The sequence below is a fragment of the Ranitomeya variabilis genome, chromosome 3, assembly GCF_051348905.1.
Source record: "Ranitomeya variabilis isolate aRanVar5 chromosome 3, aRanVar5.hap1, whole genome shotgun sequence".
NCBI lineage: Eukaryota > Metazoa > Chordata > Amphibia > Anura > Dendrobatidae > Ranitomeya > Ranitomeya variabilis.
Window position 1 is genome coordinate 762,178,899 of NC_135234.1, and position 288,358 is coordinate 762,467,256.

At 44.3% G+C, this 288,358-nt stretch overlaps 1 protein-coding gene across 1 annotated transcript; it reads left to right on the forward strand.

Annotated features, from left to right (window-relative positions):
* Positions 1-59,985: 59,985 nt before the first annotated feature.
* Positions 59,986-198,081, forward strand: WNT11 (Wnt family member 11). The gene is made up of 6 exons (XM_077298733.1): positions 59,986-60,349; positions 97,926-98,114; positions 119,432-119,667; positions 151,058-151,335; positions 151,478-151,770; positions 197,770-198,081. The coding sequence occupies exons 2-6, from the start codon at positions 98,038-98,040 to the stop codon at positions 197,942-197,944; spliced, it is 1,059 nt and encodes a 352-aa protein (XP_077154848.1). The 5' UTR covers positions 59,986-60,349; positions 97,926-98,037; the 3' UTR covers positions 197,945-198,081.
* Positions 198,082-288,358: the final 90,277 nt, after the last annotated feature.

Here is a 288,358-nt window from a genome sequence, read left to right on the forward strand (position 1 = left end):
AATATTACACAGCAGTACTTAGCAGTGTAGCTGTAAGTCCAGCACTTACTAGACAGTAGCCTGTGCTTCTCTCTAATCCTGCTCTTCCTTTCTTCCTTTTTTTCTATAGACGTCTAGGCAGCTGTAATCTGATCCCTCAGTAAGCCGGCAGTTCATCTTGCTTAGACCAAGCAGTTTTTTTCAGAGTGAAATGAGTTCAGCAGGAAAAGAGAGAAGTGGCTCATAAGTGGAGAAATAAACAGATTTATTGCATGGAGTTTCTTATATTAGCCTGTACTATTGATTTACAGAAACTTTTTGTGAAATGAAAACAACCATTTTCTGTGTTCCATGATGTCCGCAGCACACTACGATGAGTGTGCGCCATGATAATCATTACCCTGCAAGACAAGAAGATGATTGACACTTCTAAGTGCTGTAACAGGCAAGGTAAGACGAAAGAGGTTAATTTAAGGCCGGCAGGCAAGAGTGATGGGCATAGGGCCACGCACCACATTGAGATACATAAATCCATGCCGCATACTGAAAAGAGGGTCCACCAATGGTAAATGGGATTTCCAGGATCACAAAATTGATGGCCTAACCCACATGTTTTTGCTTAGAGAAATGTTTTGTGTAACTTTTAAACTCTATCTAACAGCGCCCCAAAATGTAAGGATTGCGATTAGACCACCTGTGACTCTCCTATGTGACCCCAACTGATTTGCGAGACAGTCCCAGCAAGTTCGGAATTTGTTGGCAACTATGTTATTTTCCAGATAGACCATCATTATTGAATCGATTGGGTTTTTACTCTCACGTTCCCCATCAAACAGCTGTTTGGAAAGTAGTGGGGTTGTGTGTCAGGCCTGCTTTTCAGTCTTTGCTCAACCCTGGCTTCCTCGATTCCTTGCATGAAATGGGAGCAAAGTAATGTATTACAGCCCATTTCACAAAGACTTATCAGTGACAAAAGATCTGCATGCTTTATCCATTACATGACACTGACCCTGCAAAGTTTTGGTAAGGAAATGGCTCTGCTCGTTCTGCCAAAGGCTACATACTAAAGCTGACAAGTGAGCTGCAGAAAACAGGAAGTGTCAGTCTATTGTGTGTGCTTTGGTGACCAGTATGAAAGTTTTAATAGTTCGAGACATTATATATGGTGTATGTGAACATCATATATAATGTCTCGAACTATTTCAGCTTTCATACTGGTCACCAAAGAACACACACTTCCTGTTTTCTGCAACTCACTTGTCAGCTTTAGTATGTAGCCTTTGGCAGAACGAGCAGAGCCATTTCATTACCAAAACTTTGCAGGGTCAAAAAAATAAATAAATAAATGAAATAAAAAAGGAAAACAGCAATAATTAAAAAATTATAAATATTCTCTGATACTTTCTCTTTAAGACCTGTACAGTAAATTAAAGTGAAGTACTTTTGCTTTTACGTGAGGTCTAAAGATTGATAATAATTTATGATTTATTACTCTCAGATTCTTGGTCCCTAAAGAATTTATTTAAAAAAAAAATGGAAAATGTGACCTAATTTATCTTTCCTTTTGGACTTTTGATGTATAAACATGTAGAGGTTCAGCGCCCACAGTGACATTGAATTCCCTTTCAATCTTCAAAGACTTTTCCGTAAGTACGAAGTGATAATACTTGGAGGGAAAGTCGTGTCTTTGTGTCAGCGCCAGTTGTACAAGTCTCATCTTGAAGGGAGAATTTGGCACTGAAGACTCGTTTGGTCCCCCTCAATGGGCCATCTGAGGTCCACTGGCTGCACACCGGCCTCATTTTCACCCGCACGTCTCCACATAATTACCAAGAAAGATGCATTCTCCCAGTCCTGCTTTGTATTTGCTCAGCTGCATACACAACTCATTTATTAACACCATCTATAGCATAAAAAATAATGAAATAACAAATATGAGAGTGTGAAGTGCCAGGATTGTGATAGATGTCTGCTTTTTATGTCAAACACAATGGCCGAGGAAGGGTTGGGCAACGAAAAGGTACATCTTGTGCGGAGGCTAGTGATGAGCGAACGCGCTCGGATAAGGTGTTATCTAAGCATGCTCGGGTGCTAACCGAGTGACTTCGGCGTGCTCGAATAATATGTCCGAGTCCCTGCGGCTGTTCGACAGTCACAACACATGCAAAAAAAAAAAAATCAAAAATTACATTAAAATTATTTACCGTATTTTCCGGCGTATAAGACGACTGGGCGTATAAGACGACCCCCCAACTTTACCAGTTAAAATATAAAATCTTCTTAAAAGTCGGGGGTCTTCTTATACACCCTATGTCGTCTTATAGGGCCGGTGAATATGTGCCTTTTGGGGGGGGGGGGGGAGTGATCCTGATGACGAGGGGGCGTCTCACAGGAAAGTGAGTATCCCCCATTACCTTATCGTAGCGGTGCAGCGTGGGGGTCTCAGTGCTGGGAGTGGCGGCGGCGGCTGCTGTGCTCTGGTGCGGCGGCTGCTGTGCTCTGGTGCGGCGGCTCCTCTTCTGTGTGGGGCCTCTGTGCTGTGCGGTGGCGGCGGCATATCTTTATCCAGTTGGGGCTCCTCCGGCATCTCCTTAGCCCTGGAGGCCCCGCCGCAACTCCATGAGTGCAATGCAGCGGCCATTTTCCCGGAGGCAGCTCAATAGGTGCGATGCGGTGGCCTCCGGGAAAATGGCCGCTGCTCAGATTCAGATCTCGTCCCGAAATCTCGGGACACGAGATCTGAATCTGAGCAGCGGCCATTTTCCCGGAGGCCACCACATTGCACCGATGGAGTTGCGGCGGGGCCTCCAGGGCTAAGGAGATGCCGGAGGAGCCCCAACTGGATAAAGATACGCCGCTGCCGCTGCCACCCCACAGCACAGAGGCCCCACACAGAAGAGGAGCCGCCGCACCAGAACACAGCAGCCGCCGCCGCTCCCAGCACTGACACCCCCACGCTGCACCGCTAGGATAAGGTAATGGGGATTACTCACTTTCCTGTGAGACGCCCCCTCGTCATCAGGATCACTCCCCCTCCCCACCCACCATATACACCGGCGTACAAGTCGATTCCCGGCGTATAAGACGACCCCCGACTTTTAAGAAGATTTTCGGGGGTTAAAAAGTCGTCTTATACGCCGGAAAATACGGTATATATAACACTGGGGAACACAATTTTTTAAGAGTTAGTTCAGACAACTGTTCTTAATTAATTTTTGGATGCTGAATCCAGAAATGATCTCAGTTTTTCTCTATCATGTCAAGTTTTTGAACTATAGGATTTTTGTCTTCTCAAAACTATGTAAACTACTGTACCTAAAAAGTGTTTTGTTTTTTTTAAATAGTACAAATATGAACAAAAAATGAAATATATAAGAAATAGGCATGACAAAGTTGTGACTACTCTTACAAGTTGCCACGTAGCTCTATATGAGTCGAATTGTAATCAGATAACAAGTCTTTTTACAGATATCAGTGCAATTGTGCTTCTCTGGCAGGTAAGTTGCGTAGGAAAAACTTGACGTGCTAGAAAAAAACTGACTACATTTTTGGAATCAGCATGCCAATTTTAGTATAAATCAGCTCAAAAACCTAACTCAACAGAAAATTTTTTTCAAATTGTTCCCCTGTGTAATCAATATATCATGTAAGTAATACATTCGAGTCCAAGCGGCTGAATGTCTCGAGGCCGTTCAACAGCAACCGCTGCCTAGCAAACAGGCAAAAATGAGATTATAATTCTTTATATTGCCAATATGTATCATATAAACAATGTATAAAAAAATCCAAAATTTTTCCCGAAGTTTTTTTTTTCCAAAAAACTTTTAAAAAAAGTAAATTAAACCTGAAATGAACCAAAAAAAGTTCTAAATGTATCAATTTTCCTCATCTTGTCATAAGAGGCCATGAGATAATTTAGGCACTTTGACTTTACTGCACCATTGTGTCATCAGTGCCAGAAGCATGACTTTCACCGTGACTTACAAAATCAAAGTAGTGAAGTATTTCTGCCCGTAATAAATTTTAGCCAACAACATAACAAGCCGATCTCTCGTTTAATGCCATTTTTGCATGGGAAAAATAAAAACTGTATTACCGAATTTAGACGGGGAGAAGCTCGTGTACAGCAATGACTTTACCATAAGGGCATGGTAGTTAAAGGGTTATTCCCAAAATTACAAGCAGTCCCCAATTTGTTGGGGGGTCAACCCACCTGGACATCCAGCGTCCCCAAAATTGGTGCTCTAGGACCCTATGAACGAGGCTCCGCAGCTGATCACGCCTGTCAGTTCCATTGACAAAGTTCAGCGTTCTACTATTTCCCGCACAGTCGGAGCACGAACACTTCTGCTTCGGAGCCCCATTATTCTGATTGCAGAGCCCCGATCCCAGGATTGCCGATGTCCCAGTAATCAGACCTCTTTTATCCTTTTAATTGGGGATAACTTTTTTCTTTTAATTACCCTTTAATTCATTCAGAGCTACAATCAAACCTAAAACTTGATTGTCAGGGCATTGCTATGTAGTAATACATTTTTTTTCATTAAAAATGTTATTTAAAATGTTCATTTACCCCAAAAATTATTTTTCGAAATAAAAACATATATGTTATGTAATAGAAACTATATAAAATATCTATTTTTGCAATTATCTAATTTATATGAATTTAATTAACTTATATTAATATTTTTCTAATATTTATATACATATGTATATATATAAATTATATTAATGTAATCTCTAATAATATTTATTTTATATTTAGATTAATTATATTAATTTAATTAATATTAAAAAATTAGCAAATATCTGTTTTAGGAAAAATATTCATGCTGCTTGGTCCGGCATCCAGCGCAGTCTTCACTTCTCCCGGATTCCTGGGGGTCACTGGGGTGTACCAGCCCCCCTCCTCAATTACCCGTGACATTGGTAGATGCCAGAGGTGCTAAGGATTCCCAGACTACTGGTCCGGCTGCCACAGAGGACCGGACTGGATGCCGGACCAGGGTACTGCAAATTATTATTTTTTGCTCAAGTCTAAAAATAATCCTTAAATAATTTATATCCTTGGGATTAAACTACGGAAAAAAATGTCTTGAAACCACCCCAAATAAATTCATAAATAGTTAACATCAAAGTATTCATGCCTCAATATAATTTATAAAAAAGTACAATTTGTGCCACAAAACACAAGACCTCATTTTGTCACATGTCATAAATATCATAAATAGTTTTTTTTTTACCTGATGTAAGCGCCGCTGTTCTCCTGAATCCGGCGATGTTTTTCTTTTTTTCCAGCGACTCTCTGTTCCTGAGATATGTCTCCCTCTTCCTTGTAAAAAAAATCTGGTCAGTTTAGCCAAGTGGGCGTAACCCTCAACTCTCCTCTGTGGGCGTCTTCTTAAAGACCACATCCAGTTGGTTTAAAAAAACTAGATTTCTGTACAGGGAAGAGGAGGCCTTATCTAAGGAATGGAGAGGAGCAGGAACAAAAGAAACACATCGTCGGATTCAGGAGAACAGCGGGATTTACACCAGGTGGATAAAAAATACATATTTATGGCAAGTGACGGGTCCTCTTTTTAATCAGACACTGAAAAAAAGTTATACATTTTGGAAGGCAAATATATAAAAAAAAGAAACATTTTGTGTGGCCCTAAAGAAGTTAATTTTAAATAATAGTTTTATAAAGTTAAAAGAAATGTAAAGAAAGATCATAAATAGTGTTATCAATATGATGATAAGAACTGTTTGTATCCCGCAGAGTGTCTGTATACCGGAGCATAGACTGTGGACAGAATGATGAAGTATCGGCCATTTCTTAAGTGCATCCCTGATCTACCACTCATGGATGAGGGGATTAAGTTGTATTAAAGTCTGCGTGTGAAGGAATGTTATAATCTCTACCAGTGATTATAACACAGCAGTGATGTCCAGTCCTTTTCTCTCTCACATATCTTAAAGAGCCCGACCCCTAAAATATGCTTACCCGCATCTAAATCCCCAACCGTGGGACTGTGTAAGCTCTGCCGCTATTTTCTCAAGAGCGTCCTAAAATTGCCCTAAAAAGACAATATAAATGCAAATTAGTGTAATGTTCACTGAATGCAAGTCTGTGTAGCATGTTGAGGCATTCTCTAGTGCAGCACAGCAGGGACCTATCATGATCACATGTGTGCACACAGCTATATATATATATATATATACTGTATATGTATGTAGAGGTGGTTACCCATGTATGTAACTTAATTATGTGATGTAACTCCTAAGAAATGAAAATGATCTGAGCCAATGATGCTGGTGTCCTCTGCTACACAAATCAGTACGACAACTTGCTTGGAAGTTTTTAGAACCCCACTAAAAGAGACTTGTGTACGCAGCTACCTGCTCTATAATAATTGACAAAGTCAGACATATCTTTTTTTTTTATGCCTAGAACATTGAGAGAAGGAAGTGGGAGTGTGAGCAGCTTTACAGGGAACACCCACTGGGCTCTGAACCTGCAGCTCCACAAGCAAGTCTGCGAAATAGATGAAGCCATACAGAATGCGTCACCTTGACTCACTTAGTAGAGATGAGTGCATCTACCCATTGGCGGATTTTGATCAAACTCAATTTGAAAAAAAAAAATGTGCGTTATTATGTTCTGAGGTTACGCAAGACACCAGAACACAATAACATTAGAATAAAAAAATAATAATCCTTTTTTTTTAATTTGGTGCATTCAAAAAATGTATCAATCTAAAAAAAAATATTGCAAAAGCCTCAATGACCTGATGATCTGACTACAAAGAGACCTTTTGAAATCTATAATGTAATTTGTACCTTACACTGAGCAGGAATCTTACAATTGTATACTTTTATTGTATTATATGTGCATCGTATTACAATACTATGTGACAAAAGAAAACTTTGCACGAACTCATAATTTCAAAATCAAATCTCGGTGAATTTTTGTTATCACCACTCAGATCATAATCGGAGATATCTAGTGCCTATTTCAGGAAAAACACAATTAACGGCCATCTTAAAATAACTTCATTTTGATGATCGGCAAAGGTTGTGGGAACGCCCACTGAACTCAGAACCTGCAGCTCCACAAGCAAGTCTCCAAGACAACCTCTCCAAAGAAAGTTATATTTTCATGCCCAAATTTGGAACCAATGAAATTGTACCCTTTTCAACTGATTAGTAGCTTTGATGGGTTATTGCACCTTCCTCTGAATCAACACTTTATAAACATTAGTTAGAGTACACCTATTTTTTTTTCATCTTAAACTATACCATCGAAAGTAGGCAGAAGGAGAATGAGCAGCTTCACAGGGAAAGCTCACTGAGCTCTAAACCTGTAGCTCCACAAGCCAGTCTATAAAATAAATTAAGCAATGCTAAATTATTTCATGGATAAGCTCATCTGGAACCTCTTGGACAACATCGTTTAACAAAAGTTTGGAAAGAAATATTTTAAACCTTACAACAGATGATTACCTCCTAGAGGGTTATTGTAGCTTGCTCTGGATCAATGCCTTGTAACATTAGGATAAAATAGACGAGGAGGGAGAAGAAACAGCCTCAAAGGCAACACCCACAGAGCTCTGAATCCGCAGCTCCACTAGTAAGTCTATAAACTAAATGAAGCAGTACAGAATTCATCACTATCATACCACAGCCTGAACCAATTAAGTAACTTCTCCAAGAAGATAAAAACTTTAGTTTTATGATCATATTTGGAGCTGGGAAAACTATTTTACCCCTTTAGAAATTGATGACTACCTACTAAGGGTTGTTTTCCCTTTCTTTGGATTTTTTATAATGATTAATAAACTAGACATATCTTTTTTAATCTAAACTAGATGATTTAATGAAGGAAGTGGGAGAGTTAGCAACTTTATAGGGAACACCTACTAAGCTCTAAACTTGCATCTCAACAAGCAAGTCTACGAAATACATGAAGCAGAACTTGAACCCCCTGGGCTATCCTAATATACTCATCCTGAATCTTGTGAGCCATTATCAAGTGTTTATTGGATTTAATCATTTCCCAAGGTATGAATGATTTACTTTGTGCTAGCTAAGCACCCATTGTTCCCTACCTTGTCTACTTATGGTCATCTGCATACTTTGGACACATCGTGCGAAGAGAGAAATGAGTGGAGAAGGACATCAAGGTTGGAAGAATAGAAAGAGCGAGGCATAGAGGAAGACCAGCAACCTGATGGTTTGATACAATAAAGATAATAGCGGAGAAGACCCTAGTGGACCTATCTAGGCTTGCACAAGAACGATCTTCCTACATAGTGTTCATCCGTCAGGTCATCGTGATTCATGATCAAGCCGAAGGCCGTTAAAATAAACAAATCATACATAGTGTGTTCAATTTTGAATCTCAAAACTTGTCACCCCACTGTGCCTCTTCAAAGTAAACATACTTTTCCAAAGACATACCATGTGGAAGATGAGCATGATGCAAAAAGAAAGGTAGTACGGTATGTAGTTTGTTGTTGTCAGTGGCCAAGAACCTACATCGGAAGAGTTCCATTTTGGCTTAGCTTTGGTGCCTCCCCTTTGCATAGTCCTGATACTACTACTTATAAGCGAGGTGAGACAACACTTACTTAGAATTTCCCATATCATGACTGATCAAGGCACCAACATTTGGCAGTATCATTTTCACTTCACGGAAAAATTCAAATTTTGGGAAAATTGTTGCCATAGGATTATAAACCCAAAACAATATAGGTATCAAATATATGGCGAGTGTTCCACAATGTTATTCTATGCTATTATGCTTTTGGCATTTTTTTTTTTTTTTAATGTGGCGGCTGGACACCCCTCCCCCAGCCCCAATCCACTGTATGCAGCAGTCAGCATTAATCTGTAAATCACAGCTTCTCTGAAAGAGATTAGTGCTGTCTGCTGTAAGAAGTGGCGAGTGATGCCTCCACTCCTGAGCCCGCCTTTATCTTTATTTTTAGTCTGAGACAAGTGCCAGTAACATCACTCTGTGGCAGGGGATCTGAGCACTGCTAGACGTACAATAATTTGTACTAATGACAGCATTTTATCATGTCTGACCCAGTCTCCAACCATAAATGGAGTCATAGTTTGCCGGAATTTTTCCATTTAAAATGCAATTCCAGTTGCAGTTGATGGTAACCTCACGGATGCAGTAATCATTCCTAAATTGTGTGGTAAGAACATCACCTGTTACTGATCTCTTCATGGACCAGGACCATGATGCCCTTCATTAGTCCTTTGGTCATTCTCAGTACCTGACCATGGCAATTGGCATTGCCCAATAATGGCACCTCAAGTAGTATATTTAAAGGAAAATTGCTCATCAACATTCATCTGAACACTAATTAGTGTTTTTTTACATCCTGGGATATGAGATGTACATGCGTGACCATTCACTTTTATGGGTCTTTGGAAATGATAGTGCTCATGTGTGACCAGTCAATGGAGCGGTGGTCACGAAGAAGCCCTACAGTTCCAATTCACTCATGGTACAAGAGCTCCATCTTGGAATCGCTGAAGGTTCCAGTGGGTGATCCCTCATCGATCATACATGTACCAACAATCTTTGTGTAGAATTTAAATCCTCTAAGTATTGGAAGAAAAACGTTATTGGATTGACCAAATTGTTTAGTAATAGAAAGAAGATAGTATGTTCATGTTGACTGATGGTTGGTTTCCTCTATTCCAATGTATTTAGGATAACAGTAGGGATTGTCCACTTCCTTTTTGACCATTGGGTTATCTACTTCTTTACTGACCATGATATGGTGGTGTAAGGGTCATTAATAGTGATGAGCGAGTATGCTCTTTACTCAAGATTCCCGAGCATGCTCCATCCAGGTGTGTAGTATAAAAAAGTAGTTTTATTGTGCCATATAACAGCAACGTTTCGGCCCTAAAAGGCCTTTATCAAGCATACCATAAAGAGCTCATGACCGGCTTTATATAGTGTGTATGCCACGCAGGGCACCAATCACCATACAGCCGCCCACCACTCAATAAAATTTAGCAAATATTACAAAAAACAGAAATCAGAACACATTAAAATACCGTTCCCCAGCCGCCTATATCTCCCTTACAAATCACCAACGGATTTCCCTTATCCTCTCAATAGTAACATAGTTTAATGTTGATATCCCGAGCAGTCCGCCTCTGGCATCTGTGTCGTCACGGCCCCTCCACCAATCATTACATAGCCATGTGGAAAACACAAACAAAGCAGAGCCAATCGGATCCAATCTTCAAGTGGCGCCGGAAAAGTCATGCCACCAATCTCTATCATCTTCGTATAAAGATTCTGATGTCCCACCTATCACATAATCCCTGACATACCTCAGGGCTCAGGGTGTCATAGACCGGCGCCGCCGCTCCAGGTGCAACTCATCTCCTGGCTACAGTGTAGCGGTGGACGGGACAAAGGAGCGCACTGCCAACCGGAAGTATCCGCATCACGTGACCGTGGGGCGGACCCACCACCCGCAGCGCACACCCCCCGTCCATCTCCAACACTGCATCCGGTCAGGAGCGTCACCTAGGTGATCAGGACGCGAACCAGCAGATGACACCACTAAAAAAACACAGATCAAAACATAATAATATTAGAACAAATCCCTGCATATTGTCCATGATCCAAAACTACATTGATTACATTGTGCCATATCATTATACATGCGCAGCAGTCAAGCACAAGGAGGGAAGCACAGGCACCAGGAAGGAAGTTGATATAACACCTCAGGAATATCACATGTTGCCTCCCATATAGCCCAATCCTTATGACAGCCGACTGTGGCCATGTTAACCTAAGTACTAACAAGAAAAAGAAAAAGGGGGCAGAAAAAAGCAAAAAGGGAGGGGGAAACAAGAAAGGGGGGAAGAAAAGGGGAATACAATGTAAATACATTACACATCGGAAGAGAACTTTAAAAACAACATATACCGATTAAGATGCCACCCGCCCACACTATATCAACAGATTAAAGGCCACAGGTCAGTAAATTGAAATCAATATTTAAACCTTTAGGTTGCAGAGACCCTAACGTGTAAATCCATCGCAGTTCTTTCTTTTTCAGAATTTGTACCCTGTTACCACCCCTCCTCAGAGCCGGGACGCTATCAATCACCCTGAATCTCAATTGGTTTACCGAGTGTCTGTTCTCAATAAAGTGTTTAGGGACTGGTAATTCTGTAAGTCCTGTTCTCACCGTGCTCTTGTGTTTGCTAATGCGGGCTCTCACCTCCATGGTTGTTTCACCAACATAGGTGAGCCCGCATGGGCATATAATCATGTACACAACATAGCTCGAAGAGCAGGTGTACCTTTCTTTGAGGAAGATTTTCTTTCCCGTGTGGGGATGGTAAAAGAATTCCCCTTTTAACATATTATTACAACAGGCACAGCCCAAACACGGGAAATTCCCATGTTTGGCCGTGCTCAGGGTAGTCTGAACCATGGACTTAGAGGCCCCAATATCAGATTTGACTAGTCGATCCTGAAAATTACGTCCCCTCCTGTATGACATCATAGGATACATCACAAAGTTTGGGACAGACGGAAGACCCCGCTGCAGTAGGGTCCAATGTCTCCTAAGTATGTTACCAACCCGTCCGCTCACCAAATTATACGTTGACACAAAAGGGATCCTATCACATGTCTGTTTCACTCGAGTTTTCTTCCGGATACTCTCACGGGAACATTCTATAGCCCTATCTTTATACCTGGTCACCTCGCTCACTGGATATCCCCTTGCAATGAACTTTTTACACATATCATCGAGCCGTGAATCTATCCGCCCCTCATCAGAGACTATCCTCCTCACCCTTAGTAACTGGCTCCAAGGAAGAGAACTAACCATTCTCCTTGGATGATTACTGTCAAAGGATAACAGGCCGTTCCTGTCGGTTTCCTTCACAAAAATATCTGTGCTTAATTTGTTACCGTCCTTGTAGACTAAGGTGTCCAGGAACTGTACCTGTAACGTGGAAGATGTCAAAGTGAATTTTAGCTCGGGGTAGATTTGGTTTAGCAACACATGAAAGTTATCCAACTCATTAAGGTCCCCCTCCCATACCAAAAAGATGTCGTCTATATAACGCCACCAGGCTCTGACATGGCGCCAGAGGTTGGAATTGTACACGTACTTGTCCTCAAGTACCGCCATGTAGATGTTAGCATACGTTGGGGCCACATTGGACCCCATGGCGGTACCCCTCAATTGCAAGAAAAACTCATCCCCAAACAGAAAAAAATTCCGCCTGAGGATGAATTCAAGCAATGTGAGGACAAGCCGCGCACACTCCGGGGCCACGTCAGAGCCCGATAGCACATGAAAGACAGCCTCCAATCCTTTATCGTGCTCAATGGATGTATATAGCGACACAACGTCAAATGAGGCCAAAATGGTTGTCTCAGAAACAGTCAAGTCCTCGATTTTATTCAAAAAGTCACTCGTGTCCCTGATATAGGACCGGGCCGAGATTGCAAATAGTCTTAACACCCTGTCCAAAAAAATAGCCGTATTGCTGAAGAGGGAGCCCCTGCCCGACACGATAGGTCGTCCCGGGGGGTCATAGAGGTCCTTATGTATTTTTGGTAATATATACAGGACAGGAATTACCGGAGTTTCAACAATCAAGAATTCAGACAGCTTGTGATCAATGAGTCCCGTGGCCAGGGAGTCACTGATCACAAGCTGTAACTCCTTCTGGAACCTTGTTGTCGGATTACATGATAGTCTCTCATACACAGCCCCATCGTCTAATTGCCGAAGAATCTCAGCCCTATATTTTGAGCTGTCCATTACCACAACCGCCCCACCCTTGTCGGCTGGTTTTATTGTAATTAGAGTGTTCTCAGACAAGGTCGTAAGGGTTTTCTTTTCCATAAGTGTCATATTATGAGCTGGGGTAGGTTTACAATTCTTCTTCAATTTCTCCATATCCCTTTGTACCAGTTCAATGTACGACTCTATAAAGTGGTTTCTATTGGGTGGCTGAAAATTGCTCTTATTATACAGTCCCATCTCTTTTAAAGTAAAACACCTCCCAGCATTGTCTGTACTATCTCTAGGTGTGTCTGTTTTATCAGAAAAGTAGGACGATAATCTTAGTCTCCTGAAAAATCTCTGTAAATCACACTCAATTTCAAACCAGTCCGGACCACTTGATGGGCAAAACGATAGACCTTTTGACAAAACCTTAATTTCAATATCTGATAGGGCAATAGAGGAAATGTTAACCACCAATTCCTTACTGTCTCTTAGTTGTCCTTCATGTTCCTGGTCCTCATTGTCGTATTCCGTCCTGTGCGTTGTTCCCGGGAGATCCCTCCATTTCTTATGTTTACGGCCCCCTCGCCGGCCACGTTTCCGGGTGTGGTTTTGTCCACCCGTTCCTTGTCCAAAAAACTCTGTTGATGGGTCCCCTTAGACCCCCCCGCTACGGAGTCATCGGTGGATTCAGAGTCTGCAGTGGTAAAGCCAAAGTTCGATTGCTTTCTCTCCTGGGGTCTTCTCCGTCTTTTTGATGTATTAAACCTCTTATTCCTATTATTAGGGTGCTGATTCAGGCCCATCTGCCAAGAGAAAATTCGACCCACCTTGTAGTCCTCTGCATCCCGGAACCACTTAGTCCTTTTGGTGATCTCGATGTCACTCCTAAATTTTACCAGATTTTCCTCCATCTTTGTTTTCACGGGGCCCCAATCCTGGGCAGTCAACTGAGTCCTCACCTGATCCTCCAGATCCGTGATGTTCTTCCTTACAACATTCATTTCCTCCTTTAAAAACTCAATATTCAATAACATAATGTCAAATGCATATTTGTTTGAGATAGATTCAAACCTCATACAAAATTGTATATTATCTGGCAGGAGTGTGGGTCTAAGATGGGGTCGTAACCCACGTGGGATCCTCCGGGCCCTGTAGTACTCCGTCAGGGTTAACACATGCAGCTCAAATGAGATCAATCTTCTCCTCTCATTTTCCAATTTTCTCTTGAGCATATCAATAGTTGGTTTACTCAAGAATGTACTGTCCATACCTGTATCAGCCAAAATCCGGGCAGCATCGTCGTCCGTTGGTGATTTGTAAGGGAGATATAGGCGGCTGGGGAACGGTATTTTAATGTGTTCTGATTTCTGTTTTTTGTAATATTTGCTAAATTTTATTGAGTGGTGGGCGGCTGTATGGTGATTGGTGCCCTGCGTGGCATACACACTATATAAAGCCGGTCATGAGCTCTTTATGGTATGCTTGATAAAGGCCTTTTAGGGCCGAAACGTTGCTGTTATATGGCACAATAAAACTACTTTTTTATACTACACACCTGGATGGAGCGCTGTTCTTCCTTTGCCTGCGTTTTGAAGATATAAGACTTGCCCTGGTCGTGACACAATAAAGGATTCTAATAGAAGACCATCCTAACTAGAGGTAACTTTGGAACCAATCTCTTACCACTTTGTTTTATTACTTATGGGTTGATTTACAAATAACCTATGAGTGGTGATATGTTCTAGTCGACCCAAAGAACCACAGTCCAATTCCCAAATTATTAATATGAAGCAGTAACGTTCAGATGAGATGCAGGAGAAGAGGACATCTGAATGGGATGGAGATAACCACAGCATTCATTGATGAGACCCAAACAGAAGCCATGACATTAGGAAACCCTATTGATACGGTTATCAAGAGCCAGAATTGAGTTTCCCAGACACATGACACATGACATTACAATATCAATTACAAGTAGAGAGCAAAGTATGTAGAAGTCTGATAGTCTTATCAGAATGTCACAATGACCATTCCTGGAAGATATATTTAGGAAATGTCCATTCCCTCGTCAACTTTTGTAGGACTGGTTGATCTAATCTACTAGTGAACTAACTTTTTCCTATAAGAAAAAGTGTTTGAGACCAAAGGTATGAAAAAGAGGTAAATCTTATTGTGGTGTCACTCACTGGAATGTTCCTTGGTAACCACAAGAAGTCCCTCATGATTAGAGATGAGCGAACCTTTCAAGGTTCGATTCACTGAACATTTAGACAATCGCTGAACGGTTCGACAGACGTACCCGAACCCCATTAATGTCAATGGAAGGCCAAACTAAACGTATACACAACACCTTAATGGGTGACAAAAAAGCTTCCCAAAAAGCTAAAATTAGGAGCAGACACTATGAAAAGTGACATCAATTGACCCACAGCAGAAATTTGGTAATGGCACAGCAGCATTCAGTCATGGGCAATGCATGAGGTATCAAGGTCCGGTCCAGCATTTACAGCTTGGAATTGAAGTTTCAGTTAAGACAAGGTTGTTAAGGGAGCGGTGTAAGCCTTCTTTGCTGGGAGCCCAGATACCTCATGTAACAACTCAATTTTGTTTAGTTTCCCAGCCAGACTCAGATGGCACAAACATAGTTTCATAGACTACTATTATTAGAAAAATGTAGGGATAGTAACACAGATAGTTGATTGATCAATTGATCCACAGTTGATCCTGTTACTATGGCACAGCAGCAGTCAGCCATTGGCCATGCATGAGGTATCAGGGTCTGGGCCAGCATTTAAAGCTTTTAATTTAAGTTTAAATTAGGATGAGATGGATGAGTGACCGGTGTAGGACTGCTGTGCTGGGAGCCCTGATACCTCATGCAACACCTCCAATATTTTATTTTTTTGCCAGCCACACTCAGATGGCACAAACATCAGTTTCATACAGTACTATTGGTTGAACATGGTAAGGAAAGTAACACGGGTAGATGACTGAAAGTGAGTGCAGGCCTGACTGTCTGGAAGCCCTACTTACACAGGCAACCCACCAGATGGAGACCCAACTTGTATTCTCCACATTTAAAAGAATAATTGTCACACACCACTAAAGTGGCATCAATTTCCACAGAGTAGAAACAGTATAATTGGCCTCTGACATACCTTCCACCACAAGCAACCCACCAGATGGAGACACAACTTGGAGTCTCCACAATTCAAAAAATTGTAATATCAGCAGCAGTAGCAACAGCAGGGACAGGAGACACCACAAAGATGGCACAGACTGCAATAATGCGACATCAATGCATGACACTAAAAACTACACCATCGCTTAGTCTGCCCAGTCTGCGACTGGTGTGGAAAGTCATTGGAGATCCATGACTTGTTCATTTTGATGAATGTTAGGTGGTCTACACTATCAGGGGATAGCCAGATGCGCTTATTTGTCAGGACACCACCAGCAGAGCTGAAGACACGCTCTGAGAGAACGCTGGCTGCAGGACATGACAAAACCTCCAAGGCGTGACAGGCGAGCTCAGGCCACTCTTCCATTTTTCAAGACCAAAATGCAAAAGATCCAACCTCCCCGATGGTATTGATATTGAGCTCCAGAAACTCCTGCGCCATCCTCTCAAGTCATTCACAACGTGTCAAACTTGTGCTCTGTTCTGCTGGTGAACAGGCAGGTCTAAAAAATGTGTGAAACGACTCACAAAAATTGCTTATGCCAGTTACGCTGCTGCTGCTGTTTTTGCGATGACGCCTTGACCTTCCTGGGGTTGGACGTCTAGAACTGGGATGCAAACTGTGTGCCTCACTGGTGTCTTGGGTTGAGTTGAGCAAATTTGTTTGGGTCCCTGCTTATTCGGCAAGCTATAGCGCTTACCGAATAAGCTGCAGAGGAAACCCGGCTTCCTGTATCGCTCCAGATGATCAGCTGTTCGGCTCAACAGTTGCATGTGTCGCAGCTATGTGACAGTCATGACACATGCATGGAAAGTCTGTTTGTTGGACTCCAGCATGCTCAAATCCCTTTCCAGCAAGGGGAATCATCTGGCTAGATTTACTCTTGTACCGTGAATCAAACAGAGTGGCAACCTAGTAGTCAGCACTACTTCTAACCCTAAGAATATGGGAATCATGTTGAAGATAGTGCAGCAAGAAGGCGCTCATTTGCTAGCAGTTCGTCTGGTACCATAAGCCATTATTATCCCTTCTGCATTCTCTTCTGTTTAAAGCTCTTCTTCTGGGACCATCACCTCCTCATGCAGACTATTCAAAGTGTGCTCCAGCATGTATATTACTGGAATAGTGATGCTGATGATGTCAGCGCTAACCATCTTAGTAGCCATTTCAAAACTGTGCAGGAGGGTGCAGAGGTCCTTCATCTATGCCCATTCCACAAGCATGATTTGCACCACGTCCGGACTGCATGGACCCAGGCTATGCAAAAGGACATATTGCATAAGGGCTCGTAGTTACTACCACAGTCTCTGCAACATGGGCAGAGGGGAACCCCATCATTTCAGAACATCGCAAATTAAATGGTTAAGTGGTAGGCCAAAAGAAATCTGTAGCAATGCAAGTCGATAACCTGCGGGATTCGATCATTGGAAATAAGCACACAGCGACTGAGCTTTCTGTAGCAGTGCATCCAGGCCGGGATAGTGGCCAAGAAATTGCTGTACCACCAAGTTGAGGACGTGAACCATGCAAGGACCATGTGTGAGGGCCGCCACCAGGTTTGCATCATTATCGCACACGACCTTCCTTGGCTCCAGATTTAGTGGAGACAGCCATTGCTCTAACTCGGCCTGATAGGTGCCCACAAGAATGTGACTGCGATCCCTAAGGCATATTAATTTGAACACTTCTTCATTGCGGTGACCCATGGCTGTGCAGTATGGAGATGGGGGTATTCTACGCATGTCGGATTAAGGGAGAGGTTGAGGGCTCAGGTGGAGGCCCTATAGGAGGTGGAGTAGCCAGAAGCAGTGTGCAATAATTATAGGGGATAACTCAGGAGACTCTTTGCGTGGAACAAGACAACTACAGGACACAGTTTTATAAGTGGTAAAGTCTATATTATCACATGGTGATTCAAACAGGTGCAGAGAGAAACTCAAGTCCACAACACTTGGTGTAAATATTAAATGCAGCTTAACAGTCTATAGGGAACTTCAGAGGAAAATACAATCATGCAGAAAGTTTATGAAGCACATCTATTCTTGAGGATACTTGACACGAATAAGTCCTTGCTTAGTCCATACACAGATAGCTATGCTTATAAGGCAGTTCAAATAATATCTTAGCTAAACCAGGGAGGCCTGGGTAATAGTCTTAGGTTTAAGCAGAGCAGCAAACAGCTTACATGTCCAGCAAATGCAGATAGAAGAGAACACAAGCAGCAGATGAAGGAGGATTACTGGAAACTGGTGTATGCAGCAGGAACTCAGAGCAGAGTAGCAGGATCACCACACAGGTTCACAGGAGCAGGTATATAGCCAAGGTGTCACTAGGGTCAGGAGATGGATGCAAGGCAGAATACTCTAGCACAGACTGAAGGATGGGGTGGAGTTTTATAGCAGGAAGACGCAGTGCACATGAGACCAAAGACGCCATCTTGGAAAAGGGCAGTAATGCACAAAAGGTAATAAAAATGTTCAGAGTCCTGACATTACTCCCTCCTTAGAATCTGCCTCAGTATGATCCTGGACTTGGTTTCTCAGGGAATCTCTGATGAAAACGAGAAATCTTCTGTTGGGCATTGATGTTTTCCACAGGTTCCCAAGAGTCTTCCTCAGGGGGATATCCCTGCCATCTTATCAGATATTGGAGCCGATTCCTGCGAATCCTAGAATCAATAATTTCCTCCACCACAAATTGTTCTTGCCCATCAATCACCACAGGCTGCGGAGGTGGCACAACAAGTCCCTGGAAGGTGTTAGGAGATACAGGCTTTAGTAAAGATACATGAAAAACTGGGTGTACCTTCATAGTCCTTGGCAGCTTCAGCCGACAGGCCACAGAGCTCACAATACCGTTGATCTTGAAAGGGCCAATGAATTTCTGTCCAAGTTTTTGTGAAGGAACGTTTAACTTTAGATTCTTAGTTGCTAACCACACGGAATCTCCTACCTTGAACATGGGTGCAGGTTTACGGAATCTATCAGCCGATCTCTTATAACGTTCTTGAGCTGTGGTCAGGGATTCCTTCAGAACCTCCAGATTTTGCCTCATCGCAGTCAGCCTTTCCTCCACTGCCGGAACCGGAGAATTAATTGGAGACCTAGGTAAGATACACGGATGATAACCCAGATTGGCAAAGTAAGGTGTAAAGTTAGTGGAGGCGCTCTGAGAATTGTTATATGAAAATTCGGCTAACGGCAGCAACTCCAACCAATCATCCTGGAGATGGCTGACATAGCATCTTAGATATTGTTCCAGCGTCTGGTTGGTACGCTCAGTCTGACCATTTGTCTGGGGATGGTAAGCGGAAGAGAGACAGACATTAATATTGAGTGCAGAGCAAAACCCCTTCCAGAATCTTGAAGTGAACTGTACTCCACGGTCAGAGATGATCTCATCTGGGACCCCATGCAACCGAAATACATTCTGTATAACCAAGTTCACTGTATCTTTAGCTGAGGGGAGGCCGGTGCATGGAACAAAATGAGCGGCTTTAGTCAGGCGATCAACTACCACCATGATTGTATTCATGCCCCCCGATGTAGGCAGCTCCACAATAAAGTCCATTGATATAGACTCCCAAGGGCGGGACGGAACAGGTAATGGTTGCAGAAGACCCGTAGGTGCCACATGAGGAGTCTTGTAACGAGCACATACCTCGCAGGAGAGAACATAGTCCTTGGTATCCTTCAGGCAAGTTGGCCACCAGAAAAATCAGCTCAGGAACTCTTTGGTCTTCTGTACCCCCCTGTGACCAGCCAACTTGGAGTCATGTACCAACTTGAGGATCTGCAGACGGACGACCTCAGGGACGTAGATACGTCGATCTCTGAACCACATGCCACCCTTAAAGACAAGATTAATATCCACAGGTGGGTTGGCCAGAAATACATCACCGTCATAAGCCTCCCTGCACTCCTTCCACAAGTCCTGATCGTGGATAACTCCGATGAAATTGGTATCAGAAAGAATGGTCTTGGACGGGGCTCCAGGTATGGAATCCGCAGCATGGATTCGGGATAAAGCATCAGCCTTCCCATTACGAGAACCTGGACGGTACGAGATAACAAAGTTAAATTGATTTAAAAATAAGTTCCAATGAGCCTGACGAGGAGGAAGACATCTAGCAGATCTAAGGAACTCTAAATTGCGATGGTCAGTTAGCACTATGATCTGTTGTGCAGCTCCTTGCAGATGATGCCTCCATTCCTTGAAAGCGGCAATAATAGCCAAAAATTCCTTGTCTCCCACGTCGTAATTCTTCTCTGCTGAGGTTAGTCTACGGGAAAAGAAAGCACAACGATGTAGCAGACCCTTCTCTCCCGTTCTTTGGGAGAGAATAGCCCCCAAAGCATTATCAGAAGCGTCCACCTCCACAATGAAAGAAAGTGTTGGATCTGGGTGTATCAACAGTGGTGATGAGGTGAAACAGATCTTAAGCCAATCAAAAGCTTCTTGAGCCTGTGATGACCACTTAAAGGGCTTTTCATTCTTTGTCAAGGAAGTAATGGGACGGACAATATCAGAAAAATTTTGAATAAAGCGTCTGTAGAAATTTGCAAAACCAGTAAAACTTTGGACCTCCTAACGTTCTTGGTTACTGGCCAGTCAAGGATAGCCTGAATCTTACCAGATTCCATGTTCAGCCCCTGGGGAGAGATGATATAACCTAAGAACTGTATCTCAGAAGAATGGAACTCGCATTTCTCCGGCTTAATATACAGATGGTTCTCTTTCAGACGTCGTAAAACAGTTTTGACATGTTCTTTGTCATGAATCCCAATGGCTAGGGATAGCACAGGACAAGCAAGGTACAACTATATAAAGGACGAGCTCTAGGGTGATGGAACCTGGGCTGACCGCTGCCCTACGCCTGACAAACGCAACTAGAGATAGCCAGGGAGCGTGCCTACGTTGGTTCTAGATGCCACACACCAGCCTAAGAGCTAACTAGTACTGCAGAGAAAATAAAGACCTCACTTGCCTCCAGAGGAACAAACCCCAAAAGGTATAGTTGCCCCCCACATGTATTGACGGTGAAATGAGAGGAAGGCACACACATAGAGATGATATATATAGGTTTAGCAAATTGAGGCCCGCTGTAAACTAGAAAGCAGAACGATACAAAAGGGGTCTGAGCGGTCAGCAAAAAACCCTAATCAAAAAACCATCCTGAGATTACAAGAACCCATGTGCCAACTCATGGCACATGGGGAGAACCTCAGTCCACTAGAGCTACCAGCTAGCATAGAGACATAATAAGCAAGCTGGACAAAAAACCAAACAACTGAAAATCAGCACTTAGCTTATCCTGAAAGATCTGGGAGCAGGTAGGCAGGAACAAAACAGAGCACATCTGAGTACATTGATAGCCGGCAAGGAAATGACAGAAAGGCCAGGTAAAATAGGAAACACCCAGCCTCTGATGGACAGGTGGAAACCAAAGGCCGCAACCCACCAAAGTCACCCAGTACCAGCAGTAACCACCAGAGGGAGCCCACAAACAGAATCCACAACAGTACCCCCCCCTTGAGGAGGGGTCACCGAACCCTCACGAGAACCCCCAGGGCGATCAGGGTGAGCTCTATGGAAGGCGCGGACCAAATCAGTCGCATGAACATCGGAGGCGACCACCCAAGAATTATCCTCCTGACCATAACCCTTCCACTTAACCAAATACTGGAGTTTGCGTCTGGAAACACGAGAATCCAAGATCTTCTCAACAACATACTCCAATTCTCCCTCCACCAGCACCGGAGCAGGAGGCTCAACCGAAGGAACAACGGGCACCTCATACCTCCGCAACAACGACCGATGGAACACATTATGAATAGCAAACGATGCTGGAAGATCCAAACGAAAAGATACAGGGTTAAGAATCTCCGAGATCCTATAAGGACCGATGAACCGAGGCTTGAACTTAGGAGAAGAGACCTTCATATGGACAAAACGAGAAGACAACCACACCAAATCCCCAACAAGAAGTCGGGGACCCACGCGGCGACGGCGATTAGCAAACTGCTGAGTCTTCTCCTGAGACAACTTCAAATTGTCCATCACCTGATTCCAAATTTGATGTAGCCTGTCCACCACCACGTCCACTCCAGGACAATCCGAAGACTCCACCTGACCAGAGGAAAAACGAGGATGAAACCCCGAATTACAAAAAAAAGGAGAGACCAACGTGGCAGAACTAGCCCGATTATTAAGAGCAAATTCGGCCAGTGGCAAAAAAGCAACCCAGTCATCTTGGTCAGCAGAAACAAAACACCTCAAATAAGTTTCCAAGGTCTGATTAGTTCGCTCCGTCTGGCCATTCGTCTGAGGATGGAATGCAGACGAGAAAGACAAATCAATGCCCATCTTGGCACAAAATGTCCGCCAAAATCTAGACACAAACTGGGATCCCCTGTCAGAAACGATATTCTCCGGAATCCCATGCAAACGAACCACGTTCTGAAAAAATAAAGGGACCAACTCAGAGGAGGAAAGCAACTTAGGCAAGGGCACCAAATGAACCATCTTAGAAAAGCGGTCACACACAACCCAGATAACGGACATTTTCTGTGAAACCGGGAGATCAGAAATAAAATCCATGGAAATGTGCGTCCAAGGCCTCTTCGGGATGGGCAAGGATAACAACAACCCACTGGCCCGAGAACAGCAAGGCTTAGCTCGAGCACACACTTCACAAGACTGCACAAAGGTACGCACATCCCTAGACAAGGAAGGCCACCAAAAAGACCTGGCCACCAAGTCTCTAGTACCAAATATTCCAGGATGACCAGCCAACACAGAAGAATGGACCTCGGAGATGACTCTACTGGTCCAATCATCCGGAACAAACAGTCTTTCTGGTGGACAACGATCCGGTTTATCCACCTGAAACTCCTGCAATGCACGTCGCAAGTCTGGGGATACGGCGGACAATATTACCCCATCCCTAAGGATACCAGTAGGCCCAGAGTCTCCAGGAGAGTCAGGCACAAAACTCCTGGAAAGAGCATCTGCCTTCACATTCTTTGAACCTGGCAGGTATGAAACCACGAAATTGAAACGAGAAAAAAACAACGACCAACTAGCCTGTCTAGGATTCAAACGCCTGGCAGACTCAAGGTAAATGAGATTCTTGTGATCAGTCAAGACCACCACACGATGTTTAGCACCCTCAAGCCAATGACGCCACTCCTCAAATGCCCACTTCATGGCCAAAAGCTACCGATTACCCACATCATAATTGCGCTCGGCGGGCGAGAATTTTCTAGAGAAGAATGCACATGGCTTCATCACCGAGCCATCAGAACTTCTCTGTGACAAAACCGCCCCCGCTCCAATCTCGGAAGCATCAACCTCAACCTGAAAAGGAAGTGAAACATCTGGTTGACACAACACAGGAGCAGAAGAAAACCGGCGCTTAAGTTCCTGAAAGGCCCCCACAGCCGCAGGAGACCAATTAGCAACATCAGCACCCTTTTTAGTCAAATCAGTCAAAGGTTTAACAATACTGGAAAAATTTGCAATGAACCGACGATAAAAATTAGCAAACCCCAAGAACTTCTGTAGGCTCTTAACAGATGTAGGTTGTGTCCAGTCACAAATTGCCTGAACCTTGACGGGATCCATCTCAATAGTAGAAGGAGAAAAAATGTACCCCAAAAAAGAAATCTTCTGGACTCCGAAGAGACACTTTGAGCCCTTCACAAACAGAGAATTGGCCCGCAGAACCTGAAACACCTTCCTGACCTGTAGAACATGAGACTCCCAGTCATCAGAAAACACCAAAATATCATCCAAATACACAATCATAAACTTATCCAGATATTCACGGAAAATATTGTGCATAAAGGACTGAAAGACTGACGGAGCACTGGAGAGTCCAAAAGGCATTACCAAATACTCAAAATGGCCCTCAGGCGTATTAAATGCGGTTTTCCACTCATCACCTTGTTTTATCCGCACCAGATTATACGCACCGCGAAGATCTATCTTAGTGAACCACCTAGCCCCCTTAATGCGAGCAAACAAGTCAGTCAATAATGGCAATGGATACTGATATTTGACTGTAATCTTATTCAGAAGGCGATAATCTATACAAGGCCTCAGGGACCCATCTTTTTTTGCCACGAAAAAAAAACCTGCTCCCAGAGGGGACGAAGATGGACGAATATGTCCCTTTTCCAAGGACTCCTTAATATAATTCCGCATAGCAGTATGCTCTGGCAGTGACAGATTAAATAAACGACCCTTAGGGAACTTACTGCCAGGAATCAATTCTATAGCACAGTCACAATCTCTATGAGGAGGGAGCGAATTGAGCTTAGGCTCCTCAAAAACATCCCTATAGTCAGACAAAAACTCAGGGATCTCAGAAGGAGTAGATGAAGCGATTGAAATCGGAGGTGCATGATCATGAACCCCCTGACATCCCCAGCTTAACACAGACATTGTTTTCCAGTCCAGGACAGGATTATGAGTTTGCAACCATGGCAGCCCCAGCACCAGTACATCATGTAAATTATACAGTACAAGGAAGCGAATCACCTCCTGATGAACGGGAGTCATGCGCATGGTCACTTGTGTCCAATACTGCGGTTTATTCATAGCCAATGGTGTAAAGTCAATTCCCTTCAGAGGAATAGGAACTTCCAGAGGCTCCAGACTAAAACCGCAGCGTTTAGCAAATGACCAATCCATAAGACTCAGGGCAGCACCCGAATCCACATAGGCATCAACGGAAATGGAAGACAGTGAAAAAATCAGAGTCACAGACAAAATGAACTTAGGCTGCAGAGTACCAATGGCAAAAGATTTATCAAGCTTTTTTGTGCATTTAGAGCATGCTGATATAACATGAGCTGAATCACCACAATAAAAACACAATCCATTTTTCCACCTATAATTTTGCCGTTCACTTCTGGACTGAATTCTATCACATTGCATAGTCTCAGGTGCCTGTTCAGAAGACACCGCCAACTGGTGCACGGGTTTTCGCTCCCGTAAACGCCGATCAATCTGAATGGCCATAGCCATAGACTCATTCAGACCTGTAGGCGTAGGGAACCCCACCATAATATCCTTAATGGCCTCAGAAAGACCATTTCTGAAGTTTGCAGCCAGGGCGCACTCATTCCACTGAGTAAGCACCGACCATTTCCGAAATTTTTGACAATATATTTCCGCTTCATCATGCCCCTGAGAGAGGGCTAACAAAGCCTTTTCAGCCTGAATCTCCAGGTTGGGTTCCTCATAGAGCAATCCCAATGCCAGAAAAAACGCATCCACACTGAGCAATGCAGGATCCCCTGGTGCCAATGCAAATGCCCAATTCTGAGGGTCGCCCCGCAGGAAAGATATTACAATCCTGACCTGTTGAGCAGGGTCTCCAGAGGAGCGAGATTTTAAAGAAAGAAACAATTTACAATTGTTCCTGAAATTCAGGAAGGTAGATCTATCTCCAGAGAAGAACTCTGGAATAGGAATTCTAGGTTCAGACATGGGAGTGTGAACAACAAAATCCTGTATGTTTTGAACTTTTGCCGCGAGATTACTCAGGCTGGAAGCCAAACTCTGGACATCCATGTTAAACAGCTAAGATCAGAGCCATTCAAGGGTTAAGAGGAGGTAAGAAGCAGCTAGACAGCAATTAAGGGCTAGGCAGCAAAACTCTGAAGGGAAAAAAAAAAAAAAAAAAAATTTCCCTTAAACACTTCTTTATCTCCTGCTTCAGCCCAAACAATTAACACTTTGTGGGCCGGCTATACTGTCATGAATCCCAATGGCTAGGGATAGCACAGGACAAGCAAGGTACAAAAATATAAAGGACGAGCTCTAGGGTGATGGAACCTGGGCTGACCGCTGCCCTACGCCTGACAAACGCAACTAGAGATAGCCAGGGAGCGTGCCTACGTTGGTTCTAGACGCCACGCACCAGCCTAAGAGCTAACTAGTACTGCAGAGAAAATAAAGACCTCACTTGCCTCCAGAGGAACGAACCCCAAAAGGTATAGTTGCCCCCCACATGTATTGACGGTGAAATGAGAGGAAGGCACACACATAGAGATGATATATATAGGTTTAGCAAATTGAGGCCCGCTGTAAACTAGAAAGCAGAACGATACAAAAGGGGTCTGAGCGGTCAGCAAAAAACCCTAATCAAAAAACCATCCTGAGATTACAAGAACCCATGTGCCAACTCATGGCACATGGGGAGAACCTCAGTCCACTAGAGCTACCAGCTAGCATAGAGACATAATAAGCAAGCTGGACAAAAAACCAAACAACTGAAAATCAGCACTTAGCTTATCCTGAAAGATCTGGGAGCAGGTAGGCAGGAACAAAACAGAGCACATCTGAGTACATTGATAGCCGGCAAGGAAATGACAGAAAGGCCAGGTAAAATAGGAAACACCCAGCCTCTGATGGACAGGTGGAAACCAAAGGCCGCAACCCACCAAAGTCACCCAGTACCAGCAGTAACCACCAGAGGGAGCCCACAAACAGAATCCACAACAGTTCTTCATGTTCCTGTAGAGAGTCGGAAAAGATTAGTATATCGTCCAAATAGATCACCACAAACTGGTCCAACAAATCTCTGAAAATGTCATTAGCAAGGTGTTGAAACTTTGAAGGGGCATTACAAAGCCTGAAGGGCATCACAAGATATTCAAAGTGTCCATACTGGCATCTGAATGCTGTCTTCCACTCATCCCCTGGACGAATACGCACCAAATTATAAGCCCCACGAAGATCCAGTTTAGAGAACACCTTGGCATGGCAGACTCTTTCCAGTAATTCGGGAATCAGAGGCAAAGGGTAACGGTTTCGTATGGTTACCTTATTGAGTTCCCGATAGTCAACACAGGGTCTCATGGTCCCATCCTTCTTTTTTACAAAAAATATAGGTGCCCCTGCTGGTGAGGAAGAAGGACATATGAAGCCTTTGGCCACATTTTCATCAATATACTCCTTTAAGGCTTGAAGCTCAGGTGCCGCCAAAGGGTATACGTTACCAAAAGGAATAGCTGCCCCAGGAAGCAGCTCTATGGGACAGTCATAATGCCTATGTGGAGGAAGCTGATCTGCATTCTTCTTGTCACAGATGTCAGAGAACTCTTTATATGCTGAAGGTAAAGTAAATACCTGTACATGTGGTTCCGTAGCCGTGACTCAGGGACAGTTTCTGTTAACGCTGAGTTGCTCCTTGTTGGAAAGATAATCTCCTTGGTCTCCCAGTTGATAATTGGGTTCTGAGAACGCAACCAAGAAAAGCCTAAAATCACAGGAAAATGAGGAGAAGAAATTAGCAAGAAAGAAAGTTGCTCCTGATGATTAGGCTCCAACAAAATTTCAAGGGGTACGGTCTCCTGAGCCACAGGCCCAGAGATTAAAGGTGACCCATCCACTGTTTCCATGGTAATTGGAGAGGCTCTTTGCTGAATTTCAATACCATGTTCCTTGGCAAATGCGATATCCATGAAATTGCCACCTGCACCAGAGTCAATCATACTGCACTGAAAATCCACTGTCCTGAACACAGGATCTTAATAGGGAGAGAACAGTGTGAGTTCTTTTCCTTAAGCTCCTTGGGGGGGTGAAGTCATAGAAAGTGAATGGAATACAGCGTTTAAAGGCAGGCTACATTCAGAGATGTCAGATTCATCATCACAGTTGTCATACTCCCCTACTGCTGCTAGCACCTTGTTATGCCGTCTGGGACACTTAGGACAATTGATCAGAAAGTGGTCAGACTGGCCGCAGTAGAAACATAGACTTTCACGAAAGCGATGCTCCCGGCTCTCATTAATCTCGCACCTCTGAACGGAATCAATTTGCATGGGCACCTCCTCCACCTCCCGAGATGTTTTACCTGCAGGCTCTTTAGAAGGAAGGGAAAAGTTAGAAATACGGTTATATGCAGCAAACTTCTCCTGCCTATGCTCAGTAAGGCGAATGTCTATGCGCACACAATGCTGTATAAAAGTTTCTAGCTCTTGCGGTGACTCAGAGCGAGCTAATTCATCTTTTACAATACTAGACAGACCCCTTTTAAAGATAGGCAATTGTGCATAACTGTCCCAATTGGTATCTACCGCTAATCCCCTGAATTCAGTAGCATACTCAATAACAGAACGTTTAGCCTGGCGTAAAGACAATAAAGCAGATTCAGCAGTTGCATGGCGATTAGGATCATCAAACATTAATGCCATAGCAGCCAAGAAATCATCCAAGTTATTTAACCGTGGGTCACGAGACTCAATCATCGGATTCGCCCAGGCGAGTGCTCGTGAGGTCAGCAGCATTATTACACACAATACTTTGGATCTATCTTTAGGAAAACGGTCAGCATGCACATCAAAATATAGCATACATTGATTCACAAAGCCACGAAATTTGTTGGATCACCATTAAATCTGAATGGGAGCAACGTAGGTGGGCTAGCTGGTGGCGGTTGCCCAGAGGGTAAAGTCGCTTGTGCAGCCATTTGCGTGCTTATGTCCTGAAAAGCCCGCCCATACTGTGACTCTATGCCAGCAAGTTTGTTTTCCTGGGCTGCCATGCGGGTGCTTAAGTCCTGCAAAGTTTGTCCAAACACTTGTTGATTGTGTTCTGTTGTGAAATTGGATTTTGGGCTCCCCCGGTGGCCACTGGTGGAATTGAACTGGTGTGCATCATCCCCTCTGTTCACCTGTTTCCATCAGGATGTGGGAGTCGCTATTTAACCTTGCTCCTCTGTCACTTCCATGCCGGTCAACATTGTAATCAGAAGCCTTTCTGTGCATGTTCCTGCTACTAGACAACTCCCAGCTAAGTTGGACTTTAGTCCTCGTTTGTTTTTGCATTTTGTTCCAGTTCACAGCTGTAGTTTCGTTTCTGTGTCTGGAAAGCTCTTGTGATCTGAAATTGCCACTCTGATGTTATGAGTTAATACTAGAGTCTTAAAGTAATTTCAGGATGGTATTTTGATAGGGTTTTCAGCTGACCATGAAAGTGCCCTTTCTGTCTTCCTGCTATCTAGTAAGCGGACCTCAATTTTGCTAAACCTATTTTCATACTACGTTTGTCATTTCATCTAAAATCACCGCCAATATATGTGGGGGCCTCTGTCTGCCTATCGGGGAAATTTCTCTAGAGGTGAGCCAGGACTATATTTTCCTCTGCCAGGATTAGTTAGTCCTCCGGCCGGCGCTGGGCGTCTAGGGATAAAAAACGTAGGCAACGCTACCCGGCTACTGTTAGTTGTGCGGCAGGTTTAGTTCATGGTCAGTTTAGTTTCCATCCTTCCAAGAGCTAGTATTCATGTTTGCTGGGCTATGTTCTCTTGCCATTGAGAACCATAACAGTTTGACCGGCCAAAAAGGGTTAAATTAATTGACAGAGAAAGGAGAGAAAAGAGAAGTCTGCTGAAGATTTTTTTTTTTTTTTCCCTTCCCTTCAGTTCTGAGTGTGCTTGTAATTGAATCTCTTGCAAGTCTGCCTATATTGCAGCCTTTCTCTCTCTCTCTCTCCTTCTAATCCTGGAATGGCTCTGTGTTCACCTGTTTAAAATGGATATTCAGAGTTTAGCTGCAGGTTTGAATAATCTCACCACGAAAGTTCAAAATTTACAAGATTTTGTTGTTCATGTTCCTATATCTGAACCTAGAATTCCTTTGCCTGAATTTTTCTCGGGGAATAGATCTTGCTTTCAAAATTTCAAAAATAATTGCAAGTTGTTTTTGTCCCTGAAGTCTCGCTCTGCTGGAGATCCTGCTCAGCAGGTCAGGATTGTGATTTCCTTGCTCCGGGGCGACCCTCAGGATTGGGCTTTTGCATTGGCTCCAGGGGATCCTGCGTTGCTCAATGTGGATGCGTTTTTTCTGGCCTTGGGGTTGCTTTATGAGGAACCTCAGTTAGAGCTTCAGGCGGAAAAGGCCTTGATGTCCCTATCTCAGGGGCCAGACGAAGCTGAAATATACTGCCAGAAATTCCGTAAATGGGCTGTGCTTACTCAGTGGAATGAGTGCGCCCTGGCGGCGAATTTCAGAGAGGGTCTCTCTGATGCCATTAAGGATGTTATGGTGGGGTTCCCTGTGCCTGCGGGTCTGAATGAGTCCATGACAATGGCTATCCAGATCGATAGGCGTCTGCGGGAGCGCAAACCTGTGCACCATTTGGCGGTGTCTACTGAGAAGACGCCAGAGAATATGCAATGTGATAGAATTCTGTCCAGAAGTGAACGGCAGAATTTAAGACGAAAAAATGGGTTGTGCTTCTATTGCGGTGATTCAACTCATGTTATATCAGCATGCTCTAAGCGTACTAAGAAGCTTGATAAGTCTGTTTCAATTGGCACTTTACAGTCTAAGTTTATTCTATCTGTGACCCTGATTTGTTCTTTATCATCTATTACCGCGGATGCCTATGTCGACTCTGGCGCCGCTTTGAGTCTTATGGATTGGTCCTTTGCCAAACGCTGTGGGTATGATTTGGAGCCTCTTGAAACTCCTATACCCCTGAAGGGGATTGACTCCACCCCATTGGCTAGTAATAAACCACAATACTGGACACAAGTAACTATGCGGATTAATCCGGATCATCAGGAGATTATTCGCTTTCTTGTGCTGTATAACCTACATGATGTGTTGGTGCTTGGATTGCCATGGCTGCAATCTCATAACCCAGTCCTTGACTGGAAAGCTATGTCTGTGTTAAGCTGGGGATGTAAGGGGACGCATGGGGACGTACCTGTGGTTTCCATTTCATCATCTATTCCCTCTGAGATTCCTGAATTCTTGACTGAATATCGTGACGTTTTTGAAGAACCTAAGCTTGGTTCATTACCTCCGCACCGGGAGTGCGATTGTGCCATAGATTTGATTCCGGGTAGTAAGTACCCTAAGGGTCGTTTATTTAATCTGTCTGTGCCTGAACATGCTGCTATGCGAGAATATATAAAGGAGTCCTTGGAAAAGGGACATATTCGTCCTTCGTCATCTCCCTTAGGAGCCGGTTTTTTCTTTGTGGCTAAGAAAGATGGCTCTTTAAGACCGTGTATTGATTATCGGCTTTTGAATAAAATCACGGTTAAATATCAATATCCGTTGCCACTGCTGACTGATTTGTTTGCTCGCATAAGGGGGGCCAAGTGGTTCTCTAAGATAGATCTCCGTGGGGCGTATAATTTGGTGCGAATTAAGCAGGGGGATGAGTGGAAGACCGCATTTAATACGCCCGAGGGCCACTTTGAGTATTTGGTGATGCCTTTTGGTCTTTCAAATGCCCCTTCAGTCTTTCAGTCCTTTATGCATGACATTTTCCGTGATTATTTGGATAAATTTATGATTGTGTATCTGGATGATATTTTGATTTTTTCGGATGACTGGGACTCTCATGTCCAGCAGGTCAGGAGGGTTTTTCAGGTTTTGCGGTCTAATTCCTTGTGTGTGAAGGGTTCTAAGTGCGTTTTTGGGGTACAAAAGATTTCCTTTTTGGGATATATTTTTTCCCCCTCTTCCATCGAGATGGATCCTGTCAAGGTTCAGGCTATTTGTGATTGGACGCAACCCTCTTCTCTTAAGAGTCTTCAGAAATTTTTGGGCTTTGCTAACTTTTATCGTCGATTTATTGCTGGTTTTTCTGATGTTGTTAAACCATTGACTGATTTGACTAAGAAGGGTGCTGATGTTGCTGATTGGTCCCCTGCTGCTGTGGAGGCCTTTCGGGAGCTTAAGCGCCGCTTTTCTTCCGCCCCTGTGTTGCGTCAGCCTGATGTTGCTCTTCCTTTTCAGGTTGAGGTCGACGCTTCTGAAATCGGAGCTGGGGCAGTTTTGTCGCAGAGAAGTTCCGATTGTTCCGTGATGAGACCTTGTGCCTTTTTCTCGCGTAAATTTTCGCCCGCCGAGCGGAATTATGATGTTGGGAATCGGGAGCTTTTGGCCATGAAGTGGGCTTTTGAGGAGTGGCGTCATTGGCTTGAGGGGGCTAGACATCAGGTGGTGGTATTGACTGACCACAAAAATCTAATTTATCTTGAGTCCGCCAGACGCCTGAATCCTAGACAGGCGCGCTGGTCGTTGTTTTTCTCTCGGTTTAATTTTGTGGTGTCCTACCTGCCGGGTTCTAAGAATGTTAAGGCGGATGCCCTTTCTAGGAGTTTTGAGCCTGACTCCCCTGGTAACTCTGAACCTACAGGTATCCTTAAGGATGGAGTGATATTGTCTGCCGTTTCTCCAGACCTGCGGCGGGCCTTGCAGGAGTTTCAGGCGGATAGACCTGATCGTTGCCCACCTGGTAGACTGTTTGTTCCTGATGATTGGACCAGTAAAGTCATTTCTGAGGTTCATTCTTCTGCGTTGACAGGTCATCCTGGAATCTTTGGTACCAGGGATTTGGTGGCAAGGTCCTTCTGGTGGCCTTCCCTGTCTCGAGATGTGCGAGGCTTTGTGCAGTCTTGTGACGTTTGTGCTCGGGCCAAGCCTTGTTGTTCTCGGGCTAGTGGATTGTTGTTGCCCTTGCCTATCCCGAAGAGGCCCTGGACGCACATCTCTATGGATTTTATTTCGGATCTTCCTGTTTCTCAGAAGATGTCTGTCATCTGGGTGGTGTGTGACCGTTTCTCTAAGATGGTCCATTTGGTTCCCCTGCCTAAGTTGCCTTCTTCTTCCGAGTTGGTTCCTCTGTTTTTTCAAAATGTGGTCCGTTTGCATGGTATTCCGGAGAATATCGTTTCTGACAGAGGAACCCAATTCGTGTCTAGATTTTGGCGAGCATTCTGTGCTAGGATGGGCATAGATTTGTCTTTCTCGTCTGCTTTCCATCCTCAGACTAATGGCCAGACCGAGCGGACGAATCAGACCTTGGAGACATATTTGAGGTGTTTTGTGTCTGCAGATCAGGATGATTGGGTTGCTTTTTTGCCTTTAGCGGAGTTTGCCCTCAATAATCGGGCCAGCTCTGCCACCTTGGTGTCTCCTTTTTTCTGTAATTCGGGGTTTCATCCTCGATTTTCTTCTGGTCAGGTGGAATCTTCGGATTGTCCTGGAGTGGATGCTGTGGTGGAGAGGTTGCATCAGATTTGGGGGCAGGTAGTGGACAATTTGAAGTTGTCCCAGGAGAGGACTCAGCTTTTTGCCAACCGCCGGCGTCGGGTTGGTCCTCGGCTTTGTGTTGGGGACTTGGTGTGGTTGTCTTCTCGTTTTGTCCCTATGAGGGTTTCTTCTCCTAAGTTTAAGCCTCGGTTCATCGGCCCGTACAAGATATTGGAGATTCTTAACCCTGTGTCCTTCCGTTTGGACCTCCCTGCATCTTTTTCTATTCATAATGTTTTTCATCGGTCATTGTTGCGCAGGTATGAGGTACTGGTTGTGCCTTCCGTTGAGCCTCCTGCTCCGGTGTTGGTTGAGGGCGAGTTGGAGTACGTTGTGGAAAAAATCTTGGACTCCCGTGTTTCCAGACGGAAACTCCAGTATCTGGTCAAATGGAAGGGATACGGTCAGGAGGATAATTCTTGGGTGACTGCCTCTGATGTTCATGCCTCCGATCTGGTCCGTGCCTTTCATAGGGCTCATCCTGATCGCCCTGGTGGTTCTGGTGAGGGTTCGGTGCCCCCTCCTTGAGGGGGGGGTACTGTTGTGAAATTGGATTTTGGGCTCCCCTGGTGGCCACTGGTGGAATTGAACTGGTGTGCATCATCCCCTCTGTTCACCTGTTTCCATCAGGATGTGGGAGTCGCTATTTAACCTTGCTCCTCTGTCACTTCCATGCCGGTCAACATTGTAATCAGGAGCCTTTCTGTGCATGTTCCTGCTACTAGACAACTCCCAGCTAAGTTGGACTTTAGTCCTCGTTTGTTTTTGCATTTTGTTCCAGTTCACAGCTGTAGTTTCGTTTCTGTGTCTGGAAAGCTCTTGTGATCTGAAATTGCCACTCTGATGTTATGAGTTAATACTAGAGTCTTAAAGTAATTTCAGGATGGTATTTTGATAGGGTTTTCAGCTGACCATGAAAGTGCCCTTTCTGTCTTCCTGCTATCTAGTAAGCGGACCTCAATTTTGCTAAACCTATTTTCATACTACGTTTGTCATTTCATCTAAAATCACCGCCAATATATGTGGGGGCCTCTGTCTGCCTATCGGGGAAATTTCTCTAGAGGTGAGCCAGGACTATATTTTCCTCTGCCAGGATTAGTTAGTCCTCCGGCCGGCGCTGGGCGTCTAGGGATAAAAAACGTAGGCAACGCTACCCGGCTACTGTTAGTTGTGCGGCAGGTTTAGTTCATGGTCAGTTTAGTTTCCATCCTTCCAAGAGCTAGTATTCATGTTTGCTGGGCTATGTTCTCTTGCCATTGAGAACCATAACAGTGTTCAAAGCTTCCAAACTTCTTTTGCAGACCTTCCACATCTTTCTGCAGTGATCTAATTATGGAAAACACCTGCTCTAGTCTGCTTTCTGCAGTCATTGTTCCAGCAGTCTCCTTTTTTTTTAGGCTAGAGTATCCTGTAATAATTATAGGTGATACCTCAGGAGACTCTTTGCGTGGAACAAGACAACTACAGGACACAGTTTTATAAGTGGTAAAGTCTATATTATCACATGGTGATTCAAACAGGTGCAGAGAGAAACTCAAGTCCACAACACTTGGTGTAAATATTAAATGCAGCTTAACAGTCTATAGGGGACTTCAGAGGAAAATGCAATCACGCAGAAAGTTTATGAAGCACATCTATTCTTGAGGATACTTGACACGAATAAGTCCTTGCTTAGTCCATACACAGATAGCTATGCTTATAAGGCAGTTCAAATAATATCTTAGCTCAACCAGGGAGGCCTGGGTAATAGTCTCAGGTTTAAGCAGAGCAGCAAACAGCTTACATGTCCAGCAAATGCAGATGGAAGAGAACACAAGCAGCAGATGAAGGAGGATTAATGGAAACTGGTGTATGCAGCAGGAACTCAGAGCAGAGTAGCAGGATTACCACACAGGTTCACAGGAGCAGGTATATAGCCAAGGTGTCACCAGGGTCAGGAGCTGGATGCAAGGCAGAATACTCTAGCACAGACTGAAGGCTGGGGTGGAGTTTTATAGCAGGAGTCCGGACACAGTGGAGGAAGTGTAAGGTTAGGTGCATACGGTCAGTAAACGCTGCAGTTGCAGTCCAACCCGCAGTGTACAGATGTTACAGCATAGTGGATGGGATTTCAAGAAATCCTATGTCCTCTATGCGTGCACTCGTGTGCGCCCGTGGCTCACCTGCGAAGACGGACATGCGGCACATCTTTCCATACCACAGCATGTCTATTTCTTTTGCGGAGACGTGAGTCTCCGCAAGATACATTACACCCATGCAATGTATTTGACTCGATGAATCCGCACGGTTCAGTGAACACATGTGGATTCACTTGCGTTCCATAGCCAGCAGCGCTTTGGACACACTGGACATGTGCTGCCTCCAAAGGGCTGCCAATTACTGAACGTCTGCACGTACCCTTAGATATAGAGATTTGTCCCGCAAACTTTGGGGGTTCAAAGACTTGTGGAGCAGCCCCTTGACCACCTACCCCACAGCCGCCAAAGTCACCCAGTGCTCAGTCAGTGAGATGTAACGCCCCTGCCCATGTTTGCTTGTTCAGGTATCAGTGGTGAAATGCACCCTGGCAGACATATATTTTTTTCAGGTGACAGGTGATGTTGTCAGTGACATGCTGGTGTTGTGCATTCACAGCTTTCTTAGAGAAGTAATGGCCATTGGGCATCTGGTACTGGGGGGCTGCACTAGCCATCGATTTTTGGAAACAGTCTGTATACACCAGGCAGAAAAGCAGCATTTCTATGGCCAACAGATTGGGGATGGTGGAGTTCAAGCTCTTAGGCACGTGTAGCAGGAAACATTCTTTTACGTGACCACAACTGCGGTGGATGGCTGGCTGCGGTGCTGAGAGAGGGTGGAGTACGGAGAAAAGGACAAACTGCTGGACTGTGAGTGAGGTGTAGGTGGAGATGTTATGGTGGATTGAGAAAGATGTATTATGCTTGGTGACACAAAAGCAGCAGTCATGTCCACTTCCGTAACAGCTGACCGGCTTTCACTCACACCGACTGTGGTGGGTAAACAAGTGGAGTTTCTGCGGCCAGAGACCTGTGTGTCAACACTTAGAAAAGTGATGGAGGAAGAAGCAGCAGATGGTGTTGATGGGATGGCCGGTGGCTGTCGAGGCCCGTTAGTCCGCATTTTAGTGCTGTGAGATTCCCACACTAAGGCATGTTGATCACGCATGTGCCGCTTCATGCATGTACACTGTGTTCCAAATTATTATGCACAAAGAGTTTAGGAGTGATAAGGTTAGAATTTTTTTGTTTGTCATTTAAACTCATTGATGGTGATGTGTGTCAGGGCTCTTTATATCACTGAAAGCAATTGCAGATACCTGTGCACATTAGTTTGGCAGGTGTGTCCAAATAAAGGCAAGACTACTTAAGAAGGCTGTTCCACATTATTAAGCTGTCACGGGAGAACTAGGTGAGCGAGAGCTAATAACCCTCAGACTAGGGAAATCCTGACTGACCCTCTACCTGGAGTTTACACTGATGGTGTGCATGTCCAGGCCTCAAACCTCACCCTGTCTCCTGTTTCAACCCTAGGCTGAAACCTCCGCCCACCACCCAGTGAAGAGGTAATTCACCAATACCCACAGTTAGCACAGACAAGGATAAAGGAAAATATACACCACGCCGCAGTCACTCAGGAATACACTATAAATGTGCAGGGCAAAATAAATACAAATATAGGAAGGAGTAAATAAGACTAAGAAAAATACACCACCAGCAACGAATCTCCAACAACCAGCTCTCCACTCCAGACCGAGATAACAACGCACAAGACAGAAGCTATAATCGGCGACGCCCAATGATCAGGAGAACTATTTAAAGGCAATGGGCATGGCCCAGCTTCCAATCCGAGGATCAGGTAAATTAACCCCGGAACAGCTAGATAAAATCTAGCTGACGCCAATGAGCAAATAGTGGTCAAAAGCGGAATTACCGCTGTCTGTCGAACGACCTGGTCTGAACAGCGTCCGACATGACAGTACCCTGCCTTCTACGAGGGACCCCAGGGCCCTCACGGCTTATAGGACCCGGCTTGTCTGTCTGGCGACGAAAAAACCTGACCAGCTGATCCGCATGAATATCTGAGGCTGGTACCCAGGACCTCTCCTCAGGCCCATAACCACGCCAGTGTACCAAGTACTGTAAAGTGCGACGCACTACACGAGAGTCAACCACCTTGGAGACTTCAAACTCCAAATTACCATCCACCAAGACTGGAGGTGGCATAGGCGCCGCGTCCACAGAACCCACCACCTTCTTTAGAAGAGACCTGTGGAACACGTTGTGTATCTTATACACCATAGGGAGCTCCAATCGGTACGCTACTGGGTTAATGACGGCGGTGACACTAAATGGACCAATAAACCGTAGACCCAATTTAAGGGACGGTATTTTGAGTCTTATGTTTTTTGTGGATAACCACACCCAGTCATCCACACTCAGGTCCGGACCTGGCACACGCCTACTGTCAGCCACAGGTTTGTACCTTGCACCCACGCTCAACAGACGCTGTTTAACTCTCCTCCAGACTGATGACAATTGTGCTCCTAACTGGTCCTCCTCCGGAACGCCGGAAGAGCCCCTCTGACTCAAGGTACAAAATTGAGGATGTAGCTCATAAACACAAAAAAAGGAGACTCCCCAGACGACTCCTGGCGGTGATTATTGATGGCAAACTCAGCCAAAGGAAGAAAGATAGACCACTCCTCCTGGTTATCAGAGACAAAGTAGCGTAGGTACTGTTCCAAATTTTGGTTCATACGCTCAGTCTGACCATTTGACTGAGGATGGAACGCCGAAGAATGAGACAACTTGATCCCCAGCCGTGAGCAAAATGCTTTCCAAAATTTTGCCACAAACTGAGACCCCTATCAGACACGATGTCAGACGGAACCCCATGAAGTCTGACCACCTCCTGCACAAATACCTGAGCCAGAGTCTTAGCGTTAGGCAACGAAGGCAAAGACACAAAGTGCGACATTTTAGAAAACCGACAATCACCAAGATGACCGTGTTCCCAGCTGATGAGGGCAAATCAGTGATGAAATCCATGGAGATTTCCGTCCATGGCTTACTAGGTACTTCAAGAGGAAGTAGTGTGCCAACAGGACGGGAGCGGGGTGTCTTAGCCTTAGCACACGTGGTACAAGCTGACACGTATGAGACCACGTCCTGTCGGATCTTGGGCCACCAAAACCGACATGACACCAACTCCAAGGTACCTCTAACCCCTGGGTGGCCAGCCAGGACAGCATCATGATGCTCCGCCAAAACCTTTAAGAGGAGATGAAGCGGTACAAAAGATTTGTTGATGGGAAGCTCAGATGGTACCTCCTCCTGAGCCTCGGCAATCTCAGCCTCAACCTCGGTAGTGAGAGCCGAAACCACAACACCCTTTTGGAGGATGGGTACTGGATCTTCCCGAAGGTTCACCCCCCGGAAAACACCTGGACAGAGCATCCGCCTTAGTGTTTTTAGATCCCGGTCTGTAAGTGACAACAAAATTGAACCGCGTGAAAAACAATGCCCAGCGAGCCTGCCTGGGAGACAGACGCTTGGCTGACTCCAAATACAGCAGATTCTTATGGTCGGTAATAACAGTAACCTGATGAACCGACCCCTTCCAAGAAGTGTCGCCATTCCTCAAAGGCCAACTTGATTGCCAACAACTCCCTGTTGCCGATATCGTAGTTACGTTCGGCGGACGACAGTTTCTTGGAGAAATAGGCGCACGGACGCAAACCACTCAAAGATGAGCCTTGTGACAGCACCGCCCCCACACCAAACTCAGACGCATCGACTTCCACAACAAAGGGTTTTGATTTGTCTGGCTGCACAAGAATGGGGGCCGAAACAAAACTGTTCTTAAGAAATTCAAATGCGCGCACAGCAGCCTCAGGCCAAACGGAGAAATTGGTACCCTTTTTAGTCATGTCAGTTAGCGGTTTAGCAATGATGGAAAAATCCTTGATAAATTTCCTATAGTAGTTAGAAAACCCAAGGAACCGCTGAAGTGCTTTCAGGTTATCAGGACGTTCCCAATGCAGCACCGCTTGCACCTTAGCGGCGTCCATTTTAAACCCAGAAGCAGACACAATATAACCCAAGAAAGGCAACTCTTGAACAGAAAATACACATTTCTCAAGTTTAGCATACAGCTTATTCTCTCTGAGAAGCTGTAACACCTGCCTGACATGATTTAAATGAGCATCACGGTCGCCAGAATATATGAGGATGTCATCTAGGTACACAATAACGAATTTCCCCAAAACATGGGAGAACACATCATTGATAAAATGTTGGAACACTGCAGGTGCGTTAGTCAACCCAAAAGGCATCACCAAATTTTCAAAATGACCCTCAGGGGTATTAAAAGCCGTCTTCCACTCATCACCTTGACGGACTCTTATGAGGTTGTACGCCCCCCTGAGATCAAGCTTGGTAAACCACTTAGCACCCGCCACCTGGTTGAACAAATCTGGTATCAGTGGCATCGGGTATGGATCACGAACCGTAATCTGGTTCAACTCCCTGAAATCCAAACACGGGCGTAATCCGCCATCTTTCTTCTTCACGAAGAAGAACCCTGCTGCCACCGGCGAGGATGACGGCCTGATGTGCCCTTTACTCAAGCTTTCAGCAATATAATCTTTTAACGCTTGTCTCTCTGGACCGGAGATGTTAAACATCCTTGCCTTAGGCAACTTGGCCCCTGGTTTAAACCTGATAGAACAGTCATAGGGACGATGTGGCGGCAACTCTGAACAACCCTTTTCAGAGAACACATCCACAGAATCCAGAAGTGACTCCGGAACGCTTGAAGTCACCGCAGCCACACATGTGGCCAGGCAATTCTCCTGGCAGAACTCGCTCCACTGAATTATGTCCTGAGTTTTCCAGTCAATTACCGGGTTGTGCATGGACAACCAAGGAAAACCCAAAACCACCTGAGCAGGAAGATTCCTGAGCACCTTACATGTAACCCGCTCGGAATGTAGAACCCCAATGTGGAGTTTCACCTCAGCCACAAATTCAGTAATCTCCCCCTGAGAGAGAGGAGCAGCATTGATGGTCACCACGCGGATAGGATGAGACAGTTTTTCAATCCTAAAACCTGCTGTGCGCGCAAACTCCTCATCAATGAGATTTGTGGCTGAACCACTATCCACAAAAATAGTAATTGGCAGCTCACTGCCAGCGATAAAAACCTTAGCAGGGAGCATGCATTGAGAAACCACCATGGAGGATATACATAAGCTCAGATTGGTCTCCTCCACACCCTCTGAGCTTAGAAGTTTTCTGCCGTTGCGTTTTTCTTAGACAGCAGGGGACAGATGTTAATAAAATGACCAGTTTTACCACAGTAAAAACAGGCTCCCTGCTTCCTGAGCTCAGGGGCCCGACGCTTCACATGTGACACCCCTGCGATTTGCATAGGCTCCGTGGGCTCACCTGCAGCAACCTCACGTGAACCTACACCCTCTCCCATAGGCGGTGTCTCATGCTGACGCAAACGGCCATCAATGCGGACAAGCAGACTCATAGCGGAATCTAGAGAAACAGGAGTCTCGTACATCAGAAGAGCTTTTTTAACCCTTCCAGAAACCCCATGAATAAACTGACTCCGCAATGCTGGATCATTCCATTGTGTATCGATCGCCCAGCGACGAAATTCAGAACAGTAATCCTCTGCAACTCGCTCCCCCTGGCGAATAGTGCATATCTTAGATTCTGCTAGAGCCATTCTGTCAGGTTCATCGTAGATTTTCCCAAGAGAGGAAAAAAAACTCTCCACAGAGTCAAATGCAGCAGAATCAGATGGCAAAGAAAACGCCCATGCTTGGGGATCCCCGCTTAACAATGACAACACCAGGCCCACACGCTGAGCCTCATTACCCGAGGAGATCGGGCGCATACGGAAATATAGTTTGCAAGCTTCACGAAAAGAAACAAATTTACTGCGTTCCCCAGCAAATTTTTCAGGCAAAGGGAATTTAGGCTCAGCAACTCTTCCTGTCGTTCCAGCTTGCACATTAGATACTGCTAGTCCCTGTTGCTGAACTGCCCCCCTCAACTCAGTGACCTGTAGGGACAGCGCCTCCAATTGGCGGGTTATGGAAGTCATGGGATCCATGACAAAAGAAAAAAAAAGAAACCCCTTTTTTTTGTTGTTGGGCCGATTATAATGTCACGGGGGATCTAGGTGAGCGAGAGCTAATAACCCGGGCCCCTGCAATTTCCCTCAGACTAGGGAAATCCTGACTGACCCTCTACCTGGAGTTTACACTGATGGTGTGCATGTCCAGGCCTCGAACCTCACACTGTCTCCTGTTTCAACCCTAGGCTGAAACCTCCGCCCACCACCCAGTGAAGAGGTAATACACCAATACCCACAGTTAGCACAGACAAGGATAAAGCAAAATATACACCACGCCGCAGTCACTCAGGAATACACTATAAATGTGCAGGGCAAAATAAATACAAATATAGGAAGGAGTAAATAAGACTAAGAAAAATACACCACCAGCAACGAATCTCCAACAACCAGCTCTCCACTCCAGACCGAGATAACAACGCACAAGACAGAAGCTATAATCGGCGACGCCCAATGATCAGGAGAACTATTTAAAGGCAATGGGCATGGCCCAGCTTCCAATCCGAGGATCAGGTAAATTAACCCCGGAACAGCTAGATAAAATCTAGCCGACGCCAATGAGCAAATAGTGGTCAAAAGTGGTCAAAAGCGCCAACAAGGAGGAGGTGGAGTAATGTTTTGGGCTGGAATCATGGGGAGAGAGATTGTCGGCCCCTTTATGATCCCTGAAGGGGTAAAGATGAACTCCATAATCTATGTGGAGTTTCTAAAACAACACATCCTGCCATGGTTCAAGAGGAAGAACTGTGCTTTCCGCAGCAAGATCATTTTCATGCATGATAATGCACCGTCTCATGCTGCAAAAAACACATCTGCATCTCTGGCTGCTATGGGCATAAAAGAGGACAAACTTATGGTGTGGCCACCATCTTCCCCTGACCTCAACCCCATTGAGAACCTCTGGAGCATCATCAAAAGGAGCATCTATGATGGCGGGAGGCAGTTCACATCTAAGCAACAACTCTGGGAGGGTATTCTGTCCATATGCAAAACAATTGAAGCAGAAACCATCCAAAAACTGACAAATTCAATGGACGAGAGAGTTCAGAATGCTTCTTTCGAACAAGGGGTCCTATGTGCAAATGTAACATCACCTAGAATAAAGTTTTCACTTGAAAACTGTTTGATTTCATTTTGTAATAAGCTGATAATGCTTATAACTTCATAATTGACCATTTTTTTGTTCAAAATAAGAAAAAAGGTTGAAAACTCTGCTGTGCATAATAATTTGGAACATGCATTTTGAGTGTTTATTTTTTTTTAAAAAGATACTGTTTTCATAGGCAGTTTGTTCCAAAACACTGCAATTATACTAGAATAGTAGATGACTGGAAAATAACAATGACTGCAATTCAGATAGGTAATTTAGAGAAAATATGAGGAAATATTATTTGCATAATAATTTGGAACACAGTGTAGTTGTCAAATTATTGAAATTTTTGCCTCTACTGAGTTGTTGTTTTTTTTAAATTTGACAGATAACGTGTGTTGGGTAATCCTTTGCGGTCTCAAAAAAAACCCAGGTTAGCAACCCTTGCCAACCTAACAAACTGCACACTTGCAACCGATGCTGGCCACAGCCAGAATTGGGACAGAGGATGCAATGCTTGTTGTGGTTGCATCACTTCGTGTCTGTGTGGGAAGCCACAACTTAAGCTCTATATCTTTCTCCTCCTCTACTTCCTAAGCTGAGCTACTCAGCTACATGCCTCTTGGTTCACACAAAGTGGAATCTACAACCTCACCATCATCCTCCTTGGTCTCACGCTCCTCACCCTGAGAGTCACCCTCCTCCTCTTCCTGCTCTGACACCACAGTACAGTACGCGTGCCCCTCTGGTATCTGAGTGTCATCAGGATCACCTCCACCCTTGGTGGTTAACATCTGGTAAGGAGGGTCTGGATTCTGCTCAGACCCTACTTTGTCCGGATTCAGATATAATATGAAAAAGGTTTGGCCATCACTGCAGATGCTTTCCTCCTCTAGATTCTCTGATTCTTTGGAGCAGATGTCTGATGCCCATGGAACAGAATGTGAGAACAGCTCTGGAGAATGGCCCATCTGTGGTTCCCCACAGTCAGTTGGGCGTTTAGAAATTTTTGACGTAGGGAGAAACAAGGGTGATTGGTGGGCGACCTCTGAGAATTGTACTGTGTGTGATGTAAAGGTGGAGCAAGAGGAGGAGAGGCTACTTGATGCAGCGCTTGCCATCCACTAGAGCACATACTCTTTCTGGCCCTCATCTACAAGGCATACAGCTATGTGTGCCAAAGAAAGGGAGTTGAGTAGCCTATCCAGTAACAGATGTTGTCAGTGGTCTTTGGATAGGACGAGACGATGTTTGTTCAGTAGAGCTTTCATTAACATTAGCACCTAACCCACATACGTGTCGAACAACAAGCCTATTCCCCCTTTCACCACGACCTCGCTTTTTCCCACTCATGTTGTAAGTAGCCTTCCCCTCTTGTAACCTGCTGTTTCACAACTTTAGGCCCAGACCTGTCAGTCACCTGTCACTAAATGAACAATCACTATTTATTTTCTTAGATAGAGTGCCTGAACATCACTGTTATACCTAAGGACTTTTAAGTGGAAATCTGGCCTTCTGATTTGTCTCTGAAACACAGTTTTATCACAAACCGTATAGAGTAGCAAATGGGGCTGGCACAGTTTTTGCACAATCTAGTTTGATGCTGGAAGATCAATTTCACACAAGACAGGGTCCTATCTAGCTAACTGACAAGTTCACTTTCAGCACCACCTCTAGCGCAGGAGCGACATCTCCCCACTGTGACTCTGAAAGAATGGCACCAGCACAACAAGATGTCCGCTTTTTATATGGCCGGGCACATGTGACTTCGGAAGCCAATCACAGATGACCTTGTGTCATGACGTTGTGGATGGTTTCTGCGCCCTGATTGGCTGCGGGAATCAACACACATAAAGTTAAGTCTAGCGGCCAGTCTGCTGATCTGGTCATTGGACTGAAGTCCTGTAGATCGATCTGCCGATCTCTTTCCCATACCTTTTCCTATGGCATCAGATACACTGCTCAAAAAAATAAAGGGAACACTAAAATCCCAAATCCTAAATATCACTGAATGAAATATTCCAGTTGTAAATCTTTATTCATTACATAGTGGAATGTGTTGAGAACAATAAAACCTAAAAATGATCAACGTAATACAACTAATATCCCACGGAGGTCTGGAGTTGGAATGATGCTCAAAATCAAAGTGGAAAATTAAGTTACAGGCTGATCCAACTTCAGTGGAAATGCCTCAAGACAAAGAAATGATGCTCAGTAGTGTGTGTGGCCTCCACGTGCCTGTATGATCTCCCTACAATGCCTGGGCATGCTCCTGATGAGGCAGCAGATGGTCTCCTGAGGGATCTCCTCCCAGACCTGGACTAAATCATCCACCAACTTCTGGACAGTCTGTGCTGCAACATGACGGTGGATGGTGTGAGACATGATGTCCCAGATGTGTTCAATCAGATTTAGGACTGGGAAACGGGTGAGCCAGTCCACAGCTTCAATGCCTTCATCTTGCAGGAACTGCTGACACACTCCAGCCACATGGGGTCTGGCATTGTCCTGCATTAGGAGGAACCCAGGGCCAGCGGCACCAGCATATGGTCTCACAAGGGGTCTGAGGATCTTATCTCGGTACCTAATGGCAGTCAGGCTACCTCTGGCGAGCACATGGAGGGCTGTGCGGCCCTCCAAAGAAATGCCACCCCACACCATTACTGACCCACTGCCAATCCGGTCATGCTGAAGGATGTTGCAGGCAACAGATCGCTCTCCACGGCGTCTCCAGACTCTGTCACCTCTGTCACATGTGCTCAGTGTGAAATTGCATTCATCTGTGAAGAGCACAGGGCGCCAGTGACGAATTTGCCAATACTGGTGTTCTGTGGCAAATGCCAAGCGTCCTGCACGGTGTTGGGCTGTCAGCACAAGCCCCATCTGTGGACGTCAGGCACTCAGACCATCCTCATGGAGTTTTATTTTTAACCATTTGTGCAGACACATGCACATTTGTGGCCTGCTGAAGGTCATTTTGCAGGGCTCTGGCAGTGCTCCTGCTGTTCCTCCTTGCACAAAGGCTGAGGTAGCGGTCCTGCTGCTGGGTTGTTGCCCTCCTATGGCCCCCTTCACATCTCCTGGTGTACTGGCCTGTCCCCTGGAAGCGCCTCCAGCCTCTGGACACTACGCTGACAGACACAGCAAACCTTGCCACAGCTCGCATTGATGTGCCATCCTGGATGAGCTGCACTACCTGAGCCACTTATATGGGTTGTAGAGTCCATCTCATGCTACCACGAGTGTGAAAGCACAACCAACACTCAAAAGTGACCAAAACATCAGCCAGAAAGCATTGGTACTGAGATGTGGTCTGTGGTCCCCACCTGCAGAACCACTCCTTTATTGAGGGGGTCTTGATAATTGCCAATAATTTCCATCTGTTGTCTACTCCATTTGCACAACAGCATGTGAAATTGATTGTCAATCAGTGTTGCTTCCTAAGTGGACAGTTTGATCTCACAGAAGTTTGATTTACTTGGAGTTAGATTCTGTTGTTTGTGTTCCTTTTATTTTTTTGAGCAGTGTAACAAAATGTATCCTCAAGTCTAGCCGAAATCCCTTTTCTTTCTGTCAGGTACATTTGTATCAGAAGAAAAACTAAGTCCTGGTCTCAGTTTTATACTTAAAGATTAGGCTTGACCATGTAGTACATCCCAATGTGTATCCTTTAGTGATCCATCTAATAAAATAATAGTGACTGGGACCACTATTGGGCATCAGATTGCTCTTGGTAATAAACTGGGGCAAACGTAAGGATATCCCAAAAATGAAGGATTAATACCAAGGAACAGTGATGAATCTTATGAAGGTCTTCAAGAACCAAGATGAATGAAAAATCTCATAAAGGAAATCATCAACTGGCAGCATTCAATGTCCCTAAAAGTACAAAGATGACGCTCTGAGGAACATAAAGAAGGAAATATCCAATATTCGATGAGTGGTCAATTACCATTATCTAACAAGAACCTTACCCCACTGACTCAACTGGTGAGGTGGATCCTCTAAGTCTCAGATTCGAGAGGGCACACAGATTCCAGGTGTTGATACAGAAAATACGAAGGAACGTGGGCAGTGAGGACTTGGCACACTGAGGAATCTCAAGAGCAACAGGAGGTATGAACTGGACTCCAGGAGTGAAGGAAACAAATAAAGCACCTTATGTATGGAAAGTGGAGCTCATCAAACCTAGAAATTTTGAGTCTCAGTTCCAAGACACAAGTGTGTGTCTAAATGGTCTTATATAGGTCTAGGGAGATGAAGTCATTGATCCACTCAAGGCAATATGCAAGACATTATGTGGAGCAAAACAGAGGGCAGCTGACCTAGGGGAAGGGAGCAGAGCTTGGGATACCCGGGACAGGTGTGTAACAATATTGGTCCTAGAGAGACAGCATGCTTCCTCCTAGAGGAGAACTAATTTGCATACATTGTTTTTTCCCCAGGGATCTTTTCCTGTCCTATAAGACTCCCTACACCAGATGGTGGTCTCCACAAGGACATAGCATACCCCTTAAATTACCCTCCACTATAGACACCTCTAACTTAGGTTGAGCCAATTTCTTGTTTCCATGGATGTTTGCTCTTGCTTGGGGCTACCCAACAGAAAAGCGGTAACAACTAGTCTACTTTCTAGTATCAACTTTCTAGGTGGATTATAAAAAAGCATTTGACCCTCTTGTCCCAAAAAGGGGTCCGGTGGCTCCAACTAGGTAAATGTACCATAATCATGACATGAATCGATACTCCAAAGGTGATAGGGGTGCAGAGAAGTGACCAGACTCTTACCTCCTAAGTGACTGAAAGCCATCAGTGCTGATAATTCGGTGGCAGGTGCTTTCACAAATGTCAGGCAACAGAATTCTTTTTCCGGCAATGTGTGCAATATTTAATCATTTGTGTCTGGTTCATCCGGATACATCTAATACATAGGAGCCCATTAGAGATTTCACATCCCGTCCCAGAAGCTTCTCCCGATTCTCTAAGCATTAGATCTAGAGCCAAGCACTCTCGGCCTAGAACATTTGGAAGCCATCATCCACCTTCCGAATGAATAAAGTCAATATTTAATTGAATTATCAGGAAAAAAAAAAGCTTTGGATTTGGTCGTCCTGAATCATAAAGACCGCAACGTGTGAATTTACGACTTGTGTCATGGAGATTCGATAAGATCCAGCTATTTCCAATATTACAATTTTGGTGCACGGTAACGTCCCAATTAAGATGGAAAAACCTCCTGGAAGAAGGCAGATGTTTATAATGTGCAACCGGATAATTGGTAAATGTGTATGGAGGAGATGTCTCCCGGATAAGACGGTAGAATTTACGACACGTAGACTTAATGGGAAACACGGGTCTTGGGGTAACAAATATTAAACTGTCCAAGGCGATAGTCCATATAATTGCAGCTATATATCACATCCATTGACACAACCTGAATTCCTCCACATTTCTGGACTAACTGGACGCGTTTCAGGTTTTCTTCCGTAGGAAGTGAATCATCTACAGTGACCTAAAGTGCTGGACATATCAGTAGCCATTGATCTGTCCAGTCCAGGGGGCAATGTGAGGAAGAGAACAGAACCAATGGGTAATCGCAGCATGAGAGTCATCTAGCGGGAGGAAAAGGAGCACAGAAGAGGAATGTGCTGATCTGGTGGAGGGCCGTGACCGGTCCGCTCTTTGGTTGAAGTTTGGATTACGGGAGCAGAGGCTTGGAAGGTTTGCTGGACAAGTTTTGGAAAACTTCAGGGTCCTTCCAGCAGAACAGAGTATTTCAGAAGAGTGCTAAGTTTTTCTGGCCTTCTGGGAACCAGTAATGATCTATAAACTACTGGGAGAACAGGACTGAATGTTACAGAATGAAGACCCTTGAGAGGCCATAGGCTGAGTTTTATGTCGAAAGTAGCCGGGCCACCCAGCAGCACAGAGTATTTCAGAAAATAAATTATGGAAATTGACTTTTCTGTAATGAGCATTTGTTGTGGCAAGTTTTTTAAAAAAGTTTACTTTTTCTTTTTCTAGCTATAGGACAGAGAAAACATATATTTTTCATTTCACCACCCACATTCAATCCCATCACTCCCTATCATCACAGGCTCTGCTTGTTTGTCAGTATCCACTACAGATCTAGCATTTTGTTCATGAATCAGGAGGCTCAGGATGAACAGTTATTTTTTTCCCATACAAAGAAGAAGCTGGAATTGTTGGAAGTTAGAAAATATGGATATAACTGGTGAGAGAGTGCATCTTTTAGCAATACTGCATGCATCCATGGTCGTGATCTCCAACACTTATGACTGTCCTCCAAATCCTAAAAATGTCCATCCTACAAATAATCCAATTGTATAACTCCAGAAATCTACTACAATCCCCAATGGATGGAGCTCAGCGCTGAGACCGATGACACAGACCCTAATGACATGTGACCACATATGAAATACTTGTGTTACATTGTAACAAGTCATAAAGACTAAAAGGCTCCAAGAGGCCGACAACTTCTCAAGAAAGTGACCCCAGTGATGGTTTATAACTCGGAGACTAGAAAGTCCCTGCTGTGACAGATGGTCTCCAGGATAAAGCATGGCTTTGTGGAGCCCTGTGGCCTCGTAGGTAGTCCGGGCCCATATACAAGGGTCAGTAGGAGATCTGACAACATTTAAAGAGATATTACTCACATAAATTATCAGTCAACAATAATTACTATCATCAGAATGAAGCTTTGTCTTATTTTCCGCCAGTCATAAGACTTTGGAGAAGATGGCTGAACTCATAAGGAAGCAGATGACAAGGTTTAAGATGAATGGAAGCAATCACCAAAACAGGGTCAAGGAAAAGCCCAAAGGACCCAACCAGAAGACTCTGGAGATATTCATCATGAATAATAGCAACACTTTAAAATACTCATCATAGATCAACAGCACATGTGACAATATGAGAATGTGTCCATCTGTTAGGCTCACTGGCTGAGGTGGATCCTCAAAGCCCAAGGTCTAGTTGGCACACTTGCCAAAGGTATGGGTGCAGTGGTCAGATGAAGCACAGATAGTAGAGATACTAGAAGCCGCAGGCAGATCGGAGACATCCAGGAGGTCACGGGCAGGTAGTAGAGGTACTTGAAGCTGGAGGCAGATCGGAGACGTCCAGGAGGCCGCAGGCAGGTAGAGGAGTTATTAAAAGCTGGAGGCAGATCGGAGACGTCCAGGAGGCTGCAGGCAGGTAGTAGAGGTACTAGAAGCTGGAGGCAGATCGGAGATGTCCAGGAGGCTGCAGGCAGGTAGTAGAGGTACTAGAAGCTGGAGGCAGATCACAGACATCCAGGAGGCTGCAGACAGGTAGTAGAGGTACTAGAAGCTGGAGGCAGATTGGAGAAGTCCAGGAGGCTGCAGGCAGGTACTGGAGGTACTAAAAGCTGGAGGCAGATCGGAGATGTCCAGGAGGCCACAGGTAGGTTGTAGAGGTACTAGAAGCTGGAGGCAGATCGGCGACGTCCAGGAGGCCGCAGGCAGGTAGTGGAGGTACTAAAAGCTGGAGGCAGATCGGAGATGTCCAGGAGGCTGCAGGCAGGTAGTAGAGGTACTAGAAGCTGGAGGCAGATCGGAGACGTCCAGGAGGCCGCAGGCAGGTAGTGGAGGTACTAAAAGCTGGAGGCAGATCGGAGACGTCCAGGAGGCTGCAGGCAGGTAGTAGAGGTACTAGAAGCTGGAGGCACATCGGAGACAACCAGGAGGCCGTAGGCAGGTAGTAGAGGTATTAGAAGCCGCAGGCAAACCGGAAACATCCAGCAGACTACAGACAGGTTGTAGAGGTACTGGAAGACAGACGAAAAGTCCTAATATATACCTGTTTCTTGGTAGACTTTATATAGGCCTGGGTGGATGATAACATGGGAGCATGCTGGGCTACTTGCAAAGCCTAATGTAGAGCACAAGAAAGTTTAGCGGATCGCGGTGAAGGAAGCAGAAGTAGAGCCCGTATCTGGAAGAGGTGTGTAACACCATATAGTATATTACAATGAATGGAAACCAAGGAGGAGGGGGATGCAGCTGCAGTTTCTCTTTCTCTTTTTGCCTCTGTGAGTGGGAAAGACGATCAGTAGCAGGAAGGAGACATCTGATTGGCTCTGGCTGCTTGGCATAAAAGACTTTGCTCACTGAACACATGGAAAGAGATTGTGCAGAGCCTGGATGGTTGATTACAATGACTTCCATATTAGTTATATAGTTTTTGGGTTGGGTTTTGGGTTCTAGGGTTGGAGAAGAAATGAGAAGTGGAAGACCAGCAGCAAGAAATCAGGGTCAATGAGAAGCTTAAAGGGTCCAACCAGAAGTTAGAACTCTCCAGAGACATGCTATTGAAAGGGTCAGACCCCCAAAATATGTGGGTTCTCTTTGCTGGCCTTCATCTCCAGCAGGACAAGCAAAGCTGCAAAGAAGACTGACACCAAGAGGACTAAAACAATCTCAGAGCAGCGCTTACAAGCTGTACAGCAAAGAGTTTGTAAGCACTGGGCTTTGGAGACCAATCACCAAGGACAGACTGCAGAGACAGGGGCGTATCAATTGTGGACCCAGAGGGTGTGACTGCAACAGGGGCCATGTGGGAGAGGGGTTGCCGACGCCAGCACCTATTTCATCTGGATGTGTGTCATCGGATGCACATTCAGCTGAAATGTCTTGCAGTACAATGACTTGACGGCTCTATGGACTGTAATACATGCCACTGCCCAACGAGAGGACGGCAGGTGATGTTGGCGTGCCATGGCAGTGATGTCAAGCACTCTACTGTGGTGGGCATGCCAAAGTCAGCTGCTGGCTTTCGCATCGTCTGTAGAAGAGCAGCTGCACATCGTGAGAGCAGGGGGAAGTTAAGAAAAATTGTTTACTTCTTTTTAACGTGTTGTAGAAGAACAGGGGACATTTTTACTGTAAGGGGCCAAGAATGAGCCATTATATCAGGAAGGGACACAAAATGGAGGACATTACATCTGGAAGGGGCTCAGGATGGGGACATTATACCGAGAAAGGGCCAAGGATGGAGGGCATTAATATCGGAAGAGGCCCAGGATAATGGGAATTATAGCAGGAAGGGGCCCAGGATGAGCCATTATACCAATAAGGGACCCAGAATAGAGGACATTACACCAGGAAGGGGCTCAGGATGGGGACATTATAGCAAGAAAGGGCCCAGGATAGAGGGCATTAATATGGGAAGAGGCCCAGTATGGTGGGTATTATAGCAGGAAGGGGCCAAGGATGAGCCATTATATCAATAAGGGACCCAGAATAGAGGACATTACACCAGGAAGGTGCTCAGGATGGGGACATTATACCAAGAAAGGGCCCAGGATGGAGGGCATTAATATGGGAAGAGGCCCAGGATGGTGGGTATTATAGCAGGAATGGGCCCAGGATGGAGGGCATTAATATGGGAAGGGGCCCAGGATGGAGGGCATTAATATGGGAAGGGGCCCAGGATGGAGGGCATTAATATGGGAAGAGGCCCAGGATGGTGGGTATTATAGCAGGAAGGGGCCCAGGATGAGCCATTATATCAATAAGGGACCCAGAATAGAGGACATTACACCAGGAAGGTGCTCAGGATGGGGACATTATACCAAGAAAGGGCCCAGGATGGAGGGCATTAATATGGGAAGAGGCCCAGTATGGTGGGTATTATAGCAGGAAGGGGCCAAGGATGAGCCATTATATCAATAAGGGACCCAGAATAGAGGACATTACATCAGGAAGGTGCTCAGGATAGGGACATTATACCAAGAAAGGGCCCAGGATGGAGGGCATTAATATGGGAAGAGGCCCAGGATGGTGGGTATTATAGCAGGAATGGGCCCAGGATGGAGGGCATTAATATGGGAAGGGGCCCAGGATGGAGGGCATTAATATGGGAAGGGGCCCAGGATGGAGGGCATTAATATGGGAAGGGGCCCAGGATGGAGGGCATTAATATGGGAAGAGGCCCAGGATGGTGGGTATTATAGCAGGAAGGGGCCAAGGATGAGCCATTATATCAATAAGGGACCCAGAATAGAGGACATTACACCAGGAAGGTGCTCAGGATGGGGACATTATACCAAGAAAGGGCCCAGGATGGAGGGCATTAATATGGGAAGAGGCCCAGGATGGTGGGAATTATAGCAGGAAGGGGCCCAGGATGGAGGGCATTAATATGGGAAGGGGTCCAGGATGGGGGGCATTATACCAGATAGAGACCCAGAATGGAGGACATTACAACAGGAAGGGGCCCAGGATGATTATTACATGGGGGGAGAACACATTTGTCTTTATAGGATCTAGTATGCTACAAGGGCCCACACATCTGACTAACATGCAGGGGGCCCAGGTCCAAATTTTGCTTTAGTTACACCACTGTGTTTAGGTGGCCGTTAACAAAGGCAATAAGCAGTAACCTAAAAAATGTTAAATCCCTCCATTCTCAAGAACGGAAAGGATTTTTTTTAAAAAGCAAATTGCAGAGCTGTGTCCATTTCAGGACGTTAGACAACCCCTTTAACCTGGTGTTCTGTTTTCTCTGGCGCTGCGGCCTCAGACCTGATGGCAAACGGACACAGATCTCCAGATGTAGTAAAGCTGACGTAGCAGGGCCGAGTTTGTCATTTTGTACAGGACCGCAGGTAACATTACTCCACGACCTTAGTCCAGTTTAATAGCACATTCAGCTCTGCTCCTCCAGTATTGCGCACACTGTCTGCCGCGCACCATGGCCAGATAGGCTGCAGCACAGGGGGAACCCTGGCAAGTCCTGCAGTGGAAGCATATCCATAGCGCCCTCTATTGGCCGCCCACAGGCGCAGCTCTATTCTGCGCTTCACACATCTGCTTCCCTTTTGCGTAGTATTGGGGGTGAGAGTGGGATTCTAACGCAGCCGTGTGATACAAAGTAACACTAACTAGCTTAAAATCATTAACCGGTAATTAGGGTTTCACCAGGAGACACTTTCCTGCCATTTGCAAAATACAAAGGTCGCCGGCCGTCTGCAGACTGCATATTGGATCAGCGTCGGCCTTGAAATGCGTTTATAGTCTGAGGTCAGTAAATCCCCATTCGTTATTTTTTTTTTATACCCTTCACGGTATTAAAGGCCCATCGCAGGGGGGTGGCTTCACTATTTCCTTCCTTTTTCCTATAGTATCTATTTTTTTGCGCTTGCATTTAGAAAAGCAATGTTCATCCTAATCCTCCTGGTGCATGAATAGAATGCGAGAGCCCCAGTGATAACTGACGCAGTGCAAAAAGGAGAAACAAAAGCAAAATTACAATGACTTTTCTTTTTTTTTTTTTTTTTTCAATTGTTGCTATCCCTCCCTCCCTCCGGTGTCTGCACTCTTCCTCCTGACAGGCAGCGATGCCTTTTAGTGCATCATGTACTTATGTTGATTCCTTTTTAATAGGCCGCCACTTAAGGGTCAGCCACCGATGACCTTGGACAAATCACTTTATCTCTTTAGGACTCATGCGGGAAAACTAAAAATAGATTCCCCATTATTGATGCTTGGGCCCTTTAAAAACTTACTGACACTTGTATTTTAAATCAGTCTTAAAGGGACAATGCACCATTAATGGATCTATTTTTTTAATTTGTCATGGGAAGTAAAATTGTATCTGATTGCTTATTTGCGAGCTTGAATTGACATGGCCCAATACTTGTGGATCCTCATCTCCCATGATAACACTTCCTGTCCTCTGGGCCGGCAGTTCAGGCTTGTCATAGGGACACCATATAGCTTCACTGCTGGACTGATCAGCTTTGTTTTAGGCTATGTTCACATGGAGAGGGTTTTTTAAAGACTTTCTTGGGGCAGATCCGCTGCAAAATCTTCCTGCAAAAATTTTAAAAAAATGTTTCGAAAACTCAAATTCTTATTGTTTGCTGTTCATATGAAGAATTTTAGTATTTTTTTTTTAGTTTTGAAAAAATATCTGATGGAAAAAATAAAAGGCGTGTGATTTCTTTGAAATGGATACTGGTGAAATCGGCTCCAAACTAAGCACTGTCCAATCAAAAGGCTGTAATAAATGATTCAGGAGAAAAGTTTCCCAAAACATTTTCAAAAACTTTTTAGCAAAAGAAAAACTTTCCCAAAAAACTTCCACTGATAAAAGGAGCTTTTCCTAAAGTGGTTTCCACTTAATTTTTTTTTTTCTGACTCCTCCAAACCCTCTGTGTGAACACAGCCCTGCAGGTGATATATCTACCTCTCTACAGGACTGTACTACCCTTTAAATAGCCAATAAATATTGATTCACGTTCGCATCGAAATAGGCTCGGAATTTCTTCTGGGTAATTTAGAGTTGAAAAAGCTCATAAAAAGCTCTGATAAAGCATAAAAAAAATAAACTATAAACATAACATAATAAAATATAAAAATAATGATGATGTGAAAATGATTCAAAAAGTACTAAGATTATAGTAATAAAGAGCAGTGTTCTAAAAAAAAACTAAATAAAATAAATAGAATAAAAGCAATACGAATAAAAATGTAACAATCTAACAAAACTTATAATAACATTATAAAGAAAAATAATAAAAATAATCATTTAGTAAATTACATACATTTAATAACATAAAATAATAATAAAATTATGAAATAAAATTAAAATACATAATAAATAATAATAATATTACAAAGAAAATTGGAAGGTTTATTTACCTATAAGTTGACACACATGCAGATTTTGTGGAAGTGTTTTTAAATATTTTTTGGAGCCATGGCAATAACTTCAAGTCTATTCTTTAGACTTTTCCTTAGATCCATTCTTGGCTTTGCCTATAAACTGCATTACAATTTGCCACATATATGACAAGTGTGATTTTGCCTTAATATTTTTTTATTTTTTATGTAATTTTTTTGAGTCAGTAGTGGACACATAAAAAAAAAGTATAGAAGAAAAAAATGCTTAGGCTATGTTCACACGTTGAGTTTTTTCATCTTTTTTTTCTGCACATTTTAAGCTGCACTTCACAGTACCGGCAAAGTCTAGATTTCAGAAATCTCATGCGCACACATTGGTTTTATTTTACTAACTGATTTGGAAAACTGCTTCGTCACTTATTTCAGAGTTTTTTCAGTGTATTTGCAGCATTTTTTTCACCCATAGAAAACAAGGGCCAAGTGCAAAAACTTCAGCAAAAAATCAGCAAAAAAATGCTTTTTTGTAAACAGCTAAAACACAGCTTAAAAATTGCATAAAAAAGCAAAAACGCAACGTGTGAACACAGCCTTAACCTTGGAATTAATCCCGTTTTTAATGTAACAAAGTTAAAAAAATATATGAAAATTTCTTGAAACTTATGGCACTTTGCAAAACTTTTAAAAAAGAGTGTGTGAAGGAGGCCTAGGGATGGAATCACCCATGTAGTTCTTAATATTTTTTTTTGTAAGCCAAATTCAGTAGTGGAAGTGAAAAAAAGAGAAAACAGAAGGTCTTTATCCAATCTTTGGATCAAACTACATGTGTGATTCCAGCCGCAAATCTGCCCCCTGCTCACTGTACTATGGGAAAAACTTATAGCGACCGGATGAGAATTTTCCATGTAAATCCAATGATCCAATAAACAATCGTTCAGATCATGTCAGACATCTAGGCAGGAATACAAGTACATGGACGGTGCCTTCAGCAGGACAATGGCTGATACATTCATAAAAACAAAGCCTCAAAATGTATTAAATATAAATAAAAACAATCTAGATTTGAAAATGTGTTTATATTCTGCTCCGTTATTTAGTGCCGATAATTTCCACAGCACTTTACAGACATCGTCATCATTGTCCCCATTGGGGTTCGCCGTCTAATTGTTCTCAAATAATAATTCATTGTGAAACAATATTGTCTTTATATAATACACAGAAAAAATAATAATAAGACATTGAATTCTAATATTGATTACAGCAAACAATAATTACAATACAATAAAAATAGTTTTAAAACACTGCTAATTACATTGTATTGATAAAATAATACCAAAATGTTATGTAATATCTATATCAAACATATCTCTATCTCATATCATCTGTCTTTATTATCTATTTGTTGTCCATTACTATCTATCTAAAAATTATCTATGATAATGTGTGTAAACTGTAAAGTGCTGCGGAATAAGACAGCGCTATATAAAAATAAAGATTATTATTATCTATCTATTATCTATTATCTATCATCTATATATCAATTATATATTATCTATCTATCTATCTATCTATCTATCTATCTATCTATCTATCTATCTATCTATCTATGTACAGACAAAAAAATGAATGCAGTACACCAGTTCAGGGTAAAAAAAATGTGGCTATTTAATTGCCCAAAATGTATGTATATAATATAAAAGGTGAACACTGCCACTTGTTTCTTGCTTGAGAAAGGCTCACAATCCTGAGCCGAAACGTCACCATTTTGGGCAATTAAATAGCCACATTTTTTTTTACCCTGAACTGGTGTACTGCATTCATTTTTTTGTCTGCATATGAAGGTTTGGTCATTGCCTTGGAGGCACGGTACCCAGGAACGCTGTCTGCTTGTGCTGCTTTTCCTTTTCATTTTTCTATCTATTATCTATCTATTATCTATCTATGTATTATCTATCTATTATCTATTATCTATCAATCTATCTATTTTGTATCTATTACCTATCGATCTATTATCTATCTATATTATCTATCTATATTATCTATCTATCTATCTATCTATCTATCTATCTATCTATCTATCCATCTATCTATCTATTATCTATCTCTTATCTGTTTATTATCTATCTATCATCTATAATTTATCTATTGATTATATATATCTGATATCTACCACCGATATATATGTAGGCTTGAGAAAGGATACTACATCCGAAACGTCACCACACCGTGGGGCAATAAAGTCCACTTTTTTCATTTTTTTTGCGCTGCTTTTCTTCATTTGCTTTATAGATATACATTATACATTTAATATTATCACTATTAATGTTTATCATTATTACAAATTGTTATATACTTTTTTTAGTTAATACCATTAATATTTTTCATTATTATTATCATCACTAATTATCATTACTATATTACTTATTATTATTACTAGATGGAGGCCGGATGCTATCACATCGGGAGGGCGGTAATGTCTTGATGTGGCATGCGGTGCTGTTGTTGCCTAATGGCATCCTGTGATAATCTAATGACTTTTGCATCAGGGGACTCATGTGCTTGACGCCTACGCTTATATTCCTTGTTTTTGTCCCAGCGATGCTGTTGCTCTTCAAGAGTCTCATTTGCCCCTTGTTGTCTTCGACATTGTGCCTTTCCTGCTTTCCTTTCATTGACATTGGCGTACTTTTTAGGAGGAGCCATGTTGGTGTTGATATTTGCTTTTTAAAGAGGTTTTCCCACAAACAAAAGTTCATTTTAAAAATTGTCTGTGTACAGAAGATACCACATCTCCTGGGCAGGGGAGGAAGCAAAAAACAATACTGACATTACAGCAGGAGATCGCAGAGGATACATTTTGTGAGGTAAAATATTTTTTAAAAACAGTCAGTGAAATATTTTACCTCACAAAATGAATCCCCTGTGATCCCCTGCTGTAATGTCAGTATTGTCTTTTGCTTCCTCCCCTGCCCAGGAGCTGTGGTATGTTCTGTAGATGGTCAGACACAGACAATTTTTAAAATGAACTTTCGTTTGTGGGATCAGCCGAATGATTCACTGCGCCTGCAAGTAATTCGCACAGGCGCAGTAAATCAGACCGCCGCCATCTTTGTGCAGACAGATAGCGGCGGTTACATTAAAACTGCGCATGCGCTCCTCCTGTACAAAGATGGCGGTGGTCAGTGAATCATATGGCTGATCCCAGCGGCGGTGTGTTCGTGACAGTGTTCCACTGGTGGTACCGTGCAAGAGGCTGCGTGAGTGTGTGTGAGAGTGTGAGTGTGTGTAGTGCGTACGGCATATAGAGTGTGTGTGGTGCGTATAAAGTTTGTGTGCGGGATGTGACAGTGTTCCGCTGGTGGTACCGTGCAAGAGGCTGCGTGAGTGTGTCAGTGTGTGAGAGAGTGTGAGTGTGTGTAGTGCGTACGGTGTATAGAGTGTGTGTGTGATGTGACGGTGTTCCGCTGGTGGTACCGCGCAATGGGTTGGTATCAGCAGCAGTTTCCATATTGAGACACCCATCACTTGGGTGTCCCAATATGGTGGTCGGTGAACTTCTGACTCTTGGAATTCTGGGATACGGTGACATCGGGACAGAGCAGGAAATTAAAACATTACAAGGCAATTATATAAATAAATAAGGTGGTGGTGGTGGTGGTGGTAGCAGAAATAGTAGTGGTGGTGGTAGCAGTAGTAGTAGTGGTGGTGGTGGTAAGAGTAGTGGTGGTGGTGGTAAGAGTAGTGGTGGTAGTGGTAGCAGTTGTAGTTGTGGTAGCAGTATTAGTGGTGGTAGCAGTAGTGGTGATGGAGGTAGTAGTGGTGGTGGTAGTGGTGATGGTGGTAGTAGTAGTAGTAGTGGTGGTGTGGTGGTAGCAGTTGTAGTAGTGGTAGCAGTATTAGTGGTGGTTGTAGTGGTGATGGAGGTAGTAGTGATGGTGGTAGTAGTGGTGGTGATAGTAGTGATGGTGGTAGTAGTAGTAGTGGTGGTAGTAGTAGTGGTGGTGGTGGTAGTAGTAGTGGTGGTAGCAGTAGTGGTGGTGGTAGTAGTGGTGGTAGCAGTAGTGATGGTGGTAGTAGTAGTGGTCATAGTGGTAGCAGTAGTAGTGGTAGTACTAGTGGTGGTGATGGAGGTAGTAGTAGTAGTAGTAGTGGTGCTGGTAGTAGTAGTTGTAATGGTGGTAGTAGTGGTAGTGGTGCTGGTACTAGTGGTGGTGGTGGTAGTAGTAGTAGTGGTAGTACTAGTGGTGGTGATGGTGGTAGTAGTGGTAGTGGTGTGGTAGTAGTAGTTGTAATGGTGGTACTAGTGGTGGTGGTAGTAGTGGTAGTACTAGTGGTGGTGATCGTAGTAGTAGTAGTGATGGTGGTGGTAGAGGTAGTAGTAGTGGTAGTACTAGTGGTGGTGATTTTGCGGTAGTAGTGGTAGTGGTGCTGGTAGTAGTTGTAATGGTGGTAGTAGTGGTGGTGGTGGTAGTGGTAGTACTAGTTGTGGTGATGGTGGTAGTAGTAGTGGTAGTGGTGCTGGTAGTAGTAGTTGTAATGGTGGTAGTAGTGGTAGTGGTGATGGTAGTAGTGGTGGTAGTAGTAGTAGTAGTGATAGTACTAGTGGTGGTGATGGTGGTAGTAGTACGCCTCCTGTTCTTCTATGTCTCCTACCCTGTGGGATCTGTTCCTCAGTAGTCATACATATGATGCTGCCTGTGGATTCCCCCCCCCAGTCAGCCATTTGCCCCCAGTCACCATCCTCTCAGTCTTGGTTTCCCCTATAGATGGACCCAGACGCCCCCAGTAACACTCCGCAGCACCTCCTCCCCTGAGCCCCATCTGCAGCAGCCTATCCCCGCTGACCTGCAGCACGTTGCATCTCCCCTCTCTGCTGCTGCAGATGCAGGAGGTGCGGAGGAATCTGCACATTCACTGAATACATCAAAGTCATTTGTTGCTGCAAATCCAGAGCCTTTGTTATGTTAATGCAGCCTGACATCACTGCTGTGATCAAAGCCAATGCCGGCGCATATAAGCGGCTCCTGCCTGAGCAGCAGCAGAGCGGCCGGTAGCTGGCAGCACTGTGCGCCGGAGACAGCGGAGCCGGGACTGAGCCTGCACAGATAGTGCGCTGGGAGTGCGGCAGGGTGCAGTGCAGGGAGCAGGGTGCAGGGTGCAGTGCAGGGAGCAGGGTGCAGTGCAGGGAGCAGGGTGCAGTGCAGGGAGCAGGGAGCAGGGTGCAGTGCAGGGAGCAGGGTGCGGGCTGCGCCTCTCGGACCTGGATCTACACCACTGCCTGCTGCCATCACCTCTGGCTGGGACTTATTGCAGACTTTGGGACACTGCCTGGAAGCTGTGAGGAGCCTGGGATTCTCTACACTCCCTGCACAGGGCTGAGCGGACCGGGGCTGCACACATCATGGTGAGTCCTCTGCTGATTCTCTCTGGAAAACTTCTGAAGACGTTTTGGGAACTTTTTGAGCTCAGATGAGATTGTTGGGACCTGAGAATATTAATGTTTCTAGAACTTCTGGAGAAAGAAGAGAAAGTAATGGAGCAAAACCCAGAGATCAGAGGCAGCGCAGAGAGGAAGGTGCAATAACCGAGGTGTCTGATCCCTGGGAGAAGAGAGAACATCAGAGCAGCTGTCTATTATCTATCTATTATCTATCTATTATCTAGCTATTATCTATCTATCTATCTATCTATCTATCTATTATCTATCTATCTATCTATCTATCTATCTATCTATTATCTATCATCTACCTATCTATTATCTATCATCTATCTATCTATCTATCTATCTATCTATTATCTATCTATCTATCTATCTATCTATCTATTATCTATCTATCTATCTATCTATCTATCTATCTATCTATTATCTATCTATTATCTATCCTTTATCTATCCTATCTATTATCTATCTATTATCTATGTATTATTTATCATCTATTATCTATCTATTATCTATATATCTATTATCTTTCTATTATTTATAATCTATTATCTATCTATCTATCAATTATCTATCATTTATCTATTATCTATCATCTATATATTATCTATCTATCTATCTATCTATCTATCTATTATCTATGTATTATCTATTATTTATCATCTATTATCTATCTATCTATCTATCTATCTATCTATCTATCTATCTATCTATCTATCTGTTATCTATCCATCTATCATCTATCTATTATCTATCTGTTTTCTATCTATCTATATCTATCCATCTGTCTATTATCTATTTATCACTTGTAAAGCGCCATGGAATAAATGGTGCTATAACAATAAATAATAATAATAATAATAATCTAGCTATACTTCTATCTGTCACTATCAGTTTTACATTGAATGATATTTCTTTCCCTGCAGTATTTCCATTATTTTCGGATACATTTTCATGTAGATGTGATATGAATATATATCAGATATAGATGTAGGACAGGAAGATGTATGAGATAGAATTAGATGTGATTTGCCGTGGACCCCCGGAGCCCCATCCGTCATCCCCTACAGTCCATATTCTGTACTGTACACTTGCTTTGGCAAAACTACTGTTCATTTAGTCCAGCAAATAACGCTTCTTTGAATTTGGAAGATTGATGGATTAATAAATGTGTTTTATTTGCCTTTTAATGGAGAGCTGCCTTCTTGTATGAGCTTATATCATGGAGGTTACTGGTATCTGATCTGGAGACTGGTCCCCAACACAGGATGGAACTGGGGATGCTTTATCTGTCTGTTTTTATTCTTCCTGTTGGATAGTTGCAAAAGATATGTGAATAAAGTTCTCCTACCGACTTTACTTTGAAAAGTAGATAAAGAGATGATAGATAGGTAGAATGTAAGCCGGCAAGGGCAGGGTCCTCGCCCCTCTGTATCAGTCTGTTATTGTTAGCTTGTTTACTGTAAGTGATATCTGTAATTTGTATGTAACCACTTCTCATGTACGGCACCATGGAATCAATGGTGCTATAGAAATAATAATAATAATAATAGATATATATAGATAATAGGTAGATAGATAATGGATAGTTAGATAGATAATAGATAGATAGATAATAGATAGATGATAAATAATAGATAGATAATAGATAGATGATAGATAATAGATAGATGGATAATAGATAGATAATATATCAGTAGATAATAGATAATGGATAGTTAGATACATAGATAATAGATAGATGATAGATAGATAATAGATGGATAATAGATGGATAATAGATAGATGATAGATAATAAATTTATAATAGATAGATAATATATAGATGATAGATAATAGATAGATGATAGATAGATAATAGATAGATAATAGATAGATAATAGATAGATAGATAGATAATAGATAGATGATAGATAGATAGATAGATAATAGATAGATAGATAGATAATAGATAGATAATAGATAATAGATAGATAGATAATAGATATTACAGATAGATAGATAATAGATAGATAATAGATAGATAATAGATAGACAGATAGATAATAGATAGATGATAGATAGATAGATAGATAGATAGATAGATAATAGACAGATCATAGATAGATAGATAGATAGATAGATAGATAGATAATAGATAATAGATAGATAATAGACAGATAATAAATAGACAGATGACACTGAGCAGGCGGTCTGTGATGGATCCGCCTTGGGGAGAATACAGAAGGGGGTTGGAAATAACAAAGTGGATGAAGAAGAGCAGTAACAGAGGCTGCAGATAATGGGGCAGAACAATGGGGACAATGCTGGAGCCTGAGAGGGTGATGATTACTGGAGGGCTGTGCTGGGGGAGCTGCAGAGTGTGGGAATCAGCACTGTCCTCTGTATCAGGAGCTGCAGCATCCCAGGTTGTGTGCTGTGCAGCAGGAGGGTCCGCTGTGCTGGGGGGCTACTGGCCTAATGCCTCCATACATACAGAGGTGACCCCATCAGAAGACCCAGCGGTGTATTCACAGCTACATCCTTATAGTGATACTGTAATGAGGCACCAGGGTATCTAAGCCTATATACATTATTATCCACTGATAAGATGTACCTAAGCCTATCATATGAAGTACAAACTGTTTAGCTGTTGTATCCAAGTCTATCATATGTAATACTGTCTGCTAAACTACTGTATCTAATCCTCTCCTGTGTGATACTGACTGCTGAGCTGTGTATCTAATCCTCTCCTGTGTGATACTGACTGCTGAGCTGTGTATCTAATCCTATCCTGTGTGATACTGACTGCTGAGCTGTGTATCTAATCCTATCCTGTGTGATACTGACTGCTGAGCCGTGTATCTAATCCTATCCTGTGTGATACTGTCTTCTGAGCCGTGTATCTAATCCTCTCCTGTGTGATACTGACTGCTGAACCGTGTATCTAATCCTATCCTGTGTGATACTGTCTGCTGAGCTGTGTATCTAATCCTATCCTGTGTGATACTGACTGCTGAGCTGTGTATCTAATCCTATCCTGTGTGATACTGACTGCTGAGCCGTGTATCTAATCCTATCCTGTGTGATACCCTCTGCTGAGCCGTGTATCTAATCCTCTCCTGTGTGATACTGTCTGCTGAGCTGTGTATCTAATCCTATCCTGTGTGATACTGACTGCTGAGCCGTGTATCTAATCCTATCCTGTGTGATACCCTCTGCTGAGCCGTGTATCTAATCCTATCCTGTGTGATACTGTCTGCTCAGCCGTGTATCTAATCCTCTCCTGTGTGATACTGTCTGCTGAGCCGTGTATCTAATCCTACCCTGTGTGATACTGTCTGCTCAGCCGTGTATCTAATCCTCTCCTGTGTGATACTGACTGCTGAGCCGTGTATCTAATCCTACCCTGTGTGATACTGTCTGCTGAGCCGTGTATCTAATTCTATCCTGTGTGATACTGTCTGCTGAGCCGTGTATCTAATCCTCTCCTGTGTGATACTGTCTGCTGAGCTGTGTATCTAATCCTCTCCTGTGTGATACTGACTGCTGAGCCGTGTATCTAATCCTCTCCTGTGTGATACTGACTGCTGAGCCGTGTATCTAATCCTCTCCTGTGTGATACCGTCTGCTGAGCTACTGTACTGTAGACTTTTCCTCTGATTGTTCCTCTCCTGGTTTTGGCACAACTACTGACCGTGTGAACGAGACCTAATAACTTTCCATTTTAAACTGTTGCTTCCGAAATACGGACGTCACACGGATGACAATATGGAGGAAATCTTCCGCATTGGTGAATTCCAGATTATTTTTCATGCGCTCATTGGACCCCGGTCTACAGCTGAAATATTCTGCGGAGATCTGAGGGTCCTAAATTTTAAAGGGACATACATCCAATAATTAGCATTGCAGAGCAGGTTGCAGCCGATGGGGCACAGCGGTGACATTGTGGCTCCGGTATGAAGGGTATCTCCCATCAGGGTGGGGGGGATTACACAGGGGATCTATTTTAATCACAACAGACATGTGAAGCCTCCACAAGTCCCACTGTGGGGAGGGGGCGACCCGGACATCACCGGCATCACTGATAAACATGATGCCCAGCCCCCCATATGTGTCCGAATAGGGCGAGAGCTGGGGGCTGCAGGGGCCGTCTATTACCTATCTATTATCTATCTATCACCTATCTATTATATATTTATCATCTATCTATTATCTATCTATCTATCTATCTATTATCTATCTATTATCTATCTATCTATCTATCTATTATCTACCTATCTATTATCTATCTATCTATCTATCTATCTATCTATCTATTATCTATCTATCTATCTATCTATCTATCTATCTATTATCTATCTATCTATTATCTATCTATCTATCTATCTATCTATCATCTATTATCTATTTATTATCTATCTATTATCTATCTATGTATCTATCTATTATCTATCTATGTATCTATCTATCATCATACAGGGGCTTCTCACAAAATTAGATTATCAAAAAGTGAATTTATTTCAGTTATTCAATAGAAGAGGTGAATCTCCTATATTCTTTAGAGCCATTACACACAGAGTGATCTATTTCACGTGTTTATTTCTGTTAATGTTGATGATTATGGCTTACAGCCAATGAAAACCCAAAAGTCATTATCTCAGTAAATTAGAATACTTTATAACACCAGCTTGAAAAAATGATTTTAAGATCCGAATTGTCGTCCTACTGAAATGTCTGTTCAGTAAATGCACTCAATACTTGGTCTGGGCTCCTTTTGCATCAATTACTGCATCGATGCAGCGTGGCATGGAGGCGATCAGCCTGTGGCGCTGCTGAGGGGTTATAGAAGCCCAGGTTGCTTTGATAGAAGCCTTCAGCTCGTCTGCATTGTTGTGTCTGGTGTCTCATCTTCCTCTTGACAATACTCCATAGATTCTCTATGGGGTTAAGGTCAGGCGAGTTTGCTGCCAATCAAGCCCAGTGATACTGTTGTTTGTACACCAGGTATTGGTACTTTTGGCAGTGTGGACAGGGGCCAAGTCCTGCTGGAGAATGACATTTCCATCTCCAAAAAGCTTGTCGGCAGAGGGAAGCATGAAGTGCTCTAAGATGTCCTGGTAGACGGCTGCGCTGACTTTGGTCTTGATAAAACACAGTGGAGCTACACCAGCAGATGACATGGCTCCCCAAACCATCACTGATTGTGGAGACTTCACACTAGACCTCCAGCAGCTCGGATTGTGGCCTCTCCACTCTTCCTCCAGACTCTGGGATCTTGATTTGCAAATGAAATGCAAAATCTACTTTCATCTGAAAACAACACCTTGGACCACTGACAACAGTTCGGGTCTTCTTCTCCTTGGCTCAGGGAAGACGCTTCTGGCGTTGTCTATTGGTCATGAGTGGCTGACACAAGGGTTTTCATTGGCTGTAAGCCATAATCATCAACATTAACAGAAATAAACATGTGAAATAGATCACTCTGTGTGTAATGACTCTATAGAATATAGGAGATTCACTTTTTGTATTGAAGAACTGAAATAAATTCACTTTTTGATGATATTCTAATTTTGTGAGAAGCACCTATATATATATATACATCTTCTATCTATTATCTATCTATCTATCTATCTATCTATCCCTTGGTTCCCTATTTCATATTTATTCCCTCCCTTCCTTCTTTTCTTTTCTTCCTTCTTTCATTCCTTCCTTCCTTCCTTCCTTTCTTTCATCCTCCTTTCCTTCTTTCCTTTTCTTCTTTCCTTTTCTTCCTTCCTCCTCCCTTCCTTCCTTCTTTCCTTTTTTTCCTTCCTTCCTCCTCCCTTCCATCCTTCCTTCCTTCTTTCTTTCATATTCTTCCTTCCTTCCTTCCTTGCATCTTTCCTCCTTCCTTCCTCCTTCCTTCTCTCTTTCTCTTTCTTTCTTTTTCTTTCTTTCTTTCTTTCTTTCTTTCTTTCTTTCTTTCTTTCTTTCTTTCTTTCTTTCTTTTCTTTCTTTCTCTTTCCTTCCATCCATCCCTCCTTCCTTCCTTCTTTCTGTCTTTCCTTTTCTTCCTTCCTTCTTCCTTCCTTCCTTCCTTCCATTCCTCCTTACTACCTGCTTCCTCCCTTTCTTCCTTCTTTCTTTCTTTCTTTCTTTCTTTCTTTCTTTCTTTCTTTCTTTCTTTCTTTCTTTCTTTCTTTCTTTCTTCCTTCCTCCTCTCTCTTCCTTCCTCCTCCCTTCCTTCCTTCCTTCCTCCTCTCTTTTTTCCTTCCTTCATTCTTTCCTTTTCTTCCTTCCTTCCTCCTCTCTTCCATCCTTCCATCCTTCCTTCCCCGCACAGAGGTTTTCTTTGAGGTGTTCAAAAAATTGACCAATGTTCTAGTGGAAAACTCTGCAGGGCACGCTCCTCCATCTTTTGTGAAAACATTTTTTTTAAGTGCTTTGGATGAATTTTTTTGGGAAAAGTTTTGATTGGACGGTGCCTGGTTTGGAGCAGATTCCATCAGGAGATGTTTTTTTTCTTTTCCCACCAGTTGTTTTTCAGAATGGAAAATGGAAAAAAAAAATCACACAAAAGACTGAAAGCCGGAGCAGCTGAGGTCTCGGGAGTGAATGGGAAGAGTCTTTTTAGTTTTTTTTAGCGATTTTTTTTAGGCACTTTCTGGACTGGAGCAAAAATCGTCCATGTTCTCAGTGTGCACAGAGGTGAAGTGTTTGCAGAGCAGTGAGGCCCAGAGATGAGCTCTGCTGATGGTGCAGATGCAGCAGAGGCGAATTTGTTGTTAACTGTTTCCATTTCTGCTCAGTTGACCTGATGTAAGATGACCTGCAGTCCTATGTAAAACCACATGGGATACATCTTGATATGTAGATGTAGCAGAGCTGAGTTTCCAGCAATGTGTCGCCTCAGCTCTGCTGCGTCTCATAAACGCATCTCGTGTGCCGATGACAAGCTCAGCTCTGCTGCATCTCTCGTACTCAGTTACTCATAACTCTGCTAGTTTTCTCAAAACTGACAACCTTGTGATGACTGACAACCAATGTATCTGACTTACTGAGCTCTGCTGTATGTGACAAACTCGACTCTGCTGCATCTGAACGAACAAACATCATCTCTGAACCATCTGTGTGTTGAGGAATGGAGCTGTCATGTGCTGCACTCACAGCTGCTCTGCGTTGTCCCGGAGGAGCCCAGACTGCGGATCATCAGCTCCCTATGCTACCATGTGCTAATATTTACTACCGCCATCTTGTGGGATGCAGGAGGCTCATACACCCCACTGCAGAAAGAGGCGCCGGCATCGGCCTGGCACAAAACTAATTCTGTACCGCTATTATATAGGCGCTGCTAGATTTCCTTATATTTGGCACTATTACTTGTTCTATATATTTTGGTATCTTGTCCGGACTTTATTATTCGGTCACTGTATGTTCGTGCTTTGTAAGGACTGTATGGCGGCATTATTCATTGGTCATTGTATGTTATTATTATGTGTGCACTGTATGGCGGCATTATTCATTGGCTAATGTATGTTGGTATTATGTGTGCACTGTATGGCGGCGTTATTCATTGGTCATTGTATGTTATTATTATGTGTGCACTGTATGGCCGCATTATACATTGGTCATTGTATGTTATTATGTGTGCACTGTATGGCCGCATTATTCATTGGCTAATGTATGTTGGTATTATGTGTGCACTGTATGGCGGCATTATTCATTGGTCATTGTATGTTATTATTATGTGTGCACTGTATGGCGGCATTATTCATTGGTCATTGTATGTTGGGATTATGTGTTTACTGTAGGGCAGTGTTATGTCAGCACTATGACAATGTCAGAGATTGTGGTGATACGTAGCTGAGCTGCAGTGTAAAGCACAGAGGAAAGACTGAGCAGCGTCAGAGATTGTGGTGATACGTAGCTGTGCTGCAGTGTAAAACACAGAGGTAAGACTGAGCAGTGTCAGAGATTGTGGTAATACATAGCTGAGCTGCAGTGTAAAGCACAGAGGAAAGACTGAGCAGCGTCAGAGATTGTGGTAATACATAGCTGAGCTGCAGTGTAAAGCACAGAGGAAACACTGAGCAGCGTCAGAGATTGTGGTAATACATAGCTGAGCTGCAGTGTAAAGCACAGAGGAAAGGCTGAGCAGCGACAGATTGTGGTGATACGTAGCTGAGCTGCAGTGTAAAGCACAGAGGAAAGGCTGAGCAGCGTCAGAGATTGTGGTAATACGTAGCTGAGCTGCAGTGTAAAGCACAGAGGAAAGACTGAGCAGCGTCAGAGATTGTGGTAATACGTAGCTGAGCTGCAGTGTAAAGCACAGAGGAAAGGCTGAGCAGCGTCAGAGATTGTGGTGATACGTAGCTGAGCTGCAGTGTAAAGCACAGAGGAAAGGCTGAGCAGCGTCAGAGATTGTGGTAATACGTAGCTGAGCTGCAGTGTAAAGCACAGAGGAAAGGCTGAGCAGCGTCAGAGATTGTGGTAATACATAGCTGAGCTGCAGTGTAAAGCACAGAGGAAAAGCTGAGCAGCAACAGAGATTGTGGTAATACATAGCTGAGCTGCAGTGTAAAGCACAGAGGAAAGACTGAGCAGCGTCAGAGATTGTGGTATTACGTAGCTGAGCTGCAGTGTAAAGCACAGAGGAAAGGCTGAGCAGCGTCAGAGATTGTGGTGATACGTAGCTGAGCTGCAGTGTAAAGCACAGAGGAAAGGCTGAGCAGCGTCAGAGATTGTGGTAATACGTAGCTGAGCTGCAGTGTAAAGCACAGAGGAAAGACTGAGTAGCGTCAGAGATTGTGGTAATACATAGCTGAGCTGCAGTGTAAAGCACAGAGGAAAAGCTGAGCAGCAACAGAGATTGTGGTAATACATAGCTGAGCTGCAGTGTAAAGCACAGAGGAAAGACTGAGCAGCGTCAGAGATTGTGGTGATACGTAGCTGAGCTGCAGTGTAAAGCACAGAGGAAAGACTGAGCAGCGTCAGAGATTATGGTAATACGTAGCTGAGCTGCAGTGTAAAGCACAGAGGAAAGGCTGAGCAGCGTCAGAGATTGTGGTAATACATAGCTGAGCTGCAGTGTAAAGCACAGAGGAAAGACTGAGCAGCGTCAGAGATTGTGGTAATACATAGCTGAGCTGCAGTGTAAAGCACAGAGGAAAAGCTGAGCAGCAACAGAGATTGTGGTAATACATAGCTGAGCTGCAGTGTAAAGCACAGAGGAAAGACTGAGTAGCTTCAGAGATTGTGGTAATACATAGCTGAGCTGCAGTGTAAAGCACAGAGGAAAAGCTGAGCAGCAACAGAGATTGTGGTAATACATAGCTGAGCTGCAGTGTAAAGCACAGAGGAAAGGCTGAGCAGCGTCAGAGATTGTGGTAATACATAGCTGAGCTGCAGTGTAAAGCACAGAGGAAAGACTGAGCAGCGTCAGAGATTGTGGTGATACGTAGCTGAGCTGCAGTGTAAAGCACAGAGGAAAGGCTGAGCAGCGTCAGAGATTGTGGTAATACGTAGCTGAGCTGCAGTGTAAAGCACAGAGGAAAGGCTGAGCAGCGTCAGAGATTGTGGTGATACGTAGCTGAGCTGCAGTGTAAAGCACAGAGGAAAGGCTGAGCAGCGTCAGAGATTGTGGTGATACGTAGCTGAGCTGCAGTGTAAAGCACAGAGGAAAGGCTGAGCAGCGTCAGAGATTGTGGTAATACATAGCTGAGCTGCAGTGTAAAGCACAGAGGAAAGACTGAGCAGCGTCAGAGATTGTGGTAATACGTAGCTGAGCTGCAGTGTAAAGCACAGAGGTAAGACTGAGCAGCGTCAGAGATTGTGGTGATACGTAGCTGAGCTGCAGTGTAAAGCACAGAGGAAAGGCTGAGCAGCGTCAGAGATTGTGGTGATACGTAGCTGAGCTGCAGTGTAAAGCACAGAGGAAAGGCTGAGCAGCGTCAGAGATTATGGTAATACGTAGCTGAGCTGCAGTGTAAAGCACAGAGGAAAGGCTGAGCAGCGTCAGAGATTGTGGTAATACATAGCTGAGCTGCAGTGTAAAGCACAGAGGAAAGACTGAGCAGCGTCAGAGATTGTGGTAATACGTAGCTGAGCTGCAGTGTAAAGCACAGAGGAAAGACTGAGCAGCGTCAGAGATTGTGGTGATATGTAGCTGAGCTGCAGTGTTAGGGCTCATACCCATATGTGAGAAAAAAAAAAGATCCGATTTCCGGACCAAAAAAACGGACGAGTGCTGTGCGATATGTGATATATACCTTTTATATTGTAAGGTGACATCCAGCCCGGCTTAGTAATGGAAAGTGTCAATAAGACCCCTATCCATTACTAATCCTATAGTTGGTACATGTTAAATAAAGACACAGCCAGAATAAAGTCTTTTAAAGAAATAAACACAACACAGTTTTACCATTTTATTCTTCTCCTAATCCATGTGACGCCCTCGATCTCCTGTAATAAAACTAAAATAATAAACCAACAATATAGCATATCTGTCCATAGTTCTGTCCCACGCCATAATCTATATCTGGGGTATATACAGTTTTCAACCAGGATGGTGCCAAGATGCGACCGCCCCAGCTGAAAACCACTGGTGAATGAGGAGATGCTGCCGGCGCTGCTTCAGTGACTAGCGGTGTCGCCACTGAAGCTGCACTGCCTCACAGCCTGAACTGGGATGACCTCTTGAGCGTGAGAAAATGAACTGGCATTTTCCCACTCTCTAGAGTTCAGCACAGCATATAAGTAGAATAAGTGTCTACACATAGAATAGGTATATATATATGTCAGTGATACACATTTATATATATACTAGATTGTTGCCCGATTCTAATGCATCGGGTATTCTAGAATGTGCATGTCCCCGTAGTATATGGACAATGATGATTCCAGAATTCGCGGCAGACTGTGCCCGTCACTGATTGGTCGAGGCAACCTTTATGACATCATCGTCGACATGGCAATCATTATGACATCTACATCGATACTGTGCCTGTCGCTGACTGGTCGAGGCGAATTCGCGGCAGACTGTGCCCGTCGCTGATTGGTCGAGGCAACCTTTATGACATCATCGTCGCCATGCTGTGCCCGTCGCTGATTGGTCGAGGCAACCTTTATGACATCATCGTCGCCATGCTGTGCCCGTCGCTGATTGGTCGAGGCCTGGCGGCCTCGACCAATCAGAGACGCGGGATTTCCAGGACAGACAGACAGACAGACAGACTGAAAAACCCTTAGACAATTATATATATAGATATAAAAATTCCCAGGCTCGAGTTCATATGAGGACATCCAGCAGAGGGCTCATCACCGTGACTCAAGGTAACTACAGGACATTCCTCTGCATTCCATTCATTCACAAAGTTTTACACAAAGGAGCACAATTGCATTATCAGAGCTCCTGGGTGTAAAATGATTTAACCCCTTCAGATGGATTTACATCGTGGGACGTGACCTGAACGACGGAAGGTATGGGATATTGTTGTTTGTTTATTTTTCCTTTTTTACAGAACGAGGGTCTTCAGGTGGATTAAGAGTCTAATAAAATATTACAACAACCTGTGTCTTTATTTCATTAAAGTACTTTGTAATCATGTGTGTGTGTGTTTTATTAACCATTTAGTACTATTGGATTAATAATGGATAGGTGTCATAATTGACGCCTCTCCATTATTAATCTGGCTTAATGTCACCTTACAATAGCAAAGTGACATTAACCCTTCATTACCCCATATCCCACCGCTACACGGGAGTGGGAAGAGAGTGGCCAAGTGCCAGAATAGGCGCATCTTCCAGATGTGCCTTTTCTGGGGTGGCTGGGGGCAGATGTTTGTAGCCGGGGGGGCCAATAACCATGGACCCTCTCCTGGCTATTAATATCTGCCCTCAGTCACTGGCTTTACCACTCTGGCGGAGAAAATTGTGCGGGAGCCCACACCAATTTTATCCGCGGTTTAACCCTTTAATTTAATAGCTAGAGCCCCCAAATTTTGCACACACACACACACACACACACACACACACACACACACACACACACACACACACACTACTAACAGTAGTGTGGAATATGCAAAAAAAAGGGATATGAGATGGTTTACTGTATGTAATCATGTCTCATATCATGTCGGGTTTGTGAAGGAGAAAGGAAAAGCCGACAATTGAATTACCGGCCTTTATGCTATCTAGCACTGAATTAAATCTAATATATAAAGCTGAATGTGTGTATGTGTATGTATGTATGTATGTATGTATGTCCGGGATTGGCATCTGAACCGTCGCAGCTACAGCCACAAAATTTTGCACAGTCACACGTCTGGACCCCGAGAGCGTCATAGGCTATGTTGTGAGGTGAAATTTTAACCCCGCGCTTTACAATTCACCAAACAATTTTGCCCCTATCTACATAATGGGGAAAAAATGAAAGGAAAAGTGTTGGAGGCAAATTAACAGCTGCCAGATGTGAACAAGGGGGACTTAAAGAATGAGAGCGATGGCGCCAAAGAGTATATACCGTACAGTTGCTAAGGTGGGGCCCCGACATGGGATAATCACCACACCACCACGGGGATATGAACACACACACAAAATGCGCCACACACTACCACGTGCTCGAACACATATACCACCCTCAGCGCACATTTCACCACACATACACCAACCTCGCCACATAAAAGTCGAAACACAAAAGTCGCCGCTCAAAACTCGCCACGCGCAAAACTCTCCATATGCAAAACTCGCCACACGTGCAAAACTCACCTCATGGAAAACTCGCCACACGCAAAACTTGCACACGCGGAAAAATTGCCACATGCACAAAAGTTGCAACACATGCAAAAGTTGCCTCACACAAAACTTGCACATACTCAAAAGGCACCACACATAAAACTCGCCACGCGCAAAACTCGCCATGCGCAAAACTTGCTGCACACAACTTGCTACACTAACCTGTCACATGCAACTCGACACACAAAAAGTTGCTACACGCATGTCGCCACACAAAACTCATCTCACAAAAGTCCCTACATGCATGTCGCCACACGCAACTCAACACACACAACTTGACACACGAAACTCGCCCTAAAACACACACAAGTCTGGTATTATCCTTCAAAAATAAAAATCTGATTAATAAGCAGACAAACTACAACAGCAACAAATGTACCATATAGGAATCCGGCAGCTGTCAGTCACATGACCAGTCTATTATGTGTATGTGTGAGCTAATATATACTGCCAGGGGGTGTGCTTCCTGTAGGCTGGGGATTTATCAGGCTGCCAATTTAGCTTAGGCTACGTTCACATTTGCGTTGTGCGCCGCAGCGTCGGCGCCGCAGCGCACAACGCAAACAAAAACGCGGCAAAACGCACGCTAAAACGCTGCGTTTTGCGCCGCATGCGTCGTTTTTGGCCGAAAGTTGGACGCAAAAAAAATGCAACTTGATGCGTTTCTTGCGTCCAACGCTTGCGGCCATGCGGCGCAAAACGCAGCACAACGCATGTCCATGCGCCCCCATGTTAAATATAGGGGCGCATGACGCATGCGGCGCCGCTGCGGCGCCCGACGCTGCGGCGCTGACCGCAAATGTGAACGTAGCCTTACAAATACTGAGGTAAAAATACTGACCAAATAACGTGTGAACGAGGTCTAATACAGGAGGAGATGACATACAGATATATACTATATACAGGAGGAGATGACACACAGGTATATACTATTTACAGGAGAGATGAAACACAGGTATATACTATATAGAGGAAGAGATGACATACAGGTACATACTACATACAGGAGCAGATGACATACAGGTATATACTATATACAGGAGGAGATGACACACAGGTATATACTATATACAGGAGCAGATTACCTACAGGTATATAGTATATACAGGAGGAGATTACATACAGGTATATGCTATGTGTTATGGTTCTCAATGGCAAGAGAACATAGCCCAGCAAACATAAGAACTAGCTCTTGGAAGGATGGAAACTAAACTGACCATGAACTAAACCTGCCGCACAACTAACAGTAGCCGGGTAGCGTAGCCTGCGTTTTATCCCTAGACGCACAGTGCCGGCCGGAGGACTAACTAATCCTGGCAGAGGAAAATATAGTCCTGGCTCACCTCTAGAGAAATTTCCCCGAAAGGCAGACAGAGGCCCCCACAAATATTGGCGGTGATTTTAGATGAAATGACAAACGTAGTATGAAAATAGGTTTAGCAAAATTGAGGTCCGCTTACTAGATAGCAGGAAGACAGAAAGGGCACTTTCATGGTCAGCTGAAAACCCTATCAAAACACCATCCTGAAATTACTTTAAGACTCTAGTATTAACTCATAACATCAGAGTGGCAATTTCAGATCACAAGAGCTTTCCAGACACAGAAACGAAACTACAGCTGTGAACTGGAACAAAATGCAAAAACAAACAAGGACTAAAGTCCAACTTAGCTGGGAGTTGTCTAGCAGCAGGAACATGCACAGAAAGGCTTCTGATTACAATGTTGACCGGCATGGAAGTGACAGAGGAGCAAGGCTAAATAGCGACTCCCACATCCTGATGGAAACAGGTGAACAGAGAGGATGATGCACACCAGTTCAATTCCACCAGTGGCCACCGGGGGAGCCCAAAATCCAATTTCACAACAGTACCCCCCCCTCAAGGAGGGGGCACCGAACCCTCACCAGAACCACCAGGGCGATCAGGATGAGCCCTATGAAAGGCACGGACCAAATCGGAGGCATGAACATCAGAGGCAGTCACCCAAGAATTATCCTCCTGACCGTATCCCTTCCATTTGACCAGATACTGGAGTTTCCGTCTGGAAACACGGGAGTCCAAGATTTTTTCCACAACGTACTCCAACTCGCCCTCAACCAACACCGGAGCAGGAGGCTCAACGGAAGGCACAACCGGTACCTCATACCTGCGCAACAATGACCGATGAAAAACATTATGAATAGAAAAAGATGCAGGGAGGTCCAAACGGAAGGACACAGGGTTAAGAATCTCCAATATCTTGTACGGGCCGATGAACCGAGGCTTAAACTTGGGAGAAGAAACCCTCATAGGGACAAAACGAGAAGACAACCACACCAAGTCCCCAACACAAAGCCGAGGACCAACCCGACGCCGGCGGTTGGCAAAAAGCTGAGTCTTCTCCTGGGACAACTTCAAATTGTCCACTACCTGCCCCCAAATCTGATGCAACCTCTCCACCACAGCATCCACTCCAGGACAATCCGAAGATTCCACCTGACCAGAAGAAAATCGAGGATGAAACCCCGAATTACAGAAAAAGGGAGACACCAAGGTGGCAGAGCTGGCCCGATTATTGAGGGCAAACTCCGCTAAAGGCAAAAAAGCAACCCAATCATCCTGATCTGCAGACACAAAACACCTCAAATATGTCTCCAAGGTCTGATTCGTCCGCTCGGTCTGGCCATTAGTCTGAGGATGGAAAGCAGACGAGAAAGACAAATCTATGCCCATCCTAGCACAGAATGCTCGCCAAAATCTAGACACGAATTGGGTACCTCTGTCAGAAACGATATTCTCCGGAATACCATGCAAACGGACCACATTTTGAAAAAACAGAGGAACCAACTCGGAAGAAGAAGGCAACTTAGGCAGGGGAACCAAATGGACCATCTTAGAGAAACGATCACACACCACCCAGATGACAGACATCTTCTGAGAAACAGGAAGATCCGAAATAAAATCCATCGAGATGTGCGTCCAGGGCCTCTTCGGGATAGGCAAGGGCAACAACAATCCACTAGCCCGAGAACAACAAGGCTTGGCCCGAGCACAAACGTCACAAGACTGCACGAAGCCTCGCACATCTCGAGACAGGGAAGGCCACCAGAAGGACCTTGCCACCAAATCCCTGGTACCAAAGATTCCAGGATGACCTGCCAACGCAGAAGAATGAACCTCAGAAATGACTTTACTGGTCCAATCATCAGGAACAAACAGTCTACCAGGTGGGCAACGATCAGGTCTATCCGCCTGAAACTCCTGCAAGGCCCGCCGCAGGTCTGGAGAAACGGCAGACAATATCACTCCATCCTTAAGGATACCTGTAGGTTCAGAATTACCAGGGGAGTCAGGCTCAAAACTCCTAGAAAGGGCATCCGCCTTAACATTCTTAGAACCCGGCAGGTAGGACACCACAAAATTAAACCGAGAGAAAAACAACGACCAGCGCGCCTGTCTAGGATTCAGGCGTCTGGCGGACTCAAGATAAATTAGATTTTTGTGGTCAGTCAATACCACCACCTGATGTCTAGCCCCCTCAAGCCAATGACGCCACTCCTCAAAAGCCCACTTCATGGCCAAAAGCTCCCGATTCCCAACATCATAATTCCGCTCGGCGGGCGAAAATTTACGCGAGAAAAAAGCACAAGGTCTCATCACGGAGCAATCGGAACTTCTCTGCGACAAAACCGCCCCAGCTCCGATTTCAGAAGCGTCGACCTCAACCTGAAAAGGAAGAGCAACATCAGGCTGACGCAACACAGGGGCGGAAGAAAAGCGGCGCTTAAGCTCCCGAAAGGCCTCCACAGCAGCAGGGGACCAATCAGCAACATCAGCACCCTTCTTAGTCAAATCAGTCAATGGTTTAACAACATCAGAAAAACCAGCAATAAATCGACGATAAAAGTTAGCAAAGCCCAAAAATTTCTGAAGACTCTTAAGAGAAGAGGGTTGCGTCCAATCACAAATAGCCTGAACCTTGACAGGATCCATCTCGATGGAAGAGGGGGAAAAAATATATCCCAAAAAGGAAATCTTTTGAACCCCAAAAACGCACTTAGAACCCTTCACACACAAGGAATTAGACCGCAAAACCTGAAAAACCCTCCTGACCTGCTGGACATGAGAGTCCCAGTCATCCGAAAAAATCAAAATATCATCCAGATACACAATCATAAATTTATCCAAATAATCACGGAAAATGTCATGCATAAAGGACTGAAAGACTGAAGGGGCATTTGAAAGACCAAAAGGCATCACCAAATACTCAAAGTGGCCCTCGGGCGTATTAAATGCGGTTTTCCACTCATCCCCCTGCTTAATTCGCACCAAATTATACGCCCCACGGAGATCTATCTTAGAGAACCACTTGGCCCCCTTTATGCGAGCAAACAAATCAGTCAGCAGTGGCAACGGATATTGATATTTGACCGTGATTTTATTCAAAAGCCGATAATCAATGCACGGCCTCAAAGAGCCATCTTTCTTAGCCACAAAGAAAAAACCGGCTCCTAAGGGAGATGACGAAGGACGAATATGTCCCTTTTCCAAGGACTCCTTTATATATTCTCGCATAGCAGCATGTTCAGGCACAGACAGATTAAATAAACGACCCTTAGGGTATTTACTACCCGGAATCAAATCTATGGCACAATCGCACTCCCGGTGCGGAGTTAATGAACCAAGCTTAGGTTCTTCAAAAACGTCACGATATTCAGTCAAGAATTCAGGAATCTCAGAGGGAATAGATGATGAAATGGAAACCACAGGTACGTCCCCATGCGTCCCCTTACATCCCCAGCTTAACACAGACATAGCTTTCCAGTCAAGGACTGGGTTATGAGATTGCAGCCATGGCAATCCAAGCACCAACACATCATGTAGGTTATACAGCACAAGAAAGCGAATAATCTCCTGGTGATCCGGATTAATCCGCATAGTTACTTGTGTCCAGTATTGTGGTTTATTGCTAGCCAATGGGGTGGAGTCAATCCTGTTGTGAATTTGGATTCTGGGCTCCCCCGGTGGCCGCTTGTGGAATTGGACTTGTCATCCTCTTTCCTGTTTCACCTGGTTCCATCAGTAGTGGGTGTCGCTATTTAAGCTCATTTCTCTGGTGGTTTCTTGCCGGTCAACAATGTTATCTGATGCCTCTCAGTGCTTGTTCCTGCTTCTAGACAACTACTAGATAAGTTGGACTTTTGTCCATGTTTCGTTTTGCCTATTTGTTCCAGTTCACAGCTGAAGTTTTGTTACTGTGTCTGGAAAGCTCTCGTTGATCAGGGATTGCTACTCTGGCGTTATGAGTTAATGCCAGAGTTTAAGGTAATCTCTGGATGGTGTTTTGTTAGTGTTTTTCTGCTGACCATGAAAGTATACTATCTGTCTTCTGCTATCTAGTAAGCGGACCTCAAATTTGCTAAGACTATTTTCCTGCTGCGTTTGTTGTTTCATCTGAACTCACCGTCATTATATGTGGGGGGCTACTGTCTTCTTTGGAATATTTCTCTAGAGGTGAGCCAGGTCTTATATTTCCCTCTGCTAGCTATTTAGGTCTTAGGCCAGAGCTGGGCATCTAGCGATAAATAGGAAATGCTACCTGGCTATTTCTAGTTGCGCGGCAGGCTTAGTTCATGGTCAGTATAGTTCCATCTTCCGAGAGCTTGTCCCTCTATAGGCTTGCTATGATCTCTGCCTGCAGAGATCATGACAGTTTGACCGGCCTACTGTTGTGAATTTGGATTCTGGGCTCCCCCGGTGGCCGCTTGTGGAATTGGACTTGTCATCCTCTTTCCTGTTTCACCTGGTTCCATCAGTAGTGGGTGTCGCTATTTAAGCTCATTTCTCTGGTGGTTTCTTGCCGGTCAACAATGTTATCTGATGCCTCTCAGTGCTTGTTCCTGCTTCTAGACAACTACTAGATAAGTTGGACTTTTGTCCATGTTTCGTTTTGCCTATTTGTTCCAGTTCACAGCTGAAGTTTTGTTACTGTGTCTGGAAAGCTCTCGTTGATCAGGGATTGCTACTCTGGCGTTATGAGTTAATGCCAGAGTTTAAGGTAATCTCTGGATGGTGTTTTGTTAGTGTTTTTCTGCTGACCATGAAAGTATACTATCTGTCTTCTGCTATCTAGTAAGCGGACCTCAAATTTGCTAAGACTATTTTCCTGCTGCGTTTGTTGTTTCATCTGAACTCACCGTCATTATATGTGGGGGGCTACTGTCTTCTTTGGAATATTTCTCTAGAGGTGAGCCAGGTCTTATATTTCCCTCTGCTAGCTATTTAGGTCTTAGGCCAGAGCTGGGCATCTAGCGATAAATAGGAAATGCTACCTGGCTATTTCTAGTTGCGCGGCAGGCTTAGTTCATGGTCAGTATAGTTCCATCTTCCGAGAGCTTGTCCCTCTATAGGCTTGCTATGATCTCTGCCTGCAGAGATCATGACAGTTTGACCGGCCCTACTGTTGTGAATTTGGATCCTGGTCGCCCTGGTGGATCTGGTGAGGGTTCGGTGCCCCCTCCTTGAGGGGGGGGTACTGTTGTGAATTTGGATTCTGGGCTCCCCCGGTGGCCGCTTGTGGAATTGGACTTGTCATCCTCTTTCCTGTTTCACCTGGTTCCATCAGTAGTGGGTGTCGCTATTTAAGCTCATTTCTCTGGTGGTTTCTTGCCGGTCAACAATGTTATCTGATGCCTCTCAGTGCTTGTTCCTGCTTCTAGACAACTACTAGATAAGTTGGACTTTTGTCCATGTTTCGTTTTGCCTATTTGTTCCAGTTCACAGCTGAAGTTTTGTTACTGTGTCTGGAAAGCTCTCGTTGATCAGGGATTGCTACTCTGGCGTTATGAGTTAATGCCAGAGTTTAAGGTAATCTCTGGATGGTGTTTTGTTAGTGTTTTTCTGCTGACCATGAAAGTATACTATCTGTCTTCTGCTATCTAGTAAGCGGACCTCAAATTTGCTAAGACTATTTTCCTGCTGCGTTTGTTGTTTCATCTGAACTCACCGTCATTATATGTGGGGGGCTACTGTCTTCTTTGGAATATTTCTCTAGAGGTGAGCCAGGTCTTATATTTCCCTCTGCTAGCTATTTAGGTCTTAGGCCAGAGCTGGGCATCTAGCGATAAATAGGAAATGCTACCTGGCTATTTCTAGTTGCGCGGCAGGCTTAGTTCATGGTCAGTATAGTTCCATCTTCCGAGAGCTTGTCCCTCTATAGGCTTGCTATGATCTCTGCCTGCAGAGATCATGACACAATCCCCTTCAGGGGTATAGGAGTTTCAAGAGGCTCCAAATCATACCTGTTGTGAATTTGCTTTTTGCTCCCTCTAGTGGTTACTAGTTTTTTGACTCTGGTTTTTTCTGTCATTCCTTTTATCCGCACCTGGGTCGTTAGTTAGGGGTGTTGCTATATAAGCTCCCTGGACCTTCAGTTCAATGCCTGGCTTCGTAGTTATCAGAGCTAGTCTGCTGTGCTCTTGTCTACTGATCCTGGTTCCAGTTATATCAGCTAAGTCTGCCTTTTGCTTTTTGCTATTTGTTTTGGTTTTGTATTTTTGTCCAGCTTGTTCCAAATCTATATCCTGATCTTTGCTGGAAGCTCTAGGGGGCTGGTGTTCTCCCCCCGGACCGTTAGACGGTTCGGGGGTTCTTGAATTTCCAGTGTGGATTTTGATAGGGTTTTTGTTGACCATATAAGTTACCTTTCTTTATTCTGCTATTAGTAAGCGGGCCTCTCTGTGCTAAACCTGGTTCATCTCTGTGTTTGTCATTTCCTCTTACCTAACCGTCATTATTTGTGGGGGGCTTCTATCCAGCTTTGGGGTCCCCTTCTCTGGAGGCAAGAAAGGTCTTTGTTTTCCTCTTCTAGGGGTAGCTAGATTCTCCGGCTGGCGCGTGTCATCTAGAATCAACGTAGGAATGATCCCCGGCTACTTCTAGTGTTGGCGTTAGGAGTAGATATATGGTCAACCCAGTTACCACTGCCCTATGAGCTGGATTTTTGTATTCTGCAGACTTCCACGTTCCTCTGAGACCCTCGCCATTGGGGTCATAACAGTTTGCCAGGCCAGTATTAAATGTTTAATGCATTGCAGAAGAGGGATTATAAGAAAGAAGATTCTGAGTTTTTTTTTTTTTTTTTTTTTTTCTTTCTTCTTCCCCTTTACCTCAGAGTGGCTTAAGCTTGCTGCAGACATGAATGTCCAGACCTTGATTACAAGTGTGGACCAGCTGGCTACTCGTGTGCAGGGCATACAAGACTATGTTATCAGAAATCCTAGGTCAGAACCTAAGATACCGATTCCTGAACTGTTTTCCGGAGACAGGTTTAAGTTTAGGAATTTCATGAATAATTGCAAATTGTTTTTGTCCCTGAGACCCTGTTCATCTGGAGACTCCGCTCAGCAAGTAAAAATTGTTATTTCGTTCTTACGGGGCGACCCTCAGGATTGGGCTTTTTCGCTGGCGCCAGGAGATCCGGCATTGGCTGATCTTGATGCGTTTTTTCTGGCGCTCGGTTTACTTTATGAGGAACCCAATCTTGAGATTCAGGCAGAAAAGGCCTTGCTGGCTATGTCTCAGGGGCAGGACGAGGCTGAAGTGTATTGCCAAAAATTTCGGAAATGGTCCGTGCTGACACATTGGAACGAGTGTGCTCTGGCCGCTAATTTTAGAAATGGCCTTTCTGAAGCCATTAAGAATGTTATGGTGGGTTTTCCCATTCCCACAGGTCTGAATGATACTATGGCACTGGCTATTCAAATTGACCGGCGGTTGCGGGAGCGCAAAACCGCAAATTCCCTCATGGTGTTGTCTGAACAGACACCTAATTCGGTGCAATGAGATAGAAAAAACGCAAATTCCCTCATGGTGTTGTCTGAACAGACACCTGATTTAATGCAATGTGATAGAATCCTGACTAGAAATGAGCGGAAAATTCATAGACGCCAGAATGGCTTGTGCTACTACTGTGGTGATTCTACACATGTTATCTCAGCATGCTCTAAACGTATAGCTAAGGTTGTTAGTCCTGTCACCGTTGGTAATTTGCAACCTAAATTTATTCTGTCTGTAACTTTGATTTGCTCACTGTCATCTTATCCTGTCATGGCGTTTGTAGATTCAGGTGCTGCCCTGAGTCTCATGGATCTCTCATTTGCTAAGCGCTGTGGTTTTACTCTTGAACCATTAGAAAATCCTATTCCTCTTAGGGGTATTGATGCTACGCCATTGGCAGAAAATAAGCCGCAGTATTGGACACAGGTTACCATGTGCATGACTCCTGAACACCGCGAGGTGATACGTTTCCTGGTTTTACATAAAATGCATGATTTGGTTGTTTTAGGGCTGCCATGGTTACAGACCCATAATCCAGTCCTGGACTGGAAGGCTATGTCAGTCTCAAGTTGGGGCTGTCGTGGTATTCATGGGGATTCCCTGCCTGTGTCTATTGCTTCTTCTACGCCTTCGGAAGTTCCGGAGTATTTGTCTGATTATCAGGATGTCTTCAGTGAGTCTGAGTCCAGTGCACTGCCTCCTCATAGGGACTGTGACTGTGCTATAGATTTGATCCCAGGCAGTAAATTTCCTAAGGGAAGACTGTTTAATCTGTCGGTACCTGAACATACCGCTATGCGTTCATATATCAAGGAGTCTCTGGAGAAAGGACATATTCGTCCGTCTTCTTCCCCTCTTGGTGCGGGATTCTTTTTTGTGGCAAAAAAGGACGGATCTTTGAGACCTTGTATTGATTATCGGCTTTTAAATAAGATCACTGTCAAATTTCAGTATCCTTTACCGCTGTTGTCTGACTTGTTTGCCCGGATTAAGGGTGCCAAGTGGTTCACCAAGATAGACCTTCGTGGTGCGTACAACCTTGTGCGCATTAAGCAAGGTGATGAATGGAAAACCGCATTCAATACGCCCGAAGGTCATTTTGAGTACTTGGTGATGCCTTTTGGGCTCTCCAATGCGCCTTCAGTTTTTCAGTCCTTTATGCATGACATTTTCCGGAAGTATCTGGATAAATTTTTGATTGTTTATCTGGATGATATTTTGGTTTTTTCTGATAATTGGGATTCGCATGTGGAGCAGGTCAGGTTGGTCTTTAAAATTTTGCGTGAAAATTCTTTGTTTGTCAAGGGCTCAAAGTGTCTCTTTGGTGTACAGAAGGTTCCCTTTTTGGGGTTCATTTTTTCCCCTTCTGCTGTGGAGATGGACCCAGTCAAGGTCCGAGCTATTCTTGATTGGACTCAGCCCTCGTCAGTTAAGAGTCTTCAGAAGTTCTTGGGCTTCGCTAACTTCTACCGTCGTTTTATCGCTAATTTTTCTAGCATTGTGAAACCTTTGACGGATATGACCAAGAAGGGCTCCGATGTAGCTAACTGGGCTCCTGCTGCCGTGGAGGCTTTCCAGGAGTTGAAACGCCGGTTTACTTCGGCGCCTGTTTTGTGCCAGCCTGACGTCTCACTTCGCTTTCAGGTTGAGGTGGATGCTTCGGAGATTGGGGCAGGGGCCGTTTTGTCGCAGAGAGGCCCTGGTTGCTCTGTTATGAAACCTTGTGCCTTTTTCTCTAGGAAGTTTTCGCCTGCCGAGCGAAATTATGATGTGGGCAATCGGGAGTTGTTGGCCATGAAATGGGCATTTGAGGAGTGGCGTCATTGGCTCGAGGGTGCTAAGCATCGTGTGGTGGTCTTGACTGATCACAAAAATCTGATGTATCTCGAGTCTGCTAAACGCCTTAATCCGAGACAGGCCCGCTGGTCATTGTTTTTCTCCCGCTTTGATTTTGTTGTCTCGTATTTACCAGGCTCAAAGAATGTGAAGGCCGATGCTCTTTCTAGGAGCTTTGTGCCTGATGCTCCTGGAGTCGCTGATCCTGTTGGTATTCTTAAAGATGGAGTTATCTTGTCAGCTATTTCTCCGGATCTGCGACGTGTGTTGCAGAGATTTCAGGCTGATAGGCCTGAGTCTTGTCCACCTGACAGACTGTTTGTCCCGGATAAGTGGACCAGCAGAGTCATTTCCGAGGTTCATTCCTCGGTGTTGGCAGGTCACCCGGGAATTTTTGGCACCAGAGATCTGGTGGCCAGGTCCTTTTGGTGGCCTTCCTTGTCAAGGGATGTGCGGTCATTTGTGCAGTCCTGTGGGACTTGTGCTCGAGCTAAGCCTTGCTGTTCTCGTGCCAGCGGTTTGCTCTTGCCCTTGCCTGTCCCGAAGAGACCTTGGACACATATCTCCATGGATTTCATTTCTGATCTTCCGCTATCTCAGGGCATGTCCGTTATCTGGGTGATATGTGATCGCTTCTCCAAGATGGTCCATTTGGTTCCTTTGCCTAAGCTGCCTTCCTCTTCCGATCTGGTTCCTGTGTTTTTCCAGAACGTGGTTCGTTTGCACGGCATCCCTGAGAATATTGTGTCAGACAGAGGATCCCAGTTCGTTTCCAGGTTCTGGCGATCCTTTTGTAGTAGGATGGGCATTGATTTGTCGTTTTCGTCTGCTTTCCATCCTCAGACTAATGGACAGACGGAGCGAACCAATCAGACTTTGGAGGCTTATTTGAGGTGTTTTGTCTCTGCTGATCAGGACGATTGGGTGACATTCTTGCCGTTGGCTGAGTTTGCCCTTAATAATCGGGCTAGTTCCGCCACCTTGGTTTCGCCTTTTTTCTGCAACTCTGGTTTCCATCCTCGCTTTTCTTCGGGTCATGTGGAGCCTTCTGACTGTCCTGGGGTGGATTCTGTGGTGGATAGGTTGCAGCAGATCTGGAATCATGTGGTGGACAACTTGAAGTTGTCACAGGAGAAGGCTCAGCGCTTTGCCAACCGCCGCCGCGGTGTGGGTCCCCGACTACGCGTTGGGGATTTGGTATGGCTTTCTTCCCGCTTTGTTCCTATGAAGGTCTCCTCTCCCAAGTTTAAACCTCGTTTTATTGGGCCTTACAAGATATTGGAAATCCTTAATCCTGTATCTTTTCGTCTGGATCTTCCTGTGTCGTTTGCTATTCACAATGTATTTCATAGGTCCTTGTTGCGGCGGTACATTGTGCCTGTAGTTCCTTCTGCTGAGCCTCCTGCTCCGGTGTTGGTTGAGGGTGAGTTGGAGTACGTGGTGGAGAAGATCTTGGATTCTCGCCTCTCCAGGCGGAGGCTTCAGTACCTGGTCAAGTGGAAGGGCTATGGTCAGGAGGATAATTCCTGGGTGGTCGCATCTGATGTTCATGCGGCCGATTTAGTTCGTGCCTTTCATGCCGCTCATCCTGATCGCCCTGGTGGTCGTGGTGAGGGTTCGGTGACCCCTCACTAAGGGGGAGGTACTGTTGTGAATTTGCTTTTTGCTCCCTCTAGTGGTTACTAGTTTTTTGACTCTGGTTTTTTCTGTCATTCCTTTTATCCGCACCTGGGTCGTTAGTTAGGGGTGTTGCTATATAAGCTCCCTGGACCTTCAGTTCAATGCCTGGCAACGTAGTTTCAGAGCTAGTCTGCTGTGCTCTTGTCTACTGATCCTGGTTCCAGTTATATCAGCTAAGTCTGCCTTTTGCTTTTTGCTATTTGTTTTGGTTTTGTATTTTTGTCCAGCTTGTTCCAAATCTATATCCTGATCTTTGCTGGAAGCTCTAGGGGGCTGGTGTTCTCCCCCCGGACCGTTAGACGGTTCGGGGGTTCTTGAATTTCCAGTGTGGATTTTGATAGGGTTTTTGTTGACCATATAAGTTACCTTTCTTTATTCTGCTATCAGTAAGCGGGCCTCTCTGTGCTAAACCTGGTTCATCTCTGTGTTTGTCATTTCCTCTTACCTAACCGTCATTATTTGTGGGGGGCTTCTATCCAGCTTTGGGGTCCCCTTCTCTGGAGGCAAGAAAGGTCTTTGTTTTCCTCTTCTAGGGGTAGCTAGATTCTCCGGCTGGCGCGTGTCATCTAGAATCAACGTAGGAATGATCCCCGGCTACTTCTAGTGTTGGCGTTAGGAGTAGATATATGGTCAACCCAGTTACCACTGCCCTATGAGCTGGATTTTTGTATTCTGCAGACTTCCACGTTCCTCTGAGACCCTCGCCATTGGGGTCATAACACATACCCACAGCGTTTGGCAAAGGACCAATCCATAAGACTCAAAGCGGCGCCAGAGTCGACATAGGCATCCGCGGTAATAGATGATAAAGAACAAATCAGGGTCACAGATAGAATAAACTTAGACTGTAAAGTGCCAATTGAAACAGACTTATCAAGCTTCTTAGTACGCTTAGAGCATGCTGATATAACATGAGTTGAATCACCGCAATAGAAGCACAACCCATTTTTTCGTCTAAAATTCTGCCGTTCACTTCTGGACAGAATTCTATCACATTGCATATTCTCTGGCGTCTTCTCAGTAGACACCGCCAAATGGTGCACAGGTTTGCGCTCCCGCAGACGCCTATCGATCTGGATAGCCATTGTCATGGACTCATTCAGACCCGCAGGCACAGGGAACCCCACCATAACATCCTTAATGGCATCAGAGAGACCCTCTCTGAAATTCGCCGCCAGGGCGCACTCATTCCACTGAGTGAGCACAGCCCATTTACGGAATTTCTGGCAGTATATTTCAGCTTCGTCTTGCCCCTGAGATAGGGACATCAAGGCCTTTTCCGCCTGAAGTTCTAACTGAGGTTCCTCATAAAGCAACCCCAAGGCCAGAAAAAACGCATCCACATTGAGCAACGCAGGATCCCCTGGAGCCAATGCAAAAGCCCAATCCTGAGGGTCGCCCCGGAGCAAGGAAATCACAATCCTGACCTGCTGAGCAGGATCTCCAGCAGAGCGAGATTTCAGGGACAAAAACAACTTGCAATTATTTTTGAAATTTTGAAAGCAAGATCTATTCCCCGAGAAAAATTCAGGCAAAGGAATTCTAGGTTCAGATATAGGAACATGAACAACAAAATCTTGTAAATTTTGAACTTTCGTGGTGAGATTATTCAAACCTGCAGCTAAACTCTGAATATCCATTTTAAACAGGTGAACACAGAGCCATTCCAGGATTAGAAGGAGAGAGAGAGAGAAAGGCTGCAATATAGGCAGACTTGCAAGAGATTCAATTACAAGCACACTCAGAACTGAAGGAAAAAAAAAATAAAAAATCTTCAGCAGACTTCTCTTTTCTCTCCTTTCTCTGTCAATTAATTTAACCCTTTGTGGCCGGTCAAACTGTTATGGTTCTCAATGGCAAGAGAACATAGCCCAGCAAACATAAGAACTAGCTCTTGGAAGGATGGAAACTAAACTGACCATGAACTAAACCTGCCGCACAACTAACAGTAGCCGGGTAGCGTAGCCTGCGTTTTATCCCTAGACGCCCAGCGCCGGCCGGAGGACTAACTAATCCTGGCAGAGGAAAATATAGTCCTGGCTCACCTCTAGAGAAATTTCCCCGAAAGGCAGACAGAGGCCCCCACAAATATTGGCGGTGATTTTAGATGAAATGACAAACGTAGTATGAAAATAGGTTTAGCAAAATTGAGGTCCGCTTACTAGATAGCAGGAAGACAGAAAGGGCACTTTCATGGTCAGCTGAAAACCCTATCAAAACACCATCCTGAAATTACTTTAGGACTCTAGTATTAACTCATAACATCAGAGTGGCAATTTCAGATCACAAGAGCTTTCCAGACACAGAAACGAAACTACAGCTGTGAACTGGAACAAAATGCAAAAACAAACAAGGACTAAAGTCCAACTTAGCTGGGAGTTGTCTAGCAGCAGGAACATGCACAGAAAGGCTTCTGATTACAATGTTGACCGGCATGGAAGTGACAGAGGAGCAAGGCTAAATAGCGACTCCCACATCCTGATGGAAACAGGTGAACAGAGAGGATGATGCACACCAGTTCAATTCCACCAGTGGCCACCGGGGGAGCCCAAAATCCAATTTCACAACAGCTATGTATAGGAGGAGATGACATACAGGTATATACTATATACAGGGGAGATGACACACAGATATATACTATATATAGGTGAGATGACACACAGGTATATACTACATACAGGAGGAGATGACATACAGGTATATACTATATACAGGAGGAGATGACACACAGGTATATACTATATACAGGAGCAGATTACCTACAGGTATATAGTATATACAGGAGGAGATGACATACAGGTATATACTATATACAGGAGGAGATGACACACAGATATATACTATATATAGGTGAGATGACACACAGGTATATACTATATACAGGAGATTACATACAGGTATATCTAATATATAAAGCTGAATGTGTGTATGTATGTATGTGTGTATGTCCGGGATTGGCATCTGAACCGTCGCAGCTACAGCCACAAAATTTTGCACAGTCACACGTCTGGACCCCGAGAGCGTCATAGGCTATGTTGTGAGGTGAAATTTTAACCCCTCGCGTTCCAATTCACCAAACAATTTTGCCCCTATCTACATAATGGGGAAAAAGTGAAGGGAAAAGTGTTGGAGGCAAATTAACAGCTGCCAGATGTGAACAATGGGGACTTAAAGAATGAGAGCGATGGCGCCAAAGAGTATATACCGTACAGTTGCTAAGGTGGGGCCCCGACATGGGATACTCACCACACACGGGGATATGAACACAAACACAAAATGTGCCACACACTACCACGTGCTTGAACACATATACGACCCTCAGCACACATTTCGCCACACACACACCAACCTCGCCACATAAAAGTCGAAACACAAAAGTCGCCGCTCAAAATTCGCTACATGCAAAACTCGCCATATGCAAAACTAGGCTCGCGCAAAACTCGCCACACGTGCAAAACTCACCTCATGGAAAACTTGCACACACAGAAAAATTGCCACATGTACAAAAGTTGCACCACATGCAAAAGTTGCCTCACACAAAACTTGCACATACTCAAAACGCACCACACATAAAACTCGCCACGCGTAAAACTCGCCATGCACAAATCTTGCTGCACACAACTTGCTACACTAACCTGTCACATGCAACTCGACACACAAAATGTTGCTACACGCATGTCACCACACAAAACTCATCTCACAAAAGTCCCTACATGCATGTCGCCACACGCAACTCAACACACACAACTTGACACATGAAACTCGCCCTGAAACACACACAAGTCTGGTATTATCCTTCAAAAATAAAAATCTGATTAATAAGCTGACAAACTACAAGAGCAACAAATGAACCATATAGGAATCCGGCAGCTGTCAGTCACATGACCAGTCTATTATGTGTGAGCTAATATATACTGCCAGGGGGTGGGCTTACTGTTGGCTGGGGATTTATCAGGCTGCCAATAGCAACCAATCACAGCTCAGCTTCTATTTTGCTACAGTTAATTAACCTGAGCTCTGATTGGTTAATATAGGCAACAAAGACATTCTCAGTATAACAAAGCTAATATATGTTGTGAAATTCTTCTATTAGCTTAGTTTTTGCCTTTTAATAATTACATTTCTATCTATTTGTTTTGTGGTTTTTGTGTGCAGAATACATTTTTGTTAACACATTCTATTTTGCTAACAGCAGTCATTAACCCGAGCGAAGCCGGGTAGTACAGCTAGTATATATATATATATATATGTGTGTGTCTCAATGATATATATATATATATATATATATATATATAGAGAGAGAGACTCAAAAAAGAGGCAGCACTCCATTGTTCAAGTGAAACATGTGGTAGGTTTAATTGACCCACATAGCCGGGCGACGTTTCAGCTCAATCTGAGCCTTTATCAAGGCTCAGCCTTGATAAAGGCTCAGATTGAGCTGAAACGTCGCCCGGCTATGTGGGTCAATTAAACCTACCACATGTTTCACTTGAACAATGGAGTGCTGCCTCTTTTTTGAGTCTCTGTGAACCTGGTGCAATCGTTGGACTGTTTGCCTGGGGCCTTGCACCCAAAGATAAGTACAAGTGTAGTGCTGTTCCTTTTTCTTTTTACTATATATATATATATATATGTTTTAACGAACATTTGAGCACATAAATCCATTAGATGTCGGTTTTGCAAGCCTGCGAGAAAATCTCGCAGTACGGATGCCATACGGATTACATACGGAGGATGCCATGCGCAAAATACGCTGCCACACCCTGCCTACGGATGACATACGGACCACTATTTTGGGAACATTTCTGCGTATTACGGCCGTAAAAACGGACCGTTTTTTCATACGCTGAGTGTGACTCCGGCCTGATACTGTCTGCTGAGCTGTGTATCTAATCCTCTCCTGTGTGATACTGACTGCTGAGCCGTGTATCTAATCCTCTCCTGTGTGATGCTGACTGCAGAACCGTGTGTCTAATCCTATCCTGTGTGATACTGACTGCTGAGCCGTGTATCTAATCCTCTCCTGTGTGATACTGTCTGCTGAGCTGTGTATCTAATCCTATCCTGTGTGATACTGACTGCTGAGCCGTGTATCTAATCCTCTCCTGTGTGATGCTGACTGCAGAACCGTGTGTCTAATCCTATCCTGTGTGATACTGACTGCTGAGCCGTGTATCTAATCCTATCCTGTGTGATACTGACTGCTGAGCCGTGTATCTAATCCTCTCCTGTGTGATACTGTCTGCTGAGCTGTGTATCTAATCCTATCCTGTGTGATACTGACTGCTGAGCCGTGTATCTAATCCTCTCCTGTGTGATGCTGACTGCTGAGCTGTGTATCTAATCCTATCCTGTGGGATGCTGACTGCAGAACCGTGTGTCTAATCCTATCCTGTGTGATACTGTCTGCTGAGCTGTGTATCTAATCCTCTCCTGTGTGATACTGACTGCTGAGCCGTGTATCTAATCCTATCCTGTGTGATACTGACTGCTGAGCCATGCATCTAATCCTATCCTGTGTGATACTGTCTGCTGAGCTGTGTATCTAATCCTATCCTGTGTGATACTGACTGCTGAGCCGTGCATCTAATCCTATCCTGTGTGATACTGACTGCTGAGCTGTGTATCTAATCCTCTCCTGTGTGATACTGTCTGCTGAGCTGTGTATCTAATCCTATCCGGTGTGATACTGACTGCTGAGCCGTGTATCTGATCCTATCCTGTGTGATACTGATTGCTGATCCGTGTATCTAATCCTCTCCTGTGTGATACTGTCTGCTGAGCCGTGTATCTAGTCCTATCCTGTGTGATACTGTCTGCTGAGCCGTGTATCTAGTCCTATCCTATGTGATACTGTCTGATGAGCCGTGTATCTAGTCCTATCCTGTGTGATACTGTCTGCTGAGCCGTGTATCTAATCCCATCCTGTGTGATACTGTCTGCTGAGCCGTGTATCTAATCCCATCCTGTGTGTGACACTTTCTCATAGATACAGGAAATACATTGACAACTAGAGAACTATCATATTAGTGTAGTTTTGCCTGTAGTCCAATGTAGCAGCATAGATTGCACATTGTGGTATCAGCTTCGCTTTCAGTTCTCCTCTTAGCTCCATACAGTGATCACCACCTCATTTACTAAAATGCCTGTGCAGCAATACAGTGCATTATCCAGTAGGGGGCGACAGTGATGCTAAGAGTGGCTGTACTTGCCCTTTAAAAAAATTCCCATCTGTTAGACTAACATTAAAGGGGGTCTCCAGAGCTCTATGATGGGAGGGTTGTGTGTTACCGCTGGTTCTCCATCACCTGGCGAGCAGCAGAATGAAGAACAGCACATACATATGAGTGTGGCAGTGAGCTATCTATTATCTATCTATTATATATCTATTATCTATCTATCTATATATCTATCTATATACACCTCTGACAAACATTGAGACCACTGCAAAATGTTCAGTTTGTCTGATTTTTCTCTTTACAGGTATATTTTTGAGTAAAATGTAAATTGTTTTTTTATTCTATAAACTATAAACTACTGACGCACTGTCCTGCTGTAAAAACCAGTCCTCAGAGTTGGGGAACATTGCCTGAGCAGAAGGAATCAGCTGTTTTCCAGGATAACCTTGTACGCGGCTTGAATCATACGTCCTTCACAAAGAACAACCTGCCCAATTCCAGCCTTGCTGAAGCCTCCCCAGAACATCACCGATTCTCCACCAAATTTCACAGTGGGTGCAAGACACTGCGGCTTGTACGCCTCTTCAGGTCTCCGTCTAACCATTAAAAGACCAGGGGTTGGGCAAAGCTGAAAATTAGACTCATCAGAGAAGATTACCTTACTCCAGTCCTCTATAGTCCAATCCTTATGGTCTTTGTCAAACTTCAGCCTGGCTGTCCTTTGCTTCTCATTGATGAAAGGCTTTTTTCTAGCTTAACATGACTTGAGGCCTGCCTCTAGGAGCCTTTTACGAACTGTTCTTGCCGTGCACTTCACCCCAGCTGCCATTTGCCATTCCTTTTGTAGATCACTTGATGTCATCCTGCGGTTGCTGAGTGACATTCGAATAACATGACTGTCATCCCGGTCAGTGGAGAATCGTTTTCACCCTCTGCCGGTCTGTAGCTTTGTTGTCCCCAATGTCTGCTGCTTGACCTTGTTGTAATGAACTGCCGTCTTAGATATTTTAAGGATGGAGGCAACATGACGCTCACTGTGTCCTTCTGCTAGTAAAGCCAGAATTGAGCACTTCTTTTCCTCACTCAAGACTTTTCTTTTCAACTCCTTTCGCATGGTTATACGTTATTTTTTCATTCCTATTTCTTTTGGGATATTCCTAGCACTTGTTTTGCCATCCAGCTTGTCCTATTGCAAGAGGATTGTGAACACCACAGCAGGGTTTTTTATACTTTCCTTCATTAAATCAGATTTGGTTCAGGTGATCACCTAGTCAGAAGCACAGTAAGTAGAATGAGGTGAACTCTGGATGGAATTCACCTGACACTGGAATGGAAAGGCTGTCCGACATGTAGAGAAGGTGATTTTTATAAAACTGTGCAGTGGTCTCTTAATTTTTGCTAGAGCTGTATATATATATTATCTATCTATTTATCTATCTATCTATCTATCTATCTATCTATCTATCTATCTATCTATCTATCTATCTATCTACTGTATCTATCTATCTATCTATCTATCTATCTATCTATCTATCTATCTATCTATCTATCCCTTCATCTATTTCATATCTATCTACAGTGCTTTTTAAAAGTCTTCATACCCTGTGAACTTTTCCACATTTTTCACATGACACCCACAAACCTAAATGTGTTTTATTGGGATTTATTTGATACCAACACAAATAACCGGTATTTATGAAGTGTAAATGAAATGATACGAGGTTTTCTAATTATTTAAAAAATATAAATCTGAACCTTGTTCCGTGCATTTGTGTTCAGCCCCTGAGTCAGTACTTTGTAGGACCACCTCTCGTTGCGGTTCCTTCTGCAGTCTTTTGGGGTCCAGATTTGCTCATCTAGAGGTGACGTTTTGCCCCTTCTTTGCACACTTGCTCTCGCTCAGTGATAATGGATGGAGACATCTATGAACTGCACTATTACAGTCTTGTCACAGATTCTCTGGGATTTGGTTCTGGACGATGAATGGGCCATTCACACACAGGACTATGCTCTGAACTAAACCCTCCACTGTAGCTTTGGCAGGAGGTTTAGGGTCGTTGTCCTGCTGAAAGGTGAACCTACGCCCCAGGCTCAAGTATTTTTCAGTCTCCAGGTTTTCCTCCAGGATTGCCCTATATTTAGCTCCATCCATCTTCCCATCAACTCTGACAAGCTTCCTTGCTCCTGCTGAAAAGAAGCCTCCCCACAGCATAATGCTACCACCACCATGAATGATGGTGGGGATGGTGTTATCGTGGTCATTATTATTATTATTATTATTATTATTATTTATTTATAAAGCACCATTAATTCCGTGGTGCTGTACATGAGAAGAGGTTACATACAGGGTTATAGATACTGTTTACAGTAAACAAGTTTACAGTGACAGACTGGTACAGAGGGGAGAGGACCCTGTCTTTGTGGGCTTACATTCTATGGGTCATGTGCAGTGTTATTTTTATGCCACACTGTTCTTCCACATGCTCACTGTGTCCGCTACATTAGTTTTTTGCAAGCTGCAAACAGAACTTGTTATGGTTTTCAAAATTATCTTTCTTCTTGCTTATCTTCCATAAAGACATGACTTGTGGAGTATATGATTAATAGTTGTCCTGTGGCAGATTCTCCCACCTGAACTGTTGATTTCTGCAGCTCCTCCAGATTGACCTTCGGCCTCTTGGCTGCTTCTCTGATTATTGCTCTCCATGCTTGAGATGTCAGTTTGGGTAGACAGCCATGTCTTGGTAGGTTTGCAGTTATTATTATTATTATTTATTTATATAGCACCATTAAGTCCATGGTGCTGTACATGAGAAAGGGGTTACATACAGAGTTATAGATATCATTTACAGTAAACAGGTTTACAGTGACACACTGGTACAGAGGGGAGAGGACCCTGTCCTTGCGGACTTACATTCTATGGGTTGAACCATACTCCTTCCATTTTTATAAGATGGATTAACAATGCTCCATGACATGTTCAGAGCTTGGTCTATTTTTTATAACCTAACCCTGCTTTACTATTCTCCATGACTTTATCCCTGACCTGTCTGGTGGGCTCCTTGATTTTCACGATGCTATTTGATCCCTAATGTTCTCAAACCTCTGAGGACTTCACAGAACAGCCCTAGTTATACTGAGGATAAATCACACACAGATGGATTCAATGTGCGAGTTATGTGACTTCTATTCTTTTATCTTATTGTATCTATCTTTTTTTCCAAAAGAAGGCAGCACAATAATTCCAGAAATAAAGTGTAACAAACTTTATTCATGTGGCAAAATACATCAGAGCCGCTCTCATTCCCGATGTATTATGCCGCAGCAGCACCACATGGACCAAATAAAGCCCAGAACACTTACTTTCTGCATGTGATGTGCTGCCTTCGTTTATGAGTAGAATACATGACGAGATCCTGATGGAATCTTGGGATGCTGTGCAGTGATTGTAACGAAGCTCCATATTTCTATCTATTATCTATTATCAATCTATTATCTATCTATTATTTGTCTATCTATTATCTATCTATCTATCTATCTATCTATCTATCTATTTTCTATCTATCAATTATCTATCTATCTATTATCTATCATCTATCTCATTCTAGCTATCTAAATTATCTATCTATCATCTATCTATTATCTATATATTATCTATCATCTATCTATCTATCTCATTCTATCTATCTAACTTATCTATCTATCTATCTATCTATCTATAATCTATCTATTATCTATCTTCTATCTATCTATTATCTATCTAGTATATATTATCTATCTATCTATCTATCTATCTATCTATTATCTATCTATAGTTCTATCATCTATTTATCAACTATCTATCTAATGTCTAATATCTATATTTATTATATCTATTATCTATCTATCTATCTATCTATCTATCTATCTATCATCTATCTATCTATCTATATCTATTATCTATATTATATATCTATTATCTATCTATTTATTATCTATCTATCTTTCTATCTATTATCTATCTATCTATTATCTATATTATCTGTCTATCATCTATATGTTATCTAGTATCTATCTATCTGTCATCTATCTATTATCTATATATTATCTCTTATTTAAAACAGTTTTTTTTATTTATGTAAAATAATTCAATATCCAAAGTGTCATTGTACTTGGTCTAAAAAAATCCTCTGCCTTTATATGCTAGTAAATGAAAACAATTCTTGCTACAATCGGCCACCACTAGAGGGAGCTCACTGCATACAGGTCATACACAGACTTCTATAATTGCACAGTCTGCAGTGTGCTCCCTCTGGTGGTGGCCGATTGTACATAAATAAATATATAATAAAAGCTATAAAAATTTGTATGGACTTATCCAAGCCTTAATTGTAAAAGCATAGAGATATATATAGAAGTTTGTGTTTATATAAAAAAAAGTCACTTTGTTATATCTATTAGAAAAGGTCCCCCTAAAGAATGTGAGAACATTTCCTTAATAGTGTGTAGACGCGCTGAGGAAGCATCGATCTGCTGAGCCTTGTATGTTTGTGTACCGGAGTAAGAAAGTAAATGAGGCGAAGAGAGAAGAGAAATTACCGTCACCTGATACCTTCCTATATATATTATCAGACACATGTCAACATCTGCTGAGGAGGAGGGATCCTAAATACTGAGCGGGTGTAAGAGGCCGGAGAGAAGGGGCGCCGCACCGTACCCTCACCTCCACTGTACTGACAATCACTCACAATGTGCTGGGATCAGGGTCGGGGGTTTATATTTGATTTTTCCTTCTCTGGCATGCAACCCCATATACAGCATAAATAAACAGATATCTGAATCCAACCATATGTAGAGGAGCGAGCAATCAGCGGAGTAATCCAAGCCATACGTTGTCCTTATAGGCAAAGGGAAAGTCTTAAGGGGGTATGGGGAGTTTTATGTAGATTTCTTTATGGGACTGAAATCAAAAATTCACAAACATACATTACATTACTGATCCTGAGTTACATCCTGTATTATACTCCAGAGCTGCACTCACTATTCTGCTGGTGCATTCACTGTGTACATACAGTACATTACTGATCCTGAGTTACATCCTGTATTATACTCCAGAGCTGCACTCACTATTCTGCTGGTGCAGTCACTGTGTACATACATTACTGATCCTGAGTTACATCCTGTATTATACTCCAGAGCTGCACTCACTATTCTGTTGGTGCAGTCACTGTGTACATACATTACATTACTGATCCTGAGTTACGTCCTGTATTATACTCCAGAGCTGCACTCACTATTCTGCTGGTGCAGTCACTGTGTACATGCATTACATTACTGATCCTGAGTTACATCCTGTATTATACCCCAGAGCTGCACTCACTATTCTGCTGGCTTCAGAGCTAAAGTCTTCCTGATCTCCCTTTCAGTGTCTGTCCAGACAATACATGTTCATTATTTGCACAGAAGGCTAGGAATGATTCCTTTTTTCCTTTGCAGCTCTGGTGACACCCCGGGCAGTAATTTGAGTTACAATAATTACTTTGTCGATTTGAGGGCGATTCCACTTTAATTTTGGAAACCAACAATCAGAAATCTGAGAATATTCATTTAAATGTATTCACGTTAACTTCAAGCTCTATTTTAAAGAGGTTATTCAGCTTTAAGGATCATTAATTTTTTTTATTTTTTACTTTGTGCTTGTGGTTAAAATACATTTTTGCAATTTTATTTCATGAAAAAATTTTGCGCCTTTTGCTTTCTATATGACCACAGACCAATAAAAATTGAATGTCCACAGAAACAAAAAGCCTGTAAAAGTCAAGCAGTGCAAAATGTTTGATGGAGCCCAACAATAAAAATGCATTTTAGCTTCAAAAATATTCATTTAAGTAAAAAAAAAAATTGTGGATGGCCCCTTTAATTCCTGACCATTTGCAATCAGTAACTGAGTGCTGTAAACTGGACAGGACCATCTGCATTCGGGGGAGAGGGGGGAGTAATTTATGTATTAATTTGATAAGCAGTTATATGACTTTTTTGAGTACTGTGATGACCATGGAGTCAGAGGTCTATCTTTCACCCCATCCATTCTCCTATATTTGCCACTTACAGTGCAATATAGTCCTCTGGCAAAATTAGATATTTATTTGCACCCCCTTAAGTTCCAGGACCATTTGCCCCGCCTACGGTTACACCCCCGCTTAAAGTTGTTGTTAAAAGAACATGCTATATTTTTTTAAAACTCTAGAATGACCCTTATATGATTTATTTTAACCTCCTATACTCTTCCATAGGTTCCCCTACTGATGCCCATAGTATAACAGCTATACCTCAGCGACATTTCTGGCAATCGTCATCCTTGGATTTTATCTATTTTTCTGCTTTGGATTTTTCTTGCTCTTGAAAATGAAGATTCATCTTTTCGTTGGGACTGTATTAACGTTTATTCTTCACACACGGATTTGCCAGAGCATCAAATGGCTGTGAGTATCTCCCCGTACATTATAATGGTATTGTCCAGCTGACATTATGTAAAACATGGAGAATCTGCTCATAGTTTCACAAGAGTCCACCTGTAGGTGAAATGGGTTACTGCAATCTTCTGTAGACTAAAAGAAAAGTGCTTCCCATCCCTCCTGTGCCCCCAAATGATCAGCAGATGCTAACGTTCCCTTATTAGGGGGTAAGAGAGCTTCCCCTGGGTAGTAGGGCTAAGAGAGCTTCCCCTGGGTAGTAGGGCTAAGAGAGCTGACTCTGGGTAGTAGAGCTAAGATAGCTGTCCCTGTGTAGTAGGGCTTAGAGAGCTTCTTCTGGGTAGTAGGGCTAAGAGAGCTGTCTCTGGAGATAGTAGGGTTAAGAGAGCTGTCCCTGGGTAGTAGAGCTAAGCGTGCTGTCCCTGGATAGTAGGGCTAAGAGAGCTTCCCCTGGGTAGTAGGGCTAATAAAGCCTCCCCTGGGTTGCAGGGCTAAGAGAGCTTCTCCTGTGTAGTAGGCTAAGAGAGCTGCCCCTGGGTAGTAGGGCTAAGAGAGCTGTCCCTGGGTAGTAGGGCTAAGAGAGCTGCCCCTGAGTAGTAGGGCTAAGAGAGTTGTCCCTGTGTAGTAGGGCAAAGAGAGCTGTCCCTGAGTAGTAGGGCTAAGAGACCTGTCCCTGAGTAGTAGGGCTAAGAGAGCTGTCCATGGGTAGTAGGGCTAAGAGACCTGTCCCTGAGTAGTAGGGCTAAGAGAGCTGTCCCTGGGTAGTAGGGCTAAGAGATGTTGCTGGGTAGTAGGGCTAAGAGAGCTGTCCCTAAGTAGTAGGGCCAAGAGAGCTGTCCATGGGAAGTAGGGCTAAGAGTGATGTCCCTGTGCATTAGAGCTAAGACAGCTGTGCCTGGGTAGTCGGGCTAAGAGAGCTGCCCATGGGTAGTAGGGCTAAAAGAGCTGCCCCTGGGTAGTAGGGCTAAGAGAGCTGTCCGTGTGTAGTAGGGCTAAGAGAGCTGTACCTGGGTAGTAGGGCTAATTGTGCTTTCCCTGGATAGGATGGCAAAAATTACTGTCCCTGGTTAGTAGGGCTTAGAGAGCTGTTTTTGGTTAGTAGGGCTAAGAGAGTTGTCCCTGGGTAGTAGGGCTAAGAAAGCTGTCCCTGGGTAGTAGGGCTAAGAGAGTTGTCCCTGTGTAGTAGGGTTAAAACTGCTGTCTCTGGGTAGCAGGGCTAAGAGTGCTGTCCCTGGGAAGTAGGGCTAAGAGCTCTGACCTTGGGTTGTAGGGCTAAGAGAGCTGTCCCTGGGTAGTAGGACTAAGAGTGCTGTCCGTGGAAAGTAGGGCTGAGAGCTCTGGCCTTGGGTAGTAGGGCTAAGAGAGCTGCCCCTGGGTAGTCGGGCTAAGAGAGCTGCCCCTGGGTAGTAGTGCTAAGATAGTTGTCCCTGGACAGTAGGGCTAAGACAGCTGTCCTAGGGTAGTAGGCCTAAAAGTGCTGTCCATGCGTAGTAGGGCTAAGAGGTATGTCTCTGTGTAGTAAGGCAATGAAAGCTGTCCCTGGGTAGTAGGACTAAGAGAGCTGTCTCTGGGTAGTAGGTCTAAAAGCAAAGGCTGCCTGTGTTCACCGTTTGTGCAGGCTGACTGCGTTCACCATTTGTTCATGCTGCCTTTGTTCACCATTTGTGCAGGCCGACTGCGTTCACCGTTTGGATTCCTGCTGTGATGGTGGGATATGTTATGTGGGTATCATTTTGTGTATATTTATATTTTACTGATTATCATGGTGTTCTCTTGTAGGATGAGTTATTTGCCAATTGCTGAATTGTTGTTATTTGCCATCTGATATCAGTCCCATAGTCCTGTACTGTTATCTCTCCACAGGGTCAGTGAGTAATGTTGTTTGCTAATTTGCTAATGACATGTTGACCTAGCTTGCTGAAACAATGAGCCCCTGCGACCCACCCCCCTAACCTGTGAATGAGGAGAGGGACTTGTAAATATCAGGGAGGTGACACACAGATCAGTCTTGTGTGGAATGATGATGTGAACACAGCACGTCAGAGAGAAGGGGAAGCGTATGGACCATTTTTTATCCTGTGTCTGCAGGATTATTGGACTCTCATCTCCTTGGACATTTATCCGGTTACTGAACTGCATTCGGCTTCTGGACTATGTTATCCTTTGTGTGGTGGATCGTATATGGACCTTTCGTGTTTTTGCCTAAATAAAGCTTTTGGAATTGTTCACTATCCTCTTGCTCTGTTGATTGTGTGGTATCGGAGAAGGACCCTGTGACACCTGTGTTCACCGTTTGTGCAGGGTGTCTGCATTCACCATTTGGGCAGGCTGCCTGCGTTCACCATTTGTGCTGGCTGACTGCATTCTCCATTTGTGCAGCCTGACTGTCTTCACCATTTTTGCAGGCTGACTGCATTCACCATTTGTGCAGGCTGACTTCGTTCACCGTTTGTGCAGGCTGACTGCGTTCATGATTTGTGCAGGCTGACTGTGTTCACCGTTTGTGCAGGCTGACTGCGTTCACCGTTTGTGCAGGCTGACTGCGTTCACCATTTGTGCAAGCTGACTGCGTTCACCATTTGTGCAGGCTGACTGCGTTCACCGTTGTGCGTTCACCATTTGTGCAGGCTGACTGCGTTCACCATTTGTGCAGGCTGACTTCGTTCACCGTTTGTGCAGGCTGACTGCGTTCATGATTTGTGCAGGCTGACTGTGTTCACCGTTTATGCAGGCTGACTGCTTTCACCATTTGTGCAGGCTGACTGCGTTCACCGTTTGTGCAAACTGACTGCGTTCACCATTTGTGCAGGCTGACTGCGTTCACCGTTGTGCATTCACCATTTGTGCAGGCTGACTGCGTTCACCATTTGTGCAGGCTGACTGCATTCATTGTTTGTGCTGGCTGACTGCGTTCACTGTTTGTGCAAGCTGACTGCGTTCACCATTTATGCAGGCTGACTGCGTTCACCATTTGTGCAGGCTGACTGCGTTCACCGTTTGTGCAGGCTGACTGCTTTCACCATGTGTGCAGGCTGACTGCGTTCACCATTTGTGCAGGCTGACTGCATTCATTGTTTGTGCTGGCTGACTGCGTTCACTGTTTGTGCAAGCTGACTGCGTTCACCATTTGTGCAGGCTGACTGCGTTCACCATTTGTACAGGCTGACTGCGTTCACCGTTTGTGCAGGCTGACTGCTTTCACCATGTGTGCGGGCTGACTGCGTTCACCGTTTGTGCAGGCCCACTGCGTTCACCGTTTGTGCAGGGTGTCTGCGTTCACCATTTGTGCAGGCTGCCTGCGTTCACCATTTGTGCTGGCTGACTGTGTTCTCCATTTGTGCAGCCTGACTGTCTTCACCATTTGTGCAGGCTGACTTCGTTCACCGTTTGTGCAGGCTGACTGCGTTCATGATTTATGCAGGCTGACTGTGTTCATGGTTTGTGCAGGCTGACTGCTTTCACCGTTTGTGCAGGCTGACTGCGTTCACTGTTTGTGCAAGCTGACTGCGTTCACCATTTGTGCAGGCTGACTGCGTTCACCGTTGTGCATTCACCATTTGTGCAGGCTGACTGCGTTCACCATTTGTGCAGGCTGACTGCATTCATTGTTTGTGCTGGCTGACTGCATTCACCGTTGTGCATTCACCATTTGTGCAGGCTGACTGCGTTCACCATTTGTGCAGGCTGACTGCATTCATTGTTTGTGCTGGCTGACTGCGTTCACCGTTTGGGACCCAGAAGTGCCCACAAAGAAGTGTCACCGGAGTATGTCAGTATCACGATATATGACATTACCCAAGTTACTTGCCTCAAAGCTAGGGGTTGTAGCGGAGGCCACGAAGACCACATGTGCCCTATGTTCACAATGCATCTAATCGGTTGTGCCAGCCGCCTTACGTGGTGCCCATTGAACAGTGGCAGCAGAATATCAATGTACTGATCCTCAGACACCTGTAACTTCTGCCGAACAGCCACATACAAGTGAGTGTTATAATACCGCTCTGCTTTATTTCAGTGCCTAAATAGCGGTACAGAACTAAGCGTGAGACATTTGCCGTTCTCTATAAATATCTATTATTTTAATTTGTGTACTGCCATAAAATACGTCCATCTGAACACGGCCTTACGCCAGTGCTCATCAGACAAGTTCGGATTGCTCAGTATTGATAGAGGAGATCAGTGGCCAAATCCCAAAACTTTTTGTCCCATGTTGAAAACTTTTTTTTTTTTTTCAAAAACGTAATAATTTAGGAAATTTATTAAACATTTTTAATATGATTGATTCTGTGTAACAAATAATTTAAAATTGTTAATGTCAACAAGTTGTGGTCTCTCTTCATTTTATGGGGTAGGGAACTTTTTACATTCTTGCATTTTTGCAGAACTTTTCTTCATGCCCTCGTAGGGTCGGGGAGGGACCTTGTATTGTTGGAGGGATGATGTTATTTGCGAGCCTCTCATTCAGCCTCAATGGATACAAAAGACGCTTCTTTCTGAGGGAGGAATTCAGCTGTGGATAAGCATTAAACAGAATGATACGGGCGATCAACTCTGCACAAAGCCGCCCCGCCGCTGCATTGTGAGCCGGCCGTACAGACAAATGTTACGGTTTTGAAAACATTGCCAGCGAACAATCGGGCATCACTCATGCACCTAATTATTGGAACATATCTGGGAGGCGAAAAAAGAAAAAAAAATAACTTTTTCCATCTTTACTTTCTAATTTGCGTCGTCTTGTTAGACGGATCGGCGTGATTATGGTTGTCTTTACACGTTTTCATAAAGGATCTTGTTCAGGAATTCACTGTTATTCTCGCCGGCTCCCTTTAAGCCACTGCACACAGTTTATGAAAGGCCGCTAATGATATTTGCCGTGCCGTCGCATGCAAAAACTGGCAGCAATTAATTAACTTGACAGACAAATGGCACGCCTTAAAACAGAGGATACCTTTGCACCAGAGAGATGTAGCAGAGCTGAAATGGTCATTCCAAATTAGCCTGAATATTAAGGCAATTGCTTACAATACAGAGGCAATTGCATAGAGCATGCTGTGAGATATTTAATTTCCCAGGCCATGGGTCCAATATGTCTATAGGGCTGTCAAGTTTGGGCTATTCTCCAAACGTCAATGTTGTACATGCGAACAAATGGCTTTAATTTGACCTCCTCCATCAGTCATAACAGTCAAGTCAAGGCAAGGATCGGTAATCTGGAGGACCCAGCATATCCATTAAATCCAGTGCCTGACCACATGGGATGTTTTGTAATGGTTTTCTTACTACAGTTTTCCCCCACTAGTAATGGGGACGTGGCATAGCTAAAGGGGTTCTAAAGTCAAAGCCTCATTTTAAAGAGGTTGCCTCATCCCTGTGGATGTCATAGAGTTGTGTCCTGGCCCAAGAAGTCCCCGCGGGCTGGACATGTCTGTAAATGACATGGTTTGCCATTGATGCATTCGGCCAATGCAAGAGAATTGTGTTTTAGATGCAGCAAGGCTGAACAGGTTGCAGTCAGGTAATTTTTTTCTCCTTTAAGGAGGACCTGTCATGTGCTATAAATGCATAATTATTTTACCCGGTGTCAATTCCGCTGTTCTCCTGAATCTGGAATTGTTTTCCTTTTGTTTATGTGCCTCTCCGTTCCTGAGATAAGGCCTTCCCTTCCCTGTATGTAAATCAAGTCTTGTTAGCTAAGGGGTGTGGTCCTGAAGAAAATGAAGAGTAGGAGAACATGCCCACTTTGATAAAAACACCAGATTTACATGCAGAGAAGAAAGGCCCATATCTCATGAACGGACAGGCACAGGAACAAAAGAAAAACATCGCCGGATTCAGGAGAACAGCGGCATTTACACCAGTTAAAAAAGTACATATTTATGGCAAATGACAGGTTCTTGTGAGATGTCATAATTTGACCAGCAATCCATTGTTAAAACACAGATTCAAGATACGGCGCTAATATAAATTGTGCCGGGTACCAGCTGTGCAACATCCAGCCCTTGAGGGGTTAATCAGCTTTATTTGTGAGCGTTCGTGACAGATGAAAGTTTTGATTAGACTGCTATGTGAAGTATGAGCTGCAGCCAGATGCACTTTTCCCGCACTCACACCTGTTGGATATTGGCTGGAAATGAATTCATAGACTCGATTTCATGAACTGGAAAAGTTCCCGCATGGGGAGCGGAGTAAAGCCAGATCCATCTGCCTATCAATATCCCGGGCCATTGGGTCCTGGTTTTATGGCATAATACTTTCCAGGCTGGAAATAGGTGGTCCACGGCAAAATTAGTTTATTATTCGTGGTCCCATATAAAGCGCTAGAGAAAGTTGCGTCCAACATAATAGGATGCGGAGCGCATGGGTTAAGAACCATAATAGATATCTGCCTCTCCGTCCATCTCATAAACTAGAAATGTCCATTTCATCTTCATATTGGATATTATCTTAGGGGAGCGCAGAATCCCTCAGCCCCCCACTCTCAAATGATGCAGGAGAACCAGTAACATCCACTGCAGAGTGGTGCAGCTTCTTCTTGGAGTGGCGTAAAGGTGGATCGCATGCCCACCCCGTGGCTAGCTAAAGCAGCCAGCCGCCACTTCCTTTTCATCTCAGTCGCTGCCACCAGTTTCTATGCAGAGTGCCACACTCAAGATGATTTTGTCATCGGCTGCTGCGCTCTACATCGGCAGAGACTGAGAGGACAGGAGCTGAGGAGTTAATGTATTAAGTCAGTGCTGCACTTTGCTTTCCCGCAGAGCTCTTTGCCTCTTCTCTTACTTGAAGTTTTGTGAGAGAAGAGACAGAGACCTGTTAGGTAAGGTGTCCCAAATTTAAAGGAGTTCTTTGTAAAAAAAAAAAAAAAAAAAAAAAGGAAAAAAAGCAAATCAATGGGTGCGAGAAAAAAATCACACGGCACACGGACCATGCATGTGCTGTCCGATTTTTACACACCCATCTCTTAGAAAACCTGACATTTCATCAGCCAAGTACAGTAAATTCACTGTGTGACCCGTCAGAATAGAATAGATAGGTAGAAAGATGTCAGTGACATATATAATTAGTTCAGTGCGTGTGTAGTTTAATGATCATGGATTTAGCTAATAAATAAATGACTTAAAGAAAGAAATGATGTGGGGTCCCCCAAAATTGTAATAACCAGCTGAGGGATAGCAGACAGCTGGAGGCTGATGTTTATAGCCTGGGAAGGGGTAATAAACAAGGAGCTTCTCAGGCTATTAATATCAGCTCACAACTGTATATTTAGCCTATACTGGTTAGTAAAATGGGGGGACCCCCCAAAACATAATGTGGTGCTTCTCTATATATAATAACCAGCAAAGGCTAGGCAGACAGCTTCAGGATGATGTTAATAGGCTAGGAAGGGGCCATGCATATTGCCCCCTCCCAAACTAAGAACATCAGCTCTCAGCCGCATCAGAAATGGTGCATCCATAAGATGCGCCAATTCTGGCACTTAGCCCCGTTCTTCCCACTTGGCCTGGTGTTCTGGTAAGTGGGGTAATAGTATTGGGGTTTATGTCAGCTTTGTATTGGCAGTTGACATCAAGTCCAGGGGTTAGTAATGGAAAGGCGTCTATAAGATACCCCCATTACTAATCCCATAGTCATTCTTCAACTCTTTTGTACCCATTTATTTCAAAAAATGAAAAATAAAAAAGCGAAGTTAAACTCAGCTGTCCGACAAGAAGATAATAAACTGATGCCCGTGTCCCCTGTAAAAGACAAAAAATAATAAAATACCATAATCCTCACATGTCCAACGATAAGACAGTGCATTTGTCCCTTGAGTCTAGCTCTGCTACACCTAGATGCCATGCTGAACATTGGCATAATGTGAGTGTTCAGCCTGGCATCGAGGAGAGACACCGAGCTGCACTTGATAGCGCAGAATAAGTGTCTCGCAGTGACGTGAATAAAGTGAGCAGAGTTCATAGCCGATGAACTCCGTTCACCCCAGTGACGTCACCACTAGCGGTGTGAGAACTTTTTTTTTTCTTTAAGTTATTTATGACTTAAAATACAATATGCTTGGGAAGATAAGAGGTTCAACGCTGGACTGATAGAAGGGATTCAGGGTGAGGGGTGCAAAATACTTACCTTGACCCTGGTCCTGATGTCCTCCACCACTTCACTGCCTAATGGGCATCTAACAAGATATTCCCTATTAAATCTTATGGGTGGGCAGCCATAATTAGAGTATTTTTCTCCAGGACATTCTGACTTCTCCTTCAGGCTTTCAAACAAATTGTTCATGATTAGAGATGAGCGGACCCGACCCGAACTTTAGTCCAAAGTTTGGTTTGGGTACCAAAACTAAACCAGAACCCCATTTAAAACAATGGAAACCCGAATGTTTGATCTGAAAAAAAACCTCTCTCTCTGACTCTTAGCCCGGAACTCCGAACACTGCAACAGACTACCGTGAGAAGTCCATGTCCAGCATTTCACACCAGACACTAACTGTGCCGTACGAACCCCGAACTTTTAACACTAACAGCTGGGCTGTTCACATCAGACTTTGCCGTCTTACTGAGTGGTCCATGCAGAATCTCGGAGACAAGTCAGATATTGAGAAATAAGAAAAAAAAACAGCCTCGCAACTCGAATCTTCCGTGAAATAAAAAACCTTTGTCCTTTATTTCATTTGCACAATGTGGACAAGGTTATAAGGGAGAGACGTTAGCGGAACATGCAGAAAAAACAAAAGAGGACTACTGCCATTTCGCGTCTTGCACGCTTCAACGTGTCCTATATGGTCCTCTTCTCCCTTATAACCTTGTCCACATTGTGCAAATGAAATAAAGGACAAAGGTTTTTTATTTCACGGAAGATTCGAGTTGTGCGGCTGTTTCTTTCTTATTTCTGGATTACTTCACATGTGTTTTTCAGGAAGCACCTCCACACACCGTGAATATACCGTGAAGGGTGTCGTTGATTCAGAGACCATCATCTCCACCAGTAAGTCGATTTTTTTTGTCTTTATGCCATTCAATTTTTTCTTTTTTTCTTTGTGAGGTCAGATATTGATCCAAGTGTCAGATCAAAATAAGCAAAGCAAGTCCAGAGACGTAACTACAATAGGTGCAGGGGCTGCAATCGCACCCGAGCTCTGGGCTTAGGGGGCCCCAAAAGTCCCTTTGTCCTATATGAACAGACCAGTGCTATTGAAGACTTGCAATAATTGGGGGCCCTGTTGGAGCTTTTAATTGAGGCCCATGAGCTTCAAGTTACACCAGTGTGCAAGTTTATGGGACTGTGAAAAAATTGGACAGCAGTTTGATCCGTGTGCTGTCCGTCTTTACTGACTGATAGAAGAAGCTGGAGAAACTTTTTTTTTCTCATCAGTGAAAAAAACTGATGAAAATTAGTCCGTAAAATCTGTGCTCATCCATGATGGGAAATTAAAGGGATTTTCCAGTTATAGAAAAACCATCTTCCCCGGCTGCATATTACCAGGGCTTTACTCACCCTCTCCGGATCCGCCACTGAGTCTCCGTTGCTGATCCCGCTGTCTGTTATTGTCTGCAGCGCTGCAGCCAATAAGTGAGCTCACTGATGAGACGTCAGCGCTGCAGACAATAACAGACGCTGGTGCAGACTCAGACCTGGACCTGTCGAGGATGAGTAAAGAATAGGTTTTTTGGGGGGGATTTTTTTAAAACAAACTGTAACCTGGAAAGGGGTTTTCTGAAACAAATGAGTTAAAATACGAAACTTTTTATTTTCTGAAATGTCTTTGCATACATTTTACTTTTCATAGTGCCCTTTAAATAGTGTAAGGCTTAGTATCCATCCATCTCCTTCGTCAGGAGAATGTCAAATGTTCCGTCTCGGAATGAGCGACATCTCTTGTATCTTCTTACAAAACACGGCGGCTCTTGAAACCCAACGCCCTAAGAGGTTTCACAGATAGGTGCACAGTAATGATCTGATGAAGGAGTATGATCCATGGGAAAGCGTCACCTTTGTTCTCATGAAAAGGGCAATGACATCCGATACCCGGCACGTTGACGTGTGAATGGATAGGTGAGGGCCCGGTCTATCTAACTATATCACCCACATCCATCTCGGGAGATCCTTCTGCCGCCTGGACCTGACTCATTATCACCTCCCTGCTTCAAAGGCTAAGACCCCGAGTAATAACTGGAAAGCTTCAACGTATCCCAATCATTCTGAGATTATTTTTTCATGACACATTGTACTTCATGTTATTTGGTAAATTTAGGATGATATTGTTTATGTTCATTTATGGAAATATCATAAATATGGTGAAAATTTCTCAATCTCCAAATTTTTAATTTTTAGGCCCTTAAGCCAGAGAGTTATATCACACAAAATAGTTAAGAAATGCCATTTCCCATATGTTTACTTTACTCTACATAATTTTTTAAACATATTTTTTTTGTTAGGAAGTTAAAAGTTGATCAAAATTTTCTAATTTGTCCAACAAAATTTACAAAATCACTTTTTAGGAACCACGTCCCAATCAAATTGCCTTTGAGATGGGACCTTTATGACATAAAATACTCCATAGTGACACCATTCTAGAAACTGAACCCCTCAATCTGCTCAAAACCACATTTAAGAAGGTTAGTAACCCTTCAAGGGCTTCATATGAATTAAAATAATGTGGAAGGAAAAAATGAAAATTTTACTTTTTTTTCACAAAAATTTTACTTTAGCCCCAAATTTAGCATTTTCACAAGGATAACAGGAGAAAATGCACCATAACTTTTTTTTTGCAATTTCTCTTGAGTACATCAATACCCATATGTGGAGGAAAACTACTGTTTGGATGCACAGCAGGGCTCAGAAGGGAGTAAGCACCATTTGACTTTTGGAGCACAAAATTGTCTGAAATTGATAGCAGACACCATGTCACCTTTGGAGAGCCGATGATGTGCCTAAAGAGTAGAAACCCCACCAAAATAAGCCATTTTGGATATTAGACACCTTAAAAAATTTATCTAGATGAGTGGGGAGGACCTTGAAGGACCCCCAAGTGCTTCACACAATTTTATCAGACTCAGTCATTAAAATAAAAACTAACATTTTTCAGCAAAAAAATAATTTAGATGTGTGGTGAGCACCTTGAACCCACAGATGCTTCACAGAATTTGACAACTTCGAACTGTAAAAATGAAAACATTTGATTCTTCCCACAAAAATGTTGCTTTAGCCCCAAGTTTTTTCATTTTCACAAGTGTGGCAAGAGAAAGTAGACCAAACATTTGTTGTGCAATTTCCAATGAGTACACAGATACCCCATATGTGGTGGAAAACTACTATTTGGGCGCACGGCAGGGCTCGGAATGGATTGAGTGACATTTTGGAGCACAGACTTTGATAGAATGGTCTGCCAGCACCATGTTGTGTTTGGAAAGCCCCTAATGTGCCTCAACAGTGGAAATCCCCCACAAGTGACCCCATTTTTGGAAACTACATCCCTCAAGAAATGTATATAGAGGCATTATTATAGTAATTTTAATAATGCTTTTGGTTTTACCGATGTGTGAATTTTAAATGTGGTGTTATGTGTACTTGCAGAGTACATCAGATTATAAATGTGTGTTGTGTCAACAGGGTAAAACCAAGTATTATTAATTTGTGGACGTGTGGTACACTTGGAAGCAATCCTTAAAGCTAAGGCCAGGTTTCTCAGGGCAGGTGTCACAATGGTAAATTGTGTCTTTTCGGATTCCCCTCTTGGAGCTTACTCTGTATGGTTTTTGTGATCATCCTTTCTTCGCTGTTTGGGGAACCTTATTGGGAAGATGTTGATCTGGGATGATACAGGCACTATCAGTTTCAGAAGTACTGGGACCCTCACCTTCCTGAGTGCCAAACTTTAGGGCCTTGATGACTACCTCCTGAAACTGAAGGAAGGTCCCCGTATTGAAACAGCAGAAAAGCATTGTTCAGTGCCATCTTTACAATGTTCATTGCCAATTTTTTGTTGCATACTTTAGGTTTTCACATGGCACTGTATGGCTTGAGGACCTGATCGGAGAGATCCACACCCCCATGTACTTATTATAATCCAGGATACAATCTGGCTTTGGGACTTGTTGTGTGGTACCTCGGGCAGTGACATGGGAGCTGTTGTCACGGTGTATGGTGGTAAAGATAAGAACTCCCTCTTGTCCTTGTACTTGGCTTCCAGCATGTTGTCGCTACATTGGGCTCTGCTGTTGCCCTTTCTGAGCAGTTAGCAGCTTAGGGAGTCCTCTCTGCTTTCACACGGTCCTGCATGCGAATGTACCTCTGGCATAGAGGGTCTTAAAAAGTGTGCTGCTGGTTTAAAAGTATAGAGGTGATAACCCTGATCCAGATGTGGGTGCAGCAATTCCCACCCAATTTTCCCACTTACTACCAGGACGGGAGGACATTCAGGGGGTCAATCTGGGTTTCCTTACCCTTGTTGACCGTGAATCTGTGGGTGTACCTTGAGGTACTCTCGCACAACTTGTACAGTGTAATTCCATACATCGCCCTCTTACTGGTGAGGTATAATACAAATTTTAGCCCCCTTTGAAATGAACCAGAGATTCATCTATAGCGATGTCCCTTTGGGGGTCTTAGGCCTCAGCCAATATTCTGCTGAAGTGGCCAACTCCCGGCCGAATGTTATATAGATGATCAAAGTTGGGATAGTGTTGGGGAGAGCACTGCACAGTATCACTGTAAAGCAAACAATGTTGGATCGCTTAAAATCGTGACCTTGTCATGGCCTTACGGAATACTGGTGTACTGTAGGGCATATCAGTTCTCCAGTATTGACGAATCTTTGGTTTTCTGACTATGGCCATGTGCAGCACAATGCCCCAAAATGTCATAATTTCTGCTGCATTTACAGGGGTCTATCTGGCATATGATAACGTTACGTTGGGTGTATAATTGATGGGTATACAGGTTTGTCTGGGCCACCATAGCATTTATTAATTCCTTGCAGAAAAATAATTTTAAAAAGTCAATTTCAGTGAGGCCTGTAATATCAGACTGGATTCCTGAGCTGCCGATGAAATCCAGAATAACAGGCTGATAATTTTCGTTGGTTGGAGTCCATATGGGATCAATTGCTGTAGGGGTCGCCTCGGTCCTAGGGGGTCCCTCCTTACTAGATGAGGAGGAGGAAGAGGAATAGAAGAAAGTGGGATCTTCCTCACTAGAGAGGGGCCAACCCGAACAGTAAAGTTTGGCGTCCTTACTGAACACCTACTGTTCAGGCATGGACACCGAACACGGAGTTCACCAGGAAGTCCGTTTTACTGTTCGGGTTCAGCTGCCCGAACGCCGGGTGTTTGCCAAGCTGTATTGTTCATGACAGCATGGCAAACACCACTTCTGATCAGCGGTGAAATCATCCCCGCCGGTCAGAGAGCCACGTTGAGTGCTCAGCTCTGATTGGAGGTATAAAGTTTACCTCCGGTCACTGGTGTCAACTGATGGGACAACTGCTCCTATCACCCAACATCTGCTGCCGCTAATAACAGCGAGAGCAGGAGTGGCGCATGGGAGTATTCATCAGCTGCTCTTGCGCTGTAAGTAAATAGTAAAAAAAAATGGCTTGGGTTCCCCTGTATTTTTGTTGGGGGCTGTAACCCTCAGCTGTCAGCTTCAGCAAGGCTAGTTATAAAGAAAAGAGGGGTCCCCACGCCGTATTTTTAAATTATTTAAATAAATAATTTTAAAAAATGGCATTGTGTCCCCCATTTTTGACAACCAGCCTTGCTAAAGCAGACAGCTGGGGGCTGGTATTCTCAGGCTTGTAAGGGGCCATGGATATTGGCCCCCACAGCCTAAAAATAGCAGTCCGCAGCCACCAAGAATTGTACATCTATTAGATGCGCCAAATCTAGCACTTTGCCCGGCTCTTCCCACTTGCCCTGTAGCTGTGGCAAGTGGGGTTAATATTTGTGGAGTTGATGTCACCTTTGTATTGTCAGGTGACATCAAGCCCACAGCTTAGTAATGGAGAGGCATCTGTAAGACACCTATACATTACTAATCCTATAGTTACATGGTAAATAAAGACACAGCCAGAATAAAGTCCTTTATTAGAAATAAAACTAAACACAAGTTTCCTTTTTTATTTAAAAATAATAAACACAGTTATACTCACCAAACGCCTATTCCACCGAAGCCCTCGTTCTTCTGTAATAAAACTAAAATTAAAAAAACAACAATATCCCTCACCTATCCGTCATTCTGTCCCACACCGTAATCCATGTCTGGGGGAAAAACAGTTTTCAACCTGGACGGTGCCAAGATGTGACTGTCCAGGCTGAAAACCACTGGTGAAAGAGCACAGCCTCAATGACTGGCGATGACGTCATAGAGGTTACCTCCGGTCACTGAGGCTCCACTCCCAGCCGGGCTGAACTGCCGTGACCTCGGTGACATCCCTTCTAGCACTGTGAGAAACGTATTTAAATAATTCAAAAATACGGCGTTGGGACCCCTCTATTCTTATTAACCAGCCTTGCTGAAGCTGACAGCTAAGGGTTACAGCTCCCAGCTGTGAGTTTTGCCTGGCTGGTTAAAAAAAATACAGAGGACCCCACGCCATTTTTTTTTAAATTACCGTATTTATTTACAGCACAGTAGCGCATGATGATTGCTCCCATCCGCGGCTCCAGCTCTCGCTGTTAGTAGCGGCAGCAGATGTCGGATGATGGGAGCAGTTGTCCCATTAGCTGATACCAGTGACCAGAGGTAAAGTTTATACCTCCGATCACAGCGTAGCGCTTAGGCTACGTTCACATTTGCGTTGTGCGACGCAGCGTCGGCGCCGCAACGCACAACGCAAACAAAAACGCAGCAAAACGCATGCACAACGCTGCGTTTTGCGCCGCATGCGTCCTTTTTTTCATTGATTTTGGACGCAGCAAAAATGCAACTTGCTGCGTCCTCTGCGCCCGGACGCGGGCACCGCAGGGACGCATGCGGCGCAAAACGCAAGTGCGACGCATGTCCATGCGCCCCATGTTAAATATAGGGGCGCATGACGCATGCGGCGACGCTGCGGCGCCCGACGCTGCGGCACCGACCGCAAATGTGAACGTAGCCTTACGCTGTCTTTTGACAGCTTGGGAACCGCGGCTCTCTGACCGGCAGGGATGATTTCACCGCTGATCAGAAGCGGTGTTTGCCACGCTGTCATGCCATTTTTGTATAAAAAATAGCGATGTTTATGTGCAAAGGTCACTATGAAGTGAGGGGGAGGAGGTGAGCTGTGACATCGCCTATTGTGATTGGTGGATCCTGTGTTATCAGCTGAGTATAGAGGATATATCAGTCATTGTACAGGAGGAGGAGGAGGTGAGCTGTGACATCGCCTATTGTGATTGGTGGATCCTGTGTTATCAGCTGAGTATAGAGGAGATATCAGTCATTGTAATCCTGTCTCTGATGGATGGTAATGAGGCAGCTCATTCTGTTCATTGCTAATAAACATGTTCAGTTTCTGAAGCAATACTGTAGAATGTAAAAAATAGCAGGGAGAAAGTTGCTAGCAAGAAGATTTCTATTTTTCATTTATAGTGGTATATACAAAGAAAAAGAAAATTTCCAAAATAAATACCGTAAGTCATTCTCTGTTGACACATTCCATTTAAGGGTCTATTGCCAGAGCTCCCATAGATTGCAGCAGGGTTGGCGTCACCACCCGGAGCACCTGGGCAAGTACCAGGGCCCTGACAAACGGCTGTCAGGGACATCAGCCCTCCCCCTCAAATACTCACCTCTCCCCATTCCCAGCTGCTCCCGTTTATTCAGTGTCTTCTGACTCTGTGACATCTTAGGACAGAGGTCAGGATGATGTCACTACAGCGCAACCTCTGCCGAGCACTGCAGAGTCAGAAGACGCTAAAGAGACCGGAGCAGCGCGGAATGAGAAAGATGAATATTTCTTTTTTTATGTATGGAGCATTATATGGGGCCCATTATACTACATGGATCATTATATAGGGCCATTATATACTGTATGGAGCACTATATGGGGCCCTTTATACTGTATGGAGCACTTTCTGATGCCATTATACTGTATGGAGCAAAATATGGGGCTATTATACTGTATGGGGCACTTTATGATGTTTTTATACTCTATGAAGCAATATATGGGGACATTATGTACTGTATGGAGCAATATATGGGTCCCATTATACTGTTTGATGCAATATATGAGGCCATTGTATACTGTATAGAGCAATATATGTGGCCCACTATGCTGTATAGAGCAATATATGGGTCCATTATATACTGTATGAAGCATTATATGGGGCCCATTATATACTGTATAGAGTAATATATGGAGCCATTATACTATATAAAGCAAAATATGGGGCCATTATACTGTATGGAGCAATATATGAGACCATTATATACTGTATGGTGCACTATATGGGGCCCATCATACTGTACAGAGCAATATATGGGGCCATTATATACTGTATAGAGCAATATATGGGGCTCATTATACTGTATAGATCAATATATGGGGCCATTATATACTGTATGGAGGACTATGTGGTGTCCATAATACTGTATGGAGCAATATATGGGGCACATTATTCTGTATGGAGGACTATGTTGTGCCCATAATGGTGTATGCTGTACTCTGTGGTGCCCATAATACTGTATAGGGGACTATGTGGTGTCCATAATACTGTTTGGAGCAATATATGGGGCACATTATTCTGTATGGAGGACTATGTGGTGTCCATAATACTGTTTGGAGCAATATATGGGGCACATTATTCTGTATGGAGGACTATGTTGTGCCCATAATGGTGTATAGTGTACTCTGTGGTGCCCATAATACTGTATGGAGAACTATGTGGTGCCCATAATACTGTGCGAAGGACTATACTGTCCAGTGTAAAATGATAAGTCTGCAGTCACTCTGTGTGCTGTGCGATGCGAGGATTCACCGGTTTCTGAGTTATTGTAGAATTTACAATAGATATCACTCATGTAATGTAAGAAGTGGAATCTTTGGCATTGTGCTATACCTATATTTCTCTGCCGCATCATGAATCGTGGTATGTGTTAAGGGGGCCACTGAGACTCTTTCACCCTGGGCCAATGAAAACCTGGAGCCGGCCATGAATTGCAGGTTTAGATCCCGCGCTGATAATTATCTTCCATAATTTCTACACAAGTCGGAGTCGCTCTACTATCTGGCGGGTCCCCTAAAATGAATGATGTTCATCCTGGGCTTTCTGGTGCATGGATTGAACTACAGTTAGAATATGAGTGCCCACATACCCTACTTCACCAAGAATGGTGTTGAGTCGACGCAATAGGGACGGACGCAGCCGGAAACGCTCCCTTATCCTCCCACCCATGATGGGCCATTTTTGAATGGGGTTTATATAGGTTTTTGGGGGCCTGAATAGGAGCTTGTTATATTTTCTACATCCTGCAGGACGAGAATATTGCAGTGTATAGAACAAGCAATTGCAGGGTCAAGGTTCCTGAGGGGGCTAACAAATATGGTAAAAATGAAGAAAACATTGAAAATATTATGTTTTAACCACCCTCTCTCCTTTTGAAGCTAACCCCCCCCAAAACATACACACGCTATAAATGCTTATCTTCTATAGATATATTATCGCTGCTTCATCAAAAAGTCCAACCTGGCAAAATATAAAGGTAATTAAGCCATAAGATGAACACCGTATGAGCAAAAAAAAATAAAAACGGCAGAATTGCAATTTTTCGGTGACTGGAACTTTAAAAAAAAAAGTGACCAGAAAGTTATTTGTACCCCAAAATTGGTATCAGTAAAACCGCCAGCTCGCCCCACATGAACGAATCCCTCTCACAAGTCTATAAACGGAAAACTAAAAAAGTTACGGGTCTCAGAAAATGGCGACACAAATTCGGATTTTTTTTTTATTTTTATTTTTTTGGCAAAGCTCTGAATTTTTTTTTTTAGCAACTAAAATATGACTCGTCCCGCAAAAAAAACCAAAAAAAAACAGGGACTCATATGGACATAAAAATAAAAAAAAATGGAGGAAAAAAATAGAGCCAACATGTTTAAAAAATTACTCTGTCATGAAGGAGTTAATGATGTGTGTGACAACTTTGGTGAACAGTAAGACGGCCAAGAAGTGACGCGAGAAAGTAATATAATAAATTTCCCTCAATGTTTTAATAGAATGGGGCAGATTGGTGAAAACTGAAAGGAAAACTGTGTATGTTGCCCATAGCAACCAATCACAGTGCAGCTTTCATGTTACCAGAGCAGAATATGAAATGAAAGCTGCTCTGTGATTGGATGCTATGAGCAACATTCTGCCCCATAGCTTGCAGAACTATTTACATACTATAGACATTTATCCACCTAAATACTTGAACGTATAGGGGTACGACCTCTGCGGCCCCTGACGATATAGAGCCTGGTGGTGGTTCTTCATCAAGGTGAATGAGAGATGTGGACACAGAAGAATGAGTGACCATAGAAGCAGACGTGTACATAGAAATCATGGGGCCCCATAACCTCACCCCTTCTACACCACCTACAACAATACTGTATATATATATATTTGGCTAAGTAAGCAGGGTGACAGCGCAGTGGAGCATGCCAACCAACTCTTAGGGACAAGGATAGGGACATGTATTTTGACATGGATACAGCATTTTGTGCTCCTAATGAAGTTCCTTAGTGTTCTTGCCCAATAGAATACCTTTTATAGAGTGTAATGTCCCCCAAAAATGCATCCAACGCAAAGTATGATGTCCCCCACAGTGCCCTCCACTCCCACATACAGTATGATGACCCCACAGTGCCTGCAACACATTATGATGCCCCCTCACTGCATGAGGACCCCATAGTGCCCCCTCACACAGTATGAAGACTTCGTAGCACCCCTCACACAGGATGAGGACCCCACAGTACTCCACACACAGTATCGTGGCCCACAAAACTCCTACCACAGTATGATCCCCTGACTGCCCCTATACACAGAATGATGGCCCTCACAGCTTCCACACACAGCATCAAAGCCACTGCACACGCTACTATGATCTGCACAGCCCTTTACAGATTTTGAGGCCCCCGACAGCCTCCACACACACATAGTCTCGTGGCCCCAGGGCTCCTGACACATAATAATGCCCTCCACACAGAATTATGGTCCCACACAATATAATTGCCACCACACACAGTATCACAGCCCCCACACACAGTATCATGGCCTCCATACTCAATATGATGCCCCCACAGTTTTCTGAGGATGCAGATACTGTTGAAGTTGAGATGCTGGGGTTGCAGTGCCGCTCACATTAGGCCATAGCTGCCACGTAATCTGCCGCTATTAGTGGTTCACCACTACATGCAAGTCACCTTCCATGAACAAATGGAATCGGCATCTCTGTCATTTAGATGTGATTTAATTATGTTCTGCAGAATCTCATAAAATACATCGTTTCTGCTGCAGAACCTCAGGATACACATTCTGACTGCTGCAGAAACTCATGATACATATCATGACTGCTGCAGAACCTCATGATACACATCCTGACTGCTGCAGAACCTCATGATACACACCCTGACTGCTGCAGAAACTCATGATACACATCCTGACTGCTGCAGAACCTCATGATACACATCCTGACTGCTGCAGAAACTCATGATACATATCATGACTGCTGCAGAACCTCATGATACGCATCCTGACTGCTGCAGAAACTCATGATACACATCCTGGCTGCTGCAGAATCTCATGATACACATCTTGACTGCTGCAGAACCTCATGATATACAACTTGACTCCTGCAGAACCTCATGATATACATCTTGACGCTGAAAAACAGTTGTCGCAGTGTGTATGGTTAGAGCCTCTCTGGTTGTTATAACCTGCTACAATATGATGGATATCCAGACAGTAGCTTTTGGCAACATTTCTGAGGAATCATAGCCCATTCCTCTCAAGGAATGGCCCCAGGTAAACATTATTTTTTTTTTTGTGCTGCAGTAGCCTTCACATCCCACCACATCATTTCTCTGGGGCTTTGGGGTTCAAGCCAGGCGATGATGACGGACACGTCAGAATTTTACAGGACTTTTTCTGAAAGCAAGTCTTGATAGAATATGAGATATACTTGGGATCATTGTCCTGTAGGAAGGTCCGATGATGCCCGAACTTCAACTTCCTTACAGAAGACATGATGTTTTCTCCAAGGAATTCCTGATACTTGTTTGAATCCATCTTTCCCTCCATACTTTACAGGTTTCCAGTGACAAAGGAAGCAAAGCAGCCAGATAGCATCAAAAGCAATCGGCATACTTCACTGTGAGCATTAGAGTCATCAGCATATTTCACTGTAGGCATCAGTGTCATTGGATTACTTCAATGTAGGCATCACCAAGCCACCGCCATGGTTCACTATAGATGTCACCGCGCTACCGCCATGCTTTACTGAAGTCTTCACTTAGCTACCACCATGCTTTACTTTAGTCATCTCCATGCCTCTACCATGCTTCACTGTAGGCATCTCTGAACCACCACCGTTCTTCATTGCATGTGCGATACTGTGCAAACTGAAACCTCAGTAGCTACTGCCACCAAATCTCGTTGCCGGTGTTTTGCATTACCACGAGGGGTTTTGACCACCTGCTTTCTTAGGAATCTGGTGCTAGCCAGTGACAGCTTCCTCTTTCTAGCACATCCAGGTAGTGTAGCCAGTGTTCCTATCATTCAGAAGTTGTGACCTCCACAGCTTCCTGCTGCATCTCTATGAACATTCAATACCTTTGTATCTTCTTGCATCCTTTTCCTTGTTTTTGCAAGGCAGTGATCTCTTCTCATAACTTTTTTTGACCACTCTAACCACTTATTTTAACATCCAATAAAGTAGCACAGTCAGCAAACCCCCAGTAAAACCTGGTGTCTGATGTGTGTAATCTCAGGCACACCTAATTAAGTAATGAATCCCTTGATTATTGCATCCGGTGCTGGAGACAAATGTGCACACGCCTGGGGGATAGAATTTCTGGGTTGAATAATCCTGACACTGCAGTAGTCAGTAATATTGGCATTTTGTAATATATTTGGAGAAACCTCTTGTTATATTAGTTGTGGTAAATTATTTGCATTGTTCTTGTTTGATTGGTTAATTGCAAACAGCAGAAAATTTGTAAACTTTGCTAATAAACCAAATTTACAGTGCAGGTTGATTCTTTTTAATCGCAACTACACATCGTGACTGCTGCAGAACCTCATTATATATATCCTGAACGTGGCAGAACTTCGGATTGTATGTTTATTGAGATGCTCTGTTTTCTTTTCTTGCAGAGCATTGTCCAAGACCTCTGCCTCCCTGGCCTTGAATCAGACCCAGCACTGTAAACAGCTGGATGGTTTGGTCTCTTCGCAGATGCAGCTCTGCCGAAGTAACCTGGAATTGATGCAGACAATCATCCAGGCAGCAAAAGAGGTCAAGAAAACCTGCATCAAAGCCTTCTCCGATATGAGGTGGAACTGTTCGTCCATAGAGCTGGCTCCAAACTTCAATCAGGATTTAGAAAGAGGTAAGATCATGCAATAACTTATAGAAGTGTCCTTATACCCTGATATGTTTGTATAGGAATTACTCACCCCCCTTTATAAAAGTCACTACTATCTTATAGCAAACCCTCTGTTTATGAGCAGCTCTATACTCAGATGTTCAGTGAAGCAGCTCTCACCCCCTCTCACAGCAGGAAGTCCCAGCATGATCTCTAGTGCCAGTTAGCAGATGGATTACAACCAGCCGCATGTAACCAGACTCTTATTTTTCTGTAAAGGTGGAGAAAGTCATCACCACCCACACTCAGCAGTCAGCAAATTCTTCTGTTCTGGCAAGGGTTTTGATTGACAGAAGGCTAGGCTTCTCTATAGCTACAGTGCCACTGAAAGCATTCAGTTCCACTGCACCCCCTGTAGGCGAGCCTGTACCATGTTAGGACATGCAGTGAGTTTTCTTAGATTGGGCATCTGGTTCTGTGAAAAAAAAAATAGATTTCTGAATAAGCCCATTGACTAGTATGGGTATACCATTGTGGACTGAGAACGAGTGAATACCAGAACCAAAGAAGTGAACAAATAGAAGATGAAATATCAGTCTTTATTGATAAAATATCAAGCTACAAAGATTAAAATCGGATAAAAGGTGCTTCACATATACAAGGACACAGAGGAATGACCTGGTAGGAATAGCTACATGACCAAGATTAACTTACCTTAAGGAGGGACCAAGTCAACGCAGTAGAGTGGAAAACATCAACACTGTAGGGTGGGGTCAAATCAACACTGTAGGGTGGGGTCAAATCAACACTGTAGGGTTGGGGTCAAATCAGCACTGTAGGGTGGGGTCAAATCAGCCCTGTAGGGTGGACCCAAATAAACACTCTAGGGTGGGGTCAAATCAGCTCTGTATGGTGGACCCAAATAAATACTCTAGGGTGGGGTCAAATCAGCACTGTAGGGTGGGGTCAAATCAGCCCTGTAGGGTGGACCCAAATATACACTCTAGGGTGGGGTCAAATCAGCACTGTAGGGTGGGGTCAAATCAGCCCTGTAGAGTGGACCCAAATATACACTCTAGGGTGGGGTCAAATCAGCACTGTAGGGTGGGGTCAAATCAGCCCTGTAGGGTGGACCCAAATAAACATTTTAGGGTGGGGTCAAATCATCTCTGTAGGGTGGGGTCACATCACCCCTGTAGGGTAGACCCAAATAAACACTCTGGGGTGGGGTCAAATCAGCATTGTGGGGTGGACCCAAATGAACACTCTGGGGTGGGGTCAAATCATCTCTGTAGGGTGGGGTCAAATCACCCCTGTAGGGTAGACCCAAATAAACACTCTGGGCTGGGGTCAAATCAGCATTGTGGGGTGGACCCAAATGAACACTCTGGGGTGGGGTCAAATAAGCACTGTAGGCTAAACCCAAATAAACACACTGGTATGGGGTCAAATCTGCATTGTAAGGTGGACCCAAATAAACACTCTAGGGTTGGGTTAAATCTGCATTGTAGGGTAGACCCAAATAAGCACTCTGGGGTGGGGTCAAATCATCTCTGTAGGGTGGGTTTAAATCAGCTCTGTAGGGTGGACCCAAATAAATACTCTAGGGTGGGGTCAAATCAGCACTGTAGGGTGGGGTCAAATCAGCCCTGTAGGGTGGACCCAAATATACACTCTAGGGTGGGGTCAAATCAGCACTGTAGGGTGGGGTCAAATCAGCCCTGTAGAGTGGACCCAAATATACACTCTAGGGTGGGGTCAAATCAGCACTGTAGGGTGGGGTCAAATCAGCCCTGTAGGGTGGACCCAAATAAACATTTTAGGGTGGGGTCAAATCATCTCTGTAGGGTGGGGTCACATCACCCCTGTAGGGTAGACCCAAATAAACACTCTGGGGTGGGGTCAAATCAGCATTGTGGGGTGGACCCAAATGAACACTCTGGGGTGGGGTCAAATCATCTCTGTAGGGTGGGGTCAAATCACCCCTGTAGGGTAGACCCAAATAAACACTCTGGGCTGGGGTCAAATCAGCATTGTGGGGTGGACCCAAATGAACACTCTGGGGTGGGGTCAAATAAGCACTGTAGGCTAAACCCAAATAAACACACTGGTATGGGGTCAAATCTGCATTGTAAGGTGGACCCAAATAAACACTCTAGGGTTGGGTTAAATCTGCATTGTAGGGTAGACCCAAATAAGCACTCTGGGGTGGGGTCAAATCATCTCTGTAGGGTGGGTTTAAATCAGCTCTGTAGGGTGGACCCAAATAAATACTCTAGGGTGGGGTCAAATCAGCACTGTAGGGTGGGGTCAAATCAGCACTGTAGGGTGGGGTCAAATCAGCCCTGTATGGTGGGGTCAAATCATCTCTGTAGGGTGGGGTCAAATCAGCTCTGTAGGGTAGACCCAAATAAAAACTCTAGGGTGGGTGTTATGACCCCAATGGCAGAGGGTCTCAAAAGTACATACCAAGTCTGCAAACACAAAAAACCAGCTCATAGGGCAGTGGTAACTGGGCTGACCATATATCTAATCCTAGCACCACAAATAGCAGCAGCCGGGGAACGTGCCTACATTGGTTCTAGACGTCTCGCGCCAGCCGGAGAACTAACTAACCCTAGAAGGGAAAAGATAGACCTTTCTTGCCTCCAGAGAAAAGACCCCAAAAGTTGGATACAAGCCCCCAACAAATAATAACGGTGAGGTAAGGAGAAAAGACAAACGTAAGAATGAACTAGATATTTAGCAAAGAGAGGCCCACTGACTAATAGCAGAATATAGTAAGATGACTTATATGGTCAGCAAAAACCCTATCAAAATTTCCACGCTGGATATTCAAGAACCCCCGAACCGTCTAACGGCCCGGGGGGAGAACACCAGCCCCCTAGAGCTTCCAGCAAAATCAGGAATCACATTTAGTACAAGCTGGACAAAAAATAAGAGCAAGCAAATAACCAAAAAAACAAGGAAGCAGGACTTAGCTTAATTTTGCAAGATCCAAGACCAGCAGACAGGAGCAAACAGAAAGGAACTGATTACAACGATGCCAGGCACTGGACTGAGAAACCAGGAAGTTTATATAGCAACACCCCTGGACTAACGACCCAGGTGGGTGCCAAACTGAGGAAAGACAATCCCAGAGTCATCACTAGTGACCACAAGAGGGAGCCAAAAAAGTCTATTTCACAACAGTACCCCCCCTTTAAGGAGGGGTCACCGAACCCTCACCAAGACCACCAGGGCGATCAGGATGAGCAGCGTGAAAGGCACGAACTAAATCGGCCGCATGCACATCAGAGGCAACCACCCAGGAATTATCCTCCTGACCATAGCCCTTCCACTTGACCAGATACTGAAGCCTCCGCCTGGAGAGCCGAGAATCCAAGATCTTCTCCACCACGTACTCCAACTCGCCCTCAACCAACAGCGGAGCAGGAGGCTCAACAGAAGGAACCACAGGTACAACGTACCGCCGCAACAAAGACCTATGGAACACGTTGTGAATGGCAAATGACACCGGAAGATCCAAGCGAAAGGACACAGGATTAAGGATTTCCAATATCTTGTAAGGACCGATGAAGCGAGGCTTAAATTTAGGAGAGGAGACCTTCATAGGAACAAATCGAGAAGACAGCCATACCAAATCCCCAACACGAACTCGGGGACCCACACCGCGGCGGCGGTTGGCAAAACGCTGAGCCTTCTCCTGTGACAACTTCAAGTTGTCCACCACATGATTCCAGATCCGCTGCAACCTATCCACCACGGAATCTACCCCAGGACAGTCAGAAGGCTCCACATGTCCCGAGGAAAAACGAGGATGGAAACCAGAGTTGCAAAAAAATGGCGAAACCAAAGTAGCGGAACTAGCCCGATTATTAAGGGCAAACTCAGCCAACGGCAAGAAGGTCACCCAATCATCCTGATCTGCAGAAACAAAACACCTCAAATAAGCCTCCAGAGTCTGATTAGTTCGCTCCGTTTGTCCATTAGTCTGAGGATGAAAGGCAGACGAAAACGACAAATCAATGCCCATCTTAGCACAAAAGGATCGCCAGAACCTGGAAACAAACTGGGATCCTCTGTCAGACACAATATTCTCAGGAATGCCGTGTAAACGAACCACATTCTGAAAGAACAAAGGAACCAGATCGGAAGAGGAAGGCAGCTTAGGCAAAGATACCAAATGGACCATCTTGGAAAAGCGATCACATACCACCCAGATGACAGACATGCCCTGAGACACCGTAAGATCTGAAATGAAATCCATGGAAATGTGTGTCCAAGGCCTCTTCGGGACAGGCAAGGGCAAGAGCAACCCGCTGGCACGAGAACAGCAAGGCTTAGCTCGAGCACAAGTCCCACAGGACTGCACAAATGACCGCACATCCCGTGACAAGGAAGGCCACCAAAAGGACCTAGCCACCAGATCTCTGGTGCCAAAAATTCCCGGATGCCCTGCCAACACCGAGGAATGAACCTCGGAAATGACTCTGCTGGTCCACTTATCAGGAACAAACAGTCTGTCAGGTGGACAAGAGTCAGGTCTACCAGCCTGAAATCTCTGCAACACACGTCGCAAATCCGGAGAAATGGCTGACAGGATAACTCCCTCTTTGAGAATACCAACTGGTTCTGCGACTCCAGGAGAGTCAGGCACAAAGCTCCTTGAAAGAGCATCAGCCTTCACATTCTTTGAACCTGGTAAATACGAGACCACAAAGTCAAAACGGGAGAAAAACAATGACCAGCGGGCCTGTCTAGGATTCAGGCGTTTAGCAGACTCGAGATACATCAGATTTTTGTGATCAGTCAAGACCACCACACGATGCTTAGCACCCTCGAGCCAATGACGCCACTCCTCAAATGCCCACTTCATGGCCAACAACTCCCGATTGCCAACATCATAATTCCGCTCAGCGGGCGAAAACTTCCTAGAGAAAAAAGCACATGGTCTCATTACAGAGCAACCAGGGCCTCTCTGCGACAAAACGGCCTCTGCCCCAATCTCAGAAGCATCCACTTCAACCTGAAAGGGCAGTGAGACATCAGGCTGGCACAAAACAGGCGCCGAAGTAAACCGGCGCTTCAACTCTTGGAAAGCTTCCACGGCTGCAGGAGCCCAGTTAGCAACATCAGAACCTTTCTTGGTCATATCCGTCAAAGGTTTAACAACGCTAGAAAAATTAGCGATAAAACGACGGTAGAAGTTAGCAAAACCCAAGAACTTCTGAAGACTCTTAACTGACGTGGGTTGAGTCCAATCATGAATAGCTCGGACCTTGACTGGGTCCATCTCCACCGCAGAAGGGGAAAAAATAAAACCCAAAAAGGGAACCTTCTGTACTCCAAAGAGACACTTTGAGCCCTTAACAAACAAAGCATTCTCACGCAAAACCTGAAACACCATCCTGACCTGCTCTACATGCGAGTCCCAATCATCAGAAAAAACCAGAATATCATCCAGATAAACAATCATAAATTTATCCAGATACTTCCGGAAAATATCATGCATAAAGGACTGAAACACTGAAGGAGCATTAGAGAGCCCGAAAGGCATCACCAAGTACTCAAAATGACCTTCGGGCGTATTAAATGCAGTTTTCCATTCATCTCCTTGCTTAATGCGCACAAGGTTGTACGCACCACGAAGATCTATCTTGGTGAACCACTTGGCACCTTTAATCCGGGCAAACAAGTCCGACAACAGAGGCAAAGGATACTGAAATTTAACAGTGATTTTATTCAGAAGCCGATAGTCAATACAAGGTCTCAAAGATCCGTCCTTCTTGGCCACAAAAAAGAATCCCGCACCAAGAGGGGAAGAGGATGGACGGATATGCCCCTTCTCCAGAGATTCCTTGATATACGAACGCATTGCGGTATGCTCAGGTACAGACAGATTAAATAATCTTCCCTTAGGAAATTTACTACCTGGAATCAAATCTATAGCGCAGTCAAAGTCCCTATGAGGAGGAAGAGCACTGGACCTGGACTCGCTGAATACATCCTGGTAATCAGACAAATACTCAGGAACTTCCGAAGGAGTAGAGGAAGCAATAGACACCGGCGGGGAATCACCATGAATTCCCTGACAGCCCCAACTTGACACAGACATTGCCTTCCAATCCAAGACTGGATTATGGGTCTGTAACCATGGCAGACCCAAAACGACCAAATCATGCATTTTATGCAGAACAAGAAAACAAATCACCTCCCGATGTTCAGGAGTCATGCACATGGTTACCTGTGTCCAAAACTGCGGTTTATTTTCCGCCAATGGCGTAGCATCAATACCTCTAAGAGGGATAGGATTTACCAACGGCTCAAGAACAAAACCACAGCGCTTGGCAAACGACAGATCCATAAGACTCAGGGCAGCACCTGAATCCACAAACGCCATAACAGGGTAGGAGGACAATGAGCAAATTAAAGTCACAGACAAAATAAATTTAGGTTGCAAATTACCAATGGCGACAGGACTAACAACCCTAGTTAGGCGTTTAGAGCATGCTGATATAACATGTGTAGAATCACCACAGTAAAAACACAACCCATTCTGACGTCTATGATTTTTCCGTTCATTTCTAGTCTGAATTCTACCACATTGCATTAAATCAGGTGTTTGTTCAGACAACACCACCAGAGGATTCGCGGCTTTGCGCTCCCGCAAACGCCGGTCAATTTGAATAGCCAGCGCCATGGAATCATTAAGACCTGTAGGAATGGAGAAACCCACCATCACATTCTTAATGGCTTCAGAAAGGCCATTTCTGAAATTTGCGGCCAGAGCACACTCATTCCACTGAGTAAGCACGGACCATTTCCGAAATTTTTGGCAATACACTTCAGCTTCATCCTGACCCTGAGAAATAGCCAGCAAGGCTTTTTCTGCCTGAATTTCAAGATTGGGTTCCTCGTAAAGCAATCCGAGCGCCAGAAAAAACGCATCAATATTTGCCAATGCCGGATCTCCTGGCGCTAGCGAGAAGGCCCAATCCTGAGGGTCGCCCCGTAAGAAAGAGATAACAATTTTTACTTGCTGAGCTGAGTCTCCAGATGAACGGGGTCTCAGAGATAGAAACAATTTACAATTATTCCTGAAATTCCTAAACTTAAATCGGTCTCCAGAGAACAGTTCAGGAATAGGTATTTTAGGTTCAGACATTGGACTACTGGTAACAAAATCTTGTATGCCCTGCACACGAGCAGCAAGCTGATCCACACTTGTAATCAAAGTCTGGACATTCATGTCTGCAGCAAGCACAAGCCACTCAGAGGTAAAGGGGAGGAAAAAAGAGAGGAAAGAAAAAAAAAAAAAAAACTCAGACTTTCCTTTCTTGTAATCCCACTTCTGCAATGCATTAAACATTCAACCTTGGCCTGGCATACTGTTATGACCCCAATGGCAGAGGGTCTCAAAAGTACATACCAAGTCTGCAAACACAAAAAAACAGCTCATAGGGCAGTGGTAACTGGGCTGACCATATATCTAATCCTAGCACCACAAATAGCAGCAGCCGGGGAACGTGCCTACGTTGGTTCTAGACGTCTCGCGCCAGCCGGAGAACTAACTAACCCTAGAAGGGAAAAGATAGACCTTTCTTGCCTCCAGAGAAAAGACCCCAAAAGTTGGATACAAGCCCCCAACAAATAATAACGGTGAGGTAAGGAGAAAAGACAAACGTAAGAATGAACTAGATATTTAGCAAAGAGAGGCCCACTGACTAATAGCAGAATATAGTAAGATGACTTATATGGTCAGCAAAAACCCTATCAAAATTTCCACGCTGGATATTCAAGAACCCCCGAACCGTCTAATGGCCCGGGGGGAGAACACCAGCCCCCTAGAGCTTCCAGCAAAATCAGGAATCACATTTAGTACAAGCTGGACAAAAAATAAGAGCAAGCAAATAACCAAAAAAACAAGGAAGCAGGACTTAGCTTAATTTTGCAAGATCCAAGACCAGCAGACAGGAGCAAACAGAAAGGAACTGATTACAACGATGCCAGGCACTGGACTGAGAAACCAGGAAGTTTATATAGCAACACCCCTGGACTAACGACCCAGGTGGGTGCCAAACTGAGGAAAGACAATCCCAGAGTCATATCACTAGTGACCACAAGAGGGAGCCAAAAAAGTCTAATTCACAACAGGTGGGGTCAAATCATCTCTGTAGGGTGGGGTCAAATCAGCTCTGTAGGGTAGACCCAAATAAACACTCTAGGGTGGGGTCAAATAATCTCTGTAGGGTGGGGGTCAAATCAGCTCTGTAGGGTAGACCCAAATAAACACTCTAGGGTGGGGTCAAATCATCTCTGTAGGGTGGGGTCAAATCAGCCCTGTAGGGTGGACCCAAATGAACACTCTGGGCTGGGGTCAAATAAGCCCAGTAGGCTAAACCCAAATAAACACTCTAGGGTTGGGTTAAATCTGCATTGTAGGGTGGACCCAAATAAGCACTCTGGGGTGGGGTCAAATCAGCACTGTGGGGTAAACCCAAAATAAACTATCTGCGGTGTGGCCAAATGTACTAATGTATGTTTCTAATACTTCTACATGTGGCATATACCGTAGTAGAAATCTATTACATAGGGAACAATGGGTCATTGGACTTTGTTACCACCATCCATGTTCAGCAAAACAAGTCAAATTCTGAATAGGAACCTAGAAGTTGCTACATCAAAACTAGGGGAAGGCCGTGTAGATTTCCTTGTTTTGGCTACAAGCAAATGATGCCATCCATCATGATCAGTGATTGTCTGCAACTATAGCTGTGGAGACAGTGACGGACTGAGGGGCCAATCAGAGATTTATCACTATTTTGACGTTCGAAACCTCCTCTAAGCTCAGGCTTTATTCAGCAATTTTTAATTTTTGCTTAAAAAATATCCACAAAAGTATCTATCAGGCAGGTTAATTGGTGGCAAAAATGGCATGCGGTAGGTTTTGGGCTATACTGGACTGGATTACAGATTGAAGCCTCACTGAGTGGGAGTAAAGGGAGAAAAAAAAATAAAGCTAATGACTGACAGGCTAGGAGGAAGCTGGAGATGGAAAGAAATACGGGAGAAAAACAAAAATGAGATTAAAAGATAAAGAGGGGTGAGCAAGAGGTAGGCACCAAAAACAAAAAAGAGTCTACAAGTCATACGTAGATAAAAATAACAAAATTAATATAAATGTCCACAATAAGGAAATGGTAAAATACAACTTTTTTAATTTGATATGAAATAAAACCTAATATAAATACTTAAATAAAGGTAAGAATATTTAGAAACCAAAAACTATTCATGTTCTGATGGGATGTAAAAACAAATAAAAAATTGATAAAAATGAAAGGCCAATCATTTTAACCCTAAGGGAAAAATGAAACATATGTGTTAAACTATGAGATTAAATAAAGAAAATAATTAAAATAAAAAGAATATTTTATGAAAGGATGTAAGTGCTATAAAAAATGATAAAAAACTATAAAAATAAAAAAATGCATGCTAAAAAGTTAGCAGATTTCTAGCATGGGTGATCTAGTTCCTGGCCGTGGTTGGGCAAATTTCCATCCAAAGCTTAGCTTATCTAAGGAATCTATGATGTTAGTTTGGGCGCATTAGACCCATGATCAGGCCAGAATTTGTGGCCATAATACGGGTGCAAAAACCCTAAGATATTACAATAGTCTAATAGTCTGATGCTGCCCTGTAATGAGAAGTCTAAGGAAGGCCACATATCGACCCAGTTCATCATTTTTTCCGTCTTTTTTATTGGAGAAAAAGTTTGTTTTTTAGGCATTTTTATTCTCAAACAAAATTCATAATGGCTTTTGCACCATTTTTATATTACCGTAGTTTTCTTTCGGTCTTTGTCATTGTTTTTGTATTTGCTGATCAATGTAGACACGGTTTTCATTACTTTGATGTTTTTGGTTACTTGTTTTTGTTTTTACCCTAGTGGAGTACAAAATCTGTTTAATTTAATGTTTATACAGGTGAATACTAAAATGCAACATGTGAAAAATTATTATTATTATTTATTATTATAGCGCCATTTATTCCATGGCGCTTTACATGTGAGGAGGGGTATACATAATAAAACAAGTACAATATTCTTAAACAATACAAGTCATAACTGGTACAGGAGGAGAGAGGATCCTGCCCGCGAAGGCTCACAATCTACAAGGGATGGGTGAGAATACAGTATGTGAGGATAGAGCTGGTCGTGCAGCGGTTTGGTCGATCGGTGGTTACTGCAGGTTGTAGGCTTGTCGGAAGAGGTGGGTCTTCAGGGTCTTTTTGAAGGTTTTGATGGTAGGCGAGAGTCTGATGTGTTGTGGTAGAGGGTTCCAGAGTAGGGGTGATATGTGAGAGAAATCTTGTATCCGATTGTGGGAAGAGGAGATAAGAGGGGAGTAGAGAAGGAGATCTTGTGAGGATCGGAGGTTGCGTGTAGGTAAGTACCGGGAGATGAGGTCACAGATGTATGGAGGAGACAGGTTGTGGATGGCTTTGTATGTCCTGGTTAGGTTTTTGTACTGAAGTCTCTGGGCAATAGGGAGCCAGTGAAGGGATTGACAGAGGGCTGAGGCTGGGGAATAGCGGGGGGACAGGTGGATTAGTCGGGCAGCTGAGTTTAGAATAGATTGGAGGGGTGCGAGAATGTTTGAAGGGAGGCCAGAGAGTAGGAGGTTGCAGTAGTCAAGGCAGGAGATGATGAGGGCATGGACTAGAGTTTTTGCAGATTCCTGGTTTAGGAATGTACGGATCCGTGAAATATTTTTGAGTTGAAGGCGGCAGGAAGTGGAAAGGGCTTGGATATGTGGTTTGAAGGAGAGATCAGTGTCAAGGATTACCCCGAGGCACCGAGCTTGTGGGACTGGGGAGAGTGGGCAGCCGTTTACTGTAATGGATAGGTTTGGTGGGGGGTTCGCGTGAGATGGGGGAAAGATGATGAATTCTGTTTTGTCCATATTAAGTTTTAGAAATCGAGTGGAGAAGAAGGATGAAATAGCGGACAGACATTGAGGGATTCTGGTTAGTAGGGAGGTGATATCTGGTCCAGAGATGTAGATCTGTGTGTCGTCAGCATAGAGGTGATACTGGAAGCCATGAGATTCTATGAGCTGTCCCAGGCCAAAAGTGTAAATGGAGAAGAGCAGGGGCCCAAGGACTGAACCTTGTGGGACTCCGACAGATAGGGGGCGAGGTGAGGAGGTGGTGTGTGAGTGGGAGACGCTGAATGTCCGGTCTGTTAGGTATGATGAGATCCAGGATAGGGCCAAGTCTGTGATGCCAAGGGATGAGGGTCTGTAATAATAGGGAATGGTCCACTGTGTCAAAGGCAGCCGACAGGTCGAGGAGGAGGAGGACAGAGTAGTGTCGCTTGCTCTTAGCGGTTAATAGGTCATTGGTGACTTTAGTTGGGGCAGTTTCAGTGGAGTGATGCGGCCAGGAGCCAGATTGTAAGCGGTCAAAGAGGGAGCAGGAAGAGAGATGGGAGGACAGTTCAAGATGGACGTGTTATTGAAAGGATCATACTACATTTTAGTCTAAAACGTCACACAAAAAAAGACAGAAAAGGAAACAGAAAAAGAAAAACAAGTCAAATGTACACGACTGGTCTACACAAATGTGTGTGGTGGCTTTTTTTGGACGAAGACAAGATTATCTAAGAACAAATCAAAAAGTTAAAACTTTCCGAAAGTAAAAAATGTTTTCTTTTTACTTCCCTTCCAAAGTGTTATCTTTGTGCAATTACTGTGAAAAGGATCAGAATGAAGACGTAGCGAGTATCGGGTCACTCATGCTTGTTTTGGCCACATGGAAAATCACAGACCTTGGTGTGAACTCTCGACCTTGTGTAGAAATCGCACAAAAAACAAGGGAGTTCCTTTTAAAACCACACTTTGATGACAAGAAAGGGCAGAAAAAAGACCTGAGCAACGAAGGAATGAATGTGGGGGTGAAATGCAAAAGGTTAAATAAAAAAGCAAGAGATATAAGAGGATGAAGGTGTATATCAGCCATTTATTATTTTGCATTTTTGTCATCAATTTTTCTCTTTTTTTTCAAGGAAAGGGGAAGGCAAATACTTTTTAGCTTTTTTTCCCAATCCTATAACATACATTATATTGATTTGGATTTTTGTGTACATCCAGATAATAAATTAAAATAAGCAAAAAAATGTAACAAAATGTAAAAAAAAAGATATTTTTAGCAATTAATTAGAAAATCATAAAAGAGGTGAGCAGATACTGATTAACACAGCTCTGTGTTTTAGTGATACTCTGGATCTTAAATATGTGAAAAAAACAGAATCTGCAGCTCTCCAAGGATCTGGTATCATATTGTAAAAGTGGAAACTAAAGTACACAATGCAAATTAAATTTAAGTCCTAGAGGATCATTTTAATACTTCCAGGGACGTTTAAGCTCAGTAGAGACATGTGAGTAGCAAAAAGTACTGACCTTGTACAGCAGAATATCCCTTCACAACCAACCATGAGAGCGTTCATGTAATACTACCCTTATTATGGAACATGTTCTAATTCAACATTGCTCCCCATGTACACAAATATATGTACTGAAGTCAGGAGTCAGAGGCGTAGCTAGGGGGTCAGCTTAGGGGGCGAGAAACATTTAAATGGGTCCTAACCAGGTAAGTCTGTGTTACACTAATGCCGACGTCCCTGCGTGCTCCCTCTCCTACCTCCCAGCAGGGACGCCGACATACTTACCGCCTCCGCTGGCTCTCTGATTTTTAAAAGGGGCAGCATGCGCACTTTGGAAATGTTCCCAGTCAATAGCTGGGAGGCATCAAGTATATAAGGGGCCTGAGCATTATTCTCCATTCACTGGTTTTGTGCAGTGGTTTTAGTGAGTTGCCAGGTCCCTGTGTCCCATACTGTTTTAGTCTGGACCTTATCCTATAACCCGTTTTGTTTAGCCCTAAACCCTGAAGTCACTTCGGTATCTGTGCCTTGAAGCCGCACCTGTGGTACCTGAATCATAACATCGCTCCTGCTTTTCCCGATGATGAAGCCGCTCCCACGGTACCTGAACCCTGATTCCGCTCCCTGTGGTACCTGAGCCTGAATCAGCACCCGCGATACCTGAACCTTGATGCCACTCCTTTTGTACCTGAGCCTTCCACCGCTCCCACGGTACCTGAGCCTGAATCTGCACCCGCGATGCCTGAACCTTGATGCCACTCCTTCAGTACCTGAGCCTTACACCGCTCCCACGGCACCTGAACCTTGATTCCGCTCACTGTGGTACCTGAACCTTGATGTCACTCCTTCGGTACCTGAGCCTGAATCTGCACCCGCGATGCCTGAACCTTGATGTCACTCCTTCAGGACCTGAGCCTTACACCGCTCCCATGGTACCTGGGCCTGAATCTGCACCCATGGTACCTGAACCCTGATTCCGCTCCCTGTGGTACCTGAGCCTGAATCTGCACCCGCGATACCTGAACCTTGATGCCACTCCTTCAGTACCTGAGCCTGAAGCCGCACTCGCGGTGCTTGAATTCTGACACAGCTCCTGCGGTTCCTGAACCCTGATGTCACTCCCTGTGGTATAAGAGACCGACACTGCTCCTCCAGTTCCTGAACCTGAAGCCACTCCAGCGGCACCCGAACCTGTAACCGTTCCTGCTGTACTTAAACCAGTACCTGTGTCTATCCTGTTTAGCGTTCCAGAGTCTGTACAGTCGGAACCTATTCCAGTATTTGAATCCCGTCCATCACAGTGACCTAGAAACCGTGCTGTCTGAACAGTGCCCGAATCCGGCTCTGCCAGTGACTCCAAGTACTTGGCTGCAGTTATGACCCCTGGGGTCAGCTGCTGCAGTTGCAGGGAATTCCCTGGAGTGGTACTTGGCGGCTCCCTGCAGCTCAAATCTAACTCCACCATCAGGAGCTCTAGCGAACACCAGGTAGCCACTTTACTACGCCCCTCTTAGGTAAGGCCGGTCCCATGGCACAGTGGGTCCACGATCCACATGTGTTACACCCTGATTGCAACTACAGTGTCGTGCCCTATTATAGGGGAACCTCACCAGATGACCGCACTGTTACTGAAAACAAATCTCTATATAAAGACCAACACTGATATTACCGAGATACGATGACTATATACTGATAAATACCTGTCCTGCAGAATATATAGGAGCTCACAGCACAGATACAGATGGTGACTTACAGCTGACTTTCAGGTGGAGTCGTTCATTTTTTCCGTCTTTTCTATCTGGCCAAGACCAACATGACGACTTCTCCAGCCAGGACTCGGCTGCATAGAATACAACAAAGACACATTTCACTTCTCACATTCCAACCATCACCATCTATTCCCAACCTGCACAAACTCCTCATCCTGCTGATACCCCAATACTGAGCCACTGCTGCCATATGTGTCCCTATTACTGCACCTGATACCCCAATACTGAGCCGCTGCTGCCGTATGTGTCCCTATTACTGCACCTGATACCCCAATACTGAGCCGCTGCTGCCGTATGTGTCCCTATTACTGTACCTGATACCCCAATACTGAGCCGCTGCTGCCGTATGTGTCCTTATTACTGCACCTGATACCCCAATACTGAGCTGCTGCTGCCGTATGTGTCCCTATTACTGCACCTGATACCCCAATACTGAGCCGCTGCCGTATGTGTCCCTATTACTGCACCTGATACCCCAATACTGAGCTGCTGCTGCCGTATGTGTCCCTATTACTGCCCCTGATACCCCAATACTGAGCCGCTGCTGCCGTATGTGTCCCTATTACTGCCCCTGATACCCCAATACTGAGCCGCTGCTGCCGTATGTGTCCCTATTACTGCCCCTGATATCCCAATACTGAGCCGCTGCTGCCATATGTGTCCCTATTACTGCCCCTGATACCCCAATACTGAGCCGCTGCTGCCGTATGTGTCCCTATTACTGCCCCTGATACCCCAATACTGAGCCGCTGCTGCCGTATGTGTCCCTATTACTGCACCTACTGGTGGTACAAACTGCCCCACATTATACTGCCCACCACTGAGCCCCTTACAAAATAAAGTGTTCCTATGTACAAGAATATAACTACTATAATACTGCCCCTATGTACAAGACTATCACTACTATAACACTGCTCCTATGTATAAGAATATAACTACTATAATACTGCTCCTATGTAGAAGAATATAACTACTATAATACTGCTCCTATGTAGAAGAATATAACTACTATAATACTGCTCCTATGTACAAGAATATAACTACTATAATACTGCCCCCTATGTGCAGGAATATAACTACTATAATACTGCTCCTATGTATAAGAATATAACTACTATAATACCGCTCCTTTGTACAAGAATATAACTACTATAATACTGCTCCTATGTACAAGAATATAACTACTATAATACTGCCCCCTATGTACAAGAATGTAACTACTATAATACTGCTCCTGTGTACAAGAATATAACTACTATAATACTGCTCTTATGTACAAGAATATAACTACTATAATACTGCCCCTATGTACAAGAATATAACTACTATAATACTGCTCCTATGTACAAGTATATAACTACTATAATGCTGCCCCTATGTACAAGAATATAACTACTATAATACTGCTCCTATGTACAAGAATATAAATACTATAATACTGCCCCTATGTACAAGAATATATCTACTATAATACTGCCCCCTATGTAGAAGAATATAACTAGTATAATACTGCCCATATGTACAAGAGTATAACTACTATAATACAGCTCCTATGTACAAGAATATAACTACTATAATACTGCCCCCTATGTGCAGGAATATAACTACTATAATACTGCTCCTATGTATAAGAATATAACTACTATAATACCGCTTCTTTGTACAAGAATATAACTACTATAATACTGCCCCCTATGTACAAGAATATAACTACTATAATACTGCTCCTGTGTACAAGAATATAACTACTATAATACTGCTCTTATGTACAAGAATATAACTACTATAATACTGCTCCTGTGTACAAGAATATAACTACTATAATACTGCCCCTATGTACAAGAATATAACTACTATAATACTGCTCCTATGTACAAGTATATAACTACTATAATACTGCTCCTATGTACAAGAATATAAATACTATAATACTGCCCCTATGTACAAGAATATATCTACTATAATACTGCCCCCTATGTAGAAGAATATAACGAGTATAATACTGCCCATATGTACAAGAGTATAACTACTATAATACAGCTCCTATGTACAAGAATATAACTACTATAATACTGCCCCCTATGTACAAGAATATAACTACTATAATACAGCTCCTATGTACAAGAATATAACTACTATAATACTGCTCCTATGTACAAGAATATAACTGCTATAATACTGCCCCCTATGTAGAAGAATATAACTACTATAATACTGCCCCTATGTAAAAGAATATAACTACTATAATACTGCCCCCTATGTAGAAGAATATAACTACTATAATACTGCTCCTATGTACAAGAATATAACTACTATAATACTGCTCCTATGTACAAGAATATAACTACTATAATACTGCCCCCTATGTAGAAGAATATAACTAGTATAATACTGCCCGTATGTACAAGAATATAACTACTATAATACTGCCCCTATGTACAAGAATATAACTACTATAATACTGCCCCCTATGTACAAGAATATAACTACTATAATACTGCTCCTATGTACAAGAATATAACTACTATAATACTGCCCCCTATGTAGAAGAATATAACTAGTATAATACTGCCCGTATGTACAAGAATATAACTACTATAATACAGCTCCTATGTACAAGAATATAACTACTATAATACTGCCCGCTATGTAGAAGAATATAACTAGTATAATACTGCCCGTATGTACAAGAATATAACTACTATAATACTGCCCCTATGTACAAGAATATAACTACTATAATACTGCCCCCTATGTACAAGAATATAACTACTATAATACTGCCCCTATGTACAAGAATATAACTACTATAATACTGCCCCCTATGTAGAAGAATATAACTACTATAATACTGCCCCCTATGTAGAAGAATATAACTAGTATAATACTGCCCGTATGTACAAGAATATAACTACTATAATACAGCTCCTATGTACAAGAATATAACTACTATAATACTGTTCCCTATGTACAAGAATATAACTACTATAATACTGCCCATATGTACAAGAATATAACTACTATAATACTGCCCCTATGTGCAAGAATATAACTACTATAATACTGCTCCTATGTACAAGAATATAACTACTATAATACTGCCCCTATGTACAAGAATATAATTACTATACTACTGCCCCTATGTGCAAGAATATAACTACTATAATACTGCCCATATGTACAAGAATATAACTACTATAATACTGCCCCTATGTACAAGAATATAACTACTATAATACTGCCCCCTATGTACAAGAATATAACTACTATAATACTGCCCCTATGTACAAGAATATAACTACTATAATACTGCCCCCTATGTACAAGAATATAACTACTATAATACTGCCCCTATGTACAAGAATATAACTACTATAATACTGCCCCCTATGTAGAAGAATATAACTACTATAATACTGCCCCCTATGTAGAAGAATATAACTAGTATAATACTGCCCGTATGTACAAGAATATAACTACTATAATACAGCTCCTATGTACAAGAATATAACTACTATAATACTGTTCCCTATGTACAAGAATATAACTACTATAATACTGCCCATATGTACAAGAATATAACTACTCTAATACTGCCCCTATGTGCAAGAATATAACTACTATAATACTGCTCCTATGTACAAGAATATAACTACTATAATACTGCCCCTATGTACAAGAATATAATTACTATACTACTGCCCCTATTTGCAAGAATATAACTACTATAATACTGCCCATATGTACAAGAATATAACTACTATAATACTGCCCCTATGTACAAGAATATAACTACTATAATACTGCCCCCTATGTACAAGAATATAACTACTATAATACTGCCCCTATGTACAAGAATATAACTACTATAATACTGACCCTATGTACAAGAATATAACTACTATAATGCTGCCCCTATATACAAGAATATAACTACTATAATACTGCCTCCTATGTACAAGAATATAACTACTATAATACTGCCCCTATGTGCAAGAATATAACTACTATAATACTGCCCATATGTACAAGAATATAACTACTATAATACTGCTCCTATGTACAGGAATATAACTACTATAATACTGCTCCTATGTGCAAGAATATAACTACTATAATACTGCCCATATGTACAAGAATATAACTACTATAATACTGCTCCTATGTACAGGAATATAACTACTATAATACTGCTCCTATGTACAAGAATATAACTACTATAATACTGCCTCTATGTACAAGAATATAACTACTATAATACTTCTCCTATGTACAAGAATATAAATACTATAATACTGCCCCTATGTACAAGAATATATCTACTATAATACTGCCCCCTATGTAGAAGAATATAACTAGTATAATACTGCCCATATGTACAAGAGTATAACTACTATAATACAGCTCCTATGTACAAGAATATAACTACTATAATACTGCCCCCTATGTACAAGAATATAACTACTATAATACTGCTCCTGTGTACAAGAATATAACTACTATAATACTGCTCTTATGTACAAGAATATAACTACTATAATACTGCTCCTGTGTACAAGAATATAACTACTATAATACTGCCCCTATGTACAAGAATATAACTACTATAATACTGCTCCTATGTACAAGTATATAACTACTATAATACTGCTCCTATGTACAAGAATATAAATACTATAATACTGCCCCTATGTACAAGAATATATCTACTATAATACTGCCCCCTATGTAGAAGAATATAACTAGTATAATACTGCCCATATGTACAAGAGTATAACTACTATAATACAGCTCCTATGTACAAGAATATAACTACTATAATACTGCCCCCTATGTACAAGAATATAACTACTATAATACAGCTCCTATGTACAAGAATATAACTACTATAATACAGCTCCTATGTACAAGAATATAACTACTATAATACTGCCCCCTATGTAGAAGAATATAACTACTATAATACTGCCCCTATGTAAAAGAATATAACTACTATAATACTGCCCCCTATGTAGAAGAATATAACTACTATAATACTGCTCCTATGTACAAGAATATAACTACTATAATACTGCTCCTATGTACAAGAATATAACTACTATAATACTGCCCCCTATGTAGAAGAATATAACTAGTATAATACTGCCCGTATGTACAAGAATATAACTACTATAATACTGCCCCTATGTACAAGAATATAACTACTATAATACTGCCCCCTATGTACAAGAATATAACTACTATAATACTGCTCCTATGTACAAGAATATAACTACTATAATACTGCCCCCTATGTAGAAGAATATAACTAGTATAATACTGCCCGTATGTACAAGAATATAACTACTATAATACAGCTCCTATGTACAAGAATATAACTACTATAATACTGCCCGCTATGTAGAAGAATATAACTAGTATAATACTGCCCGTATGTACAAGAATATAACTACTATAATACTGCCCCTATGTACAAGAATATAACTACTATAATACTGCCCCCTATGTACAAGAATATAACTACTATAATACTGCCCCTATGTACAAGAATATAACTACTATAATACTGCCCCCTATGTAGAAGAATATAACTACTATAATACTGCCCCCTATGTAGAAGAATATAACTAGTATAATACTGCCCGTATGTACAAGAATATAACTACTATAATACAGCTCCTATGTACAAGAATATAACTACTATAATACTGTTCCCTATGTACAAGAATATAACTACTATAATACTGCCCATATGTACAAGAATATAACTACTATAATACTGCCCCTATGTGCAAGAATATAACTACTATAATACTGCTCCTATGTACAAGAATATAACTACTATAATACTGCCCCTATGTACAAGAATATAATTACTATACTACTGCCCCTATGTGCAAGAATATAACTACTATAATACTGCCCATATGTACAAGAATATAACTATTATAATACTGCCCCTATGTACAAGAATATAACTACTATAATACTGCCCCCTATGTACAAGAATATAACTACTATAATACTGCCCCTATGTACAAGAATATAACTACTATAATACTGCCCCCTATGTACAAGAATATAACTACTATAATACTGCCCCCTATGTAGAAGAATATAACTAGTATAATACTGCCCGTATGTACAAGAATATAACTACTATAATACAGCTCCTATGTACAAGAATATAACTACTATAATACTGTTCCCTATGTACAAGAATATAACTACTATAATACTGCCCATATGTACAAGAATATAACTACTATAATACTGCCCCTATGTGCAAGAATATAACTACTATAATACTGCTCCTATGTACAAGAATATAACTACTATAATACTGCCCCTATGTACAAGAATATAATTACTATACTACTGCCCCTATGTGCAAGAATATAACTACTATAATACTGCCCCTATGTACAAGAATATAACTACTATAATACTGCCCCCTATGTACAAGAATATAACTACTATAATACTGCCCCTATGTACAAGAATATAACTACTATAATACTGCCCCCTATGTACAAGAATATAACTACTATAATACTGCCCCTATGTACAAGAATATAACTACTATAATACTGCCCCCTATGTAGAAGAATATAACTACTATAATACTGCCCCCTATGTAGAAGAATATACCTAGTATAATACTGCCCGTATGTACAAGAATATAACTACTATAATACAGCTCCTATGTACAAGAATATAACTACTATAATACTGTTCCCTATGTACAAGAATATAACTACTATAATACTGCCCATATGTACAAGAATATAACTACTATAATACTGCCCCTATGTGCAAGAATATAACTACTATAATACTGCTCCTATGTACAAGAATATAACTACTATAATACTGCCCCTATGTACAAGAATATAATTACTATACTACTGCCCCTATTTGCAAGAATATAACTACTATAATACTGCCCATATGTACAAGAATATAACTACTATAATACTGCCCCTATGTACAAGAATATAACTACTATAATACTGCCCCCTATGTACAAGAATATAACTACTATAATACTGCCCCTATGTACAAGAATATAACTACTATAATACTGACCCTATGTACAAGAATATAACTACTATAATGCTGCCCTGTTATGACCCCAATGGCGAGGGTCTCAGAGGAACGTGGAAGTCTGCAGAATACAAAAATCCAGCTCATAGGGCAGTGGTAACTGGGTTGACCATATATCTACTCCTAACGCCAACACTAGAAGTAGCCGGGGATCATTCCTACGTTGATTCTAGATGACACGCGCCAGCCGGAGAATCTAGCTACCCCTAGTAGAGGAAAACAAAGACCTTTCTTGCCTCCAGAGAAGGGGACCCCAAAGCTGGATAGAAGCCCCCCACAAATAATGACGGTGAGGTAAGAGGAAATGACAAACACAGAAATGAACCAGGTTTAGCACAGAGAGGCCCGCTTACTGATAGCAGAATAAAGAAAGGTAACTTATATGGTCAACAAAAACCCTATCAAAATCCACACTGGAAATTCAAGAACCCCCGAACCGTCTAACGGTCCGGGGGGAGAACACCAGCCCCCTAGAGCTTCCAGCAAAGGTCAGGATATAGATTTGGAACAAGCTGGACAAAAATACAAAACCAAAACAAATAGCAAAAAGCAAAAGGCAGACTTAGCTGATATAACTGGAACCAGGATCAGTAGACAAGAGCACAGCAGACTAGCTCTGATAACTACGTTGCCAGGCATTGAACTGAAGGTCCAGGGAGCTTATATAGCAACACCCCTAACTAACGACCCAGGTGCGGATAAAAGGAATGACAGAAAAACCAGAGTCAAAAAACTAGTAACCACTAGAGGGAGCAAAAAGCAAATTCACAACACTGCCCCTATATACAAGAATATAACTACTATAATACTGCCTCCTATGTACAAGAATATAACTACTATAATACTGCCCCTATGTGCAAGAATATAACTACTATAATACTGCCCATATGTACAAGAATATAACTACTATAATACTGCTCCTATGTACAGGAATATAACTACTATAATACTGCTCCTATGTGCAAGAATATAACTACTATAATACTGCCCATATGTACAAGAATATAACTACTATAATACTGCTCCTATGTACAGGAATATAACTACTATAATACTGCTCCTATGTACAAGAATATAACTACTATAATACTGCTCCTATGTACAAGAATATAACTACTATAATACTGCTCCTATGTACAGGAATATAACTACTATAATACTGCTCCTATGTGCAAGAATATAACTACTATAATACTGCCCATATGTACAAGAATATAACTACTATAATACTGCTCCTATGTACAGGAATATAACTACTATAATACTGCTCCTATGTACAAGAATATAACTACTATAATACTGCCTCTATGTACAAGAATATAACTACTATAATACTGTCCCCTATGTACAAGAATATAACTACTATAATACTGACCCTATGTACAAGAATATAACTACTATAATACTGCTCCTATGTACAAGAATATAACTACTATAATACTGCCCCCATGTACAGGAATATAACTACTATAATACTGCTCCTATGCGCAAGGATATAACTACTATAATACTGCTCCTATGTAGAAGAATATAACTACTATAATACTGCCCCTATATACCAGAATATAACTACTATAATACTGCTCCTATGTACAAGAATATAACTACTATAATACTGCCCCTATGTACAGGAATATAACTACTATAATACTGCTCCTATGTACAAGAATATAACTACTATAATACTGCCCCTATGTACAAGAATATAACTACTATAATACTGCCCCTATATACCAGAATATAACTACTAGAATACTGCCCCTATGTACAGGAATATAACTACTATAATACTGCTCCTATGTACAGGAATATAACTACTATAATACTGCTCCTATGTGCAAGAATATAACTACTATAATACTGCCCATATGTACAAGAATATAACTACTATAATACTGCTCCTATGTACAGGAATATAACTACTATAATACTGCTCCTATGTACAAGAATATAACTACTATAATACTGCCTCTATGTACAAGAATATAACTACTATAATACTGTCCCCTATGTACAAGAATATAACTACTATAATACTGCCCCCTATGTACAAGAATATAACTACTATAATACTGCTCCTATGTATAAGAATATAACTACTATAATACTGCTCCTATATACAAGAATATAACTACTATAATACTGCTCCTATGTACAAGATTATAACTACTATAATACTGCTCCTATGTACAAGAATATAACTACTATAATACTGCCCCTATGTACAAGAATATAACTACTATAATACTGCTCCTATGTACAGGAATATAACTACTATAATACTGGCCCTATGTACAAGAATATAACTACTATAATACTGCCCCTATGTACAAGAATATAACTACTATAATACTGCCCCTATGTACAAGAATATACCTACTATAATACTGTTCCTATGTACAAGAATATAACTACTATAATACTGCCCCTATGTAGAAGGATATAACCGCTCACTGGTGCACAATATGTCACCATTATAATAATGTGAGCTGCACGGTTACATGTATCTTTCTGTATTTGTTAGCTGTAGCAGTCTGTTCTGCAGTTGTATGTCTCTAGCGTGTGTTGCAGAGATCAGCGTGACATACTTTAGGTGGAATGGACTCGGTGAATGTCTTAGAAGAGGTGCCAAACTGTAAAACTCCTGGACAGCAGTCAAATGTCCCTCACTTTCGGCTAGATGACAGAGGTGGCACATGGTCAAAAGATTCTAAGGATTCCGTCACTCCTTTAGATACAGGAGCCATTTCCAATTCTTCCAATTAAAGGGGTTTTGCATTTTCAGAAAAGTTGTGCCCACAGGCGCAATTTGTTGTTAAAAACAAACAAAAAAAACCCTTGTTCTTCCACCTCTCCACTGCTAAGTCTTCACCGGTGTCTGTCGATAGCTCTGCAGCTAGTCAGTGAGTCCAAGGGCTTGTGGCATCTACATGGGCATCGCCTTTGAGCTCAGTGATTGGCTGCAGCGTTGTCAAAGAGAAGACAACATCAGATACCAAGAGCAGCAGTGCGGACCTGGGGATGGTGAGTAAAACTTTTTTTTTCTACAACAAACTGCGCCTGGTGAGAGTTTTCCTGTTAACAGAATCCCCCTACAACATATGTCAGTGTTACTGTTGCCGATAACCTTCCTCAATTTAAGCCCTGACTCAGATGTTTCTGCTGTACGTTATCTTTCTGCTCTTTGCCTGCCATGGTTTGCTGGGAGTTCTAGTTCCTCAGCAGTAGGGGTGTCCTTGCTCTACAGTCTTGAAGCCATAAATTATCAATGAGGTCTCAGTGAATAATCCCTTCGATTCCATTTATAATTTCAGACCTGGATTTAGAGCTTTATTGGTTTTCTGTTAACTCTCAGGTTGTAGACTCCTTCACTGCTACTTCCCATCCACAGACTGAATGCCTCTGTAGGGAATATATCTGATGCAACACACTAGACATTGTTTCTTTCTTTGATACTTTGTGATTCGTACAAATGCTTCTCACAAAATTAGAATATCATCAAAAAGTTCATTTATTTCAGTTCTTCAATACAAAATGTGAAACTCCTATTTTCTATAGAGTCATTACACACAGAGTGATCTATTTCACGTGTTTATTTCTGATAATGTTGATGATTATGGCTTATAGCCAATGAAAACCCAAAAGTCATTATCTCAGTAAATTAGAATACTTTATAACACCAGCTTGAAAAAATGATTTTAAAATCTGAAATGTTGTCCTACTGAAATGTATGATCAGTAAATGCCTCAATACTTGGTCCTTTTGCATCAATTACTGCATCAATGCGGCATGTCATGGAGGCGATCAGCCTGTGGCCCTGCTGAGGGGTTATGGAAGCCCAGGTTGCTTTGCTTCAGCTCGTCTGCATTGTTGGGTCTGGTGTCTCTCATCTTCCTCTTGACAATACTCCATGGATTCTCTATGGGGTTAAGGTCAGGCGAGTTTGCTGTCAATCAAGCCCAGTGATACTGTTGTTTGTACACCAGTATTGGTACTTTTGGCAGTGTGGACAGGGGCCAAGTCCTACTGGAGAATGACATTTCCAGCTCCAAAAAGCTTGTGGGCAAAGGGAAGCATGAAGTGCTCTAAAGTGTCCTGGTAGACGGCTGCGCTGACTTTGGTCTTGATAAAACACAGTGGACCTACACCAGCAGATGACATGGCTCCCCAAACCATCACTGATGGTGGATACTTCACACTAGACCTCCAGCAGCTCGGATTGTGGCCTCTCCACTCTTCCTCCAGACTCTGGGACCTTGATTTCCAAATGAAAAACAAATTTTACTTTAGTCTGAAACAGCACCTTGGACCCCTGACCACAGTCCGGGTCTTTTTCTCCTTGGCCCAGGTAAGACGCTTCTGGTGTTGTCTATTGGTCATGAGCGGCTGACACAAGGAATGCGACACTTGTAGCCCATGTCCTGGAGACATCTGTGTGTGGAGGCTCTTGAAGCAATGACTCCAGCAACAGTCCACTCCTTGTGAATCTCCACCACATTATTGAATGGCCTTTTCCTAACAATCCTTTCCAGGCTGCGGTTATCCCGGTTGCTTGTGCACCTTTTTCTTCCACACTTTTTCCTTCCGCTCCACTTTCCATTAATATTCTTGGATACAGCACTCTGTGAACAGCCGGCTTCTGTAGCAATGACCTTTTGTGGCTCCCCCTCCTTGTGGAGTGTGTCAATGGCTGCCTTCTGGACATCTGTCAGGTCAGCAGTCTTTCCCATGATTGTGGAGCCTATGAAACAGACTAAGGACCTTTATAAATGCTTATGAATAATTAACAAAAAACGCCTGCAAAGGCTTCCTAATTTACTGAGATAATGGCTTTTGGGTTTTCATTGGCTGTAAGCCATAATCATCAACATTAACAGAAATAAACACGTGAAATAGATCACTCTGTTTGTCATGACTAGATAATATGAGTTTCACTTTTTGTATTGAAAAACTACAATAAATTAACGTATATACTCGAGTATATATCGAGTTTTTCGGCATATTTTTTTGTGCTGGAAACGTCCCCCTCGGCTTATACTCGAATGAGGGTCCAGAACATGTAGGGGGAGTGGCAGCGATGGAGCAGCGGGTCACAGTATCTCTCAAATAACGATGACACGTGATTGCCCGGCGGCCACGGCTGACACTGTGGGCGCTACTTAATAGCAATGAATACTCACTGTCCTCCACGCACATAGTCCTGGCGTGGAGGACGGTGAGTATTCCGGCAACTGTGCTTTCTTGTAAGCAGCGCATGATGTCCCTGCCATACACTGCTTACAACCATAAATCAGCTTCTGGCTTCGGAACAAGACGCAGATACTGCTTGGGAGTGCAGGAAGGTAAATATAATGGTTTCATTTTTTTATGTTTTTTGATGGGGACCTACATACCAGGATGGGGATGGGAGCCAATTATACAAGGATAGGGATGAGGAGCCATGCATACAAGGATGGGGATGAGGAGCCATGTATACAAGGATAGGGATGAGGGGCCATGTATGCAAGAATAGGGATGAAGAGCCATGTATACAAGAATATGGATGAGGAGCCATGCACACAAAGATAGGGATGAGGAGCAATGCATACCAGGATAGGGATGAGGAGCCATGCATACCAGGATAGGGATTAGGAGGCCATGTATACAAGAATATGGATGAGGAGCCATGTATACAAGGATGGGGATGAGGGAGCCATGTATACAAGGATAGGGATGAGGGTGCCATGCAAACAAGGATAGGGATGAGGAGCCATGCATACAAGGATGGGGATGAGGGGGCCATGCATACCAGGATAGGGATGAGGAGCCATGCATACCAGGATAGGGATGAGGAGGTCATACATACCAGGATAGGGATGAGGAGCCATGCATACCAGGATAGGGATGAGGAGGCCATGCAGACAAAGATAGGGATGAGGAGCCATGCATACCAGGATAGGGATGAGGAGCCATGTATGCAAGAATTTGGATGAGGAGCCATGCATACAAGGATAGGGATGAATAGCCATGCATAAAAGGATAGGGATGAGGAGCCATGTATACAAGAATATGGATGAGGGAGCAATGCAGACAAGGATAGGGATGAGAAGCATGCATACCAGGATAGGGATGAGGAGGCCATGCAGACAAGGATAGGGATGAGAAGCCATGCATACCAGGATAGGGACGAGGAGCCATGTATACCAGGATAGGGCTGAGAAGCCATGTATACAAGAATATGGATGAGGAGCCATGCATACAAGGATTGGGATGAGGGGGCCATGCATACCAGGATAGGGATGAGGAGCCATGTATACAATAATATGGATGAGGAGCCATGCATACAAGGATAGGGATGAATAGCCATGCATACAAGGATAGGGATGAAGAGCCCTGCATACCAGGATTGGGTTGAGGAGCCATGTGTACCAGGATAGGCATGAGGAGCCATGCATACAAGGATACGGGTGAAGAGCCATGTACACCAGGATGGGATGAGGAGCCATGCATACCAGGATAGGGATGAGGAGCCATGCATACCAGGAAAGGGATGAGGAGCCATGCATACCAGGATAGGGATGAGCCATGCATACCAGGATAGGGATGAGGAGCCATGCATACCAGGATAGGGATGAGGAGCCATGCATACAAGGATAGGGATGAAGAGCCACGCATACCAGGATAGGGATGAGGAGTCATGCATACAAGGATAAAGATGAGGGAGCCATGTATACAAGGATAGGGATGAGGGTGCCATTAATACCAGGATAGGGATGAGGAGCCATGCATACAAGGATAGGGATGAGGAGCCATGCATACCAGGATAGGGATGAGGAGCCATGCATACAAGGATAGGGATGAGGAGCCATGCATGCAAGGACAGGGATGAGGAGCCATGCATACCAGGATAGGGATGAGGAGCCATGCATACAAGGATAGGGATGAGGAGCCATGAATACCAGGATAGGGATGAGGAGCCATGCATACAAGGATAGGGATGATGAGCCATGCATACCTGAAAAGGAATGAGGAGACATGCATACCAGGATAGGGATGAGGAGCCATGCATGCCAGAATAGGGATGAGGAGCCAAGCATACAAGGATAGGGATGATGAGCTATGCATACCAGGAAAGGAATGAGGAGCCATGCATACCAGGATAGGGATGAGTAGCCATGCATAACAGGATAGGGATGAGGAGCCAAGCATACAAGGATAGGGATGATGAGCCATGCATACCAGGAAAGGAATGAGGAGCCATGCATACCAGGATAGGGATGAGGAGCCATGCATACAAGGATAGGGATGATGACCCATGCATACCAGGATAGGGATGAGGAGCCATGCATACCAGGATAGGGTTGAGGGTGCCATGCAAACAAGGATAGGGATGAGGGGGCCATGCAAACAAGGATAGGGATGAGGAGCCATGCATACCAGGATAGGGATGAGGAGCCATGTACACCAGGATAAGGATGAGGCGTCATGTATACCACGATAGGGATGAGGAGCCATGTATACCAGGATAGGGATGAGGAGCCATGTATACCAGGATAGGGATGAGGAGCCATGTATACCAGGATAGGGATGAGGAGCCATGCATACAAGGATAGGGATGAGGAGCCATGTATACCAGGATAGGGATGAGGAGCCATGTATACCAGGAAAGGGATGAGGAGCCATGCATACCAGGATAGTGATGAGGGGATAATGCTAAATTGTTTATCATATTCCCATTTAGTGAGAAGCACTTGTATGTATATATACAGAAATAGTATATGCTAGAAAATAGCGCCAATCTTTTAATTCCTGTACTTTTCAAGTGTAGTCATAAAGAGCTAAAAAACCCTCTCGTGAATTGTGGCACATCATGTTCTCCATGTTTTGCAGAGTCTACAATAATTTGCTAAATGTACTTAGTAAATCTGCCCCACTGTCTCAAGACAGAAACATTAAATATTTATTTGGGCAAGTTTCCCGATTCTTTCAGAAATGTTCTTGCTTACCATTAACACATTTAGGGTGCGGTTCATTCTTGCATTTGCACTTTTTTATTCCTAATTTTTGGTGTTTTTTGCCTTTTTCTTTCATTTGTGCCTTTTTTTAATTTACTCCTTTTTAAAGTTTTTTTTATGTGTTCGCCTTTTTTATTATTAGTTATTTTGTGGATGATGTTTGGGGTTTGTAGTAGTTTTCAGCAGATTCATCAATTGCAACTTTTTAAAAAGTTAAAACATTTTGGTGGAAATGTGCTCCAGTCTCCCTGAATTGATTTTTATGTACATTTGAAATTTTTGGTGCAAATTTTGGTACATTTTATTGGAACATTAAAAACTGTTAAAGACAAAAAAAGATTATGCTTCAAATTCATAAACCTCATGGGCCATTTCGAAAAAATTTGATGAAAAAAACATTAATACCACTAAGCAAAATAAAGAAAGAGAAAGTGACTTACAAAAACCCGCATATGATGAATAGGGCCCATTGTTCTCCCTTCGCAGTGTTTTCAGTTTTCACGCAGTCAGTTTGGTAAAATTTGACTAATTTGCAAAAATTAGTGTAAGTGTGCTGGAATCTACTGCGCCAGTCTGTTAAAAAATGTCTCAATCGAGACATTTTTGGGATGTTTTCCATGATCCTGCTGAATTATTCCATTAGTTTTTCATTTCAACATTTTCTTTAATTTCTTTTACATTTTATTTTATTTTTTACTTTTGTTTTTTAAAATTCTTTTTTTGATGTTTGTTAAATTTTGTTGTTTTTTTTTTGCTTGCTTTTTAAATTCTTAATCATTCATTTTATGGCATTTATTTAATTAATGTAACAAGTGAATAAATACCCTTCCCCCCCAAAATGAAGGCATTTTGTACTCTATCCTCATCAGTTCTCAGGAAATTCATAAAAGTGTTCCCCTTTTCCTCCGTAACATTAGCCATCAGAAAGTCATAGACCGTGGCGATCCATCAAGGGTTAGGGGAACTCCTCTTGTGTGAGAAAGCTGCTCTTCATTAGTATTAACGAGTCAAAACCTCTGACTACGAGCATCGTGTTATTCTTTTTCATTATGTGGTTTACAGAAGCTAAACACCGCCAGGAAATGACAACTTTCCTACACCGAGTACAGAAATATTCGGCACCTCACTTTTCGAGAGCAGCGTTAATAATCTGAGAGTTACTTGTAGTTTGGAGACGATTAAAACAACCAATAAAATGTTCATTTCCGCATTTTTGCTGTCCATTAACGGTGATTAAGTTGGTGTTGGGTCATTGAGTGGCTTCATGACATAAACATTGTTATTTCTGGGATATTCCTTATGAAAATTTCTAGTATTTTACATTTTTTTTTCCTTTTCTCATATTTTTGTTTATTTTTTTATAAATCAAAATGAAAGATTTGACCATTTACCCAAAAATGTAAGTTGTCGATTTGGTAGTCCTAACTTTGAGAAAACGGTGTAAACATCCTCGAATTTTATGTTTATAGTGGCCTTCCACCTCTCCCGTGACATCTTCACCATCAGGTACGTTGGGTGTCACCATGCCCAATTGTTTTTTTTTCTGCGGCAATGATACCAGTGCCAGAGAGGTCTATTATGGCCAATATTTTCCGCAATCAGCTCGTGTCCATAAGGGCTCATGCCGATATCCATGCAAATTAGTCCAATCTTGGACCGCAATCTACGGACTGGCCGGAGGTCTCCTGACCGGAGCAGAAGAGCTTAATATATTTCTATGAGGCTGTGGTGCTCAGGTCGAAAAAGCCATGACCAGTCCGTGCATTGCAGGCCGAGATAGGACCGATTTACATGGATGAAACCTTTATAGGTGAAATATGAAACTTGTAGACTTCTTTGAGACTTTACTGTACCTCCATATTATGGACTGATTGTAGGGTTTTAATACCTATGTTATAAAGGGCACCAAGTGGCGGCAGCGGGAGGGAGTTAGCATTGCTCATTGCATTGACCACATTGGAGAACATTTGTTGAGTTGCTTATAGAAAATGTTTAAAGCCCAACCATGTCCCATGTAGGATCTACAAGTCATGTCTGTTGAGATGATTGCTCAGCTTCACTGAAATACAAGGAATTGATGAATATTTTATTTTTTTTAGGTACAAGAGAATCAGCATTTTTGTACGCTCTGTCTGCTGCTTCTATAAGCCATACGATTGCCAGGGCTTGCACCGTCGGGGACCTCCCAGGTTGTTCTTGCGGCCCCATACCTGGGGAGCCACTGGACCAAGGTTCTCGTTGGGGAGGATGTGCCGACAACGTGAACTATGGTCTTATGATGGGCTCTAAGTTCTCCGATGCCCCAATGAAGATGAAGAAGTCAGGATCTCAAGCCAATAAGCTAATGCATCTCCACAACAGCGAAGTGGGGAGACAGGTGAGTAGATTCTCCAAGATGGACATACATGTTGGGAACATATTCCTAAAATTAAAAATCTGACTTTGTTTTAGGGATGTAAACATTTATATACTTGTCTCTGTAGATGTTCGAGTTTTTCTAAAAAAAATTTTTTATTTAGGTGCTGAAATCCTCATTGGAGCTGAAATGTAAATGTCATGGAGTCTCAGGGTCCTGCTCTATTAAGACCTGTTGGAAAGGATTGCTGGAACTTCGAGAGATCGCCTTGGATCTTAAAACCAAGTATCTATCAGCAACAAAGGTAGTTCATCGACCAATGGGTACACGGAAACAGCTGGTGCCCAAAGATCTGGATATTCGGCCGGTGCGGGAGACGGAACTTATATATCTTCAAAGTTCTCCGGATTATTGTTTAAAGAATGAAAAGTTAGGATCTCATGGAACACAAGACCGGTGAGTTTGGCTTCAAGCGCAAGCAAAAAAAAGTTTTGTAAGAACTCCTCTACAGTTGGTAGACGCCATGGAATTTGGGCCTTCGTAGTATGGTGTCCATAGATCTAGTGCTCTTTAATAGTTTGGCAAACAATACCCTAACACATTGACCCTGTTTCATCAAGACTAGCAATTCATATGCCAGGGCCCCGCAGGAATAAGATGCACATGCCACTTAACGAATCCGGTGCACCTTATCAGTGGCGTGCGCTTCCATGCATCCTTGTCAAAACTGTTACTCTAGTCTAGAGTAACATTTGTGGTATAATGTTTTCTGCCACTTTTGATGAATTTGATGGGTGGGCACAGCCACGTCCCCTCCTCTCTCAGTTCCTCTCCAGGTCCTCCCACTTTGGCGGAGCTGCCCGAAGCTAACATGAACATATGAATAGTCGCAACATTTTGTGAAACTCCGCATTGCACAAAAATTTTGCAACTCTACAAAGTGTTTTGTATTGGTTTTCTGGCATAAATACTTTGATGTATAGGGGCTATTGTCTTCCAACTATGGTTCCTCCTCTTTCATCCAGAACTAGTGATGAGCGAATCGATTTAAGGTGAATTAAATTCACCAAACATTTGGATGTGATTCGCTTCCCTGGTCGCCATTTTGCATGATTTTTTGTAGAGCCGAGAATGGATTAAATCACTAGTCCTAGCGCTACAGCTCCCTGCCTGGTCTTCCGATGGCTCGCCTCCTCTCTACATCTCCAGACTTCTCTTCCATCTTCACCCTCGGTGCTGACTAAGCCTCAAGTGATGTCATGGAAGGCCATGTCAACCCCGGAGGTGCCAAGGAGTGAAGAAGAAAGCTGAAGCCAGAGAGAAGAAAGGATCCAGTAGAAGTTCAGAGAGGGAGCTGCATCGCCAGGACAGGTGATGGGTGAGGTGGATATAATATATTTTTTATTTTTTATCTCCTCTGTTTATTATTCTATGTGATCTGGAGAGACCCTCAGAATATAAATGAAATGGCCGTTACCTACAATTCGATTCCCATAGAATAAATTTGGCACAAATCAAATGTTCCAACCAAATTTTAGCGAATCTGATGAATCCAATTTCGGCAGATTTGGGGAGTGACTGTCCCGGAGAGTGTTGCAGATTCAAGCCTCATATGTCATCTAACACTGTTTATGGTGGAGATCACGGCATGGAAGATGCTTGGCCGGGAGACGTTTCCACAGGCAATATCCACAGTTTCTTGGGGTGTGAGGTCATCCGCGTAAAAGTCAATGTCTTTCAGAAAGGAGACGCTCTTCTCTACCCATCAATGATGAAAAGTTTGGAACAGGATGTATGATTTGTTCATTACATCTTTCAAAATATCTGATTTTTAAAGTTTACATTTTTTTTTTGTAAAAAATTTCAAAATGGTAAAAAATATAATAAAACAAAAATATAACAATTTAGGACTTAAAACATGCACTTTTCAATAATTCAGTAATACATTTTAGTTTTGTTTGTTTTTTTCTCGCATGGAAGAAAACCTATAAAATCGAAAATATGACGTAGATGTAGTTTTTTTTTGCTCCTTTAAAGTGTTCAGCATTTATTTTTTGTACATGGACCCCTATTAGCACCGGCTTCAAAAATAAGTTTAAAAAAATGTCAGAATTTTGGTCATTAGTCACTGTGGATTTATGTGAAGTACATATAATTGTATGAGATTGCAAAACACTGGATCTGTCAGACATAACAACTGTAAAAACTGGTTTGTGTGTGACTCAAGGTAGACACAGAATTTTTCTGCTGTCTGAACCTCTTAAGTTGCGTCTCGCATATTCTCCACACATGATTTGTGTCTGCATATTATAATAATGAAAGGTCCTTACCCACTGGTGAAAGCTGCGGATTCACGGCACGGGTGATGACTCACGACTGCATCAATGGGGTTTGTACAAAATATGCAGGAAAAAAATCTGGAGTTTTGGGAAAAAGAGGTTTTAATTAAAAGTGAATCAGAATCTCCAAATCCGTAAATTTATATTGTATCAAGAGTAAATGCAATAGCCGGCACTCAAGTCTTCTTAAAAAAATTGTTTCATTGATCCAGTGATATAAAAAAGCACAAAAAATGGTTGAAAATAACAACTCAAAAATTAAAAAGTCAGAAAATAAATCCACTACGCTCCCAGGCAACACGTTTCAGACCTGCACGGACCTTTGTTAGGCTTGAGAAAGGGCCATGTAAGTCTGAAACATGTTGCCTGGGAGCACAGCAGATTTCTTTTCTGCCTTTTTAATTTTTGTGCTGTTGTGTTCCATGTTAATGTACATACATTACATTACATTTCTGATCCTGAGTTACATCCTGTATTATCCTCCAGAGCTGCACTCACTATTCTGATCCTGAGTTACATCCTGTATTATACCCCAGAGCTGCACTCACTATTCTACTGATGCAGTCACTGTGTACATACATTACATTACTGATCCTGAGTTACATCTTGTATTATACCCCAGAGCTGCACTCACTATTCTGCTGGTGCAGTCACTGTGTACATACATTCATTACTCATCCTGAGTTACATCCTGTATTATACTCCAGAGCTGCACTCACTATTCTGCTGGTGCAATCACTGTGTACACACATTACTTTACTGATCCTGAGTTACATTCTGTATTATACCCCAGAGCTGCACTCACTATTCTGCTGGTGCAGTCACTGTGTACATACATTACATTACTGATCCTGAGTTACATCCTGTATTATACCTCAGAGCTGCACTCACTATTCTCCTGGTGCTGTCACTGTGTACATACATTACATTACTGATCCTGAGTTACCTCCTGCATTATACCCCAGAGCTGCACTCACTATTCTGCTGGTGCAGTCACTGTGTACATACATTCATTACTGATCCTGAGTTACATCCTGTATTATACTCCAGAGCTGCACTCACTATTCTGCTGGTGCAATCACTGTGTACACACATTACCTTACTGATCCTGAGTTACATCCTGTATTATACCCCAGAGCTGCACTCACTATTCTGCTGGTGCAGTCGCTGTGTACATACAATACATGACTGATCCTGAGTTACATCCTGCATTATCCTCCAGAGCTGCACTCACTATTCTGCTGGTGCAGTCACTGTATACATACATTACATTACTGATCCTGAGTTACATCCTGTGTTATACCCCAGAGCTGCACTCACTATTCTGCTGGTGCAGTCACTGTGTACATACATTACATTACTGATCCTGAGTTACCTCCTGTATTATACCCCAGAGCTGCACTCACTATTCTGCTGGTGCAGTCACTGTGTACATACATTACATTACTGATCCTGAGTTACATCCTGTGTTATACCCCAGAGCTGCACTCACTATTCTGCTGGTGCAGTCACTGTGTACATACATTACATTACTGATCCTGAGTTACATCTTGTATTATACCCCAGAGCTGCACTCACTATTCTGCTGGTGCAGTCACTGTGTACATACATTCATTACTCATCCTGAGTTACATCCTGTATTATACTCCAGAGCTGCACTCACTATTCTGCTGGTGCAATCACTGTGTACACACATTACTTTACTGATCCTGAGTTACATTCTGTATTATACCCCAGAGCTGCACTCACTATTCTGCTGGTGCAGTCACTGTGTACATACATTACATTACTGATCCTGAGTTACATCCTGTATTATACCTCAGAGCTGCACTCACTATTCTCCTGGTGCTGTCACTGTGTACATACATTACATTACTGATCCTGAGTTACATCCTGCATTATACCCCAGAGCTGCACTCACTATTCTGCTGGTGCAGTCACTGTGTACATACATTCATTACTGATCCTGAGTTACATCCTGTATTATACTCCAGAGCTGCACTCACTATTCTGTTGGTGCAATCACTGTGTACACACATTACCTTACTGATCCTGAGTTACATCCTGTATTATACCCCAGAGCTGCACTCACTATTCTACTGGTGCAGTCACTGTGTACATACATTACATGACTGATCCTGAGTTACATCCTGCATTATCCTCCAGAGCTGCACTCACTATTCTGCTGGTGCAGTCACTGTATACATACATTACATTACTGATCCTGAGTTACATCCTGTGTTATACCCCAGAGCTGCACTCACTATTCTGCTGGTGCAGTCACTGTGTACATACATTACATTACTGATCCTGAGTTACATCCTGCATTATCCTCCAGAGCTGCACTCACTATTCTGCTGGTGCAGTCACTGTATACATACATTACATTACTGATCCTGAGTTACATCCTGTGTTATACCCCAGAGCTGCACTCACTATTCTGCTGGTGCAGTCACTGTGTACATACATTACATTACTGATCCTGAGTTACCTCCTGTATTATACCCCAGAGCTGCACTCACTATTCTGCTGGTGCAGTCACTGTGTACATACATTACATTACTGATCCTGAGTTACATCCTGTATTATACCCCAGAGCTGCACTCACTATTCTGCTGGTGCAGTCACTGTGTACATACATTACTGATCCTGAGTTACATCCTGTATTATACCTCAGAGCTGCACTCACTATTCTCCTGGTGCTGTCACTGTGTACACACATTACTTTACTGATCCTGAGTTACATTCTGTATTATACCCCAGAGCTGCACTCACTATTCTGCTGGTGCAGTCACTGTGTACATACATTACATTACTGATCCTGAGTTACATCCTGGATTATACCTCAGAGCTGCACTCACTATTCTCCTGGTGCTGTCACTGTGTACATACATTACATTACTGATCCTGAGTTACATCCTGCATTATACCCCAGAGCTGCACTCACTATTCTGCTGGTGCAGTCACTGTGTACATACATTCATTACTGATCCTGAGTTACATCCTGTATTATACTCCAGAGCTGCACTCACTATTCTGCTGGTGCAATCACTGTGTACACACATTACCTTACTGATCCTGAGTTACATCCTGTATTATACCCCAGAGCTGCACTCACTATTCTACTGGTGCAGTCACTGTGTACATACATTACATGACTGATCCTGAGTTACATCCTGCATTATCCTCCAGAGCTGCACTCACTATTCTGCTGGTGCAGTCACTGTATACATACATTACATTACTGATCCTGAGTTACATCCTGTGTTATACCCCAGAGCTGCACTCACTATTCTGCTGGTGCAGTCACTGTGTACATACATTACATTACTGATCCTGAGTTACCTCCTGTATTATACCCCAGAGCTGCACTCACTATTCTGCTGGTGCAGTCACTGTGTACATACATTACATTACTGATCCTGAGTTACATCCTGTGTTATACCCCAGAGCTGCACTCACTATTCTGCTGGTGCAGTCACTGTGTACATACATTACATTACTGATCCTGAGTTACCTCCTGTATTATACCCCAGAGCTGCACTCACTATTCTGCTGGTGCAGTCACTGTGTACATACATTACATTACTGATCCTGAGTTACATCCTGTATTATACCCCAGAGCTGCACTCACTATTCTGCTGGTGCAGTCACTGTGTACATACATTACATTACTGATCCTGAGTTACATCCTGCATTATCCTCCAGAGCTGCACTCACTATTCTGCTGGTGCAGTCACTGTATACATACATTACATTACTGATCCTGAGTTACATCCTGTGTTATACCCCAGAGCTGCACTCACTATTCTGCTGGTGCAGTCACTGTGTACATACATTACATTACTGATCCTGAGTTACATCCTGTATTATACCCCAGAGCTGCACTCACTATTCTGCTGGTGCAGTCACTGTGTACATACATTACTGATCCTGAGTTACATCCTGTATTATACCTCAGAGCTGCGCTCACTATTCTGCTGGTGCAGTCACTGTGTACATACATTACATTACTTATCCTGAGTTACATCCTGTATTATACTCCAGAGCTGCACTCACTATTCTGCTGGTGCAGTCACTGTGTACATACATTACATTACTGATCCTGAGTTACATCCTGTATTATCCTCCAGAGCTGCACTCACTATTCTGCTGGTGCAGTCACTGTGTACATACATTACATTACTGATCCTGAGTTACCTCCTGTATTATACCCCAGAGCTGCACTCACTATTCTGCTGGTGCAGTCACTGTGTACATACATTACATTACTGATCCTGAGTTACATCCTGTATTATACCCCAGAGCTGCACTCACTATTCTGCTGGTGCAGTCACTGTGTACATACATTACTGATCCTGAGTTACATCCTGTATTATACCTCAGAGCTGCGCTCACTATTCTGCTGGTGCAGTCACTGTGTACATACATTACACTACTGATCCTGAGTTACATCCTGTATTATCCTCCAGAGCTGCACTCACTATTCTGCTGGTGCAGTCACTGTGTACATACATTACATTACTGATCCTGAGTTATATCCTGTATTATACCCCAGAGCTGCACTCACTATTCTGCTGGTGCAGTCACTGTGTACATACATTACATTACTGATCCTGAGTTACATCCTGTATTATACCCCAGAGCTGCACTCACTATTCTGCTGGTGCAGTCACTGTGTACATACATTACATTACTGATCCTGAGTTACCTCCTGTATTATACCCCAGAGCTGCACTCACTATTCTGCTGGTGCAGTCACTGTGTACATACATTACATTACTGATCCTGAGTTATATCCTGTATTATACCCCAGAGCTGCACTCACTATTCTGCTGGTGCAGTCACTGTGTACATACATTACATTACTGATCCTGAGTTACATCCTGTATTATACCCCAGAGCTGCACTCACTATTCTGCTGGTGCAGTCACTGTGTACATACATTACATTACTGATCCTGAGTTACCTCCTGTATTATACCCCAGAGCTGCACTCACTTTTCTGCTGGTGCAGTCACTGTGTACATACATTACTGATCCTGAGCTACATCCTGTATTATATCCCAGAGCTGCACTCACTATTCTGCTGGTGCAGTCACTGTGTACATACATTACATTACTGATCCTGAGTTACATCCTGTATTATACTCCAGAGCTGCACTCACTATTCTGCTGGTGCAGTCACTGTGTACATACATTACATTACTGATCCTGAGTTACATCCTGTATTATACCCCAGAGCTGCACTCACTATTCTGCTGGTGCAGTCACTGTGTACAGACATTACATTACTGATCCTGAGTTACATCCTGTGTTATACCCCAGAGCTGCACTCACTATTCTGCTGGTGCAGTCACTGTGTACATACATTACATTACTGATCCTGAGTTACCTCCTGTATTATACCCCAGAGCTGCACTCACTATTCTGCTGGTGCAGTCACTGTGTACATACATTACATTACTGATCCTGAGTTACATCCTGTGTTATACCCCAGAGCTGCACTCACTATTCTGCTGGTGCAGTCACTGTGTACATACATTACATTACTGATCCTGAGTTACCTCCTGTATTATACCCCAGAGCTGCACTCACTATTCTGCTGGTGCAGTCACTGTGTACATACATTACATTACTGATCCTGAGTTACATCCTGCATTATCCTCCAGAGCTGCACTCACTATTCTGCTGGTGCAGTCACTGTATACATACATTACATTACTGATCCTGAGTTACATCCTGTGTTATACCCCAGAGCTGCACTCACTATTCTGCTGGTGCAGTCACTGTGTACATACATTACATTACTGATCCTGAGTTACATCCTGTATTATACCCCAGAGCTGCACTCACTATTCTGCTGGTGCAGTCACTGTGTACATACATTACTGATCCTGAGTTACATCCTGTATTATACCTCAGAGCTGCGCTCACTATTCTGCTGGTGCAGTCACTGTGTACATACATTACATTACTTATCCTGAGTTACATCCTGTATTATACTCCAGAGCTGCACTCACTATTCTGCTGGTGCAGTCACTGTGTACATACATTACATTACTGATCCTGAGTTACATCCTGTATTATCCTCCAGAGCTGCACTCACTATTCTGCTGGTGCAGTCACTGTGTACATACATTACATTACTGATCCTGAGTTACCTCCTGTATTATACCCCAGAGCTGCACTCACTATTCTGCTGGTGCAGTCACTGTGTACATACATTACATTACTGATCCTGAGTTACATCCTGTATTATACCCCAGAGCTGCACTCACTATTCTGCTGGTGCAGTCACTGTGTACATACATTACTGATCCTGAGTTACATCCTGTATTATACCTCAGAGCTGCGCTCACTATTCTGCTGGTGCAGTCACTGTGTACATACATTACACTACTGATCCTGAGTTACATCCTGTATTATCCTCCAGAGCTGCACTCACTATTCTGCTGGTGCAGTCACTGTGTACATACATTACATTACTGATCCTGAGTTATATCCTGTATTATACCCCAGAGCTGCACTCACTATTCTGCTGGTGCAGTCACTGTGTACATACATTACATTACTGATCCTGAGTTACATCCTGTATTATACCCCAGAGCTGCACTCACTATTCTGCTGGTGCAGTCACTGTGTACATACATTACATTACTGATCCTGAGTTACCTCCTGTATTATACCCCAGAGCTGCACTCACTATTCTGCTGGTGCAGTCACTGTGTACATACATTACATTATTGATCCTGAGTTATATCCTGTATTATACCCCAGAGCTGCACTCACTATTCTGCTGGTGCAGTCACTGTGTACATACATTACATTACTGATCCTGAGTTATATCCTGTATTATACCCCAGAGCTGCACTCACTATTCTGCTGGTGCAGTCACTGTGTACATACATTACATTACTGATCCTGAGTTACATCCTGTATTATACCCCAGAGCTGCACTCACTATTCTGCTGGTGCAGTCACTGTGTACATACATTACATTACTGATCCTGAGTTACCTCCTGTATTATACCCCAGAGCTGCACTCACTTTTCTGCTGGTGCAGTCACTGTGTACATACATTACTGATCCTGAGCTACATCCTGTATTATATCCCAGAGCTGCACTCACTATTCTGCTGGTGCAGTCACTGTGTACATACATTACATTACTGATCCTGAGTTACATCCTGTATTATACTCCAGAGCTGCACTCACTATTCTGCTGGTGCAGTCACTGTGTACATACATTACATTACTGATCCTGAGTTACATCCTGTATTATACCCCAGAGCTGCACTCACTATTCTGCTGGTGCAGTCACTGTGTACAGACATTACATTACTGATCCTGAGTTACATCCTGTATTATACCCCAGAGCTGCACTCACTATTCTGCTGGTGCAGTCACTGTGTACATACATTACTGATCCTGAGCTACATCCTGTATTATATCCCAGAGCTGCACTCACTATTCTGCTGGTGCAGTCACTGTGTACATACATTACATTACTGATCCTGAGTTACATCCTGTATTATACTCCAGAGCTGCACTCACTATTCTCCTGGTGCAGTCACTGTGTACATACATTACATTACTGATCCTGAGTTACATCCTGTATTATACCCCAGAGCTGCACTCACTATTCTGCTGGTGCAGTCACTGTGTACAGACATTACATTACTGATCCTGAGTTACATCCTGTATTATACCCCAGAGCGGCACTCACTATTCTGCTGGTGCAGTCACTGTGTACATACATTACTGATCCTGAGTTACATCCTGTATTATACCCCAGAGCTGCACTCACTATTCTGCTGGTGCAGTCACTGTGTGCATTCTTTGGAACCATGCTGATGATGCCCAGTACTGTACGAGACTTTATTCCTTTACTTATTAGTCTTCAGGTTCAGATCTCAGCAGAATTATAACTTGTTTCAGTAGAACTGTAGAACGTTATTAATATCCAGTGGTTCAGAATTATTGTTAGTTCACAGCCGCGCTCCGGACTATTGGACTTTTACCCATTAGAATATATTTGGAAATCTCTCTCCTTGAGATCTCGTCCTCGCTGGTTTTCTCTCTGGTTACACTAAGCCAGCGTTTACGAGCACGTTTTGTTCTGTCCTCGATTACTTTCTTGTGCTGAAAATTGATCTCGAGTTGAATACCCAGAGGATCAAAAAAACATAAAACAATCCCCTGAATTTATGACAGTCAATAAGGAGAGAAAATCCGATCACAGAAAGGAGACGTTGTTTTTCCTTAGCGTTTCAGTCGTCTTGTAGGAACGCACCCTATTAGTTTCCTCTAATGAGGTCTTACCTAGTCCTGGAAAACCCATTATCAGACGTCCTACTCCAGTCATGATGTCAGCAAAATGTTGGTAAATACAAACTGTGTCCTGATTGGGGGGATCCGAACGGGGGTCTGCACTATCGTCCGCAGTCAGTGGGGGAAATATTTCTGTAATAAACATACTAATAATAGAAACCAGGCTTTCCCTGCCGACATCTGTTTGACTCTATGTAATCATCACGCAATAAACTATTACTGAACATCTTATACAAATATGTTTTGCATTATAAATATTTAATATATATATTTTTTTAATATAACTGTGCACATTTAATATTTTTTGAAATATTGCAGTTCTCACACTGGCCACTAGAGCACACATAATAGTCTGACACTTCCTGCAGCTTAATTGTCGGCTTTGCTGTATAGACTGGGACTGGATGAGCAGAGTCATCTCATTATCAGTAGAGGGCAGAGGAGTTAATGATGCTCTACTCTACTGTTGGAGTAAGAAACACAGCGAGCACCTCTAAAAACCACAATTCAGACCACAAATAGGAAATAAAATCGTAATATATCCCAAGGGGTTAGGGTGCACTGTGAAAAACTTCAGTAAAGAGACTGAGAGAAAGGACCGAACCACCCAGCCACCACAGAATAGGAAATCACTAGGAAGTATCACACCATTAGGATCAATAATAAGCCTTTATTAAATCTATTGGCAATTCATACATAAAAAGTTTTATAAAAATTATACATGTGAATAAAATATAACTAATATAATAACAGAAATGCAGGAGATTTTATCTGGTATCCCAGAACCCCTAAATAATGAGGGTAGCAGCCCACCAAGGATAAAATTATCTTTACTCGCTGTGTATATAAAAAAAATAAACTAACTAAAATTAGTATAACAGTGAAATAAGCTGGTCAAACCAGACAAAGTGAGGCTAAATATCCACTAAAATATTAAAATTAATTTATGAAAATCAGTGCAAAACCTCATAGAAATTTACATGTATTATTGTCCATGAACAGCAAAAGTGCTAAAAAATAAAAATACACAAAAATTGTATAAAAAATCCATATAATGACCAAGTGTAAAAAATTATATCAGCATATTTCAAACCAACAACTAAAGTGCATAAAATGATTTGAGTGCAACAAAATAAAATAAAATAAAATGTAAATGTTGCAGTGGTATAACTACTTGTTATATATAAAGTGACTAGGTGCAGGAAAGTGATTATAGCACAGCGAGGTGGATGGGAATGATGTTAGTTTCACCGCATACATATGTGTCCAAGTACACTGGAAATCCGTGGGTTAATACCCCTACAATCTATCGACTCACTATATAAGTAGATACCCACATGTAGTGGTTAATAGCTAGTGGGTAATTCGGCGGTCATGATATTGCCGCATGCAAGCTTTCCGTATATATGTAGGCTAGTAATTAAATGGACAAATCATTACCGCAGATGATCTACCTTCAGGGGGGCCGAGTCCAGAACCTGCGTGCGCCCGACGCGCGTTTCGAATATGTTTCTTCGTCAAGAAACATATTCGAAACGCGCGTCGGGCGCACGCAGGTTCTGGACTCGGCCCCCCTGAAGGTAGATCATCTGCGGTAATGATTTGTCCATTTAATTACTAGCCTACATATATACGGAAAGCTTGCATGCAGCAATATCATGACCGCCGAATTACCCACTAGCTATTAACCACTACATGTGGGTATCTACTTATATAGTGAGTCGATAGATTGTAGGGGTATTAACCCACGGATTTCCAGTGTACTTGGACACATATGTATGCGGTGAAACTAACATCATTCCCATCCACCTCGCTGTGCTATAATCACTTTCCTGCACCTAGTCACTTTATATATAACAAGTAGTTATACCACTGCAACATTTACATTTTATTTTATTTTATTTTGTTGCACTCAAATCATTTTATGCACTTTAGTTGTTGGTTTGAAATATGCTGATATAATTTTTTACACTTGGTCATTATATGGATTTTTTATACAATTTTTGTGTATTTTTATTTTTTAGCACTTTTGCTGTTCATGGACAATAATACATGTAAATTTTTATGAGGTTTTGCACTGATTTTCATAAATTAATTTTAATATTTTAGTGGATATTTAGCCTCACTTTGTCTGGTTTGACCAGCTTATTTCACTGTTATACTAATTTTAGTTAGTTTATTTTTTTTATATACACAGCGAGTAAAGATAATTTTATCCTTGGTGGGCTGCTACCCTCATTATTTAGGGGTTCTGGGATACCAGATAAAATCTCCTGCATTTCTGTTATTATATTAGTTATATTTTATTCACATGTATAATTTTTATAAAACTTTTTATGTATGAATTGCCAATAGATTTAATAAAGGCTTATTATTGATCCTAATGGTGTGATACTTCCTAGTGATTTCCTATTCTGTGGTGGCTGGGTGGTTCGGTTCTACTGTTGGAGACCTAGAGGAAGCCGGATGGTAAAACTAGGCTCTGCACGTAACTCCCTTGTATGTTGCAAGATGTAGATTGTGGCAAGGAATGTTCATTACTCTCCAAGTTGATGATGGCTGACTGCATGGGTATATACATTTTTTAACATCCTACCCTCCTGGGGCAGGAGATTGTTAGCCCTCCTCATCCCCATCCCCGGAAGTACAGACGAGTGAATCCATGAAATTCCATTCAGGCTGATTCACTCAATTTTAGGGGAGAGATTTGATTCATTTTCAATAAATCAAATTTGTAAGGGTGAGGTTTAAGGGTTAACATCTCTCATTGTGGAGACTGACCTGCCAGTGTAAGGAGACTTATAGGCCTTGCAATGGGAATGGGAAATTGAACTCTAGTGCCATCTATTGGAAGTGGCAATCCTAAACCTCAATATTAACAACTTTAAACAGGTTGACCACTACTAGGACAACCCCTTCTTGATCTAAATGTTTGGCCCTGATAAAATAAAAAAGCCTATGCTCACCTCCCGCGGTGTTGGCACTCGCGGTTCCGGTGCTCTCGAGCGGTTGTTACGACATGTGTTGCCCGGCTCTCAATCAACGCTGGCGTCACTGTCTCCGTCTTTGTAGGAATTGAACATTAAGAGGATGTCCGGGCTGAGGCCACTCTTTAGAGGGTTGATATTGACTTTTAGGATTGCTCTATCCAATAAGTGGCTCTAAAATTTTAGTCCTCTTCCTTCTCCCCGTCTTGCAATGTCACCCATCATTTTTCCCATCATGTAGTAATGTCCACATCCCGGTCCTCCTTTTGAAGCAATGTTCCCCATACTTGTCCCCAATCTTGTAGCAATATCCCCTATCCTGGTCCTGCTCTTGTCATAATATTCCCCATCCTGGTCCCTTTCTTGTAACAGTGCCTCCTATCCTTGTCCCACTTTTGTAGCAATGCCCCCATCCTGGTCCCCCTTTTGTAGCAATGTCCCCATCCATGTAGCTATCTTGTAGCCATGTCTCCCATCCTGGCACCCCTCTTCTAGCAATGCTCCCATCCTCGTCCCCATTTTTAGGTTTAGTTACCCATCCTTGTCCTCCTCTTGTAGTCATATCCTTCATTCTTGTCCCCAATTTTGTAACAATGTCTCCCATCCCGGTCCTCAACCTTTAGCAATATCCCCCATCCGGGTAACCATCTTGTAGCAATTTCCCCCATCCTGGTCTCCCTCTTGTAGTAATGTCCTCATCCTTGTCTCCATCTTGTAGTAATATCCCCATCCTCGTTCCCCTCTTGTAGTAATGTCCTCATCCTTGTCCTCATCTTGTAGCAATGTCCCTTATCCTGGTATCCTCCTCTTGTAGCAAGGTCCCCCATCCTTGTATCTCCCTCTTGTAGTAATCTCCCCATCCTCGTTCCCCTCTTGTAGTAATGTCCTCATCCTTGTCCCCATCTTGTAGCAATGTCCCTTATCCTGGTATCCTCCTCTTGTAGCAAGGTCCCCCATCCTTGTATATCCCTCTTGTAGTAATGTCCCCATCCTCGTTCCTCTCTTGTAGTAATGTCCTCATCCTTGTCCCCATCTTGTAGCAAGGTCCTCAATTCTACCGCTCTTCCCATACACATTAATACACATGCTCGCTCTGGGCACACCGACATCAGTAGTCAGCTTCTGATTGGCCGGTTCCGGGTATTTCGGTGCAGAGAGCTGGTCTCTGCGCCACAATATATTTCAATTGAATGTTCATCCAAGAATGCACATTCAGCTGAAAAGAATCACTGGTGTCAGCGGCCCCCTGGACCAGGCATCGAACACGAGAGTTCCCGTGCTCCTGGCCCGCAGGATGCAGTCTCAGGAGCCGTGTGTTTGAGACCCCTGCGCTAGGTCTTCCACTGGGCATTATTGCTAACTTGGCCCCAAGCGGTCACGTGAGTCAAGAAGGACATCATTGACATCCTTGATGCTTCTCGCGACCACGACACATGATATTGACTTGCTTTGTGCCTCATGTGACTACTCAATGTCTCGGCAGCGGCCCTGCCTGATGGAAGACCAGATGGAAGACCAGAAGGGAGCATTTGACCAAAGAGGTGCCGATTGGAAGACTGGGCAGGGAGTGGTTCAGCAGCAGTAGGACAGGTACAGGGAGGGCTGTGGAAAGGTGAATATAAGAGTTTGTTGTCATTTTTTAGCCCCCTCCTGTCCTTCAGGTGGAAACACAATGGGAAGTTCCACCAGTTTCCAAAGCCAGGGGCCTGAAGACCCCTTGTGTTCTTACCACTGAGTTATTCCTTGGGTATGGTGAAGTCCATCGAGCGGCTTAGATTCCTACGTATTGTCTATCACTGGAGAAAGTAGGTTCACTTGGACTCAGTCGTTTTCCTAGTAAATGATTGAAAACTGTCAGGTCTCATAGAAGTTTTAGCACAAAAGTCATCAGCATTAATTTCGGCAATTACACATATTTTTACCGCTGGGGTTAGTGCTGCCAGATGGCACCCCGTTCAGTTTACGATTGGAAGAACTGGCCGGACGTTAATGTACTTGGGCTGAGACTCATTCCGAAGTCTAAGTGCATTAATATGTTCTTATAAATCATCGTGACTTCAAAAATAAACACGTAAAAATGGTAACAATTGTATCCTGATTTACCCTTTTGCCACAAGCTATTAGAGGTACATTTTTAGCTTCAAAATGTAGAAGCTATACTTATAGGGAAGCAATTATCAGAAAACGACCTATTGTTTAAATCAGGTTATGCTAAATATATATAGTTTTACATATTTAGTAAGTTTTTTTTATATATATACAATCTGTATTAAAAATATAAATCTTGCAATTCCAACACCGACCACTGGGGCCTTTTTAGAGTCTAACTTCCTGTTGTTTCAGGAAATGCACATGTACATTAGCTGCAATAAACAAGCTCCGGCCCTATTTTCTATACTAAAGCATCAAATGAGCATGTACAAAGGTCATAGTGAAAGGAGGAATATATGTGACATCGCCAGTTGTGATTGATGGATCCTGTGTTATCAGATGTGTATAGAGGGGATATCACTCATTGTAATCCTGCCTCTGATGATAAGGAGCCTGCTGAAAACTCTTCCCTGAAAAGACATGAATAAAATGCCATTGGGAATGAGACTGACTGTCCATTGGTAAAAGATCTTTTTCTTCATTGTCAGATATGGTCAATTTTACGCTTCTTCTGGGGATAGCTTGTATTCCAGGAGATTGAAGTCAAACTTTTTCAATCTTTTTTCCACTCCACTCCCCGCCATCATCTGTCAGGTAAGAGTCAGTAGGACTCCACACACATCTGATGTTTGACCACTGCTACCGAAGACAATGAGTTCGGCCAATGTTTCACCCTATTTTGAATCGGTCCATTATATCTATAATGAAAAGTGTACCTGCAGTGTCCGGGCAGCGTGACCCAGTGTTTAAAGCAAAGCCCAAAGTAACGAAGCATACAATACAAATGTTGTAAAATACCATAATTTGTCACTACATGATCCAGTTTCTCACAATCCAGCAATAATTCTGTTACCGGACTGAAAAATAACCAAAAGATAAAACAGATCAATTACATGGATATAACAGCAAAAATATTTCTTCTTATGCACAACAAGAATATAACTACTATAATACTGCTCCTATGTACAAGAATATAACTACTATAATACTGCCCCTATGTACAAGAATATAACTACTATAATACTGCTCCTATGTACAAGAATATAACTACTATAATACTGCCCCTATGTACAAGAATATAACTACTATAATACTGCTCCTATGTACAAGAATATAACTACTATAATACTGCTCCTATGTACAAGAATATAACTACTATAATACTGCTCCTATATACAAGAATATAACTACTATAATACTGCTCCTATGTACAAGAATATAACTACTATAATACTGCTCCCCTATGTACAAGAATATAACTACTATAATACTGCTCCCTATGAACAAGAATATAACTACTATAATACTGCTCCCCTATGTACAAGAATATAACTACTATAATACTGCTCCCTATGAACAAGAATATAACTACTATAATACTGCCCCTATGTACAAGAATATAACTACTATAATACTGCTCCTATGTACAAGAATATACCTACTATAATACTGCCCCCTATGTACAAGAATATAACTACTATAATACTGCCCCCTATATACAAGAATATAACTACTATAATACTGCTCCTATGTACAAGAATATAACTACTATAATACTGCTCCTATGTACAGGAATATAACTACTATAATACTGCCCCCTATGTACAAGAATATAACTACTATAATACTGCCCATATGTACAAGAATATAACTACTGCAATAATGCCCCCTATGTACAAGAATATATCTACTATAATACTGCCCCTATGTACAAGAATATAACTACTATAATACTGCTCCTATGTACAAGAATATAACTACTATAATACTGCCCCTATGTACAAGAATATAACTACTATAATACTGCTCCTATGTACAAGTGTCACGCCCTACCAAAGGATCAATCGGGTGGACCCACTGGACCGCAAATACAGCGGTTGCTGATACCAGGAAGGGAGAGCCAGACCAGGGAAGCAGGTTCAAAAGCTTTATTGCAAGAAATACAAATATACTAGGGGAGACACCCCAAAGGAAGGCCACAGGACCAAAACACCAGGGTGCCTCTAAGGAGTCCAAGGCTTGGAGTGACCCCTATACAGGGATTTCCCCTTGACCTCCAATAGAGGGTCCGATGAAGCAGAAACCTGTGTAAAACCGACCTAGGAGGTTGAGAAGAAATGAACGGACAAAAACGGGGCAGAATGAGGAACTTGGAAGCAGGCTGAAGACTGCAGGGAACCGCACTGGATACGGGACTCAGGATGCCGAGAAGACCAGACAAGATCCTAGGGAAAAAGGTAAACAGAGTAAGACAGGCAAATAGGACTGGTAAGCCTAGCTAGACAAGACCTGGAGCAGAGACTTCAGGATAATAGAAGTTGCCCAGGCGGCGTCCAGGAGTGACTGAGATCCTTATATACCTCCAGCCTCAGGTGATAGGCCGGGAGGAGGGGCAGTGAGTGGAGAGGGGCTGGCCCTTTAAGAAGCCAGAGAGCTCGCCTGCCTGCCCCCTATGCACTCCCTAGGAGAGGAAGAGGAAGGAGGAAGTGCAGCAGACATGGGAGCAAAGACCTGGGCAGCATGTCTGCAGGGACGGACCCCGGAGCGCCGGCGGACGACCGGAGCGTGACCCTGCTGGCTCAGGACAGGACCAGAAGAGGTATGAGCAGGCGGGGAAGAGAAAGTGGGTACCCCGGACCGCGAGGTGGTGACAGTACCCCTCCTCTAGGCCCCCCCGGGCGGGGACTGGCAAGGAACCGACGTAGGAGACGAGGAGCATGGATGTTGCCCTCCGGTTCCCAGGACCTCTCCTCAGGACCAAACCCCTTCCAGTCGACCAGGTACCATGTGGCACGCCCTCTCTTCTTCATGTCCAGGATGGCACTGACCTCATACTCATCATTGGCCGAAATCGGAGGCGGACGCTCTCCCGGATCCTGGGAGAAGCAGTTGAGGATCACAGGTTTGAGGAGGGAACGGTGGAAAGAATTATGTATTCGCAGAGAAGGAGGCAGTAGCAGCCGATAGCACACATCGTTGAGTCTCCGGGACACCTCGAATGGTCCGATGTACCGAGGTCCGAGCTTGAAGGAGGGCACCTTAAGGCGGACGTACTTGGCTGATAACCATACCTTGTCACCCGGTTGAAACATCTGGGCATCAAGTCTTCTCTTGTCGGCATGGTCCTTCATACGCAGGGATGCTTTCACAAGAGCTTCACGAGTCTTGTTCCAGATGTTGGCGAAGTCGCGAGCCACAGCCTCTGCTGCAGGATTGGGAGTCGCGATGTCCAAGGGAGTTGGGATCCTCGGGTGCTGTCCATATACAATAAAAAAATGGAGTGTTACGAGAGGACTCACCAACATGATTATTGTACGAGAACTCCGCCCAAGGCAGTAGGGACGTCCAGTTGTCGTGGTGTGCGTTGACAAAGTGTCGTAGAAAACCTGCCAACACCTGGTTTACCCGTTCCACCTGTCCGTTAGACTGTGGATGATAAGCCGAAGAGAAGTCCAAGGCAATATCGAGTTTCCCGCAGAGACCGCCAGAATCGGGACACGAATTGTACTCCCCTATCGGAAACAATGTTGGAGGGTAAACCATGCAACCGGAGGATATGTTGAACAAACAACTCGGCCAGCTTGGGTGCCGAAGGAAGACCAGGCAGAGAAACGAAGTGACTCATCTTGGAAAATCTGTCCACCACGACCCAGATGACAGTATTCCCGGAGGATGCAGGGAGATCCGTGATGAAGTCCATCGCAATGTGTTGCCATGGTTTTGATGGTATAGGCAAGGGCAAGAGTTGACCGGCGGGAAGCCGTTTGGGGGTCTTGTTGCGGGCACAGGAAGAACAGGCAGAGACGTAGTCTGACACCTCTTGACGCATCCCAGGCCACCAGTAGTGCCGACCGATCAACTGTAGAGTCTCTCAGGCCCGCGTGACCGGCTAGTAAGGAGGAATGTCCCCAGCGAAGGACGCGTTCTCGATTCTGTTCGGGAACCAGCGTCTTACCAGGAGGTACCTGCGACAGTAGAAGCGGTGCAACCATGATCACCTTGGATGGATCGATGATGGGACGAGGTTCCTCCTCCTGATCGTTGGTAAGAAAAGACTGGGAAAGGGCGTCAGCCTTGATATTCTTATCTGCGGGACGAAAATGAAGACGGTAGTCAAACCGAGCAAAGAATAAAGACCAACGGGCCTGGCGAGGATTGAGCCTCTGGGCAGACTGGAGATAGGCCAAGTTCTTGTGGTCGGTGTAGATCACCACTGGGTGCACCGCGCCCTCTAGGAGGTAACGCCACTCCTCCAAGGCCATCTTGATGGCAAGCAACTCATGGTCACCAATGGAGTAGTTCCGCTCACAGGGGGTAAAGGCCTTCGAAAAAAAGCCGCAAGAAACCACACGTCCGGAGGCGGCTTTCTGCGTGAGGACGGCCCCGGCACCTGTGGAGGATGCATCCACCTCCAGAAAGAACTGCTTCTCCGCGACGGGCCTGTGCAGGGCTGGTGCGGAGGAGAAGGCCCATTTGAGTGCCTGGAAAGAACACTCGGCCTCTGGAGTCCATCCATTAGCAGGTACTCCCTTGCGTGTGAGTCCTGTGAGAGGCTTGACCAGATCCGAGAAGTGCTGGATAAACTGCCGGTAGTAGTTGGCGAATCCTATGAACCACTGGATGGCTTTGATCCTGACCGGCCGAGGCCAGTTCATGATGGCCGACACCTTGTCAGGATCCATCTCCAGCCCAGAGTCAGAGACGATGTATCCAAGGAACGGCAGAGAAGACCGCTCAAAGAGGCATTTCTCATACTTGGCATACAAGCGATTCTCCCGTAATCGAAGGAGAACTCGTCGGACGTCTCTTCTGTGTGTGGGTAGGTCTGGGGAGAAAACCAAGATGTCATCCAGGTATACCACTACACATACGTACAGCATGTCACGGAAGACGTCGTTCACGAACTCCTGGAAAACGGCTGGTGCGTTGCTCCGAAGTGACCATCACGGGTGTTGAAGGCGGTTTTCCACTCGTCACCGGCCCGGATGCGGACTAGGTTATAAGCCCCTCGCAGGTCCAGCTTGGTGAAGATCCGGGCTCCCCGGAGCCGATCGAAGAGTTCTGGAATAAGAGGTAGTGGGTACTTATTCTTTACCGTGATAGCGTTTAATCCGCGGTAGTCAATGCAAGGACGCAAAGACCCGTCCTTCTTTTTCACGTAGAAGAACCCGGCTCCCACAGGGGATGTGGACCTCTGGATGAATCCCCGGGCCAAGCTGTCTGTGACGTATTTTGACATCGCCTGAGTCTCAGCAGGGGACAGAGGGTAGATTCGTCCTGTAGGAAAAGAAGCACCTGGAACCAAATCGATGGGACAATCATAAGGCCTGTGCGGGGGCAAGACCTCTGCTTCTCGTTTATCGAAGACATCCGCATATGCGCAGTAGGCCTCCGGAAGTCCGGGCAAGGACGTAGGTGAGGGAGGCAAATGGATAGGCCGGACGGACAGCAGGCAACGGCTATGGCAGGCTGATCCCCAACGCTGGACCTCCCCATTACGCCAGTCTATGACTGGCTCATGCGTACGCAGCCATGGCAGACCGAGCAAGAAAGGCGGGGAGAGAGTGGGTAGCACGTAAAAGGCAATCTTCTCAGCATGGAGAGCTCCGATCTGAAGCTCCACCTCACTGGTAATGCCCTCAACGGAATCTTGTAGGGGTCTCCCGTCTATAGTGGTGATGATGCGGGGATGCTGCAGGGGGTGTATAGGAATGCCGAGGCGGAGAGCCATGTCTCGCTGAATAAAGTTACCTGCAGATCCTGAGTCCAAATACACCAACTCTGAGAATCGCCTGTCACCGACCTTCACCTGTATGGAAACAGTTAACGGTTGAGAGGTATCACTCTCACCTAGGATGGCCTCTCTTACCTGTCCTAGGTGGAGGAGTTTTCTGGTCTTCTGGGACATTGCCAGCGAAAATGGTTGGAGCCACCACAATAGAGACACAACCTCCGGGCGACTCTCTCCTCACGCTCCCGGGGACTCAGCCGGAGACGATCCACCTCCATGGGTTCGGGTGCTTCAGCAGATGAAGTGTTACCTGGTAACAGAGGCCTCTGAAAAGAGGGTGCCAATCGAGGTGGTCTTCTCTCCTGGGTTCTCTCCTTGGTGCGTTCTTGTAGGCGGCGATCTATCCGGATGGCAAGGGAGATGTATTCGTCGAGGGTACCGGCAAGATCTCGTACGGCGAGCTCGTCCTTCAGGCGACTGGATAACCCTCTCCGAAAGACACCGATCAGGGGCTCGTCAGACCAGCGAAGCTCAGAAGCCAAAGTGCGAAACTGTATGGCGTATTGGCCAACCGACAGAGTACCTTGCTGTAAGTTGAACAACTCCTCCGTGGCAGAAGCCACCCGACCTGGCTCATCGAAGATCTTCCGGAAGGTGTCCAAGAACGCCCGCAAATCGGAAACAATGGGGTCCTCTCTCTCCAGTAGTGGGTTGAACCAGGCCAAGGCCTCGCCCTCCAGGTGTGATGCCAGAAAGGCCACTTTCGCCACATCCGTAGGGTATTGATGAGGGAGAAGCCTGAAATGCAGCTGGCATTGGTTGATAAAACCCCTGCACATTTTTGGATCCCCAGAGTACCTGGTGGGTTTGCAGAGACGAGGGGAAGAGAAGACGCCTCCTACGGCACCGGAACTCAACACGGATGCAGCAACCGGGGCAGAAGGAGACCGCTGCAGATTCGAGAGCCGCTCGTCCACAGACGTCATGTAATCCAGCATCTGGGTCTGTATCCATCCTTGTTGATCCAGCTCCTGATGGAGATCTGCAAGATGAGAGGAGTAAGATGCATCCACCCCCTGAGGGGAACTTAGACGGGCCTCAAGGGTCCGCATGAAAGCAACAAGCTGTTCCTGGCTCTGGCGGAGACTAGCGAGCTCTCTCTGAGCATCGAACCTGGCATCAGCGGGGTCCATGGCCTGGGCAAAATCTGTCACGCCCTACCGAAGGACCAATCGGGTGGACCCACTGGACCGCAACTACAGCGGTTGCTGATACCAGGAAGGGAGAGCCAGACCAGGGAAGCAGGTTCAAAAGCTTTATTGTAAGAAATACAAATAAACTAGGGGAGACACCCCAAAGGAAGGCCACAGGACCAAAACACCAGGGTGCCTCTTAGGAGTCCAAGGCTTGGAGTGACCCCTATACAGGGATTTCGCCTTGACCTCCAATAGAGGGTCCGATGAAGCAGAAACCTGTGTAAAACCGACCTAGGAGGTTGGGAAGAAATGAACGGACAAAATCGGGGCAGAATGAGGAACTTGGAAGCAGGCTGAAGACTGCAGGGAACCGCACTGGATACGGGACTCAGGATGCCGAGAAGACCAGACAAGATCCTAGGGAAAAAGGTAAACAGAGTAAGACAGGCAAATAGGACTGGTAAGCCTAGCTAGACAAGACCTGGAGCAGAGACTTCAGGATAATAGAAGTTGCCCAGGCGGCGTCCAGGAGTGACTGAGATCCTTATATACCTCCAGCCTCAGGTGATAGGCCGGGAGGAGGGGCAGTGAGTGGAGAGGGGCTGGCCCTTTAATAAGCCAGAGAGCTCGCCTGCCTGCCCCCTATGCACTCCCTAGGAGAGGAAGATGAAGGAGGAAGTGCAGCAGACATGGGAGCAAGGACCCGGGCAGCATGTCTGCAGGGACGGACCCCGGAGCGCCGGCGGACGACCGGAGCGTGACCCTGCTGGCTCAGGACAGGACCAGAAGAGGTATGAGCAGGCGGGGAAGAGAAAGTGGGTGCCCCGGACAGCGAGGTGGTGACAACAAGAATATAACTACTATAATACTGCCCCTATGTACAAGAATATAACTAATATAATACTGCCCCCTATGTACAAGAATATATCTACTATAATACTGCCCCTATGTACAAAAATATAACTACTATAATACTGCTCCTATGTACAAGAATATACGGTAACTACTATAATACTACCCCTATGTACAAGAATATAACTACTATAATACTGCTCCTATGTACAGGAATATAACTACTATAATACTGCCCCCTATGTACAAGAATATAACTACTATAATACTGCCCATATGTACCAGAATATAACTACTATAATACTGCCCCCTATGTACAAGAATATGTCTACTATAATACTGCCCCTATGTACAAGAATATAACTACTATAATACTGCTCCTATGTACAAGAATATAACTACTATAATACTGCCCCTATGTACAAGAATATAACTACTATAATACTGCCACTATGTACAAGACTATAACTACTATTATACTTCTCCCTATGTACAAGAATATAACGACTATAATACTGCCCCTATGTACAAGAATATAACTGCTATAATACTGCCCCCTATTTACAAGAATATAACTACTATAATACTGCCCATATGTACCAGAATATAACTACTATAATACTGCCCCCTATGTACAAGAATATGTCTACTATAATACTGCCCCTATGTACAAGAATATAACTACTATAATACTGCTCCTATGTACAAGAATATAACTACTATAATACTGCCCCTATGTACAAGAATATAACTACTATAATACTGCCACTATGTACAAGACTATAACTACTATTATACTTCTCCCTATGTACAAGAATATAACGACTATAATACTGCCCCTATGTACAAGAATATAACTGCTATAATACTGCCCCCTATTTACAAGAATATAACTACTATAATACTGCCCCTATGTACAAGAATATAACTAATGTAATACTGCTCCTATGTACAAGAATATAACTACTATAATACTGCTCCTATGTACAAGAAGATAACTACTATAATACTGCTCCTATGTACAAAATATAACTACTATAATACTGCCCCCTATGTACAAGAATATAACTACTATAATACTGACCCTATGTACAAGAATATAACTACTATAATACTGCCCCTATGTACAAGAATATAACTACTATAATACTGCCCCTATGTACAAGAATATAACTACTATAATACTGCCCCCTATGTACAAGAATATAATAACTACTATTATACTTCTCCCTATGCACAAGAATATAACTACTATAATACTGCCCCTATGTAAAAGCATATAACTGCTATAATACTGCTCCCTTTTACAAGAATATAACTACTATAATACTGTCCTCTATGTACAAGAATATAACTACTATAATACTGCTCCTATGTACAAGAATACAACTACTATAATACTGCTCCTATGTACAAGAATATAACTACTATAATACTGCTCCTTATGTACAAGAATATAACTACTATAATACTGCTCCTATATACAAGAATATAACTACTATAATACTGCTCCTATGTACAAGAATATAACTACTATAATACTGCTCCTATGTACAAGAATATAACTACTATAATGCTGCTCCTATGTACAAGAATATAACTACTATAATACTGCTCCTTATGTACAAGAATATAACTACTATAATACTGTCCCCTATGTACAAGAATATAACTACTATAATACTGTCCCCTATGTACAAGAATATAACTACTATAATACTGCTCCTATGTACAAGAATATAACTACTATAATACTGCCCCCTATGTACAAGAATATAACTACTATAATACTGCTCCTATGTACAAGAATATAACTACTATAATACTGTCCCCTATGTACAAGAATATAACTACTATAATACTGCTCCTATGTACAAGAATATAACTACTATAATACTGCCCCCTATGTACAAGAATATAACTTCTATAATACTGCCCCTATGTACAAGAATATAACTACTATAATACTGCCCCTATGTACAAGAATATAACTACTATAATACTGCCCCTATGTACAAGAATATAACTACTATAATACTGCTCCTATGTAGAAGAATATAACTACTATAATACTGCTCCTTTGTAGATAAATATTACTGACATAATGCTACCCCTCATAGATAATATGTAAGTGAAGCCTGTATAAGTGAAGAAGAGATTCATGGGTACATATAATGGAAGTTACCCCCTTTGCTGTCCCTGGAGGATTTTAGTGATTTCATCGTTTTCAGGAAGGTAGTGAAGTTACATTGTGTCACCGGATCTGTGCAGTGTTGCGTTGACCCCGTGACTCCGCTTCCCGTACGTTCCAGCTTCTCACATAGCCTCTTGGTATTCGCTGCTGTTATCATTGACCTGGGTGTCCACACCCTGATATCTGGCCTCAACAGTCTCCTCACTCTGACACGTTGGAGCCGTGCAATGTACATGAACTGTAAATCTCGTGTAGTTTTCTTCTGTTTTCCATCGTCCATGGGCTTTGATTTGACAGGCATATATATACTGTATTTTTATGACCCTCGGTACATTACACAGGAGACATATAAGCGGTGAAGAACAATATGATTAATATTACCATAAAATACACATATTGTGCTTCTCAGGATCTGCACGGCTTTTGGTCCTTTTTTTTTTTTTTTAAACGTTCTCAAAAAATCTAAAAATCTTTAGGATTTTAAAAAAGTCAAAGAAACTGACTTAAAGGGGTATTCCCATCTCAAAGATCCTATTCCAAATAGTAGTAGGTGTAATAATAATAATATTAGCAAATATCTCCAATTAGAAATGTTGTATAGTTTTTCTGATTCGCTATATCTCTTTCTTCATGTGCAGGCATTGCAGCACCTTAGGTATCCATGGTTACGACCACTGATATAGTGACAGCTTGTTGCTAGTGGTCGTATCCATGGATACCTAAGCTTCTGCATTCATGCACATGAGGAAAGAGACATAGCGAATCAGGAAAACTATACTATATTTCTAATTGGAGAAATTTGCGAATATTATTATTATTACACCTACTACATATTGGAATAGGATCTTGGAGATGGGAATACCTCTTTAAAGAAACACTCTGGGCAAAACTGATATAATGAGATATTCCATGTACAGGGTCAGGGAATGACAGCGGGATATTCTCTATGGTGGTCATCTTAGGTTTGCCACTGTGTATACATTTTGCCCACCGAGTTCCTTTAACCCCTTCACCCCCAAGGGTGGTTTGCACGTTATGGAGCGGGCCAATTTTTACAATTCTGACCACTGTCCCTTTATGAGGTTATAACTCTGGAACGCTTCAACAGATCTTGGTGATTCTGACAATGTTTTCTTGTGACATATTGTACTTCATGATAGTGCTAAAATTTCTTTGATATTACGTTTATTTGTGAAAAAAATGGAAATTTGGCGAAAATTTTGAAAATTTCACAATTTTTCAACTTTGAATTTTTATGCAAATAAATCACAGTGATATGTCACACAAAATACTTAATAAGTAACATTTCCCACATGTCTACTTTACATCAGCACAATTTTGGAACCAAAATTTTTTTTTGTTAGGGAGTTATAAGGGTTAAAATTTGACCAGCAATTTCTCATTTTCACAACACCATTTTTTTTTTAGGGACCACATCTCATTTGAAGTAATTTTGAGGGGTCTATATGATAGAAAATACCCAAGTGTGACACCATTCTAAAAACTGCACCCCTCAAGGTGCTCAAAACCACATTCAAGAAGTTTATTAACCCTTCAGGTGTTTCACATGAATTTTTGGAATGTTTAAATAAAAATGAGCATTTAACTTTTTTTTCACACAAAATTTACTTCAGCTCCAATTTGTTTTATTTTACCAAGGGTAACAGGAGAAAATGGACTCCAAAAGATGTTGTACAATTTGTCCTGAGTACGCCGATACCCCATATGTGGGGGTAAACCACTGTTTGGGCGCATGACAGAGCTCGGAAGCGAAGGAGCGTCATTTGACTTTTCAATGCAAAATTGACTGGAATTGAGATGGGACGCCATGTTGCGTTTGGAGAGCCCCTGATATGCCTAAACATTGAAACCTCCCACAAGTGACACCATTTTGGAAAGTAGACCCCCTAAGGAGCATATCTAGAGGTGTGGTGAGCACTTTGACTCACCAAGTGCTTCACAGAAGTTTATAATGCAGAACTGTAAAAATAAAAAAATCATATTTTTTCACAAAAATGATTTTTTCGCCCCCAGTTTTTTATTTTCCCAAGGGTAAGAGAAGAAATTGGACCCCAAAAGTTGTTGTACAATTTCTCCTGAGTACGCTGATACCCCATATGTGGGGGTAAACCACTGTTTGGGCGCATGGGAGAGCTCGGAAGGGAAGGAGCGCCGTTTGACTTTTCAATGCAAAATTGACAGGAATTGAGGTGGGACGCCATGTTGCATTTGGAGAGCCACTAATGTGCCTAAACATTGAAACCCCCCACAAGTGACACCATTTTGGAAAGTAGACCCCCTAAGGAACTTATCTAGAGGTGTGGTGAGCACTTTGACCCACCAAGTGCTTCACAGAAGTTTATAATGCAGAACCGTAAAAATAAAAAATCATATTTTTTCACAAAAATTATATTTTCACCCTCAATTTTTTATTTTCCCAAGGGTAAGAAGAAATTGGACCCCAAAAGATGTTTTACAATTTGTCCTGTGTACGCTGATACCCCATATGCGGGGGTAAACCACTGTTTGGGCGCATGGGAGAGCTCGGAAGGGAAGGAGCGCCGTTTGACTTTTCACTGCAAAATTGACAGGAATTGAGATGGGACGCCATGTTGCGTTTGGAGATCCACTGATGTGCCTAAACATTGAAGCCCCCCCACAAGTGACACCATTTTGGAAAGTAGACCCCCTAAGGAACTTATCTAGAGGTGTAGTGAGCATTTTGACCCACCAACTGTTTCACAGAAGTTTATAATGCAGAGCCGTAAAAATAAAACAAACATTTTTTTCCCACAAAAATTATTTTTTAGCCCCCAGTTTTGTATTTTCCCGAGGGTAACAGGAGAAATTGGACCCCAAAAGGTGTTCTCCAATTTGTCCTGAGTATGCTGATACCCCATATGTGGGGGGGAACCACTGTTTAAGCACATGGGAGGGCTCGGAAGGGATGGAGCGCCATTTTGAATGCAGACTTAGATGGAATGGTCTGCAGGCGTCACATTGCGTTTGCAGAGCCCTAATGTACCTAAACAGTTAAAAAAAACCACAAGTTACACCATTTTGGAAAGTAGACCCCCTAAGCAACTCATCTAGATGTGTTGTGAGAGTTTTGAACCCTCAAGTGTTTCACTACAGTTTATAACGCATAGCCGTGAAAATTAAAAAAAAAAAATTTTCCCCCCAAATTATTTTTTAGCCCCCAGTTTTGTATTTTCCCAAGGGTAACAGGAGAAATTGGACCCCAAAAGTTGTTGTCCAATTTGTCTTGAGTACGCTGATACCCCATATGTGGGGGGGAAACACCGTTTGGGCGCATGGGAGGGCTCGGAAGGGAAGGAGCGCCATTTGGAATGCAGACTTAGATGGAATGGTCTGCAGGCGTCACATTGCATTTGCAGAGGCCCTAATGTACCTAAACAGTAGAAACCCCCCACAAGTGACACCATTTTGGAAAGTAGACCCCCTAATGAACTCATCTAGATGTGTTGTGAGAGCTTTGAACCCCCAATTGTTTCACTACAGTTAATAACACAGAGCCATGCAAATAAAAAATATTTTTTTTCCACAAAAATTATTTTTTAGCCCCCAGTTTTGTATTTTCCCAAGGGTAACAGGAGAAATTGGACCCCAAAAGTTGTTCTCCAATGTGTTCTGAGTACGCTGATACCCCATATGTTGGGGTAAACCCCTGTTTGGGCGCACGGGAGAGCTCGGAAGGGAAGGAGCACTGTTTTACTTTTTCAATGCAGAATTGGCTGAAATTGAGATCGGACGCCATGTCGCGTTTGGAGAGCCCCTGATGTGCCTAAACAGTGGAAACCCCCCAATTATAACTGAAACCCTAATCCAAACACACCCCTAACCCTAATCCCAACGGTAAACCTAACCACACCTCTAACCCAGACACACCTCTAACCCTAATCCCAACCCTATTCCCAACCGTAGATGTAATCCAAACCCTAACCCTATCTTTAGCCCCAACCCTAACCCTAACTTTAGCCCCAACCCTAACCCTAGCCCCAACCCTAACCCTAGCCCCAACCCTAACCCTAGCCGCAACCCTAACCCTAGCCCCAACCCTAACCCCAACCCTAGCCCCAACCCTAACCCTAGCCCTAACCCTAGCCCTAACCCTAATGGTAAAATGGAAATAAATACATTTTTTAAATTTTTTTATTTTTCCCTAACTAAGGGGGTGATGAAGGGGGGTTTGATTTACTTTTATAGCGGGTTTTTTAGCGGATTTTTATGATTGGCAGCTGTCACACACTGAAAGAAGCTTTTTATTGCAAAAAATATCTTTTGCGTTACCACATTTTGAGAGCTATAATTTTTCCATATTTGAGTCCACAGAGTCATGTGAAGTTTTGTTTTTTGCGGAACGAGTTGACGTTTTTATTGGTAACATGTTCGGGCACGGGAGATTTTTTGATCGCTTTTTATTCCGATTTTTGTGAGGCAGAATGACCAAAAACCAGCTATTCATGAATTTCTTTTGGGGGAGGCGTTTATACCGTTTCGCGTTTGGTAAAATTGATAAAGCAGTTTTATTCTTCGGGTCAGTACGATTAGAGCGATATCTCATTTCGATCATTTTTTTATGGTTTGGCGCTTTTATACGATAAAAACTATTTTATAGAAAAAATAATTATTTTGGCATCGCTTTATTCTGAGGACTATAACTTTTTTATTTTTTCGCTGATGATGCTATATTGCAGCTCGTTTTTTGCGGGACAAGATGACGTTTGCAGTGGTACCATGGTTATTTATATCCGTCTTTTTGATCGCGTGTTATTGCACTTTTTGTTTGGCGGTATGAGAATAAAGCGTTGTTTTTTGCCTCGTTTTTTTTTTTTTTTTTTTTACGGTGTTCACTGAAGGGGTTAACTACTGATATAGTTTTATAGGTGGGGTCGTTACGGACGCGGCGATACTAAATATGTGTACTTTTATTGTTTGATTTTTTTTATTTAGATAAAGGAATGTATTTATGGGAATAATATATATATATTTTTTTCTTTATTTAGGAATTTTTTTTTTCTTTTTTTTTTTTACACATGTGGGAATTTTTTTTTTATACTTTTTTACTTTGTCCCAGGGGGGGACATTACAGATCGGTGATCTGACAGGGTGCACAGCACTCACAGCCGTGCAGGCTGCAGCTTTCATCTGCAGCCTGCTCTGCACCCGGAAGTAATCCCTGCAGGACCCAGATGCAGCCCCGCGGCCATTTTGGATCCGGAGCCTGCAGGGATAGGAGGTAGGAGACCCTCGCAGCAACGCGATCACATCGCGTTGCTCCGGGGGTCTCAGGGAAGCACGCAGGGAGCCCCCTCCCTGCGCGATGCTTCCCTGCACCGCCGGCACACCGCGATCATGTTTGATCGCGGTGTGCCGGGGGTTAATGTGCCGGGGGCGGTCCGTGACCGCTCCTGGCACATAGTGCCGGATGTCAGCTGCGATAGGCAGCTGACACCCGGCCGCGATCGGCCGCGCTCCCCCCGTGAGCACGGCCGATCGTGCTGGACGTACTATTCCTTGGGAATTAGGACCCACCCCACATGGACGGAATAGTACGTCCAATGGCAGAAAGGGGTTAAGGCCATGTTCACACTAGCAGCATTTGGTCAGTATTTTACATCAGTATTTGTAGCCAAAACCAGGAGTGGAACAATCAGAGGAAAAGTATAATAGAAACTTGTCACCACTTCTGCATTTATCACCCACTCCTGGTTTTGGCTACAAATACTGATGTATAATAATGACCAAATACTGAACTTGTGAACGAGGCCTAAGTAGAACCTTCACCTTCTTAGTATTTATACATCACACTGGCCAACTTTCACGCACACTCCCCTTTGGTAGACTGTCAACTGTGGTGCATAAAGCATGACGTTAACTTTTTTTTGACCATGCCTCCTTTAGTAGGCTAGGCTCTCGCCACGCTAATTCCATGCCCCTCTTACCTGCCCCTTGAATATGACCTTCAAGCGTCATTCTGTTGATGGAGCATCCCAACATCACACACACATGAAAACTTTGGGGAGTAACTGCTTTCCGGGATGTTTTTGTATCATCATGATGATTTACTGAAGCTTCTGGCAGTTTGTGAAGTCTCTAGTTTTTAAGAATGTTCCATGAGATGTTCAATGGATGTTCCATGAGAGTTTTCACGTAAACTCATCAAAGGTTTAACTTGAAGCTCCTGAGACACAATATATAATCTAAACTTCTGATGATAATTGGGTGGTCTGCTACAGATTACTGGACTCTTCATCTGGGCTTCAGAGCTCATCGTGCCCCATACTTCAACATCTCCAATCATAGGTAGGTCTTTCTCTTGGGCTAAGACATCATATTTGCTACTTACAATTGTGCTCTCGGGATGGGTGGAGACCATAATTATCAACTCTTTCAATTGAAAAAGGGTAGACATCCATGACTCCTTGAAGTTTGCAAATTTCCCAGGTTTTGTTGAAGCCTGTCCAAACCCTCTAGAAACCAGCTCTTCTAAAAGCTTCTTTCGCGTGACACATTGGGAGCTGGACATACAGTACAGACCAAAAGTTTGGACCCACCTTCTTATTTAAAGATTTTTCTGTATTTTCACGACTATGAAAATTGTAAATTCACACTGAAGGCATCAAAACTATGAATTAACACATGTGGAATTATATACTTAACAAAAAAGTGTGAAACACCTGAAAATATGTCTTATATTCTAGGTTCTTCTTTGATGACTGCTTTGCACACTCTTGGCATTCTCTTGATGAGCTTCAAGAGGTAGTCACCGGAAATGGTCTTCCAACAATCTTGAAGGAGTTCCAAGAGATGCTTAGCACTTGTTGGCCCTTTTGCCTTCACTCTGCGGTCCAGCTCACCCCAAACCATCTCGATAGGGTTCAGGTCTGGTGACTGTGGAGGCCAGGTCATCTGGTGTAGCACCCCATCACTCTCCTTCTTGGTCAAATAGCCCTTACACAGCCTGGAAGCGTGTTTGAGGTCATTGTCCTGTTGAAAAATAAATGATGGTCCAACTAAACGCAAACCGGATGGAATAGCATGCCGCTGCAAGATGCTGTGGTAGCCATGCTGGTTCAGAATGTCTTCAATTTTGAATAAATCCCCAACAGTGTCACCAGCAAAGCACCCCCACACCATCACACCTCCTCCTCCATGCTTCACGGTGGGAACCAGGCATGTAGAGTCCATCCATTCACCTTTTCTGCGTCGCACAAAGACACGGTGGTTGGAACCAAAGATCTCAAATGTGGACTCATCAGACCAAAGCACAGATTTCCACTGGTCTAATGTCCATTCCTTGTGTTCTTTAGCCCAAACAAGTCTCCTCTGCTTGTTGCCTGTCCTTAGCAGTGGTTTCCTAGCAGCTATTTTACCATGAAGGCCTGCTGCACAAAGTCTCCTCTTAACAGTTGTTGTAGAGATGTGTCTGCTGCTACAACTCTGTGTGGCATTGACCTGATCTCTAATCTGAGCTGCTGTTAACCTGCGATTTCTGAGGCTGGTGACTCGGATAAACTTATCCTCAGAAGCAGAGGTGACTCTTGGTCTTCCTTTCCTGGGGCGGTCCTCATGTGAGCCAGTTTCTTTGTAGCGCTTGATGGTTTTTGCCAGTGCACTTGGGGACAGTTTCAAAGTTTTCCCAATTTTTCGGACTAACTGACCTTCATTTCTTAAAGTAATGATGGCCACTCGTTTTTCTTTACTTAGCTGCTTTTTTCTTGCCATAATACAAATTCTAACAGTCTATTCAGTAGGACTATCAGCTGTGTATCCACCAGACTTCTGCTCAACACAACTGATGGTCCCAACCCCATTTATAAGGCAAGAAATCCCACTTATTAAACCTGACAGGGCACACCTGTGAAGTGAAAACCATTCCCGGTGACTACCTCTTGAAGCTCATCAAGAGAATGCCAAGAGTGTGCAAAGCAGTCATCAAAGCAAAAGGTGGCTACTTAGAAGAACCTAGAATATAAGACATAATTTTAGTTGTTTCACACTTTTTTGTTAAGTATATAATTCCACATGTGTTAATTCATAGTTTTGATGCCTTCAGTGTGAATGTACAATTTTCATAGTCATGAAAATACAGAAAAATCTTTAAATGAGAGGGTGTGTCCAAACTTTTGGTCTGTACTGTATATGACTTGGTGAACAGCAATGGATTCTACAAAGGCGGCATGGCCTTAGGTCAAAGTTTCCAGCACCAATTTTTGTACCCGTAGTAGTGTCTTTGTCCCAGATCTGAAGTTTTAAGGTTGGGTCCCGATATGTCCGGCTCTGCGCCGGATGGAAACTAACAAAGGAACTGACCCTATTGTTTGCATCGGGATCATTTCGATCTTTCCGTTACATTCGTTTTTACCAGGACAGTTGCAGGTGCCTTCACAGGGGCAGGATAACAACATTTCCTATAATTTTAGGATATGGCCCCAGACCAGTGGTAAAAAAGAAAGCCTGAAGCCAAGTGATGCATTTTTGGGTTAGGATTAGAAGATAGGAGGTGCATCAAACTCGAACAACAAAACTTCATGCAAAAGATATTTGTAGAGCCAGCCTAAACGTTAGCAGGTATGGTCTCCACAATGTTATGTTACCACTTTTTTCGCCTTCCCCATACCAGTTTCAATATAACATTCCTAGTGTTTATTCTACACTTTTATTGTCCAGACTTAGTTCAGTTCTGGCTGTGACCGTATAGGACCTGATACAGAACGGCCACTTCTGTCATGTCCTCTGCAGTTTAGGACGGGGGTGATGGACTTTGGGAAACAGAATATCTTGGCAGTCTCTGTATCTGTGGCTACTTTGTGCATTCTCTCTCTCCTCCATTACTCCTCTTATCGTCTCCCCATTGTCTCAGCCTCTCCTTCCCCCGGACACGATGCGACGTTCCTTCTTTTCTTACTTCCAGCCTGATTGTTGAGCTGCACAGATCAGTTTCCAGGATCTTCTCCTGTGTATGGCGGATTCTGTCAGGCTCCATTCTTCCTTTTGTCTTCTCACTTAATGTTCTGCACAATGAAATCCTCTGGTGACCCCGGAGAGGTTCACAAACACATATGTCATCTGCCAGGGACCTGAACTGGTTCTGTTAATGCCGCTTATCTCCAGAAAGTACCATTGTATCGTAATTATTATTATGGTTAGCATTAGTGTTGAGCATTCCGATGCTGCAAGTATCGGGTATCGGCCGATACTTGCTGTATCGGAATTTCCGATACCGAGATCCGATATTTTTGTGATATCGGGTATCGGTATCGAAACAACATTAATGTAAAAATGTGTAAAAGAAAGAATTAAAATAAAAAATATTGCTATACTCACCTGTCCGACGCAGCCTGGACCTCAGCGAAGGAACCGGCAGCGTTGTTTGTTTAAAATTCGCGCTTTTACTTGGTTACGTGAATTCCCGGCTTGTGATTGGTCAGGGCGGCCATGTTGCCGGGACGCGGACCAATCACAGCAAGCCGTGACGAAATTACGTCACGGCTTGCTGTGATTGGTCCGCGTCCCGGCAACATGGCCGCCATTAACCAATCACAAGCCGTGACGTCACGGGAGGCTGGACTTGCGCACTTTTTAAAAAACGCGCGTGTCCAGCCTCCAGTGACGTCCCGGCTTATGATTGGTCACGGCGCCATGTTGCCGGGACGCGGACCAATCACAGCAAGCCGTGACGAAATTACGTCACGGCTTGCTGTGATTGGTCCGCGTCCCGGCAACATGGCCGCCCTGACCAATCACAAGCCGGGAATTCACGTAACCAAGTAAAAGCGCGAATTTTAAACAAACAACGCTGCCGGTTCCCTCGCTGAGGTCCCGGCTGCGTCGGACAGGTGAGTATAGCGATATTTTTTATTTTAATTCTTTCTTTTACACATTTATATGGTTCCCAGGGCCTGAAGGAGAGTTTCCTCTCCTTCAGACCCTGGGAACCATCAGGGATACCGTCCGATACATGAGTCCCATTGACTTGTATTGGTATCGGGTATCGGTATCGGATTGGATCCGATACTTTGCCGGTATCGGCCGATACTTTCCGATACCGATACTTTCAAGTATCGGACGGTATCGCTCAACACTAGTTAGCATAGAATCATTAATAAGTATTTATTGTTGTTGCTATTATTGTTACTTTCTTGAGTATTTTATATAATAATGCAAAATAAATAAATATATGTATTATATCTATATCATTAATGATTAGTGATGAGCGAATATATTCGTTACTCGAGATTTCTCGAGCATGCTCGGGTGTCCTCCCAGTATTTTTTTAGTGCTCGGAGATTTAGTTTTCATCGCCGCAGATGAATGATTTACAGCTATTAGCCAACATAAGTACATGTGGGGATTCCCTAGCAACCAGGCAACCCCCACATGTACTTATGCTGGCTAACAGATGTAAATCATTCAGCTGCGGCGATGAAAACTAAATCTCCGAGCACTAAAAAATACTCGGATGACACCCGAGCATGCTCGAGAAATCTCGAGTAATGAGTATACTCGCTCATCACTATTAATGATATAAAATAATATGGATTTTATAATATTTATTATTACTTTTGTGCCGTTTTATAAATACTAGCTTTTACACATTGTAGTATTTTATATTGTGTAGATTTTTTGGAATTAGTTACATTAGTAGCATTTTATATTGTTATAAATTCTATTAGATTTTAGCATTTTTTTTTTAAATGGGAACTTGCAAGATGATTACACCCCCCACCCCTCATCAGTGTTATCCGTGTGTCCGTTTTTACCATCAGTGTTATCCGTGTGTGCGTTTTTATCATCATTGTCATCCGTTTCTCCATTTTTATCATCAGTGTCATCCGTGTATCCGTTTTTACCATCAGTGTCATCCATATATCCGTTTTTATTGTCAGTGTCATCCGTGTCTCCGTTTTTGTCATCAGTGTCATCCGTTTCTCCGTTTTTATCATCAGTGTCATCGTGTGTCCGTTTTTACCATTAGTGTCATCTGTGTCTCCGTTTTTATCATCAGTGTCATCCGTGTGTCCGTTTTTATCATCAGTGTCATCCGTTTCTCCATTTTTATCATCAGTGTCATCCGTGTTTCCGTTTTTATCATCAGTGTTATCCGTGTGTGCGTTTTTATCATCAGTGTCATCCGTTTCTCCGTTTTTACCATCAGTGTCATCCGTGTGCCCGTTTTTATCATCAGTGTCATCCGTTTCTCCCTTTTTTATCATCAGTGTCACCCATGTGTCCGTTTTTATCATCAGTGTCATCCGTGTATCCGTTTTTATCATCAGTGTCATCCGTTTGTCTGTTTTTATCATCAGTGTCATCCATGTGTCCGTTTTTATCATCAGTGTCATCCGTGTGTCTGTTTTTATCATCAGTGTCATCCATGTGTCTGTTTTTATCATCAGTGTCACCCGTGTGTCCTTTTTTATCATCAGTGTCATCCGTGTCTCCGTTTTTATCATCATTGTCATCCGTATCTCTGTTTTTATCATCAGTGTCATCCATGAATCCGTTTTTATCATCAATGTCATCCGTGTGTCCATTTTTATCATCCGTGTCATCCGTGTATCCGTTTTTATCATCAGTGTCACCAGTGTGCGTTTTTATCATCAGTGTCATCCGTGTGTCCGTTTTTATCATCAGTGTCATCCGTGTGTCCGTTTTTATCATCAGTGTCATCTATGTCTCCGTTTTTATCATCAGTGTCATCCGTGTTTCCGTTATTATCATCAGTGTCACCAGTGTCCGTTTTTATCATCAGTGTCATCCGTTTCTCCGTTTTTATCATCAGTGTCACCAGTGTATCCATTTTTATCATCAGTGTCATCCGTGTGTCTGTTTTTATCATCAGTGTCATCCGTGTGTCCATTTTTATCATCAGTGTCATCCGTGTCTCCGTTTTTATCATCAGTGTCATCCATGTATCCGTTTTTATCATCGCTGCCATCTGTGTCTCCGTTTTTATCATCAGTTTTATCCGTGTCTCCGTTTTTACCATCAGTATCATCCGTGTGTCCGTTTTTATCATCAGTGTCATCCGTGTCTCCATTTTTATCATCAGTGTCATCCGTGTATCCGTTTTTATCATCAGTGTCACCCGTGTGTCCGTTTTTATCATCAGTATCATCCGTGTGTCCGTTTTTATCATCAGTGTCATCCATGTCTCCGTTTTTATCATCAGTATCATCCGTGTGTCCGTTTTTATCATCAGTGTCATCCGTGTATCCGTTTTTATCATCACTGTCATCCGTGTGTGTTTTTATCATCAGTGTCACCAGTGTATCCGTTTTTATCATCAGTGTCATCCGTGTGTGTTTTTATCATCAGTGTCACCAGTGTATCCGTTTTTATCATCAGTGTCAGCCATGTATCAGTTTTTATCATCAGTGCCATCCGTGTATCCGTTTTTATCATCAGTGTCACCCGTGTGTGCGTTTTTATCATCAGTGTCATCCGTGTATCCGTTTTTATCATCAGTTTCATCCGTGTATCCATTTTTATCATCAGTGTCATCCGTGTCTCCGTTTTTATCATCAGTGTCATCCGTGTTTCCGTTTTTATCATCAGTTTCATCCGTGTATCCATTTTTATCATCAGTGTCATCCGGGTCTCTGTTTTTATCATCAGTGTCATGCGTGTGTCCGTTTTTATCATCAGTGTCATCTGTGTATCCGTTTTTATCATCACTGTCATCCGTGTGTGTTTTTATCATCAGTGTCACCAGTGTGTCCGTTTTTATCATCAGTGTCATCCGTGTATCCGTTTTTATCATCAGTGTCATCCGTGTGTGTTTTTATCATCAGTGTCACCAGTGTATCCGTTTTTATCATCAGTGTCATCCGTGTATCCGTTTTTATCATCAGTGTCATCCGTGTGTGTTTTTATCATCAGTGTCACCAGTGTATCCGTTTTTATCATCAGTGTCAGCCGTGTATCAGTTTTTATCATCAGTGTCATCCGTGTATCCGTTTTTATCATCAGTTTCATCCGTGTATCCATTTTTATCATCAGTGTCATCCGTGTCTCCGTTTTTATCATCAGTGTCATCCGTGTTTCCGTTTTTATCATCAGTTTCATCCGTGTATCCATTTTTATCATCAGTGTCATCCGGGTCTCTGTTTTTATCATCAGTGTCATGCGTGTGTCCGTTTTTATCATCAGTGTCACCCGTGTGTCCGTTTTTATCATCAGTGTCATCCGTGTATCCGTTTTTATCATCAGTTTCATCCGTGTATCCATTTTTATCATCAGTGTCATCCGTGTTTTTCACTGATTGATAAATAAAGAATGAAAGTATGAAGCTTCTCCGATACTTTGCTATGTCATTCATGGACTGAACACGGACTGACCACTGACGCCATCCGTGTACTGTACGTGTTTTTAGTATACCCATAGGCTTGTATTGTTTAAGCAGTGGTTAACAATAATATAGTATTTTTATCTATTAATAACAGCTTATTACTTATATTTTTATTAGAACTAGTAATAGTTCTAGTCTATAAGAATTTTTATTATTACTAGTATGTTAAGTTATGTTTATTATTATTAGAAGTTTATTATGGGACCAAACCTCGCCACACTCTTCATCCCAACCCTAACTCATCTCTTCAACCTATCACTAACAACTGGTGTTTGCCCCTCAAGCTTTAAACATGCCTCAATCACACCTACCCTCAAAAAGCCCTCTCTTGACCCATCCTCTGTATCTAGCTATCGCCCTATATCACTTTTCCCCCCTATGCCTCAAAACTACTCCCTCTTCGACCGCTTACAATCAGGCTCCCGGTCACACCACTCCACTGAAACTGCCCTAACTAAGGTCACCAATGACCTATTAACCGCCAAGAGCAAGCAACACTACCTCCTCCTCCTGGACCTGTCCTCTGCCTTTGACACAGTGGTCCATTCCCTGTTGCTGCGGACCCTCTCATCCCTTGGCATCACAGACTTGGCCCTATCCTGGATCTCGTCATACCTAACTGACCGGACATACAGCGTCTCCCACTCACGCACCACCTCCTCACCTCACCCCCTATCTGTCGGAGTTCAGTCCTTGGGCCCCTGCTCTTCTCCATTTACACCTTTGGCCTGGGACAGCTCATAGAATCTCATGGTTTTCAGTATCATCTCTATGCTGATGACACACAGATCTACATCTCTGGACCAGATATCACCACCCTACTAACCAGAATCCCTCATTGTCTATCCGCTATTTCATCCTTCTTCTCCGCTAGATTTCTAAAACTTAATATGGACAAAACAGAATTCATCATCTTTCCCCCATCTCACGCGACCCCCCCAACGAACCTATCCATTACAGTAAACGGCTGCCCACTATCCCCAGTCCCACAAGCTCGCTGTCTCGGGGTAATCCTTGACACTGATCTCACCTTTAAACCACATATCCAAGCCCTTTCCACTTCCTGCCGCCTTCAACTCAAAAATATTTCACGGATCCGTACATTCCTCAACCAAGAATCTGCAAAAACCCTAGTCCATGGCCTCATCATCTCCTGCCTCGACTACTGTAACCTCCTGCTCTGTGGCCTCCCCTCTAACACTTTCGCACCCCTCCCATCTATTCTAAACTCAGCTGCCCGACTAATCCACCTGCCCCCCCGCTATTACCCGGCCTCTCCCCTCTGTCAATCCCTTCACTGGCTCCCCATTCCCAAGAAACTCTAGTACAAAAGCCTAACCATGACATACAAAGCCATCCACAACCTGTCTCCTCCATACATCTGTGACCTCATCTCCCGGTACTTTCCTGCACGCAACCTCCGATCCTCACAAGATCTCCTTCTCTACTCCCCTCTTATCTCCTCTTCCCACAATCGCATACAAGATTTCTCTCGCATATCACCCCTACTCTGGAACTCTACCACAACACATCAGACTCTCGCCTACCATCGAAATCTTCAAAAAGAACCTGAAGACCCACCTCTTCCGAGAAGCCTACAACCTGCAGTAACCACCGATCGACCAAACCACTGCATGACCAGCTCTATCCTCACCTACTGTATTCTCATCCATCCCTTGTAGATTGTGAGCCTTCGAGGGCAGGGTCCTCCCTCCTCCTGTACCAGTTATGACTTGTATTGTTTAAGATTATTGTACTTGTGTTTATTATGTATACCCCTCCTCACATGTAAAGCACCATGGAATAAATGGCGCTATAATAATAAATAATAATAATTTATAGATTAGGTGGGCTAATTGCTGGGACCCCCACTAATTATAAGAACATGGGTCCTGTGTCCCTCGTGTGCATGGAGTGATGGTGTGCATGCATCACCTCTGCTCCATTCACCATCTGAGAGAGGTGGTCACTTGTCACACATTCTCTCTGCCGCAGAGAGGTGGTCACACCTGCTCATTACTATAGAGAGGTGGTCACTCATGCCCCTTACCGCAGAGAGGTCGTCACACATGCCCATTACCGCAGAGAGGTCGTCACACATGCCCATTACCACAGAGAGTTGGTCAAACATGCCCATTACCCCAGAGAGGTGGTCACACATGCCCATTACTGCAGAGAGGTGGTCACACATGTCCATTACCATAGAGAGGTGGTCACACCTGCCCATTACCACAGAGAGTTGGTCACACATGCCCATTACCGCAGATAGGTGGTCACACACATGTCCATTACCATAGAGAGGTGGTAACATATGTCCATTACCATAGAGAGGTGGTCGAACCTGCCCATTACCGTAGAGAAATGGTTACACCTGCCTATTACTGCACATAGGTGGTCACACATGTCCATTACCATAGAGAGGTGGTCACACCTTCCCATTACCACAGAGAGTTGGTCACACATGCCCATTACCGCAGAGAAGTGGTCACACATGTCCATTACCATAGAGAGGTGGTCACACATGCCAATTACCACAGAGAGTTGGTCACACATGCCCATTACCACAGAGAGATGGTCACATCTGCCTATTACTGCACATAGGTGGTCACACATGCCCATTGCCACAGAGAGGTGGTCACACATGCCCATTACCATAGAGAGGTGGTCACACATGACCGTTGCCATAGAGAGGTGGTCACACATGCCCATTACAGTAGAGAGGTGGTCACACATGCCGATTACTACAGAAAGGTGGTCACACATGCCCATTACAGCAGATTGGTGGTCACACATGCCCATTGCCGCAGAGAGGTGGTCACACATGCCCGTTACCATAGAGAAGTGGTCACACATGCCCATTACAGCATAGAGGTGGTCACACATTTCCATTACCATAGAGAGGTGGTCACACATGCCCATTACCACAGAGAGGTGGTCACACATGCCCATTACTGCAGAGAGGTGGTCACACCTGCCGAGTAATGCAGAGAGGTGGTCACACATGTCCATTACACAGGTGGTAACACATGCCCTTTACCATAGAGAGTTGATTACACATTTCCATTACCATAGGGAGGTGGTAACACACGCCCATTACCATAGAGAGGTGGTCACACATGCCGATTACCACAGAAAGGTGGTCACACATGCCCATTACAGCAGATTGGTGGTCACACATGCCCATTGCCGCAGAGAGGTGGTCACACATGCCTGTTACCATAGAGAAGTGGTCACACATGCCCATTACAGCATAGAGGTGGTCACACATGCCCATTACCATAGAGAGGTGGTTACACATGCCCATTGCTGCAGACAGGTGGTCACACATGCCCATTTTTGCAGAGAGGTGGTCACACCTGCCGAGTACTGCAGAGAGGTGGTCACACATGTCCATTACACAGGTGGTAAAACATGCCCTTTACCATAGAGAGTTGATTACACATTTCCATTACCATAGGGAGGTGGTAACACATGCCCATTACCATAGAGAGGTGGTCACACATTCCCATTACCATAGAGACGTGATTACACATTCCCATTACCATAGGGAGGTGGTAGCACATGCCCATTACCATAGAGAGGTGGTTACACATGCCCATTACCATAGAGAGGTGGTTACACATGCCCATTACCATAGAGAGGTGGTTACACATGCCCATTACCATAGAGAGGTGGTTACACATGCCCATTATCATAGAGAGGTGGTCACACATGCCCATTACCATAGGGAGGTGGTTACACATATACATTACCATAGAGAGGTGGTTACACATGCCCATTACCATAGAGAGGTGTTTACACATACCCATTACCATAGAGAGGTGGTTACACATGCCCATTACCATAGAGAGGTGGTTACACATGCCCATTACCATAGAGAGGTGGTTACACATGCCTATTACCGTAGAGAGGTGGTTACACATGTCCATTACCGTAGAGAGGTGGTCATACATGCCCATTACCATAGAGAGGTGATTACACATGCCCATTACCATAGAGAGGTGATTACACATGCCCATTACCGTAGAGAGGTGGTCGCACATGCCCATTACCATAGAGAGGTGGTCACACATGCTCATTACCATAGAGAGGTGGTTACACATGCCTATTACCGTAGAGAGGTGGTTACACATGCCCATTACCATAGAGAGGTGATTACACATGCCCATTACCATAGAGTGGTTGGTGGTTACACATGCCCATTACCATAGAGAGGTGGTTACACATGCCCATTACCGTAGAGAGGTGGTCGCACATGCCCATTACCATAGAGTGGTGGTTACACATGCCCATTACCATAGAGTGGTGGTTACACATGCCCATTACCATAGAGAGGTGGTTACACATGCCCATTACCGTAGAGAGGTGGTTACACATTCCCATTACCATAGAGAGGTGATTACACATGCCCATTACCGTAGAGAGGTGGTAACACATGCCCATTACCATAGAGAGGTGGTAACACATGCCCATTACCATAGAGAGGTGGTAACACATGCCCATTACCGTAAAGAGGTGGTCGCACATGCCCATTAGCATAGAGAGGTGGTCACACATGTCCATTACCATACAGAGGTGGTAACACATGCCCATTACCATAGAGAGGTGGTAACACATGCCCATTACCATAGAGAGGTGGTAACACATGCCCATTACCGTAAAGAGATGGTCGCACATGCCCATTAGCATAGAGAGGTGGTCACACATGCTCATTACCATAGAGAGGTGGTTACACATGTCCATTACCATAGAGAGGTGGTCATACATGCCCATTACCATAGAGAGGTGGTTACACATGCCCATTACCATAGGGAGGTGGTAACACATGCTCATTACCATAGAGAGGTGGTTACACATGCCCATTACCATAGAGAGGTGGTTACACATGCCCATTACCGTAGAGAGGTGGTCGCACATGCCCATTACCATAGAGAGGTGATTACACATGCCCATTACCATAGAGAGGTGATTACACATGCCCATTACCGTAGAGAGGTGGTCGCACATGCCCATTACCATAGAGAGGTGGTCACACATGCTCATTACCATAGAGAGGTGGTTACACATGCCTATTACCGTAGAGAGGTGGTTACACATGCCCATTACCATAGAGAGGTGGTTACACATGCCCATTACCATAGAGAGGTGATTACACATGCTCATTACCATAGAGTGGTGGTTACACATGCCCATTACCGTAGAGAGGTGGTGGTCGCACATGCCCATTACCATAGAGAGGTGATTACACATGCCCATTACCGTAGAGAGGTGGTCGCACATGCCCATTACCATAGAGAGGTGGTCTCACATGCTCATTACCATAGAGAGGTGGTTACACATGCCTATTACCGTAGAGAGGTGGTTACACATGTCCATTACCATAGAGAGGTGGTTACACATGCTCATTACCATAGAGAGGTGATTACACATTCCCATTACCATAGAGTGGTTGGTGGTTACACATGCCCATTACCATAGAGAGGTGGTTACACATGCCCATTACCATAGAGAGGTGGTTACACATGCCCATTACCGTAGAGAGGTGGTTACACATTCCCATTACCATAGAGAGGTGATTACACATGCCCATTACCGTAGAGAGGTGGTAACACATGCCCATTACCATAGAGAGGTGGTAACACATGCCCATTACCATAGAGAGGTGGTAACACATGCCCATTACCGTAAAGAGGTGGTCGCACATGCCCATTAGCATAGAGAGGTGGTCACACATGACCATTACCATACAGAGGTGGTAACACATGCCCATTACCATAGAGAGGTGGTAACACATGCCCATTACCATAGAGAGGTGGTAACACATGCCCATTACCGTAAAGAGGTGGTCGCACATGCCCATTAGCATAGAGAGGTGGTCACACATGTCCATTACCATACAGAGGTGGTCACACATGCCCATTACCATAGAGAGGTGATTACAGATGCCCAGTACCGTAGAGAGGTGGTAACACATGCCCATTACCGTAGAGAGGTGGTCGCACATGCCCATTACCATAGAGAGGTGGTCACACATGCCTATTACCGTAGAGAGGTGGTTACACATGTCCATTACCATAGAGAGGTGGTTACACATGCCCATTACCATAGAGAGGTGGTTACACATGCCTATTACCGTAGAGAGGTGGTTACACATGTCCATTACCATAGAGAGGTGGTTACACATGCCCATTACCATAGAGAGGTGATTACACATGCCCATTACCATAGAGTGGTTGGTGGTTACACATGCCCATTACCGTAGAGAGGTGGTCGCACATGCCCATTACCATAGAGAGGTGGTTACACATGCCTATTACCGTAGAGAGGTGGTTACACATGTCCATTACCATAGAGAGGTGGTTACACATGCCCATTACCATAGAGAGGTGATTACACATGCCCATTACCATAGAGTGGTTGGTGGTTACACATGCCCATTACCATAGAGAGGTGGTTACACATGCCCATTACCGTAGAGAGGTGGTCGCACATGCCCATTACCATAGAGAGGTGGTTACACATGCCCATTACCATAGAGTGGTTGGTGGTTACACATGCCCATTACCATAGAGTGGTGGTTACACATGCCCATTACCATAGAGAGGTGGTTACACATGCCCATTACCATAGAGAGGTGGTAACACATGCCCATTACCGTAGAGAGGTGGTCGCACATGCCCATTACCATAGAGAGGTGGTCACACATGCCCATTACCATAGAGAGGAGGTTACATGTGCCCGCTACAGCAGATATCAATGGCATATGGTTAGAGCAGGGATGGGGGGCGATCGGTGCCCCCACAGTTACATTTCTGCTTGTGTGACTCCAGCCGCAGACTATATATAAGATACAAATAAATTGTTCATTGTTTCAAGTTTATGATATCATCCAAATAAAACCTCAATAAAAATGACATGCCCAGCTGTGTATGCCCACATGAAAAAAGGAAAAAGAAAAAATCCTAATAGCAAACAAAAAGGAAAATAAATGGCCAGTGTTTTCCATCTGGTGCCATTAAGCTCTGCGCAGTTTCCCATCGTTTGACTTGCACGTTCCATAGAGCGGTGGCATCTGAGGACATTTAAACATCACGTCAGCCGCATTCAGGCCCATACAGAATGTATTATAGTCGCCCTGTTGTGGTTGTTTTTGTCTTTTTTTCTTTTTTTTTGCTGTTGCAGAATTAGATGATGCATCTGCTGCCAGGTTATGTTTGACATTAACTCGTCCGCTGAATGCTCCTTATGCTGAAGGAAAGCGATTAACCCTCCATTGTCTCATTGTTTTCTTTCAGACAATGCAATAAAACCTCTTTTGGAAGCGACAGTTGTGATTTAATGTGCTGCGGCCGAGGATACAACCCTTACACGGACACGGTGGTGGAGCGGTGTCATTGCAAATACCATTGGTGTTGCTATGTAACTTGCAAAAAATGTGAGCGGACCGTGGAGAGATACGTTTGCAAATGAAAATAACGAAAACAAAAAAGCACAAAAACAAAAAAAATGTTTTGTATCCGTTCCAGACCTCACGAAAAAAAAAAAAAACACGAAAAACCAAAGCACTATCCACGGTCGGAGGTACTTTCTTCTACTAGACAAAGACATTCAAAATATTGTGCCAAATGAGATATAATAGGAAAATATCAGGACCGACATGAATGTTTTCGAAATGCAAGAAAAAAAAAAAAAGACTACAGTCACCGTTTGGGCCGCCCAACCACCTCCTGGTGCCTGCCATGTTGTAAATAATCATGACTCTTATTATGTTCATGCAGTGGAGTCTACCTTGGTACTTTTAGTGACCTACTAGCGAAGAATAAGGGATTATTTTTACCTGTGAAATAAAATGCTGGACTGGACTTCAAAGCCCCCTTTAACCCGTATTATTCAATGGGCTCCATCTGGAAAAAAAAAAAAAGAGTGGAATTCAAACCATTTCAGGTTCACTTTACTAAAATGTAACTCTGGACTGGAAATACTGTGTATAGAATATTAAGGTATTGGTTAGACCTTAATAGAAGAGAAAAATTCAAAAATTCTGCACAAAAACAAAAAGAAAACTTCGGATTTCCTGCTTTTAACAAACTATGGACTGTCTTATAATGCTCTGCATCCGACAGATATTGTCAAGCAAATTTTTGAAATTTTTTTACAGTATTTTTGGATTTCCTGTAACTGAAAAGAAAAGGAAAAGGGATTTTTTTTTATAAAAAAAAAAACTTTTTAATACAGACTGCAAAGTGTCCCCAAACCAGAGTATCATTTTAAGGGGACTTGTCACTTGTCATAAATATGTAATTTTCTTGTGCGGTGCAAATGCCACTGTTCTCCTGAATTCAGCAATGTTTTTCTTTTGTTCCTGCGCCTCTCCGTTCCTGAGATATGGCCTCCTTTTCCCTGTATGTACATTTAGTATTCTTACGAAAGTGGGCGTGGTGCTCAGCTCTTCCTTGTGGGCGTGTTTATGAGGGCCACGCCCCTAGCCTAACAAGACCAGATTTATGTGCAAGAAAGAGGAGGCCATATCTCAGGAACGGAGAGGAGCAGGAACAAAAGAAAAACATTGCCGGATTCAGGAGAACAGCAGCATTTGCACCGCGCAAGAAAATTACATATTTATAGCAAGTTACAAGTCCCCTTTAAGTATTGTTTACATTCTTTAGAATTCCATTCATCGAATTCAAAGCATCTCAAGTCAACGCCCAGATAACAGTGTCCTGCCACTGTCGGTGGATGTACAAATTTTTGTTTTGTATGCAGAACCTACAGAGAGAGAGAGAGAGATATTTATGAATATAGCGTTCGCTTTCTTTATTCTACCTTTTTATATATATAATTATAAATGTAAGTAAACCGCTTAAAGTTTGTATGAAATAAAAAAACAAAAAAGGTAAAATATGAAATTATATTTTTATATTCATTATTTTTTATGCTGTTTTTGTGAAATGCCACTTGTACATTTGCAGGTTTTCATGGAGGTAAAAAGTGTAAAATGTTTCCTGGAGGGCAGGTGGGGATTTCATTGCAGCCGTAATAGTACAGCTTATAGAATAAATGGTGGATTCATACGCATATCCCGACATTTAAAAAAAAAAAAATTTTTTTTTTTTTTATTAACTTTTTTTTTAGTTTTGGAAACCAAATTATGACATGAAAAATGTGACTTGCATGGCAGAACTTGTTCTTGAATTTATAACATTAAACCGTTAATGGGAGGGCAAGGATTGATTTTTTGCAAGACCTGAAAATTTGAAGAATACCAATGGATCAACCAACATTTTGTTCCTAATAAAGGTAGCTATTTAAAAATTCTATTAAATGTTTCGTTCATGGAGACTAAAAACTATATTTTCATATCTTTACCGAATATGGAGGGTCCTTGGAAGTATTACATTGATTTTCCCATTCCAGGGAGTTTTTAAAATCTGATAAATTCAAAACAAAAGATGGCGTCAGGGTCAACTCATCTTCAACCAACCACCCAGATCTAATGCTGGAAGGAAGGGGTGACTAGTGCTCACCAAAATGCCGAGACCTGTTTTATGGCAGGTATGTCCTACTATACATAGCAAGTAGGGTTGAGCGACTTTTACTTTTTTAGGATCGAGTCGGGTTTCGTGAAACCCGACTTTCTCAAAAGTCGGATCTTGTGAAATCGGCCGATTATTGTGAAAAGTCGGGGGGCCGACCGAAACACGAAACCCAATCCTCCTCCTCCTCCTCCTCCTCCTCACACTCGTTCATTGGCTGAAAAAATGGTGGTTAAAGCGTCATACGAAACGCGACTTTGGCGCGAAGATCGCTGACCGCATGGCCGATCCCACACTGGGATCAGCTCGGGTTTCACGAAACCCGACTTTGCCGAAAGTCGGCGACTTATGAAATTGACCGATCCGTTTCGCTCAACCCTAATAGCAAGTGCTGGGAAGGGGGCATATTAAGCCTTTAAAGAAGAGCAGATTTTTATTTTTTGTGCTTTAGATTCTTCTCCTTTTCTTTAAGGAGCCATAACAACTTTTTATTTTTCTCCTTTAGTACATTTTATTTGGGAAGTGTGGGACCGGAAAATGGCAGTTCTGTCATTAAATTAGTTTCTTGGGGGGCATTTAAAGAGTTATTAACAAATTCGCATTATTTTTCAAAAAGCACAGTATATGCATATTTATTGTTATTATACAGATTAATCACAATATAAAGTTTCTTTCTAGTAACTTTGTGTCTTTTTCATCTCTATCTGCCTCTCTCTGAATCCAGCTGAATGGGCATTCCTATTCTTAGCTGTAAAAACTACCGTACGTTTCCTAACCTGCTTCTCCTCGGTGCTGCAGACACCTCTCCCCTCTCCTGTCTGCTCTTGACCTGCCCTACTCCCCTGAGTTAGTGTAGAATTCACCATATGTCTCTGTGCACTCTCTGCTCTGCACAGTACCCTGCCTGGCTGACTTTATCTTCAGCCTGTGTGGTTTTACATAATTTTGAACTGGTGTATAGCAGCGCTAGACTCTCCTGAATTCCTCCACAGTGGCATTTTTGAGTGGTTTGGTGCTTTCTGCTGACAGATCAGTTTTGTAAAAGTGAAAATGCTGGTCTGTTGATGCTTATGAGAGAAGATAATCATCTGTCATTTGCATCAACAGATAAGCATTTACAGTACACTTTCATATCACTAGTCTCACAGTAGAAGGCAACAAACACAGCTCAACTAATCTTAGCCCCTATATACAGTTAAATACTGCAGTGTATCATTCCTTTCACACAAACCTCATCTTACAGTATATCCTTTTAGCCCTTCTTAGCCATATCTTTGAGTGTTTTGCTTTTCTCAACCCCATTATATACAGCACCACTCTGCAGTATAACATCTCACCCTCTCTATACATTAAACTGTAGTATGTCCTATCAACTCTTCTATATACACACCCATTCTGTAGTATAAGATCTCAGTCCCTCTATACGCAGCCCCATCCTGCAGCATATCCTTTCAGCCCCTGTATATACAACCCTATCCTGCAGTATATCTCTCTTCTCAGCCCTTTCAAAGAAGATAAAAAGTCTACACACCCAGACACTCAGGTAAATCGTACCCAGAAGAATCATATCAGAACTTTTAATGATGCCCATAATCTGTACAAATCAATTGAGAAACAAATTTATATCATTTTGGGAAGGGAAAGAAAAATAAAAAAACAAAAATAATGTAGTTGCATAAGTGTGACCCACCTCTTATAATTGGGGATGTGGTTGTAAAGACATTGTTTCCAAGGCTCAAAAGTGTCTTGGAAAGAATTTATCTCTGGATTTGTGGGTAACTCGGTGGGAAGTTGCCCCAAGGAAGCACTGGAGCCTGTGGAGTGGTGCAAAGGGAATTGCCATTATTGACACTGGGGATGTGTTTGTTTTCAGAATTAGCCAATTACATTTAAACTAATGTTCAATAGTAGTGCAGTGATATAAAGCTTAGCTGTGCTATCAGAATTTTTCTGACATTTTCAAGATGGTTCCAGTTGCAACTTGAGGTTAAATAGATCCTGAAGGGGGGGCATCCTTTAGGGGATGATCTGTGCAAAATGTGGCAAAATTAGAAATGAGTTATGTTATCTCAACTGAATAAGTCTTATTATAAGACCACATTGTTGTTTTAGGAATAACCCTTTAACATACGGTTTTACTAACTTTATATTTGGGTAGATAGAACTTTTATGGACGGACACTATTGAATGTGTCTATTTTTTTGCATCTTATGTTTTACTTTCATACGGGGAAAAGGAGAGTGATTTAAACTTTTTTATTTAGTTTTATATTTTTTACTATACAGATTTTTTATTTTATTTTTTAGTCCCCCCTCCACCAAGGATTTTAAACTTTGATCATACTAAATATTGCAATAGAACGGTACCACACATAGTAGAAATAACGTCCTCCTAGGAAGCCCAGCCCAAGGCTAGGCTTCATAGGATGACCAAGATGGTAGCCATGTAGCCTTGAGCAGGCCATTTGCTGCCACGTTAGCTCATCTGTTCCATTCCATCGTAGTGATCAACAGCATTAAAGTGGTGAAGCAGCAGAGAACTGAGCTAGCTCCGGTTGCTGTTGTTACAGGCAGATAATGGCTGTACAATACAGCCACCATCTACACACCCGTACATCACAGGTCATACAACAACATACAGATAAGATCTCTCGGAGAGGTAATAAAAATATCACGGTAATTACATTTATTGGAAGTAGCTACTCTGTAAGTCAACTAATTAAAGTGGTGTCCAGGACAACAACATTGATGGCTTTTCCTTAGAATAAGTGGGGGTTCCTCAGCCAACACCCACACCAATCTGCCACTAGCAGATTTCATGGATACACCATGTACCCTCAACTCATACAGGCTAGTGGACATTCTCGACTCAACTCCCACTGAAATGATGAACACGAACATCGTCTACAAACTGTTTCTACTGCTGAATTCTACCCAAAGTTACAGTTGATTGCTAAGGATTTCGGACATCAAGACCTCTCCACCTGTTACCAACTCAACAGTCACACACCACCATCCACTGAAAGAGAAGAAATGAGACCAACGGGGGACCCAGGCAGTGATATCGAGGATCAGCAGGGATTGGTGGGCAAGACTACTGTATATGTTTGCTTCGATCTTTGTGGACCCCAATTTAGGTAAAATAAAGGGGTGGACAAGCCCTTTAGGTGTCTCTTTGTGCTCTCCTTCCTCTTCAGGACCATTCGTTGCTTGGCCTTGCGTTTCAGATGTTACGTACTGTTGGATACTTTGTGTCTGGCTTGATACTTTTCCTGGATTCTGTGATTCTTCCCATTGTTAAATTCTTCAATAGTTATTTTAACTTGTTGAGAAATATTAAAGGTTTCATTTTCTTTATGTGGTGGTGTTCGCCTGTAAGCACTCATTTTTATAAATTAGATTTTAATTTGACTTACAGGATATTTACAAAATACAAGCCCAAAAATAGTAATATTAGTGATGTAACGTCACATAGGAAGCTTTTTACTTGTATTAGTTCACATCTACACTCACTGACTCCAGCTCCACTGCATTGCTTACAAGAGCCTGCGGTAGTCTGAAATCCTCCTCAAGTGCTCAGACCGTTGCTCTATTCCTTATCCATTTCATACACTGCACTTCTGCTTCTTCTCATCGGCTGCTGTTTATAAGCATTAGCTCAGCAGAAAATAATAACATGGAGAGCGAAAATCAGATTCTGACTATAAGAGCTAAAGGGCAGGAAAAATTATCACCCTGACCAGGCAAATTTTCTTTTTTATCTATATATATACACTCACTGGCCACTTTATTAGGTACACCTGTCCAACTTCTTGTTAACACTTAATTTCTAATCAGCCAATCACATGGCGGCAACTCAGTGCATTTAGGCATGTAGACATGGTCAAGACAATCTCCTGCAGTTCAAACCGAGCATCAGTATGGGGAAGAAAGGTGATTTGAGTGCCTTTGAACGTGGCATGGTTGTTGGTGCCAGAAGGGCTGGTCTGAGTATTTCAGAAACTGCTGATCTACTGGGATTTTCACGCACAACCATCTCTAGGGTTTACAGAGAATGGTCCGAAAAAGAAAAAAAATCCAGTGAGCGGCAGTTCTGTGGGCGGAAATGCCTTGTTGATGCCAGAGGTCAGAGGAGAATGGGCAGACTGGTTCGAGCTGATAGAAAGGCAACAGTGACTCAAATCGCCACCCGTTACAACCAAGGTAGGCCTAAGAGCATCTCTGAACGCACAGTACGTCGAACTTTGAGGCAGATGGGCTACAGCAGCAGAAGACCACACCGGGTACCACTCCTTTCAGCTAAGAACAGGAAACTGAGGCTACAATTTGTACAAGCTCATCGAAATTGGACAGTAGAAGATTGGAAAAACGTTGCTTGGTCTGATGAGTCTCGATTTCTGCTGCGACATTCGGATGGTAGGGTCAGAATTTGGCGTAAACAACATGAAAGCATGGATCCATCCTGCCTTGTATGGAGCATCTTTGGGATGTGCAGCCGACAAATCTGCGGCAACTGTGTGATGCCATCATGTCAATATGGACCAAAATCTCTGAGGAATGCTTCCAGCACCTTGTTGAATCTATGCCACGAAGAATTGAGGCAGTTCTGAAGGCAAAAGGGGTCCAACCCGTTACTAGCATGGTGTACCTAATAAAGTGGCCGGTGAGTGTATATATATATATATATATATATATATATGTAAAATTAGGATCTCTAAAAAAAAAAAAAATTCTCGTTCCGTTATTCAAATAACTTTTGCTGCTTTTTTTCGATGATATGTGACATCTAATTTTTATGTTTTATATTCATACTTTTCGTTTTATTCTTCAGAAAAAAAGAATAGGATTAAAGAAAAATATGAACACTTTAATTTGTCAAGGGATGAATAAGATACATTTTACTTCTCCTACGTTAACTATTATCTTTACATATCAGATTTGTTAGTTTTTTTCGTACAGGTTTAGTGGCTTTCTTTTTTAATTTTGTTTTCTTTTTTATGCCTTTTCTATCTTGTTTTTATTTCACATTTTGTGCCTCCCATAAGGTGATAAAATACTTTTTGGGGGGTACTTTGACATTTCAATACATTTTTATTATTTATTATTTCCTCTGTAACTGGGGTTGCCATAGTAGCCCCAGCTACAGGTCAAATTCAGCCTCCTGAGTCCACTGATGAGCTGATCTGGGTCTGCTGAGATCCAGCACCTCCTGATATTCCCTTTCACTGAGTGAGTCAGTACTTTGCAGGACCACCTTTTGCTGCAATTACTGATGCAAGTCTTTTGGGGTCTGTCTCTATCAGATTTGCACATCTAGAGGTGACATTTTTGCCCCTTCTTCTTTGCACACTCGCTCTTGCTCAGTGAGATTGGATGGAGACATCTGTGAACAGCAATTTTCACGTCTTGCCACAGATTCTCAATGGGATTTTGGTCTGGACTGTGACTAGGTCTTTCGCACACATGAATATGCTCTGATCTAACCCATCCATTGTAGCCTTGGCAAGATGTTTAGGGTCATCCTGCTGGAAGGTGAACCTACGTCTCAGTCTCAAGTCTTTTTCAGCCTGTAATATGTTTTCCTCCAGGATTGCCCTGGATTCAGCTCCATCCATCTTACCATCAACTCTGAACAGCTTCCCTGCCCCTGCTGAAGAAAAGCCTCCCCACAGCAGTATGCTGCTATTCCCATGTTTGACGGTGGGGATGGTGTTTTCAGCATGATGTGCACTATTAGTGTTCTACCACACATAGCATTTTGCATTCAGCCTCAAAAGTTATATTTGGGTTTCCTACGACGAGTCCTTCCTACCACATGTTCGCTGTGTTCTTTACATGGCTTTCTGCAAACTGCAAATAGGATTTCTAATGGCTTTCAAAAATGTCTTCTTGCCTCTCTTCCATAAAGGCCAGATTTGTGGAGCATACGACTAATAGTTGTCCTGTGGACAAATGCTCCACTGAGCTGTGGATCTCTGCACCTCCTCCAGAGTGACCTTGGGCCTCTTGGCTGCTTCTGTAATTAGTGTTCGCCTTGCATGGAGTGTCAGTATAGGTTTGCAGTTGTACCATACTTCTTCCATTTTTGGATGGATTGAACAGTTTTCGGTGAAATGTTCAGAGCTTGGGCTGTTTTTTCTATAACCTAACTCTGATTTACTCTTCTCCACAACTTTATCCCTGACCTGTCTGGTGGGCTCCTTGGTTTTCATGATACTGTTTGATCCATAATGTTCTCACACAAACGTCTGCAGCCTTCACAGCACAGCTGTAGTTATACTGAGAAGCAATCACATTTCTGGAGGCGATTGGTCACTCAGGATTTTATTTAGGGGTATCAGACTACACGGGCTTTATAACAAATCCATTTCACAATTTTCATATTTATATTGCTAAAATAATTAGAAAACCTCGTATCATTTCTTTTTTGCTCCACGATTTTTTGCTACTTTGTTTTTGGTACCATGTAAAATCCCAATAAAATACATTTATGTTTGAGGATGTGGTTTCTGCTCTAAATGGTGTTTTATTCTGTTACTCAAACCATTAGATTAAAATAAGCTTAACACACCCTTAAAGGCTCTGTCATATGTTCTGTCTCCGATCCTGGCAACATAATTCTGCCGTTGGCGCAAACTGTGCTCGTTCGATGCTGCAAGCAGAGGCAGCTTTGTCTCTGGAGCATTGTGGAGCACACGGAAATCCTGAGATCTGGCCATATTCAGAGCAGCACTTGCAAGCTGTATAGCAAAGAGGTTGTAAGTAGGGTTGAGCGAAACGGGTCGTTCATTTTCATAAGTCGCCGACTTTTGGTAAAGTCGGCGTCTCATGAAACCCGACCCGATCCCTGTGTGGGGTCGGCCATGCGGTACGCGATCTTGGCGCCAAAGTCGCGTTTCGTATGACGCGTTTAGCGCCATTTTTTCGGCCAATGAAGGAGCGTGGGCAGAGTGATGACATAGGGGTTAGGGCGTGTACGCCCATCATCATTTTATCGCTTGTGCGCAGTAGCGATTTGGAATGTGTAAAACAAAATTTTCAGTGCTGGGACGGAGGGGAGAGAGAGAGAGAGAGAGAGAGAAAAAAAAAAATATCCCCACTAAAGTGCATAGGGTTTCGTGTTCCGGCCGATCCTCGACTTTGCGCAGTAATCGGCCGATTTCGCCCGACTCGACTTTTCCAACAGTCGGGTTTCGCAAAACATGACTCGACCCTAAAAGAGTCAAGGTCGCTCAACCCTAGTCGTAAGCACTGCACTCCTTGCCTAGGAGACTAGCCAGCACTAATAGATTGCAGAAGTGGCCGGTAACCAAGGCAATGATCTTTAAACTGTGCAATTAAAAATCCCTCTGTTCTTAAGAAAATAGAGGATTTTTTTAAAGAAGTAAAATGCAAAATAGCCCATTTTTACAAGCACTTTGCAACTTTATCTATCCAAAAAGATGGGTCCACCCCTTTAAATAAAAATTTGCATTTCACTATTTGAATTTGCTCCATAAATGGAAACGAATACCTGGATTCACAAGTCATGTATGAAAAAAATACTTTAAACACCATGGCTTCATATTGGCTTCCCAGGTAAACTAAGGACAGAACTGACACAACATAACACTGTTCAATCTTTGGGGTGGAGTAACATTTTACCTCTATGAATCATTGTTTTTTAGCAATTAAATTTAATCAAGAAACCATTGTAGTCACATAGCTGCAGGATTGGAACAAGGTTAGAAAAACACAGATTAATAATCATAAAGCGATGAAACAACTTTAATTAAAAAGATGGCAGTGATAACATCTGCAGGTAGAGGATTGCTACATCGCACCTCCCAGCTATTTACTGTAGTCACCGGCACCAGACAACAAAGTCAGCGTTATGTATCTGTCTAGTGTCTGTCTGAGGACAGCATAGGATACAGGGAGAGAGGCTGAGCGCGGGAGATATACTTTACTATTTAATACAGTATTTTCATTTAAAAAGCTGCTTAACTGCTGCCGAGAATCATGAAGAAAACTTGTGAGTCTTTGTCCACTCCGAAAGAAAGCCTGTGAATCTTGTTCCTCCACCAAAAGAAAACCTGTGAGTCCGGCTATCTCTTCAAAGATAAAGCTTGTGAGTCATACTTCCCCTGACCACTCATAGAGAAAGCCTGTGAGTCCGGCTATCTCTTCAAAGATAAAGTTTGTGAGTCCTTCTTCCTCCTCCCACTGATAAAGAAAGCCTGTGAGTCCTGCTTCCTCCTTTCAATGATAAAGCTTGAGTCCTGCTTCCTTCTCCAACTGATAAAGAAAGCCTGTAAGTTCTGATTCCTGTCACTGATAAAGAGAGCCTGTGAGTCCTGCTTCCTCCTCCCACTGATAAAGCTTGTGACTCCTGCTTCCCTAACTCACTTATAGAGAAAGCCTGTGAGTCCTTCTTCTGTCACCCACTCATAGAGAAAGCCTGTGAGTTCTATTTGTGTCATCCACTCACAGAGAAAGCCTGTGAGTCCTGCACCTGTCACCCTCTCATAGAGAAAGCCTGTGAGTCTTTCTTTCTCCTCTCACTGATAAAGCTTGAGTCCTGCTTCCTTCTCCCACTGATAAAGAAACCTTGTAAGCTCTGATTCCTGTCACTGATAAAGAAAGCCTGTGACTCCTGCTTCCCTAACTCACTTATAGAGAAAACATGTGAGTCCTGCTTCTGTCACCCACTCACAGAGAAAGCCTGTGAGTCCTGCTTCTGTCACCCACTCACAGAGAAAGCCTGTGAGTCCTGCTTCTGTCACCCACTCAGAGAAAGCCTGTGAGTCCTGCTTCTGTCACCCACTCCTAGAGAAAGCCTGTGAGTCCTACTTCCTTTTCACATTTGACTTGCTATCTCAATGTTATGCTTCCCTGTGCTAGTGGCTTTTGTGAAAAGCTAGGAGGATTAATTTACTAATGCAAGAAGAGGTGGCACCAAGTGGAAGTCACTATGGACGACTTGCCATCACAATAGCTGGCTAATGGCTGCTGCAATCATGGGGCTGAATGACAAAACATCATGTACTAATAACATGAAACATTTTACTAAAGTCTTCAAAAGTGACAGTAATTATTCAAAACCAATCAGGACCAGAAAGGAAAAATAAATATACAAAACCTAAAATGTAGCGTTTTACAATAATGAGAAAACAAAATGTTTGAGGAAGCAAGCGTACCCCACATGGCACAGCTCTTCCTCGAGGTTCCAACCAAAAGAACTTCAGAAGGCAAATTCACACATTTATATAACCTTGATTTTATTCAAAAGTTTACACAACCTTGTCCGTGTCTGTCGTAGAAAATATGTGCGAACATTAAAATTCCAGAAAAAAAAAAAGTCCTGTACGCCTTAGTCCGTAGAAGATAAGAAACACATGTCAATAGTCTTATATTAACCACTTGTACTCAGTGAAAGGGCAGACGTGTTTTCCCTCGAGAGGGGAGGACGTCAGAAGAAATATTAGAACTCAATTTTTTTTCCGTTCTTCAAAAAAATTGTTCAAGAATTTCATCAAATCCTTTAAATTAAAACCAACAGTGCGGTAGTCAAAATTAACCATGTTCCATGGAGTGGCTGTGGGCTGAAATAAAAGGACCTCTGTGAAGACCGGCGTAGACTCAACGATCTGTCTGTTTTGCTCATGTGTGAAATAAAAAGAAAAAAATGAAAACAGAAATTGTTGAATTTTTGCTTTTAAAGAGTTTTATAAATCCTCGAGAACATGATCTTCAGAATCGGAGCCCATGTATTTTCTAATAAATGTTACACGGATTATTTTACATTTTCAAAGTCGATGTAAGAAGAGAAAAAAAAAACATAAGACGGAATAGTATTATAGATTTTTGGTGCATGTTTATAGCCAGAGTCAACACAAAGAGCGTGAAATTGCATTCTGTGAAATTTACAATAAAATTAAAGAATTAATGATTGAAAAACTTTTATTTTTTGTAATGAATGACTACAAAAATTAATTAAAATTCAAATAGGAAAAATGGTCCAAATTTGGACACGTTCAACATGCATTTCCAATTACATAAATAAATAAATGAAAATAATTTTTAAATTTTATGAATGGTGGAAAAATAAAAAAATTGAAGGCCAAATTTCACAATTTTTGAACAATTTTTACCAAAATTTTACAAAAAGATAACATACAGGAACAAGGAAAAGATTTCTAAAAATGTTCTAGCGTTAAGGAGATCTTGAGTTCAGTCTGGCATTCACCAAATGTTCATTCTTTAGATGATTATCCCCACCAATGTTCTCAATTTTAGAGGTTCCTGCAGTTGGCAAACCACACAGCTCTTTTGGCCCATAATGGGTCTATGGCTTCCCTACTGTCCTATTTTCCATGGGATTTCCAAAGAAAATGGACCTTAAAAGGGGCTTGACTTGTGCTTATGTGCCCCAAAGTGAGAATTTCTAGGAAGGGTTAGTAGGAAAATTGGGGATAGGGCTCAAACTATTCTTAGCTGTAGACTTCAAGAGTAGAAACCCATCTAATTTTGCCATTTCAAAAATGTATAAGAGGCAAAATCACATCTATTTATATAATTACCTTAAATTGTCTGTCATCCACTTCCATCTGGACTTCCCTGAATCCCACAATCCACCACGCGGCACCGGAAGTCCACCGACCGCCATATTGGAATACCCAAGTGATGGGTATTCCAATATGGCACCCGCTGGTGGTACCAGGCCCTTGCGCAGTACCACCAGCGGGTCATCGCCAGATCCCCCCGCTGCTGGGACTCCCCCGCCCGATGCGATAGCATTGGGCCTCCATCTAGTAATTTGATAAATTCCAGGACCCTTTTATTAATGATTCAGCTCTTTTAGATCTAACAATTTAATTTTTTGGAAATTTACCAAAATTCTGATGCGTAGCTTTACTAGGAAATTGGAGATTATATGTAACCAGACTGATAAATGGTGGCAATTAATTGGTCCAAAAATTAGGACCAATTAGTTTTTTGTTTTTGGACCCCAAGGGTTTAGATTTTTTAGTGTTTTTATTATTATTTTATAGCAGATTCTCCTTATTTTTATTTTAAGATATATCAGTATTATACTAATGTTTGGTTTTACGCTCGTGTCATTTCATGGAAGGAATGACTTTTTTTAGAATCTGGATTCTCACGACGGCGTTACCCCTCTGTATACCTGGCCCCACGGATCCTATTCTCTACATTATTTCATGTGTTGTAAAGTCTACAGAAATTTCTCATAAATATCAGAGTGTGTAAATGGTCCCGGCAGAGCTCGGTTACACTATGAAGCATTCTGGAGAGCGCAGTTTATCAGCCCCGGGGGAAGTCATATAGTTGGTGAGGCTGAAAAAGACACAAGCCTTTCTTCCTATGGAAGGAAAATATCCATTCAAAAAGGATTTTTCCACTGTTATTTCTGCGAGAGATGAAAATTACATCCTGACTGCAGTAAAAGCAGAGCAAAAGATCCATGGCGTTACTAAACCGAGGGGCATTGGGGGGTGGAGGGTGAGAGGGGATGAGGTGGAGGGACCTATAAGTTACAGAAACATGGTGCCTACCAGAAGAGGAAAATGAGGGGCATGGTCAGCCATCAAAATATATATAATAACCCTAGCTAAAACAATATAAATAAACAAATCTAAAACAAATATGTAAAATAAAATATATCATATAAAATAAAAATAATTAAATAAAATATAAAAATAAAATTAAAACTAAAAATAACTAAAATATAAAAATATATATGTAAAATAATAACATATAATATGAAAATATAAATACTTAAAATATGTAAAAACTATAAAATAATATAAATAAAAATAACTAAATATAAATTATCAAATAAAAAAAGTCATAAAATATATTAATCAAGTATAAAAATATAAAAAAAACCATAATACGAAATAATAAAAACACATTTAATTAAAATATAAAAAATATAAATGTAAAATAAAATACTAAATGATAACATAAAATATATATAAAGAGAATATTAAAATAACCATATATAAAAATATAACATAATATAAATACAAATAGTAAAATAAAAAATATAAATAATAAAATCAAATCTAAAAATATAAAATATAATATACAAATATAAAATATAAAAATATATATGTAAAATAAAGTATTAAGATAAAATATGAGTAAAAAATGAAATATAAAAATAAACATAAAATTATAGAATTAAAAATAATAGCATAAAAATATATAAAAACATAAACACAAAATATAATAAAAAATCTGAAATAAAAATAATAAAAATATTAAAAAAATATAGAAAATAATCATATAAAATATAGATAAAAACATAAAAATAACTACACAGTAATGTCAAACTGTGATTACAGCTATAAAAAGTAACACGATTCAAAATATTAAAGGGAAACTACACCCAAAATTAAAACTCTTTAAAGAGTAACCCTGCCTAGTAGTGTAAAAAGCTAAAATCACTCAAAAAATTAAAGGGGAATACCACTCAAATTGTTAAAAGGACAACCCTGCCCAAAAGCAATTAGAACCACGTTATAACATTGCTCCATCCAAAATGTCAAAAGGGAACTTCAACAATATGATAATGGGTGTCTATACCAAAAAATGTAAAAAGAATAATTTTACCAAATTCCCTGTTAAAAGGATGACGCTACTCAATAATTTTCAAAGGGACTGTCACAAAAAAAAAAAAGATTAAAAATGTAAGCGTAAAAAAACACCCAAAATATTAATGGTAACAGAACTCAAATTGTTAGAAGGTAACATGACCAGCGCTGTTAGAAGGCAACTCCAGCCAGAATGTTAAACGGTGCCCCATCCATCCAGGTGTTAAAAGATAAAGATAACTCCGCCAAATCTGTTCAAAGGGTAACCGCAACCACATGTGAAATGGCAACACTTCGAAAGTGTTAAAAGATGGGACTGTCCAAAATGTTTAATGGTTACACCACGTTACAGGGTTGTCACACCGACGTGTAGGAGATAGCCACCAAAAATGTAAAAAGGAAACTGCACTCAAAATGTTACAAGGTAACGCCATTCAAATAGTCTAAAAAGTCACTTTTTTCCTAATTTTAAAGGGTAAATCCAAAATGTGAAACATTAAAGCATAAAAGTTAACTACATCACTTACAGTTACAAAGTAACTTCAACCACAGGGAAAAGTTACACTGCCCAAAAAGGTAAAAAAAAAGTGCTAAATGGGAACGCCACAAAAATAGGTAAAAAAGTAATAATACTCCAAAAGAGTGAAAAGTAACTCACCTGATATGTTAGCTTATTAGTTAATGATGAAATTGAATGACCAGTAATATTAATAATAACCCATTGGGCCACCAGTTCAGAAATATAATCCCTGGTGGTCTAGTGGGGTAATATAAACCATCCCAGTGCCTACTGGTCATTATTAAAGGGTTACTCCCAGCTTCATAGATGGATATTGCCGGATAGAGCTGATAAATGCAAGCATTTTGCAATTTACTGCTTATTAGATCTTGAGATATTAACACTTCTTTTGTTTCTTTTTTTCCCATTGCATAGGAGTCCAGCCACTACTGCTGTCTAGATTGTAAAGAACTGTGCTGAAGCTGACCGTCATTAGGAGCTAACAGCAATCTGTATTAGCTTTAAGACGTGCTTACAAGCTCGGAAGCAGAGAGCTTGTAAGCACTGCACATGTTCTTCTATCTAGCAGCAGTGGTCGGTCTCTTAGGCAACAAAAAACAAAAGAAAGTGTTAACATATCATATATGGCTGAAAATTTTAAGAAGAAGTGAATTACAAAATTGCTTGGATTTACAAGCGCTCGCCAGGGATACCTAATTATGAAGATGGGAATAAACTCTTTAAAGGTGTTTTCCGTTTTTTGGAAAAACCTTGTTCTTCTCAATCTTCACCTTCTTCTTCTAGGATTTCCTGATACTTAAAGGTCCAAATTGATAAGTCTGCAAGCACTCTGTGTGACCGCAGCGCACCGTGCGCGTACAGGGGGGATTCATAAGTCTTCAGTCACAAAGAGTGACAGATTTATTGATTTGGACTGGACAACCCCTTTAAATGGAATCTATAAGTAGGATCAACCCTCCAATGTTTACTTTAACTTAAAATAAGTTCTGGAGGCAGATTCTAATAGAGCTCAGTGGAGGTCTGGTACAGTAATGTGGACCATCCTATTGCCTACTGCACCGGTGGACACAGACAGAAGAGGCCCCTGTGCAAGGACAGTATCTGAGCCCTTTGCAGTCCAATAGCTCATTATAATGCACAACTCCACCAGTTTTGGAAGTGGAAATGGGCCCCTCACCTCTTGGGCCCCTGTGTGGCTGCTCAGATTGCACCAATGATATGTTCGGCCCTGGCCTACTGGTCACAATGAAAGTGTCACCTTCATATATGTATATTGTCAGGTAGCACTTGCTGTAAGCGCTTTTTGCAATTTATTGTTTATAAAACTTACAGCTCATTTATATATTAAGAAAAATGTGAATTTCTCCTGAATAAGATCTCAGATATCAAGGTATCAGCTTTGTTCAGCTTTCTATGACCTACATGCCCATGTAGACAGCTTAGGCGGGTTGATCCTGATAAATTCCCTTTAATTTGTTCCATATTGCCCTCAACAATATGCAGGTTTCCAATGTCAGAGGAAGAAAAGGAGCCCCAGAGAATCACCAAGCCACCACGATGTTTCACAGTAGGCATTACAAAGCTATCACCAGGTCTAACCTTATACATTACCAAGCTTCAACCATACTTTACTGTAGACATTTCCGAGCCACCGCCATGTTTCACTGTAAGCATCACTCAGCCACTGCTATCCTTCAATATAGATATCACCGATCCTCCACCAAGCTTCACTGTAGGCATACTGTTGATCCATATGGCCGAAAAGTTCTAGTTTTGTTCCATTGCTCCACAGAAGAGAATTTCCAAACACCTGTGGGTTATTCTATGGTTTTTAGCATGCCAACTCTTTGGAGCTTTTGGATAGGTAGAGGTGACATCTTGGAGTCCAGACATGGACCTTCATTGTTTAATAAGCACCTTACTATGGAAACTGAAACCTCAGTGCTTGCCTCCACCAAATCTTGCTGCAGATCTTTTTGAGGGATTTTGACCACCTACCTCCTCAGGAATCTGGTGTCAGTCGGTGACCGTTCTTTTTGCCGCGTCCAGGTATTATAGCCAGTTTTCCTATAACTTTGAACTTGTGAACTCTACTTCTTGCTGGATCTCTAGAAACATTAAATGCTTTTGTATCTTTTTGTATTCTTTTTCTTATTTGTATAAGGCAGTGACATCTTCTATTCTCTTATATCTTCTCTTGTTTTGAACCACTCTTTTGACAATCCAAGAATATTAATGACCCAGGGAGACCATTGTCTATGAGAAAGCTGCTAGAAGCTGGTCTACGAATAACATCTGCAGCAGATTATAACAACCAAAGGGGCAGCAGGTCATAACAACCAGAGGGGCAGCAGGTCATAACAGCCAGAGGGGCTCTACTAGATATTAGAGATTCTTGTCATGAATAGGTGATCAATTCTGCCACTTTCATAAATATTTATCCCCTAAAACAGGGGTAGGGAACCTTTTTCCGGCAGGGGGCCATTTGGAAGTTTCTACCATCATTCGGGGGCCTCACAAAAATGATCACCTTAATAATTAGCCTGGTATATTTAGTCAAACAAATTTATTATGGTAACTCACCCTTAATGTGACAGCTGGAGCTACTTCTCTTTGGTGCAGCTGTGATGTTACTGATCATGTTGCTTCTCACAGCTGCTTTTCCAGGTTTATGTCGGCCAGGAGAGCACCCAACTTTTTGTCACAATAAGTTTTGTAAATCATATACATCACATAGGAGACGCTGGGACTACTGTATATACATAGGAGACGCTGAGACAGCTGTATATGAACCACATAGGAGGTGATGGGACTGTTGTATATACACCACATAGGAGACACTGTGACTGCTGTCTATACATCACACAGGAGATACTGGGACTGCTGTATATACATCACATAGGAGACGCTGAGACTACTGCATCTATATCACATAGAGGACCCTGAGATAGCTGTATATACATCACATAGGAGACACTGGGACTACTGTACATACATAACATAGGAAACATTGAGAATGCTGTATATACATCTCCTAGGAGACACAGGGACTGTTGTATATACATCACACAGGAGACACTGGGACTGCTGTATATACATCACATAGGAGACACTGGGACTTCTGTACATATGTAACAAGGAAACATTAAGACTGCTGTATATGCATCACAGAAGACTCTGGGGTCATATAAATTACAGGAGGGGCGGGTGGGCATAGACATCACAGGAGATGCTGGGACATATTCATCACCGGGGAGGTTGGGGGGAACAGACATCACTGAGGGGCTATATACATCACTAGGAAGCACAGACCGCTCTGGGGGTATATATGTCCCTGGGGGTAATATACATCACCGGTGGGGTCACAAACATCACTGGGGGCTATATACAGCACTGGGGCTATATACATCACAGGTGGGGGGATATTCAGCACATTTGGGGTAAATGCAATACTGGGGAATATACACATCACTTGGGGGCACATAAAGCCCTGGGGGAGTATACAGCACTAGGGGAGGGGTGATATACAGCACTGGGGGGACAGGTATCACTGGGGGGTGGCACGAAGATCACAAGGGGGCACAAAGATCACAGGGGGCTCATAGCTGGGGGCACAGAGATCACAGAGGGGCACATAGCTGGAGGGGACAGAGGGCACAGAGATCACATGGGAGCACAAATATCACAGGGGGTACATAGCAGGGGGGCACAGGGGTCACAGGGGGCACAAAGCTAGGAGCCACATAGATCACAGGGGTGCAAATAGCTGGGGGGCACAGAGATCACAGGGGGGCACATAGCTGGGGGGCACAGAGATCATAGGGGGAACAGAGATCACAAGTGGCACATAGATGGGGGCACAGATCACAGGGGGCATAGAGATCACATGGAGAAGCATAGCTGAGGGGCACAGAGATCACAGGGGAGTACAAAGCTGGAGGGCACCTAGATCACAGGGGGGCATACAGCTGGAGGGCACAGAGATCACAGAGGGACATATAGCTATGGGGCAAAGAGATCACAGGTGGGGCACACAGCTGGGGCCACAGAGATCACAGAGGGGCACATACCTGGGAGGCACAGAGATCACAGGGGGTATATAGTTGGGAGGGCACAGAGATCCCATGGGGGCACATAGCTGGGGTAACAGAGATCACGGGGGCACAGATCACCAGCAGACCAACACAGAGCTGCCAGCACAGAGATCCCTGGTAAGGCACAGAGCTGCCGGCACCAAGATTGCTCTGGAGTCTCTGGCAGCAGCTCCTCTTCCACGTCAGGAGCGCATTGGACGCTATCCTCACCCACCACGGTGCTAAACCCAACCACCCAGATGACTTCATCATTCAAGTGCAGAAAGGCAGCATTCTGTAATGAACGCTGCGTGCCTGCACTTGGGGGTTAAAGGGCCGGCAGTCAGCAGGATACGGTTGCCGCCTGAGCATTGTGGACTCCGGGGACCTGCCCGTGGGCCACATGAAAAGTCACCGCGGGCAGGTGCATGGGTTCCCCACCTCTGCCCTAAAACATCAAAATTAGGGGCAGAACATTTATGCAAAAAGCTCTGTATTTGCTTAGATGTAAGTTTAACAAGTATCCAAAGAACAACAGAAATCCCTATGTCAAGTACCGTCCCTCCTTTTGTAAAGCATGCTAGATCAATTCGGTAATATATTATTTTGCAGAGCCCTTTGGCATCTCCTGGCCCCAGAGCCCACACGCCTCCTACGGTTTTGGACTGAAAATTTTCAGTCCTCTCAAAAAACTGCTGGCAGCTCAGAACCGTTCATCTCAGGTATCAGCCCCTGGTTACTTTATGCCTAACATATTGCAAATCAGCTTTGAATAGAATCAATCACAGTTTCCTCTGGATCGGGGCCGGAAGCAAAGCTTAAGAGTACTGGAACCTCCTCACCCTGGCAGCTGCTGCCGCTCTCACATTTTCCAGACAAAGTTGTAAAGAAAAAAAAAATTACAGCAAGTTTTATCATAAAAGACAAGAAGCGTCCTGCAGGCTGGTGGAGAGCGGGGCAAGAGATGTGCGCGGCGCAGGCGTCTGGTCGGGATTTTCACTTTTGTTACAATGGCCAAGAATGGAATTTAGATTTACAGAACACTTGGCGACTAAACGTTGACTTCCTACTGGAGATTTATGGATTATGGAGCTCAAATTTTTGCACGTTTTTTCAAATATCTCAGAAAGCGGAATTATTTATTTCACTAAATGCCCTTTTCATCAAATTTCTTTTTGTTTACTTTATTTATAAAGTTTGATATTGTTTGTTTGTTTTGTTTTTTTACTTTTTTTGTAAAGTTTGTTTCTTTTTTTTTTACTTTAGATGACATTTATTGAAAATATAATTTAATATTTATTTTTTGCTACGGTCTTCCTCTGATTCTCTGTACTCCAGCTCAAAAGAAGAACATGCAAAACCAGGCAGTAGCAGGTGTCGCCAAAAATCTGCAACAGATCAAATTTTCAAGTACCAATCTGTGGGAAGAGCATAAACCCAGATTAGAATGACATTTTTTTAATTTCAGCCTTATGAAACCTCAAAAGTCAGATCAAGTGGAAAAATCAGATAATTCTTGTGGAATGATTGTCTGATGCTTCCTGGTCGTCAATATGGCAGTTATCGCCACAACATGACGAACAGAATTCTTGAACTGACACACCTTGGTTTATCACTCTGGCAGATTGCCACAAGCAGATATGTAACGTAGCGAGTAGATGTGTAGAGATGGGCGAACCGGAAGCGTAAAGTTCAGGGTTCGTACCGGACACCTAGTGTCCGGTGGTCAACTTCGAGCACAAACTTCTCCCAGAAGTCCGTTTTAGTGTTCGGCGTTCCGGGAAGAGAGAGAGAGAGAGAGAACTCTGCTTCCTTTGGTAGCCCCCTAGCCCTTTATAGGACTGTTCTATAGAAGTTTGGTTCCCCACTGACTTCTATGGGGTTCGGGTTCTAGTTCAGGTATAGTTCCGGACTAAAGTTCGACATTGGACTACAAGCAAGACGTCCGCTACAGGTGTTTCATTGACCTTACTCCACCGCTCTCAAAAGCCATCTTGGTGCAGAGTAAGACGGCAATGGACACTGGAATGGAGGTCTGTCCTCTTCAGTGATGAGTTTCAATTTTGTCTTGGTGCAATGATAGCCGGAAACTGATCTGGAGACCACATGGACAACACCATGAAGAGGCCATCACATGAGAACATCACACCAGTCCTACTCCCGAGGTTATAGCGTGGGGTTTGCATACAACAAAGCCAAAAAGGCATTTCAGCACATCCATGATAATCCATAAAATCACATGCGTTTCTGGCATACTTGTGCCCTTAGAATTTTGCATAATTAAATACAAGTTATCTCACGCTGCCGTCATCAAAAATGATTTATATCCTTACAGATGAATTCATCTTCTTCCATCAATATACCAAATTAAAACCATAAATTAATAAACAGGAAAATTGCCTATTGCACTGAATCCAATATATTTATATTCCTCATGACAAATTAAAAAGATAAATAGACTTAATAAATAAATAACAAAATTCATGCCATTTGGAAATGTAGTATCTGATTTCCAAGCCCTAATTGTTTCACTCAATAATATTTTTTTTTCTCCGGTCACCACCAGAAATAGATTTACTATACCAAGAAAATGCAAATATAGTGCCTGGAAAAAGTATTCACTTTATACCCACAAACTTAAATGTAAGTTATTGGAGTTTTATGTGACACCAACACAAAGTGACAAGTATTTGTGATGTGTAAAGGGAAGATTCGAGGTTTTCTAAATATTTAAAAAATATAAATCTGAAAATTGTACCATGCATTTATACTCAGCCAACTGTAGTCTAATAGCCCTAGATAAAATCCTGAGTGAATAATTGCCTCCAGAAGTCTCATAATTAGTGCATTACATCCACCTGAGTGTGATTTCTTCTCAGTATAACTACAGCTGCTTTGTGAAGGCCTCAGAAGTTTGTGTGTGAAAATTAGGGCTCAAACAGCGTCATGAAAACCAAGGAGCTCACCAGACAGATCAGGGATAAAGTTGTGGAGAAAAGTAAAGCTGGGTTAGGTTATAGAAAAAAAATAGCTCAAGTTCTGAACATCTCACGGAGCTCTGTTCAATCCATCATCGATAAATGGAATGAGTGGAACAGGCGGACATGGACACTGGTGGCTGTCCACCTACACTGGCATCCCAAACAAGGAGATCGTTAATTAGAGAAGCAGCCAAGAGGCCCATGGTTATTCTGGAGGAGCTGTAGAGATCAACAGTTCAGGTGGGAGAATCTGTCCACAGGACAACTATTAGTCGTATACTCTACAAGTCTAGCCATTATGGAAGAGTGCAAATATAGACATTTTTGAAAAGCCATAACAAGTCCCGTTTGCAGATGGCAAAAGGCATGTAGTGTACACCACAAGCATGTGGAAGGAGGGGCTCTGGTCACATACAGTGCCTACAAGTAGTATTCAACCCCCTGCAGATTTAGCAGGTTTACACTTTTGGAATTAACTTGGCATTGTGACATTTGGACTGTAGATCAGCCTGGAAGTGTGAAATGCACTGCAGCAAAAAAGAATGTTATTTCTTTGTTTATTTTTTTTTTAAATTGGGAAAAGTCTTTTCAGAGGGTCATTTATTATTCAACCCCTCAACCCACCAGAATTCTGTTTGGTTCCCCTAAAGTATTAAGAAGTAGTTCAGGCACAAAGAACAATGAGCTTTACATGTTTGGATTAATTATCTCTTTTTCCAGCCTTTTCTGACTATTTAAGACCCTCCCCAAACTTGTGAACAGCACTCAAACATGGTCAACATGGGAAAGACAAAGGAGCATTCCAAGGCCATCAGAGACAAGATCGTGGAGGGTCACAAGGCTGGCAAGGGGTACAAAACCCTTTCCAAGGAGTTGGGCCTACCTGTCTCCACTGTTGGGAGCATCATCCGGAAGTGGAAGGCTTATGGAACTACTGTTAGCCTTCCACGGCCTGGACAGCCTTTGAAAGTTTCCTCCCGTGCCGAGGCCAGGCTTGTCCGAAGAGTCAAGGCTAACCCAAGGACAACAAGGAAGGAGCTCCGGGAAGATCTCATGGCAGTGGGGACATTGGTTTCAGTCAATACCATAAGTAACATACTCCACCGCAATGGTCTCCGTTCCAGACGAGCCCGTAAGGTACCTTTACTTTCAAAGCGTCATGTCAAGGCTCGTCTACAGTTTGCTCATGATCACTTGGAGGACTCTGAGACTGACTGGTTCAAAGTTCTTTGGTCTGATGAGACCAAGATCGAGATCTTTGGTGCCAACCACACATGTGACGTTTGGAGACTGGATGGCACTGCATACGACCCCAAGAATACCATCCCTACAGTCAAGCATGGTGGTGGCAGCATCATGCTGTGGGGCTGTTTCTCAGCCAAGGGGCCTGGCCATCTGGTCCGCATCCATGGGAAGATGGATAGCACGGCCTACCTGGAGATTTTGACCAAGAACCTCTGCTCCTCCATCAAGGATCTTAAGATGGGTCGTCATTTCATCTTCCAACAAGACAACGACCCAAAGCACACAGCCAAGAAAACCAAGGCCTGGTTCAAGAGGCAAGAAATCAAGGTGTTGCAGTGGCCTAGTCAGTCTCCTGACCTTAACCCAATTGAAAACTTGTGGAAGGAGCTCAAGATTAAAGTCCACATGAGACACCCAAAGAACCTAGATAACTTGGAGAAGATCTGCATGAAGGAGTGGGCCAAGATAACTCCAGAGACCTGTGCAGGCCTGATCAGGTCTTATAAAAGACGATTATTAGCTGTAATTGCAAACAAAGGTTATTCCACAAAATATTAAACCTAGGGGTTGAATAATAATTGACCCACATTTTTATGTTTAAAATTTATAAAAATTTAACTGAGCAACAAAACTTTTTGGTTTGTAAGATTTATGCATCTGTTAATAAATCCTGCTCTTGTTTGAAGTTTGAAGGCTCTAACTTATTTGCATCTTATTAAACCTGCTAAATCTGCAGGGGGTTGAATACTACTTGTAGGCACTGTATGAGACCACAAGGAGAACTTTTTGGGCTAAATGCAAAACGGTATGTGTGGCAGAAAACTAACACTGCGTATCACCCTGAAAACACCATCCCCACCATCACACATGGTGGTGGCAGCATTATGCAGCAGAGAGGTTTTTCTCCAACAGGGACAGGGAAGCTGGTCAGAGTTGATGGGAAGATAGATGGTGCGAAATACGGGGCAATCCTGGAGGAAAACCTGTTAGAGGATGGAAAAGACTTGAGACTGGGGCATAGGTTCACCTTCCAGCAAGATAACGGCCCTAAACATTCTGCTGGAGATACAGTGGAGGATTTAGATCAGAGCATATTGACATGAAAATTGCTTTTTGCAGATGTCTCTATCCAATCTCACTGAGCGAGAAGAAGGGGCAAAATTTCCCCTCTAGATGTGCAAAGCTGGAAGAGACGGACCCTAAAAGACTGCAGCAGGAATCGCAGAGAGAGGTCTTCCTACAAAGTACTGCTGAATACAAATGCACGGAACAATGTTCATATTACATTTTTTAAATAATTAGAAAACCTCATATCATTTCCTTTACATGTCACAAATACTTGTTACTTACTTTGTATTGGTGTCACATGAAATCCAGATTACGTACATTTAAAGAAATCAGAAAGTCGTATGGATCCTGATATGGGGGATAATAAAAATGTATTCTCGTATAGGAAAATAGGAAAAAAAATGGGCGGATGAGATAACGGGGTGGTGCTGTTTTGGTGGTGGGAGGGTCTCTGAAGTTGCTGGAATCTTAATTATGGTAGTTCGAGGGGGGATGGTCAGCTTTCTAGGTCTCAGTTTTCATCTATGATTGTTGTTTCTTCATAAAGAAAAAAACTTCAGTGGCCAAGAAAATTTACACAATGTGATCATGTCTGTAATCTTGGGGAAGGTGTAAGAGGAGAAGGAGAAGGATCAAATTTACAATAATCTAATACCACACAACTTCAGATCACAGTAATACCTGACATCAGCATGACATCACAGCACAGTATGACATCACAGAGTGACATCACAGCACAGTAAGACATCACAGCACGACATCACAGTACAGCACGACAGTACAGCGCAATAAGACATCACAGTACAGCATGATCATCACAGCATAGTATGATATCACAGCACAGTATGATATCACAGTATGACATCACAGTACAGCATGACATCACAGCACAGTATGACATCACAGTACAGCATGACAGTACAGTATGACATCACAGTACAGAATGACGTCACAGTACAGCATGACAGTACAGTATGACATCACAGTACAGAATGACGTCACAGTACAGCATGACAGCACAGCACAGTATGACATCAAAGTACAGCTTGATCACCACAGCACAGTATGACATCACAGCACAGTAAGACATCACAGCACGACATCACAGTACAGCAGGACAGTACAGCACGATAAGACATCACAGTACAGCATGATCATCACAGCATAGTATAATATCACAGCACAGTATGATATCACAGCATGACATCACAGTACAGCATGATCATCACAGCACAGTATGATAGCACAGAGTGATGTCACAGCACAGTAAGGCTACTTTCACATTTACGTCTTTTGAAATCCGTTGCAATGCGTCGTTGTTGAAAAAAACGCATCCTGCAAAGTTGCCCTCAGGATGCGGTTTTTTTCACATAGACTTGTATTACCGACGCATCGCGACATATGGACACATGTTCCATACGTCGTGCACTGGATGCATTGGTATTTGGCGGACCGTCGTAGCGAAAAACAGAACATTTTTTCGTACGTCATGTCCTACATTTTAAACTGCGCATGCGTGGCCGTAACTCCGCCCCCTCTTCCCTGGGAGCTTACTATGGGCAGCGGAAGCGTTGAAACACTGCGTCCGCTGCCCACGTTCTGCAAAATATCGCCAACGTCCATCAGTACGTCGCGCCGACGCTTAGCGATGGCCGCGTACAGACGGAGGTGTGAAAGAAGCCTAAGACATCACAGTGCAGTGTGACATCACAGTACAGCATGACATCACAGTACAGCATGACATCACAGTACAGTATGACATCACAGTACAGCATGATCATCACAGCACAGTATGATATCACAGAGTGATGTCACAGTACAGTAAGACATCACAGCATAACATCACAGAACAGTATGACATCACAGTACAGCATGACATCACAGCACAGTATGACATCACAGTACAGCATGACAGTACAGTATGACATCACAGTACAGAATGACGTCACAGTACAGCATGACAGCACAGCACAGTATGACATCAAAGTACAGCTTGATCACCACAGCACAGTATGACATCACAGCACAGTATGATATCACAGAGTGACATCACAGCACAGTAAGACATCACAGTGCAGTATGACATCACAGCATAGCATCACAGCACAATATGACATCACAGTACAGCATGACATCACAGTACAGCAGGACAGCACAGTACGACATCACAGCACAGTATGACATCACAGTACAGCATGACATAACAGTACAGCAGGACAGCACAGTATTACATCACAGCACAGTATGATATCACAGAGTGACATCACAGTACAGCATGACATCACAGTGCAGTATGACATCACAGCATAGCATCACAGCACAATATGACATCACAGTACAGCAGGACAGCACAGTATGACATCACAGCACAGTATGACATCACAGTACAGCAGGACAGCACAGTATGACATCACAGCACAGTATGACATCACAGTACAGCAGGACAGCACAGTATGATATCTCAGTACAGCATGACATCACAGCACAGTATGACATCACAGTACAGCATATCACAGTACAGCATGACATCACAGCACAGTATGACATCACAGTACAGAATGACATCACAGCACAGTATGACATCACAGTACATCATGGCATCACAGCACAGTATGACATCACAGTACAGCATATCACAGTACAGCATGACATCACAGCACAGTATGACATCACAGTACAGCATGACATCACAGCACAGTATGACATCTGTTATGATTGAACTGGTGGTTAGGAGCACTAGAAATGACCAGATGAGCAAACTAGAAATACAGGACGAGCTCTGGGAAGTGGGAGCTCTGCCGACCGCAACCCCTAATCCTATCACAACAACTAGAAATAGCCGTGGAGCGTTCCTGACTCTGCCTAGACGCCTCTTCACAGCCTAAGAGCTAACTACCCCTAAAGATAGAAAATACAGCCTACCTTGCCTCAGAGAAATTCCCCAAAGAAATAGGCAGCCCCCCACATATATTGACTGTGAGTTAAGATGGAAGTCACAAACACAGGAATGAAATAGGTTTCAGCAAACAAGGCCAGACTTAACTAAATAGACTGAGGATAGAAAAGGTATCTTTGCGGTCAGCATAAAAAACTAACAAAAAACCACGCAGAGTGTGCAAAAGAGAGCACCGCACCGACTCACGGCGCGGTGGTGCCACTCTGCATCCCAGAGCTTCCAGCTAACAAGACAAAGTCATAATAGCAAGCTGGACAAAAACACAATGGTAACAAATAAGCTAGCAGGGACTTAGCTTTTGCTGAAGTAGACAGGTCATCTGAAAGATCCAAGAGAACTGAACCAGTACTAGGACATTGACAGCTGGCATCAGGTAACGATCTGACTGGAGTTAAATAGAGCAGCCAGCCAAGGCCTAAACGAGATCAGCTGGGGAAGGAACCTCAGAACCAGCAGCTCCACTCACAGCCACCAGAGGGAGTCCATGGACAGAACTCGCCGAAGTACCATTCATAACCACAGGAGGGAGTTCGAGAACAGAATTCACAACAGACATCACAGTACAGCATGACATCACAGCACAGTATGACACCACAGTAAAGCATGACATCACAGCACAGTATGACATCACAGCACAGTATGACACCACAGTAAAGCATGACATCACAGCACAGTATGACATCACAGCAAAGTATGATATCACAGAGTGACATCACAGCACAGAATGGCATCACAGCATGACATCACAGCACAGTATGACATCACAGTGCAGTATGACATCACAGCACAGTATGACATCACAGTGCAGTATTAAACAAATAAAGCAGCACTCTGTAGCGCCATAGCATGCAAATATGAAAATTGTGTTGCACTAGAAATATGAAAAATTGAGAATGCTTAGCACATAATTTGGCCAATTCATGTGTACCTGGAAGCCACGTTAAGGCGTTTCTCCTTTCCAGGACCTAACATAATGCCATTCCTCTCTTAGAATAAAGTCTTCATCTGTATGGGATCTTAATATGAATCCTCTCTTGGACTGAAATCTATATCTCTGTGGAGGGGTAGTGGTCCTGCTGTGATTAAAAACGTCTGAGGCTAAGAGGCGGATTGCTCAATCAGAAGGCTAATGAATACAAATTTTAAAAAACTGACCGTCACATCCAAACATAAACTAAGTGTAGCATTTTCCTATGCTGAAGAGTTCATTTTAATTCAGGCCGGCAGGGAGTGCAGCTTTAGTGACGTCACCGCTAGTCACTGAAGCTCTGCTCCCAGCATTTCATTCATTCCCCAGTAGTTTACAGCTGGTGGCAGTCGCATTAGCAGTGCTCCCGGTTGTAAACTGTACATTCCCCAGATATGGATTACTGCATTGGACTGACTGTACACCGGACAGGTATGGGTATATTGTTGGTTTATTATTTTGACATTTTTTCCAGGAGTACGAGGGCTTCACTTGGAATGGCAGACTAGTACAGATGGAAAAAATGTGTATATTGTTTTATTTCATTAAAAGGCTTTTTTCTTACTGTGTGGTGTTTGATTAACCCTTTCACAACTATAGGATTAGTAAAGGATAGGTGACTTATTGACACCTCTCCATTACTAAGCCGGCTTAATGTCACCTTACAATAGGAAGGTGACATTAACCCCTCATTACCCCACTTGCCACCACTACAGGGCAAGTGGGGAGAATTGGGCAAAGCTCCAGAATTGGCGCATCTAATAGATACGCCTTTTCTGCGCAATTGCGGGCTGCTGTTTTTAGGCTGAGGGGGCCCATAGTCATGGCCCCTTACCAGCCTAAGAATAGCAGCCAGCCCCTGTGAGTTTTGCCGGGTTGGTTTTAAAATATAGGGGGGACCCCACGTCCGTTTTTTTTTCATTCATTGTCCCGTGCTCGCTGGCCCAGCAGGTGAGAAAGGATGACAGCCGACTTCAGCACCACACGCAGGGGAACAGCACTTACTGTAGTGCTGCTTCCCGGTGGCTGTCAATGTGGTCCTGATGTGGCACACGAGCGGCAGACGGTTGCCACAGGTGTGTCACACGGACACAGATATCTCCAGTACCGTGTTTACCAGTACCGAAAATATCAGGACATGTGAGTGCAGCGCCCCAGAGTCTTGGTCGTTGCAGTACTGTTGCTCCGCCACTAAGGGGGCTATGGTACGTCTGATGGCACTGAAAGAGTTCTTCTGACCAGGTATCACAGACACCAATACATTTCACAGTCTGGCCTCCAGGGGGAGCTAAGGGCACTATGCATTAGGCCACTCCTCACAGTCTGGTAAAACTGGGGGTTGGATAGGAAGTTAGAGGAGAAAGCTGACTGGGTTGGAACCAGGCAACACCTTGTGGCAGAGGGTGTTGTAGGGGAAGATTCAGAGGGGTCCCTGTCAGGGGTGGGATCCTGACAGAGGCCTAGCAACCAGAGAGAACGTTACGGGACCGCGCCTGCACGATATAGCGGCGGTGCCCTAAGAAAGGACAAGAAGCGAGGTATATTGTGCTGAGTGAGAAACGAGATCAACGCAACAAGGAGAAACACCAGTAGGAGTCGTGCTGTAAGATCGAGGCAACATTCTACTGAGGCGTGTAGCCGGTGGCCGGAACGCAGAGGAGGTAATAGGCTCCAAGCAATACTTCAAACCTACGGCAGGACAGTCAGCTATAGGTTGGCTGTCTCACACCAATCACCTATGAAGACATGTGGGGCGCACTAGTAGAAGGGCGACACTAGGGTCCAGGAAGAGCTCCGAGCCTACCCGTCATACGGGTACGTCCTAGCCATATCATCTGGGGGACGAAGAAGAAGGACATCAGAATCCAGTTGTGAGGGAACACGAGAAACAGACACAACAGTTGTGGGGACTATCCCGTGAGCACAGCAGGGGAGGACCGCAACACACAAGCGCTAGAAGGTAGGCACAGATTTCCACCTGCAAAGGGAACTCTGGAGGTGCCATCGGACCGGCCGGACTTGCGCAGCCTGGTTAACCGTATTCCGGACTGAGGATCCTGAAGCCTTCAGTAAAGAGGTAAAGAGACTGCAACCTGGTGTCCTCGTTATTTACCGCGACCGGCACTTCACCGCACCATAACGACATCCCATATCCACACCTATTATTGAGCGCCCCTCAGCAGGGTCACGGACCGGGTCTAGCCACCGTGACAATCCCAGAGCAGAGACCCAGAGGCCCAGTACCGGGTACCCCTCGGCCCTGCGGCAGTGGGGGCGCTGCAAACTTGGCGTCACGAACAGGATCTACTTAAGCCTGAAGAATCAGGTCATGTGTGCTGTCATGAATCCCAATGGCTAGGGATAGCACAGGACAAGCAAGGTACAAATATATAACGGACGAGCTCTAGGGTGATGGAACCTGGGCTGACCGCTGCCCTACGCCTGACAAACGCAACTAGAGATAGCCAGGGAGCGTGCCTACGTTGGTTCTAGACGCCACGCACCAGCCTAAGAGCTAACTAGTACTGCAGAGAAAATAAAGACCTCACTTGCCTCCAGAGGAACGAACCCCAAAAGGTATAGTTGCCCCCCACATGTATTGACGGTGAAATGAGAGGAAGGCACACACATAGAGATGATATATATAGGTTTAGCAAATAGAGGCCCGCTGTAAACTAGAAAGCAGAACGATACAAAAGGGGTCTGAGCGGTCAGCAAAAAACCCTAATCAAAAAACCATCCTGAGATTACAAGAACCCATGTGCCAACTCATGGCACATGGGGAGAACCTCAGTCCACTAGAGCTACCAGCTAGCATAAAGACATAATAAGCAAGCTGGACAAAAAACCAAACAACTGAAAATCAGCACTTAGCTTATCCTGAAAGATCTGGGAGCAGGTAGGCAGGAACAAAACAGAGCACATCTGAATACATTGATAGCCGGCAAGGAAATGACAGAAAGGCCAGGTAAAATAGGAAACACCGAGCCTCTGATGGACAGGTGGAAACCAAAGGCCGCAACCCACCAAAGTCACCCAGTACCAGCAGTAACCACCAGAGGGAGCCCACAAACAGAATCCACAACAGTACCCCCCCCTTGAGGAGGGGTCACCGAACCCTCACGAGAACCCCCAGGGCGATCAGGGTGAGCTCTATGGAAGGCGCGGACCAAATCAGTCGCATGAACATCGGAGGCGACCACCCAGGAATTATCCTGACCATAACCCTTCCACTTAACCAAATACTGGAGTTTGCGTCTGGAAACACGAGAATCCAAGATCTTCTCAATAACATACTCCAATTCTCCCTCCACCAGCACCGGAGCAGGAGGCTCAACCGAAGGAACAACGGGCACCTCATACCTCCGCAACAACGACCGATGGAACACATTATGAATAGCAAACGATGCTGGGAGATCCAAACGAAAAGATACAGGGTTAAGAATCTCCGAGATCCTATAAGGACCGATGAACCGAGGCTTGAACTTAGGAGAAGAGACCTTCATAGGGACAAAACGAGAAGACAACCACACCAAATCCCCAACAAGAAGTCGGGGACCCACGCGGCGACGGCGATTAGCAAACTGCTGAGTCTTCTCCTGAGATAACTTCAAATTGTCCACCACCTGATTCCAAATTTGATGTAGCCTGTCCACCACCACGTCCACTCCAGGACAATCCGAAGACTCCACCTGACCAGAGGAAAAACGAGGATGAAACCCCGAATTACAAAAAAAAGGAGAGACCAACGTGGCAGAACTAGCCCGATTATTAAGAGCAAATTCGTCCAGTGGCAAAAAAGCAACCCAGTCATCTTGGTCGGCAGAAACAAAACACCTCAAATAAGTTTCCAAGGTCTGATTAGTTCGCTCCGTCTGGCCATTCGTCTGAGGATGGAATGCAGACGAGAAAGACAAATCAATGCCCATCTTGGCACAAAATGTCCGCCAAAATCTAGACACAAACTGGGATCCCCTGTCAGAAACGATATTCTCCGGAATCCCATGCAAACGAACCACGTTCTGAAAAAATAAAGGGACCAACTCAGAGGAGGAAGGCAACTTAGGCAAGGGCACCAAATGAACCATCTTAGAAAAGCGGTCACACACAACCCAGATAACGGACATTTTCTGTGAAACCGGGAGATCAGAAATAAAATCCATGGAAATGTGCGTCCAAGGCCTCTTCGGGATGGGCAAGGATAACAACAACCCACTGGCCCGAGAACAGCAAGGCTTAGCTCGAGCACACACTTCACAAGACTGCACAAAGGTACGCACATCCCTAGACAAGGAAGGCCACCAAAAAGACCTGGCCACCAAGTCTCTAGTACCAAATATTCCAGGATGACCAGCCAACACAGAAGAATGGACCTCGGAGATGACTCTACTGGTCCAATCATCCGGAACAAACAGTCTTTCTGGTGGACAACGATCCGGTTTATCCACCTGAAACTCCTGCAATGCACGTCGCAAGTCTGGGGATACGGCGGACAATATTACCCCATCCCTAAGGATACCAGTAGGCCCAGAATCTCCAGGAGAGTCAGGCACAAAACTCCTGGAAAGAGCATCTGCCTTCACATTCTTTGAACCTGGCAGGTATGAAACCACGAAATTGAAACGAGAAAAAAACAACGACCAACGAGCCTGTCTAGGATTCAAACGCCTGGCAGACTCAAGGTAAATGAGATTCTTGTGATCAGTCAAGACCACCACACGATGTTTAGCACCCTCAAGCCAATGACGCCACTCCTCAAATGCCCACTTCATGGCCAAAAGCTCCCGATTACCCACATCATAATTGCGCTCGGCGGGCGAGAATTTTCTAGAGAAGAATGCACATGGCTTCATCACCGGGCCATCAGAACTTCTCTGTGACAAAACCGCCCCCGTTCCAATCTCGGAAGCATCAACCTCAACCTGAAAAGGAAGTGAAACATCTGGTTGACACAACACAGGAGCAGAAGAAAACCGGCGCTTAAGTTCCTGAAAGGCCCCCACAGCCACAGGAGACCAATTAGCAACATCAGCACCCTTTTTAGTCAAATCAGTCAAAGGTTTAACAATACTGGAAAAATTTGCAATGAACCGACGATAAAAATTAGCAAACCCCAAGAACTTCTGTAGGCTCTTAACAGATGTAGGTTGTGTCCAGTCACAAATTGCCTGAACCTTGACGGGATCCATCTCAATAGTAGAAGGAGAAAAAATGTACCCCAAAAAAGAAATCTTCTGGACTCCGAAGAGACACTTTGAGCCCTTCACAAACAGAGAATTGGCCCGCAGAACCTGAAACACCTTCCTGACCTGTAGAACATGAGACTCCCAGTCATCAGAAAACACCAAAATATCATCCAAATACACAATCATAAACTTATCCAGATATTCACGGAAAATATTGTGCATAAAGGACTGAAAGACTGACGGAGCATTGGAGAGTCCAAAAGGCATTACCAAATACTCAAAATGGCCCTCAGGCGTATTAAATGCGGTTTTCCACTCATCACCTTGTTTTATCCGCACCAGATTATACGCACCGCGAAGATCTATCTTAGTGAACCACCTAGCCCCCTTAATGCGAGCAAACAAGTCAGTCAATAATGGCAATGGATACTGATATTTGACTGTAATCTTATTCAGAAGGCGATAATCTATACAAGGCCTCAGGGAACCATCTTTTTTTGCCACGAAAAAAAAACCTGCTCCCAGAGGGGACGAAGATGGACGAATATGTCCCTTTTCCAAGGACTCCTTAATATAATTCCGCATAGCAGTATGCTCTGGCAGTGACAGATTAAATAAACGACCCTTAGGGAACTTACTGCCAGGAATCAATTCTATAGCACAGTCACAATCTCTATGAGGAGGGAGCGAATTGAGCTTAGGCTCCTCAAAAACATCCCTATAGTCAGACAAAAACTCAGGGATCTCAGAAGGAGTAGATGAAGCGATTGAAATCGGAGGTGCATGATCATGAACCCCCTGACATCCCCAGCTTAACACAGACATTGTTTTCCAGTCCAGGACAGGATTATGAGTTTGTAACCATGGCAGCCCCAGCACTAGTACATCATGTAAATTATACAGTACAAGGAAGCGAATCACCTCCTGATGAACGGGAGTCATGCGCATGGTCACTTGTGTCCAATACTGCGGTTTATTCATAGCCAATGGTGTAGAGTCAATTCCCTTCAGAGGAATAGAAACTTCCAGAGGCTCCAGACTGAAACCGCAGCGTTTAGCAAATGACCAATCCATAAGACTCAGGGCAGCGCCCGAATCCACATAGGCATCAACGGAAATGGAAGACAGTGAAAAAATCAGAGTCACAGACAAAATGAACTTAGGCTGCAGAGTACCAATGGCAAAAGATTTATCAAGCTTTTTTGTGCGTTTAGAGCATGCTGATATAACATGAGCTGAATCACCACAATAAAAACACAATCCATTTTTCCGCCTATAATTTTGCCGTTCACTTCTGGACTGAATTCTATCACATTGCATAGTCTCAGGTGCCTGTTCAGAAGACACCGCCAACTGGTGCACGGGTTTGCGCTCCCGCAAACGCCGATCAATCTGTATGGCCATAGCCATAGACTCATTCAGCCCTGTAGGCGTAGGGAACCCCACCATAATATTCTTAATGGCCTCAGAAAGACCATTTCTGAAGTTTGCAGCCAGGGCGCACTCATTCCACTGAGTAAGCACCGACCATTTCCGAAATTTTTGACAATATATTTCCGCTTCATCATGCCCCTGAGAGAGGGCTAATAAAGCCTTTTCAGCCTGAATCTCCAGGTTGGGTTCCTCATAGAGCAATCCCAATGCCAGAAAAAACGCATCCACACTGAGCAATGCAGGATCCCCTGGTGCCAATGCAAATGCCCAATTCTGAGGGTCGCCCCGCAGGAAAGATATTACAATCCTGACCTGTTGAGCAGGGTCTCCAGAGGAGCGAGATTTTAAAGAAAGAAACAATTTACAATTGTTCCTGAAATTCAGGAAGGTAGATCTATCTCCAGAGAAGAACTCTGGAATAGGAATTCTAGGTTCAGACATGGGAGTGTGAACAACAAAATCCTGTATGTTTTGAACTTTTGCCGCGAGATTACTCAGGCTGGAAGCCAAACTCTGGACATCCATGTTAAACAGCTAAGATCAGAGCAATTCAAGGGTTAAGAGGAGGTAAGAAGCAGCTAGACAGCAATTAAGGGCTAGGCAGCAAAACTCTGAAGGGAAAAAAAAAAAAAAAAAAATTTCCCTTAAACACTTCTTATTCTCCTGCTTCAGCCCAAACAATTAACACTTTGTGGGCCGGCTATACTGTCATGAATCCCAATGGCTAGGGATAGCACAGGACAAGCAAGGTACAAATATATAACGGACGAGCTCTAGGGTGATGGAACCTGGGCTGACCGCTGCCCTACGCCTGACAAACGCAACTAGAGATAGCCAGGGAGCGTGCCTACGTTGGTTCTAGACGCCACGCACCAGCCTAAGAGCTAACTAGTACTGCAGAGAAAATAAAGACCTCACTTGCCTCCAGAGGAACGAACCCCAAAAGGTATAGTTGCCCCCCACATGTATTGACGGTGAAATGAGAGGAAGGCACACACATAGAGATGATATACACTCACTGGCCACTTTATTAGGTACACCTGTCCAACTTCTTGTTAACACTTAATTTCTAATCAGCCAATCACATGGCGGCAACTCAGTGCATTTAGGCATGTAGACATGGTCAAGACAATCTCCTGCAGTTCAAACCGAGCATCAGTATGGGGAAGAAAGGTGATTTGAGTGCCTTTGAACGTGGCATGGTTGTTGGTGCCAGAAGGGCTGGTCTGAGTATTTCAGAAACTGCTGATCTACTGGGATTTTCACGCACAACCATCTCTAGGGTTTACAGAGAATGGCCCGAAAAAGAAAAAAAATCCAGTGAGCGGCAGTTCTGTGGGCGGAAATGCCTTGTTGATGCCAGAGGTCAGAGGAGAATGGGCAGACTGGTTCGAGCTGATAGAAAGGCAACAGTGACTCAAATCGCCACCCGTTACAACCAAGGTAGGCCTAAGAGCATCTCTGAACGCACAGTGCGTCGAACTTTGAGGCAGATGGGCTACAGCAGCAGAAGACCACACCGGGTACCACTCCTTTCAGCTAAGAACAGGAAACTGAGGCTACAATTTGCACAAGCTCATCGAAATTGGACAGTAGAAGATTGGAAAAACGTTGCTTGGTCTGATGAGTCTCGATTTCTGCTGCGACATTCGGATGGTAGGGTCAGAATTTGGCGTAAACAACATGAAAGCATGGATCCATCCTGCCTTGTATGGAGCATCTTTGGGATGTGCAGCCAACAAATCTGCGGCAACTGTGTGATGCCATCATGTCAATATGGACCAAAATCTCTGAGGAATGCTTCCAGCACCTTGTTGAATCTATGCCACGAAGAATTGAGGCAGTTCTGAAGGCAAAAGGGGTCCAACCCGTTACTAGCATGGTGTACCTAATAAAGTGGCCGGTGAGTGTATATAGGTTTAGCAAATAGAGGCCCGCTGTAAACTAGAAAGCAGAACGATACAAAAGGGGTCTGAGCGGTCAGTAAAAAACCCTAATCAAAAAAACCATCCTGAGATTACAAGAACCCATGTGCCAACTCATGGCACATGGGGAGAACCTCAGTCCACTAGAGCTACCAGCTAGCATAGAGACATAATAAGCAAGCTGGACAAAAAACCAAACAACTGAAAATCAGCACTTAGCTTATCCTGAAAGATCTGGGAGCAGGTAGGCAGGAACAAAACAGAGCACATCTGAATACATTGATAGCCGGCAAGGAAATTACAGAAAGGCCAGGTAAAATAGGAAACACCCAGCCTCTGATGGACAGGTGGAAACCAAAGGCCGCAACCCACCAAAGTCACCCAGTACCAGCAGTAACCACCAGAGGGAGCCCACAAACAGAATCCACAACAGTGTGCCTTGGAACTGTGATTTATTATACTTGGACTGTGACTTATTGCAAAGACTGTGGATTGCCATTTGCCGCCAAAACCAGCCGCCATTACAGCGCTAAGGAGAGCGCAGGAGGAGAAGAGGGGCGTGGAGTAGGCGTGGATCAGCTGAAGAGCGCGAAAGACAATGGCCGCCCAGTCTAAATATTTCTGCATCTTGAGGACGTGTCCGTCAACAGCCGAGGTCTGCCTCCTCATCCTCTTTGGAGGGTGGAGACCATGGAGACGGGGCCGCCCACGAAAGAGGCCGCGGGAAGAGGACACTGGAGAGGAAGCAAAGATGGCGACGCCGGGAGCACCGCGTGAGAATGACCCAACTCAGCGTGAGGCTGCACAACCCGACACAGCCTCAGCTACGCCATCGTTGCGGGAACTGACCCTTGCGGAGCTACCGATGGGCCGACCCCACTGGCCACCATCTGAGGAGTGTGTGGCTGCAGCCGAGGCCCGGCAGATAGCCTACCGCCTGGAGGTCGACGCTCGCATTATCGCTCGGCTGGGTCAGCCTACGAAGGTCCGCCTCACCCCGGTGTCCCCTGCTTCCTGCATCCCGGCCGCGGCAGAGTGTGAGATGCAGGCACAGGGCCTGAGGATCCTGCCGGAGGCAGAACACCTGCGGTGACTGATGACAGCATGGCGGAACAGACCCCAACCTGCAGCCCAGGTTGATCTGACAAGCGTTGAAGAGACCCCGCCGTCACACTGGGGTGTTGTGGTGTCCTACAACTCCTGGAAAGGAAGGGGAGTTATTCAGGAGATCGGGGAGCCACTACAGGTCCGTGTTGACCAAGAAGAAGTGGAGCCCTGCGGGGGAAGGTACGTGTTGTGAATTAGACTTCTTGGCTCCCTCTGGTGGTTATTAGTGATATGACTCTGGGATTTTCTTTCCTCAGTTTGCACCCACCTGGGTCGTTAGTCCAGGGGTGTTGCTATATAAACCTCCTGGATCCTTAGTCCAGTGCCTGGCATCGTTGTAATCAGATCCTTTTTGTTTGCTCCTATCTGCTGGTCCTGGTTCGTGCAAAATTAAGCTAAGTCCTGCTTCTTTGTTTTTTGGGTTATTTGCTTGCTCTCATTTTTGTCCAGCTTGTACTAAATGTGATTCCTGACCTTGCTGGAAGCTCTAGGGGGCTGGTGTTCTCCCCCCGGGCCGTTAGACGGTTCGGGGGTTCTTGAATATCCAGCGTGGATATTTTTGATAGGGTTTTTGCTGACCATATAAGTTATCTTACTATATTCTGCTATTAGCTAGTGGGCCTCTCTTTGCTAAATACCTAGCTCATCCTTACGTTTGTCTTTTCCTCTTACCTCACCGTTATTATTTGTTGGGGGCTTGTATCCAACTTTTGGGGTCTTTTCTCTGGAGGCAAGAAAGGTCTTTCTTTTCCTTTCTAGGGTTAGTTAGTTCTCCGGCTGGCGCGAGACGTCTAGAATCAACGTAGGCACGTTCCCCGGCTGCTGATATTTGTGGTGCTAGGATTAGATATATGGTCAGATCAGTTACCACTGCCCTATGAGCTGGTTTTTGTGTTTGCAGACTCAGAAACTATTTCTGAGACCCTCTGCCATTGGGGTCATAACAGTATGCCAGGCCAACATTGAATGTTTATGCATTGCAGAAGTGGGATAATAAGAAAGGAAATTCTGAGTTTGTTTTTTTTCCTCTCTTTCTCCCCTTTACCTTTGAGTGGCTTGTGCTTGCTGCAGACATGAATGTCCAGACCTTGATTACAAGTGTAGACCAGCTTGCTGCTCGTGTGCAGGGCATACAAGATTTTGTTACCAGTAGTCCTATGTCTGAACCTAAAATACCTATTCCTGAACTGTTTTCTGGAGACCGATTTAGGTTTAGGAATTTCAAGAATAATTGTAAATTGTTTCTTTCTCTGAGACCCCGTTCATCTGGAGATTCAGCTCAGCAAGTTAAAATTGTTATTTCTTTTTTACGGGGCGACCCTCAGGATTGGGCTTTCTCGCTAGCGCCAGGAGATCCGGCATTGGCAAATATTGATGCTTTTTTTCTGGCGCTCGGATTGCTTTACGAGGAACCCAATCTTGAAGTTCAGGCAGAAAAAGCCTTGCTGGCTATTTCTCAGGGCCAGGATGAAGCTGAAGTGTATTGCCAAAAATTTCGGAAATGGTCCGTGCTTACTCAGTGGAATGAGTGTGCTCTGGCCGCAAATTTCAGAAATGGCCTTTCTGAAGCCATTAAGAATGTGATGGTGGGTTTCCCCATTCCTACAAGTCTGAATGATTCCATGGCGCTGGCTATTCAAATTGACCGGCGTTTGCGGGAGCGCAAAACCGCTAATCCTCTGGTGGTGTTGTCTGAACAAACACCTGATTTAATGCAATGTGATAGAATTCAGACTAGAAATGAGCGGAAAAATCATAGACGTCAGAATGGGTTGTGTTTTTACTGTGGTGATTCTACACATGTTATATCAGCATGCTCTAAACGCCTAACAAGGGTTGTTAGTCCTGTCGCCATTGGTAATTTGCAACCTAAATTTATTTTGTCTGTGACTTTAATTTGCTCATTGTCTTCTTACCCTGTTATGGCGTTTGTGGATTCAGGTGCTGCCCTGAGTCTTATGGATCTGTCATTTGCCAAGCGCTGTGGTTTTGTTCTTGAACCGTTGGTAAATCCTATTCCTCTTAGAGGTATTGATGCTACGCCATTGGCGGAAAATAAACCGCAGTTTTGGACGCAGGTAACCATGTGCATGACTCCTGAACATCGGGAGGTGATTCGTTTTCTTGTTCTGCATAAAATGCATGATTTGGTCGTTTTGGGTCTGCCATGGTTACAGACCCACAATCCAGTCTTGGATTGGAAGGCAATGTCTGTGTCAAGTTGGGGCTGTCAGGGAATTCATGCTGATTCCCCGCCGGTGTCTATTGCTTCCTCTACTACTTCGGAAGTTCCTGAGTATTTGTCTGATTATCAGGATGTATTCAGCGAGTCCAGATCCAGTGCTCTGCCTCCTCATAGGGACTGTGACTGCGCCATAGATTTGATTCCAGGTAGTAAATTTCCTGAAGGAAGATTATTTAATCTGTCTGTGCCTGAGCATGCCGCAATGCGTTCGTATATCAAGGAGTCTCTGGAGAAGGGGCATATCCGTCCATCCTCTTCCCCTCTTGGTGCGGGATTCTTTTTTGTGGCCAAGAAGGACGGATCTTTGAGACCTTGTATTGACTATCGGCTTCTGAATAAAATCACTGTTAAATTTCAGTATCCTTTGCCTCTGTTGTCGGACTTGTTTGCCCGGATTAAAGGTGCCAAGTGGTTCACCAAGATAGATCTTCGTGGTGCGTACAACCTTGTGCGCATTAAGCAAGGAGATGAATGGAAGACTGCATTTAATACGCCCGAAGGTCATTTTGAGTACTTGGTGATGCCTTTTGGGCTCTCTAATGCGCCCTCAGTGTTTCAGTCCTTTATGCATGATATTTTCTGGAAGTATCTGGATAAATTTATGATTGTTTATCTGGATGATATTCTGGTTTTCTCTGAAGATTGGGACTCACATGTGGAGCAGGTCAGGATGGTGTTTCAGGTTTTGCGTGAGAATGCTTTGTTTGTTAAGGGCTCAAAGTGTCTCTTTGGAGTACAGAAGGTTCCCTTTTTGGGGTTTATTTTTTCCCCTTCTGCTGTGGAGATGGACCCAGTCAAGGTCCGAGCTATTCATGATTGGACTCAACCCACGTCAGTTAAGAGTCTTCAGAAGTTCTTGGGTTTTGCTAACTTCTACCGTCATTTTATCGCTAATTTTTCTAGCGTTGTTAAACCTTTGACGGATATGACCAAGAAAGGTTCTGATGTTGCTAACTGGGCTCCTGCAGCCGTGGAGGCGTTCCAAGAGTTGAAGCGCCGGTTTACTTCGGCGCCTGTTTTGTGCCAGCCTGATGTCTCACTTCCCTTTCAGGTCGAAGTGGATGCTTCTGAGATTGGGGCAGGGGCCGTTTTGTCACAGAGAGGCCCTGGTTGCTTGGTAATGAGACCATGTGCTTTCTTCTCCAGGAAGTTTTCGCCTGCTGAGCGGAATTATGATGTCGGCAATCGGGAGTTGCTGGCCATGAAGTGGGCATTTGAGGAGTGGCGTCATTGGCTCGAGGGTGCTAAGCATCGTGTGGTGGTCTTGACTGATCACAAAAATCTGATGTATCTCGAGTCTGCTAAACGCCTGAATCCTAGACAGGCCCGCTGGTCATTGTTTTTCTCCCGTTTTGACTTTGTGGTCTCGTATTTACCAGGTTCAAAGAATGTGAAGGCTGATGCTCTTTCAAGGAGCTTTGTGCCTGACTCTCCTGGAGTCGCAGAACCAGTTGGTATTCTTAAAGAGGGAGTTATCTTGTCAGCCATTTCTCCTGATTTGAGACGCGTGTTGCAGAGATTTCAGGCTGGTAGACCTGACTCTTGTCCACCTGACAGACTGTTTGTTCCTGATAGGTGGACCAGCAGAATCATTTCCGAGGTTCATTCCTCGGTGTTCGCAGGTCATCCGGGAATTTTTGGCACCAGAGATCTGGTGGCTAGGTCCTTTTGGTGGCCTTCCTTGTCACGGGATGTGCGGTCATTTGTGCAGTCCTGTGGGACTTGTGCTCGAGCTAAGCCTTGCTGTTCTCGTGCCAGCGGGTTGCTCTTGCCCTTGCCTGTCCCAAAGAGGCCTTGGACACACATTTCCATGGATTTCATTTCTGATCTCCCGGTGTCTCAGGGCATGTCTGTCATCTGGGTGGTATGTGATCGCTTTTCCAAAATGGTCCATTTGGTGCCTTTGCCTAAGCTGCCCTCCTCTTCCGATCTGGTTCCTGTGTTCTTTCAGAATGTGGTTCGTTTACACGGCATTCCTGAGAATATTGTGTCTGACAGAGGATCCCAGTTTGTTTCCAGGTTCTGGCGATCCTTTTGTGCTAGGATGGTCATTGAGTTGTCATTTTCATCTGCCTTTCATCCTCAGACTAATGGACAAACGGAGCGAACTAATCAGACTCTGGAGGCTTATTTGAGGTGTTTTGTTTCGGCAGATCAGGATGATTGGGTGACCTTCTTGCCGTTGGCTGAGTTTGCCCTTAATAACCGGGCTAGTTCCGCTACTTTGGTTTCGCCATTTTTCTGCAACTCTGGTTTCCATCCTCGTTTTTCCTCGGGACATGTGGAGCCTTCTAACTGTCCTGGGGTAGATTCTGTGGTGGATAGGTTGCAGCAGATCTGGAATCATGTGGTGGACAACTTAAAGTTGTCACAGGAGAAGGCTCAGCGTTTTGCCAACCGCCGCCGCGGTGTGGGTCCCCGACTTCGTGTTGGGGATTTGGTATGGCTGTCTTCTCGATTTGTTCCTATGAAGGTCTCCTCTCCTAAATTTAAGCCTCGCTTCATCGGTCCTTACAAGATATTGGAAATCCTTAATCCTGTGTCCTTTCGCTTGGATCTTCCGGTGTCGTTTGCCATTCACAACGTGTTCCATAGGTCCTTGTTGCGGCGGTACGTTGTACCTGTGGTTCCTTCTGTTGAGCCTCCTGCTCCGGTGTTGGTTGGGGGCGAGTTGGAGTACGTGTTGGAGAAGATCTTGGATTCTCGTCTCTCCAGACGGAGGCTTCAGTATCTGGTCAAGTGGAAGGGCTATGGTCAGGAGGATAATTCCTGGGTGGTTGCCTCTGATGTGCATGCGGCCGATTTAGTTCGTGCCTTTCACGCTGCTCATCCTGATCGCCCTGGTGTTCTTGGTGAGGGTTCGGTGACCCCTCCTTAAGGGGGGGGTACTGTTGTGAATTAGACTTCTTGGCTCCCTCTGGTGGTTATTAGTGATATGACTCTGGGATTTTCTTTCCTCAGTTTGCACCCACCTGGGTCGATAGTCCAGGGGTGTTGCTATATAAACCTCCTGGATCCTTAGTCCAGTGCCTGGCATCGTTGTAATCATATCCTTTTTGTTTGCTCCTATCTGCTGGTCCTGGTTCGTGCAAAATTAAGCTAAGTCCTGCTTCTTTGTTTTTTGGGTTATTTGCTTGCTCTCATTTTTGTCCAGCTTGTACTAAATGTGATTCCTGACCTTGCTGGAAGCTCTAGGGGGCTGGTGTTCTCCCCCCGGGCCGTTAGACGGTTCGGGGGTTCTTGAATATCCAGCGTGGATATTTTTGATAGGGTTTTTGCTGACCATATAAGTTATCTTACTATATTCTGCTATTAGCTAGTGGGCCTCTCTTTGCTAAATACCTAGCTCATCCTTACGTTTGTTTTTTCCTCTTACCTCACCGTTATTATTTGTTGGGGGCTTGTATCCAACTTTTGGGGTCTTTTCTCTGGAGGCAAGAAAGGTCTTTCTTTTCCTTTCTAGGGTTAGTTAGTTCTCCGGCTGGCGCAAGACGTCTAGAATCAACGTAGGCACGTTCCCCGGCTGCTGATATTTGTGGTGCTAGGATTAGATATATGGTCAGATCAGTTACCACTGCCCTATGAGCTGGTTTTTGTGTTTGCAGACTTAGAAACTATTTCTGAGACCCTCTGCCATTGGGGTCATAACAGGTACGATTCCGACCTGGAGCCTGGTGACGCAGTGACCTACACTCGGTGGAGGAGGGAAATTGGCGAAACTGGCTGGATAGCTCGAGGCTTCCAGCGGTGTGTCGCACTCCAGGCCGCTACCGGGATATCTGAGGACGAGCCTCCTGCAGAGAAGGCGATGGAACCTGTCTCCGTGGAATCTCCAGAAGTCCGGGCTCACCGCGTGCCCCTGGGTCACGCTTGTCCATGAGTAAGGAGAGCATCCCGACGCGGGATCCTGTCGTTGCTGGAGCCGGGACCGGTCCTTGCTACACCAACGCGACCCGTTGGCCGGGTGAGGCCTGGAAGGAGACCGCCCCCTGCGCTGCCAGAAACTGAGTAAGCAAGAATGCTTCATCATTTGTATATAGTTAACTGTTTGTCCTTCTGATGTTTTTGCTGCTACAACCCGATCAGGGTTAACTCTTAAAGGGATCCCTTTGTTTACCCGGGATCCCTTCTGCTTTTTGTTTTTGTTTCCTGTTTATTCATCATTGAAAGAACTGCTGAATCATGAACAATGCATGATTACAAACTTTTTGTACATAGTTTGCACCTTCTTAAAGGTGCTCTCTACTGGTTTTACACAAGGGAAGGACTCTTTGCGAAGACACTGGTCTTGGAACCAGCACCGGAGTCCTTACTGCGAACAGACTTGCAGCTTGAGAAGTTGCACTACCTCATAGAGACTTGGTTTCCTCTTAAAGGGAATGTTCACATATTGCACTTATGAACAGTGTTGCCTTAAGATGGTTAAATGGCAATAATGTCTAGAAAGAAGAAGTTAAATGTAGCTAACTAGTTGATTGTGAGAAATGTTTAATGATGTTGATAGAAGAATGAGGACAGAAAGTGAACCCGTACGGGGTTAGTCAGTGAGTCCTCCTAGGAGCCATACAGAGATGGCTCAGTAATCCTGAACTGAAAGATGGATGATAAGTTCTATACCGTGTATAGTAGTAGAAAGGCAGTAGGCCCGGGCGGAAAGGGGCGGTCCTGTAACAGAAAGGAGAAGCAGTAGGCCTGGAGCAGATAGGACAGGCGGTCCTGCAGATGTAAAGAAGGAGAATGCAGAAAAGTTGATTAGCCTTATAATGTTTTATAAGAAGGTCTTTAGTGGATTCAGCGAGTACGTCCTTAAAGGCAAAGTTAAATTATTGTTCAAAAAATTTGCACTTAGTAGAATGCCCGGTTGGGTGAAAGAAGTTATTTATAGTATGTTACTTAAATAATTAACCATGTTTGTAACGTTCAAGTGTCCTCACCTCCCATAAAGGGAAGCTCTGTTAAAGTTTACTCGCTATTGCATTTCAAAAATTGTATGTCTTTTTGCTGACATGTATTGTTGTTTTCTTCCCAGTCCAGGAGTACTGGATTTAACTGGGGGGGAGTGCAGCACCCCAGAGTCCTGGTCGTTGCAGTACTGTTGCTCTGCCACTAAGGGGGGCTATGGTACGTCTGATGGCACTGAAAGAGTTCTTCTGACCAGGTATCACAGACACCAATACATTTCACAGTCTGGCCTCCAGGGGGAGCTAAGGGCACTATGCATTAGGCCACTCCTCACAGTCTGGTAAAACTGGGGGTTGGATAGGAAGTTAGAGGAGAAAGCTGACTGGGTTGGAACCAGGCAACACCTTGTGGCAGAGGGTGTTGTAGGGGAAGATTCAGAGGGGTCCATGTCAGGGGTGGGATCCTGACAGAGGCCTAGCAACCAGAGAGAACGTTACGGAACCGCGCCTGCACGATATAGCAGCGGTGCCCTAAGAAAGGACAAGAAGCGAGGTATATTGTGCTGAGTGAGAAACGAGATCAACGCAACAAGGAGAAACACCAGTAGGAGTCGTGCTGTAAGATCGAGGCAACATTCTACTGAGGCGCGTAGCCGGTGGCCGGAACGCAGAGGAGGTAATAGGCTGCAAGCATTACTTCAAACCTACGGCAGGACAGTCAGCTATAGGTTGGCTGTCTCACACCAATCACCTATGAAGACATGGGGGGCGCACTAGGAGAAGGGCGACACTAGGGTCCAGGAAGAGCTCCGAGCCTACCCGTCATACGGGTACGTCCTAGCCATATCATCTGGGGGACGAAGAAGAAGAACATCCAGTTGTGAGGGAACACGAGAAACAGACACAACAGTTGTGGGGACTATCCCGTGAGCACAGCAGGGGAGGACCGCAACACACAAGCGCTAGAAGGTAGGCACAGATTTCCACCTGCAAAGGGAACTCTGGAGGTGCCATCGGACCGGCCGGACTTGCGCAGCCTGGTGAACCGTATTCCGGACTGAGGATCCTGAAGCCTTCACTAAAGAGGTAAAGAGACTGCAACCTGGTGTCCTCGTTATTTACCGCGACCGGCACTTCACCGCACCATAACGACATCCCATATCCACACCTATTATTGAGCGCCCCTCAGCAGGGTCACGGACCGGGTCTAGCCACTGTGAAAATCCCAGAGCAGAGACCCAGAGGCCCGGTACCGGGTACCCCTCGGCCCTGCGGCAGTGGGGGCGCTGCATGAATCCGGCCTTACTGCTGCTTTCTAGTGCATTAAGAATCATGGAAATTAATGTGTAATCATAATTAAAATACAGCAGGACAGACGCAGCTCCACCATATCACTGATGATTCACACTGAATCTGGCACTGCTGCTGGCACCTCTCATCTCTCTCCCACTATCAATTGAATCTCTGTATTATTCACAAACTACACATCTTCTTCCCTGCTGCAGTTGACCAATATATTAATGTCTAGAGCATATGTCTAATGTTTTATGGCCTTTTCTCCTTGACTCAATCACTGAGTTATGATGTCTTCTGTCTACCATAAATCACCCGTAAGTGGCTACTGCATTTCCTGCCTCAGCTTTTATAGTGGCTTTGGTAGTCTCCCCTGATTGTCTGTGCTATTCTATGTGACGTTGTAGCTGCAAGACATTATGTGGAAACCTGGGAAACAAAAAACAAATGTCTATAATACTTCATTATTAAGATCTTTTCATATTTTACATTTTATTTGAAAATATGAAAGAAAATATAATCTGTATACAGTGCATATTGGATATTGTTGTCAAGTAGATAATATAAATGACTCTTAGGATTGCTCTTGTCATTTTTTCTGCAAATTTCTGAATTTTTTTTTTTTTTTTTTTCAGTAATAGATAAAAGTTGTCCACATTGAGGATGTAACATCCGGAGCCACAGCGTGACCTGCACCTATAGAACCATTGGGCTCTGAGGTGCCGAAACTTTCTTTCGGCTTCTATCAGTAATGTACAGAATATGACAGTTACCACCTGTGAATACTCCCATCATCCAGCCCCCTGCACTGCTCCATGGCTGCGGTAATTGCACAGGGGGCACGGTGTGGAGGATTGTGAAGCGACTCGGGCAGATATGATTTACACGTACAGTGGAATGTGTATAATAGATCAGAGGACGCCCCCGGGTGCAGGTCACGACTCCAAAACCAGGGAGGAAAACAATCAGTTTAGTCCTGCCGAATGTTGCCAACAATTAAACATTAACTGGACAGAAACCTGTTAGAGCTGAAGATGAATTCTCCCCTAGATAAAAGCTGGGACGTAAGAATGTGTTCTGGCACCAGACTAAGTGGAGAAAAATCACCCAAAGAGACACCCCCAACACGAGCAAATACACATCACATGTAACCTAATGGCTACAGCCACTTCTGAGAGACATTGTGTAAAGTCAATAAATACATTTCAGCTACATAAAAAGTTATATAACTTATACTGATCCAGAGTTACATCCTGTATTATACTCCAGAGCTGCACTCACTATTCTACTGGTGCAGTCACTGTGTACATACATTACTGATCCTGAGCTACATCCTGTATTATACTCCAGAGCTGCACTCACTATTCTACTGGTGCAGTCACTGTGTACATACATTACATTACTGATCCTGAGTTACATCCTGTATTATACTCCAGAGCTGCACTCACTATTTTGCTGGTGCAGTCACTGTGTACATACATTACTGATCCTGAGTTACCTCCTGTATTATACCCCAGAGCTGCACTCACTATTCTGCTGGTGCAGTCACTGTGTACATACATTACATTACTGATCCTGAGTTACATCCTGTATTATACTCCAGAGCTGCACTCACTATTCTGCTGGTGCAGTCACTGTGTACATACATTACATTACTGATCCTGAGTTACATCCTGTATTATACTCCAGAGCTGCACTCACTATTTTGCTGGTGCAGTCACTGTGTACATACATTACATTACTGATCCTGAGTTACATCCTGTATTATACTCCAGAGCTGCACTCACTATTCTGCTGGTGCAGTCACGGTGTACATACATTACATTACTGATCCTGAGTTACATCCTGTATTATACTCCAGAGCTGCACTCACTATTCTGCTGGTGCAGTCACTGTGTACATTACATTACTGATCCTGAGTTACATCCTGTATTATACTCCAGAGCTGCACTCACTATTCTACTGGTGCAGTCACTGTGTACATACATTACATTACTGATCCTGAGTTACATCCTGTATTATACTCCAGAGCTGCACTCACTATTCTGCTGGTGCAGCCACTGTGTACGTACATTTGCAGCGCCCCAGAGTCCTGGTCGTTGCAGTACTGATGCTCCGCCGCTAAGGGGGGCTATGGTACGTCTGATTGCACTGAAGGAGTTCATCTGACCAGGTATCACAGACACCAATACACTTCACAGTCTGGCCTCCAGGGGGAGCTAAGGGCGCTATGTATTAGGCCACTCCTCACAATCTGGTAAAACTGGGGGTTGGATAGAAAGTTAGACAGAAGCTGACTGGGTTGGAACCAGGCAACATCCTACGGCAGAGGGTGTTGCAGGGGAAAGATCCAGGGGGGGTCCCTGTCAGGGGTGGGATCCTGACAGAGGCCTAGCGAAAAGGAAAGAACGTTAAGGAACCGCGCCTGCACTACATCGCGGCGGTATCTCAAGAAAGGACAAGAAGCGAGGTTTATTGTGGAGAGTGAGAAACGAGATCAAAGCAAAAAGGAGATAACGCCAGTAGGAGTCGTGCTGTAAGACCGAGGCAACATCCTACTGAGGCGCGTAGCCGGTGGCCGGAACGCCGAGGAAGTATTGGGCTCCAAGCATTACTTCAAACCAACGGCAGGACAGTTAATTATAGGTTGGCTGTCTCACCTAAATCACCTAAGCAGACATAGGGGGCAACTGTGGGAGAGGGGCGACACTAGGGTCCCGGAAGAACTCCAGGCCTACCGGTCATACGGGTGCGTCCTAGCCATATCATCTGGGGGATGGAGAAGAACATCAGAATAGACATAAGTTGTGGGAAAGAACATCCGAAACAAACACAACAGTTGTGAGGACTATCCCGTGGTGCTGAGCAGGGAGGTACTACAACACACAAGCGCTAGAAGGAAGGCACAGATTTCCACCTGCAAAGGGAACTCTGGAGGTGCCATCGGACCGGCCGGTCTCTTACAGCCCTGTTAACCGTACTCTGGATTGAGGATCTTGAAGCCTTCAGTAAAGAGGTAAAGAGACTGCAACCTGGTGTCCTCGTTATTTATCGCGACCTGCACCATGCACCACTACCTACACCTTTCATTGGACGCCCCTTAGCAGGGTCACGGACCGGGTCTAGCCACCGTGACAACCCCAGAACTGAGACAGAGAGGCCCGGTACCGAGTACCCCGCGGCCCTGCGTCTGGGGGCGCTCCACATTACATTACCGATACTGAGTTGCATCCTGTATTATACTCCAGAGCTGCACTCGCTATTCCGCTGGTGCAGTCGCTGTGTACGTACATTACATTACTGATCCTGAGTTACATCCTGTATTATACTCCAGAGCCGCACTCACTATTCTGCTGGTGCAGTCACTGTGTACGTACATTACATTACTGATCCTGAATTACATCCTGTATTATACCCCAGAGCTGCACTCACTATTCTGCTGGTGCAGTCACTGTGTACATACAGTACATTATTGATCTTGTACTGATCCTGAGTTACATCCTGTATTATACTCCAGAGCTGCACTCACTGTTCTGCTGGTGCAGTCACTGTGTACATACATTACATTAATGATCCTGAGTTACATCCTTTATTATACTTCAGAGCTGCACTCACTATTCTGCTGGTGCAGCCACTCTGTACATACAGTACATTACTGATCTTGTACTGATCCTGAGTTACATCCTGTATTATACTCCAGAGCTGCACTCACTGTTCTGCTGGTGCAGTCACTGTGTACATACATTACATTACTGATCCTGAGTTACATCCTGTATTATCCTCCAGAGCTGCACTCACTATTCTGCTGGTACAGTCACTGTGTACATACATTACATTACTGATCCTCAGTTACATCCTGTATTATACTCCAGAGCTGCACTCAGTATTCTGCTGGTGCAGTCACTGTGTACATACATTACATTACTGATCCTGAGTTACATCCTTTATTATACCCCAGAGCTGCACTCACTATTCTGCTGGTGCAGTCACTGTGCACATACATAACATTACTGATGCTGAATTACATTCTGTATTTAACCCCAGAGCTGCACTCACTATTCTGCTGGTGCAGTCACTGTGTACATACATTACATTACTGATCATGAGTTACAGCCTGTATTATACTCCAGAGCAGCACTCACTATTCTGCTGGTGCAGTCGCTGTGTACGTACATTACATTACTGATCCTGAGTTACATCCTGTATTATACTCCAGAGCCGCACTCACTATTCTGCTGGTGCAGTCACTGTGTACGTACATTACATTACTGATCCTGAATTACATCCTGTATTATACCCCAGAGCTGCACTCACTATTCTGCTGGTGCAGTCACTGTGTACATACAGTACATTATTGATCTTGTACTGATCCTGAGTTACATCCTGTATTATACTCCAGAGCTGCACTCACTGTTCTGCTGGTGCAGTCACTGTGTACATACATTACATTAATGATCCTGAGTTACATCCTTTATTATACTTCAGAGCTGCACTCACTATTCTGCTGGTGCAGCCACTGTGTACATACGGTACATTACTGATCTTGTACTGATCCTGAGTTACATCCTGTATTATACTCCAGAGCTGCACTCACTGTTCTGCTGGTGCAGTCACTGTGTACATACATTACATTACTGATCCTGAGTTACATCCTGTATTATCCTCCAGAGCTGCACTCACTATTCTGCTGGTACAGTCACTGTGTACATACATTACATTACTGATCCTCAGTTACATCCTGTATTATACTCCAGAGCTGCACTCAGTATTCTGCTGGTGCAGTCACTGTGTACATACATTACATTACTGATCCTGAGTTACATCCTTTATTATACCCCAGAGCTGCACTCACTATTCTGCTGGTGCAGTCACTGTGCACATACATAACATTACTGATGCTGAATTACATTCTGTATTTAACCCCAGAGCTGCACTCACTATTCTGCTGGTGCAGTCACTGTGTACATACATTACATTACTGATCCTGAATTACATCCTGTATTATCCTCCAGAGCTGCACTCACTATTCTGCTGGTGCAGTCACTGTATACATACATTACATTACTGATCCTCAGTTACATCCTGTATTATACTCCAGAGCTGCACTCAGTATTCTGCTGGTGCAGTCACTGTGTACATACATTACATTACTGATCCTGAGTTACATCCTGTATTATACCCCAGAGCTGCACTCACTATTCTGCTGGTGCAGTCACTGTGTACATACATTACATTACTGATCCTAAGTCACATCCTGTATTATCCTCCAGAGCTGCACTCACTATTCTGCTGGTGCAGTCACTGTGTACATACATTACATTACTGATCCTCAGTTACATCCTGTATTATACTCCAGAGCTGCACTCAGTATTCTGCTGGTGCAGTCACTGTGTACATACATTACATTACTGATCCTGAGTTACATCCTTTATTATACCCCAGAGCTGCACTCACTATTCTGCTGGTGCCGTCACTGTGCACATACATAACATTACTGATCCTGAGTTTCCTCCTCTATTATACTCCAGAGCTGCACTCACTATTCTGCTGGTGCAGTCACTGTGTACATACATTACATTACTGATCCTGAGTTACATCCTGTATTATACCCCAGAGCTGCACTCACTATTCTGCTGGTGTAGTCACTGTGTACATACATTACATTACTGATCCTGAGTTACATCCTGTATTATACCCCAGAGCTGCACTCACTATTCTGCTGGTGTAGTCACTGTGTACATACATTACATTACTGATCCTGAGTTACATCCTGTATTATGCTCCAGAGCTGAACTCACTATTCTGCTGGGGCAGTCACTGTGTACATGCATTACATTACTGATCCTGAGTTACATCCTGTATTATACCCCAGAGCTGCACTCACTATTCTGCTGGTGCAGTCACTGTGCACATACATAACATTACTGATGCTGAATTACATTCTGTATTTTAACCAGAGCTGCACTCACTATTCTGCTGGTGCAGTCACTGTGCACATACATTACATTACTGATCCTGAGTTTCCTCCTCTATTATACTCCAGAGCTGCACTCACTATTCTGCTGGTGCAGTCACTGTGTACATACATTACATTACTGATCCTGAGTTACATCCTGTATTATACCCCAGAGCTGCACTCACTATTCTGCTGGTGTAGTCACTGTGTACATACATTACATTACTGATCCTGAGTTACATCCTGTATTATACCCCAGAGCTGCACTCACTATTCTGCTGGTGTAGTCACTGTGTACATACATTACATTACTGATCCTGAGTTACATCCTGTATTATGCTCCAGAGCTGAACTCACTATTCTGCTGGTGCAGTCACTGTGTACATGCATTACATTACTGATCCTGAGTTACATCCTGTATTATACCCCAGAGCTGCACTCACTATTCTGCTGGTGTAGTCACTGTGTACATACATTACATTACTGATCCTGAGTTACATCCTGTATTATGCTCCAGAGCTGAACTCACTATTCTGCTGGTGCAGTCACTGTGTACATGCATTACATTACTGATCCTGAGTTACATCCTGTATTATACCCCAGAGCTGCACTCACTATTCTGCTGGTGCAGTCACTGTGCACATACATAACATTACTGATGCTGAATTACATTCTGTATTTTAACCAGAGCTGCACTCACTATTCTGCTGGTGCAGTCACTGTGCACATACATTACATTACTGATCCTGAGTTTCCTCCTCTATTATACTCCAGAGCTGCACTCACTATTCTGCTGGTGCAGTCACTGTGTACATACATTACATTACTGATCCTGAGTTACATCCTGTATTATACCCCAGAGCTGCACTCACTATTCTGCTGGTGTAGTCACTGTGTACATACATTACATTACTGATCCTGAGTTACATCCTGTATTATACCCCAGAGCTGCACTCACTATTCTGCTGGTGTAGTCACTGTGTACATACATTACATTACTGATCCTGAGTTACATCCTGTATTATGCTCCAGAGCTGAACTCACTATTCTGCTGGTGCAGTCACTGTGTACATGCATTACATTACTGATCCTGAGTTACATCCTGTATTATACCCCAGAGCTGCACTCACTATTCTGCTGGTGCAGTCACTGTGTACATACATTACATTACTGATCCTGAGTTACATCCTGTATTATACCCCAGAGCTGCACTCACTATTCTGCTGGTGCAGTCACTGTGTACATACATTACATTACTGATCCTGAGTTACATCCTGTATTATCCTCCAGAGCTGCACTCACTATTCTGCTGGTGCAGTCACTGTGTAGATACATTACATTACTGATCCTCAGTTACATCCTGTATTGTACTCCAGAGCTGCACTCAGTATTCTGCTGGTGCAGTCACTGTGTACATACATTACTGATGCTGAATTACATCCTGTATTTTACCCAAGAGCTGCACTCACTATTCTGCTGGTGCAGTTACTGTGCACATACATTACATTACTGATCCTGAGTTACATCCTGTATTTTCCTCCAGAGCTGCACTCACTATTCTGCTGGTGCAGTCACTGTGTACATACATTACATTACTGATCCTGAGTTACATCCTGTATTATACCCCAGAGCTGCACTCACTATTCTGCTGGTGCAGTCACTGTGTACATACATAACTGATCCTGAGTTACATCCTGTATTATACCCCAGAGCTGCACTCACTATTCTGCTGGTGCAGTCACTGTGTATATACATTACTGATCCTGAGTAACATCCTGTATTATACCCCAGAGCTGCACTCACTATTCTGCTGGTGCAGTCTGTCATGATCTCAATGGCAAGAGAACATAGCATAAGCATATATAGGAACTAGCTCTTGGAAGATGGGAACTGAGCTGACCATGAACTAAACCTAACGCACAACTAGCAGTGGCCGGGTAGCATGCCTACGTTGATTCTAGATGCCCAGCACCAGCCGGAGGACTAAATAATGCTAGCAGAGGAAAATATCAGTCCTAGCTCACCTCTAGAGAAATACCCCGAAAGGAGACAGAGGCCCCCCACATGTATTGGCGGTGAATTAAGATGAAATAACAAACGTAGTATGAAAATAGGTTTAGCAAATTTGAGGTCCACTTACTACATAGCAGAAGACAGAAAGGACACTTTCATGGTCAGCTGAAAACCCTATCAAAACACCATCCAGAAATTACTTTAAAACTCTGGCATTAACTCATAACACCAGAGTGGCAATTCCTGTTCACAAGAGCTTTCCAGACACAGTAACGAAACTACAGCTGTGAACTGGAACAAAAATGCAAAAACAAACATGGACAAGAGTCCAACTTATCTAGTAGTTGTCTAGGAGCAGGAACAAGCACAGAGAGGCTTCTGATAACATTGTTGACCGGCAAGCAACTAACAGAGCAGCAAGGTATATATAGCGACTCCCACATCTTGATGGGAACAGGTGAACAGAGAAGATGAAAACACCAGTTCAATTCCACCAGTAGCCACCGGGGGAGCCCAGAATCCAAATTCACAACAGTACCCCCCCCTCAAGGAGGGGGCACCGAACCCTCACCAGAACCACCAGGGCGATCAGGATGGGCCCTATGAAAGGCACGAACCAGATCAGAGGCATGAACATCAGATGCATTCACCCAAGAATTATCCTCCTGGCCGTATCCCTTCCACTTGACCAGATACTGGAGTCTCCGTCTGGAAACACGAGAGTCTAAGATTTTCTCCACAACGTACTCCAACTCACCCTCAACCAACACCGGAGCAGGAGGCTCAACGGAAGGCACAACCGGTACCTCATACCTGCGCAATAATGACCGATGAAAAACGTTATGAATAGAAAAGGATGCAGGGAGGTCCAAACGGAAGGAAACAGGGTTAAGAATCTCCAATATCTTATACGGGCCGATGAACCGAGGCTTAAACTTAGGAGAAGAGACCCTCATAGGGACAAAACGAGAAGACAACCACACCAAATCCCCAACACAAAGCCGAGGACCAACACGACGGTGGCGGTTGGCAAAAAGCTGAGTCTTCTCCTGGGACAACCTCAAATTGTCCACCACCTGCCCCCAGATCTGATGCAATCTCTCCACCACATCATCCACTCCAGGACAATCCGAAGATTCCACCTGACCAGAGGAAAATCGAGGATGAAACCCCGAATTACAGAAAAACGGGGACACCAAAGTGGCAGAGCTGGCCCGATTATTGAGAGCGAACTCTGCCAATGGCAAAAAAGCAACCCAATCATCCTGGTCAGCAGACACAAAACACCTCAGATATGTCTCCAGGGTCTGATTAGTCCGCTCGGTCTGGCCATTCGTCTGAGGATGGAAAGCGGACGAAAAAGATAAATCTATGCCCATCCTAGCACAGAATGCCCGCCAAAATCTAGACACGAATTGGGTCCCTCTGTCAGAAATGATATTCTCAGGAATACCATGCAAACGAACAACATTTTGAAAAAACAGAGGAACCAACTCGGAAGAAGAAGGCAACTTGGGCAGAGGAACCAAATGGACCATCTTAGAGAAACGGTCACACACCACCCAGATGACAGACATCTTCTGAGAAACAGGCAGATCTGAAATAAAATCCATCGAGATGTGCGTCCAAGGCCTCTTAGGAATAGGCAAGGGCAACAATAATCCACTAGCCCGAGAGCAACAAGGCTTGGCCCGAGCACAAACGTCACAAGACTGCACAAAGCCTCGCACATCTCGTGACAGGGAAGGCCACCAGAAGGACCTTGCCACCAAATCCCTGGTACCAAAAATGCCAGGATGACCTGCCAACGCAGAAGAATGAACCTCAGAGATGACTCTACTGGTCCAATCATCAGGAACAAACAGTTTATCAGGTGGGCAACGATCCGGTCTATCTGCCTGAAACTCCTGCAAGGCCCGCCGCAGGTCTGGAGAAACGGCTGACAATACCACTCCATCCTTAAGGATACCTGTGGGCTCAGAGTTACCAGGCGAGTCAGGCTCAAAACTCCTAGAAAGGGCATCCGCCTTAACATTCTTAGAACCCGGTAGGTATGACACCACAAAATTAAACCGAGAGAAAAATAATGACCAGCGCGCCTGTCTAGGATTCAGGCGCCTGGCGGTCTCAAGATAAATCAAGTTTTTGTGGTCAGTCAATACCACCACCTGATGTCTGGCCCCCTCAAGCCAATGGCGCCACTCCTCAAAAGCCCACTTCATGGCCAAAAGCTCCCGATTCCCAACATCATAATTCCGCTCAGCGGGCGAAAATTTACGGGAAAAGAAGGCACAAGGCCTCATCACGGAGCAGTCAGAACTTTTCTGCGATAACACTGCCCCAGCTCCGATCTCAGAAGCGTCGACCTCAACCTGAAAAGGTAGAGCAACATCAGGCTGACGCAACACAGGGGCAGAGGAAAAACGGCGCTTAAGCTCCCGAAAGGCCTCCACAGCGTCAGGGGACCAATCAGCAACATCAGCACCCTTCTTAGTCAAATCGGTCAATGGCTTAGCAATATCCGAAAAACCAGCAATAAATCGACGATAAAAGTTAGCAAAGCCCAAAAATTTCTGAAGACTCTTAAGAGAAGAGGGCTGCGTCCAATCACAAATAGCTTGAACCTTGACAGGATCCATTTCAATGGAAGAGGGAGAAAAAATATATCCCAAAAAGGAAATCCTCTGTACCCCAAAAACACACTTAGAACCCTTCACACACAAAGAATTAGACCGCAAAACCTGGAAAACCCTCCTGACCTGCTGGACATGAGAGTCCCAGTCATCCGAAAAAATCAGAATATCATCCAGATACACAATCATAAATTTATCCAAATAATCGCGAAAAATATCATGCATAAAGGACTGGAAAACTGACGGAGCATTTGAAAGACCAAAAGGCATCACTAAATACTCAAAGTGGCCCTCGGGCGTATTAAATGCGGTTTTCCACTCATCCCCCTGCCTGATTCGCACCAAATTATACGCCCCACGAAGGTCAATCTTAGAGAACCACTTGGCCCCCTTTATGCGAGCAAACAAATCAGTCAGCAACGGCAATGGGTATTGATATTTTACAGTGATTTTATTCAAAAGCCGATAATCGATACATGGTCTCAAAGAGCCGTCTTTTTTTTACACAAAGAAAAAACCGGCTCCTAAGGGAGATGACGATGGACGAATATGTCCCTTTTCCAAGGACTCCTTTATATATTCTCGCATAGCAGCATGTTCAGGCACAGACAGATTAAATAAACGACCCTTTGGGTATTTACTACCCGGGATTAAATCTATGGCACAATCGCACTCTCGGTGCGGAGGTAATGAACCAAGCTTGGATTCTTCAAAGACGTCACGATAGTCAGACAGGAACTCAGGAATTTCAGAGGGAATAGATGATGAAATGGAAACCACAGGTACATCCCCATGAGCCCCCTTACATCCCCAGCTCAACACAGACATAGCTCTCCAGTCGAGGACTGGGTTGTGAGATTGCAGCCAAGGCAATCCTAGCACCAAATCATCATGTAGATTATACAGCACCAGAAAGCGAATAATCTCCTGGTGATCCGGATTAATACGCATAGTTACTTGTGTCCAGTATTGTGGTTTATTATTAGCCAATGGGGTGGAGTCAATCCCCTTCAGAGGAATAAGAGTCTCCAAAGGCTCTAAATCATACCCACAGCGTTTGGCAAAGGACCAATCCATAAGACTCAAAGCGGCGCCAGAGTCGACATAGGCGTCCGTGGTAATAGATGACAAAGAGCAAATCAGGGTCACAGATAGAATAAACTTAGATGGTAAGGTGCAAATGGAAACAGATTTATCAAGCTTTTTAGTGCGCTTAGAGCATGCTGATATAACATGAGTAGAATCACCACAATAGAAACACAACCCATTTTTCCGTCTAAAATTCTGCCGCTCGCTTCGGGACAGAATTCTATCACACTGCATACTCTCTGGCGACTTCTCAGTGGACACCGCCAGATGGTGCACTGGTTTGCGCTCCCGCAAACGCCTATCGATCTGACTCATTCAGACCCGCAGGCACAGGGAACCCCACCATAACATCCTTAATGGCATCAGAGAGACCCTCTCTGAAAGTCGCCGCCAGGGCGCACTCATTCCACTGAGTAAGCACAGACCATTTACGGAATCTTTGGCAGTAAATTTCCGCTTCATCTTGCCCCTGAGATAGGGACATCAAAGTTTTTTCTGCCTGAAGCTCCAAATGAGGTTCGTCATAAAGCAACCCCAAGGCCAGAAAAAACGCATCCACATTGAGCAACGCAGGATCCCCTGGTGTCAATGAAAAAGCCCAGTCTTGAGGGTCGCCCCGGAGCAAGGAAATCACAATCCTAACCTGCTGTGCAGGGTCTCCGGCAGAGCGAGATTTCAGGGACAAAAATAATTTGCAATTATTTCGAAAATTCTGAAACCCAGATCTATTCCCCGAGAAAAATTCCGGCAAAGGAATTCTCGGCTCAGATACAGGTGCATGACAAACAAAATCTTGCAAATATTGTACCTTCGTGGCGAGATTATTCAAACCTGCAGTTACACTCTGAAGATCCATTACAAACAGGTGGACACAGAGCCATTCAAAGATTAGAAGGAGAGAAAAAAAAAAAAATTTCAGCAGACTACTTATTTCTCTCCTTTCTCAGCCAAGGATTTTAACCCTTTAGTGGGCCGGTCAAACTGTCATGATCTCAATGGCAAGAGAACATAGCATAAGCATATATAGGAACTAGCTCTTGGAAGATGGGAACTGAGCTGACCATGAACTAAACCTAACGCACAACTAGCAGTGGCCGGGTAGCATGCCTACGTTGATTCTAGATGCCCAGCACCAGCCGGAGGACTAAATAATGCTAGCAGAGGAAAATATCAGTCCTAGCTCACCTCTAGAGAAATACCCCGAAAGGAGACAGAGGCCCCCCACATGTATTGGCGGTGAATCAAGATGAAATAACAAACGTAGTATGAAAATAGGTTTAGCAAATTTGAGGTCCACTTACTACATAGCAGAAGACAGAAAGGACACTTTCATGGTCAGCTGAAAACCCTATCAAAACACCATCCAGAAATTACTTTAAAACTCTGGCATTAACTCATAACACCAGAGTGGCAATTCCTGTTCACAAGAGCTTTCCAGACACAGTAACGAAACTACAGCTGTGAACTGGAACAAAAATGCAAAAACAAACATGGACAAGAGTCCAACTTATCTAGTAGTTGTCTAGGAGCAGGAACAAGCACAGAGAGGCTTCTGATAACATTGTTGACCGGCAAGCAACTAACAGAGCAGCAAGGTATATATAGCGACTCCCACATCTTGATGGGAACAGGTGAACAGAGAAGATGAAAACACCAGTTCAATTCCACCAGTAGCCACCGGGGGAGCCCAGAATCCAAATTCACAACAGCAGTCACTGTGTACATACATTACATTACTGATCCTGAGTTACATCCTGTATTATACTCCAGAGCTGCACTCACTATTCTGCTGGTGCAGTCACTGTGTACATACATTACTGATCCTGAGTTACATCCTGTATTATACCCCAGAGCTGAACTCACTATTCTGCTGGTGCAGTCACTGTGTACATACATTACATTACTGATCCTGAGTTACATCCTGTATTATACCCCAGAGCTGCACTCACTATTCTGCTGGTGCAGTCACTGTGTACATACATTACATTACTGATCCTGAGTTACATCCTGTATTATACCCCAGAGCTGCACTCTCTATTCTGCTGGTGCAGTCACTGTGTACATACATTTCTGTTCCTGTAGGTCATGAGGACAGGAGAATGAACCTCTTTCAGGCATTAGGAGGGTTTTAGAGTCAGTGCAGGGATTTGTACAGCGGTTTGGCAGAAGAAGAGCAATGAGTGAGGTAATGGCGTCTGGCACTGGGATTTGGGATGGATACAAGTCGGTGAAGGTGGGACTGAGGCTGTGCCAGCGATAAGGTGGTTCCTCTGCTTAAGTTGGGATGTGATGAAAGAGGGAATTACAATGTTACGAGCAGCAGCCGATTATTGTTGTCCTCCCGGACGTCTCATCTTACCTTGTTATGGTGCACGGGCTGGATACACAATATACACAGTGCACTGCGACAATAGGATCAGTCAACAGCTCTTTCAGCCCTATACAGTGCAGTTATAGATGCCACATTGGTTACTGATATCATGTACAGTGCTTAAAAGTTTGTGAACCCTTCAGAATTTTCCTGCATAAATTTGACTTAAAACAATATCAGATTTTCACATAAGTCCTAAAAGATGATAAAGAGAAACAAATCTAACAAAGGAGTCACACATATCAGACTCTGTCTTTATTTATCGAGAATTATGGAATATCACACGTCTAAGAGTGGTAAAAGTATGTGACCCCTTTGCTTTCAGTATCTGGTGTGACGTCTCGTGCAGCAATCACTGCATCTAAACGTTTCCAGTAATTGCAGATTCGTCCTGCACATCGGATGGAGGAGTTTTAGCCCGTTCCTCAGTACAAAACCTCTTCACCTCTGTTATGTTGGTGGTTTTATCCCATGATCTGCTTTGATCTGATCTGTCAACAATATTTCTGTAGTAAATTAAGTCAGGACAGTGACTTGGCCATTCCACAACTTTGAAAAGGAACCTGTGACTTGATACACACCTTCTAACTGTGGCCAGCGTCAATCAGAGCCAGAAATGTTTTTCGGAAAACACATAATTTAAAGTTCTGGCCTGGAGAGACGAGATGTCCCTTGAGGTGGCTTCTCCCCACCTGGCAGCAGGTGATTCACAAGTCTCTCCATGTTTCACAGATGGTATGGAGTTTTATGCTTATTCTCACCAATGAGCCATCCATACAAAATACGTATCTAACATGACAGGATTCCTGATGGTCAACTTCCTTTTCGGAACTGCTCTTAGAGGACAACACTTACACAATGTTTAATGGATTCTCATCGGTTGACGTGAGGGTTGTTAGTGTTTCATTTTTAATACTAAATAGGGAAATTCTCCAAAGTATCAATAACCACAAGGGTCCCATTCATTGATGCATTATGAGTCATCCTTGTAACCCAATGGGCATCCATCCATCTAAAGAACTGTCCTCCACTCTTGGCATTTCTGAAATCCAATCCAAACTTTTGGCTACATCTCCCTGTTACCATAGTTGTCTGACCTTTGGCATTGACCACTGACTCGTTAATTCTTCAACTTCATCTGCTGGTTGGCAAACTGGTCAACTGGCCATTACTGGTGGCCTTGACCTAAGGTATGACCTTCACCAAGTTCCATACTTCCAAGAAGGTAAGGACTTTCTTATATGCTGCCTGTGCCATTCTTTTACCATTGTAGTCAACTTTTTGTTTCATTTTCTTTCAACCATTCAGTCAAGTCTTAGAAGAGTTCTGCACCGTTAGAAGAACTGTCCTTCACTTTTGGCATTTCTGAAATCCAATCCAAACTTTTGGCTACATCTTCCTGCTACCATAGTTGTCTGACCTTTGGCTTGATCACTGACTCTTTAATTCTTCAACTTCATCTACTGGTTGGCAAACTGGTCAACTGGCCATTAATGGTGGCCTTGACCTAAGGAGTGACCTTGACCAAGTTCCATACTTCCAAGAAGGTAAGGACTTTCTTATATGCTGCCTGTGCCATTTTTTTTTACCATTGTAGTCAACTTTTTGTTTAATCTTTTTTCAACCCTTCAGTCAAGTGTTAGAAGAGTTCTCCACCGTTTTCTTCTTCTCCACTCAACTTTTCGACTTCATTATCGGCCAAGCTGGTAATCTAGTTATAAAATCCCACCAAACAGTCATGATTCACATTAGTCTAACTCTTGAAGGATTTTGCTCTCCGGTTCAGTTCCTTACAATAACAATGTGAGTATTGTGAATCGAGACACTGAGAAGAATGAGAACCATTAAGATAGAGATGGACGGAATCCACGGTAATGATTTTAGAGAATGATGGAGTCCATGCTCCTGTTTGTGACGGTATCTGTCAGTGCTCGCTATCATGGCATAGCAGAATTCAGCCGCTGTGCCAAGTTCTGCCCTGACTAATGAGCTCATACCTTGGACAGTTTGGGGATTTTATTATACATGTGCAGAGAGAAGCGGGAACAGATACTCTAACTGTACAGAGAATATTTCTAAATCTGTCACATAATTGCTTCCTGTGTCCCGGGTACTGCTTGCTGCATATGGTCCTGTTTAATCCTGCACAATTATTTCACATTTCAAGTAAAAAAAAATAAAATAAATAAAAAAAAATAAATAGATGACACTCAGAAAACATCCATCACACGTAAGGATATATTGGAGGAGCGGACGCCCAGCCATGCTCGGCTTTATTAAATCCATATGTCTTGCTGTAACAAATCCTGTTTCGCAGAGTCTATAAAAATTAAGATTTGAAGGCAATAAAAGGCACATTTGCTGTTATCTCTGGAAAATTTTTACAATTGCGCTATCTGGGATGGAGAGAATGTATCATGGCGGCTTTGAAAAATGCCAGAAAAGTTACTACTCAAAAACTGGAGTTTCACAAATATTCCCAAGGAATATTTGCCGAAAAGCCAGGAAGGGACAGAGGAGTCTAATGGAGGAGAGAGGAGTCTGATGGAGGACAGATGAGTCTGATGGAGGACAGAGGAGTCTGGAGTAGTACAGAGGAGTCTGGTGGAGGACAAAGAAGTCTGGAGGAAGACTGCTGGGTCAGGAGGGGACAGAGGAGTCTGATGGAGGACAGAGGAGTCTGATGGAGGACAGAGGAGTCTGATGGAGGATAGAGGAGTCTGGTGGAGGACAGAGAAGTCTGGAGGAAGACTGCTGAGTCAGGAGGGGACAGAGGAGTCTGATGGAGGACAGAGGAATCTGGTGAGGAAAAGAGGAGTCTGGTGGAGGACCGAGGAATCTGGAGGGAGGGGAACAGAGGAGTCTGGTGGAAGACAGAGGAAACTGGAGGAATTCTGCTGAGTCAGGAGGGGACAGAGGAGTCAGGAAGGGACAGAGGAGTCTGATGGAGGACAGAGGAATCTGGAGGGGAAAAGAGGAGTCTGATGGAGGACAGAGGAGTCAGATGGAGGACAGAGGAGTCTGGAGGGGAACAGAGGAGTCTGGTGGAGGACAGAGGAGTCTGATGGAGGATAGAGGAGTCTGGGGGAGTACAGAAGAGTTTGGTGGAGGGCAGAGAGGTCTATACAAAGATAGCTGAGTCAGGAGAGAACAAAGCAGTCTGAAGGGGACAGAGGAGTCAAGAGGGAGCAGAGGAGTCTGGAGGAGAATAAAGTAGTCTGGAGAGGGACAGATGACTTTGCAGGGAAACAGAGGAGTCTATAGGGGGACAGAGTAGTCTGGAGAAGGGCAGATGAGTCAGGAGGGGACAAAGGAGTCTGGAGAAGGATATAAGAATCTGGAAGAGAACAGAGTAGTCTGGCTGAGGATAGAGAAGTCTGGAGGAGGAAAGAGGAGTCTAGAGGGGGAAAGAGGAATCTGGAGGAGCATAGAAGAGTCTACAGGGGACAGTGAAGTTTGGTGGACAGAGAGTCTGGAGAAGGACAGAGGAGTCTGGAGGAGGAAAGAAGAGTTTGGAGGGGAACAGTGGAGTCTGGAAGAGCATAGAAGAGTCTGCAGGGGACAGAAAATTTGGTGGAGGATAGAGAGTCTGGAGGAGGAAAGAAGAGTTTGGAGGGGGTCAGTTGAGTCTGCAGCAGCATAGAGGAGTCTGGAGAGGAAAGAGAAGTTTGGTGGAGGATAGAGGAGTCTGGAGGAGGAACAAGGAGTCTGGAGGGGGTTAGAGGAGTCTGGAAGAGCATAAAGTAGACTAGAAAAGATGGAGGAGTCTGGAGGGAATAGATGAGCCTGCCAGCGGCTGTAATAGAGAACACAGGAGTGCTCAGACGAGCGCAGTGTCTCGGTGTACGGAGGAGTTTGCTGGACGATCATCCGACCCACAGCTCTGTATGGTGAATGGTCAGCTCTAGGTTCTGACACATATGTCCTCTAAGGCTAGGTTCACATTGCGTTAGTGGGTGATCGCTAACGGACAGCGTTGCACGGCGAAAATGTCGCAATTAACGCCGTGCAACGGGTCCGTTAGCGCACCCATTGACAGCAATGTAAATTTCGCCTGCAGCGCATCACTAGCGCGTGCCTTTTTCGGCTCGCGCTAGTGATGTGCCGTTCTTCTGTGACGCGCCTCGGACGCTGCTTGCAGCGTCCGCGGCGCGCCCGAGGTCCGTTCCCCGCTCTCGCAGATCGGGGATCTGCGAGAGCGGGGACGTTAACGCGACCCCTGAACGCGGCCCCTAAATAAACATTGCGTTAGCGCAATCCGCTAGTGCTAGCGCTAAACGGATTGCCCTAACGCAATGTGAACCTAGCCTTATACAAGTGATCAATGGATCATTAGTCCAAGTTCCCTAGAGGAATAAAAGAAAAAAGTAAAACTATGTTCAATAATGTTTTGTTAAAAAAAAATCCAACTCCCCCCTCCTCCCAACAAATAACAATAAAAACCTTTTTCATTAAAAAATACTAAATAAATTAAATTAGATGCACCTCATAATGTCTTAATAATAATAGTAACAATAATAATTTATTATTATTATTATTATTATAATGTCTTATTAAAAAATAAAACTCATCCTGCAAAAAAAACTTTTATACAGTTACATGGATGGGAAAATAAAAAGTTATGGCTCATTGAAGGTGGGAATGACAAAAATGAAGATAAATACTTGGTCATTTGAACTCAAACAGGACTAGTGATTAAGGGGTTAAAGATGTAATGAACGATTACTAGACCATGGCCATTTTGATCAAATACTGCTCTACACCTGTGCTTGGGTTGTGTTCGATGCTGCAGCTCAGCTAAAATAAAATGAATAGAACTGAGATGCAATACCACACACAACCAGCGGGCAGGTGTGGAGCTATTTCTGGATCAAAGCATACACGTTTTTTCTAATCCCTCAACCCATTGCAGTGCAAAGACCACCTCTTAGCCCACTACCATGATCGAGGTATCTACAACAGGCAAGATCACTGTCTCAAGAATGAAACCTCCATTTCTTCTCAGACTCATAATTGCAAACACAACGATAGAATAATCCGCTGTGAACTTGGCCAAAGTGTCTCTGATATTCTATCTCCAGAGTTATTAGTAGAATCCAGATTCAGGGTTTTGCTTTTTGCTTATCCAAATTTGAAATTTGAAACAGAATTGTAAAAATTTGCCAGTTTTTGGGAATCTGAAGTCATTAGCAGATCTCGGAGTTGTATAAATATATTGTATTATGTTTCCGCTGCTCCGTGCATTGATGGATACCAGACGAGACAATTAGTTTGATAAATGGAGGCTCCTTCAGACATTTCTAGCGTGCCTCCCCACAAACATCCATTCACCAGGGGGAATATTTTTGCTAAAAGTAATAATAACCCATCAATGTGTCTCCTGGACTAGGCATTAACTGTTTACTTCAAAGGGGTCCGATAGCCAAGTGGATATCTATATGGGTTGGGTATGTGTTGGTTAATAAAATTTTTGGGCTCCATGTGTTCAAGAAAAAGTGTTTATGATGGTAGATACCATAGAAACACACTGTAAGAAAAGGAAGGACAAGGTTATAGAAAAATGCAGTCTCAGGCTACCAGATAAGGCAGGAGGAGGCTATTAGATAAAGTAGGAGCAGCTTATTAGCTAAGGCAGGAGCAAGCTGTTATGTGACAACCCAGGTTCCTGGTTGTCACAGTGGCATTGCTTTCCTCACGGGGAAGCAAGGGAGGATCATCTTTATCAGGTACACGCAAGCATGCAACATGTTCACACTCCAGACCAGAAGGGGGAGCTCTGATCCAGCTTATGGGTGGCTCCCCTATATATATATATATATTCTGGTCTGGAGGTAAAGTTAGTGAGTCTGTCAGAGAGACAGAAAAGAGCAGTCAGTGAGAGTCAGAAGGACTGAAGGGGCCATGCAGCCACGAGGGTGCTGCAGCTCCTGGAAAAGGAAAAGAGGAAGACGAACGGATTGTAGAAAGCATGTTAGGAGAAGTGAAGCACAGGAGAGTGAGACCTGGGGAGAATAGCTGAGACTGAGCTACCTCTCTGCAGAGCGCAGACACCGGTAGCTAGAAAACCAAGGTTGTGAGGGACTCCAAGACTCACAGCAGAAACTGGCAGGATGGCTGGACTACATGTCACCTGTCCGCCCTAACACCTAGAGACACAGTGGTGCATAGAGCCCGGGTCGTGATAGAGACCCTGTAAAAAGGCTCGAGCCACTTGTCATACGGGTTAGTATCCCACCTTAAGGAGGACAGAGAGAACAGTGAGGACTTTGACAGAAGCCACAGGCAGCAAGGGACTACACCACCGCGCTAGTAGGAAGGCTTCTAACTGCACCTGGTAAAGGGGATTCCAGAATCGCTTCCAAGCCGGCCGGACCCTACCTGTACCTGTGATCTGGTGCCCCGGACTGTGGCTGCCTGAAGTCCTCAGTAAACCAGGTAAAAAGACTGCAAACCTGTGTCCTCCGTTTCTTTCTACACTACCCACCATCTCCATCTACACACCGAGAGCCCTGGGGAAGCCATACCATCCCTGCTGCCACAACATCACCCCAGAGGACCCCTTTAAGCAGCGTCAGTCATCCCTGACCGAATACCACAGGTTGCGTCACGATCACGAACGCAAACTTTATTCAAACCCCTTTTACATGGGCGCCCAGGGCCACAGACTGGGTCGCCGCCGTGACACATCCGTCTAAGTACCATTTTTGGCGTCACAAACAGGATGAACCATGTTGTGATTTTGCTTTTTGCTCCCTCTAGTGGTCATTAGTGATTTGACTCTGGAGCGTCTGTCTTTTCCTATATCCTCACCTGGGCCGTTAGTTCAGGGGCGTTGCTATATAAGCTCCCTGGACCTTCAGTTCAATGCCTGGCATCGTTGAAATCAGAGCTAATCTGTTGTGCTCTTGTCCTCTGATCCTGGTTCCTGTTTTTCAAGCTAAGTCTGCTTCTTTGCTTTTTGCTTTTGTTTTGTTTGGTATTTTTGTCCAGCTTGTTCCTATCTGTATCCTGACCTTTGCTGGAAGCTCTAGGGGGCTGGTGTTCTCCCCCCGGACCGTTAGACGGTTCGGGGGTTCTTGAATCTCCAGCGTGGATTTTTATAGGGTTTTTGTTGACCAGATAAGTTATCTTGCTATATTCTGCTATTAGTAAGCTGGCCTCTCTTTGCTGAAACCTGGTTCATTTCTGTGTTTGTCATTTCCTCTTACCTCACCGTTAGTGTTGAGCATTCCGATACCGCAAGTATCGGGTATCGGCCGATACTTGCGGTATCGGAATTCCGATACCGGGATTCCGATACTTGCCGCGTATCGGATACCGGAATCGAAAGTTCTAAGATTCAAAAAGCAGAAATTCAGCCAATGAGATTGATTCCAAGTGTGGGCACATCCTGTTTAGCATGGAGGGCATGAAACTACTGGCAAGGCTGTGATTGGCTGGTGTAATGATGTCATGATGCAGTTTAAAAGTCGCTGGCGCCATTTTGCGATCACTCTGCTGTGAATTCAGTTAGTGACAGGACGCTGTTTGCTGACTGAGGGACAGTTTAGAGATAGCGATTTGCTTCTTTGTGCTTTCCAAAGGCTAATTTAGCAACCGCTGTGTTCACCTACTATTCACCTTGCTTTTGCCTTGTAGCGCTGTTTTCACAGCGATCTGCAGGGTCTGTGTGTGTGTGTGTGTGAGTGCAGCCCAGTCTCCAGTCTGAGTGCAGCCACATAGGCCATCCATAGTTGGTTGTATTCAGTTCAGGGAGGGTGGTTCATTGCCTCATACTGTTCCTTTTTTTTTTTTTTTCCCAAGTAGTGTAGTCTGCTGCTAATTTATTCAAAAAAATCCTATTAGTGTCTTTCCACCCGTCTCCAGCTAATTTGTGGAAAAACACTACATAGGATAAAGTAGAGGAGGGTTTTTGGGCCTTGCAGCGCCGTTTACGGCCGTCTGCACGGTCTCCGTGTGACTGCAGCTCGCCCTGTAATCTGTGAGCAGCTGTAGCCTGGTTGTCTCCAGCTCAGGGTTTTTCACTGCGTCATACCGCCAAATCAATTTTCTTTTTTTTCAAAGTAGTGTAGTCTGCTGCTAATTAATTTTAAAAAATCCTATTAGTGTCTTTCCACCCGTCTCCAGCTAATTTGTGGAAAAACACTACATAGGATAAAGTAGAGGAGGGTTTTTGGGCCTTGCAGCGCCGTTTACGGCTGTCTGCACGGTCTCCGTGTGACTGCAGCTCGCCCTGTAATCTGTGAGCAGCTGTAGCCTGGTTGTCTCCAGCTCAGGGTTTTTCACTGCGTCATACCGCCAAATCAATTTTCTTTTTTTTCAAAGTAGTGTAGTCTGCTGCTAATTAATTTAAAAAAATCCTATTAGTGTCTTTCCACCCGTCTCCAGCTAATTTGTGGAAAAACACTATATAGGATAAAGTAGAGGAGGGTTTTTGGGCCTTGCAGCGCCGTTTACGGCTGTCTGCACGGTCTCCGTGTGACTGCAGCTCGCCCTGTAATCTGTGAGCAGCTATAGCCTGGTTGTCTCCAGCTCAGGGTTTTTCACTGCGTCATACCGCCAAATCAATTTTCTTTTTTTTCAAAGTAGTGTAGTCTGCTGCTAATTAATTTTAAAAAATCCTATTAGTGTCTTTCCACCCGTCTCCAGCTAATTTGTGGAAAAACACTACATAGGATAAAGTAGAGGAGGGTTTTTGGGCCTTGCAGCGCCGTTTACGGCTGTCTGCACGGTCTCCGTGTGACTGCAGCTCGCCCTGTAATCTGTGAGCAGCTATAGCCTGGTTGTCTCCAGCTCAGGGTTTTTCACTGCGTCATACCGCCAAATCAATTTTCTTTTTTTTCCAAATAGTGTAGTCTGCTGCTAATTTATTCAAAAAAATCCTATTAGTGTCTTTCCACCCGTCTCCAGCTAATTTGTGGAAAAACACTACATAGGATAAAGTAGAGGAGGGTTTTTGGGCCTTGTAGCGCCGTTTACGTCTGTCTGCACGGTCTCCGTGTGACTGCAGCTCTATCTGTTGTCAGTTCAGCCCCCAAAAAATAAATAAATAATAAAGTTCACCAAACACACCAGTTACACCACTTTACATTTCTGTAGGCCACATTAGCTCATATTAAAGTCTAGTCCACACTTTAGATAATTAGTGCTTCTTATACCTGTTAGGAGGAGTTGCTCAGGAATAAGCACACAAATCCGTTAGTACTTTTCTGCTTATCTTTATCAGTCAACCAAGATGAAGAAGGCAGTGAGTAAGGCACGTGGGCGTGGGCGTGGGCGCGGAGCAGGGAGGGGACGTGGGGATTCTGTGCCTGCTGCGGGCACCGGTGACTCATCAGCACCCACTTTCACCAGGCAACAGTCGTTCATGCGAAGCTTTGTGTCCGAGCGCCGTACACCGCTGCTGCGTGAAGAACAAATTGAAGCTGTTGTCGGATGGATGGCAGCTAATGCATCAACTTCCATTAGTGCCACATCCTCTCAGACACAGAGCACTGGAGAGCAGCCATCTGTCTCTTCACCACCTGCCAAATTGCCCAGGCAGACAGAGAGCCCAGGACAGGAGCCGTCTCTACTTCTGTTCTCTGAATCTCTTGGCTTGGAAACAGGGGGCCAGCCAAGCAGCATTGGAGAAATGGAAGAAGAGGCAGGGTGCAGTGATGCCCAACAGCTTTTTCTGTCTTCCTCTGAAGAGGCGGGTGGGCCAGTGGCTCCGGTCACCACCTCGCAGGCCGCATCAGCTGATGATGACACTCAGGTGCCACTTACTGGTGCGTGCTCTGCTGCTGAGACTACCCAGGAGGAGCAGTTGGGGGCAGAGGGTAGTGTAGATGATGAGGTCCTCGACCCATCTTGGCGTGAGGGACAGGAAGGTGGTGGGAGCAGCTCTGAGGAAGAGATTCCCCGTACGGCCCAAAGAGGGAGAGGGAGGGGGAAGACTGCGGATCCTGCAGCCTCCGCTTTGGCACCCGTTAGGAGCATGTCTCTTCCAAAAGCCAAAAAGGGCGCTCCCAAGACTTGCAGTGCCTGGTCCTTTTTTGACACAGTTGCAGATGACATTTGCTATGTCAGATGCAACGTGTGTCATCAAAAAGTCAAAAGAGGGAAAAATGTCAGCAACCTCAATACCTCCAACATGTGGAAACATGTGCGCAACAGGCACCCGGCGGAGTTAGAAAAACACACTGAAGAGGTAGGCCAACCAACAGCGGCAGCTACCACCTCTTCAGCTCGTGTTGCCTCTTCCTCTACCTCACACGCAGCTGGTTCGGCGTCCTCCCAGGATCGCCGTGGAAGAACCTCTGCCCCTGTTGTCCAGAGACCCGCTGTAATTCCACCCGCAGCGCCACTTTCCCAGTCATCCACACACTCCCAGCCCAGTCTACAGCCATCGGTAGTACAGGCATGGGAGAAAAGGCGGCCTTTCTCGTCAAACCACCCACGAGCACAGGCTCTGACTGCAGGCATTGCCAAACTTCTGTCACTGGAAATGCTGTCATTCAGGCTGGTGGAGACTGACAGCTTCCGTGACTTGATGTCATTGGCAGTCCCACAGTACAATGTGCCCAGCCGCTTTTACTTCAGCAGGCAAGCCGTCCCTGCCCTGCAGAAGCATGTGGAGGGACACATAAAACACGCGCTACTGAACGCCGTCAGTAGCAAGGTCCACCTCACCACCGATGCGTGGACCAGTCAACATGGACAGGGGCGATACCTTTCCCTCACTGCCCATTGGGTTAATGTCGTTGAGCCGGGTACAGACCGTGCGAGTGGCGCAGGACGTGTCCTGCCCACTCCAAGGAATGCAGGAATCCATTCTGTACGCATTGACTCCTCCTCTTACACCAGTTCCTCAGAATCATCGCTGCAGGAGCCGTCACAGTCCACCTCCACATGGACCCGTGATGAACGTGTACCTGTTACGACCGACATGAGCACAGCCGTGGCCAAACGTCAACAGGCCGTCTTGAAATTAATTTTCTTGGGGAATCGTAGCCACACAGCGCAGGAGCTCTGGAATGCCATCAAGCAGGAGAGCGATGTGTGGTTTGTGCCAGCAAATCTCCAGCCAGGCATGGTAGTGTGTGATAATGGCCGAAATCTGGTGGCAGCTCTGGGCCTCGGCAACCTCACTCACATCCCATGTCTGGCACATGTGCTCAATTTGGTCGTGCAGAGCTTTTTGAGGGACTATCCGGATCTTGATGCACTGCTGCACAAGGTCCGCCTAGAGTGTGCTCACTTGCGGCGTTCCAGCACGGCAAAAGCGCGCATTGCGGCTCTGCAGCGCCGACACCGCCTGCCGGAACATCGCATCATATGTGACCTACCTACCAGGTGGAATTCCACGTTACATATGTTGGAGCGGTTGTGTGAGCAGCAGCAAGCTGTAATGGAGTACCAGCTGCTTCAGGCGCAAAAAAGTCGCAGTCAGCGCCGTACAGACTTCACAACCACAGAGTGGGCCACTATGAATGACGTCTGCCAGGTTTTGCGTCCCTTTGATTATTCCACGCGGATGGCGAGTGCAGATGATGCACTAGTCAGCATGACTGTCCCCCTTATCTGCCTGCTTGAAAAATCACTGCAAGCGCTAAGGGATGATGTTGTGGAAGAGGTGGAGGATGAGGATTCACCATTTCCATCATCTTCTGGACAGTCAGCGCCACGTGGTTCCTCACAAACGCGTAGGCAGGGGACCGTTTGTGAGGAGGATGAGGAGGAGTCAATGGAGGAGGAAGACATCCGTCCAGAGGAGGGAGTTACACAATTGTCCAGTAGTCAGTGTGTACAGCGAGGGTGGGGTGATGACGAGCGGGCAGAGATCACGCCTCCAGCAGGGGACAGCGTTTCTTGGGCAGTTGGCAGTCTGCAGCACATGGTGGATTACATGCTGCAGTGCCTGAGAAACGACCGCCGCATCGCCCACATTCTCAACATGTCTGATTATTGGGTGTTCACCCTCCTCGATCCTCGCTACCGGGACAACGTAGAAAGCCTCATCACACCGTTGAACCGGGAGCGAAAAATGCGGGAGTACCAAGACACACTGGTCAATTCCATCATCTTCTCCATTCCAACTGAGAGAAGTGCTGCTAGTGCATTCCAAAGCAGCTCAGTGCGTCCAGGCCGTGGTGGAGGCTCTGCACAAAGAGGGAGCAGAAGCAGTGCCTCTGCCCAAGGCAAGACCAGTATGGCCGAACTGTGGCACAGTTTTCTGTGCCCGCCACAAAAGTCTACACCATCACAGACGGCTCCAGTCAGCAGGAGGCAACGGTTCCGTCAGATGGTGACAGACTACATGTCTTGCCCTCTTGCTGTACTCCCAGACGGCTCTTCCCCTTTCAAGTTTTGGGTCTCAAAGCTGGATACATGGCCAGAGCTAAGCCAGTATGCATTGGAGGTGCTGTCTTGCCCTGCGGCCAGTGTATTATCGGAACGTGTCTTTAGTGCTGCAGGTGGTGTACTAACTGACCGTCGCATGCGACTATCCTCCGATAACGTTGACCGGCTTACTTTCCTGAAAATGAACAAGGCCTGGATCTCGCCGGAATTTGCCACTCCTCCTCCTGATTGAATAATTAGGTCACTGTATACGTTATCCAGGTCTCCTGTTGTGTTCATCTTTCTACCACCTGAACTTAAATTCCTGGGCTCCAACACCGCCAGTTGAGGCTCAGACGTGCCGTCTGCACAGTCAAAACATACGACCCAGTGTTATTGGGTTTCAGTAACGTCAGCTGATCCCCAGCTGTGTAGCCGGCAATGTGTCATGCGACCGCCACGCTGACACAACAACTGAAATGTAAGGGAATCTGTCCCCCCCCCCCCAAGGCGTTTGTTACTGAAAGAGCCACCTTGTGCAGCAGTAATGCTGCCCAAGGAAAAGGTAGCTATTTTTGTTTAGCTCCTTGCACACGCAGAACTTAACACTTATAAAATGTGTCCACTGATACCGTAAAACCGTCCCGGAGGTGGGACTTTCCTTCGTAATGTGACGCAGCCCAGCCGTCATTCCTACCCCCCCGGCGCCGCGCACCGGCTCCTCAGCGTTGTTTTATTCCGTCCAGGAGCCTGCGCTGTTATGTTATCCCGTGGCCAGGCACACTTAGCGCTGCCCGTCTTCTGGCATCATTTGGTGTCTGGATGGCTGTGCCTGTGCGGCCGCGCTGGCAGAGAGCCCGCCTCGCAGTGTCTTCTGATTTAATCCCACTGGGGGCCTGGGATCCATGGACATGCGCAGTGCATATCTGAACCTCCACCTCTCACTCATTTCCCTATGGCTTCTTCAGACTGTTCGGTGTCAGCTGGTCCCTAACAGCATGCCACGGCCGTGACACCGCACAGTCTGAAGAAGCCATAGGGAGATGAGTGAGAGGTGGAGGTTCAGATATGCACTGCGCATGTCCATGGATCCCAGGCCCCCAGTGGGATTAAATCAGAAGACACTGCGAGGCGGGCTCTCTGCCAGCGCGGCCGCACAGGCGCAGCCATCCAGACACCAAATGATGCCAGAAGACGGGCAGCGCTAAGTGTGCCTGGCCACGGGATAACATAACAGCGCAGGCTCCTGGACGGAATAAAACAACGCTGAGGAGCCGGTGCGCGGCGCCGGGGGGGTAGGAATGACGGCTGGGCTGCGTCACATTACGAAGGAAAGTCCCACCTCCGGGACGGTTTTACGGTTGCAGGGGACACATTTTAGAAGTGTTTAGTTCTGTGTTTGCAAGGAGCATGATGAAAAGAGCCACCTTTTCCTTTTGCATCTTTTGTGCTGCACAAGCTGGCTCTTTCAGCTACAAACGCCTTGGGGGGGGGTTAAAGGTTCCCTTTCGACTTTCTCAGGCTTCGGCCTACATTGTGTTCCTCTGCTTTTCCACCTGTCCCTGGGCTCCAACACCGCTAGTTGTTGCCTGGTAGTGCTGTACGCACAGTCCCAACAGTCGCTCCTCTGTTATTGGGGTTCAGTAACGTCAGCTGTTCCCCTGCTGTGTGTGTGGCAATCCCTCCTACCTCCTCCAACCTCCTCCTCCTCCACCTGTCCCTGGGCTCCAACACCGCCAGTTGCCGTCCAGAAGTGCTGTACGCACAGTCAACAGTCCCTCCTCTGTTATTGGGGTTCAGTAACGTCAGCTGTTCCCCTGCTGTGTGTGTGGCAATCCCTCCTACCTCCTCCTACCTCCTCCAACCTCCTCCTCCTCCACCTGTCCCTGGGCTCCAACACCGCCAGTTGCCGTCCAGAAGTGCTGTACGCACAGTCAACAGTCCCTCCTCTGTTATTGGGGTTCAGTAACGTCAGCTGTTCCCCTGCTGTGTGTGTGGCAATCCCTCCTACCTCCTCCTACCTCCTCCAACCTCCTCCTCCTCCACCTGTCCCTGGGCTCCAACACCGCCAGTTGCCGTCCAGAAGTGCTGTACGCACAGTCAACAGTCCCTCCTCTGTTATTGGGGTTCAGTAACGTCAGCTGTTCCCCTGCTGTGTGTGTGGCAATCCCTCCTACCTCCTCCAACCTCCTCCTCCTCCACCTGTCCCTGGGCTCCAACACCGCCAGTTGCCGTCCAGAAGTGCTGTACGCACAGTCAACAGTCGCTCCTCTGTTATTGGGGTTCAGTAACGTCAGCTGTTCCCCTGCTGTGTGTGTGGCAATCCCTCCTACCTCCTCCAACCTCCTCCTCCTCCACCTGTCCCTGGGCTCCAACACCGCCAGTTGCCGTCCAGAAGTGCTGTACGCACAGTCAACAGTCCCTCCTCTGTTATTGGGGTTCAGTAACGTCAGCTGTTCCCCTGCTGTGTGTGTGGCAATCCCTCCTACCTCCTCCAACCTCCTCCTCCTCCACCTGTCCCTGGGCTCCAACACCGCCAGTTGCCGTCCAGAAGTGCTGTACGCACAGTCAACAGTCCCTCCTCTGTTATTGGGGTTCAGTAACGTCAGCTGTTCCCCTGCTGTGTGTGTGGCAATCCCTCCTACCTCCTCCAACCTCCTCCTCCTCCACCTGTCCCTGGGCTCCAACACCGCCAGTTGCCGTCCAGAAGTGCTGTACGCACAGTCCCAACAGTCGCTCCTCTGTTATTGGGGTTCAGTAACGTCAGCTGTTCCCCTGCTGTGTGTGTGGCAATCCCTCCTACCTCCTCCTACCTCCTCCAACCTCCTCCTCCTCCACCTGTCCCTGGGCTCCAACACCGCCAGTTGCCGTCCAGAAGTGCTGTACGCACAGTCAACAGTCCCTCCTCTGTTATTGGGGTTCAGTAACGTCAGCTGTTCCCCTGCTGTGTGTGTGGCAATCCCTCCTACCTCCTCCAACCTCCTCCTCCTCCACCTGTCCCTGGGCTCCAACACCGCCAGTTGCCGTCCAGAAGTGCTGTACGCACAGTCAACAGTCCCTCCTCTGTTATTGGGGTTCAGTAACGTCAGCTGTTCCCCTGCTGTGTGTGTGGCAATCCCTCCTACCTCCTCCAACCTCCTCCTCCTCCACCTGTCCCTGGGCTCCAACACCGCCAGTTGCCGTCCAGAAGTGCTGTACGCACAGTCCCAACAGTCGCTCCTCTGTTATTGGGGTTCAGTAACGTCAGCTGTTCCCCTGCTGTGTGTGTGGCAATCCCTCCTACCTCCTCCTACCTCCTCCAACCTCCTCCTCCTCCACCTGTCCCTGGGCTCCAACACCGCTAGTTGCCGTCCAGAAGTGCTGTACGCACAGAGCCAAACACCTCGCCAATGTGTTAGTGGGGTTCAGCACCGCCAGCTGTTCCCCTGCTGTGTATACGGCAACGTGCACTGCGACCGCCACGCAGACACAACAAGTTAAATGTAAGGGAACCTGACCCCCCCCCCCCCCCCCCAGGCGTTTGTTACTGAAGGAGCCACCTTGTGCAGCAGTAATGATGATGCAAAGGGAAAAAGTGCCTCTTTTCGTGATGCTCCTTGCACATGCTGAACCTAACATTTATGAAATGTGTCCCCACACAGCGTTAAACCGTCCGGTAGGTGGAACTTTCCTTTGTCGTGTGACGCAGCACAGCCATCATTTTTACCCCCTTGTCGCCGTTCGCCCCCTCCTCAGCGTTGTTTGAATCTGTCCCGGAGCCTGCGCTGTTAGGTTAGCCCATGGCTATGCACACATGTTGCGCTGCCCGTCTTCTGACCTCATTTGGTGTCAGGCTGGCTGCGCCTGTGCGGGTGCGCTGGCCGAGATCCCGCCTCGCAGTGTCGTCTAATGTAATCCCACCGCGGGCCTGTGATCCGTGCCCGTGCGCAGTGCATATCCTCTCCTCTCACTCCCCTCCCTACGGCTTCTTCAGACTGTGCGATGTCAGCTGGTCCCTAATAGCATGCCACGGCCGTGACACCGCACAGTCTGAAAAAGCCGTAGGGAGGGGAGTGAGAGGAGAGGATATGCACTGCGCACGGGCACGGATCACAGGCCCGCGGTGGGATTACATGAGACGACACTGCGAGGCGGGATCTCGGCCAACGCACCCGCACAGGCGCAGCCAGCCTGACACCAAATGAGGTCAGAAGACGGGCAGCGCAACATGTGTGCATAGCCATGGGCTAACCTAACAGCGCAGGCTCCGGGACAGATTCAAACAACGCTGAGGAGGGGGCGAACGGCGACAAGGGGGTAAAAATGATGGCTGTGCTGCGTCACACGACAAAGGAAAGTTCCACCTACCGGACGGTTTAACGCTGTGTGGGGACACATTTCATAAATGTTAGGTTCCGCATGTACAAGGACCATAATTAAAAGAGCTAAGTTTACCTTTTCCAGCATTAGTGCTGTACACAATGGCTCTTTCAGCTACAAACGCCTGGGGGGGGGGGGGTTAAAGGTTTCCTTTCAACTTGCTCGAGTGCAGGCTTCGGCCTACACTCCGCTCCCCCTGCTCCTCCTGCTGACCCTGGGCTCTAACACCGCCAGTTTTTGCCCAGATGTGCTAGCTGCACAGAGAAAAACACCAGCCAATGTGTCAGTGGGGTCCAGCACCGCCAGCTGTTCCCCTGCTGTGTAGCCGGCAACGTGTCCTGCGACCGCCACGCAGACACAAGAACTGAAATTGAAGGGAACCTGTCCCCCCTCCCCCAGGTGTTTCTATGTTTTACAGCTACCTTGAACAGCAGTAATGCTGCATGTGTTCAAGGTGGCTCAGAAACTTATTCTCCTTGCCCATGTTGAAGTGAACACGTCTAAAATGTGTCCTCTGTGACCATTAAAACGTCCCTCAGGTGTGATTTGACTTTGTATTGACACACGCAACAAGCTCCTTGGTAACGCTGCCCGTCTTCTGGCATCATTGTTTGGCTGGCTGCGCTTCTGCGGCCGCCCTGACCCACACAACGCCCCTCGGTGTCTTATTTATTGGGACTGCGAGGGTGTGATTGATGGGCAGGATCAGTGCATCAGTTCGCCTGTCCCTCCTCTCCTTCCGCCTTCTTCGGACTGTGCGGCTTCATGGCCGTGGCATGCGATAAGGGATCAGATGACGCCGCACAGTCTGAAGCGGGTGTAAGGACCCGAGTGTGAGAGGCCAACATATGTGCTGCGCCAGGCCCTGAATCCCAGCCCCGCAGTGTTTTAACAATGTTAAGACACTGCGGGGCTGGGATTCATGGTCATCGCGAACCGCACCGGCCGACATTACATGATGCCAGAAGATGGGCAGCGCTAACGGCGCTAGGCCAGGGGATAACACGACAGCGCAGACTCCTGTACAGCAAATAACAACGCTCGGGAGGCTGCACCCAGCACCAAGGTGGGATTCTTGACACCTGTGCTGCGTCTCATTACAAAGGGAACTCTCGCCTCCATTACACAGTTTGACTGTATAAAGGGCTAAATGTTATACGTGTTTCATTCAGCGTGTGCAAGGAGAAAAATTAAAAGAGCAACCTTTGACTTGTGCAGCACTACTGCTGCATAAGCTGTGGCTCTTCTACTTTCTAACCCCTGAGGGGGGGTTAAAGGTGACCTTTGAAATCGGTTCAAGTAGGCTTCGGCCTACACTCTGCTCCACCTGCAGAGCCCGGGCTCCAACAACGCTAGTTGCTGTCCGGAACTGCTGGCTGCACAGAGCCAAACACCTCGCCAATGTGTCAGTGGGGTCCAGCACCGCCAGCTGTTCCCCTGCTGTGTAGCCGGCAACGTGTCCTGCAAAAGCCACGCAGACACAACACACCCAAAGCTGCCGCCAGTGCAGGCTTCGGCCTACACTCCCCTCCCCCTGCTCCTCCTCCTCCTGCTCCTCCTCCTGCTGCCCCTGGGCTCTAACACACCGCCAGTTGGGGCCCAGATGTGCTAGCTGCACAGAGAAAAACACCAGCCAATGTGTCAGTGGGGTCCAGCACCGCCAGCTGTTCCCCTGCTGTGCAGCCGGCAACGTGTCCTGCAAAAGCCACGCAGACACAAGAACTGAAATTGAAGGGAACCTGTCCCCCCTCCCCCAGGCGTTTTTACGTTATCCAGCCACCTTGTACAGCGGTAATGCTGCATGTGTGCAAGGTGGCTCAGAAACGTATTCTCCTCGCACATGTGGAACTGAAAACACGTCTGCAATGTGTCCTCTGTGTGACCATTTAACCGTCCCGGTGGTGTGACTTTCCTTTGTAATGACACGCTGCAACCCCCTTGGTAGCGCTGCCCGTCTTCTGGCATCATTGTTTGGCTGCCTGCGCCTCTGCGGCCGCCCTGACCCACACAACGCCCCTCGGTGTCTTATTTATTGGGACTGCGAGGGTGTGATTGATGGGCAGGATCAGTGCATCAGTTCGCCTGTCCCTCCTCTCCTTCCGCCTTCTTCGGACTGTGCGGCTTCATGGCCGTGGCATGCGATAAGGGATCAGATGACGCCGCACAGTCTGAAGCGGGTGTAAGGACCCGAGTGTGAGAGGCCAACATATGTGCTGCGCCAGGCCCTGAATCCCAGCCCCGCAGTGTTTTAACAATGTTAAGACACTGCGGGGCTGGGATTCATGGTCATCGCGAACCGCACCGGCCGACATTACATGATGCCAGAAGATGGGCAGCGCTAACGGCGCTAGGCCAGGGGATAACACGACAGCGCAGACTCCTGTACAGCAAATAACAACGCTCGGGAGGCTGCACCCAGCACCAAGGTGGGATTCTTGACACCTGTGCTGCGTCTCATTACAAAGGGAACTCTCGCCTCCATTACACAGTTTGACTGTATAAAGGGCTAAATGTTATACGTGTTTCATTCAGCGTGTGCAAGGAGAAAAATTAAAAGAGCAACCTTTGACTTGTGCAGCACTACTGCTGCATAAGCTGTGGCTCTTCTACTTTCTAACCCCTGAGGGGGGGTTAAAGGTGACCTTTGAAATCGGTTCAAGTAGGCTTCGGCCTACACTCTGCTCCACCTGCAGAGCCCGGGCTCCAACAACGCTAGTTGCTGTCCGGAAGTGCTGGCTGCACAGAGCCAAACACCTCGCCAATGTGTCAGTGGGGTCCAGCACCGCCAGCTGTTCCCCTGCTGTGTAGCCGGCAACGTGTCCTGCAAAAGCCACGCAGACACAACACACCCAAAGCTGCCGCCAGTGCAGGCTTCGGCCTACACTCCCCTCCCCCTGCTCCTCCTCCTCCTGCTCCTCCTCCTGCTGCCCCTGGGCTCTAACACACCGCCAGTTGGGGCCCAGATGTGCTAGCTGCACAGAGAAAAACACCAGCCAATGTGTCAGTGGGGTCCAGCACCGCCAGCTGTTCCCCTGCTGTGCAGCCGGCAACGTGTCCTGCAAAAGCCACGCAGACACAAGAACTGAAATTGAAGGGAACCTGTCCCCCCTCCCCCAGGCGTTTTTACGTTATCCAGCCACCTTGTACAGCGGTAATGCTGCATGTGTGCAAGGTGGCTCAGAAACGTATTCTCCTCGCACATGTGGAACTGAAAACACGTCTGCAATGTGTCCTCTGTGTGACCATTTAACCGTCCCGGTGGTGTGACTTTCCTTTGTAATGACACGCTGCAACCCCCTTGGTAGCGCTGCCCGTCTTCTGGCATCATTGTTTGGCTGCCTGCGCCTCTGCGGCCGCCCTGACCCACACAACGCCCCTCGGTGTCTTATTTATTGGGACTGCGAGGGTGTGATTGATGGGCAGGATCAGTGCATCAGTTCGCCTGTCCCTCCTCTCCTTCCGCCTTCTTCGGACTGTGCGGCTTCATGGCCGTGGCATGCGATAAGGGATCAGATGACGCCGCACAGTCTGAAGCGGGTGTAAGGACCCGAGTGTGAGAGGCCAACATATGTGCTGCGCCAGGCCCTGAATCCCAGCCCCGCAGTGTTTTAACAATGTTAAGACACTGCGGGGCTGGGATTCATGGTCATCGCGAACCGCACCGGCCGACATTACATGATGCCAGAAGATGGGCAGCGCTAACGGCGCTAGGCCAGGGGATAACACGACAGCGCAGACTCCTGTACAGCAAATAACAACGCTCGGGAGGCTGCACCCAGCACCAAGGTGGGATTCTTGACACCTGTGCTGCGTCTCATTACAAAGGGAACTCTCGCCTCCATTACACAGTTTGACTGTATAAAGGGCTAAATGTTATACGTGTTTCATTCAGCGTGTGCAAGGAGAAAAATTAAAAGAGCAACCTTTGACTTGTGCAGCACTACTGCTGCATAAGCTGTGGCTCTTCTACTTTCTAACCCCTGAGGGGGGGTTAAAGGTGACCTTTGAAATCGGTTCAAGTAGGCTTCGGCCTACACTCTGCTCCACCTGCAGAGCCCGGGCTCCAACAACGCTAGTTGCTGTCCGGAAGTGCTGGCTGCACAGAGCCAAACACCTCGCCAATGTGTCAGTGGGGTCCAGCACCGCCAGCTGTTCCCCTGCTGTGTAGCCGGCAACGTGTCCTGCAAAAGCCACGCAGACACAACACACCCAAAGCTGCCGCCAGTGCAGGCTTCGGCCTACACTCCCCTCCCCCTGCTCCTCCTCCTCCTGCTCCTCCTCCTGCTGCCCCTGGGCTCTAACACACCGCCAGTTGGGGCCCAGATGTGCTAGCTGCACAGAGAAAAACACCAGCCAATGTGTCAGTGGGGTCCAGCACCGCCAGCTGTTCCCCTGCTGTGCAGCCGGCAACGTGTCCTGCAAAAGCCACGCAGACACAAGAACTGAAATTGAAGGGAACCTGTCCCCCCTCCCCCAGGCGTTTTTACGTTATCCAGCCACCTTGTACAGCGGTAATGCTGCATGTGTGCAAGGTGGCTCAGAAACGTATTCTCCTCGCACATGTGGAACTGAAAACACGTCTGCAATGTGTCCTCTGTGTGACCATTTAACCGTCCCGGTGGTGTGACTTTCCTTTGTAATGACACGCTGCAACCCCCTTGGTAGCGCTGCCCGTCTTCTGGCATCATTGTTTGGCTGCCTGCGCCTCTGCGGCCGCCCTGACCCACACAACGCCCCTCGGTGTCTTATTTATTGGGACTGCGAGGGTGTGATTGATGGGCAGGATCAGTGCATCAGTTCGCCTGTCCCTCCTCTCCTTCCGCCTTCTTCGGACTGTGCGGCTTCATGGCCGTGGCATGCGATAAGGGATCAGATGACGCCGCACAGTCTGAAGCGGGTGTAAGGACCCGAGTGTGAGAGGCCAACATATGTGCTGCGCCAGGCCCTGAATCCCAGCCCCGCAGTGTTTTAACAATGTTAAGACACTGCGGGGCTGGGATTCATGGTCATCGCGAACCGCACCGGCCGACATTACATGATGCCAGAAGATGGGCAGCGCTAACGGCGCTAGGCCAGGGGATAACACGACAGCGCAGACTCCTGTACAGCAAATAACAACGCTCGGGAGGCTGCACCCAGCACCAAGGTGGGATTCTTGACACCTGTGCTGCGTCTCATTACAAAGGGAACTCTCGCCTCCATTACACAGTTTGACTGTATAAAGGGCTAAATGTTATACGTGTTTCATTCAGCGTGTGCAAGGAGAAAAATTAAAAGAGCAACCTTTGACTTGTGCAGCACTACTGCTGCATAAGCTGTGGCTCTTCTACTTTCTAACCCCTGAGGGGGGGTTAAAGGTGACCTTTGAAATCGGTTCAAGTAGGCTTCGGCCTACACTCTGCTCCACCTGCAGAGCCCGGGCTCCAACAACGCTAGTTGCTGTCCGGAAGTGCTGGCTGCACAGAGCCAAACACCTCGCCAATGTGTCAGTGGGGTCCAGCACCGCCAGCTGTTCCCCTGCTGTGTAGCCGGCAACGTGTCCTGCAAAAGCCACGCAGACACAACACACCCAAAGCTGCCGCCAGTGCAGGCTTCGGCCTACACTCCCCTCCCCCTGCTCCTCCTCCTCCTGCTCCTCCTCCTGCTGCCCCTGGGCTCTAACACACCGCCAGTTGGGGCCCAGATGTGCTAGCTGCACAGAGAAAAACACCAGCCAATGTGTCAGTGGGGTCCAGCACCGCCAGCTGTTCCCCTGCTGTGCAGCCGGCAACGTGTCCTGCAAAAGCCACGCAGACACAAGAACTGAAATTGAAGGGAACCTGTCCCCCCTCCCCCAGGCGTTTTTACGTTATCCAGCCACCTTGTACAGCGGTAATGCTGCATGTGTGCAAGGTGGCTCAGAAACGTATTCTCCTCGCACATGTGGAACTGAAAACACGTCTGCAATGTGTCCTCTGTGTGACCATTTAACCGTCCCGGTGGTGTGACTTTCCTTTGTAATGACACGCTGCAACCCCCTTGGTAGCGCTGCCCGTCTTCTGGCATCATGGTTTGGCTGCCTGCGCCTCTGCGGCCGCCCTGACCCACACAACGCCCCTCGGTGTCTTATTTATTGGGACTGCGAGGGTGTGATTGATGGGCAGGATCAGTGCATCAGTTCGCCTGTCCCTCCTCTCCTTCCGCCTTCTTCGGACTGTGCGGCTTCATGGCCGTGGCATGCGATAAGGGATCAGATGACGCCGCACAGTCTGAAGCGGGTGTAAGGACCCGAGTGTGAGAGGCCAACATATGTGCTGCGCCAGGCCCTGAATCCCAGCCCCGCAGTGTTTTAACAATGTTAAGACACTGCGGGGCTGGGATTCATGGTCATCGCGAACCGCACCGGCCGACATTACATGATGCCAGAAGATGGGCAGCGCTAACGGCGCTAGGCCAGGGGATAACACGACAGCGCAGACTCCTGTACAGCAAATAACAACGCTCGGGAGGCTGCACCCAGCACCAAGGTGGGATTCTTGACACCTGTGCTGCGTCTCATTACAAAGGGAACTCTCGCCTCCATTACACAGTTTGACTGTATAAAGGGCTAAATGTTATACGTGTTTCATTCAGCGTGTGCAAGGAGAAAAATTAAAAGAGCAACCTTTGACTTGTGCAGCACTACTGCTGCATAAGCTGTGGCTCTTCTACTTTCTAACCCCTGAGGGGGGGTTAAAGGTGACCTTTGAAATCGGTTCAAGTAGGCTTCGGCCTACACTCTGCTCCACCTGCAGAGCCCGGGCTCCAACAACGCTAGTTGCTGTCCGGAAGTGCTGGCTGCACAGAGCCAAACACCTCGCCAATGTGTCAGTGGGGTCCAGCACCGCCAGCTGTTCCCCTGCTGTGTAGCCGGCAACGTGTCCTGCAAAAGCCACGCAGACACAACACACCCAAAGCTGCCGCCAGTGCAGGCTTCGGCCTACACTCCCCTCCCCCTGCTCCTCCTCCTCCTGCTCCTCCTCCTGCTGTCCCTGGGCTCTAACACACCGCCAGTTGGGGCCCAGATGTGCTAGCTGCACAGAGAAAAACACCAGCCAATGTGTCAGTGGGGTCCAGCACCGCCAGCTGTTCCCCTGCTGTGCAGCCGGCATCGTGTCCTGCAAAAGCCACGCAGACACTTGCTCTTGTACCTTCTGCTCCCCATCCTGGTTCCAGTACCGTCAGCTGGTTCCGGGCAGAGCCTTTGGCTTAGGTGCCTCCCTCTGGGTATCCGAGTTCCACCAACGTCAGGTGGTCCTTGGTAGTGCTTTCAGGCACGGGTACCTCCTGCTTAGTAACTATTCTGACTCATGGATATGTAGAACGCAGTGGTGCCTGGATAGGCCTTTCTTTTGGGCGCTTCCGTATTGACCTGTACTCACGTTCATACCGATTTATCAGATAGCTTAACTCAGCCACGATCTCATGTAAGAAGACTCCAGGAAAAGAGGATTGCTTTAACCGAAATTCTTGTATTATGATGAAAGTAGCAGGTAAAAAGGAATATTCAACAGAGTACATGCAGTAGGATGCATACAGATATGGTGATGATGACAAAATGGAGAATAAGGGCGTGAACAAACATACATCACAGGACTACAGTGAGAGAGTTGGGACAAAATAAAGGGAAAGGCAAACTTCTGCCTAGAAAGAAAGGATGGAACACAAACAATGCAAACATTAAATGATTTCTCAAGTCGTGGGACATGACACTCCCCGTCTGAAATCCTTGGATTTCACGATGTCCGTAATTTTTCGAAGTCGTTCGAACCTGAAAAAACAAGAGGAAGAAAACATGCATGCAATAATAAACATAAAAGATTTTTTAAGTCCAACTCGTTGTTGTTGACCCGTAGATCACACCGAAAGATAAGTTCAAGTATATAAAACCCATCTTCAGATTGGGGAAGCCGCAAACATGCAAACTCTTCCACCAACCCAGAATCCAATGGGAATGTTAAAGGTTCAATCCAATGGAAAATGTCAACATTCAATAAACTGGGGGATGAGGAGGAATGCTCCCCGCCGTGAACAACGTCCAGGAGCATGTTCAGTTCATGTGATGTCCTCCTTTCGTAGAAGCAGCACGAGTTCAGTGACCGGGCGGAAGAAGGTTCGGGTAGAGCCCCCTTTTGTCACCTTAACTTCTACCTTACGAGTCTTTCCGTCCTCACCGGGTAGGACTTTGGTGATAAGTCCCATTGGCCAGTCATTACGATGAGCCTCTTTGTCCTTTAAGAGAACAAGGTCTCCTTCTTGGAGATTGGGACTGGGCGTCTGCCATTTGTGACGGTTTTGAAGCAAGTGTAAATATTCGGTCTTCCAGCGATGCCAAAACACATTAGCCAGGTGTTGAACTTGTCTCCACTGACGTTTGTAAATGTCCTTGTTATCGAAATTCCCAGGTGGGACTGTAGCGGCTCCAATCTTCTGTGTAAGGAGTGTAGCTGGAGTAAGTATCGTTGGAGCATCGGGGTCGGATGATACTGGAACCAAAGGTCTAGCATTTATTATGGCTGACACTTCTGCGAGGAAGGTGACCAGAACTTCATGAGTAAGGGGAAGTTTATGGTCCAGCAACATGGAGTCGAGGATCCTTCGTGCAACACCAATCATGCGTTCCCAAGATCCACCCATGTGTGAAGAGTGTGGAGGGTTGAATACCCAAGTGCATCCATTGTCGGACAAGAAGTTGTCAAACTGCAGTTCCTTGCAGGCTCCTACAAAGTTTGTGCCGCAGTCGGACCGGAGTTGTTTGGCAGGTCCCCGGATGGAAAAGAATCTTCTTAGGGCATTGATGAAGCTGGAGGTATCCATGGATTCAATAACCTCGATGTGAACTGCACGGATACTGAGACAGGTGAATAGGACAGCCCATCGCTTACTGTTCGCGGCTCCTCCACGGGTTTTCCTGGTAACAACCGACCATGGCCCGAAGACGTCTACACCAACATATGAAAACGGTTGGTCCATGCTCAGTCGATCTGCTGGGAGGTTCGCCATTTGTTGTTGTTGGTGTTTTCCTCGTAACCTTCGGCACTTGACACATCTATGGAGAACTGAAGAGACGCACCTCTTCATTCCCATGATCCACAAGCCAGCAGACCTGATGGCACCTTCAGTAAGATGTCTGCCTTGGTGCTGTACTCGTTCGTGATAGTGCCGAATCAACAGAGTAGTGACGTGATGTCGACCTGGAATGATGATAGGGTTCTGCTCCTTATCGTATAGGTCTGATTTACTTAAACGTCCTCCCACTCTTAGAAACTTGAGATGATCGACTACTGGATTCAAGTCGAGTAGAGTGCTGTTTTTGGACACGCTGACTCCCTTGGTAATACTGCCAATCTCATGTGAATATTCTTCTTGTTGCACACACCTGATGATAACTTGTTCGGCATGGTCTATGTCGTCGGCAGTAAGACGACTCTTACACACGTGCCAACCATGGCACCCTGAGGGCTTGTCCTTTGTAAAACAGCGAGCAATGTGAATAAGACGAGCTACAGTTCGTACAACGGAGGACCAGCTTGAAAAGCGTTCAAAACGATGAGACTTCAAACCTTGCCTAGATGTCATTGAAGTATAGTGAGCAGAGATAGTTTGTCTTATCTCCTTGTCAGATTCTGGTTCCACCAGCTCATAAGCATTTTTGGTGTTGTTCGCACAGAAATCTTCGTACAGGAGACTGGGAGGCGTTAACCACATGTTGTCATCAAGCTTAGAAGCAGCTGCGAGTCTTGTACCTCGGTCGGCTGGGTTTAAATCGGTGGAGATGTGATGCCACTGCTCAGGGGTAGAAAAACTTCTGATGCGCTCTACTCTGTTGCTCACATATGTATAGAACTGCTTTGTTTGGTTGTGAATGTACCCGAGTACCACCCTGCTGTCAGTGTAGAAGGTAAAGGAATCAATTGTAATGTCCATTTCGTCTTGTACAACTTCAGCAATTTCTACTGCCAATACCGCAGCACAAAGCTCGAGTCTGGGTACAGAGTGTGCAGGCTTTGGAGTTAATTTGGCTTTACCCAGGATGAAACCACAGTGTACCTTGTTAGCTCCTAAGGTCATCAGATAAGCTACTGCGGCTATGGCTTCTGTAGATGCGTCAGAGAAAATATGGACTTCTCTTCTGATTGCAGTCGAAGGTGATCTTGGAGAATAACAACGTGGGACTTGGAGTTGCTCTAAGAACTTCAGAGACTTCTTCCACGCCTCCCACCTTTGCTGTTTCTGAGTTGGGAGCGGGGTGTCCCAATCCGTGTTCTCGGCCGTAAGCTGTCTTAACAGTATCTTGCCTTGAATAGTGATGGGTGCTACAAACCCGAGAGGATCATAGATGCTATTTATGACAGATAGGACTCCTCGTTTGGTAAAGGGTTTGTCATAGGGTGACACTTGGAAAGTGAAGGTGTCCCGTTTGATATCCCACAGTAGACCAAGGCTGCGCTGTGTTGGAGGAACATCGGAACCCAAGTTGAGGTCCTTTAGGTTTGTGGCATGGTCCTCAGATGGAAACGCGTTCATTACCTCTTGACTGTTAGAGATAATCTTGTGGAGTCTGAGGTTTGATGTGGATAGCATTTCCTGTGTTCTGGAGAGTAGGTCAATTGCATCTTCGCTTGTGGGCAAGGACTTGAGCCCATCGTCCACGTAGAAGTTCTTCTCTACAAATTGCCGAGCATCGGAACCGTACTCTCTCTCACCTTCCTGGGCTGTCCGTCTCAGTCCATAGATCGCCACAGCAGGTGAGGGACTGTTGCCGAAGACATGGACCTTCATCCGGTAGTCTATGACCTGATTGTTGACGTTGTTGTCCTTGTGCCATAGGAACCTAAGATAGTTTCTGTTGTCTTCTTTCACAATGAAGCAATGAAACATCTGCTGAATGTCGGCCATTATGGCAACAGGTTCTTGTCTGAAGCGGATCAATACTCCAAGGAGGCTGTTGTTCAGGTTGGGCCCAGTTAGGAGCAGGTTATTGAGAGAGAGGCCTTCAAACTGAGCACTGGAGTCAAACACCACTCTGATCTGATTAGGCTTGCGAGGGTGATAGACACCAAAGGATGGAAGATACCAACATTCTTCTCCCTCCCTCAGTGGTGGCGCAGGTTCAGCATGATTTCTGTCAAAGATGTTCTGCATAAAGTCAATGAAATGCTTCTCCATCTCTGGTTTCCTCTTTAGGGTACGCTTTAAGGATGAGAACCTTGCAGTTGCTTGCTGCAGGTTGTTCGGCAACCTCACTCTTGGGAAACGAAAGGGTAAAGGAGCTACCCAACTGTTGGAGTCGTCTTGAACAAATTCTTTATCCATAACCTTTATAAATTCTTTATCTTCCCTTGTGGGTGCCAACTTGTTGTCATTACTTGTGGAATCGAACACTGATGACCCGAGGTTTTCTTCCCAGGACTGGAGTGTGTTCATGTTGTTGAAGGATTCCTGTTGCCACTTGGTGTTGCTCACTTTCTCTTTCACCCAGTAGTGATGTGGGCATGGTTGGAAATGGGTGCTGCGACCATTTGACAAAATGTGTGTCTTGTAAGAGGAGATGTTGTTAGGTCTCTTCATCTTGTGTATGCAAACATTGCCTATGATTACCCAGCCTAGATCTAAGCGTTGGGCAAATGGTGCATCGTGTGGTCCATTAATTTGCTGACGCACCTTGTGCAGCCGGAGGATGTCTCTGCCTAGCAGAATCAGGATATCTGCACTGTTGTTGAGGGCTGGTATCTTGTTTGCTATCCCCTTGAGATGTTGGTGATGAAGAGCAGCCTCTGGCGTTGGGATCTCTTCTCGATTGGATGGAATCTGGTTGCACTCGACCAGTGTAGGTAACGGTATCTCGACGGTGTTCTCGAGAGATGTCGCTGTAAGACCACTGGCCCTTCTCCCATAAACCTCTGTAACACCACTGCAGGTACCTAAGGTGTAAGGGTAGGCATTTCCCTTTAAGTTAAACATATCAAAGAGTTCTGACCTTGCAAGTGATCGGTTGCTCTGATCATCCAGAAGGACGTACACCTTCACGGCTTTCTCTGGGTGACCATTGGGATATACGTTCACCAGGCAAATCTTCGCACAGGACTTGTCCCAGAGGTCTTCTCCGCAGACTTCTGTGCATGAAGAAGATATTGTGGTATGGCTTGCAGTTTGAGCTGCGTCCTCCCCGCCATGGCTCGTGGTGGGGGAAGGAGTAAGTGTAGAGTCAGGACGGAATGGGTGGAGTGCTTGTACGTGGTCCTCACTGTCACACTCCATGCACTTAATTGTAGTTTTACAGTCTTTAGCAAGGTGTTCAGTAGAAGCACAACATCTGTAGCATACCCCGAACTTCTTTAGAAGCTCCTTGCGTTCTAGGAGCGGTTTCTTCCTGAAGCCGATGCACTTTTTTAAGGGATGTGGCTTCTTGTGGATGGGACACTCACGATTTGGGTTCTCTATCTTTTCACTTTTGTTACTCTTGCCTGGGGCTGATGTTGGTATGGGAAGAATATCCGTCTTCTTCACTGACACTGGACCCCTGCGGTTTCTGTCGTTCGAGCGTGCGCTGACGTATTTAGAAGGAGGTGAAGCTGGGCCACTGGATTCTTGGTAGGAAAAGCTTGGGTCGTTCTTGCGTTCTGCCACATCTTTTATAAACTCACAGAAGTAGGAGAATGGAGGAAATGACACTTGATGGTCTTTCTTGTATTTTGACCCTAGTGTAGTCCACCTTTCTTGCACGTTGTACGGTAGCTTGGAGATAATGGGATTTACTCCACGAGCAGTGTCCAGATAGCTGAGGCCAGGTAGGTGGGTGTCTGCCTTGGCCAGATGGAGCTCTAACAGCAAGTCACTGAGCTCCAGGAACTTTGAACTGTCTTTGCTTGATATCTTTGGAAAACTCTGTAGACGCTTGAACAGTGCATCCTCTATGGCTTCTGGACTGCCAAAGTTTTTCTCTAGTCTTTCCCATGCAGCCATGAGACCAGCCGTTGGATTACTGATATGTACAGACCTGAGTCTCTTGACACGCTCGGTGGATTGTGGTCCTAGCCATCTGATTAGCAGGTCCAGCTCTTCGGCAGCAGTGATGCCAAGGTCACT

Bases quoted from the DNA above. Each gene is read 5' to 3' on its own strand.
- WNT11 (XM_077298733.1), top strand. From the start codon at position 98,038: ATGAAGATTCATCTTTTCGTTGGGACTGTATTAACGTTTATTCTTCAC. The intron at 151,336-151,477 runs GTGAGTAGATTC...TTTTTTATTTAG, and splicing joins ACAGCGAAGTGGGGAGACAG to GTGCTGAAATCCTCATTGGA. The intron at 151,771-197,769 runs GTGAGTTTGGCT...GTTTTCTTTCAG, and splicing joins TCTCATGGAACACAAGACCG to ACAATGCAATAAAACCTCTT.